This window comes from Schistocerca serialis, chromosome 4 (genome assembly GCF_023864345.2).
Source record: "Schistocerca serialis cubense isolate TAMUIC-IGC-003099 chromosome 4, iqSchSeri2.2, whole genome shotgun sequence".
NCBI lineage: Eukaryota > Metazoa > Arthropoda > Insecta > Orthoptera > Acrididae > Schistocerca > Schistocerca serialis.
In genome coordinates, this window is record NC_064641.1 from 400,957,766 (window position 1) to 401,201,558 (window position 243,793).

At 43.6% G+C, this 243,793-nt stretch overlaps 1 protein-coding gene across 1 annotated transcript; it reads left to right on the forward strand.

Moving 5' to 3' along the window:
* The first annotated feature begins 78,442 nt into the window (after positions 1–78,442).
* LOC126473919 (uncharacterized) lies at positions 78,443–238,603 on the forward strand. The gene is made up of 4 exons (XM_050101274.1): positions 78,443–78,525; positions 135,628–136,009; positions 178,466–178,780; positions 237,141–238,603. The coding sequence occupies exons 2-4, from the start codon at positions 135,657–135,659 to the stop codon at positions 237,484–237,486; spliced, it is 1,014 nt and encodes a 337-aa protein (XP_049957231.1). The 5' UTR covers positions 78,443–78,525; positions 135,628–135,656; the 3' UTR covers positions 237,487–238,603.
* The last annotated feature ends 5,190 nt before the right edge of the window (positions 238,604–243,793 follow it).

Genomic DNA, 243,793 nt, shown 5'->3' on the forward strand with positions numbered 1-243,793 from the left:
TTTGTGAGAAAGTAAATGTTACAATCGTAGCACCAAACGTTTCTAGACTTATTGGGCATGGCGGAGAGGCAGCAAGCGTCGAATATGTATTCATCCTAGAAAAAAAAACAAGCAATTCGTGAAGTTATGGTCGCTTTCAACTTGCTTAATGAGTCATATCCCGTCTAACATATTTGTCCACTAGAAAATTTTGTTACCAAAGATTGATTCCCAAACTGCTCTTTCTGTTATCTACCACGTCACCACAGGTGATACTAGGTCAGTGTCCTTGTATTTAAACTTCTGTTTTCACAGGGAACCAGCTCCATCCTGTCAGTTTTAATGTAGGCACCAATTTTCTTTTGAGTGGTCCCACAGTCTGGTTGACGATACATTTTTCCACACGGAAAGCAATACACTGCAATATCGACAACTTAATTATGAGTAGGAGAGAAAAACCTCGTTTTCAACTGTCCAGCATAGATAGTTCTTCGTGGTATTTTATTCTAGAACGTGGCCGCAGTTTTTGAACCTCTGTGCCGTTTCGTAAAGAGCAATTTAAGAAAACATCGAGAAAATAGGCTTTCGGAATTCCTCACGTTTCATTTTGCATCACTCAGTTTTAATTTTCTATTAATAGTCAGAGAAAAGAACTCAGCATGTTCTCCCGTACACAGTTTGATTACCGGAAATGAAGCTTAAATTGTCTGTATGACAATGACATACATTGTCAAAAAAATGTGTCATTAAGAGATAATCATTTCATTTTAACGAATTCTAAATAATTACTGGATTTCAGATCCGTCTGTTATTCAAACAGCTGTTTTTATATGAAATCCAACTTGTCTTAGCACCTTTGTTCCTTCGTCAGGGGCTGCTATCTACTCAGTTCTGAAACACATAAGCACGTTTTAAGGAATAATTATTCTTACGAAATCAGGCATAGAACAGTCGTCTATTTGTATCTTGTCACCTGCAATTGAATTACGAGTATGTAATTGTGAATTTTGTTGGCGAGTTAACGGACCACTTTATCTATAAATATAACTTTATTACGCAAATATTTCGCGACTATATACTGCGATCAGTGACAGTTTCGAAATTCCGTTCTCATCGGCATTCTCATCTGTTGTTGAAATACATACACAAACATACAACTTCAAACGCAAACAACATTGTATCTCTTTAAAAAATACAATATCTTCGTTGCTGCTGAGTACTGTGTGCCCACCCTATGTTGATATTTACTTGTTGTTTTTTCCGTTTGGCTACAAATTTAAAACTTCGTTTACTCTTTCTCCCTCCCCCCGCCCCCTTCTCTCTCTCTCTCTCTCTCTCTGTAGTCTTTAGTTGAGAAATATTTTCGTACAACCAAGGTACGTCCATAGATAAAGTGATTTGTTAACTCGCAAACCAAACTCGTAGTAACATCATCTAACCGCAGATGACAAGCTACGAATGTACAGTAATGTACAGAGGGTCATCCAGTACATAACACAAAAATGTAGAAAAAATTAATGCGCTGACAAAACCAGACATAAGTTGCTTTTAGGCCTAATTGCGATAGAAGAGTCATTACATAAAACATGTGTACAGTGTACATAAATGAATAAAGAGTGCCCACTGACGATGGCATAAAAGTACTGAAACATATCTTGATTTATATAAAAACAGTTTATTGCATAACTGGCGGACCCGAGATCCAGTATCCTGCAAACGTAGCTACTGCAAGAGCAGCAAAACAAAATGATGAATAATCTGAATGATGTGGTCGACGTTTCGGTTACCTTATATCTTTGACGTACAACAGATTTACGGATGTGGCCGTTCCTAAGAGACCTGCTTCTCCACAGAGGCCAGTTAGTAACGTCTTAATTTTCCACCGTTCTTAGAAGCTGAGAGAAAGTGTTAGTGGAGTGTGGCGAGGAGGTCGGACCAACTAACCGGTTTCCGTAGCTGTTCCACTTCATGTCTGGCTTCCGCGCACCACAGCCATCTCGATTGCCTTGTAACAGGAGAAGAGGGATACAACAGACAAACTTGCGTCATTAAGTCAGTAATGAGTGTCGCTCCTGTCTACAATTAGCAACAGTAACAACATGCCGAATTTCATTAACTGCAACCTATGGCACTGCAATCGATCCTGGAACACAATTAGATATTCTCATGGCAAAAGTTTTATAACTGCACTGTTAGTATCTCACCATTCAGTGAACATTTTATGCAGACTTTCCCAGTTTGATGTGCTGCGACATCTCGGCAACCTTTATCTCAGTAAAAGTCCTACCTTTACGAATCACTTTCCTTAGTATCAGTGGGACGTAAGCAGTGGGCTTGAGCTCAATTGTAACCCACCAGCGTTTCTTTCAAATCCATATTTGTGGTTATGTAATGTTTATAAGGTATACATACTTGTGTAGACTATTCCACTGAAAATCATGCAAACTAAAGGAATGATCTCTTGTACTGACAGGCAGTTTAGTTGTTCCTGAACCGATCATTTCTTGAAACCTACCGTTGTATTGTTGTCGCATAACCAAAAACTCGTATTCTCTCCGCAAGAAACAGCACGACAGAGTAAATTTTACTAGACACTCCATGTACAACTATAGACGATGTCATTCCCCAATACTTTCAGAGCTTCAGGCTTACATCGGAATTCAAAATTATTTTCAGGAATGCAAAACATCTTTCAAAGTCTGAAACGCTTGTTCCAAATCACACGTAAAAAGTTGCTTCAATTTAGTCACTGTAATCTGTAGCGTAAATAGTCTGTTTGGTCTTCGGAGCTAAGTTTAAACCATTTTAGCAGAAGTGTTGGTTCTAAGAAATATACGCTCATAGAGTGAAGATATGTTAGATGAGTGAACCGATTGTAGATCACGGTTCTGTCCTATTTACTTTAATTTACCCCTCTTGGACTGGATTCTGTATTGTGCCTTGCGTCACCAGTCACCATCTACCATATGCCGATCTGCAGCAAGTCATCATCGATTCCATTTCTCCACGAGGTCTTCTTCTGCCCACACAAGCCCCATGCCTCTCATCAGGCCTATAACGTTTGGTCTGTTGTAGATTCCGTCCAGCTCACAATTGTGCTGGAACCTCCATTCTCTAGTAACCTCATCTTGTACTGGATCATATATCTTCCGCAAGACCTTTCGCTCGAAAGCTATAAGATCATTTAAGTCTTTTTACCGAACACACCCAAGTCTTGCAACCATACAGTCCTACGATTCGGATCAATGTTTTGTACTGCAGGAGTTTGAAATTTCTTGAGAGGCCGCGTGATTTAAAGAGCGGACTCAGACTGTAGTGTGATCGTTTTACGGCTTGGATCCTCCCTTTGATTTCTGCTTCACGTAATGCATCCTTTGTAATGTTCACCCACAGATATTTAAAATTTTGAGCCCTCTTGTATGGTTGGGTCGAGACTACAGGAGACTGGAGTGGGTCTCTTAAATAGCCGTGAGTCTGTTTATCACCAGATACTCGGTCTTCGATTGATTCACAAAGATACCAATTTTGCTCGCTGCCGCCTCCACACGGTCGCTAATTCGCATCATTCTTTCTTAGATTTAGAAAACAGGGCCACATCATCGGGAAATGGGAGACGTGTGACTTTCTCCCCCTCTACCTCAATTCCCTCTAGAAGATATTATGGAAAGCTTCCCTCATTATGTTTTCGAGCGACAGGCTGAACAACACAGGTGACACGGCTGACGAGTTCCTCCGATATTCCAAACTCGGTTAGGCAATATAATCGGGCTGTCCCAGTGGATACAGTCACATGCCTTCTTAAAAACTATGAAGATCGCATGCAGGTCTTCATATTCCCACATCTTGTCGATGAGCTGATGCAGCATATAGATGTTGTCGAACGGCCCTTTCTAAAACCCCCGATATTCACAATTCACATCTCCTGCAAACGGTATTCTATACAGGTGGACAAATTATAGCAGACGTTCAGGAGGGCGATTCCTCTGCAGTTGGTGCAGTCCATTTTGTCTTCTTTGTATGAGACGGATGATCGCTGTCTTCCAACCTTCTGGGATCTCCTCCAAAGTCCAACCCTCTGGATTAGTTGATGAATTTTCTTGTGGTGTCTCCCTCTTCCAGTTTGAATGACTTTTGCGTGGACTCCATCTTCTCATGTACTTGCGTTCGTCTTCAGCTTCTTTATCTGGTTCTTTATTTCCTTCAGTGTAGGTGATAGATAATCTAAATCTGCACGTCAGGAGGTTGAAATTCTAAAAGATCATTGAAACCTGGTAGACAACGGAAGGCTGGATTCGGTTACGACTGTGGACAGGGCCGTAATCACTTATTATTGGTTGCCTTTTACAGTTACACACAATTTATTTTAAACCAGTAATTTCAGACTCAATAATAAATAAAAAAAATACCACACGTTATTACTGAAGGAATAAACAACTGTGTAAATAATAGCGTTTTCAGTGAGCTACAATTTACAAAATCACCATTAAATACAGATACAGCAGATAATGTTTTAAAGGCAAGCCACTGTAATCTGGGCAGGGATGGCAATGAATTAAGAATTGTACAAAACTCTCTGCAACTTACAAATTGCAGGTATTGAAAAAATTAAAGGTAAGTCACCACAAACACAGCAGAATGCATCAGACGCCAAGAATGGCCGTAAATAAGGTCTTAATGCTTACTGCTAAAATACAAATACCAAATTAGGATTTTAAGGCAAGTGACCACAATCACAGCTGAAGGCCTTACACACCAAGAATAGCAATAAAATAAGAACTGTTTAAGAACTCGCTGCAATTTACAACTTACAGGTATTGAAATATTAAAGGTAAGTCGCTACAAACATAGCAGAAGGCATGGACTCAAGGAGCGTTACACTGACCTACTGGCCATCAAACCTCCTTTTGGAACACACATGTCTTACAAGAACCAAGGGGCCACCGACGGTGCTCCAGGAATCGACCTCTGAGAAGGTCCGGTAACTAACACTTTCGCGAACGATGAGATAGACACCCAAGAGTTGCATCCACTGCACAAGATGGTAACTCAGACTAGTAACAGTCTAACGAATGACTAATGATAATCTTGCTGAAGCTACCAGACGTCCGATAAACCAAATGCAACGATGGAACAAAAAAGCTAATCATATCCGCCCTCCCCAAGCACTCCACTCGCTTCTCTTCACCTCGGCGACACTACGAGCAGCAACACGAACCCAGGTCACTTGAGAATCTCGAGATATCACAAAGGTGGAGGTTTCTCTACTTGGATTGAAATGCACTCATCATAAAACTTGCTGGATCCGGTTTACGACGAGGTCGTGCACCCTCGTGAACACAGCCCTTCCATCCGGCAGTCCATGTGTGCCGCCAGCGGTCCCGGCGTGTTCCCGCACTGCACGCACCTGGCTCCTCCTCAGTCCCCAACCGAATTGGCCCACTCACACGACCCAGAAAAACAACGATGTCGCCCAAAAGATAGGGCAACAGTTACTACATATCGATAACCGCCGCTGCTGCCACTAGCGGACATTCAACTCATACGACACCGAGTGGCGCCAGTCAACACGAGAAGAAGACAAACAACCGCAACCATGCCGACTAAACGATACCGTCTGGGCTCTAACAGCCGGCGGAAACCTACAAACAGCATCAACGAGAACTGCAGCACAGCTCAACCTCCCCCTCTCAAGGACAAACCCAGGGGTTTGTTAGGAGACCCAACTAGCGGCCTAACCTAACTTAATTTGTGTTGCTTGAGGCTTTCCCGACGGATATGTTGTATATATGGTTCTCGGGCGAGACGTCGGATGTCATAGTGAAAACTCCACAATATTTCGTCAGCGCAACTGGCCGACATCTTCAGGTGCGACGGAACACACTGCTAAGGCAGTACAAGGGCACATAGCAGTCTGCTCTTCTTATTCCGTAGTTTATCAAAACTATTAACTTCTTTTACCATCTCCTCCCCGTACAGGTATCGGATGTGATGCTTGAGGCTTTCCCGACGGATATTTTGTATATATGGTTCTCGGGCGAGACGTCGGATGTCATAGTGAAAACTCCACAATATTTCGTCAGCGCAACTGGCCGACATCTTCAGGTGTGACGGAACACACTGCTAAGGCAGGACCTACTATATATACTAACTTAATTTGATTAAGGTGAACCCGGTATTGCTTACTGGTTCGGTTGTCCCTAACCAGATAGTTAACTGGGCCTAAAATCCGCATAATCGTACACGGACCCAGAGAACAGGGAGTAAACTTACCAAGGTTGCCAACACTCACCTCCCTCTCGGGAAAATTACGGACGTATACCTGATCTCCCAGCTTATCCCTGAAGGTTCGTCGATTACTGTTACAAAGACCAGCTTGTCTGTTGTCGGCCCTGAGAATATTGCGCCTCGCACGATTCCAGTTTTCTTTGACGACTTGAGGGGTGATCTCCACAGGAATCAGATCTTGAATCCGCCATTAGTTCGAAAGGGGGGAATTAACAGGGTAAGGAAACATCAAGGAAACTGGAGTAGCCTTCAATACCTCATGGCTGGCTGTACTGAAGGCAAAGCTAAGCCAAGTCAGACTAGATTCCCACTTACTGGGAGACTTCTGATGAAAGATAATCAGTGCAGATGTAAGGTTACAAAGTGATAGTTACATGTTTAATATCGCTTTGAAAACAGAAGGCCGTGAAGGGAGCCGAAAGAAAGGCTGGCGCATTATCATTAACAATTTGCTTAGAAGGTCCAAAACCACTAAATACGTTAGCTAAATGCGCAATGGTGGTGGCAGCATTCGCATTACGGCTCGGAAGAAGCCAGGTAAACCTCGAAAACGCGTCAATAATAGCTGATACATACCGATGGCCTCTTTTGGTGCGAAGGGCCCCACATAATCCATATAGAGTTTGTCCATGGCGCAAGATTCACGCTCAGAACTAAGGAACCCCTGTTGAAGAGCGTTATTCGGTTTGGCCACACGACACAACTGACACCGAGAAACCATTTCTCTAACGTCTCGGTGACTGCCACTAGGTTGAGTGCCCCCTATAAAGCCGACGTTGTCCTCAAGACTCTTAACAGCTTTAAACAAAACTCAGTGGCTGCCTTTGTCTCACCCACAACATCTGGCATGACGTCAACCAGCTGAAGAATGGTAGCACGCAACCGGGCTGCTAAGTACGGAACACTATCCTCAATATGTTGGCATCTTATCGTCAGCTCATAAGTGAGGTGGTCCTTCCTCAACAGGCCGATCCTGGGGCACTGCCTGACCGCCATTACAGAGTTGATCCCCTAAAACGGAGCACAATACCAAAGGCAGAAATCGTACACCTCTAACAGAGTTTAACAAATCAAACCAACAGTAACTAAAATGGCGATATTACAATCGTAACTATGCTCTGCTACCAGTTGAAACCTGGTAGTCAAGGGAAGGCAGGATTCAATTACAAATGTAGGCAGGGCCGTAATCAGTTACTATTGGTTGCCTTTTACAGTTACACACAATCTATTTTTAAACCAGTAATTCCAGATTCTTCAATAAATACAATATACCACAAGTTATTAATAAAGGAATAAACAATTCTGTAAATAATAGCGTTTTCAGTGAGTTACAATTTAGCAAATCAGCATTAAATACAGATACAGCAGATGATGTTTTAAAAGCAAGCCACTGTGATCTGGGCAGAAGACCTTACACGTCACGGATGGCAATAAATTAAGAATTTTTTAAGAACTAGCTGCAATTTACAGCTTACAGATATTGAAATAATAAGGGTAAGTCGCCACAAACACAACAGAAGGCGTGGACTGAAGGAGCGTTACACTGAACCAGCTACCAGACGTCCAATAAACCAAATGCAACGATAGAACAAGAACAGCTAATCATATCCGCCTTCCCCAAGCGCTCCACTCGCTGCTCTTCGCCTCGGCGACACTACGAGCAGCAACACGAACCCAGATCACTGGAGAATCGCGAGACATCACAATGGTGGAGGTTTCTCTACTTGGATTGAAATGCACTAATCTTAAAGCTTGCTGGATCCGGTTTACCCTCATGACCACAGCCCTTCCATCCGGCAGTCCATGCGTGCCGCCAGCAGTCCTGGGGTGTCTGGATCTCCTCAGTCCCCAACCGGACTGGTCCACTCACACGACCCGGAAAAACAACAATGTCGCCCCAAAGATAGGGCAACAGTTACTACATATCGATAACCGCCGCTGTTGCCACTAGGGGACAGGCAATGCTTGAGAAACCGAGTGGCGCCAGTCAACACAAGAAGACGACAAACAACAGCAACCATGCCAACTAAACGATACCATCTGGCCTCCAACAGAGGGCGGAAACCTACAAACAGCATCAATGTGAGCCGCAGCATGGCTTAATCTTTAGGTTCATCACAGTTGAGGAGCTTCCTGTAGTATTGTTTCCTCTTCTCAGCCGTGTTGCACTCATTGGTGAGAATGGTCACGTTACTGTCCATGACAAATTTTTGCCGGCTCTCGTGTCACTTCTTAAATAAGTTAACTTTACGGTACATTTTTTGCGCTTCTTCCACCCAGGAAATCTTGTTGAACCTCCTTTCATGTACATTCTCTTTCCTATCCTTTGGATTGCTTAGGTAGTTCTCCACACTTCTTCTAACTCTGCTTTGTCTTGTGAAAACTCTGCATCTTGTAGCCAGCGCTCCTTTTCTTCTCTTCTCTTGGCAAATGCCGTAGGGCAGTCTTCCTCAAAACACATCTTCTTGCCCCTGATCCGTTTCTTGATGACTTCATTTGCAGCCTCGATTACTGCATCCATTATTTCTTTCTACACTTCTTCTGTGTTGTTTCGTGAATACTCTTCCTGCAGAATTTAAAAGCCTTCTTGAGGTGGAGCTGAAATTGCTCTTTCCTTTTAGTATCTTTGAAGGCATCGACGTGGTAGCGTACTACTTTCTTAAGGTGTTTCTAACTCTGGCTGTCGGTTGTACTTGCAGCCAGCTTTCTACTAGGAAGTGATCCCTTTCGAAATCCGCAAGCTGTGCTGACTTTACAGTCATTACTCACTCCTTTGCTTCGATGTCAGTTGCTATGTGATCTATGTCAGTAACCGTTTTACTATCTGGCGACACCCAAGTTCTTTTATGTGTACCCATATGTTGGAAATTTTTGCTGTTGATGAACGACCCTTTCGATGTTGTGAAACTTATGAGCCTGATGCCATACAGGTTGCTGCGTTCAGGTGCACTGTGTCTTTCGGTTGTTAAATGGAATACGCCTTCTCTTCTCACTTTAGCATTCATATCACTGAGTAGACTTCACTGTTGTTACTGGAGATGGCATCCACGACTACCTCCAATTCATCATATAATTCATCTTGTATTTGCAATGTGCTTTCTTCTCTGGATGCATGGCAGTTCACAAACGACATTTTGACACAGTCTTTTGTAAATACTGCTATTCTGGGGGTCACTGACAAGAAATCAGGCACTTTAGCAATACTCAGTTTGCGTCCTGCTTCACAGCTTCCACAAAAGATCGTACACTTTGCGAAACCAAAGGTACCAGTGCCCTCCCAATGAACTTCCTGCAAAGCAACTAAATCCATCCTATATCTTTCGATCTCCTTGACTAGATTGATTTTGTTTTACATAAACTACGAATATTTCATCTTTCAAATAATATACGTCGCTCTCACTCTTATCAGCCATTTTGTATTAGCAAATCCCGAGACTTCCTTATAGTCTGTTTAACGTTAACACGTTTTGTGTGAAGGAGTGGTAACCCACCACCAACCCCAACCTGGAACACGAGAGTTTTGTATTTTGTGATAACATTCCCCTAAATGAATTGCTTTCTCTACAACTGTCGAGGTCCATCTTACCTTTTCCTAAAAATTCAAAGGATGAAAGACAGTGATTGGGAGGATAGGGTTTTGTAGGACGCGCATTGTCCAGTTCATCGACTAACATCTGTCCGGCTTGGGTCAGCTATGCTACCACCAGCATAGCTCTTATTGTAACATGAACACGCAAACGTCTACTCCCGCGAGAACAGTGCTATTTTAGCAATGTCTCCTGGAGACACGATACAGTCAGTGTTCGAAAATCTAAGGTCGCATTCGCGGTCGTTGCGTGATGTTTTTGTATCAGACTCAAACAGCGAAATTCTGATCTGAGTTAGTTTTTGATGGCTGCAAAATTTGCCAGCTACCTGTTAAATCGACATAACAAATATGTTGGCTGTAGTTTAATCAGCTGACCATTAGTTATGTTTCTTTTATTTAAAAGATTCCCTGTGTTATTTAATATTCTCAAGTAGAATCCAATATCAAGTACCGGTTACAAGAGCCGGGCTGTCAACTAGATCCGACACTTGAAGAAGCATGTTTCTGAGCACACACGATATACGCATGAAGTTGAAACGCCTACCTTGGCAACCAGAGCCTCTGTTAATACAAACATTATACAGAAAATTACAATATTCCATAAGTAAGTCCCAGAACCTCCCATACATAATAATATCGGAATGTTAAAGAAATACTGGAGGTGTTAATCGAACCAGTGACCTAAACGTTATAACTCAGCGAAGTTTCATCCCAGTTGACGACGCACAGCACATCGCAGTGATTAACTGCGATGAACGTGCTTACAAGAACGAGAAGTACGTGCATTCTATTCCATACCAGATGCAGTGATGAACTAGTTTATGAACTGAAACTTCCTGGCCGATTAAACACAGTTTTAATCTGCCAGGAAGTTTCATATCAGCGCACACTCCGCTGCAGAGTGAAAATCTCATTCTGGAAACATCCCCCAGGCTGTGGCTAAGCCATGTCTCCGCAGTATCCTTTCTTTCAGGAGTGCTAGTTCTGTAAGGTTCGCAGGAGAGCTTCTGTAAAGTTTGGAAGGTAGGAGACGAGATACTGGCAGAAGTACAGCTGTGAGGACCGGACGTGAGTCGTGCTTCGGTAGCTCAGATGGTAGAGCACTTGCCCGCGAAAGGCAAAGGTCCCGAGTTCGAGTCTCGGTCGGGCACACAGTTTTAATCTGCCAGGAAGTTTCATATCAGCGCACACTCCGCTGCAGAGTGAAAATCTCATTCTGGAAACATCCCCCCGGCTGTGGCTAAGCTATGTCTCCGCAGTATCCTTTCTTTCAGGAGTGCTAGTTCTGCAAGGTTCGCAGGCGAGCTTCTGTAAAGTTTGGAAGGTAGGAGACGAGATACTGGCAGAAGTAAAGCTGTGAGGACCGGGCGTGAGTCGTGCTTCGGTAGCTCAGATGTTCAGCCTACCTTCGGCAGGGCAACAGAGCGGACGCGTGCGTGTTGACTTCGTGCGGAACGCGAGCTCGCCTTGTTTACATTCTGACGGCCGTTGCTTAAGTGCCGGCTTACCTTGTACGACCCATGGCGAACCGTTACCGTAAATCGACACTCCGATTTACTTTCTGCAACGATTATGCCCGACCCAAAGCACTCGAGGTGGAGCGTCTTCTGCGAGAGGAAGTAAAGATCCCGGCGACCGATATTATCGGCATACATTTGTCCATCGTGAGCAGCACGGTCTATGTGAAAATCATTAACGACGCGGTGTGCGAACGCATACTACGTGAGACCAAACAGGGGCTCCACTTCTGTCACGCTGATGGCAATGTGGGGGAGGTAACCGTCGACCACGCAGGCTTAGGTATGCGAACGATACGCATTTTCGAATTGCCATTCGAACTTCCTGCTGAGGAAGTCGTCGCGGCACTACGCCCATACGGCACTGTCCATGGCCACACTGCGGAGAAGTGGACACACTTTCGGACGTATCCTGTCCTAAACGGGGTCCGACAGGTCACCATTGATCTCCTTAGCCACGTGCCGTCCTACTTACAGATCGGCGGATGCAATAATTATATACGACGGCCAGCCTCGGACCTGTTCCGAGTGCGGCAAAGAAGGCCACCTTAGATCCGAATGCCTACAGCGGCGTATTACGCAACTTCCAGCTGCCGAAGAACCACCCACGCCGCAACCTACAGTGCTACCGGTGACCTATGCCGCTGCTCTAGCTTCTCCCACCGCTTTGCAACGTCGCCCGGGCACCACAAACGACGCCACCAACGAGCCCGACCAGACACCGACGGAGAGCGCATCGGACGGCCCGCCGCATCGACCAGCCACAGACGCCGCTCCGAAGATGCCGGCACAACCAGACGCTGACCCTGACCTCGGTAACACGATGGAGATCGACTCGCTCAGCGTTCCTACAGCGGCCTTTCTGCCAGAACGACGCGACTACCTCGTCGGACACGGAGGGTCGCACTAGGAAACAACGTTCTCCGAAACGTCGCAAGCGAAGACGTCGCACAGTTTCCGGCCAAGAGGAGACATTACAAGTCGAGGAGGACGTAACCGTCGACCAGCACGAGACCTCAGAACCCGCTACTGCTGACGAAGACGTTATGAGCGCGGAGACATCTATCGGTGCGCCTGCGCCCCGTGCTGACGCTGAACTAAATCATGAACGTATCACAGGCGACACTACACCACGCACAATTACAACATCTTCTGCAGACAAAATGGAAGATACACCAGTGTCCACGGCGTGGCACGCGGAGGAGGTCGAGGAGCAGGACCCGTTACGGGACCCTGCGCCGTCACGGCCGCACCACTAATCATACTCTCCCCAGACTCCTCTGCGGGCCAGCGGGATAACGTTCCGCTGCGACGCCCACACCCTTGCGCGGACAGCGGAGTGGACCGGCCTCCAGCAATCCGACACCAGGCCTACCGGATAGCAACCATCAACACCAACAACATCCGTTCCAGGGTGAAAATCCGCCTTATGCAGGAGATGTTCTGGGCTGCGGATATTAATTTCGCCCTTATGCAGGAAGTTCACTTCGCTTTTTTTTTTGTCATCAGTCTACTGACTGATTTGATGCGGCCCGCCACGAATTCCTTTCCTGTATTAACCTCTTCATCTCAGAGTAGCACTTGCAACCTACGTCCTCATTATTTGCTTGACGTATTCCAATCTCTGTCTTCCTCTACAGTTTTTGCCCTCTAAGCTCCCTCTATTACCATGGAAGTCATTCCGTCATGTCTTAGCAGATGTCCTATCATCCTGTGCCTTCTCCTTATCAGTGTTTTCCACATATTCCTTTCCTCTACGATTCTGCGTAGAACCTCCTCATTCCTTACCTTATCAGTCCACCTCATTTTCAACACTCATCTATAGCACCACATCTCAAATGCTTCGATTCTCTTCTGTTCCTGTTTTCCCACAGTCCATGTTTCACTACAATGCTGCACTCCAGACGTACATCCTCAGAAATTTCTTCCTCAAATTAAGGCCGGTATTTGATATTAGTAGACTTCTCTTGGCCAGAAATGCCTTTTTTGCCATAGCGAGTCTGCTTTTGATGTCCTCCTTGCTCCGTCTGTCATTGGTTATTTACTGCCTAGGTAGCAGAATTCCTTAACTTCATTGACTTCGTGACCATCAATCCTGATGTTAAGTTTCTCGCTGTTCTCATTTCTACTACGTCTCATTATCTTCGTCTTTCTCCGATTTACTCTCAAGCCATAATGTGTACTCATTGGACTGTTCATTCCGTTCAGCAGATCATTTAATACTTCTTCACTTTCACTCAGGATAGCAATGTCATCAGCGAATCGTATCATTGATATCCTTTCACCTTGTATTTTAATTCCACTCCTGAACCTTTCTTTTATTTCCATCATTGCATCCTCGATGTACAGATTGAAGAGTAGGGGCGAAAGGCTACAGCCTTGTCTTACACCTTAATATGAGCACTTCGTTCTTGATCGTTCACTCTTGTTATTCCCTCTTGGTTGTTGTACATATTGTATATGACCCGTCTCTCCCTATAGCTTACCCCTACTTTTTTTAGAATCTCGAACAGCTTGCACCATTTTATATTGTCGAACGCTTTTTCCAGGTCGACAAATCCTATGAAAGTGTCTTGATTTTTCTTTAGCCTTGCTTCCATTATTAGCCGTAACGTCAGAATTGCCTCTTTCGTCCCTTTACTTTTCCTAAAGCCAAATTGATCGTCACCTAGCGCATTCTCAATTTTCTTTTCCATTCTTCTGTATATTACTCTTGTAAGCAGATTCGATGCATGAGCTGTTAAGCTGATTGTGCGATAATCCTCGCACTTGTCAGCTCTTGCCGTCTTCGGAATTGTGTGGATGATGCTTTTCCGAAAGTCAGATGGTATATCGCCAGACTCATATATTCTACACACCAACGTGAATAGTCGTTTTGTTGCCACTTAACCCAATGATTTTAGAAATTCTGATGGAATGTTATCTATCCCTTCTGCCTTATTTGACCGTAAGTCCTCCAAAGCTCTTTTAAATTCCGATTCTAATACTGGATCCCCTATCTCTTCTAAATCGACTCCTGTTTCTTCTTCTATCACATCTGACAAATCTTCACCCTCATAGAGGCCTTCAATGTATTCTTTCCACCTATCTGCTCTCTCCTCTGCATTTAACGGTGGAATTCCCGTTGCACTCTTAATGTTACCACCGTTGCTTTTAATGTCACCAAAGGTTGTTTTGACTTTCCTGTATGCTGAGTCTGTCCTTCCGACAATCATATCTTTTTCGATGTCTTCACATTTTTCTTGCGGCCATTTCGTCTTAGCTTCCCTGTACTTCCTATTTATTTCATTCCTCAGCGACTTGTATTTCTGTATTCCTGATTTTCCCGGAACATGTTTGTACTTCCTCCTTTCATCAATCAACTGAAGTATTTCTTCTGTTACCCATGGTTTCTTCGCAGCTACCTTCTTTGTACCTATGTTTTCCTTCCCAACTTTTGTGATGGCCCTTTTTAGAGATGTCCATTCCTCTTCAACTGTACTGCCTACTGCGCTATTCCTTATTGCTGTATCTATAGCGTTAGAGAACTTCAAACGTATCTCGTCATTCCTTAGTACTTCCGTATCCCACTTCTTAGCGTATTGATTCTTCCTGACTAATGTCTTGAACTTCAGCCTACTCTTCATCACTACTATATTGTGGTCTGAGTCTATATCTGCTCCTGGGTACGCCTTACAATCCAGTATCTGATTTCGGAATCTCTGTCTGACCATGATGTAATCTAACTGAAATCTTCCTGTATCTCCCGGCCTTTTCCAAGTATACCTCCTCCTCTTGTGATTCTTGAACAGGGTATTCGCTATTACTAGCTGAAACTTGTTACAGAACTCAATTAGTCTTTCTCCTCTTTCATTCCTTGTCCCAAGCCCATATTCTCCTGTAACCTTTTTTTCTACTCCTTCCCCTACAACTGCATTCCAGTCGCCCATGACTATTAGATTTTCGTCCCCCTTTACATACTGCATTACCCTTTCAATATCCTTATACACTTTCTCTATCTGTTCATCTTCAGCTTGCGACGTCGGCATGTGTACCTTAACTGTCGTTGTCGGTGTTGGTCTGCTGTCGATTCTGATTAGAACAACCCGGTCACTGAACTGTTCACAGTAACACACCCTCTGCCCTACCTTCCTATTCATAACGAATCCTACACCTGTTATACCATTTTCTGCTGCTGTTGATATTACCCGATACTCATCTGACCAGAAATCCTTGTCTTCCTGCCACATCACTTCACTAACCCCTACTATATCTAGATTGAGCCTTTGCATTTCCCTTTTCAGATTTTCTAGTTTCCCTACCACGTTCAAGCTTCTGACATTCCACGCCCCGACTCGTAGAACGTTATCCTTTCGTAGATTATTCAATCTTTTTCTCGTGGTAACCTCCCCCTTGGCAGTCCCCTCCCGGAGATCCGTATGGGGGACTATTCCGGAATCTTTTGCCAATGGAGAGATCATCATGACACTTCTTCAATTACAGGCCACATGTCCTGTGGATACATGTTACGTGTCTTTAATGCAGTGGTTTCCATTGCCTTCTGCATCCTCATGTCGTTGATCATTGCTGATTCTTCCGCCTTTAGGGGCAATTTCCCACCCCTAGGACAAGAGAGTGCCCTGGACCTCTATCCGCTCCTCCGCCCTCTTTGACAAGGCCGTTGGCAGAATGAGGCTGACTTCTTATGCTGGAAGTCCTCGGTCGCCAATGCTGATTATTTATCAAAATTTAGGCAGTGGCGGGGATCGAACCCGGGACCTATACTTGAGTATTGCTCATCAGTGTGGGATCCATACCAGGTCGGGTTGACGGAGGAGATAGAGAAGATCCAAAGAAGAGCGGCGCGTTTCGTAACTGGGTTATTTGGTAACCGTGATAGCGTTACGGAGATGTTTAATAAACTCAAGTGGCAGACTCTGCAAGAGAGGCGCTCTGCATCGCGGTGTAGCTTGCTCGCCAGGTTTCGAGAGGGTGCGTTTCTGGATGAGGTATCGAATATATTGCTTCCCCCTACTTATACTTCTCGAGGAGATCACGAATGTAAAATTAGAGAGATTAGAGCGCGCACGGAGGCTTTCAGACAGTCGTTCTTCCCGCGAACCATACGCGACTGGAACAGGAAAGGGAGGTAATGACAGTGGCACGTAAAGTGCCCTCCGCCACACACCGTTGGGTGGCTTGCGGAGTATCAATGTAGATGTAGGTGAATCAAAGACGCTACCCCCCCTTTTTTTTTAGAACCGCTTTTCTTTTTTTTTCTTTTGTTTTTGTTTTTTAGACGCTACCCCCTTTTTGGGCCACTTTTTTCCCTTAAAAAGCCCCTTAGGAAAATGGAACTAAAAAAATAAATAAATAAAAAATAAAAAAATAAAAAAAACCTAAGTGCCACCGCCACTTGTCATCCTATAACAAAAAAAATCTTATCCACTTCAGGCGTTGGCTCCTGAGTAAACCCACCCCAGAGAGCTGCCTATAGACCAGGGGAAGTATGGGAATCAAGGTTAGGGCTATTCGTTGCCACTTTTTCTTATTTTTTTATATGATTACATTTAGGGAGCGTGTACAAATGAGAATTCTAGTAACTAAGTGTTACAAGTAAGTGTTACAACAAAGGTGGCATAAAAGAGTAATCAAAAAATAAAAATATAAACCACTGATGTAATTCTAACTAAAAGGTTCTTCAATAATGTAACTGGTTCCACTTGGAACCTTGCCTTGCCTTTGAAGGGCATCTGCAACGGCGGCATTCTGCTTCGCTAGTGCCTCAAGGAAAACTGTATCCTTGCACCAGTTTGTCTCTTCCTTTGGTCATGGCTGACAAGGCAGAACGTTGAGCCGTTAGTGTGATGCGGCACAGCACATTAACCACAGCCTGGCACTCCCCAGCTGAGTGGGGGGTTAACGAAAACGCTGCGTAAATAATTTGCGAAGAGCGTACGGTATTTCGGTGTGCGTTCGAGGACATTGTGAGCATTTTGTAGGAACCACCAGTAATCAAGCTGCTCTTTCTCTCCGTCGCTAAAGATGTAGGCGACGGTAAGTCCCTTGAACCATGTAAGCGCATGATATTTTGCAGCTGGAAAGTAAGTTTCATCGGGACAGAGTAGGGTCTGCGGGTCAATCATATCAGGTGTGACCCGGAGGTAACAAGCCAGTATCTTCTGTGTTAGTCGCCAAACTCCTGACGATGATGCGCAAGTAAAACGATGTTCATCGGTATCCAAAAGGTGACAATCTGGGCAATAAGGGGAGTCTGCCAGTCCAATAGTGTGAAGTCGCTGGCGTGTGGCATATTTTTTGTTGGCGATCTGATACCACTTCGAACGCACCGTGGATGACAGAAAGTGGTGGTGTATCGTTTTCCACACTCTTGGCCAGTGAACCGTAGGGTACTTGTTTTCCACCACGTTATGGTGAACAGCCCGCAGAAGGTTGGTATAAAAATCTTTCGCCTTCGGTGGACGTGTGGCGGAGAGGTTCAAGCTGACATAGCTGTAATCAAGAATGAAGGTCGACACATGGGGAGCTGTGGTGCGACGTGCGCAACCGACACCGGCGGGACGTTAGAGGCTGGCATCAGAACCTGCAGTAAACGACCCGTGAGAGAGGTATATTGACTTTTCCATCGTTTCCTCATGTTGCTCATGTAAAGGGCAGCTGCTCTCGCCCTGACGTTGACCAATCCCAGCCCTCCTTTGTGCACTGGGAGGGTAAGAGTGTCGTATCGTACTTTAAAGATATGACCTGCGGAAACGTAGTAACTGAAGGCCGCCTGAAGCCGGCGACCTATCTGCAGCGGTAGTGTGAGGACCTGTGCCATGTGGTTGAGTTTGGATGCTACGTGGAGGTTCAAGTATTCAACACGTTGTAGCTGATTCAAGTCCCGGAGCAGGTTCTGTCGCACCATTGCGCGTATGATCTGTAATAACCGTCGGTAGTTTGCTGCAGCTGTTTGACGTACATCTTTCTTGAACGTGATGCCCAAATATCGCAGATCAGAAACTGGTGGGAGGGGAGCGAGGGCTTCCGGTCCGAGACCACGCCCAATGTCCAACGCCGCCGACTTGTTGATGTTCAGAAGACTGCGTGCGGCCTGTCCGTATCGCTCAATCCAGGTTAGTACGCTTTGAACTTCGTCATTGGAACGAACCAGCAGTAGCAGGTCGTCAGCGTATGTCCTATAGCGAAAGGTGACGTCCCGCAGCGTGATACCAGATAGGCGGTGGTTAAGGCCCCCTAGGAGTAGCTCGAGTGCGATTGCATAAAGGTAGGTAGAAAGGGGACAACCCTGTCGTAGAGACCTCTTAATGGGTACTGGTCCTACCGTCCTTCCATTGACCTGGACGTGTGAGCTGGCTGCGGTCCAAAGACGCCGTAGGGTGTCGATGAGGCCCGGGGGGAATCCCATACAGTCCATCACTCGTAGGAGGAAGTTTTGGTGCACTCTATCAAAGGCGCGGTTGAAATCGACGGAGACGATCGCCGCTCTCAGACGGCACGCAGAAGCGATCGCTATTAAGTCTCTGCAGTCACCGGTGGCCATGTGTATGTTGGCTTCTCCCACCTGCGACGTCTGTTCTGGAGCGAGGATCATCGGCAAAGTCGTCTTAATACGGCTCGCCATAATCCTGGTGAAAATCTTGTAATCGGCGTTCAACATTGTAAGCGGCCGATAGTCGTTAATCGATAGCCCTCCACCTGGCTTGTGTACTGGTATGAGGAGACCTTCTACAAACGCTGGCGGCACAACACAGTCTGGAGACATAAGTTCGCGGAACATTGTAACCCAGCGAGGCATCATGATGTCACGGAAAGTCCGGTAGAATTCGATGGGCAATCCATCAGGTCCAGGAGATTTATTGGCCGCACCTTTGTCCACTGCGTCTTCGACTTCTTCGAGTGAGATTTCCTCTGTTAGTGCATTCACGGTAGCCTCGTCGATAGTACGTGTTATCTGCTGTAACACTTCAGTAGTGGCCTCGTCAATGACGGTTCTTTCCTTGTAAAGATGACGAAAATGATCCTCCACCGCCTTTACTATGGTTGCTTGGGTCGTACAGAAGCTACCGTCGTGTGTCCTGAGTTGTGTGATTAAATGTTGACGTTGTCGGCGTTTATCCGCCACAACGTGGTGCATAGTGGGTTCCTCTGCCACCGTTCGGTCGTGCCGTCGCGAGCGGACTACTGCACCTTCTAGTCGACGCTTCGTCAATGATAGTATGTGAGCCTTGATTCTGATTTGGTCATGTTGTCTCTCCGGGGAAGGGGGTAAGGCGTCGAGGTCCCTGAGTGCCGCGTAGTAAAAATCGAGGGTCTGTCGATGCCACGCAGTCACGTCCTTGCCATATCGCATAAGTGTCCTACGGATTGCTGGTTTGGCACAGAGGAGCCACCACTCCAGGGTCGAGGTGTATCGTGGGTGGCGGCGTTCACAGTCAGTCCACGTTGCTGCAACTTGCCGACGGCAATCCAGGTCCTGGAGATGAGTTATGTTGAGCTTCCAAAAGCCATTGCTGCGCCAGACTTGTTGGGGGCGTAGGTGTATAGTGCAGATATAGGCACTGTGATCGGAATAGGCTTGAGGCCATAATTCGGCGTCCACCACACCTTGTGTGAGATCTTGTGACACATATATGCGGTCAAGTCGGCTGGCCGAATGACTGGTAAGATGAGTGTGGCCAGAGCGGTTACCGTGGACTTTTTCCCACGTGTCGCACAAGTGAAGTTCTTGGATCATCGCACCCAGTTCCGGACAAGGCATGTAATGTGGGATTTGGTCCTTGGGGTGAAGCACGGAATTAAAATCGCCGGCGAAGACGCTGTGGTCGTATCGTCCAAGGAAAAGGGGAGCGACATCTGTGGAGTAGAATCTGGCGCGGTCGTGACGTCTTGTGGTACCCGACGGCGCGTAAACATTAATGAATCGGGTGTTGAGTGCCGTAAATGCTATTCCTCGCGCGGAGGGAAGAAGCATGACGTCGGTAACTTCAATACCTTCACGCACTAATATCGCCACTCCGGTGTCTGCAGGGCTACCGGGCGTCACATGTGTGGCGTAACCGTAAAAGTGCGGGAGTGCAGTCGTTTTCACTTCTTGTAGGAAAGCAAAGTCAACTCCCATGGCTCGTATGGTTTCTTTCAAAAGTTGGATCTTGACAGGAGAACTGATCATGTTGATATTCATTGTCGCCAGGCGGTAAGCCTGGCAACGCGTTGTTTGGGCGAGGTTATCCATGTTGAAGTTGGAGAGAAGCGAACATCGGAAGTAATGTCACCCCCCGCCAAACGCGGTCCTCCCTGTGCTGCTTATGCTGCATGATCCGGCGGCGCCTCAGCTGGCCGCGGGTCGGGATCTTGTGTCTCGACGTCGTCGGCCCACGAAGCGGGCGAAGATGTCTGTTCATGTTCCATAGCCTCGGAATGTTTGGTAGTAAGGGACCGGGCGACTTCGCTGCCTGCACTGGTACCTTCCCGCTGCTCACTGTTTCTGTCAATGGGCTGATGTTCGAAAGCTGCATGTTTTTCTGTCTGTTCTGCAAGGTTGGAGTCAGTGGAAACAGCCCCAGCTTCGCGGCTGGCTTCTTGAGGGGTCAGTTGTTCTTCCCCGGCCGAATGCGAACCGCTGTGTTCCGACACGGTCCGACTACGGCGCTTTCGGCGTTTCGGTGATCGCTGTTTCCGTACATGGCCTTCATTGTCAGAAGACGGCACTGACTCACGCTCCGCCGGAACAAACGCTTCGGTCGGTACAATGAGGGAATCAATTGCCATCTTGCCGGCGTCAATGTCTGTCGCGTTCGGTAGCTCCAGAATCGTAGTACTATTTTCCACCACTGGCCAGGTCGGCGGATCATCCAGGTTTTTGTCCGTGGAAAGTGATTCTTGTACCGCTGAAGCGGTCGGCCGTGTCTGTTGTGTGGAGAACGTCGTGAGCGCCGCCGCGTAAGTAGCGGGTAGAACAGTCTCCGCCGCTGGCGGTGCAACGTCCTTCGGTGGGAGTTGTGTGATCCGACGCTGGAGGCACTCGGAACGAATGTGTCCTTCTTTGCCGCATCCGGAACACGTCTTCGGCTGGCCGTCATAAATAACTATGGCCCGGCATCCTCCTATCTGTAGATAGGATGGCACGTGTCGTTGGAGATCTATGCGCACTTGGCGTACTCCATTGAGTACGGGATACGTCTTAAACTAGGTCCATTTTTCAGCCACGTGTTCGTGTACCGTGCCGTAGGGGCGGAGCGCCGCTACAACTTCTGCCGCCGGGAGTTCAAATGGAAGTTCGAATATGCGGATAGTCCGCAGTCCCATTGCGGCATGGCCAACCTCGACGTTGCCAACATTGCCATCTGCGTGGCAGAAGCGGAGTTCTTGTTTCATCTCACGAAGCACCTTGTCGCATGTAGTTTCGTTTATGAGCTTTACATAGACCGTGCTACTAACGATCGAAAAGTGAATGCCGACAATGTCAGCAGCCGGGATCTTGGCGTCCTCTTTTAAAAAGCGTTCGACTTCGAGCGCCTTTGGTCGGGTAAAGTCGTTCCGAAATGTGAATTTCAAGGTTGATCTTCTGTATTGGTTTGCCATGGTCTTGTAGCGCTACGGAGTCACGTTAGTGACGGCAGAAGAAAGTAAACAAGGCGCGCGGGCTCTCTCTGACAGCGGAGAGCACACACCGCACGTCTGCTTCGCTCGGCTGCGAAAGCCGCACTTACCCCTAGACCACTTTCTTTTTTTACTCATTTCGTTCGAAATAGTTTGTTGCGTTTGGTCGGGGCGGACGTCACAAGACATCTGTTCAAATTGATCGTTGGTTCCTTGACTCAGTTTTTTTTATTACAGAGAGCACGCAGCTCTCTGACCGTACACGCTGAGCTACCGTGCCAGCTACCACTTGGCTAGTCTCCCGGATATCAATGGCTATACCGCCCATGCCTCCGCGAGTGATCATGTGGGCCGCGGAGTGGCCATCTACGTCCGCCACGGGATTTCTGTGACCGATGTCGCCTTCCTTCCCTCAGCTCGGGGCATGGCACTCACTGCCATGGGGACACGCATCATTAATGTCTACGGTCCCTCAGGCACCGACCGACGGCATGAAAGAGCCCAGTTTTATTCCGAGGAAATCGCTCCCCAGTTTTTAGGGCGTTATGACCATTGCCTACTAGGAGGTGATTTTAACTGCGTTCTGCATCCTAAAGATCAGATTCCCCACTATACTACATGCCAGGAACTACGTATAGTGGTGCGAGACCTCCTGCTTCACGATACCTGGGAAGTTCAACACGGCGACATTTCTGGCCATACCTTTCTTACCAGTCATTCCGCAAGCCCACTAGACAGGATATATGTCTCACAAAGTCTTAGATCTGCGATACGGGGCGCCGAACGCTGGCTGCTGGCCTTTTCAGACCATTGCGCTTACATCTGTACGGTCCTCCTTCTGCCGCAATCAATATGGCGCAGCCGTGCGCCGTGGAAACTCAATACTTCACACTTGCATGACCTGGCGTGTCGCCAACAAGTCACTGAAACGTGGACAGCCTGCGAACGACGGCTTCCCCGCTACCACTCGACATTGACATGGTGGTTGGACTGCGCCAAGCCGGCGATCCGGAGGACACTGATGAGATACGGGAAGGACATGGCCGACTGGCATCGCACCACTGTTGACTTCTACTACGCGATTCTCCGAGATCTGGACGCTCAACCGCCAACCCTGGACACCCAGTTGGAACGGCAAAGAACTAAGGCGAAGATAATTGCGCTGACACGCCGGAAACTGCAAGGGGTCGTGATACGGACGCCGCGCCACGATCACGCGGTGTTAGAAATTCCTTCCATGCATCATATAGTGTCCGACAAACCACGGCAGATCATCAGCACTCTGACCACGCCTCATGGAACACAGGTGACCACTCAGAATAACATCGTCCACACATTCGTCGAGCACTACCGTCGTACTTATAGTGAAGAAGACGCTGAAACTGCAGCAGACGACTCCATTTTGCATTACGTCACGCGCACCCTCCCCCACACCGAGGCGGATGCTTTGACAGTGGCGGTCACACTAGACGAAGTCAACAACGCAATCGTCAAGGGTGCTGTCAACAGATCGCCCGGCATTGACGGCTTACCGATTGAGTTTTACCGTACTTTTCGCGACCTCATGGCACCACGGTAGACGACTATGTATCAAGAACTGATGACATCTGACCAAGCATCCCACCCGCCTTTGCTGAGGGCATCATCATACCAGTCCACAAACCAGCCCCTGGTTCGATGGTCACGAGTTACAGACCGCTCACCCTAATCAATGCCGATTACAAGATTTTCGCGCGCTTACTGGCAATGCGGCTCCGAACAACACTCCCTCATATCCTCTCGCCAGAGCAAACGACGCCTGGAGGACAGGTTAACATACAGACTGTCACAGGGGAATGCCGCGACTTAATTGCGATAGCGGCGGCCTGCAGACTCCGTGCAGCGGTCGTCGCTATAGGCTTCGACAGCGCCTTCGATAAAGTGCGTCATCGTTTCCTGTTTTCGGTGGCAGCCCGAATGGGCATCCCCCCTCCGTTTCTCGACGTCATCCGGCGTCTTTACGACAGTGCTAGTTCACGTGTCCAAGTCAATGGACGTTTAGCAGGGCCGGTACCTATCTGCCATTCGATACGGCAGGGGTGCCCCCTCTCTACTCTCCTGTATGCCATTGCCCTTGAGCCCCTTATTGGTGGCTTGACGACCAAGCTCTCTGGCCTCACCCTCCGCCAACACACTTTTCGCTGTCGGGCATATGCTGACGACCTCCTCCACCTCATTCGCTCCGGCTCTGAGATTCGGGAAGTCCTCGAATTGATTACCCGTTATGGGGCTGCCGCTGGCAGTGCCACGAATGTCGCCAAATCTTCTGCAATGCACATTGGACGAGGCCTCCAGGAGGGTGAAGTGGCACCCCTGCCGCTTGTGCGGACTTTCCGGTACCTGGGCATTACCTTTTCCCCCACAGTCACGCGCACAGCGGCAACGAATTTCCGTCGCCTGTTACACGTCATCCGCAACGACGTCCGCCAGAACCTCTTGCGCCGCCAGGACACACTTCAACGGGTTGAGTTTCTAAATCCTTATGTGGCATCAAAATTGGTTCACATCGCGCAAGTTCTCCCTCTGCCAACTGCAATTGGGCGCAACCTTCAGGCGGCTTTTGGCTATTATCTCACGGCTGGTTCAATGTTTAAAGTCCGTCATGAGACACTTACCCTGCCCTCACGGTATGGTGGCGTCGGGCTCGTCAATGTCCGTATGCGAGCTCCAGCCTTGTACATGAGTACCATGAGAAAACAGTGGATGGGCCAGGGTACATCTCTAACACGCAGCTTGCTTGAGGTCCTCCTACCTGCTTCCACCTCACCACCGGTGTCTGTCGGCCATATCGTGCCTCATTTGTCCCATATTTCGACCTTTTTCCTCGACTACAGTTACATACATAACAGTCTCCCAGATACACGCCCACCTAGGACTAAGGACTTTTACAGCCTGCTGCTGCGCTTTGTTCCCCGGAATGTGATGGAGACCAAACATCCCTCCATCCAGTGGCCCATAGTGTGGACTACCGTCCACTAGACCTTCCTCCCTACGAACGTCCGGGCACTGTGGTATCACATAGTCAACAGGAAATTTGCCACGAAGCAGCGCCTGCACAACATTGGCTTGTCAGAATCCCCTCTTTGTCTCCTTTGCCAGCAACTGGACACTGATGAACACCGTCTGACATGCGCCTCATCGCAAGATGTATGGCGCTTCCTGCAGCAAATCATTGCCTGCTATCTCCGGGTGCCACCAGACACAATCGAACCTCGAATGTTACTATACCCAGAGGACCGACATTTTCCCGACGCCAAATGTCATGCTATTAAGTGGGTCAAAGGGTGGGCGGTCGCTTATCTCTTTCATGAGGGACCTAAATCCCGCCTCGACTTCTGGACCTATTTACGAACAGCCCATGCAGCTCTCGAAAACACGCCACATTACCGAACATTATTTGCTAACTATCTCCTAGCGATCTTTGTTAGACCTCCACTGAGTTGGGGGGTGCCTGGCTCAGAGGGCACCCTCCCCTCCTCCCCTGGTGGTGTCTGAGTTTCAACCGTCTACGATCTATTCTACTTCTGACCTCCGCGGATGGGAGAGCGCGTCGCAGATTGCGCGGATTTTACTTCTTTTTGCTGTTCCTTTCTTTTTCTTTAACCAGAATTTATATTTCCTTTCTCTTTCGCTGATGTGCTCACATAATTTCATGATATTAGTGAATATTACAAAAACACATGCAAATAAATAAATAACAACGCCTTCCACTACTGTTGATTCCTGTGTCTCCCTTTTCCCTAAGCACCACAGGCTCGGTGGTGGTGAGGAGGACACTGTGGCCAGGCCTCGGGTTTCTACCCCTGCCCACTTTGCCCCCCGAGCCCCCAACGGTCCACTAAAAAAAAAAAAAAAAAAAAAAAAAAAGTGGTAGAATGCTCGCCTGTCACGCGGGCGGCCCGGGTTCGGTTTCCGGCCGATGCAAAATAAAAAAAACGGAAAATTAAAAAAAAAGATGGTAGAGCACTTGCCCGCGAAAGGCAAAGGTCCCGAGTTCGAGTCTCGGTCGGGCACACAGTTCTAATCTGCCAGGAAGTTTCATATCAGCGCACACTCCACTGCAGAGTGAAAATCTCATTCTAGTTATAAACTGATTGGCGTTGAGTGAAGCTGTGAGGTAATTACACGGTAAAGCAGTTACAATAACAGACCACCCGTTGCCTTTTAGTATAGCGATATAGTCTTAGTAATTGATCACTTAAACAACATACGAGCAAACATCAGGTGTTATAGTTTGGAAGACGCGAAGAACTTCTCAGTTACAATGGCGCTTAATGCACTGCGAGCTGTTCCTGATTCATGCCATTATCACCATCTGAATGCAGTAGGATGGAGGCACGCTCACCAGACAGCGTACAATACGTCGTTTCACGTTCGTTTCTTACACAACCGCAGTTGGATTCTTAGGGGACAGATTAATAACTGTATATTTTCGGAAATTTAATTGGGTGACCTAATTTAAGGGGATTAATACGCCATGGGCATAAACGTGGTGACCCAAACAATGTTTCCATAAAACTACTCTCGGTTGAAGATTACGCAATGTAAAATGATGGCTCACCATTTCGATAATTGTAGTAATAAAGCTCGATCGGGGTATGTATTATGTATTTGCATGTACAGGATAATTTATGGAACTACTGTAGGGATTGTGAGACGGTTTTCACTGACAGATATAATGATCCGCGAGGAATGTATATAATTTATTACCGCTGTGTATATAATATATTACAGCTAATCAATAATGGATATGTAATGTACGTATTGTTACTATTCCATATCTGATTGGTGTTTAGAGTGGCATCTCGTGGCAATGATGGGAGACACGAGCCGGTCGGCTACAGAGGTGGCGGCATCTGACAGGAAAGCAGTAAACAGCCGTCACAACTATACACAGCAGCGAACTTTGACAACAGTATGCGTTGGACTTGGTTGTACAGCGGTAAAGCGCTTGTTTGCACATAAAAGTTACGCCATCGAATCCCAATCGAATCACGTATCTGTCTGTCTGGTACTTAACCTAGCATTTGCTTGACAATGAAGAGGAGTTTCATCAGAAACGATACACGGATCGGATTCCTTGTTAAACTGTAGATCCCATTTACCTGGTTCGATAACTAAGTCAGGGACACTGCAAGTTGACAGAGTGGTGTCCAAATGAAATACACACCAAGTCTGTGCACCAGACCACTGAACCACGTGAAAATATTATTACCAGAGTCTGTACATTTCTTATGACATAAACGTTACGTGCTGGATTGAATATTGAATTCCAAATCCTCCAAAACTAAGGGGAAAATATACCTATTCAAAAAAGCGGGGTGGCGTATTTTTATAGGTATCACAGTGCGTCTGTTTCTCGAAAATCAGACCTGATTTTGAAACATTACTATACACCTCAATAATTCTGATGGTTTGTAGATAATTTGTATGTAATATGACGTATATGCTAGAGAAACCTTAATAGAAATCAGAGAACATTGTGGTGTGGAGTAATCAAAGCCACCTTCAAATGTTACGTTGAAAACTTCAGTGCGATATTTCTTGTTTTCTGTTGACAGGAGAATAAATGTTTTTTGGTACTGTTTTGTTATACTTTTTCCATAAATGCCCATCTAGTAAAATCATTCTAAAACTAAAAAAAAAACTTTAAAAATCCTAAGCTCACATAAAAACATGGTTCTTGGGTCACATATGCCCCACTTCACCGATTTTCAAAATCGGTCACCCACTTTTTGCTAGTGAAAGTCATAGAGGAAGACAGTTTTTGATCTTTTATTCGTCAGCTATATCCAAAATAAATTTTAACCATGAAAGGATTAAAATGTGTCTTGGCATATGAAGAAAGAGACGTTTTCTGTGAATTACTGATAAATATGAGATTACTCGGATAGAATCATCCATGGATAACGAAACTTGGTAAAGCTAGATATGTGTTTGAGCAATTGTCCACTCCAAATGATATTCTAAAAAATGGTTCAAATGGCTCTGAGCACTATGGGACTTAACAGCTGTGGTCATCAGTCCCCTAGATCTTAGAACTACTTAAACCTAACTAACCTAAGGACATCACACACATCCATGCCCGAGGCAGGATTCGAACCTGCGACCGTAGCAGTCGCACGGTTCCGGACTGCGCGCCAAGAACCGCGAGACCACCGCCGCCGGCAAATGATATTACTGTCTTCTAAGAGTGTTACATCTTCAGAATAGAATAGAGCCTTTGCTCTGTAGGGTATTTTATGTATTTCCAGGAGGTGTGAGTGTGGGTTTGTGTGTCAAGGGACTCAGGGTGTCGGAAGAAGAGTTTGAACATCATGGATTTTTTATGGGCACAATATAGAGAATCAGTTGCAGCATTGTCACGTAAGACAGGCGGCCCGTAACGCCGAATGACAATTAGTATTGCGAAGACTTGAACATTAAAATATGACTTCCGATGAATGTTTAAAAATACTTAAGAGCGAACATACTTATATGACGTGCGAAACAAGTCGACTAGTGCAATTCTGCTGAAGTCATTGTGATACTGTTCAGTCCAACGACAGGTCTGATGGAGCCGTCCACGACAAGTCACGAGCAGGCCTCTTCATATCTGCATAACTATTACAACTTGCATCTATTTGAGCCTACGTACCGTAGTCAAGCTTTCGTCTCCCCCTGAAGTAATTATCACTCACACTTATACCAATTACCAGATTGACGCTTCTTTGATGCCACATCGATCCTTTCTTTAATCTACTTGTACCTTAAATTTCTTTGCTCGTCACGTCGATTCAGTATCTCTTCATTAGTTACCCCACCTAATCATCTGTCTTCAGCATTCTTATGTAACACCACATTTCAACTGTTTCTATTCTCGTCTCGTCTGAATTGTTGATCTTCCATGTTTCATTTCCTTACAAGACCGCCCTCGACACAGTTTCCGTCGGAAAAGACTTCCTTACACAAACATACAAATGGCTCTGAGCACTATGGGACTTAACAGCCGAGGTCATTAGTCCCCTAGAACAGAGAACTACTTAAACCTAACTAACCTAAGAACATCACACACATCCATGTCCGAGGCAGGATTCGAGCCTGCGACCGTAGCGGTCGCGTGGTTGGAGACTGAAGCGCCTCGAACCGCTCTGCCACACCGGCCGGCCACAAACATTCGATTTAAATCTTCATTCTATGTTCAATTTCTCTTTTTCAGAAACGCTTTTCGTTTTATAGCCATTGTCCATTTTATATTCTCTCTATTTCTGCCGATCCCAATTATGTTTCTGCCAGAACAGCAAAACTCATCAACTACTTTTACTTTTTTATTCGCTAATCTTGTCTCCTAATGTAATTCAGATACATTCCATTACAATTGCTTCACTTTTGTTGATGTTTATCTTACAACAGATTTTCGGGACACTATGTATCTCGTTCAACAGCGCTTGCACGTAGCTCGCCGTTAATGAGAGAATTACGTACAATCTCACTTCAAACAGCAAACTGAATTTTAGTTCCTTTTCCCAGTTTCTAGTTGATTTACTTTGTTGATTACTGAATGTACATACTGAATAACATCGGGGATAGGTTACAACTCTGTCTCACTCACTTCTCAACAATCACTTATATTTCATGTCCTTGTTCTCTCGTAACTGCAGTCTTGTTTCCATACAAGTTGCAGATAAACTTTCACTCTCTGTATCAAGTTGCAGATAAAGTTTCACTCCCTGTATTTTATCTGTGCCACCTTTAGAATTTTAAAGAATGTATTCCTGTAACTGATAAAGAGTCATTCCTGGCGATCTATTTATTATGTGGCCTACACATTTTTAGCGCCATTTTCTAGATGGCATTTATTTTTATCCTTAGCTCCATTCTCGTTGCTCTCAATTTTGGCGTTCCGTGCAGTGTTCGTGAAGACAAACTGAGAGAAAGAGAGTCATAGTTTGTTGTATGGTTGCAGCTATGTTGCTTCTTTTATTGTTTTGGGAACGTGCATCGGAAGTCGTGCAAAAAATTTTATCAGAAGTATCACGTAACCTACTTTGTAGAATAGTACATTTAAGTTATTCGGTAAGGTTTCTATTTTACTTGAATACTCACGAAAGTGCCATAAATGCATAATGGACACCTGTTCATTGGATTTTACCACAGAATTCATTGTCAAGTATTTCACACATGTCCCCAAATAATGCAGCTCCCATTTTTATTACACACACTATTTTCAGTTTGTTTTCGGAGTCCGAGACATGTGAAACTGATATAGAGTAGTACGCTCCTCACATTCATCTACGTATAACGAGAAAACCTACTCTCTGAAGGATTAGTTTGAAATTTATCCAGCAGCAGACATCTGCAGCCTACATAAGTGCTGAAAACTGGCTGATTATGGTCGTCGTGTGTACCAAAGGAAAAAATTCACCAGGTGGTAGTTTTTCAATGCATTAAGAGGAAGGTAAAGGTGACGGTTCACTTTTAGAGTGCTTTAGGAACTTAATAAAATTTCTTAACGGAGGCGTCATGATCAGCATAAAGGCCGCAACCGTAGCCTATGGAATCAGGGCTAGAGCGCAACATACGGAATTAACAAGACTGCAGCTAGATTTCATGTAGGACCCGCCAAGGCAGTTACCGTCTTTATGAGGTCAGGTGAGCTACCTGCCTGTTCAGCATTGTCCCTCGAAACAGGTTGTCCCTGATAAGCTCGCCGTTGAGCGCCCCTAAGCTCCAAAGACTAGGTTGATTTATTTCTTGACTGGTTGATTTGCGGGAGGGGACCAGACAGCGAGGTCATCGGTCCCATCGGATTATGGAGGCACGGGGAAGAATGTCGACCGTGACCTTTTCAAAGGAACCATCCCGGCATTTGCCTGACGCGATTTAGGAAAAACACAGAAAACCTAAATCAGGATGGTCGGACTCGGGTTTGAACCGTAGTCCTTCCGAATGCGAGTCTAGTGTGTGAACCACTGCACCAGCTCGTTCGGCGTTGATTTGGTTCAAGTGCGATTGAAGTGACTGAACGTTACCAGTTATTGGTGATGAAATATAACAACTGCTGTCACTTATACCAGAAGTATATATCATCGCCTTTCAGCTGTCGCAGGCTCCATGTCCCTAATCGCCGTCGCCACATGACACGTAGAAGAGAATGTCGGCGTAGAAATGAGCGAGTTTTGTGACGTTAGGTCTTGGATTTATGTTCCTTTCCATTCCCAGGTGTGAAAGGCAGAATCAGAAGAGTCAGAGTTTTGCTTAGTGGAGAGGAACGGAAGTAATAATATGGAAGATCGCTTTCTACACCACAAACATAACTTAGTGCGCGCTATATGAGATCACATCATCTGCAGCCAGGCGAAATATTGTATCAAATTATCGGGGGAAGGAAGATTTGTCGAAAACACGTCGCTTTTTGCACGGTTTGTGATAACAAAATTACAGGAAACGACTATTGTTAGTTGATAATTGGTCCTAGCTATGAAAGTATTTAGTTCCTTGGTACCAATGCATTGTAGGTTTACCTAAAGCGCAACGTTTTCGGTGCGATATGTTATAATTAAATTCTATTTAATGGAATTTTGATAGTTAAAGTGTCCATGACAGTGTAAAGTTAAAGACAAAGACGCAGACCAGAGGACAGATGCGCAGTTTCGCGAACTACTAAACGGATGAACGAGAGCGTACTGAAAAGTAATGGCTCCGAATTTTATACGTGAAAATTTGTAAAGGTGTTTAAATAAAACAAACTTTATTAACAATCTACATCTTTATTCTTCACGTATACGTATTTACGTATTTACCTTTCCCAACGAGAGATCACTTTGTTGATACCATCACTGCAGAAACATTTCTCTATGTTGATGGAGTCAACCTCACCTCTGCTTGTACCGCTCCATCACTTTCAAAGTGAAGTTCTCGAAGGTGTTCTTTAAGTTTTGGAAACAGATGACAATCGGATGGGACCAAGCCCGGACTGTACGGAGGATGATGGACGACAGTCTACCCAAGGCGTCGGATTGCTGCAGATACCTCAGCGCTCGTGTGTGGTCTGACATTGTCGTGCTGAAGGAGAGGCTGCTGCATGTGTGGATGAACTCTTGTAATTCGTAACTCGATTGCTGCACGCTATATCTCACGCACCGATACACACCACCGTGTTACATTCTCCAATTCCCCAATTCTACATGCTGACATGAAGAATAAAGATTTAATAACGATGGTTTAATTCAAAACTTTCAAGAGTTTTTGAACAAAAATTCTGAGGCAAAACGTTACAGTACCGCTTCGTCTATTGTGTTCTTTGCTTTACTTTTCTTCTGAAATATTCAAAAATATTCTTATCGGTGTACGAATGCTCTGTAATTGCGACGTTTTCAGTATGTAAGAGCGATTTCGATTTACAACGACCCTTACGCGAAGCACAGAAAATTTAACAATAGTATTGCAGTAAATTAATGATTGTTATTTCATCTACAGAACACCTTGCACTAATTTCAGTAGGACTTTTTTCTTATTTATTGAAGTCTCTTGTCCTTCAGGTTAAAAAAAAAATCCTACTGAACAGTTATCTTATAAGAAAGCCATTAGCGATTCACTAGAAAGTGAAAATGGTGCAATATTTTTTATCTTATGCGGAAGACTATTGAAAACCAGTGTCAGACTACTTTTGTTAAAAGTCTTAAAATCTGGCGTCATTACTGGCTGGACCTGGAACTTTTCACTTCGCGTTGTGGCACGTTCATAAATATAGAACTTTTGACTTACGTATATTACAGACAGAACAATAAGACTAGCATAAGGAGAAGGTAGCAAAAGTGCGTTTTAAATTCGCTAGCGTAGCAATTTTAGATACGTCAGTTTCCGCAAACTGTTTGATTCGAGCGCCAGATGTAACACGCAAATGCTGCTGTAGGATAAATCACGGGAAGGAGCATGTTGCGTACGTGTGCTGTACGAGGGCGTGCTGGACAAGAGTGCCTCCGAATTTTTTTTATTGAAAACTCTTAAAGGTTTTTAGTTCGAACAATCATAGTTAACATTTCACATATTTATTCTTCATGTCAACTTATTTCCAGCCCTTTGCCGCAAGATTCCCTGCAACATAATGGTGTGTAATGTAACTATGTCAATACCTTAAAAACATCGTGCTGTTCAAAAAATGTGTGTGAAATTTTATGGGGCTTAACTGTAAGGTCATCAATCCCTAAGCTTGTTGTTGTTGTTGTGGTCTTCAGTCCTGAGACTGGTTTGATGCAGCTCTCCATGCTAATCTATCCTGTGCAAGCTCCTTCATCTCCCAGCACCTACTGCAACCTACATCCTTCTGAATCTGCTTAGTGTATTCATCTCTTGGTCTCCCTCTACGATTTTTACCCTCCACGCTGCCCTCCAATGCTAAATTTGTGATCCCTTGACGCCTCAGGACATGTCCTACCAAACGATCCCCTCTTCTAGTCAAGTTGTGCCACAAACTTCTCTTCTCCCCAATCCTATTCAATACCTCCTCATTAGTTACGTGCTCTATCCACCTAATCTTCAACATTCTTCTGTAGCACCACATTTCGAAAGCTTCTATTCTCTTCTTGTCCAAACAATTTATTGTCCATGTTTCACTTCCATACACGGCTACACTCCATACAAGTACTTTCAGAAACGACTTCCTGACACTTAAATCTATACTCGACGTTAACAAATTTCTCTTCTTCAGAAACGCTTTCCGTGCCATTGCCAGTCTACGTTTTATATCCTCTCTACTTCGACCATCGTCAGTTATTTTGCTCCCCAAATAGCAAAACTCCTTTACTACTTTAAGTGTCTCATTTCCTAATCCAATTCCCTCAGCATCACCCGACTTAATTCGACTACATTCCATTACCCACGTTTTGCTTTTGTTAATGTTCATGATATATCCTCCTTTCAAGACACTGTCCATTACGTTCAACTGCTCTTCCAAGTCCTTTGCTGTCTCTGACAGAATTACAATGTCATCGGCGAACCTCAACGTTTTTATTTCTTCTCCCTGGATTTTAATACCTACTCCAAACTTTTCTTTTGTTTCCTTTACTGCTCAATACACTGATTGAATAACATCGGGGAGAGGCTACAACCCCGTCTCACTCCCTTCCCAACCACTGCTTCCCTTTCATGCCCCTCGACTCTTATAACTGCCATCTGGTTTCTGTACAACTTATAAATAGTCTTTCGCTCCCTGTATTTTACCCCTGCCACCTTTAGAATTTGAAAGAGAGTATTCCAGTCAACATTGTCAAAAGCTTTCTCTAAGTCTACAAATGCTAGAAACGTAGGTTTGCCTTTCCTTAACCTTTCTTCTAAGATAAGTCGTAAGGTCAGTATTGCCTCACGTGTTCCAACATTTCTACGGAATCCAAACTCATCTTCCCCGAGGTCGGCTTCTACCAGTTTTTCCATTCTTCTGTAAATAATTCGCGTTAGTATTTTGCAGCTGTGACTTATTAAACTGATAGTTCGGTAATTTTCACATCTGTTAACACCTGCTTTCTTTGGGATTGGAATTATTATATCCTTCTTGAAGTCTGAGGGTATTTCGCCTGTCTCGTACATCTTGCTCGCCAGATGGTAGAGTTTTGTCAAGACTGTCTCTCACAAGGCCATCAGTAGTTCTAATGGAGTGTTGTCTACTCCCGGGGCCTTGTATCGACTCAGGTCTTTCAGTGCTCAGTCAAACTCTTCACGCAGTATCGTATCTCCCATTTCATTTTCATCTACATCCTCTTCCATTTCCAGAATATTGTCCCCAAGTACATCGCCCTTGTATAGACCCTCTATATACTCCTTCCACCTTCCTGCTTTCTCTTCTTTGCTTAGAACTGGGTTTCCATCTGAGCTCTTGATATTCATACAAGTGGTTCTCTTTTCTCCAAAGGTATCTTTAATTTTCCTGTAGGCTGTATCTATCTTACCCCTAGTGAGATAAGCCTCTACATCCTTACATTTGTCCTCTTGCCATGCCTGCTTAGCCATTTTGCACTTCCTGTCGATCTCATTTTTGAGACGTTTGTATTCCTTTTTGCCTGCTTCATTTACTGCATTTTTATATTTTCTCCTTTCATCAATTAAATTCAATATTTCTTCTGTTACCCAAGGATTTCTACTAGCTCTCGTCTTTTTACCTACTTGATCCTCTGCTGCCTTCACTACATCATCCCTCAGAGCTACCCATTCGTCTTCTACTGTATTTCTTTCCCCCATTCCTGTTCCCTTACGCTGTCCCTGAAACTCTGTGCAACCTCTGTCAGTTTATCCAGGTCCCATCTCCTTAAATTCCCACCTTTTTGCAATTTCTTCAGTTTTAATCTACAGTTCATAACCAATATATTTGGTCAGAGTCAACATCTGCCCCTGGAAATGTCCTATTACACACTACTTAACCTAAATTTTCCTAAGGGCAAACAACGCACACACCCGTGCCCGAGGGAGAACTCGAACGGTATAAAGTTATGAATAAACAAGAACAAAAATAGATGAGTGTAAACGGTAGATTTAAAAACAACACACACGAGAGCCACACACACATGCGGAGAATGAACACTGAGTTGATACGAAGATAAAGAAAACCCCACAGTGGGAACACAAATGAATAATGCTAGTGACACTGTTGGTGCTGGTGAAACGTAGCACTGCGCATGACACTGAAGAAACACTGACACAACAACGAAAACGTTAAAAATCACTGCACTAAAGGGGACCTACCACCGGATGAAGGGAGGGGGGAAGAAAAGGGAGGGGTAGAGACTGTAAGGGGACAGTGGAGCGGAGAAGGAAAGGAGCCGGAAGTCCGGGGGTGGGCGGATGAAAAGGAGAAAGAAAGTGTTTGGCAGGGAAAATGGAGGAAGAAGGAAAGGGAGAGAGGGAGGGAGAGAGGGAGCCCTGAGGAGCTGGCAGGAAAAGGAGGGATTAGATCTGGTAGGAGGGGTAGATGGAAGGCATGAGGTCATCATCCGCGAGGGGGAGTTGGCAGAAACCACCTTGGGCGAGGGTATGGAGTGTGTGGAGATAGAGATCAGGCAGGACACAGTGGTACAGGCACAGCAGCAGGCTAGGGTGGGAGAGGAAGGGGGAAACCAAAGGATGGGGGGATCCAGTTTGTGGGAGATGTATAGGGTCCATATTCGTTCAAGGCAAAGGAGAAGATGGGGGAAGGGAATCAGATCATAAAGGATCCGCGTTGGGGACGGGAGAAAGATGCAATAAGTAGGGTGGAGTGCATGGCACTAAAGGATTTGGAGGGATTTGTAGTAGGTGGGGGGGGGGGGGGGTCAGAGATCCAGGCGCAAGCGGGGTGGGCAAAGCATAGGACTTATAGGTATGTAGGGTAGTGGAGACCAGAGAGGAGTTTGAAGAGATGGAGACGGTTACTTGCCTTGGCTTGGACTGTGAGGAGATGTGAGGTCCAGGAAAGGTGGCAGTCGAGGCTGATGCCAAGGTACTTGAGGGTGGGAGTGAGGGCAATGGGGTGGCCATAGATGGTAAGGTAGAAATCTAGGAGGCGGAAGGAGGGGCTGATGCGGTCTACGATGACTGTCGAGGTTTTGGCTGTGTCAACAAAGTCGGACATTCTATAGTGAAGGTATCAACAAAATGCTCTCTCATTGGGAGAAATATATTCGTCGCCAGGGAGACTATGTTGAGAAGTAAATATGTAAGTATGAAGAGTAAAAAAGTAGAATGTTAATAACGTTTGTTTTATTTATCAGAGGCGTTCAATAGGTAGTGAACACACCTTTTCCTCGATCACTATTGGTTGAAAAAAATGCGGAACTTGTTGTGGAGCATCGTGCAATCTTCCTGCTTCAGTTCCTATAGTTTCATGTAGCTCCAATAGGTGAGTTTTGGGCTGAGAACTGTCATTTAGTTTAATTTTGACGGAAAACCCGAGCATGGAAGATATTTATAGGCTCTTACAGTACGTCTTCGGAGGCCTGCCAGGGAACAAAAGTACTGTGTGTTATTGTGCGAGGTGCCTGTCATCATTGCAGCAAGGTTGCGCAAAGCTGCCCGATCTGCATCGCGTCGGTCTGACGCACACAGCTGTGACTCCTCCAATGTTGGAACGTGCGGACACTCTAATTCGACGTGATCGTCGGATCACAAGCAGACACCTCACTGCACAATTAGATGTTTCTATTGGTTTCTAGTAAAAATGAAAAAATTCCTCTAGCTATATTTGACGTGCCGATTTTATTTTGGCAGCTAGTTTCAACGTTGTAACAACGTCATCCTCAGGCCCATACACTTGTTGACGTCAACTGCGTGCGACTGATGCTAGAAGTCAGTGGTGAGATATGGACGTGCTCCGTGTGGAAGGTGGTTAGTATCTAGTATGAGGTTTAGACCGGTCTATTGGTGGTGGTGACGCTCTCATCCACCAGTTGGGGTACTCGAAGGTGTGTGACCTATGGTGTCCTTACTGCCAAGACAAGGCCATAAAGAGCAGCGAAGGACCAACTGCGCGGGACTGTTCGCGCGTTACGAGGCTGACCGTAAATTTTTTTGTCGAAAATCGTCAAAGGCGATGAAACATGGATTCATTATTATGAACAGTAAACAAATCGCCAATCCATACAGTGGCACCACACTACCTCTACGCCGAAGAAAAAGTTCGAAGTTACATCCTCAGCTGGTAAAGTCATGACGACGGTCTTGTGGGCCTCTGGAGGGGTTATTGTGTTTGATGTTTTCCCTCACGGTGCAGTGATCAACCCTAAGGAAATTCGAAAACGACTTCAGCGTGTTCGTCGCCATAAATGTGCAAAGAAATTTCTCCTCCTCCGTGACAACACAAGGTCTCATGCACTTGTGCACACCCGAGAGGAGCTGATAAAAAACTTCATTGAACTGTTCTTCCTCATTCACTCTACAGCTCGGATCTCGCACCTTCCGACTTATGTCTGTTTGGCGCAATGAAGGATGCACTTCGCGGGTAGCAGCAGCTGGATGATGGGGATGTTACTAATGCAGCTAGACATTCGCTCCGATGTCAACCAGTGGAGCATATAATGTGGGCCTTCAGATCCTCCCAGTAAGGTGACGTAAGGCCGTTACATTGAAAGGAAATTGTGTTGGAAAGTAGGATGTTGTGGCCAGTAGAGTAAGGAATTATGCGGTTTGTTGGAATCCTGAATAAATCCAACCCGCTTTCAGAAAAAAATGCTGGATTACTAATTCAACTTTCCTCGTAAAAGGCTTTAAGAGTTGTCACATAAAACTTTTGAGGCATTACTTTTCAGCACGGCCTCGTACTTGTACTCGTTTTTGGAAGTGTACCAAGCACGGTAGAAATCACGTTTGGCGTGCTTGTCAATGAGAAACACTTCCCGTGTGAGGATTTTAGGCTACGGTTCGCCCTTTTGCGCTGTGGAAGCAGGACCTCGGCCTGCGGCGAGTGACGCTAACTGAATGAATGGCACGGCCGTGAAGAAACGATCGGCGCGCGACATTGATCTTGATCTTGGAGTGTGACGCCTTCCTCGGGGAGCGGCGGTCGGGTGAGGCAACAGCGGCGGCGTCGCTGGCGATGGCGCTGCAGTGGCGGCGGGGCCGGCCGGTTAACCCGGATACCGCGACGCGGTTGGGCTCGCCTCTTGCAGCCGACAGCCGGCGCCTCAGTCGGTCGCCGAACTCCCCACTGGCGGCATCACATAGCCGAGCGAGAGCGAGAGAGAGAGCTGCTCCAGGGAGGCTCTGCAGTGCTGTGCGCAGGTGAGCCGCTGCGTCTGGTCCAGCAGCTGCCGCTCGAGTGTCGTCCCGTGAGTGCGTCAGCGGGGGCAAAAGTGCACTTACGGTGTGTGCGGCTCTTGTGTTGTGTGCCAATTTTGGTAATAGCTGTCGTGATTAACGATGGGAACCAAACATGGCAAATCGTGAGTCAGTTATTAATTTTGGTAACAACTATCGTGATGGACGATGTGAACTAAACGCGACAAATCGCGAGTCAGATATCAATTGCCTAACAGAATACTAGTTGGTAGTTTCCTGTGGTTCCAAATTAATGTTGGCTGATATTTTGTTCTATTGGGTTAAGATTTAACTACATCGCCCGTAATTTCGGCGAAATCAGCTATTAAGATATATGGTTATCGAGCTACGCTACATATCAATCTGTGTAGGCAATAGTATTTTCAGGTTGAGATTCGTATGCTTCGTCAACTCATAAGCAAATTATCACATTCCAATGTAACCTATCGGGATTCGCTACAGGTCAGTCAGCATATCCTTTTTTTTTCCATCACCAAATAATTACGGCAATCCGTAACAAAGCTTAAAATTCATAATAACAATGTCAGTAAAAGTTATTGTAGCCCTCTCTATACCTAAAACAAAGCTAATCAGTTCGTATCTTCCGCCGAAACAAGCCATTCTCATTGGTTACCGTATACTGTCCCCCGATTGGCTAAGATGGATGTCAACTAACTACGAACATCAGTAAGCAACGCGAGAGCTGCGGATAGCGTAAGTGCACTTTATACCGCAGTAACATTCGCTCGAAACGGTCTTCTTAGATTACTGCACATTCTAAAACATCGCTATCGGTACATTGTAGCGTAATTAATATGGTATGTGTGGCAAGAAGTGCATTTTTTCTCTCAGATATGTCTTCCTTTCTTCAAATTACATATCATGTTTCATTATATTCCAAATATAAGGTATAATTAACAACTTGAAGTGTAATACATAAATGAAAGCCTTATACCGTATCTTCACAGGCTCTGCGTGTTAATTTGGATTTGGCAATGTTAGTGATAGGGGGTGGTCGGACATCCTTTCTGTAGCAACACTTCCTAACCCGAAAGAAGTATATATAAAAATGTTGACTGGAAACTAGACCAGGAAGCATGAATTAGCAGGTAAATGTCTACATACACAGTTAAATTGTGTGCGATAGTTATACATTTTATATTGCCTGCAAAAGGGCGTAAAAATGCTTATACTCTACAGAAAATGTAAGTGATAATGTAACAGCAGCTGCAGGTGACACGTTTCGCAAACTTGTACGTGTCTTCGGTGCTACTAGGACAGTACACGCGAAGTGTATCATCGCATTTGCTTATGGGATGGGTCTTTCGTAGTACAATGTATGTGGTGGCAATCTCTAAAATGTTAATCACTGCACATAAAAAATATAGCTATAGTCTGAAAGCGAATAATGTAAATAGTCACAGTGCTGGCATATTTTTAACTGAGGAGGTGTAGTGTAACTGTAAAACTGGCTCGTTCTTCATCATAGCGAGAGATCGTAATTATCATCTACGGAGCATGCAAATAAATAACTAACGCAAAAAAAAAGAATATTACGTTAGAGGAGTTGATTTACGTACTAGTTTTAAGTGCACTTCCTAGATCTCTCTGAAAACGTACGAAAAATTTCGATTCTGATGTAGAACGGTATGAGAGAGAACAGTGACTTCCAACGAAATACGAATCTGTTAAAGTGATTTCTAGTACCGTCCAAAAATATTTCATGTGCTATACTTTTCAGCGATCGAAACAGGCGATAGGGGCAGTATAAGCCACAAAAGCTTCGGCCAATGGCGAAGAGTGGAAAATGCAAACACATTATCGAAGACAGAGAGTACAGCAGGTGTAGAGTCATGAAGAGATTAGTAAAAGGTAAAACGAAACAACGGACGCCGTCAAACGAGTCCAGAGGTCGGGAGTTCTAGAAGAAAGAAAAGCTGACTCTTTGATATCAAAGATCAAACGTACTCTGAAAAAAACTTTGAAAGGATATGGCTATACAGGGTGTTACAAAATTTATTATATGAAAGACATGGAATGGTAGAAAATATGAAAGACGTTTTTGTTTGTAGATTGCTTGCCCTATACGAACACAATTACTCTAACGTTGAAAGAGAGATGTTGGCAGTAGAAAGGACTTTCAGTGCGTTTCTTTACATGCTGGCAGGGCATAAGATTATCATACATGGAGATCACCGTGCGATTGTATTTCTGAATCCCAGTAGATTATTAAACAGTTTACTAACATGGTGTGCATCGTCTACGCAAGAATTTGATACTGAAATGATCTACAGGGTGATACAAAAAGGTACGGCCAAACGTTCAGGAAACATTATTCAGACACAAAGAAATGATAGAGCTCATTTTATTACTTCTCTTCAAATCACATTAATCATGGAATGGAAACACACACCAACAGAACGTACCAGCGTGACTTCAAACACATTGTTACAGGAAATGTTCAAAATGTCCTCCGTTAGCGAGGATACATGCATCCACCCTCCGTCGCATGGAATCCCTGATGCGCTCATGCAGCCCTGGAGAATGGCGTATTGTATCACAGCCGTCCACAATACGAGCACGAAGAGTCTCTACATTTGGTACCGGGGTTGCGTAGACAAGAGCTTTCAAATGCCCCCTTAAATGAAAGTCAAGAGGGTTGAGGTCAGGAGAGCGTGGAGGCCATGGAATTGGTCCGCCTCTACCAATCCATCGGTCACCGAACCTGTTGTTGAGAAGCGTACGACCACTTCGACTGAAATGTGCAGGAGCTCCATCGTGCATGAACCACATGTTGTGTCGTACTTGTAAAGGCACAGGATGTAGCAGTACAGGTAGAGTATCCCGTATGAAATCATGATAACGTGCTCCATCGAGCGTAGGTGGAAGAACATGAGGCCCAATCAAGACATCACCAACAATGGCTACCCAAACGTTCACAGAAAATCTGTGTTGATGACGTGATTGCACAATTGCGTGCGGATTCTCGTCAGCCCACACATCTTGATTGTGAAAATTTACAATTTGATTACGTTGGAATGAAGCCTCATCCGTAAAGAGAACATTTGCACTGAAATGAGGATTGACACATTGTTGAATGAACCATTCGTAGAAGTGATCGCGTGGAGGCCAATCAGCTGCTGATAGTGACTTCACACGCTGTACATGGTACGGAAACAACTGGTTCTCCCGTAGCACTCTCCATACAGTGACGTGCTCAACGTTACCTTATACAGCAGCAACTTCTCTGACGCTGACATTAGGGTTATCGTCAACTGCACGAAGAATTGCCTCGTCCATTGCAGGTGTCCTCGTCGTTCTAGGTCTTCCCCAGTCGCGAGTCATAGGCTGGAATGTTCCGTGCTCCCTAAGACGCCGATCAATTGCCTCGAACGTCTTCCCGTCGGGACACCGTCGTCCTGGAAATCTGTCTCGATACAAACGTACCGCGCCCCGTGCTAATCCATAAATCAAATGGGCATCTGCTAACTCCGCATTTGTAAACATTGTACTGACTGCAAAACCACGATCGTGATGAACACTAACCTGTTGATGCTACGTACTGAGCCGGCCGGTGTGGCCGAGAGGTTCTAGGCGCTTCAGTCTGGAACCGCGCGACCGCTACGGTCGCAGGTTCGAATCCTGCCTCGGGCATGGATGTGAGTGATGTCCTTAGGTTAGTTAGGTTTAAGTAGTTCTAAGTTCTAAGGGACTAATGACCTCAGATGTTAAGTCCCATAGTGCTCAGAGCCATTTGAACCATTTGCTACGTACTGATGTGCTTGATGCTAGTACTGTAGAGAAATGAGTCGCATGTCAACACAAGCACCGAAGTCAACAGTACCTTCCTTCAATTGGGCCTACTGGCGGTGAATCGATGAAGTACAGTACATACTGACGAAACTAAAATGAGCTCTAACACGGAAATTAAGCGTTTCCAGACACATGTCCACATAACATCTTTTCTTTATTTGTGTGTGAGGAATGTTTCCTGAAAGTTTGGCCGTACCTTTTTGTAATACCCTGTATAACACGTCATGTATGTGTGTCAGGAGTATAAATCCCCACATCCAAGTGCCGATAAGGAAACCCCAAATGTGAAAACGGTGATACTTTCATGAATGATATCTGGGTAGCTGAGACATCCGTCTGTCTTTGTGTCGAAACCGCTTTGCGTTTACAGGTAATGACAACAAAACATGTAATGCCCTTAGAATGATATCTCATTTATAGCTGTCATTGTGTTACTGAGATTATTTGAGATGAATACCGCGATTTTTACGATGCTACATTTATTGCCAACTGAAATCTGGCAATCACATTGGACGTCTTTCTCAAATGTGTAAGTGCAGCACTGAGGGGTGAGACGTCGCCTTTCTGCCAGAATGTTGCGCAAGGAAGTGACTGACGGGAAGAATATCATTGCCAATCTCAAGGCCTGTCTTCTTCGCTGTTGAGTTATTCAGCCAAGGGTTACAATTTAGACACGTGCACACTGCCAGATGACAAATATGACAATATATTTGCAATGATAATTATAAAAAACCAGTACCAGTAATAAAGGGGTTAGGTTAGTGTTGTTTTAACGTCCCGTCGACAACGAGGTCATTAGAGACGGAGCGCAAGCTCGGGTTAGGGAAGGATGGGGAAGGAAATCGGCCGTGCCCTTTCAAAGGAACCATCCTGGCATTTTCCTGAAAAGATTTAGGGAAATCACGGAAAACCTAAATCAGGATGGCTGGAGACGGGATTGAACCGTCGTCCTCCCGAATGCGAGTCCAGTGTGCGTAATAAAGACATAGTGTCCTAATTCCATTTCATTTAGGGTCGATTTTTAATTTTCTACATCTTATTCCTATTTCATAAGTGGTGAGGAAACACTGAACATCTTTTTATGGGAGCGGTCATCTGATGATATTACTTGATAGTCGTCTCACCAGAAATCTTTATCTTCTTTGAATTTCACTTCACTGACACCCACAACACATGGATTGATATTTTGCATTTCACATTTTCTAACTTTCCTACCACACTGGAACTTCTGCTATTCCATACTCCATCGTTGAATGTTACTCTTCCGCTGATTATTCAATATGTTTTTCGTGGCCACCTGCCACTTTGTAGTCCCCTCCTACAGATGTGAATAGGAGACTAATCTGAACGTTCCCCTAGTTAAGATCATCATGACACATTTTCATTTACACACCACATGTCCTCTGGATACAAATTATGTGTTTTTAGCGTAGTGGTTTCCATTGCCTTCTGTATCCTCACGCCCTTGATCATACCTGACTCTTCTGCCTATTTGGGGCAGTTTCCCTCCTAAAAGGCAGGATTGTATCCTAAATATGTCCTCTTGTTCAATCTCTTTGACAAGACCATTTGCAGAACGAGTGTGACTCCCTAAGCGAGAAGACTTCGGTTGCGATTGCTGATGGCTGTTGTTCAAAATTTAAACTATGACGTAGATCTAAATTGTGATTCAACAGGTTTTGACTATTGGTCGGAGACGCTAACCCCCTTTTTACTATTTTCCCTTCATTACACTTTTTTTATTCTAAAATAATGACATAAAATCTTCTGATGTGAAGGTTTTGAGCCCATACTGGCTAAATTCTAAGATAGGAAATCTGTCGTATTTCTGGGTTCATAAATTAATTGGATTCATTCAACAGAAAACTAACTGAACTAAAAGCATGCACTTATAACTCAGAACAAAACAAAATGTATTACTTCACACTTGAAAAGGAAATGAAGTTTTTCGCTGGACGTGGAGGAGATCGCAACTGTATTGGCACAAAAGTAATTTATTCCTGTAATGAAATAAAAGCTACGTTTGGCAACAGGAAGGGCATCCGGACATCCCTTCATATTAACATGCCACAATCGATTAACCAGGAGACCCCGCACGTCGGGATAATGCTTGGAAAGAGACAGAATGAAATAAAAGCTACCTTCTGTAGTTTAATAGCGTAAAATAGACTACTGCCCATTAAAATTGCTACACCGAGAAGAAATGCAGATAATAAACGGGTATTCATTGGACAAATATACTATACTAGAACTGATACGTGATTATATTTTCACGCAATTTGGGAGCATACATCCTGAGAAATCAGTACCCAAAAGAACCACCTCTGGCCGTAATACCGGCCTTGATACGCCTGGGAATTGAGTCAAACAGAGCTTGGATGGCGTGTACAGGTACAGCTGCCCACGCGGCTTCAACACGATACCACAGTTCATCAAGAGTAGTGACTAGTGTATTGTGACGAGCCGGTTGCTCGGCCACCATTGACCAGACGTTTTCAGTTGGTGAAAGATCTGGAGAATGTGCTCGCCAGGACAGCAGTCGAACATTTTCTGTACCAGAAAGGCCCGTACAGGACCTGAAACATGCGGTCGTGCATAATCCTGCTGAAATGTAGGGTTTCGCAGGGATCGAATGAAGGATAAAGCCACGGGTCGTAACACATCTGAAATGTAACGTCCACTGTTCAAAGTGCCGTCAATGCGAACAAGAGGCGACCGAGACGTGTAACCAATGGCACCCCATACTATCACACCAGGTGATGACGAATACATTCTTCCAATGTGCGTTCACCGCGATGTCGTCAAACACGGATGCGACCATCATGATACTGTTAACAGAACCTGGATTCATCCGAAAAAATGACGTTTTGCCATTCGTGCACCCAGGTTCGTCGTTGAGTACACCATCGCAGGCGCTCCTGTCTGTGATGCAGCGTCAAGGGTTACCGCAGCCATGGTCTCCGAGCTGATAGTCCATGCTGCTGCAAACGTCGTCGAACTGTTCGTGCAAATGGTTGTTGTCTTGCAAACGTCCCCATCTGTTGACTCAGGGATCGAGACGTGGCTGCACGATCCGTTACAGCCATGCGGATAAGATTCCTGCCATCTCGACTGCTAGTGATACGAGGCCGTTGGGATCCAGTACGGGGTTCCGTATTACCCTCCGGACCCCACCGATTCCATATTCTGCTAACTGTCATTGGATCTAGACCAACGCGAGCAGCAATGTCGCGATACGAGAAACCTCAATCGCGATAGGCTACAATCCGACTTTTACCAAAGTCGGAAACGTGATGGTACGCTTTTGTCCCCCTTACACGAGGCATCACAACAACGTTTCACCAGGCAACGCCGGTCAACTGCTGTTTGTGTATGAGAAATCGGTTGGAAACTTTCCTGATGTCAGCACGTTGTAGGTGTCGCCACCGGCGCCAACCTCGTGTGAATCCTCTGAAAAGCTAATCATTTGCATATCACAGCATCTTCTTCCTGTTGGTTATCTTTCGCGTCTGTAGCACGTCATCTTCGTGATGTAGCAATTTTAATGGCCAGTAGTGTAACATGAGGGCAATTTTTTTCATCCTCCGTTCGGCCGCGAAATGGAAATCATAATTTAAATCAAACTGTTTGATTTGCAACATTTGTTACACCTTCCACCTACTTCTCTACATCGTCACTGCTCTGACGTAGACATTTGTTGTAGAATGATACCAACTTTGCAATATCTTCGTCATAGAAGGCAGTCACCGATGCTTTCTCTACGGTGTTCTCTACGGTGGTCTACAGCTTATTGTCTGTGCCAAAATGATGTCTTCATAGCCAGAGGTTTGTGTGAGCGAAGAGATTAAAATCGGAGAATGCCAAGTCCGGGCTGTATGATGGATTATCAGACATTTCCCATCGAAGAAGCTGCTGGAACCTCTTGACTGCGCCTCCAGAATAAGGCATCCTGCTGTCGTGAAGACGAAGATGCACGACAGTTTAAGACAATGTACGAAATTCATTCTATGAGGCCTGCATGAAATCAGGCGACACACCTCAGCAGGAATTCACGCTTGGTGGGAGACACTATTTTCTAGACTTCTTTACGTGCTGACTGTGGGCTCAGAATTGAAAACTGCGACTTGATACGATAGATGAGCACACTAGAGATACAGTCCAACACATTTTCGCAAAGCTTCACCGGATTTTCACAGTAGTTTTAATTTCGCGAACAATCGAAGGTTGAAAAAAAAAAGTGGCCCTCGTATAAGGTTCATCTTCTAAACGAAGAAAAGTCTTCTTGTTTGGTGAAATTCATGGAGATAAGTATGCTTGAATTTCATGAGACTAAAATGGAGCAGTTTTTATGAGTAGATAAAATATTGCATCTGTAGCATATAGTACCAAAATATCGAGCTTCACGAGTGCAAAGGTTTTTGAAATTTATTCGGAATTGGGAAATCTTTCTGACATTTGCTGTATTAGGTGTGCCGAGGTATCACAGAGGTTTTATTTTCTTTTGAAGAATTAGTTGCCTTTTCGTTGTTTGTTTGCCGTCTATTTCTTTAAAAACAGCCATATCAGTTACATGAAATAGCTGTTACAATTTAAGACACTTTTCTGCGGTTGTTTTCTTTATCAGTGTGTCGGTTACCTAGGCACTGGAGCGATGGAGAGCACTAGCGGGGATTCCTTGATCATTCCATGCAGTATGTTGCCAAATGATGTAATATAATGGTCATCCCACGCAGTTCGAGAATATTCTCCTTCAATATAGGACAAGTATTCCCAGGATGTAGCATCTAGTTGTCAATAATGTAATGGCTGTATGCCCAATCATCCACAGAGCTGTAGTTTGATCAGTAACTGGGTATAGCGTACTTCCAGGCCGCATCAGTTCTCGAACCTTCAGAAAGCCTGCGTTCGTCCTACCAATGACGGCTAGTCAGTGGCTGAGAAGATTGCGCAATATCACGATGTAAGGTCATACAACTGAGCTCAGTTTTCATTCATGGTTTACCTTAACAGTAAATGTAATACTTGAAAAAAGAGACAGCATTGATCGTATATTTTTTACTATTGCAAAATCGATTTTCTGTCACTGAGTGACCATCTTCAGTGCTATATTGTATAACTTAAATTGGGATGCACTGTTGTCACTAAACTTACGGCAATCACATAGATATAGAGTCTATGTGATTGCCGTAAGTTTAGTGACAACAGTGCATCCCAATTTAAGTTATACAATATAGCACTGAAGATGGTCACTCAGTGACAGAAAATCGATTTTGCAATAGTAAAAAATATACGACCAATGCTGTCTCTTTTTTCAAGTATACCTGTTACCTGGTCGTAGTGCATAAGACAACATGGAGTCGCCAATTAATAAAATGTAATACTACTTCAGTGTGTTACATGCTAAAGGTTACTTTGTATTACTAAATGCTATGAAGGTGTTCCATGTGTCGTCTCAAAATAGGAGGCATAAGTGCACTTCTTCCCACAGTGTGTTATTAATTCTTTCAGACACTCCCAGATGATCCCACACTTCTTGACAAGATTTTATAAACGGATGCTACAGTTCTTCAACCTTATAAATGGGAGTGCTCTACACTTTCAAGATGACTTCAGAGAGGAAAAAATCACAAGACTGTGGTACAGGTTGTGGCTGGTCTGCCTTGGACAATATTTTCATCTTTGATGTCGTATTACATATGCAGAAAAATGTTTCCGGTGCCCCACCGTGCAATTATTACATAACCCAACCTAGTGGGCCATTGGTGAAACTGTGTACATTCCGCCGTACCTGTTTTCGCTATGAATTATTTATTATACATCAAAATCTCGTCGGATAAAATGTTAGTCAACCCTGAAAAGAGAAACTGGTCTCTTTGGAGTGCTCTAGCTGATATAGATCTGAAGGCAACCGGTCGTGTTGACGCAAGTCATAGCAGTGAAGCAATTGAACACGTACCAGTTCATTGTATGGAATAATCACATTAATATGGATCGAAATGGAGACGTTACAGAATGGCAGAGAGGAATTATCTTTTCATGATGTACCCATGACCTCAACGTCAGTGAGGTTCCCCGAACTGTTAGTGTACCAAACAAGCCGTCCGCTGTTTCTACAAGAAAAGTTACACTACTCATCAAACAGCCTAACCGATAGGCTTGGAGATGGATACCTGATCTTGTCAATGACAGTCGGTTTGAAACCTAACAGAAACGCCGGCTGTTAGTGTATGCAGGTTCATCTTAACCAATACTATAACGAACATTGCGAAGGAAACTGCATTGCGACGGAAACTGCATGTATGGATAGTCGGCTATGTAGAAAGCGGCCATTCTTCACAACGGTTCATAAGTCTGGACGTCGTTAAAGGTCCAAACGACGCAGAAAATGGACAGTAGCTGAATGGAACCGTGTTGTAGTGTCGAGTCTCGAGTGTGACTCGTTCCGAATGATATAGGGGTTCTAATTCGACGACTGTCCTATGAGGCCTTTAACCCGCAATGTGTGGACGTTCCAGGTTAGAGGTGGTTCTGTCACTTTTTGGGGTGTTTTCGTGTTATATGTTCAAATGTGTGTGAAATCTTATGGGACTTCACTGCTAAGGTCATCAGTCCCTAAGCCTACACACTACTTAACCTAAATTATCCTAAGGACAAACACAGACATCCGTGCCCGAGGGAGGACTCGAACCTCTGCCGGGATCGGCCGCACAGTCCGTGACTGTAGCGCCTGAGACCGGTCGCCTAATCCCGCGCGGCTTTTCGTGTTACATCTTTGGTGCACTAATTCCGTTTACCATATGACTGTGAACCAGGATGTTTATTTAAATATTTACCCTTTATTCTAAATTTTCTACACGAGTATGATGGGGACATTCCCGTGTTCCAAGATAACAATAGCTGTGTTCACGCGGCTGCACTCGTACGTACGTACACGAGCACCGTATCTGACATCGGATGGCCCGCTAAATCATCCGATGTTAATCCCATAGAAATTGTCTAGCACCTTAAGTAACATCAATGTGACCACCGTGTACGATCGACGTCAACGTGCAGTACCACCCAGACATGGCATTTGACACTACTAGTAGGGGACGGTATGTAAGGCGATCTGCCTGGCATCCAAAAGGACACGATCGTTGGCCTCCAGGTCAAATGGAAGCATTTCCGAAACAAATAAGTCTGTAAACTGTTCCTATGCTGCTAAGGTTAAAGTATACCGTGCAAGGCAAAGTGGCGCTATCCAAAACTGGAGCCGAGGCAGCTATGGTTCACTACAAGCCATAGGTAATATGGGTAAAAAACGGTTGCGGAGATGTGTACTGGCAAATAGATCTGCAGCTCTGGAAAAACTGACCTCTCAGATGAACCAGTGGGTTACCAACAGTGTCTACTCAAGGATCGATCAGCAAACGTTGCTGCGTATGGGCCTCCGCGCCTAGTTCATGCAAACCCTGACTACTGTTCATGGGCGACGAAGGCTGGAACTTGCCCGCCAGTAAACACAAGTGGATGACAGCTGAATGGCGACAGGTTGCCTTTCCAGGTGAATCGTGTTTTATGCCCCATTGGACAGATGATCATAGGAGTGAACGGCGTGAAACACCTGAAAGCAAACACCCTGCAACAATCGTTGGAAGTGTCCAGCCCAGAGAAGGGAGCGTTACGGTCTGGGTAATGCTTTCGTGGCATTCCCTGGGTGATATAGTCGTTCTGGAAGGCTCAGTGGATGAACATAAGTATACATCTATCCTCTGGAAGCATTGCCACCCCTTCAAGCAGTTTGTCTCTCCTCGGCACAATGATATCTTCCAGCAGGACAATGCAACGTGTCACATAGCTGGCTCGCAGTGTACGTGACTGGCTCGTAGAGCACCGTGGTGAATTTACCTTCTCCAGAAGACACCACACTCCCCGGATTTAAACCCAATAGATAATCTGTGGAACCACTCTATCGTGCTGTTGGCGCCAACCGCGAAACCTAGGACAGGTGGTCACGGCACTGGAGCCGCCGTGGATCCACATCCCTGTCGGTACCTTCCGAACCGCACTGACTGTCTTCCCGCACAGCTCACTGCGGTTCGAGCCGCATAATGTGGTTATTCAGGCTTTTGACAGGTGGTCACATTGATGTTACCAAACAGTGTATTTGGAAAACCGAGTCAAAGGCAGCTTTACAATACCTAATGATCAATGAGTAGCTTCAGCTGGATATTTCGTAGGGACCTTTGCTTGTTAAACTCATAGTTCGATAGTACTCACAGCTGTCAGCAGATTCTTTCTTTGGGACTGGAATCATTACATTCCTGAAATATGCAGTTATTTCGCATGTCTCATCCATTTTGCACACCATGTGGAATAGTTCTGTCACGTTTAGTTTTCCAAGAATGTCAACAATTCTGAGGAACTGAAGTCTATTCCAAGTTCCCAGTTCCAATGTAGACCTTTCAGTGCTCTGTCGAATTCTTCTCAAATTATCATATCTCTTATCTCATCTTCATCTACATCCTCTTCCATTTCTATACTATTTCCCTCAAGCTCATCTCCTTTGTAAAGATCCCCTATATATTCCTTCCACCTTTCAGCTTTCCCTTCTTTCCTCAGGATGGTTTTCCATCTGAGCTCCTCATATTCATTCCGTTGCTCCTCTTTTCTCTAAAGGCCTCTTTCGTTTTTCTGTAGGCGGTGTCTATTTTTCCCTTAGTGATACATCCTTCTACATTTCTACGTTTGTCCTCTACCTATTCCTGCTTAGTAATTTTTAATTACCTGCCAGCCTCAACTGTTACAGGTTTACCTTTTCGCCTGCTTCATTTTCTGCATTTATGTATTTTCTCCTTTCATCAATTACCTTCATTATCTCCTGTGGTATCCAAGGATTTCTACTAGGCCCTGCCTTTTCACCTATTTGATCCTGCGCTCCCTTCACTATTTCATCTCTCAAAGCTACTCATTCATCTTCTACTACGTTCGTTTCCTGTGTTGCAATCAGTCGTTGCCTAATGCTCCCTCGCAAGCTTTCAACCTCTGCTACTTTCAACGTACCCAGGTCCCATACCCTTAATTTCCTACCTTTTGCAATTTGTTCGGTTTTAATCATAATTAATAAACTGCGATCAGAATCCACGTCAGCTCCGGGGAATATCTTACTGTTTAAAACCCGGTTCGGAAATCTCTATCTTATCATTACACAATCAGTCTGAAACCTTCTGGTGTCTCCAGGCTCCTTCCATGAGTACAACATTTTTTCACGATTATCAAACCGAGTGTGAGCTATGGTTAGATTATGCAGAATTCTAGCAGGCGGCTTCCTCTTTCATTCCATTCTCCCAGCCCATCCTGCTATTTTTCCTGCTCTTCCTTTTCACATGCAGGGTGTTACAAAAAGGTTCGGCCAAACTTTCAGGAAACATTCCTCACACACAAAGGAAGAAAATATGTTATGTGGACATGTGTCCGGAAACACTTACTTTCCATGTTATAGTTCATATTATTACTTCTCTTCATATCACATTAATCATGGATTGGACACACAGAACAACAGAACGTACCTGCGTGACTTCAAACACTTTGTTACAGGAAATGTTCAAAATGTCCTCCGTTAGCGAGGATACATGCATCCACCCTCCGTCGCATGGAATCCCTGATGCGCTGATGCAGCCCTCGGGAATGGCGTATTGTATCACAGCCGTCCACAACACGAGCACGAAGAGTCTCTACATTTGGTACCGGGGTTGCGTAGACAAGAGCTTTCAAATGCCCCCTTAAATGAAAGTCAAGAGGGTTGAGGTCAGGAGAGCGTAGAGGCCATGGAATTGGTCCGCCTCTACCAATCCATCGGTCACCGATTCTGTTGTTGAGAAGCGTACGAACAAAAAAATGGTTCAAATGGCTCTGAGCACTATGGGACTCAACTGCCGAGGTCGTAAGTCCCCTAGAACTTAGAACTACTTAAACCTAACTAACCTAAGGACAACACACACATCCATGCCCGAGGCAGGATTCGAACCTGCGACCGTAGCGGTCGCGCGGTTCCATATTGCAGCGTCAGAACCGCTCGGCCACCAGCGGCCGGCGCGTACGAACACTTCGACTGAAATGTGCAGGTGCTCCGTCGTGCAGGAACCACATGTTGTGTCGTAGTTGTAAAGGCACATGTTCTAGCAGCACAGATAGAGTATCCCGTATGAAATTATGATAAATTATGATAACGTGCTCCATTGAGCGTAGGTGGACGAAACTAAAATGAGATCTAACATGGAAATTAAGCGTTTCCGGACACATGTCCACATAACATCTTTTCTTTATTTGTGTGTGGGGAACGTTTCCTGAAAATTTGGCCGTACCTTTTTGTAACACCCTGTATATATATCCAGCTCGCCCGGCTGTCTTATTTGTGGGGTTATACAAACTGTCGTAGATATGACGATCTAGATTTACAGCCGAAGACAGTGCCACTCTTGACGTTAAGCGGAATGTGTGAACTAGTGCAAGTGGGCGATTGTTCACCCCGGTGATCATGTACCGCTTTCCTTGCTCTACCATTTGTTTGTCACTGAAATGGCAGGTATCGAGAAATGAGGACGGCTGGGTTCATTCAACGATGAAATTAACAGACGGCACAGGAATACAGGTCACCGGTACGCATACGTAACGAGCGTGGCGCTAATTACAGATCGCAGAGAGAACCAAGCGACGGCGTAACTGATGAAGGGACTGTGCAAACGGGGGCGTCCGGCGAAACAGTGCGACTCCCTGCCGCCGGACAGTGCATGCAACCGTAGGAAAGAAAAACAACAGCGGGAGTCTGCGCAGAAATGGCACACTGGCTGGAATCATAGGGGAGGTGAAACGAGCATATCGTACTGCACACGATGCCAACATCAGACAGGAATCGTCGAATGGCTTCAGTGCAACGCTGTATGTTTACGTTTTACGTAAGCATCACGACCTTAATATTACACGTATTTGAACTTAATTTATTAGTAACAACAATGATGAATAATCGTTGTTTGCTACAGATACGAATCGAAAAATCACAGGAGGTAAAGTTCTGAAATTCTAAACTTACCTGGCGTGTAGACTGTTCCACGAAATTTCTTGCTACAGACATCGAACAGATCGACCGAAATTTCATGGACGAAAAGTTACTTTTGATGGTCAGATACCACAAAAGTCTAATTATAGTTGTTACACTAGTAACAGGCGCTTTATGCATTGAAAAATATCAAGGAATTGTGTAATAAGGAATTAATGTAGTGAGGATAATTTGTGTGACACGTCCTTATATTTATGAGACAAATACTGGCTACATTCTATAGTGTGGAAGTGCGCTGTCAGTCAACCCATTGCACTTTACAGTTTATTCTTCTAGCGCTATGTGAAGATCTTTTAGTCGACGTAAACTCAATCTTTTTTTCTCAAAGATTTACATTTCTCGGATGCACAAAAGCTTGGAACTGATGAATGTTACGTTTCTTACTAAAAGAAACGTTTTATCCAAAGGAGTAGTGAAACATTAATGTCTGTATTACTGTATGAAATTAGCCTCCCCATAAAATTTATTTTTCTTTAAGCCATGGTAATAAGATATCATCGTTTTCAACTTCTTCTCGGGAAACACCATCACGGCAGATCTCCAAGACCGCCATTTTACGTCATAGTTTCACAGCTCCTATCAATGAAGTAATACAAATTATGTTCGCAGTGACACATTAAGAGAAAGACTCACATGCAAAAGACGCGTGGGTGGCGTCTACCATTCACTAGTTTTAGTTTCCATTTGTAGTTCGCTTCTCGCTGTTCAGTGCTTCAGGTAAGTCTACTAAGGTATCCGCCGTTGGCACGTATCAATCTCTATCATGCAGTGTTCTGATTCGTGTTACTTCAGGTGTTACGTTTCCTTTACCGCCATGCAGGCAGAATGGTTTCGCTTAAGTTTTCTTCACAAAGTAAAAAAAAAAAAAAATCGATCATGTATTGCTTCTAGTTGATATTATGTTTTTTTGTTCTTATTTCTTTTTCATTGAATCCTAGTATCCGTTTCCTCGCTTGTGGGTTATATGTCTTAAATGTCGGGGTCAAAGGACAATGGAAGTGGAAACAGGCTTATCGATATTCTGTTGATGATGTCGGTATCGATATTGCTTAGGAAAATGGATCTTGTCAAGGATCATGCGCAGCAGTACAGGGATGAAGCCATCGACGACGCGGCAGTCATTTATCACCCGACAAACGCCGATGAGTACACGGGGGGGGGGGGGGCGGAGGGGGGAGGGGGGAGCCCGTGGGAATTCGCCCAACTCAGGAGGCTACAGGTCCGGGAAGAATGTAATAATTCATATCGACGCGGGACTATGCATTCGGATATTTTTCAGATAATGTTGTAATAATACTGCAGTTCCAAAATAACCCCAGTTTGTCTGACACTTTGTCACTAACTTATAACGGTGCTAGCGCATTTCTACCAACTGGTTTTTGCAACACTGTAAAATAAAATATCAGAACTACAATTAATTCACTTTTTACTGCTCCTTTTTCATGGTAATAGGCTGCACTCGTTTGTACGAAGTGAGGGAAAAATAAAATCTGTGCTTCCAGGAGTTAAAGAGAGTGTGGTTCATTAACATATGAAACTCGTGTATTGAGTATTTCATTTGTGTATCTGGTTAAATACAGGGACACAGAAATCTTTTGAAGTTATAATTTAATTAATCCACTAAAGACACCTATTAAAATATTTCTTTTAGCATGGATATTGGGAACAGTTCGACCAAAAGTGGTTTCCAATGAAATACATCGCACAAATATTTAAGAGGCTGTATTTACCTACTAAAAACTCCCACAAAGAAAGATGCGGCTTTCAGCTTTAAATAAGGAATTACACCTACTGTTCACCCCAGAAACGCTTCGTCTTTCTAATCTGTAAGTCGTATTCTTTCTGTGTAGGTCTCTTTAGAAGTAGCCTACTGTTACGTGTTACCTAATCAGCAGATTATTCATTAAGATATTGTTAGGATATCTCTTTAAAATAAATAATAAGTAGCTGTGAGCGGTATCGTCTCTACAGTTCTTCACAATGACCGTTTGACGCACATTATGTTCCGGAGCTCACACTTATTAATAGCTTCGAATGCTGCCTCGGTGGAAAGAAGCAGCGTTGATCACAGGTCGTTGCGGCGGTAGTAAACGAATCTGCTTGTAAAATGTGAAACGTGTGTAGGACACCAAGTATATAGTTTTTCTTCAGAACAGTTTTCGTGAATAAATTAGAGGTTTTCCCTTTCGTGGAATGTGGATCAAGAAAATAGAATTTCATCTGCTAGTTGGAGCTATGATTCATCTTATCCCGCCAATGCTTTATATAGTTCTTTATTTAAATTTGTATCATAGCTGCGTTTAATTTACACTGGTGACCAATTTGTAACGTAGCCATTCGTTTCCAAACCATACCTGCACTAAAATTACTTATCAAAGCGAAATTCCACTTACATGCTTAAGTAACAGATGTTGGATTTATCACCTTTGTCATAAGATCACTCCATACTTATAGTATGACTTTGTGTTGTTTGAACATTGCTTAAGAAAATGACTGGAATCTCGCTTTGACAAGTAGTTTTAGTGTAGTTCTAACTAAGTGAGAAATTTGTAACCAGTATAAATTACACGCAACTGTAACAGAAATTTACATAAAAAATTATTAAATTTAAGTTGTTGGACCTCCCCGAACAAAATGTTGGAACTACATGAAACAATTTGTTTTCTGAATTCCCCGTACGAACTTTGAAGACACAGTGGTGGGTGAATAATCTGGATACAATCTTACGTTTGAAAAAGACATTGTTGCGAAAAAAAGTGTGAACACTATGTGTATTGTTTTCCAGATTCCGGGGTTGAAGTAGTGACAGTATATTACCCTAGCTCTGGTTGTTATTGGCTTTGTATCCAACATAGTAATGTGGTAACAATGACTAATGCTAAGCTCTGTCGTAACGATGGAAAGAGATGTGGACCTCAGCGCAAAGATGAGACACCAAGTACACGGTGTATTGTAGGCATGCTACAGTCTTCTGCCACGTTTCCGGACACGAGTTTCTATTCAAAATTACACTTTCGTTCCTCATTAAATGTTCTTAGAGAGTGCATTATAGGACGCTATAGACGTAGGTTTGCCCTTCCTCATCCGATCTTCTAAGATAAGTTGTAGGGTCAGTATGGCCTCACGTGTTCCTGCATTTCTCTGGAACACAACCTGATCTCCTTGGAGGTCGACTTGGTTTTCCATTTTTCTGTAAACATTTTGTGAGAGTATTTTGTAACTATGACTTATAAAACTGATGGTTCAGCAGTATTTTCACCTGGGGACACAAGCCTTGCAACGGAAAATATTACATTCTCGCAGTCTGAGGTTATTTCGCCTGGTCTGATGTATCTCACATCGATATTTTGGCGTACGTCTCTAAGAGATCCGGCGAATTCTTTTCACAGTATTATATCTCCCATCTCATCTTTATTTACTTCATTTTCTTTTTGTATTGCACTGTCTCTCAGTTCAGTTCCCTTGCCTAGCCCTTGTATTATATACCCCCAAGCTTTCAGCTCTCCCTCTTTTGCTTAGAACTGGCTTGTCATCTGAACTCTAGACATTCAAATAGCTGCTTCTCTTTACTTAAAAGGTAACTTTAGTGCTCTATAGATCGCATTCGCATCCATCTCTCGCCAAGCCATGAATGCTTTTAAGCCTTACATTTGTCTCCTACCCATTCTTACTTTACCAGTTTGCACTTCATGTCGATCTGATTTTTGAGACGACTGTATTCTCTTTCCTGTCAAGGCCACCCATTCTTATATTGTGTCCTTCACCGCTATTTCAGTCACTTCTTGCTTAATTCTCCATTTGAAACTCTTAAAAACCTCTGGTTCTTTCATCTTATCCATGTCTCATATCCTTAAAATCCTACCTTTCTGCAATTTCTTCAGCTTTAATCTGCAGATCATAGCCAATAAATTATGAACAGAGGCCACACCAGCCCCTAGAAATGTTATAAAGATTAAAAACTAGTTTCTAATTCTGTCTTACCATTACTTATTCTGTAATCTATTTGAAACTTTCCGATGTCTCCACGTCTCTTCCAGGTATACACTCTCCTTCCATGATTTTCGAACCAAGTAGTAGCAATCATTGTAGTGCACGGTGAGACATTTTGCCTGCCCCTTTCATCCCTCTCCGCCAGTCCATGGTTTACAATTTTTCCGTCTAGTCCCTTTCCTGTTATCGATTTCCGGTCTCCCAGTTCAATTAACTTATCGTCTCCCTTAACTGTCTGAATAATTTCTTGTATCTCACCATAAATTCTTCCAGTCTGTTCATCTTCGGAGCTAGAAGCCATATAAATTTGTACAGCTGTGGTCGGTGTTGGCTTCATATCTACGATAATGCGTTCACTGCTGCAGTACCCACGGAAAGCGGCCAAGTCTTGTTATTTTGAAACGTAACAAAGCAGAAGTTAACATCCAGACATTGGAAGGCAATTATATAAAATGTCAGAGGGTCCTAAATGCACCGGGAGACAATGCTGACCAGAGGCGTCACGGTAGCGACAGTCGCGTTTGGCAATAACGGTATAAGCTGTAAAAGTAGGCGTGGTTTAATACAGACAAGTAGCGAGGATAAGAGAGAGATAAAGGGAGTGAGTCATTAGAAGGGGAACTTATATGTCACGAACAGTCTACAGCAGCCCTGATACACGATTTAATGACAGACGCCTCCCTCCACTCAGCCTACGAAGAATAGTGTACAATTACAGGCCCTTCGTCATGTCAAGGACTCGTAGGTGCAAAATGGAAAACTGAATAAAACTCGAAAGTAGAACTCTCAGAGAGGTCTACTGGAGTCAGATTAGGAAATTGGTATCGCATCAGAAGAGGCAGCCAAAGAGAGTAGCCAGGCAGGGCTAAGCAGAGTTATCTGCAATAGTTGCAGCGAAGCTGATGGAATATTAGTCGTTTAGCTAGAGACTTCTCTGTGTCGTGTCTTGGGTGAGTACTTAGTACTGACAGTTCCATTTTAAGTAGACGGAACTGTCTCTGTGTAAAGACTTGATCTGTCCGTGGATACAATCCCTTTATAGAAATTATATCAGGAGCTGATGTTTTCTGAATGAAGTCAGAAGATGTACAACATTCATATGTTTGTCATTTGAGTGCTTATTCCAAGCCTTATCTTTTGTAATAATGGAATTTTAACGACATAGTCAGGTCACCGAGGCCATCCGACTATTTCCCTTCTTCCCGAACCCTGTCTTATTTCTCTCTTTATGTAGGACGGGCAAAATAAACCTGGCCCGTGAAATATTTACATCAAGACCCTGGTTAATGAACATCTCAGAAGACGCTGGAAATGGCCACTGTTGACGTCAATACAGCTCTGTGCTCGATATGTCAAACCGTCAGACATGAGTAGCGGCTCTGCCTGAGGAATAGCAGCAATGGCGTTTCCCATGTTACGCTGTAGCTCTCCCAGTGTGTGAGGATTATCTGAGTATACCTGATCCTTCAATTCCCCCCACAGGTGAAAAATGTGAAGAGATTACATTCCCTGTGCTGATTGTCCTCTCCTCACTGAACACCTCGTGCAAATGTAACAAGGTTGTGAAAGTTGTGTGTGCTGTAACTTCGTCTTGCTGAATATACGCACACAGTCTTCCATCTTCAGCAAGTTGATCCACATATGGATTAAGCTGTTTCTGGACATACGGGTTAGCATTAGCAGGTTGGTGAATGTAACGCTTTACGATGCAGACACCAGACACTGCGCACCAAACACCAATATTGAGATTATACAGCGCCTCATCGAGGTAGAGCCGGGGTTTTCCTGATGCATACTGACGCATGTGCTGTGAATTCATGTACCCTGACGTGCTGAACCAGGTCACTCCGATCTGCGCTTCTCACCAACTCAAACGAAATGACACGGTGACGTACTCGGGAAAGAACATACGGAGAGGCGCATGTGCACTCGGGTGACAGCAACGGATTGGTGCATCAGAATCACGATTACCAGCATTTTCTGTCCTGTCCATTAACAAGGATCAGTTCTGTGCCAGTACTATAAATATTTCACCTGCCAGCTTTACTTCGCCCATCCTGGATAGTGGCTTCGTTGTCTTCTTCAAGGGTAATGAAAGTTATCTTTAAAATCCAAATGGATCAGTCATGTTGTATCAGTTGAATGCATTTCGCGTTCACAACAATGAAGTTTCAGAAAATAATCGCCCAACTAGCTTCTGGCATCAACTAAGTCGAATTGCCATTACACCAAGCACAGCGTGCGCATAAGTACCGTCTGAACAATGCTTTTCTTTTACAGTAATTGTTACAGTGCAATTTATTGTGCAACTAATCATCATAAGCTAAAGAGACAGTAATAACACTCATACTTTAAGAAACGCATGTTAACTTTGCGATATAGAATTTTACCGGTTTCGGTTTTCAGCCATCCTACATGGAATAGTAAAAAAAAATACGACTCGAAATAAGAAAAATATATCATACTACAGAAGAATGACATACTACAAGGTATATTATGACACACATCAACAGGTACTGAAATGTCTGCAGTTTTAGCTGCAAAAAGTTGAGTTGTAGTTTCATGCAATGCGGTTACACGCATGACACGGTGGTGGAAATTTCGCTGCCACATGTGGCTAAGAATTTTGGATACCATACTTTTGCTCACGTCTTTATGCTAATTTACAAGTTTACAATTCCGTAACGGCAGTGATCCATATTCTTCCACGACTCCCAATGGTATTTAGTCTGTCGAGTGTAATGACTCGTTATTCGAATGTAAGGACTCATTATTCGTCTTACACAGTTACCCAATTAGGAGGCATCTTCTCAGCTTGTTGGGCACAGCCGTCTCACGTATCACTCGTAGCTTATGAGGAAAACATGCAAGCAGTCAACGACTACATCCTCGGAAGAGCTTCCGACAGTTGTAATCGTCACAGATAATTCTTCCGCGGCTACTCACTGATGATGGAATCTCCCATAAAGTGATGGTTGATTGTGCAGTTACATCTAAGAGGAGACCTCCTCTTTGCAGGTGGTGTCTGTATCAGTGCTGACGATTAGTTTTCAGGAGCAGTGCAATTCAAATTTCCATCAGCTAAAGTGATTTTATAGCGTTTAGCCGTCATGAATCAGTCAGTTCCCTTTCTATAATGACATGACCCTTAAGGACAATATTTAGCGCCTTCTTTATTAGTGAAAAAGATCTATGATCAATCATAAATGGCAATCTTTTCTTTTGATGTACAAATACAGTTTAATTCGCAGGTGCTTGTGTAGTTTCAGCGTCCTCCCCACAAGTATCGACAAGTTCTTCTACGATATATTGCGGTTGACAAGAGGAAACTGTTGATCACTTATAGTAAACTTTTTGCTTCTTCTTCTTCGCTTTTTCCCGTTGCCCTGCAGGACCGTCATTGTTATACGGTTTTCTGGTCATTTTAGTGGTAATTGATGGTCGGATGCACTTCCTGACGCCACCCTCCCCCCACTTGCCTCCCCCCCCCCCCCCACCGAGATACTATGTATGCAACCCATCTGTCAACATCTAGACTACATATTTCATGTGCAAGAATGAGGACGTTCTCTAAGTTCTCTAAATGGTTTCGTTGCGTGTATCTGAGGTGGAACGTGGATAGCAACCTTAGTTATGTGTGGAAAACCGCCTGAGAACTACAACCAGGCTGGTCAGCTTACCTGCCCCCGTCATTAATTAGCGGGGCGGATTCTCTCCGGAGCTGGCTCCCGCCCTAAATTCCTGAAGCGGCGCACTCAGGAGTTCGGGTATCCGTGCGTTTAGCAGTAAACTGCATTGCTAAGTGTTAAAACTAAGAGAGGAGTTCAATAAAAAACGCAACACTTTTTTCCTCGGCCAATTTCGGAGGAAAAAATGGAGGAATTTGTTGTGGGACATCGTGGATTACTCCTGCTTCAGCCCCTATAGTTTCACGAAGTACCCTTCAGGATGGCGTCTGTAACGGAGGATCGTTCTTAGCAGAGACCTGTCACTGAGTTTCTTTTGGCAGAATACCAGAACATAGCAGGTATTCACAGGAGCTTGCAGAATGTCTACAAAGACCTCACAGTGAACAAAAGCGCGGTGAGTCGTAGGACCAGGTATCTCTTATCACCGAACATGGTTGCGCAAACCTGTCCGATTTCGCGCATGTCGGCTAGCAGCATACAGCTATGACTCCTGCAATGTTGGAACTTGCGGAGACACTCATTCGACACTATCGGTGGATCACAATCAAACACCTCGCTGCACAATTGGAGGTCTCAATAGGTAGTGCTGGCACATTCGTCCACCAGTTGTGCTACTCAGAGATGTGTACTTGCTGAGTTCCTCGCCGTCTAACGTAAGGCCATAAAGAGCAATGAAGGACCATCTGTGCGGAATTGCTTGCGCGTTACGACACTGATCGCAACAATTTTTGTCAAAGATCGGCACGGGCGATGAAACGTGGGTACATCAGTTCGAGCCGGAAACGAAACGGCAATCCATGGAGTGACGCCACATCACCTCCCCTCTGAAGAAAAAGTTCAAAGCCACACCTTCACCTTGTAAAGTCATGGGGATGGTCTTCTGGGACCCTGAAGAGGTTATTCTGTGTGATGCACTCCCTCATGGTGCAGCGATCAAAACAAGTGTACTGTACTACCCTCACTATATTGAAGGAAGAATTTCAGCGTGTTCGGCGCCAAAAAAATGCAAACGAACTTCTCGCACTCCGTGACAATGCGCCTCGCTGATTAACGACGAGGGCTGTTGAGCTGGCCAGCCTCGTTGTAGTACTGAGCACCCGAGAGGAGGTCACTGAACTTCATTGGGAGGTTCTTCCTCATCCACCCTAAAGCCCATATATCTTCCGACTTCCATATGTTTGGTCAAACAAATGATGCACTGTGCGAGAAGCAGTTCGTGGATGGTGGGTGGGGAGGTGGCTCATGCAGCGAGACGATGGCTCCTACGTCGACCAATAGACTGTTACCATGTGGGCAAACAGGATTAAAGCATTCACTCTGTATATAACGAAAGACTGCACCGTGGGTTTCTCATTCAATAACAAAAGACTGCACGGTGGTTTCCTCATTTCGCATTAGGATGTTGTTTATTCGTGAAAAGATCTTGTACTCCGTGTTATTCCGCGTCTACCAACATGTATCGGAATTCAATATTAGCAGGATTATCGACTATCGAGAGTGAGGTTTATCGTTCATCGATACTGCTGCTCACGTTGATCGGATTCCCATGACTGCCATCAGAATATAGCACAGAATTTTGGAGGGTTGCACTCAACGCCAATCAGAATCTCACGTGCCTCACGATACTAACGCCAGAGAGAATAGACGTACAATTCGCCAGGCTGTGCAGGAACCTACTGCGACGTCACGTATCTGCAGCCAGCAAATGAGCTGCATCAAGATAGGGATCCAAACGGACAGTGCGATTATTCCTGGAGTACCACGGATAGTCAGTACAGTGACCATTGTTGCGGCTTCCCTTGACGTGGCAACAGACAACAAGAGACACATCTGTCAACAAGATAATGAAAGATCGCGTCGACACAAAGGCTGTTAGACTGCTGCTCTTATCAACACGTTCCCCAGGATTCCCAGCCCCTGAAAATACATTAACTGCCAAGAGACTGCCATGTTACCAGTCGCCAGCAACTGCAATTGATTGGCATAGTGTCAAAGCAATACTGAATGACCTACCTCATCATAACGTAGTTCCATTCAATGGCATCCAGCTTATAGCAGGTCTGTTGATAAATGTTTTGCCGCCGTAGGCGAGAATTGCAAAATGACACCCCCTCTTTTTTAGTATCACGGGTCTTCTTGATATTCCCGTCCCTCCATCACCACCACATTCCAAAGGTACAGCAATGCAAATACCCTATTATACTTTTAATCGTCAAATTAAGGTGACCGACGTCCAAAATTTTCATGCTTTGTTCTCAGTTCCTTTAAAATGAGTAAGGACATCAAACGTCCTAAGTTTCATATTTTTTGAAATATCCAGGTATAAATGAAACAGGAAAAATTAGTTTTAAGGCAGGTAGCGGCAATGTGTTCACTTTCGTCTAAGTAATTAAACACTCATTAAATAATTGTTCCTATGCTTTTGAAAACAATTCGGTGTTTCAATTTTTCCTTTTTTTTTCATTTGCTCAGTTTCAGTGTTTGACCTTTAATTAATTGTTTCCGCCCTCTGATATCCTTAAAAATTTGCCGCCCCAGGCGGCCGCCTAGTGCTGCGTAGTGGTAGAAACGGCTATTGTTTCCGCCAGAGGTGAAAGCCCTGTGTACGGAATTTCTACCCTGAATAACTTCAGATCACCTACACATTTAATCACGTAGTCTTCTCGCTATATTGTATATGTACTACACATTTCGTTATTCTATATCCTTCCTTGTATTGCAACTTTTATGGCGAGTGGCATTTTTCCCTTCTTGTTGTACTCGTATAATTGTTTTCATCAGTCGCCAAGTGTCTGTTAAAGAAAGAAGGTCTGAAGTAGCTAACAGGATCGAAATAGCTCAGTGACGCTGTTAGTTCTACTGCTATTCTACTAGCGTTTTATTGTTTCGTAAACACAACAGATACGTATAACGGAGGCTTTAGTCAACAGTAATATATTCTCCTTCACTATTTACAACAGCTGCCAAGGCTGGGGTAACTTTTCGATTCCGCAACGGTGGCAATCACGTGGTGTTGAGGTGAACTCGTCGAGTCATGTTCGGAGTCCATTTTCATCCAGTTAGGAAGTTCCTTGAAGGTTGTTCGATAGAGAGCGAAAAAGGTGAAAATCTGAGGGCGCAAGATAAGGTGCTTGAGGTGAGGGCGGAATGATTTCCCAACCCAATTTCTGTACAGAGGTTTCTGTTAGGCAAGCAGAATGTGGACGGGAGTTATAGAGTAGTGTCACATCACGCAATCTTTTGGCCGTTGTTCTTGGACTGCATCTGCAAGACGACTCAGTTGACAATAAATGCCAGCAGTGACGGCTACACCTCGGGGAAGCAATTCGTAGTACACCACACCGCCACTCTTCCGCGAGATGCATAACATTATCTTCTATGGATGCGCTCAGGTCTTTGCACAGGAAGTTGCTGCTCTGTTTGGGCTCAGTCATTCCCTTCCTTTCCTCCTCACTAGTAACGACACAGGATGGGAATGCTTGGTGGTGCTTACGAGCCAGTTAATGACGAGCAAGCAGAGATGCGCATATGGCCGCTCGCTGATTTTTGTAATATTGGCTTAGAATATGTGGTAACCAAACACCCGATTTTTGAAGTTTCCCGATTGCATGCATATTACGGATGATGGTGGAATGATCATATTTGGCAGTTCTCTAGTAAACTGAGGTGGATCATCGAGGATGAATGCGTTTAAACGATCGTCATCAAATCCTGACGCTCTTCCTGAACATGGACAGCCACTAAGATCAAAACCATGCTCCTTAACACGAGAAAGCCATTCTCTTCTCGTCTGCTGTCCAATGATATTATTCTCGCACACGGCGCAAAAGTGTGTGAATGCCTCCTCTGCTGTCACTCCGCTACCAAACTCAAACACGGGGATATGTTGAAAATGTTCCGATTTCTCCACTTGGAACTCCATTCTCCAGCGTTCACAACCCCATTCACTATCGCTAAATGACAAAATGACCGTTTGTAAACTGAAATAGCAACAGCGAACCAAGAGTAAAAGTGACAATCTATAAATCGTAAATAAACCCTTAGCTGCAGTCTGGAACCGCAAGACCGCTACGGTCGCAGGTTCGAATCCTGCCTCGGGCATGGATGTTTGTGATGTCCTTATGTTAGTTAGGTTTAACTAGTTCTAAGTTCTAGGGGACTAATGACCTCAGCAGTTGAGTCCCATAGTGCTCAGAGCCATTTGAACCATTTTTTAAACCCTTAGCAGCTGGAATACCAACAAACAAAACAAAAACGCTACAAGTCTTGCACCAACCTAATATTTCAGTGACATGCTAGGAAAACGTGTTGCTCATAAGGATTAGGTTTAGGTCCCCTGTATTCTGTTATCGATATTACTTTGTAAGCCTGACTGGCCCTCTTACGTAAGAGACGCACATTGTCCGTTATGCTCATTTACTTCTTCTATAGCTCCCGATAGACTGCAAGTGGAGTGTAAAGGACTCGTACTGCGTGATTAGTGAATACGAAATACTCCTCTAGGTTTCTGGGTCACATCAGTCTCATATTTCTCGTTGCTATTTTGGGAAACGTATAAGCAATCAAAGATGCATTCTCTAGAGATCTTCTGACAAGATCGTTAAAGATCTTATGTCAAAACTGTAGGTGGATCAAACCAAAAGGTCCAGATACTCTGTGACCATAATGGTACTGAAACAGAGGATGACAGACTAAAGGCCGAAATACTAAGTGTCTTTTTAAAAAGCTGTTTCACAGAGGAAGACTGCACTGTAATTCTTTCTCTAAATTGTCGCACAGAAGACAAAATGGTAGATATCGAAATAGATGACAGAGGGATAGAAAAACTATTAAAATCACTCAAAAGAGGAAAGGCCGCTGGGCCTGACGGGATACTAGTTCGATTTTACACAGAGTACGCGAAGGAACTTGCCCCCCTTCTTGCAGCGGTGTACCGTAGGTCTCTAGAAGAGCGTAGCGTTCAAAAAGATTGGAAAAGGGCACAGGTCATCCCCGTTTTCAAGAAGGGACGTCGAACAGATGTGCAGAACTATAGACCTTTATCTAAACGTCGATAAATTGTAGAATTTTGGAACACGTATTATGTAGGAGTATAATGACTTTTCTGGAGACTAGAAACCTACTGTGTAGGAATCAGCATGGGTTTCGGAAAAGACGTTCGTGTGAAACCCAGCTCGCGCTATTCGTCCACGAGACTCAGAGGGCCATAGACACGGGTTCCCAGGTAGATGCCGTGTTTCTTGACTTCCGCAAGGACTTTGATACATTTCCCCAGAGTCGTTTAATGAACAAAGTAAGAGTATATGGACTATCAGGCCAATTGTGTGATTGGACTGAAGAGTTCCTAGATAACAGAACGCAGCATGTCATTCTCAATGGAGAGAAGTCTTCCGAAGTAAGAGTGATTTCAGGTGTGCCGCAGTCGAGTGTCGTAGGACCGTTGCTATTCACAATATATACAAATGACCTTGTGGATAACATCGGAAGTTCACTGAGGCTTTTTGCGGATGATGCTGTAGTATATCGAGTGGTTGTAACAATGGAAAATTGTACTGAAATGCTGGAGGATCTGCAACGAATTGACGAATGGTGCAGGGAATGGCAATTGAATCTCAGTTTAGACAAGTGTAATGTGCTACGAATACACAGAAAGAAAGATCCTTTATCATTTAGCTACAGTATAGCAGGTCAGCAATTGGAAGCAGTTAATACCATAAATTATCCGGGAGCAGGCATTAGGAGTGATTTAAAATGGAATGACCATAGAAAATTGATCGTCGGTAAAGCTGAAACCAAACTGAGATTCATTGGAAGAATCCTAAGGAAATCCAGTCCGAAAACAAAGGAAGTAGGTTACAGTACACTTGTTTACCAAGTGATTGAATACTGCTCACCGGTGTGGGGTCCGTACCAGATAGAAGAGATAGAGAAGATCCAACAGAGAGCAGCGCGCTTCGTTACAGTATCATTTACAAATCACGAAAGCGTTACGGAGATGATAGATAACTCCAGCGGAAGACTTTGCAGGAGAGAAGCTCAGTAGCTCGGTACGGGCTTTTGTTGAAGTTTCTAGAACATACTTTCACCGAGGAGACAAGCAGTATATTGCTCCCTCTTACGTATATTTCGCGAGGAGACCATGAGGATAACATCAGAGAGATTAGAGCCCACACAGACGCGTACAGACAATCTTTCTTTCCACGAACAATACGAGAGTGGAATAGAAGGGAGAACCGATAGATGTACTCAAAGTACCCTCCGCCACACACCGTCAGGTGGTTTGCGGAGTATGGATGTAGATGTAGATGTAGATAATTATTCCATAGCCGCTCACTGATGTTACAATCTCTGGCTAAAGCATAGTTACCCGTGTGTTGCGTATCTAAGTAGACTCCTCCATTTTACATATAGTGCAATGGATTTCTTACAGCAGAAACGCGGTTCATATCATCTCCCAGACAGTGTCTATTAATTTCTTCATGATTTTCCTATATCATTAACGGGAAAACTCTATAAAAATCGGCTAGACGTCCGTGTGTAAGACAATCACCATCGACAAGCCTTGTATCTTTCTTTACCAAAAATTCTTGTAATCAGCCACGAATGCCTGTCTCGTCTAATGTACCGACACAGCTTGATTCGCAAGCTATTGACAGCATCTTGGATGCATCCTCCTCAAAAATCTCGACAAGGTCTTCTATGACGTATTCGTTTAAAGCACAGAAGCCTTTTTTTGATCAGTTGCAATAAACGGGCTCCTTACTCGGTCTCAGCGAAGGGAAGTGATCAGGTGTTCCAAATGACAGCTACTTGTTTCCTGACTCCGTGACTGTCCTTACCTGATGCACTACTGTAGCTTCCTAAATCTGGACCATGTTCGTGAAAGTTGATGGCAGCGATCAAAAGCCATCGCGAATGCCCCGCAACAGAACACACATGTATCGTCTTTTACAGCCTTGCTGTTTGCCACCGACGTCGCCGCTCGGGCACCTACCGCGATGACGCAAGAGCGCCCGCTACTCGGCCTCTACTGCATTCTGGGTCGCCCGCTGACCTCTGGCGCGGCGCGCCGCGCCCACTGGCTGTTGCGACGCAGCAGCCTGGCAGCGACAGGTGGCGCGCCGGGCTCTGGCCTTGTCGGGTCACAAGGTCTAGGCTAGCGCGCTCACACGTTTCCACGTGCAGCGCCAGGTTCCACATGGAAACTCTTCCTTCCTACTAGTAGTCCCTTGAAATAAGACAAGATCGGTTGCTACCATTTAGCTCTTGATAAGTAGCTGCCATTAATGGGGCAAAGGTTCTGTCATTTAACTGTCTCTTGTAAACACTAAGAAGCTTCAAACTGTCATGAAGTCACAGTAACACATAACAAAGAGAATCTATAACCGCAGATTTCAGACAAAACTGGACGAACGTTCATATTCTGTGAGTGTAGCAACTCGAAAATGGTTCAAATGGCTCTGAGCACTATGGGACTAAACATCTGAGGTCAACAGTCCCCTAGAACTTAGAACTACTTAAACCTAACTAACCTAAGGACATCACACACATCCATGCCATAGGCAGGATTCGAACCTGCGACCGTAGCGGTCGCGCGGTTCCATATTGAAGCGCCTAGAACCGCTCGGCCACTCCGGCCGGCAGAAATGGACAAAGTAACATTCAGTTTCGGTGGGTCTCTTTCAGGTTCGAACACCACGCCAAGATTTTGTGACCCCTAAATTCTTACGCTATGGCGGTTTACTTTACCCGATAGATGAAACTTCGATTCGTCTGGGATAAGTGCCCTCTGCCATATCCTACAGAACTGAAACCCAAAATTCGTATCTTCTGTTAGGTTCGTCGGGACACAATTGCTGCAGTAACTGCTACTTGTAAACTTCATATGCAGCCATCGTAGCAAAACACGCCATACCGTTGTTTGAGGAAGATGGAGTTCCTGGCCTGACTTCCGAGGGCTCCGTGTCAACGCATCTCGAATGCGCTCGACATTTTCATCAGACAGGCGTGGCCGACCCAGTGCTCTTCCCTTTGCATATGCAACCAGCTTCCAAAAATTCTGTACGCCAGTTATAAATCTGGCTGTGCAGAGACGACTTCTTGCTGAATCGGCAGCCCAATGCACGCTGCACTTGAACAACGGATTGACTTTGCGCAGATTCCAACACACAAAATTGTTTCTCTTGTGGTGTAGTTACCATGTTGCTACAAACAAACACCAGCGCAGCTGTGTCGAAACTCTGAATCTTCCTCAGTCCGATGACATGCGCAAGGCGCAATGGAAATCTATTCTATATTTCTGAATTAGCACGACACGTTTAGGACGGAATGCTTCCACCACCAGGTGCATTCGAGTTACATGCACATTGTATTAATCTGAAATGTGATCAATTTCATTTTCAGTGTGCCAGCGAGATTATATGCCGAAATAGTATCCAGTACTACATATTTGGTAGTTTGAAATTAGTCGCCAGCTTAATAAAACGTAACTGTGACGGAATTACAATAAATCATTAGCAAAAGTTGCATCTTCACTGTATACTACTGTCTTACAAATCGAAACTAGTTTACCTCAGGAGTTTACGTGGCAGAGTTAAGCTGTGATGTGTTTTTCACAGTGCTATCTGTCCCTGACGACTGATTTCTAACACATATGTAAGTCAATGCACTAATATATATATATATACAGGGTGTTACAAAAAGGTACTGCCAAACTTTCAGGAAACATTCCTCACACACAAAGAAAGAAAATATGTTATGTGGACATGTGCCTGGAAACGCTTACTTTCCATGTTAGAGCTCATTTTATTACTTCTCTTCAAATCACATTAATCATGGAATGGAAACACACAGCAACAGAACGTACCAGCGTGACTTCAAACACATTGTTACAGGAAATGTTCAAAATGTCCTCCGTTAGCGAGGATACATGCATCCACCCTCCGTCGCATGGAATCCCTGATGCGCTCATGCAGCCCTGGAGAATGGCGTATTGTATCACAGCCGTCCACAATACGAGCACGAAGAGTCTTTACATTTGGTACCGGGGTTGCGTAGACAAGAGCTTTCAAATGCTCCCATAAATGAAAGTCAAGAGGGTTGAGGTCAGGAGAGCGTGGAGGCCATGGAATTGGTCCGCCTTACCAATCCATCGGTCACCGAATCTGTTGTTAAGAAGCGTACGAACACTTCGACTGAAATGTGCAGGAGCTCCATCGTGCATGAACCACATGATGTGTCGTACTTGTAAAGGCACATGTTCTAGCAGCACAGGTAGAGTACCCCGTATGAAATCATGATAACGAGCTCCATTGAGTGTTGGTGGAAGAAACTGAAAGGAGCTCTAACATGGAAATTAAGCATTTCTGGACACCTGTCAACATAACATCTTTTCTTTATTTGTGTGTGAGGAATGTTTCTTGAAAATTTAGCCGTACCTTTTTGTAACACCATATATATATATATATATATATATATATATATATATATATATATATATATATATATTAATGTGGACTTTAAGCGATTAACGTGTTTAGATCATTAGCCATAAGTGTTGGAAACCAGTCGTCAGGGAAACATAGCACTGCGAAAAACACATCACAGCTTAACTCTTCCACAGACAGATGTTTACATCACCCCAAAGAGTCCTAACTCCTGAAATAAACTAGTTTAGATTTGTAAGACAGTAGTACACAGTGAAGATGCAACCTTTTCTAATTTTTTATTGTAATTCCGTCACAGTTGCGTTTTATTAAGCTGGTGACTAATTTAGAACTACCAAATTCATTTTAAAACCAGGCCTATTAAAGCTGCACTAATAGTGCTTGGTTAGGTGACAATCAGTTCACACATGTGTAGTACACAAATGATACATAGTCACATGAAATATCAGATTAACTTCAAATTTTACATGTATTTATTAAGTGCCGATGAACTGCACTCATAGCCCTTGCTTGAAAATGAACTTGGCAGTTCGAAACAAGTCACCAGCTTAATAAAACGCAACTGTGGCAGAATTACATTAAAGGATTTGCTATCCAAGTTGCTGGGCCTACCCTGAGTTCATGTTAGAAATATGCAGAAACTTTTTCTATATAGATGTATTTATTTGACAAATTAGATAACATGGTAACTTTGTAAAGACAACTTTTTATTGTTAAAGAAAATATTTTCAATAAAATAAACATTCAACAATGGAAAATTTTTTGAAGAAGTTAAAATTGTTAACTTCTAGCCTCTCATCTAGTAACATGTTACCATGTATTGCACCATGAATTAAAATTTCAAATTCTCTTTGTAAGTCCATTTGGTATCCCTTGCGCATTTTACATAACATGTAAAGGTAATTCACCATGCCATGCAACAGTCCTATGTGTGTGGGCTATTGCCGATTTATTATGATTGTCTGTGTGGTGGGTCTATATATTTTCATTTTATCTTTTCTGGAAACCTCTGCTGCTTTGACCTACATAGAGGGATTTAATTTTGTACTATTTTATAAATACCTGCTTGTATGTGTTTATCTGACTTTGTGACTATGTTGTGTCACAGATTGTGTTACAGTTTCTTGTGTGTTGTGAAGGCGATGTTAATGTTGTGCAGTCTAAAAATTATTGCTTTTTTGTGGGAGAGTTTGCTTGCGAATAGTATTCTGGCAGTGGGTTTCTTTTTATTTTCTTTGTGACATTTGGTTTATTGTTGTTTTTTATTGTCTGTGAGAGGTTGTCAATGAGTGAGTCATTATAGCCATTTGCTGCCACAGTCTGTTTGATTGTGCTGATTTCATCAGACTTCATATTGTTATCGATAGGTATATTGTTGGCTCCATTAACTAGAGCTCTGTATGCAGCATGCAAGATATGTGAGATACCAAGACGAGCTACGTATGGTGGTGTCTATTGTTGTAGTGCTTATGTGGACTTCTAAGGTGTGTAAATTGATTCCTTTACTGGTGTTTAGATTTAGGAAGGTAACGCCGTCATTGTTCCTGTATTCAAAGTTGAATTTTATGTTTCTGTTTTGTTTCATTGTGTCAAGTATGTTCTTAATATCATTTGTGTCACCATCTACCAGGAGCAGTGTATTACAATGTAACGTTTGTAGTAAATAATTTTATGTATAGAGTTTGATTTGCTTACAACTAAACAAACAAGAGGCAAGTTATAAGACGCACCAAGAAAGAAAAACACCAATATAAACGAAAAGCTAAGTTACCATGAAGCTAAAATCACCAAGGCTGACAAAGGGAAGGCTTTGTGTATAACTAAATAACAGGAATAGGTAAGGAAATCATTGTAATTCTTCATTGATACTAGCATTACTAAAATACAAAGAGACCTCGCAAAAGCATATGAGAAAAAACACAAATGATGGCTAACAACTCATATTTCTTACTAAGTGACTCTGAAAAGAAGTATAGTACGATTATGAAACCTCCGGCAGCAAAGATAAGATCGAAACAAAACGTAAGCAAAGGAACCTACCCAATCTTCCAATTTGTGAGCTCAAGAGAAAGCCTAGGATACAAGATTACAGACTTTACAAAATACTAGCTACTACTCAGTAAAAAACAGTCAGCAGTTAATAGAAGAAATCAAATATATCAACATCCCCCACTCTGCCAGACTAGTATCATGTGCCATTACAAAGCTGCACAAAAACATACCCATCCCAGAAACAATGACATTCATCAGGTCAAATCTTGCAAAATATAAAAATTGCTATCTTGCCCTGAAGTTACTGAATTCATGTAACTTCTTGAACTACTACCAAGCTACAAGTATTTTGCATAAATGAGTAATATTTACATGCAACTTAAGGTCTTGCAGTGTGTTCAAGTATAAGGGAGACAATTACCAATATGCTGATTATGCATCGCTCCTGGTAGATGGTGACACAAATGATATTAAAAGCATACTCAATACCCTCAATAAACAGGACAGAAACATAAAATTCACTGTTGAATATGAAAACAATCACATCATCAAGATACCAGACCTAAACATCAGTAAAGAAAACAACTTACACAGCGCACATAAAAACATCTACAACAAGTACAATTTACATATAAATGCCTACCACACAAACAATTATAATAATTAAGCAATTACCACCCCACACAAAGGACACTGGTCACCCTGTCTATGATCCTTATATAATACATAAAATGGACAAAGAACATGAAATGGATTTAACACATTACTTGGATGATGAATGATCAGAGACATTTCTTAACTCTATTTCACATCGTTATCAGTCCTCAACCAATTCACATTGCTTTTGTATAATCTGTTTCTCACAGCTATGTATTCTGTAGACAGCCAACAATGGAACTGATTATTCCAGTTCTGTGAAAGCCTCAATAATAGTCATGAAGATGAAACTATATGTGGAAAATTCAGTCTGCTTGAGACTGAAGCAAAAAATTAAACATTTATTTATTTGAACACACAAATGGAAGTACTGTTCTCATAACTAAACTTAAGATACAAACAGTGTTGCTTAACTTGTAGTAAACACTTCTTTTGACATTCATCCCTTTACCATTATTGTATTTTTCACGTTATTAAGACTTCCTTTCCCAGTTTTTCACAATAATTGTTTTTTAAATAATCACGAAGACCCTCTCCAATCTCTGTCGATTCATCGCCCACCTTTATTTATGTATGGTTTCTTTTAAAAAATTGACCTCCGTAATGTAGTTAGTCTAATCTTCACCACACCATGGAATTCCTTTTGAAACAGTTATTATTTATTGTCCCTGGCTACAGCTTTGCCATCTACTGATTAATTTGATAACTGTTTGCTGTATCCTGTGCCACTACTTCATTTGGATGCAGTATTTTACTCTGCAGACTCTGTGACATACAAGGGAACTGAAAAAGAAAAAAAAAAACCTTAGAATCTTAATTCCACCTAAAGCATTCATGTGGTGTATACTGTCAGGGCAAAGTATGACCTGACAGACTTATGTGAAAAATAATAAAGTTTCATTCATTGCACAGTACATGGTAAGACATTATTAAATGATAAGCTAGAAATTGTTTTAACTTCTTCGAAACTTCTCAAATGTTGAATACATATTTTATTGAAAATATTGTTTATAACAATAAGAAATTGCTTTTAGCAAGTTTTGTGACATGGAATGGGTACAAATCAATGAAAGAGGTGTCATCTTCACTATCTAGTACTATCTTATCAATCGAAAATAATTTATCTTAGAAGTCTCTTTGGAATGATGTGAACATATGTATGTGAAAGTGTTAAGTTCTCGATGTTGCTGAGCAACAGTAATACAATATTTGTTTAAAGGAACACGCCGTCATTTCACTGTTTTATTGTTTGAGTACAACCCAGGTTTCGTTCTTTTATGCTATTCACAAGTATTTGATTTTATGTCCTACAATAAATGTTAAAGACATAAAATGAAATACTTGTACTTATATAAACAATAAAACAGTCTAATGCCGATGTGTTCTTTTAAAAGTGTGATTGTCACTCCGCTGTGTGCGTCAGACGACTAATGTCCTGCAAATACGTAAGTAAATGAAGTATTGAAATGATCTAAACATGCAGATCACTTAATGTACACACTAAAATATATGTATATTTTGTTTAGCATGCTATTTCGACACATATCCTCACTGGGACACACAACAAATGAAACTAATCACACTTCAGATTACTGCAATGTACATGTAACTGGAATGCACTTGATGATGGCAGCATGCTGGCAAAACGTGTCGTGCTAATTATATATTAGTAAAAAATTGACCGAAGTAGTAGAAATTATTCCGTAAATGTACAATTACAGTCGCAGTCCTTAAAACATTATATATAAAATGAATAAGTTTAAGTGGAATTTCGTGTATATCGATGTGGTTTTCACTTTCCCTATAAGATGCAACTTTCTCAGTTTGGTTTGGACCTTATATCTGGCCAATGAGAGTACAAAAATCGCTGCAGAACCATCTCACAACACTTTTTGTTGAATGTGGTGCCAAGCGCTATTTTAAACCTCTGCCGCAGTGGCGATCAAAGTTTTTGTTCAAGAGCAAATAATGACGTTGTGGGCAGCACCTCGGTCTGTATATCGACCGAGCATATAATTGATTGGTAATCTACATAAATTAGTATGTTATGAGCCACCAACAGTCTCGCTTTACCGGCGTAGCTTCTCGTGAAAGTTCTTCGCTTTCCATGCTTTGCGAGATGATAGTATGGGCCAAAACAAAAAAATGTCCGACAAACACGGGCTGTAGAGCTCGTATCATAAGAGCTATGTAGACTATTCATCTTCGCTACTGTCAATCATCTCTTCTACCAAACAAGAACTCATAGCTCTTAAGGTATGAATTTTAGACCCCATGTTTACTGGACCTTCTTTTAGTCCATACCTCTCATAATACGGAAAACAAAGAGCTTTTAGTAGAAGAGATTTTTTTCACAGTATCGAAGGTGAATAAGTGCTCATAACTCTTAAAATATACATTTTATAGTGCAAGTTTACTAGGCCCTTTTGCTTCTAGTATCGTGTACGTTCTACTGTATGCGTTTACGCCATTAATTATAATATCTCTTACATAATTCTCCCAGTACATTTTTTATTCAATAAAGGAGTCACCTGCAGGCAACAGTTGCAGATAGAAGTATTTGTTCTTTACTGGTTTGGGGTACACGTAAGTTATCTTTCTGCAGAAGATATTAAACGCCAACAGCTGTTACAAATGGAAATGTATGTTTGATACTGGTAATGAATAAATACTTACCATTCGCAACTCTTCGCTATAATCTGATTAAAAACTGTGTGCAGCAGCTGAGAATGACCAGCCATGTTTATGACGTTAAAATCCTCCAGTTCAGAGAATAGTAATTTCAAATTGCTATGTACCGGTTTGGTTACAATTAGATTTTTGTGACTCATCAACGGGACGCGAGTGTTGACGCTGATTCAAAATATGGTCATGGTAGGATGGGTCCATCAGGGGATTCACCACTGACAGAATGACTGCTACCATGTTTGCGAGTGTAGAAAATAAAACAAAACAAAACAAAAAAAGAATGCAGTACGCCTGTCTAATAGAGTCCACTCCACCTTATCCCTGTGGAAATGAAGTTCACGAGTCGTGGGTAGATTTATAATCTTAATGTTGCTTGACAGGTGCATATGAAGGATACAAGAAAGGATGAACTTACTAGTAATTTCATCATACGGAGTTGCCACCAAAAACGAGTCAGGATCAATGTATTTTGCCCCTGATGTAAGCGACCAACTTTACTTAGATCACATCTGAATACGTCAGCCTCAGTTAAATTTAAGCACACATTGAAATATTACTGTCAGTGTAAGTGCACCGTAAGTTTAAAGCGGGACTCACCAATGAAAACAATTCTACTCCAGTCAGTGAGGTTGCAGGCGCTAATGAGCAGCGAAGACGTGTCCAGAGATGCCCCGGACCGCGGTTTGATCCCAACCTGACTGTCGCACGCCGTACAAACCAGCACCTAGGAATTATGGTCTGGGTGCAATTTCGTTTCATAGCAAGGTGGTTATCAACGGCCGCACAGTTGTATAGGGTTGAAAAAATATGGTCACGAGCCCAGGACAGGCGCTGCAGGCGATGTCGTGCTATTGGCAAAGATACTCCCGTCGATCGTCTGTCTACTGCCATAGCCCATTAATGACAGATTTTGCCCCACTGTCTTAACGGATACGTTAGTCGTACATACCACATTGATTTCTGCGGTTAGTTAACGCGCCGCGCGGGATTAAGATGTTAAGTTGTTAAGATGTTAAGTCCATGCTCCAGTACCCGAGTGCTCACATCCTATACCGTCGTTTCTCCTCTTCTGATTCGGTTGAACCCTCCATAAAAGGAATGCTTACACGAAATTCCCGCCGCGCGGGATTAGCGGAGCGGTCTAAGGCTCTGCAGTCATGGACTGTGCGACTTGTTCCGGCGGAGGTTCGAGTCCTCCCTCGGGCATTGGTGTGTGTGTTTGTCCTTAGGATAATTTAGGTTAAGTAGTGAGTAGGCTTAGGGACTGATGACATTAGCGGATAAGTCCCATAAGATTTCACAGACATTTGAACATTTTTTTTTTGTTTACGCAGTGTTGCTTGTCTACTAGCACTGAAAAATCTACGCAAACGTCGTTGCTCTCTGGCATTAAGTGAAGGCTGTCAGCCTCTGCGTTGTCCGTGGAGAGACGTAATGCCCGAAATTTTGTATTCTGGACACACTGTTGATATTGTGGATCTCGGAATACTGAATTCTCCAACGATTTCCAAACTGGATCAGCGTTCAAAACCTGTTAATTCCAATCGTGCGGCCATGGTCACGTCGCAAACCTTTCTACACGAATCACCTGAGTACAAATAAGAGCTCCGATAATGCACTGCCTTTCTGTACCTTCTGTAGGCGGTACTTCCGTCATCGGTATTTGTGCATAACTTTGTCCAATAAGTTTTGTCAACTGAATGGATGTTGCACGTAGATGTAGCACTTCGTGGCCTCACAGAAAATCTTTTCTCTTTTCAGCATAAATACAGGAGTGAAGATGAACAGGACAATGAGCAGCTAGTAAACATTTGATGGTAATCGTGTGACACTGAAGATAGACTACGACTGAAAATGAAGCGTGAAGTTAAAGTGTTGTGGTGGGCCAGCGTGGCCGTGTTGTGTGCAAGCGTGTGTTTAGGGGAAAGTGTTGACTCGGACACTGCGACGAGAAATAGCCAGAAGGACAAAGAATTTAGTGGCAGAGACAGTTCGAATAATACGGAGGCAGAGGCGGCGACGTGGTGCCCGTCGTGCGCGGTGAACTCGCTGGTGGAGGAGATGCGGCGCGACTGCGGCGAGCGGCCTGGGGGCGGGCAGGCGCCGCCACCGGATGTGGTGGCCTGCGCGGAGGCGGTGCTAGGGAGGCTGCTGCAGCGCGCCGAGGACCGCGACGTGCTGCCACTGGCGCCAGGCCTGGCGCTGCGCCGCACCACCGGGGGCGGCGGGGGCGGAGGTCGTGGCGCCGCGGAACCGCTTGCGACCCGCGTGGGTCGCTTCCTCCGCACGCACGCCCTCACCGTCTCCCTGCGCGACGCGTGGGCAGCCCTCTCTGCGTCTCGTACATCTACCGCCGCCAGAAGCTTCTTTGGCCTCTTCCAACCAGGTAACTCCACCCCTACGTCTCATTTCACCAGTCTACGTTATTTTGGTAACTTCTGTTAAGTCACTCAAAGTACGATGGGCGTTCAATAAGTAATGCTACACATGTTCCTCCCGGTCAATTTAGTTGAAAAAAATGAGGATTTTGTTGCTGGACGTCGTCAACTATTCCCCCTTTCAGCTCCTATAGTTCCATTAAGTTACGATAGGTGGCGGCGCTATACGCAGCCTTCAAAATGGCGTCTCTAACGGAGGTGCGTTCCGAGCAGATTAGAGATTAGATTACATCAGTTTTTCCTTCCATAGATCCGTGCTGAGGAGATCCTAGTGGATGTGGAACATATCTGTACTAAGATGGTATCTGTTCTTTCGGACATGTCCGAAAGAACAGATACCATCGGTGACCATGCAGCTCGTTAGCATGAAATTACACTCAAATGAACACCCTTAGCTGCTTACAGGCGTTGACATACGGGAATCGGCAACGCGCCGCGAGTAATGAGTATAATGGGCGGAGGCACTACGAATGTAGTGCGGGACAATACGTTGAGAATGTGGGTTTCGCGGGAGCCGTGCCAGAGATAAATCCCTGCAGTCGCGCTATCCTCTGTGTCCTCGGTGGCTCAGCTGGGTACGCCGGCACGGTAAGTCAGCGTGTTCGGTCAGAGGGTTAAGCTACCCTCTGTAATAAAAAAACTAAGTGCACGGATCAACGAACAACCAGAACGAGTGCCATAGATACGTCCGCCATGAACAAATTCAACGAACAGTATAGAACAAAATGGCATCAAAGAAAAAAAAAAAAAAAGATAGATAGAGCGTCTGCCATGTAAGCAGGAGATTCCGGGTTCGAGTCCCGGTCGGGGCACACATATTCATTTGTCCCCGTTGACGTATGTCAACGCCTGTAAGCAGTTAAGGGTGTTCATTTCATTATAATGGCATGTGGAACATGTCAATTTTTTTAAGCTGAAATAACAATACTAATAGTATTATTTTATACATTACATCATTTGTTTCTACTAAAAACTTCGTAAATGGAGTAGAAGGAGTTCCCCACTAGTAACTCTTTCAGGCTCCTTTTAAACTGATCTTCATTTGTAACTAAATTTTTTATGTTTGCTGGCAAATTATTGAAGATGAGTGTTCCTAAGTAGTGGACCCCTTTTTGAACTAAAGTAAGTGCTTTTAAGTCCTTGTGCAGATCATTTTTGTTCCTGGTGTTGTATTTATGAACTGAGCTCTTTGTTGGAAATAGAGATATATTATTTAGGACAAAATTCATTATGGAGTAAATATACTGAAAGGCAGTAGTTAGTATACCCAGTTCTTTGAAGAGGTTTCTACAGGACGTCCGTGAATTTACTCCACAAATGATACGTATTACACGCTTTTGGACTCTGAAAACTTTTGTTTGACTTGAAGAGTTACCCCAAAATATTATGCCATATGACATTATGGAATAAAAGTAGGCAATGTATACAAGATTTTTCATTTTTATGTCGCCTATGTCTGCTAACACTCGAATTACAAATACAGATTTGTTAAGGCGTTTCTGCAAGTCTGTGGTGTGCTCCTTCCAACTGAATTTATTATTGTTGTGTACATAGTTTCGCGTAGTCAGCGCATACACAACTTTCCCACTAGAGCGCGCCCCGCTAAGCACAACAGCGCAGGCGCAGCGCTCGTCCGTCTCCGCACTACGAGATGGCGCTGCCATAAAGACGGACCAAATTCTGCTTCCGCCGATCCGCGTATTAATATGTAATGCAGCCAATGAGATTGCTGCTAACGTAGAACCTTTTCTGCTCGCGGATCACACTCGCGCAGTGATACCTGAACGCGCGAGGTATTATAACGAGTGTACAGACCTCCGATTAGTCAGTCTGCATTAGTCTGTAGTCAAGTTTCAGTCTGCACCTAGTAAGATTACCATATTCCTGTGCATAGCCATGAAGATAAATGAATAGACACTTTGTCAAGTATCAGAGGTATGTGAGAATAAGATTAACGTACCAAGACCAAAGGAACTTCAGATTGTCAGTTGTAAATAGCGTCCAGAATGAAGTTACGTAATGTCTATGGTTTTTATTATTTTAATAAACGTGTGTGAAAATTAATCAAGTTCTGTTTAAAGTTGGTCACCGTCAATCTGCTACTCTAAGCGTGCAAGTGGCATTTCTATCGTCTGACCTAACGGCAGAAGATAAACACGTCACGATAAGACCACGAGACATATTGCTGACACTCGCCTACTTCGTTAGAGCGACAAGTCAAATAATCTGATGGTGTGTGTGTACCGAAGGTCTTACAGTACGCAAATCACAATTATCAAGTTGTAATCCCAGGAATTTAAGACTGTCAACTTCTTCTATCTGCTCTTCTTCAAATTTTATGCATATGCTGGGTGGAAACCTCTTACACGTTCTGAATTGCATATAGTGAGTCTTTTCGAAGTTTAATGTCTGTGAGTTGGCTTTAAACCATTCATTAATATACATGAATGTATCATTAGCAGATCTTCATAGAACTACACTCGACATACTATTTATTGCAATATTTGTGTCATCTGCAAACAAAACGAACTCTGCTTCTGGCAGTGTAACAGATGAGAGACCATTAATGTACACAAGGAAAAGCAATGGCCCTAAGATGGATCCTTATGGGACACCACATGTAATTTCTTCCCATTCTGATGATGACCGATGACTTAATTCACTAGTCCCTTGCACTGACACCCTTTGTTTCCTGTTAGCGAGGTATGACTTGAACCATTTTTCAGTATTGCCCGTGACGCCATAGAATTCTAATTTATTTAAAAGGATGTTGTGGTTCACACAATCAAATGCCTTTAACAAGTCAGAGAACTGTCACTGAGTTCCTTTTGTTGCAAAACCAGAGCATCACAAATATCCGTAGGCGCTTGTACAATGTCTGCGAAGACCTCACAGTGAACAAAAGTACGGCGAGTCGTTGGACGAGGTGCCTGTCATCAAATTTTTTGTGTAATATCGCCACAGGGAATGAAACGTGAGCTCATCTGTTCGAACCGGAAACAAACTGGCAATCCGTGGTCTGCCGCCACACCACCTCTCCTGTGAAGAGATAAATCCCACGTGTTCGTCGCCATATAAATGCAAACGAACTTCTCCTTCTCCATGATAACCCAAGGCCTCGGACAAGTTTGCACAACCGAGAGCAGCTCACAAAACTTCACTGAACTGTTCCTCCCCACCCTCCCTACAGCCCGGATCTGACACCTTCCGACTTATCTTGAAAAACAGTACTTAGTGGCCAAAACAGTGGGGAATAACAAGGTACGATTAAATACTGAATGAAATCAACTTACTTTCAGAAAAAGAGGTGTTCCATTACTTGTTGAACGCACCTCGTACCGAAATGACAAGAAAAGGTTTTTTTATTTTAATTTTCTTTTAGTAAAAACCGTTAGTGTACGGCAATTTTATTTAACTTCGTAGTCTTAAATAACAATATGAGGAACAACATTCCCCGCTGTTTCTTTTTCCAATACGGGGAGGTAGGGACGAGCAGGGTTATCCTTGAACACCTGTGGTGTTTTAGAACACGCCTGAGCAGCGAGTACAAGACATACAGAAAGATACTAGTACCAGTCGGTAGAGAATCTCTCCAAGTCTTTTAGTCACATTAAATGTGCTGACCATGGGCACCGTTTGTAACATTGTAAACGTCAAACACATACCTACATTTATTGATACAAATTGTACAGAAGGGCGCCACAGCAGCTCGTTGTGCTAATCTGCCCAGTTGGTTGCCTACCTGCAGACTCAAATTAATTCATTTCGGCAGTGCGAAGCCGAGCAGAGCAGAGGGTTTACAACGAAATATGACAAAAGCACAACCTACAGGTGCAAACTGTAATTATAAGAATTCTGCGGATTGTTAGCAGACATCGGTTTATCAGTGGGACACTTATATAACGGTATGTATATTACAATTACATGCAGAAAATTCTGACTGCTTCTCAACCTATCGTGCTACACATACGTACCAGTGGTAGTGATAGCTTGAGCTGTATCTTTCAGTTTTTTTAATTTCTGTCATCGGTCATATGACTGTTTCGATGAGACCTTGCACGAGTTCCCCTCCCGCGCTAAACTCCTCATTCCACAGTTGCACTTGCACCATACGTTTTCAATTATTTCTTCGATGATTTCCAATCTTTGTCATTCGCTAAAGCTTTTACCCTCCAATGCTAGCTATAGTACTCTTATGTTGCTTCTTCGCCGATACTGCGAAAAACCTACTCATCTTTATCTAATCAGGCCACCTAATTTTCAACAATTTCTTTTTGGCACCACCTCTCAACCACTCGACTCTCTTCTGTTCTAGTTTCCCCGAAGTCCGTGTTTAACTACCAAACAATGCTGTGCTCCAAATGTACATTTCCAGAAATACCTTTCGTAAGTTAGCGACTGCGTTTCATACTACTCGGCTTCTATTGGCCGCGAATCCTATTTTTGGCTGTGCTGGTCTGTTTTTTGTGTCCTATATGCTTTGTCCGTCATGGATAATTTCGCTTTCAAGGTAGCAGAATTTCTTAATTCACCTGCTCAGTCGTCACAAGTTTTTATGTTAATCTATCGTTAGTCTCATTTCTGCTACTTCTCGTTACTTTCGTCTTTCTTTGGTTCACTCTCTAGCATATTCTGTAGTGATCTACTTATACTGTAATTCTTCTTCACTGAGAACAGCAATGTCATCAGTGAATCTTTCCATTGACATAGTCATCCCCCTTAAACTTTCTTCTCTTTCCACCGGTGCTTGTTCCATGTATACATTGAACAGTAGGCGAGAAAGGCTGCATCCCTGTGTTACACCTTTTCAATCTGAGCACTACATCCTTGGTACGTCTTCCCCCACCCCCCACCCTCTTGAACCGTGGACCTTGCCGTTGGTGGGGAGGTTTGCTTGCCTCAGCGATACAGATAGCCGTACTGTAGGTGCAACCACAACGGAGGGGTATCTGTAGAGAGGCCAGGCATACGTGTGGATCCTGAAGAGGGGCAGCAGCCTTTTCAGTAGTTGCAAGGGCAACAGTCTGGATGATTGATTGATCTGGCCTTGTAACATTAACCAAAACGGTCTTGCTGGGCTGGTACTGCGAACGAATGAAAGCAGGGGGAAACTACAGCCGTAATTTTTCCCGAGGGCACGCAGCTTTACTGTATGGTTAAATGATGATGGCGTCCTCTTGGGTAAAATATTCCGGAAATAAAATAGTCCCCCATTCGGATCTCCAGGCGGCGACTACTCAGGACTCAGGAGGACATCGTTATAGGAGAAAGAAAGCTGGCGTTCTACGGATCGGAGCGTGGAATGTCAGATCACTTAATCGGGCAGGTAGGTTAGAAAATTTCAAAAGGGAAATGGAATGGTTGAAGTTAGATATAGTGGAAATTAGTGAAGTTCGGTGGCAGGAGGAACAAGACTTCTCGTCAGGTGACTACAGAGTAATAAATACAAAATAAAATATAGGTAATGCAGGAGTAGGTTTAATAATGAATAAAAAATAGGAGTACAGTTACGCTACTACAAAAAGCATAGTGAACGCATTATTCTCGCCAAAATAGACACGAAGCCCACGCCCACCACAGTAGTACTAGTTTATATGCCAACTAGCTCCGCAGATGACGAAGAGATTGATGAAATGTATGATGAGATAAAAGACATTATTCAGATAGTGCAGGGAGACGAAAATTTAATAGTCATGGGTGACTGGAACACGATAGTAGGAAAAGGAGGAGAAGGAAACGTAGTAGGTGAAAATGGAATGGGGGTAACGAATGAATGAAGAAGACGCCTCGTAGAATTTTGCACAGAGCAGAACATCATAGCTAACACTTGGATCAAGACTCATGAAAGAAGGTTGTATACATGGAAGAGGCCTGGAGATACTGGAAGGTTTCAAATAGATTATATAATGGTAAAACAGAGATTTAGGAACCAGGTTTTAAATTGTAAGACATTTCCAGGAGCAGATGTGGCCTCTGACCACGACGTATTGGTTATGAACTGTAGATTAAAACTGAAGAAACTGCAAAAATGTGTGATTTTATGGATATGGGACCTGGATAAACTGACAGAACCAGAGGTTGTAGAGAATTTCAGAAAGAGCTTTAGAGAACGATTGACAAGAATGGGGGAAAGAAATACAGTAGAAGAATGGGTAGCTTTGAGAGATGAAATAGTGAAGGCAGCAGAGGATCAAGTAGGTAAAAAGACCAGCGCTAGTAGAAATCCTTGGGAAACAGAAGAAATATTGAATTTAATTGATGAAAGGAGAAAATATAAAAATGCAGTAAATGAAGCAGGCAAAAATGAAAAGAAACGTCTCAAAAATTAGATCGACAGGAAGTGCAAAATGGCTACGCAGGGATGGCTAGAGGACAAATGGAAGGATGTAGATGCGAATATCACAAGGGGTAAGATAGATACTGCCTACAGGCAAATTAAAGAGCCCTTTGGAGAAAAGAGAACCACTTGTATGAATATGACGAGCTCAGATGGAAACCCAGTTCTAAGCAAAGAAGGGAAAACAGAAAGATGGAAGGAATATATAGAGGGTTCATACCAGGACGATGTACTTGAGGACATTATTATGCAAATGGAACAGCATGTAGATGGAAATGAAATGGGAGAAATATTACTGCGTGAAGAATTTGACAGAGCACTGAATGATCTACGTCGAAACAAGGCCTCGGGAGTAGACACCATTCCATTAGAACAACTGATAGCCTTGGGAGAGTCAGCCCCGACAAAACTCTACCATCTGGAGAGCAAGATCTATGAGACAGGCGAAATACCCTCAGACTTCAAGAAGAATATAATAATTCCAATCGCAAAGAAATCAGATGTTGACAGGTGTGAAAATTACCGAACTATCAGTTTAGTAATTCACGGTTGCAAAATACTAAGTCGAATTCTTTACAGACGAATGGAGAAACTGGTAGAAACCGACCTCGGGAAGGATCAGTTTAAATTCCGTAGAAATGTTGGAAGACGCGAGGAAATACTGACCCTACGACTTATCTTAGAAGATAGATTAAGGAAAGGTAAACCTACGTTTCTAGCATTTGTAGACTTAGAGAATGCATTTGACTATGTTGACTGGAATATTCTCTTTTAAATTCTGAAGGTGGCAGGGATCAAACACAGGGAGCGAAAGGCTATTTACAATTTGTACAGAAACCAGATTGCAGTTATAAGAGTCGAGGGGCATGAAAGGGAAGCAGCGGTTGGGAAGGGAGTGAGACAGGGTTGTAGCCTGTCCCCGATGTTATTCAATCTGTATATTGAGCAAGCAGTAAAGGACACGAAAGAAAAATTGGGAGTAAGTATTAAAGCCCATGGAGAAGAAATAAAAACGTTGAGGTTCGCCGATGACATTGTAATTCTGTCAGAGACAGCAAAGGACTTGGAAGAGCAGTTGAACGGAATGGACAGTTTCTTGAAAGGAGGATATAAGATGAACATCAAAAAAAGCAAAACGAGGATAATGGAACGTAGCTGGGTGATTTAGAGGGAATCAGATTAGGAAATGACACACTTAAAATAGTAAATGACTTTTGCTATTTAAGGAGCAAAATAACTGATGATGGTCGAAGTAGAGAGGATATAAAATGTAGACTGGCAATGGCAAGGAAAGCGTATCTGAAGAAGAGAGATTTGTTAACATCGAGTAAAGATTTAAGTTTCAGGACGTCGTTCCTGAAAGTATTGGTGTGGGGTGTAGCCATGTATGGAAGTGAAACAGGGACGATTAATAGCTTAGACAAGAAGAGAACAGAAGCATTCGAATTGTGGTGTTATAGAAGAATGCCGTCGTATTGATGGACTATAATGCTCGACATCGTAGAGCACGGTGGTTGATTGTTTCTTGAAAACGGAAGATATTGAACGCATGGCGTGGCCTTCTCACTCTCCCGATTTGAAACCCTTAGCGCATTTTTGGGATGCACGAGGGAGACGGTAAGCATCATGTCAGCATCCGCCAACCAATCTCCAAGACTGCGAGCAGCTCTGCAAGAAGAATGGGTATTACTGCAACATGAGACTAATGAAATCATTCACAGCATGTCTCGTCGTTCTCAGGCCTGTGTTGCTGCCAGAGGTGGTCACACCCCATATTGAGCATATTAACCACTTGTCGGAATGCTGGAAAAAACGAAGGACATTTTTGTCTACATTTATGCATATTGCACTCGTTTGCGTTCTGTCTTCTTTACATTGTTTATAGTTTACTATCACTTGTTTACACTGTTCTGGGGCAAAAGAAACGTAATCTTGCAAAATTTTCTTTTGCTGCTTTGGTTTTGGACACTAGTGTATGTTACAGTTTCGTTGGTTATTCACTCTCTCATTGTTACTTCTATCTTGGCAGTCCGCTACTGGAGAACCCAATTGAATTACAGGCCACATATCCTGTGGATACGCATTATGTGCCTTTAATGCTGTGGTTTCCATTGTCCGCTACATCGTCATGCCGTTGATCGTTGCTGGTTCTTGTGCTTTTTGGGGCAGTTTCCCACACCAAGGGCGAGAGAGTGCCCTTAGACTGTGTCTGCGCCTCCGCCGTGTTTGACAACGCTATTTGCAGACCGAGGGTGACTCCGTACATCAAGTGCCTTCGGCCGCCTTTGCTGATAACTTTTATTAGAAATTGAAATAGTGGCTGGATTCGAACCCTCAACCCAGGACATTTTGATACGTTGCTACTAGATAACGAATAGTTGCGTATATAGTTTTTTTATTCCTGAACTGGTGTTTTGGAATCAGTCCGTGATAAAACTGACAGAGGTAATTGTTGTGGTCTTTAACCTGTAGACTAGTTTGACACACTTCTCCATGCTAGTTTATTCTATGTAGGTCTCTTCATCTCTGCTCAAGTGCAGAAATCTACATCACTTGAACCTTCTTACTGTAGTCAGACCTTCCTTTCCCTCCACATTTTTATCAGCCACACTACCCTCCATTTTCAAACTGATGTTTCCTCTATGACTCTAAATGTAAAAATAAGGAAAATCAACGCCCCGTCAACGATGAGGTCATTAGAGGTGGAGCGTAACTTCGGAATAGGAAAGTATGGGAAGGAACCATCCTGGCATTTGCCTTTAGTTATTTAAGGAAATCATAGAAAACGCACGAGATATTATCCTATGAACCGATTTCTTCTTTTAGTGTGCCATTTTTTTCTATTCGACTCATTAGTTATTTAGCCTACCCATATAACCTTCTGTTTTATTTATTATTATTAGCACTGATTCCTGGGGCACCCCCCATTTAACCGTGCCCCACTTAGAACCCACATCATAGCCATTCTCAACACTTTGGATAATGACCTTTTGCTGTCTGTTGTTAAAGTAAGAGGTGAATCAACTGTGAGCTACTTCCATAAGGGTAAATTCTGGAGCAATATTTTGTGATAAACACAATCAAACGCCTTACTTAAATTAAAAACATGCCTAGCGTTCGAAACCTTTTGTTTACCCCATTCAGTACCTCATTGTTAAACCACTTCGAAAATCGAACTGTATATTTGATAGCAAATTATGTGAAATAAAATGATCAATTAGATCAATTATCCTTACACGCACACCCTTTTCAAAAACTTTAGCGAACACTGATAGAATAGAAACAGGTCTAAAATTGTCTACATTATCCTTTTCTCCCATTTTATATAGCGGCTTTACTATTGAGTACTTTAATCGTTCAGGAACTGACCACTGTTAAAGGAAAAATTACAAATATTGACTGAGTGCAGGGTAACATGTGCAGTACAGAACTTTAATATTCTGCTAGATACTCCACAATATCCATGAGAGTCCTCAGTTTTCAGGAGTTAATAATTGACTCAATCTCCCCCTTGTCAGTATCACAAAGGAGTATTTCTGACATCAGTCTCGGAAAGGCATTTTCCAAGAGAGTTATACGATTCCCTATAGAAACTAAGATTTTATTTAATTCACCAGCAATGCTCAGAAAGTGATTGTTAAATATTGTAGATATATCTGACTTGTCAGTAACAGAAATATTTTTACTAACTGGCTGACTTAATGACGTCGACTTTGTAATGCTGACCACACACTTTCTTCCTGACTGACCATTTGGTTTTAATTTTGTCCTGTGAATTAGCAATTTTATTTGCGTACCACATACTCTTTGTCTTCCTAATAACATTTTAAGCATCTACAATACTGTTTGTAATGGTCAACTGTAGCTCGATTGTGACTACTTCTGACATTTTGATATACACTCCTGGAAATGGAAAAAAGAACACATTGACACCGGTGTGTCAGACCCACCATACTTGCTCCGGACACTGCGAGAGGGCTGTACAAGCAATGATCACACGCACGGCACAGCGGACACACCAGGAACCGCGGTGTTGGCCGTCGAATGGCGCTAGCTGCGCAGCATTTGTGCACCGCCGCCGTCAGTGTCAGCCAGTTTGCCGTGGCATACGGAGCTCCATCGCAGTCTTTAACACTGGTAGCATGCCGCGACAGCGTGGACGTGAACCGTATGTGCAGTTGACGGACTTTGAGCGAGGGCGTATAGTGGGCATGCGGGAGGCCGGGTGGACGTACCGCCGAATTGCTCAACACGTGGGGCGTGAGGTCTCCACAGTACATCGATGTTGTCGCCAGTGGTCGGCGGAAGGTGCACGTGCCCGTCGACATGGGAACGGACCGCAGCGACGCACGGATGCACGCCAAGACCGTAGGATCCTACGCAGTGCCGTAGGGGACCGCACCGCCACTTCCCAGCAAATTAGGGACACTGTTGCTCCTGGGGTATCGGCGAGGACCATTCGCAACCGTCTCCATGAAGCTGGGCTACGGTCCCGCACACCGTTAGGCCGCCTTCCTCTCACGCCCCAACATCGTGCAGCCCGCCTCCAGTGGTGTCGCGACAGGCGTGAATGGAGGGACGAATGGAGACGTGTCGTCTTCAGCGATGAGAGTCGCTTCTGCCTTGGTGCCAATGATGGTCGTATGCGTGTTTGGCGCCGTGCAGGTGAGCGCCACAATCAGGACTGCATACGACCGAGGCACACAGGGCCAACACCCGGCATCATGGTGTGGGGAGCGATCTCCTACACTGGCCGTACACCACTGGTGATCGTCGAGGGGACACTGAATAGTGCACGGTACATCCAAACCGTCATCGAACCCATCGTTCTACCATTCCTAGACCGGCAAGGGAACTTGCTGTTCCAACAGGACAATGCACGTCCGCATGTATCCCGTGCCACCCAACGTGCTCTAGAAGGTGTAAGTCAACTACCCTGGCCAGCAAGATCTCCGGATCTGTCCCCCATTGAGCATGTTTGGGACTGGATGTAGCGTCGTCTCACGCGGTCTGCACGTCCAGCACGAACGCTGGTCCAACTGAGGCGCCAGGTGGAAATGGCATGGCAAGCCGTTCCACAGGACTACATCCAGCATCTCTACGATCGTCTCCATGGGAGAATAGCAGCCTGCATTGCTGCGAAAGGTGGATATACACTGTACTAGTGCCGACATTGTGCATGCTCTGTTGCCTGTGTCTATGTGCCTGTGGTTCTGTCAGTGTGATCATGTGATGTATCTGACCCCAGGAATGTGTCAATAAAGTTTCCCCTTTCTGGGACAATGAATTCACGGTGTTTTTAATTCAATGTCCAGGAGTGTAATTCCCACTTTGTTCTACATGATATCCTCATCCCATTAGTCAGCCAACCAGGCAGCCTTTTACTGCTAGTAACCTGTTTAGAACGTTCTACTCGAAAGCAACTTTCAAAGATAATGAGATATGTATTAATGGAAGCCTTACATTTTCATTATGTTATCGGCTCTATTAACACCCTACCTCTCTAGTTCCTTAACGAGGTTTAAAAAACTCTATTTTGCCGTAGCAGTAGCTTTCCTACATAGTCTGTAATTATGTATAGCCTTCGTTTGAGTACAAAAATATTTTAGTGTTAAAATTTGTGCATCATAGTCTGACAAGGCCATTCACCCTTTTACTAACAGAAAGCCCATATAGTAATGAAGAATGAATAAAAATACTGTCTATGACTGTGCTACTGTTCGCCTGCACCCTAGTTGGAAAAAACCTCAGTTTGCATCAGATCATATGAGTTTAGGAGATTTTCCAGTATCCTTTTTCTTGCACAATCACTACAAAATTAATATTGAAGTCACCACATGTAACTAATTTTTGGCACTGCCTATAAAGTGAACCAAGAACCCTCTCTAGCTTGAGAAGAAATGCTCTGAAGTCAGAGTTAGAGGACCCATAAATAATAACAATTACACGTTTAGTTTCACAAAATTCAACTGCCCCTGCACACCATTCAAATAACTGTTCAGTGCAGTGCCGTGATACGTCTACAGACTCAAATGGAATACTGTTTTTTTACGTACGTGGCCACTCCCCCAACTAGCAAGTAACTCCTTCAAAAACAGCCAGCTAATCTGTATCCTGGTAAAGGAAGCCTCTGAATTGTCAAATTATGTAAGCGGTGCTCCGATGTACCAATAAGCAGTTCACTAACTTTACAAAGTCTTGTATTTTGATGAAATACGCTAATTCTTTCACTATCTGCATACCTGATCTCCTCTGAAGGCGTTTCCTTTGCAACAGGGACTTCTTTTAAGCAGGGATATCTATCAGATAACTTCAGTCTACAAAAAGGTGCACCTATAACATCAACTACTACAGGAATTTTGCATGAGAGATCCGACCAGCAACCACTACACCGTCACCTTTAAGCTTTGCCAGCCTCCCCGTCCCATATGTATTGAGGTGCAGGCCATGCCTAGTGAAACCCCATTTACTGATGGACTCAGTTTGGACCACTGCAATGTGAGCCATGCCCTCCGACATCAGCGCCTTCTTCAGCCCCATGTTAAGACGTCTAACAGCAGCATTAAGAGGAGGTCGATGAAGACGCTGAAACAGTTGCGCTAATTACACAATAGTGCCAACAGTTTGACTACCTATCTTTACCAGGTCATTACCTACATCATACTCTGACCCTATCAAGACTATTCCCAGCTCCACTCACAGTCACTACCAGACCCTCTTTCGTAAAATTCCTACATAACTCTCCTTAACAGTCACCTGAGAGAAACCTGCACTACGCCTCACAATGCTGATGACCTGGTACTCACTCCCCAAAACTTCCTGAAACTGTTGGCCCTCACCTCTGCCATGCGAACTACCTAGCAGCAGAATCTTTTTCTTTCTGTTAGAACTCGCAATTGACTTAGGTTCCCTAACTGCTGAGGGCTACTGCATGTTTCCTACACCTACAGCTACAAGACGCTCCTCTCCACTAAACTCTGACAGTTGGTCAAATCTATTGTTTATACGCACAGTACATCTGTCTGAATATCTCCTCCTCCTAGCACCATATTAATAAAGCTGAAAGATTTCATTCTCCACATTGATTCAGTGGCGTCGGAGAGAGTCACAGGGAAGAGTCGAACGTCCTCAGGGGCGATGAACGGCAAAGAGCGTCATGAAAATCTTTGGAAGAGACCTATATCCGGGGGTGGATTTCTAGGAGCTGAAGAAGACTGCTTGGCGCTAAGTATTAGTCCGAGGTCAGAAGTTACGCACTCTTAGCTATGTGCAGCGTTGCGAGACAAATTGGGCCACGTACAGCTCCGCTGATTGACAATGTCGTTATAATGAAACTTTCTCTGTCTGAGCCAGTTTGGACAGAAGACTATTTATCTCATGGGTATCCAAATCACCCGATAATATCACCCTAAAATTTCCACAGAAATGTAATTTAGTGGCATGTATTACCATTTGCCAAATGTGTCTCGCTTATTAAAACGCCACTCTCTGGCTAGCAACTTGGCTTAACTATCTGTTGTGAGATCCCGCTTTATATCGAGTTCTGTCCCAGTCACTAAAGTGCAGAAAAAGTTACCTAGGAAAACCAGAGAAGGATTAATTGGAAATCCATAACTGCACACCGTTCCAGTACCCTCTGACAAATAGAGCGTTAATAATTACTGATCAGCGTACATATTGCCTACTTGTCATTAACGTCGTTGTAAGATGCGATTCATTTTGTAATTCATCTAATTATGTAATGCGACGACTACTTTTTATAGCCATCTTGTCTCTACCATCATCATCTGTGTCACCTTCTTGTCGGTGGGCTAGCACTCGAACACCAGCTGAAGAAAGAAGCTTTGATTTTCAGCTTAGAGATAACTGCATGTTAAAAGCGTACGTCTCGCTGTTCTGGCAAAACAAGAACTTAATAAAAAGTTCTTACACTTGAAGAAGTATGAAATTTATGTTTTTACTGATTTTGCTTCGTTATCAGTGGGTTTAGAAATTCGGCCATACACGTCAGCAACTCTCTTATTAGACTCATTCATATACCTGCTGCTCTACCTGAGACTTTATTTGCGCAACACACATTACAGGCACGACAAGAAACAGAAGACTAAACTGCGGATCAAGAATACCAGATTTCCTTTACAACTGAAACAAAACACAAGCAAGGCATTTTTCGTACTAGCTCTCAACTAACCCTATAGGTTATACGACAATCTATGCTGGCAGCAGCACTGGTTGCGACAAGGGAGTCGTGTAACGGAAGGCACGAAGGGTTATGTTCAGCCGTCTGAGTGGAAAGATTCACTTTCATTGCTCACAATAGCAACTTTTCATCGTAAAATGTGTGTTGTGCAGTGTTAATGATCGTGATAAGTGTGCTGTTAATTGCGACGAAGAGAGAGGGGAGCATAGGTGAAATCCTGTGCTGGCATGCAGCCTACTCCAGAACAGCTCTGCTGAGTGTGACTGCTCAGTAGTAACACAATAAACTCATATTCGTCAAGTCATCACTTCATTCATTTTTAATTTTCGGTGATTTCATTCTAAAAACGACAAGCCTGTTTCTTTCCCCAAACCTAGCTTCCCTAAAGATCTCACCGACGACGGAATGTTGCAGTCAGTGTTTCTTCGTTTAATGCCGTGGGAGCCGTTGAGGGAACGTCCCCATCTCCTGGGCGGGTCACCGACGTCACAAGATCTTTCTTAAAGAAACACTGCGGAAATAAGCAGTAACACAAGACGATGGTGGTCGGGAGGACTTAAGACACTTAGAATGTGGACTACACTACTGGGCATTAAAACTGCTACACCAAGAAGAAATGCAGATGATAAACGGGTATTTATTGGGCAAATATTTTATACTAGAACTGACATGTGATTACTTTTTCACCAGTTTGGGTGCATAGATCCTGAGATATCAGTACCCAGAACAACCACCTAATGCCGTGATAACGACCTTGATACGCCTGGGCATTGAGTCAAACAGAGCTTGGATGGCGTGTACAGGTACAGCTGCCCATGCAGCTTCAACAAGATACCACAGTCCATCAAGAGTAGTGACTGGCGTATTGTGACGATCCAGCTGCTGGGCCACCATTGACCAGACATTTTCAGTTGGTGAGAGATCTGGAGAATGGGCTGGCCAGGGCAGCAGTCGAACATTTTCTGTATCCAGAAAGGCTCGTACAGGACCTGCACCATGCGGTCGTGCATTATCCCGCTGAAATGTAAGGTTTCGCAGGTATCGAATGAAGGGTAGAGCCACGGATCGTAACCCATCTGAAATGTAACGTTAACTGTTCAAAGTGCCGTCAGTGCGATCAAGAGGTGACCGAGACGTCTAACCAATGGCACCCCATACCATCACGCCGGGTGATACGCCTGTATGGCGATGAAGAGTACACGCTTCCAATGTGCGTTGACCGCGATGTCGCCAGACACGGATGCGACCGTCATGATACTGTAAACAAAACCTAGATTCATCCAAAAAATGTTTTGCCATTCGTCCACCCAGGCTCTCACGTTATTAAACGAAGAAACACTGACAGGCGCTCCTGTCTGTGATGCAGCGTCAACGGTACCCGCAGCCGTGGTCTCCGAGCTGATAGTCCATGCCGCTGAAAACGTCGTCAAACTGTTCGTGCAGATGGTTGTTGTCTTGCAAACGTCCCCACCTGTTGACTCAGGGATCGAGACGTGGCTGCACGATCCGTTGCAGCCATATGGATAAGATGCCTGTCATATCGACTGCTAGTGATACGAGGCCGTTGGGATCCAGCACGGCGTTCCGTATTACCCTCCTGAACCCACCGATTCCATATTCTGCTAACAGTCATTGGATCTCGACCAACACGAGCAGCATTGTCGCGATACGATAAACCGCAATCGCGTTAAGCTACAATCCGACGTTTATCAAAGTCGGAAACGTCATGGAACGCATTTCTCCTCCTTACACGACGCATCACAACAACGTTTCACCAGGCAACGTCGGTCAACTGCTGTTTGTGTATGAGAAATCGGTTGGAAACTTTCCTCATGTCAGCACGTTGTAGGTGTCGCCACCGGCGCCAACCTTGTGTGAATGCTCTGAAAAGCTAATAATTTGCATATCACAGCATCTTCTTCCTGTCGGTTAAATTTCACGTCTGTAGCACGTCATCTTCGTGGTGTAGCAATTTTAATGGCCAGTAGTGTAGTATTTGGGTGTTTTGTGAGTAATATCATGAGGGACATTTCAGACCATCTAAAGCTACCCAGTTTGACTGTTGGTAAAGTTGGTGTAAAGTGGAAATTCGAAGGAACAACCGTTATCTAAACCAAGAAAAGACACACTCTATGTAATGACCGCTAAGCATTGCAATTGCAGTCAGCGGAAGGAATCACTCTTGAGTTCCAAAGTGGAATCGCCTACCAAAATGACTGTGCGTAGGGAATCAAAAAGAATGGGGCACAATGGTCGGACAGCTCCGCGTAAGCCAAAACTTTCCGTTGTCAGTGGTAAGTGACGCTTGATGTGGTGTAAAGAGCAACGCCGCCGGACAGTTTATCACTGGATACGAGGAATTTAAAGTGACAAATCACTTTATATCTGTGACAATCCATTTAAAGAGTTTGGATTTGCCGTATGCTGCTGAGCAATATGTGCCATCATGTGTAATGCCATAACCGTAAGGAATTGTTTTTCGTAGTGAGGATAGCGTCCCCTTATTGCACTTAAGGAAACGCTTAATGCGGAAGGATATGAGCACTTCGTCGTGTACTGCGTACAGTGGAGGAACAGTTCTGGGACGATGGATGTATCAGCATGACAATTCAGCCTGTCATAAAGCAGCACCTGTGAGCCAATGGTTTGTGGACTATTACAATCCAGAAACGGACGGCCTGGCCACAGTCCCAACCTGTCTTGTTAAAGACCTCCGTCATTTATTTCGTTGCTCGTTACTGTAAGTCTTGTCACTACGAAACTTAAAAACCAAGTTAGATTCTGTTTATTATCATATGCGGTGCATTGTTGTTGTTGTGGTCTTCAGTCCAAAGACTGGTTTGATGCAGCCCTCCATGCTGCTCTATCCTGTTTCATCTCCAAGTAACTATTGCAACCTACATCCTTCTGAATGTACTTAGGGAATTCATCTCTTGCTCTCCCTCTACGATTTTTACCCTCCACGCTGCCCTCCAATACTAAATTGATGATCCCATGATGCCTGAGAACATGTCCTGCCAACCGATCCCTTGTTCTACTCAAGTTTTGCCACAAATTTCTCTTCTCCCCAATTCTGTTCAGTACCTCCTCATTAGTTACATGATCTACCCATCTAATCTTAAGCATTCTTCTATGGCACCACATTTCGAAAGGTTCTATTCTATTTTTGTCTAAACTAGTTATCGTCCACCTTTCGCATCCATGCATGGCTACATTCCATACAAATACTTTCAGAAAATACTTCCTGACGCTTAAGTCTATACTCGATGTTAACAGATTTCTCTTCTTCAAAAACGCTTTCCTTGCAATTGCCAGTCAACATTTTATATCATCTCTACTTCGACCATCATCAGTTATTTTGCCCCCCAAATAACAAAACTCATCTACTATATTAAGTGTCTCATTTCCTAATCTAACTCCCTCAGCATCACCTGATTTAATTCGACTACATTCCATTATCCTTTGTTTGCTTTCGTTGATGTTCTTCTTATAGCCTTCATTCAAGACACTGTGTATTCCGTTCAACTGCTCTTCCAGATCCTCTGCTGTCTCTGACAGAATTACAATATCATCGGCAAACCTCAGTTTTTATTTCCTCTCCATGGATTTTAATTCCTACTCCAAATTTTTCTTTTGTTTCCTTTACTTCTTGCTCAATATTCAGATTGAATGACATAGGGGATAGACTACATCCCTGTCTCACTCCCTTCCCAACCACTGCTTCCCTTTCTTTCTCCCGACTCGTATAACTGCCGTCTGGTTTTTGTACAAATTGTAAATAGCCTTTCGCTCCCTGCGATTGATCCCTGACACCTTCAGAATTTGAAAGAGAGTACTCCAATCAACATAGCAAAAGCCTTCTCTGAGTCTAGAAATGTTAGAAACGTAGGTTTGCTTTTCCTTAATCTATCTTCTAAGGTAAGTCGTGAGGTCAGTATTGCCTCACGTGTTCCAACATTTCTACGGAATCCAAACTGATTCTCCCCGAGGTCGGTTTCTACCAGTTTTTGGGCTCAAATGGCTCTGAGCACTATAGGACTTAACATCTATGGTCATCAGTCCCCTAGAACTTAGAACTATTTAAACCTAACTAACCTAAGGACATCACACAACACCCAGTCATCACGAGGCAGAGAAAATCCCTGACCCCACCGGGAATCGAACCCGGGAACCCGGGCGTTCTACCAGTTTTTTCATTCGTCTGTAAAGAATTAGTGTTAGTATTTTGTAGCCGTGACTTATTAAACTGATAGTTCGGTAATTTTCACACCTATCAATACATAGTTTCTTTGGGATTGGGATTATTATATTCTTCTTGAAGTCTGAGGGTTTCTCGCTGTCTCATACATCTTGCTGACCAGATAGTAGACTTAGGTCTTCCAGTGCTCAGTCAAATTCTTTACGCCGTTCCATATTTCCCATTTCATCTTCATCTACGTCCTCTTCAATTTCCATAATATCGCCTTCAAGTACATCGCCTCTGTACAGACTCTCTATATACTCCTTCCACGTTTCTGCTTTCCCTTCTTTCCTTAGAACTGGTTCTCCACCTGAGCTCTTGATATTCGTACGTGTGGTTCTCTATGCTCCAAAGGTCTCTTTAATTTTCCTGTAGGCAGCATCTACTTTACCCCTAGCGATATACGCCTCTACATCCTTACATTGGTCCTCTAGCCATCCCTGCCTAGCCATTTTGCACATCCTGTCGATCTCATTTTTGAGACGTTTGTACTCCTTTTTGCCTGCTTCATTTATTGCATTTTTATATTTTCTCCTTTCATCAATTACATTCTGTATCTCTTCTACTTCCCAAGGATTTCTACTAGCCCTCGTCTTTTTACCTACTTTATCCTCTGCTACCTTTACAATTCCATCTTTCAAAGCTACCCATTTTTCTTCTTCTGTATTTCTTTGTCTCGTTCTTGTCAATCGTTCCCTAAAGCTCTTTCTGAAACTCTCTACAACCTCTGGTTCTTTCAGTTTATCCAGATCCCATCTCCTTTTATTCCCACTTACATTATGAAACGGAATAAAAATATAGAGTCATATTCTCTTATGAACGCACAGTGGAAGGCATTCGATCTCAGATAACAGATCCATATGAAAGTCAATATTCTTCTAATGTTTTAAAGTTGGCAGCTGGCTATCGTCGTAGACGTTCATGCTGCTATGTCATTGATGGCTGGTCATTCTCGATACCTATTAGGTATGTAAAGCAATATCATTGTCGCAGATCGAGAAGTATCATTCTATTGAGCATTAGCGACCTGAATCATACGTCGACTGGATAGGGTAATTGGGTATTCTGATTTAATTTCCTAGCTTCCTTTCATTTATTCTTTTTTTTCCTTTTTTATAATTCCCTGACGACAACATTGATGAAATACAGGATGTGAAAACCTATTTACAACTTGTACCGTGACCAGACCTAAGTTATAAGCGTCGAATGGGATAAAAAGAAAGCAGTGGTTGAGAAAGGAGTGAAACAGGCTTGTGGCCTTTCCCCGCTGCTATTCAATATGTACATTGAGAATGCATTAAAAGAAACAGAAGGAAAATTTGGAGAATGAATTAAAGTTCAGGAAGAAGAAACAAAATCGTTGAGGTTTGCCGACGACATTATAATTCTGTCATAGAGAGCAAAGAAGTTGGAAGAGCAACTGAACAGAACTGGACGGTGTTTCTAAAGGAGGATAGAAGGTGAAAATCAATAAAAGCAATACAAGTATAACGCAATGTAGTCGAATTACATCAGGCGATGAAAAGAGAATCAGTTTAGGAAATGGGACACTTAATGTAGTAGATGAGTTTTGCTATTTTGGCAGAAAAATAACTGGTGATGGCCGGAGAATAGAGGACATGTAGACGCAAGGCCAAGAAAAGCGTTTCTGAAGAAGAGTAATTTGTTAACGTCCAGTATAGATTTAAGTGTAAGGAAGTCTTTCCTGAAATTATTTGTATGGAGCTGAAACATGGACGACAAATAGTTCGGACAAAATATAGATAGGCTTTTGAAATGTTGTGCTGCAGAAGAAAGGTGATGATTCGATGGGCAGATCAGGTAACTAATGAGGAGGAGAAAGAAATTTGTGGCACAGCCTGACTAGAAGAAGGGATCGGTTGATACGACACATTCTGAGGCAGAGACATCAAGGGATCACCTATTTAGTATTGTATGGAAGTGTGGGGGCTGTAAGTTGTAGAGCTAGACCAAGAGATAAATATAGTAAGGAGGTTCAGAAGGATGCAATTTGTAGTGGTTATTCGGCGATGAAGTAGCTATTCGGAGATGCAGAGGATAGAGTAGCGTGAAGAGCTGGGTGAAACCAGTCTTCAGACTGAACACCACCACTACCACAACAGCAAGAACAACTTGGTTCCATACCTCAGCCGGGTGAAAGATAATACTTACAGAATCACATTGCTGTCCGTCTTTTAAGACATCTTTTTCTCAGAATCGAGTTGAAGTACTAAGTTATAATTTACTCTTACGTCAATTACTGAGATCCATGGTACCTGACAGTATAAAAAATGTCTCTAAGTCAATGTAATAAAAATATACAGTCGTTTATGAACATCTTTTGATTCTCGCGAACTCACGTAGATTAACTATCCATGTAAATAATTCAGTTTTTTCAGTACCGTCATAGCACGAGTGCTACTCGCGTTTGTTCGTTTTTTATATATTTATTTTTTGAAACGTATATCACATTGCACAAATAATCCACGTCATCCACATGGGTGGCACAAGTCGAAGGATTATTTTTTTTTTCCATTGGTCATCAGTCTTCACGAATTTCTCTCCTGTGCCAACCTTTTCATCTCAGAGTAGCACTCAATTACTTGCAGTATGTAGTCAAATTTCTGTCTTCCTCTACAGCGTACACGATACTATTGACCACTAATCCAACCACGGTTTGGTCAAGGAGTAGCATGGCGCGACCCACTAGTCTGTCTGCACAGTAGCGAGCACAACGACCGATCGAAGGAATACTAGTAATGTGTTATGTCGTCCGCGTAAGGAGAAAGCGCTTGCCTTTATGACGGAGAGGACCGTTAAGTACCGCCGTGAGCAATCAGTTTAGTCTGTGGCAGGTGTCGTACGCGATAGCATAAGGACGGCGGCGGCGGACTCTTGGCAAGTGGGTCACAGCCGTCGGGGTGGTCAGGTCCGCAGCTCGCAACTCGCCAAGTGTGTCGGCCAGCAACCGTGGCGGCAGCCAACCGCACACTCCCCTCACTCGATGCACCTGCCTACGTCACGGCAGCGCCATTCCGGGGAATGCCGACACCGCTCTATATTGGGCTGCCAACGACATGATTCTCTGCTTACTTTCATTCGCTGACTGATACAGTCTTCCATTTGTATTCAAGTATTAAACCTGTCTTACAACAACCAGCGGACAAATGCTCCGATCGCAGCACAAAAAATGTCTAATGTGCTCCTGTTTATTAAAAGAGTCGACTTAAAAGTGGCCTAACAGTTGTCTCATTCTGCCTTTCTCTGCATCTTTAAAAATTTTCCCAATAATTTTATCATGAGAACATATTTGCGCTCTTTTTAACATACAATTCGCCTCAAACTCCCACAAGCTCCCCCTAACTGTAAATCGCTCACACTCACTAGTCTCTCGCTGTAAGCTGCTCATTCCCATCCACTTCCACCTGCCCATTCTCAGTCACTCATTCAGCCCAGTTCATCACCATTATCTCTTTGTGTTTCTCTGTCACTGTAACTGTCCTTCTCCTCTGTCTAGCAGCTCCAGTTACTTTTCTTCTAGCCGGCCGGGGTGGCCGAGCGGTTCTAGGCGCTACAGTCTGGAACCGCGCGACCGCTACGGTCGCAGGTTCGAATCCTGCTCGGGCATGGGTGTGTGTGATATCCTTAGGTTAGTTAGGTTTAAGTAGTTCTAAGTTCTATGGAACTGATGACCTCAGAAGTTAAGTCTCATAGTGGTCAGAGCCATTTGAACCATTTTCGAACTTTTCTTCTAGCCGCTTGGTCAGGGGCGTCTTGTCACGGCCCGGGCGGTTCCCCTGGTCGAAAGTTCGAGTCGTCCCCCGGGCATGGGTGTGTGTGTTGTCCTTAGCGTAAGTTAGTTTAAGTTAGATTAAGTAGTGTGTAAGCTTATGGACCGATGACCTCAGCAGTTTTGTCCCATAAGACCTTACCACAATTTCCCAAAATTACTTTTCGTCTGTCCAGCTAACACTATTTCCTCTCACTTCACTGTCTCCCTCTTGTTCTCTCTTACTGCTACTATCTCATTCATTCCTTCCCACTGCTGATGTCTCTTCTCAGTATTACTATTTCTCTTCCTCGTTGTCACTATCATAGACTCTGTCTCTCATTATCACTGGCTCTCACCCAGTTCCACATTCTCCTTCTCTTTATTCCTCTCCCACTGACATTGCCTACTTCGATCTTTTCCGTTCTGTCTCTGTCAGTTGTGTTCCATTGCCTCTGTGTCCTTCTCTGTCTCCTACATTGCCATTGTGTCCCTAGCTTTTTGTATACCACAACAAGCTGAACAAAAGACACTCCTTGCTCTGGTCCAATTAGTTTACGTGACATATCTTCGCATCGCGGGCAGCGGTATAGCGGAGCTGGTCCGCTCTGAGGTAAACGCTGCGCTTCGCGATAAAAACAATCTCGATCTGATAGCAGGCACTATATCAGATACTGTAACGGCAGCAGTATTGGCCAAAATGCGTGAAACTGTTGAGGCCAATACTGCCGAAATTACAGCACTAAAAAAGTCTGTGTCTGAATACGAGAAAAAGGCACGAGAGGTGGAAGTCAAACTATCTGCCGCAACTGACGAACTAGAACAGTACCAAAGGCGAAATAGTCTACGACTGTTTGGAGTAGTAGAAAATAAGGAAGAAGACACGGACAACCTGCTTATACAGGTTGCGCGTGAAAAACTAGGCGTTGAAGTGACCAAGGCAGACATTGACAGGAGCCATCGCGTGGGACGAAAATTACCAGGTGCCACCAAACCTCGTCCAATAATAATTAAATTTGTCTCGTACCGAAAAAGGGCAGAGATCTTTACCCAGAAGAAGAAGTTAGCAAGGACAGGGCTTACAATAAGGGAAGATCTGACACACGAACGGCTAAAGATTTTAAACAGTGCCATATCCCATTTCGGTCTTCAGAATGTGTGGACTCAGGATGGCAGAGTAATCATTAAGACAGCAGCTGGAAAGAAGACAGTCACAAACATGACAGAACTGAATAGTATTAAGTGAAGCTACTCGAGCCAAAAGTGCAAACTTAAGACCATTTGCAATTGTAACAGCCCCAATACTCAGATATAGTCTTGTAATTTTATTAATTTTTTAATTATACCCATATTTGTACCTTCAACTAATTGTTTTTGTAACTGTATTAACTTTTCACTATTTTTTTGTGTCTGTAGCTCTAACCATTACTTAATTTTAGTTACTGCTAATTCTTTTTTCATTTTCTCAGTTTATTCTCTTCCGTTCTGAAATAGTTCTACTGCAATTATTAGTCTCTCCTTTAGTTCATTAATCACCCATCTCTTCGGTTTAAATTGTTCATAACAAAAATCACTATCAGTATCAGTTTAGCAAATTTCAATCTAATTGTAGCTTCCTACGATAATCACTACCAGTCTCACTTTAGTAAATTTCAATTTAATTCTAGCTTCCTACGATAATCTATTAATTACTAAGCTTACTTCTCTCTGCTAGCAGCATCGGCCTCTTAAATCACTCCCTTCTCCCTTATTTCCACCCTAAGCTGTTTCAAATACGCTAATTACATTTCTCCTCGTACGACAGAGGATACACAGTGACACACAGCCGTCACTATTTTGGTCATATTCTCCTTGCACAGAATACCACTAATCCATTTTCTATACTCCCGCAACCTCAGTAAATCTTTAGCAGGCGCCTTTCTTTCGGCACTCGCGGTGTCACAAACAGGGCGTGCAAAATCTCGGACACCCCTGTGTTATGTCACTTGGCGGAAGCAGCGGCCAGTGCCCCTCGCGGCAGGTAGTGCCTAACAAAGGGACAAACCAGTCTGCCACCCTACTACAGGCTGCTCGGCGGAACGCGTCAGAGCTTTTAGCAGCTCACTGCAACATCCAGTCTTTACCTGCGCATTACGAAGAACTTAGCCTCCTCTTCAACCAACTAAACTACCACGTAATCCTCTTATCCGAAACGTGGTTGAAACCACACATATCCTCTGCATCTTTTCATCTCCCAGGGTACACATTTCTTAGGGTAGACAGATCAAAAAAGCGAGGTGGCGGGGTCGGCGCGTATATACGAACAGATCTCAAAGCGAAAGTCTTATGTACGTCAAATCCTGCTGAAGAAAAAGAGGCTGAATTCATGTTCATTGAAATAAATATACGAAGTCGGAAATTCTTGACTGGCGCCGTGTACAAGCCGCCAAAAATAAGCTCAATGAGTTCCTTCCAGTCGGAATTACATTCACTTCAGTGTCAATACGAACATGTCATCGTAATGGGTGACTTGAACATAGACCTGCTAAGAGACACTCCCTCCGCAATAAACCTAAGAAGACTGTTTAGTTGCAATAGCATGAACATTCTTCCATTACAACCTACACGCCATACGGCGCACAGTCATATTCTTATAGACGTAATCGCAACGAAACAGACTGACAAAGTAAGAGATGTTGGTCAAACATCGGCCCCTGGCCTCTCAGCACATGATGTAATATTCCTGGCCTACTCTGTGCAGCCCCCAAGGATCAAATCGCGTTACATAACTTGTAGGAACATGAAACGTATTGACCTTGATGCTCTAACAGCCGATTGCTCAGAAATCTCATGGCATCAAATAATCAGAAAACCCACAATCGACGGCAAAATTAATGAACTTGGTGATAAACTCACTGCCCTCTATGACAAACATGCACCTGTGCGCACAATCCGTGTAAGAAAATTTCCTGCTCCATGGCTGACAGCTGAATTACGTCAAATGATGACTAATAGGGATGCTGCCCACAGGCGTTTCAAGGCAGATCCGAAACCCGAGCGTTTCGAAGAATATAGAAAGCTACGGAACAGAGTGAAACAATGCATTCGCAACGATACCTTCCATCTAAAACATGTAACAACAAATACGGCAAGAAAAGCAATAATGAGAATCTCTTCTGATGCAATAGGCAACGACAGTATCGGTATAACCATGATTAAGAATGTTGCCGATATCTTAGTACCTGTCTTAACTGACATATTTAATTTTTCCCTCGTGAACGGAATATATCCCACTGCATGGAAAAGAAGCCTAATTCGACCCATCCCTAAGATCGAAAACCCGCAACTGCCTAGTGATTACCGACCAATTAGCATACTGCCTGGTGTTTCCAAAGCACTTGAATATATTGTTCATGACCAAATCACTGAACACTTGCATGAATTCAGCCTATATGACAAATTTCAATCCGGTTTCCGTAAACATCACAGCACAAACACTGCTCTAATTAAAGTAACTGATGACCTGAAATATGCCATCGACAATGGAGAGGCAACAATATTGACGCTACTGGACTTCAGCAAAGCTTTTGACACTGTTAACTTTGACATATTGCTCAGAAAAATGCAACAGCTTAATTTCTCTGATAGTGCAATGAGATGGTTTGAAAGCTACTTAAAAGACAGACAGCAATGTGTTGTCTGCGTAAATGTAAAATCTTCCTGGAAACATGTTTCCTCGGGAGTGCCACAAGGATCAATCTTAGGACCACTTTTGTTTTCTTTATATGTCAACGATATTTCGTCGGTTCTGTCCTCCTGTAAATATCATTTCTATGCCGACGACCTCCAGCTCTACCTAAGCGTCGGACCTGAAGATGTAAACACTGCAATCGCTCAGATGAATGATGATCTGTCTTCAGTAGTGAGATGGGCGAAAAACCTGGGGCCTAAACTAAATGCAAAAAAGACGCAAGTAATCTTAATAGCCCATCAGAAATTAATAAGTTCAGATTTCCGCGAACGGCTACCTCCTATTCTGCTCGACGGTACTCCAATACCATACCAGAAAACAGTGAAGAACTTGGGTGTAACTTTGGATGAGCATCTCAACTGGGCGGGGAATACAGTCGCAGTGTGCCGAAAGACGTCTGCTTGTCTCTATGCTCTCAAAAAGTTTCGGAACATATTTCCACAGAACTTGAAACGCCAGCGCGTGCAAGCACTCGTTCTACCGAACCTCCACTATTGTGATGTGATTCAACAAGGCATGAGTAGTGAAAACAAAAGACGGCTAGAGCTAACCATGAATGCCTTTGTGCGTTACACCTGCAACATTCGCCGATATGATCATGTTAGTGCTTCATACTCCGAGCTAGGGTGGCTGCGGCCGGACAAATTGCGTGACTACCACACTCTATGTCTACTCCACCGACTCCTCATCGCGCAAGCACCCCAGTACCTTGCTTCAGAGATTAAAAACCTGTCATGTCATCATAATCGAAACACGAGGTCACTCTTATTTGGTATCCTAACTGTGCCCACTCACAAAACAAAAACTTTTGCAAACTCCTCAGTTGCCGCTGTCCGCCTCTGGAACAAACTGCCCCTTACCTTGCGCAAAATTCGATCTCCTGCTGCTTTTAAGAAGAAGTTGAAGCATTTCCTACTATCATCCTCACAAAGTTCTCCACAAAGTTAATGTACAAGGACAATCCCCTCATCTGTCAAATAGCAAAGCTAGCGTCTCCTATCTTGCTCCTGAGATGCCTTCCTCTTCATCTTTCTCTATTAGCCACGCAATCTTCTTTTCCTTTATATTTCCGTAATTATGTTTCATCATGTCTCTATTCTTCTCCTCCCTTCACCATGAGTCTCCCTCATACTCCCTGCTGCCGGCACTCCTATCTAAAATCTGTCTCTTCAGTAATGTCTAATTATAACAGTACTTGTGACCTAAGAATATAAACTCTATATGTATGTATTTTTCCAGGTGTACCTTTCAAATTGTTTATTTCACTTTTTGTACTAGATGTAGTTTAACATGCCTACTAAAACATATGAATGTAAAATAAGTAGAATGCCTGGTTAGATGTAAGAGAGGGCCTGATGGCCCTAATCTTGCCAGGTTAAATAACTCAATAAATAAATAAATAAATAAATTGCGGCGGTGGAAACCGGTTATCTGGTACTACTGTGGGTCACGTGACCTGAAACACGGTTACGATCACCAGTGCAGAAGAAAAAAAATAATCACCTCCAACTGCAGTAAAAACCACAAAATTCCGTAGCTTACGTTCCACTTGGTGTAGGATATTCGCTTACAAGCAGTAGCTACCGGAAAGTATTCGGCACACGTAGATACTCCGAGCGTTGGTCCGTTTCAGAGAAGGTTTGTAACGACAAATATGAATGTCAGACATATTAGTGTTACGTCTATTTAACTGATGCAAAAAAATGACACCACAGACATCGCGTCTTTCACAGAAAATCATTAACGTTCGTCATTTTATTGTGCTGAAAAGTATCTGCGTTTGAATATTTAGTACGGGCAAGTAGCTGCTGTATACATCTTAGACATTATTTGTATAGTTAGCTAATGGTACACTCCTGGAAATTGAAATAAGAACACCGTGAATTCATTGTCCCAGGAAGGGGAAACTTTATTGACACATTCCTGGGGTCAGATACATCACATGATCACACTGACAGAACCACAGGCACATAGACACAGGCAACAGAGCATGCACAATGTCGGCACTAGTACAGTGTATATCCACCTTTCGCAGCAATGCAGGCTGCTATTCTCCCATGGAGACGATCTTAGAGATGCTGGATGTAGTCCTGTGGAACGGCTTGCCATGCCATTTCCACCTGGCGCCTCAGTTGGACCAGCGTTCGTGCTGGACGTGCAGACCGCGTGAGACGACGCTTCATCCAGTCCCAAACATGCTCAATGGGGGACAGATCCGGAGATCTTGCTGGCTAGGGTAGTTGACTTACACCTTCTAGAGCACGTTGGGTGGCACGGGATACATGCGAACGTGCCTTGTCCTATTGGAACAGCAAGTTCCCTTGCCGGTCTAGGAATGGTAGAACGATGGGTTCGATGACGGTTTGGATGTACCGTGCACTATTCAGTGTCCCCTCGACGATCACCAGAGGTGTACGGCCAGTGTAGGAGATCGCTCCCCACACCATGATGCCGGGTGTTGGCCCTGTGTGCCTCGGTCGTATGCACTCCTGATTGTGGCGCTCACCTGCACGGCGTCAAACACGCATAGACCATCATTGGCACCAAGGCAGAAGCGACTCTCATCGCTGAAGACGACACGTCTCCATTCGTCCCCCCATTCACGCCTGTCGCGACACCACTGGAGGCGGGCTGCACGATGTTGGGGCGTGAGCGGAAGACGGCCTAACGGTGTGCGGGACCGTAGCCCAGCTTCATGGAGACGGTTGCGAATGGTCCTCGCCGATACCCCAGGAGCAACAGTGTCCCTAATTTGCTGGGAAGTGGCGGTGCGGTCCCCTACGGCACTGCGTAGGATCCTACGGTCTTGGCGTGCATCCGTGCGTCGCTGCGGTCCGGTCCCAGGTCGACGGGCACGTGCACCTTCCGCCGACCACTGGCGACAACATCGATGTACTGTGGAGACCTCACGCCCCACGTGTTGAGCAATTCGGCGGTACGTCCACCCGGCCTCCCGCATGCCCACTATACGCCCTCGCTCAAAATCCGTCAACTGCACATACGGTTCACGTCCACGCTGTCGCGGCATGCTACCAGTGTTAAAGACTGCGAAGGAGCTCCGTATGCCACGGCAAACTGGCTGACACTGACGGCGGCGGTGCACAAATCCTGCGCAGCTAGCGCCATTCGACGGCCAACACCGCGGTTCCTGGTGTGTCCGCTGTGCCGTGCGTGTGATCATTGCTTGTACAGCCCTCTCGCAGTGTCCGGAGCAAGTATGGTGGGTCTGACACACCGGTGTCAATGTGTTCTTTTTTCCATTTCCAGGAGTGTACAATGCGACTCAGTGAACGGAGAGGCTGAACGACAGTGAGAGGGCAATAAGTTTTTGCACATTCTGTGTGATTTGATGAAAATACCTACGTCACTGTTACAGCACAATTGGCTATATTCGTCCGAGAGGTGGATATAGATTTACATATCACAGAAGAGCTTCTTGATTTATTCACACGTACCGGCGAAGATATATTTAGTGCTATTTAACATGCTGTTACGAAACTGAATCTACCTAGAATAAGCTCATTCCCGTTGTCAATGATGGCGCTCCAAATACGGCTGGCTGTAATGTGGGATTTGCGGGACGTCTAAAACATAAGCTGAGCCCGGGACAGCAATTTCATTCAATGCATTGTGTAATTCAACAAGAGGCAGTTTGTGCTAAGACTGTGAAATTTGACAGAGTTATGAATGTCGTTGTTAGGATTGTAAATTTCATATGGTCTGCTGGGCTGAATCGCATATAGTTTAGAAGGATACTGCATTCACTGAAGACTGACTTCAATGATATACCCTAATTTTGTCAAGTAAGATGGCTGAGTAGGGGCAACACTCTTGAACGTTTCCTTCTTTGGTGGAAAAGGTAAATCTTTTTATGAATATAAAAGGAAGATCGGTTCCTGAGCTTTCTGACCCTCAATGGGTTGTTAACCTAGCATTTATACCGAATAGCAAGTCATTTGATAGTCTTAGTGCTTCTTTGTAGAGCAAAGTTCAGTGATTTATATCTCTATTATCTAAAATTCGTGTAGTGCAAATGAAATTGGAGATATAGAGAGGTTAGTTTCAGGACCATGGTTTCACGCATTTTCTGAATCTGTTGCGATTCGCAGATAACATTAATAATGACTTCGTTGACTTATTTATTCAATCGCTCCATTATTTGCATGCAGCATTTGCAAAACGATTTGAAAATTTAAGTTCATTTGAGCCAGATTTTGATCTTCATATCAACATGCTCGGTGGACGTCACATTTATGTCCGCACAGGTCAATTAGAGCTGATTAATCTGCTGTGTGACCGCTTCATTAAGGAGAATTTTAGAATGGCGAATGACATCTTTTAGTTCTATTCTAGTCTTCCATGGGATAGAGTTCCGTAACTACATGCGAAAGCAGCGGCTATGATATGCATGTTTGGTTGTACTTATTTATGTGAACAACTTTTCTCAGCCTTAAAGCTTTGCAAATAGAAACATAGATCCCAAATAACAGATAGTCATCTGAAGACAGTTCTTTGATTGTACACCACAAGTAGTATTTGTCCGGACATTCCCTCACTTGCCGCGCTGGATTAGCCGAGCGGTCCGAAGCGCTGCTGTCATGGACTGTGCGGCTGGTCCCGGCGGAGGTTCGAGTCCTCCCTCGGGCATGGGTGTGTGTGTTTGTCCATAGGATAATTTAGGTTAAGTAGTGTGTACGCTTAGGGACTGATGACCTTAGCAGTTGAGTCCCATAAGATTTCACACACATTTGAACATTCCCTTACTTATAGCAAAGCATGGGAAATACGCTTCATAACACACGTAAATGTAATATTTTACTATGTGATGTGATTATACAGGGTGACGAAGGAAAGGGCCAAAGGGAGGGCGAAGGTAAGCGAGATGTGCGAGTGCACATCCTAGAGCGAGACCAAGATTTGATCACAGTAAACAGGTTCAAATGTGTACATGAGGAAGTCGTGATCGTTATGCAGATATCGAGACACTTTCACAATATAGATTAGCGTGCAAAGCTGTATCAGATCATCATCCGGACTGAAAATGACATAAACTACATAAACAACAATGTGTGGAGTTCACCCACGGACGTCATGTAGGTACCTCTTCAAGAAGCTAGCCCTGTTTGCTGCTCCGTCACAATACATACATCAGCAAATATAATTCGTGCTAAATAATCCACCACAATTTGAGAACAGTGATATTCATAACTATAACACTAGAGCGAAAATGACCTTTACAACCCATTGTTAAAGTTGTCAGTGGCTCAGAAGAGAATCCGGTATCGAGAAACAAAATTGTTTTTATCATGTGCCCAATAGCATAAAATGTTTGACAGATAGCCAACCAAACTATAAATCTAATTTAAAATCATTTCTCCTGGACAACTCCTTATATTCCATTGACGAATTTCTACTTAAACTGGTAGCCAATCAAATCGGCGGTCGAGGACCCTGTAGATCATGCGCCGACCTCACAATGCTCTTCCATAGATGGCGATCTTTTGCACTTCGGATCCAATTGTCACGGACTCCTAGCTGTCAAATGTCTTTCTCTAGCTCATCCTCCCATCGGTTCCTGGGTCTTCCGATTGGTCATGTACCATCAGGTCTTCCCATAAGTGCGGCTTTTGCCCGAGAAGTGTCTGGTCTCCTAGCAATGTGGCCTGCCAAGCTTATTCTCCGCGCTTTTAGTTTTTAAACGAAGTTCGGTTGCCTCATCAGCTCATACAATTCATGGTTTTTTCTACACCTCCACAAGCTCCCTTCCTGGATAGGCCCAAAAATCATTCTCATAATTTTTCTTTCGAAGACCAACAAGGTTTCTTCATCCTTCCTTGTTTCTGTCCCATACAACAATATTGACACTATCACGGCACTGTATGCTTTAAGTTGGTCATAACTGACAGATTCTTGGATGGCGTTATCTGCTCTGGACTGAAATAAGTTTTTGACCCATTCACAATACGTTGGTTTCTTTCCTGTTTTAAATTATTTTGCCTGTTGAACCATGTACCAAAGTACTTAAAATTTTCCACTTTAGCAAATTTCCATATCCCTGCCTGTAATGGGATGTCATTAGGGGCTTCTCATGATACCTTATTTACCTCAGTCTTTTCCGCATTAATCCGTAACCCGAACATAACTTGTATTTTGCTCTAGGTCCTCTACGGTTTCTGCCATCTCTTCTCCTGATTCTGCTAGAACTGCGACGTCGTCTGCATAACCCAATAAATCTGTCCTACCATTTAGCGTCAGCCCTTTGGTTTCTCTTTTCAATTCTCGGATCACTTTTTCTAGGACCAGAGTAAATAACAGTGGTGAAATAACATCACCTTGTCTCACACCCGTTCTGATATGGAATTCCTTGGACAGCTCTCCGTGATATAAACTTTGGCTTTTGTCTCCGCTGTGCGTACCTTGACTATATTTAGTAACCTCACTGGTATTCAAAGCTCTCTCGGGATGTTGTACATGCTTAATTAGTGGATACTGTCATAAGCCTTTGAGAAGTCCACGAACGTCACCGTAAACCGATGGTTGAATTCCCAGCACTTTTCCCAGATTTGCCTCATGGTGAAAATTTGATCGATGGTCGATCGTCCGTCCTGGAAGCCTGCCTGGTACTCTTCTACAATATCATTTGCAAATGACTTAAGTTTTTCAAGTATTATTAAAGACAGAACTTTATAAGGTACACTTAGGAGAGAAATGTCTCTGTAGTTGTTACAATTACTATTACTGTTCTTTTTATGCAGTGGGACCATGACGGCTGATTTCCTCTTCTAGGATCCCCTCTTTTTCCCATATTTCTTTTATGAGATTGTATAGCTCTTTCTGAAGTGTTTCTCTTCCTGACTTCAACATCTCTGCCGTTATCCTATGTTCTCATGGTGCCTTATTATTCCTTAGTTTACGCATTGCTCTTTCTACATCTTGTTGAGTCACTTGAACGTTTGCTGCTTCTCCTTCACCCTCTGTATTATTTTCATGTGGAGAGACACCCTCTGGATCTTCAGTATTTAACAGCTCTTCAAAATATTCTCTCAAACTATTCAGAATTTTTTCTCGTCTGTTTGCATATTTCCATCCTTATCATTAATAACTAAAGCTTCGTTTCTGTGACCATTCCTCACATGTTTCAACATCTGAAACATTGTGCTGCTGTCTGATATTGTATTTGCCTTTTCGATTTCATTGATCATATTGTTCATCAACTTTCTTTCTTCTGTTCCCAGAATCCTATTTGTTTCTCTCCTTGCGGTCTTGAGTGCTTCCCGTTGTTCCGCACATTGTCTGTCCAGCATGTGCACCGCACTTGCTCTCTTCCTCGGTTTCACAGCTTGTTCACAGGCCGCACTGAATCATTTCTTCCCAGTTGTTAGCTTTTTCTCTCCTAGAATCTCTTCAGCTGCTTCAATTACAGAGGTCCTTATTTCTTCCCATCGATTGTTAATACTTATTTCATCAGCGTGGTCTGATGTCAATACTTCACACTTGTTGCGCACTTTAATGTTATACTACTGACATATCTCTGGATCCTTAAGCTTCTCTCTTGGCCATGGTTTTCTTTTTCATTTTGTAGCACAGCTGTAACCGTAATTTGGCTATGAATAGGAAGTGGTGTATGTCTCCATCTGCTCCTCAGTACGATCTCCCATCCATCACACACTTCTTGTACCTCTCATCTATCTGCAGATGATCTATCTGATTGATGGTGCTACCATCTGGGAAAATCCAGGTGCCTTTATGGATCTGTTTGGGGGGGGGGGGGGGGGAGAAGATGTTGAGCTACCACAAGATTCTAACTACTTAATGCAAAACTGTTTAACCACTCTCTTTTCCAAATGTTGGTCTATACATATCTTCTTGTCCCACTTTGGCATTGAAGTAGCCAGTAAAATAAAAAAAGAAAATTTTAAAAAATAAAAAATGCGTTTTTGCATGATTAAGGCTAAAAATACTATGTTCATTAATGTTACCACTAGTCGTGTATACACATCCTGTAACCTAACTCTTTCTCCCATCATTTCCATGAAAGCACGGTTCAAATGTCCTATGGCACTTGTAACTAACTAACATTGTAAGCCATAAGTAGCGGAGCCAAAATGTGAGAACGCGAGAACACTCTCACTTCCAAGAGAAGCATATTGCTGATCTGTTATTGGGGCAAGTTTTTGGACACTTCCAATGTGTTAGATCCATCAATGCAGTAGAATAAACAAGTCGAGCAAGACGCTGTGAACAGTGAATAAAAGTGGGCGAAAATCAATCCTCATTCATCAATACCTGCGAACATTGTCAGGTATCGATTACTGGTAATAAAACTCTGCCGAGACGGAGCTCAGACCAGGGTATCTTTCGTTCTCGGGAAGTGCGAACAGTACAGTAACAGCTAATGACAGTTGGCTGTACACGCCTCGCAGATATACTGAAAGCTTCACCTTATCACAGGTTGCTTCCCGATCCTTCTCATTTTCACATTTATATTGCTATTTTGGTGCACAACGCCACAAATCTACCTCATCCGACGGTATATAGAGTTATATACGAGGGTCGGTCAAAAAGTAATGCCTCCCATTTTTTTTCTACTTAAAGAAATTAAGTTAAGTGAAAAATTTGAATTTGGCGCCATTCCTCAAACCTTCTTCTGCAATCCACTGCAGTAGTAACTTTCTGTGTCAACAGGTGGCAGCACAGCAGAAGTTTGTAAGATGGCCGACATCGATGTTCGTTTGAGACAGCGTTGTGTGATTGAATTCTTGAATGCAGAAGGTGAAACGCCCATACGCATTCATGAAAGACTGAAGAAGGTGTATGGTGTTGTGACAGTGGATGTCAGCACTGTTAGACGATGGGTTCGTCGTTGTAAGGAAGCTGAAGGGCAAACACCGTTGACTGACGAAAAGCGGAGCGGCAGGCCGGTGAGTGCAGTGACTCCACACAACATTCAGCAAGTTGATGACATCATTCGTGGTGACCGTCGGGTGACTGCAGATGAAGCGTGTCGCATTATTTCTCTTAGTAAAGGCAGTGTGATCACGATTATTAAACAATTGGGGTACTCAAAAGTTTGTGCACGGTGGGTTCCAAGAATGTTAACCGATCAGAATAAAGAGGCAAGGAAAACAATAGCCTCCCAACACTTGCAGCGCTTCCGTTTGGAGGGAGATGAGTTTCTGAAAAAAATTGTGACCGGGGACGAAACATGGGTGCATTTTTTTGAACCCGAATCAAAGAGGCAGTCAATGGAGTGGCGTCACACAAGCTCGCCGAGGAAGAAAAAATTCAAAACTGTGCGATTGGCAGGGAAAGTTATGGCAACAGTTTTCTGGGATACAGAGGGTGTGATTCTGGTTGATTTTTTGGAGCAGGGATGCACGATAAATTCTGTTCAATACGTCACAACCCTCAACAAACTTAAAGCACGTCTTCAGCGAGTTCGCCCAACAAAATCAATGGCAGATGTTCTTCTTTTGCATGACGATGCAAGACCACACACCAGTCGTCACACCTCTGACGAGATTGTCAAAATTGGATGGGAAGTTTTGCCTCATCCCCCATACAGCCCTGACCTGGCACCATCAGACTTCCATCTGTTCGGGCCACTAAAAGAAGCTCATCGTGGGATTCATTTTGAAGATGAGGAGGCCGTCAAAACATCCGTGCGTCAGTGGCTTAGGAAGCAGAGCTGTGATTTTTACCGTGCTGAGATACATGCCCTTGTTCAAAGATGGACCAAAACTGTAGAGATGGGCGGAGATTACATTGAAAAATGACAAAATGATCCTCAATGTTGTGGTTTTCAACCTATGTAATTGCATTTAAATTTCCTGACAATTAAACGTAGAAAAAAAAATAGGAGGCATTACTTTTTGACTGACCCTCGTAGATTCATAGCCTTTTTTACACTCTATACAACCACGAGACGAAAGTACTAGTTCGGTAGTGCACTGCAACTGTATCTTCCCAAAGAAGTAATTACGGTGGACTAATTCCAGGGTAGGTACACTGGTGTCTTAAACACGACCAATTCGACCGTACGCGGCCTAATCTTCCTAAAAACATATGCATCGAAGTAAAATAACCGTAGTCGGGCAGGGTCATTCTGGGCAGATACTTGCTTCCGCTTGTATGTGATTATGTTGAATATTTAACTGTCTTTTGTAAACACTAAGAAGCTTCAAATTGTCATGAAGTCACAGTAACACATAACAAAGAGAATCTATAACCACAGATTTAAGACAAAACTGGACGAACGTTTCATATTCTGTGAGTGTAGCAACTCGAAAATGGTTCAAATGGCTCTGAGCACTATGGGACTTAACATCTGAGGTCATCAGTCCCCTAGAACTTAAAACTACTTAAACCAAAGTAACCTAAGGACATCACACACATCCATGCCCGAGGCAGGATTCGAACCTGCGACCCTAGCGGTCGCGCGGTTCCAGACTGTAGCGCCTAGAAACGGCCGGCAGCAACTCGAAACTTTGTGAATTGTTGATGATGAGAATTAATCATCTTAAAATACTAATCTGCAAAATATGCCCTACTTATCTTGCCCGCATCCCGTGGTCGTGCGGTAGCGTTCTCGCTTCCCACGCCCGGGTTCCCGGGTTCGGTTCCCGGCGGGGTCAGGGATTTTCTCTGCCTCGTGATGGCTGGGTGTTGTGTGATGTCCTTAGGTTAGTTACGTTTAAGTAGTTCTAAGTTCTGGGGGACTGATGACCATAGATGTTAAGTCCCATAGTGCTCAGAGCCATTTTGAACCTACTTATCTCCAGCTATTCATGTGGATGACTCAATCCGTCATATCTGCTTCGTTTCGCTAAGTTCTGTGCGACTAGCCCAGCACTCCCTTGTGTTTTGCTAGATACCTTGTCTTGTGAAGAGTAGCTATTTTTTACCTTCTTGGTAATTAACCTCGAAAGACGTTGTATAGTGTTGCAGTGTCAAGGAATAAGGATGCACATGTTTAAAATTGAAATGCCATCATCTAATGCTGGGGACAAGGATGCGAACCCAGCACCTAATCGGATTGTTGAATAAGTACGTAAAATCAGAATGTAGATATCACAGTTTGTCACCAGTAGTGGGGTTGGAACCTTAAATGACGACTGAAGTTGTATTGCCTGACCGGGATTCGAACCCGGCGCCTACCGCCGTCGTTGTCTAACCAGGAACAGACGAAAAATGTCCAATGTTGGCCCACCATCAGCGAGATGTGAACACGTTTAACTAGAAATAACGTGACGAAAACGTCTATGCTGACTGAGAGTCGAACGCCGCACACATGGTTATGAAGACACGTTAATAATCAACTTCATATTCAGTAGTAGCTAGGAGTAGCATGTTAGTCGCAAATCTTAAGGCCTTACTCATCCCTAGTAACGTGTAGCCTAATATCTGCGATATCATGATGTTAATTTACAAGTGGACTGACTGCCGAAAAGAGCAATGTTCTCTAGTAGTCGTGCATCATTGAGATGTAAATGAAGTGCCTCAGCAGAAAGTAATTTCCGTCTTGCAGCACGTATTGTTTCAGAGACACTGAGTACATGATATAAGTGCACAAAACGAGTATTATATACAAAGTATATACTATTATTTGGGGAAGCTGCCGTCAAACCTGTTTACTTTTTCATTCCGCTTAGCTGCCGTGGTTGAATACAGGTTTTCTTAAGGCTACATCTAATGCACAGCGCTTACAAGAAAGTATAGTTTCCTGCGTCATGCTATTGCTAGCTAGGTGAAATATTTTGTGGTAGCTATGTTTAAAATGAATGTATTTTTGAAAGTATTGTTCGTCAAATATTTGAATAAATCGTCAACTGTAGGCGTGCCTGCACATGTTATAGCATAATAGCTGTAGCTGCGTTAGTTTGTACTTCAGACTTGGATAGGTTAGGTGTAACTTCTGATCGTTCAAGGGGTGATCGTGGCCATGCGGCCCGGGTCTGTACTAGCCGCGGCTCACGAGCTACGGGCCAGCCAGGCTGGCCGAGGCGAGACGCAAGAGAGCGAGCTGGCGGTGGCGTTGGTGGGCCAACAGCCCGGGACGAGCCAGCACGGCTGCGCCGCATGCCTCTGCCTCTGCCGCTCCGTTTGACGTAAATATATTTACCTCCTCTCCTGGAATCAGTATAAGAGTGGCAAGCAGAAATACACATCAGGCTGTCTGCCGTAATGGCTCACTGGGAGAGGTCTACTCGAGGTAGAGTCAAATAATGGTTCAAATGGCTCTGAGCACTGAGACTTAACATCTGAGGTTATCAGTCCCCTAGAACTACTTAAACCTAACTAACCTAAGGACATCACACACATCCATGCCCGAGGCAGGATTCGAACCTGCGACCGTAGCGGTAGCGCGGTTCCAGACAGAAGCGCCTAGAACCGCTCGGCCACTCCGGCCGGCCGAGGTAGAGTCGACGCTCTCATTGAAGAAGGAAGATGTTCCATCAGAGAAGCTGGCAGACGGTATGGCGTACCACATACCACTGCAACGAGATGGTGGAGGATCTGCCTTGAAAGAGGCACCACCAACGGGGCTCCTGGCTCAGGCAGGAAGAGAGTGATCTCACAGCAGGAAGACAGGGACCTAGTGTCTAGGAGCAGAGAAAATCCCTTTCTGAACGCGAAGCAGTTGCGGCGGGAGACCAACTTCCCCGGCTCCAGTGACACGAATCGCCGAAGGCTGAGGGACGCTGGACTGCATGCACGACGATCCGCCGAGACACAATAGCTCAGCGAAGACAACGTTTTATACCGGCTAGCATTTGCGGAGCTCCATCTGAGGGCGTCGTGGGACAACGTCATTTTCATTGATGAGAAGGTGTTTTCCACCAATAACGACGGTCCACGAATCGTTTACAGGCCACAAGGGACTCGCCATCGACGCGAATATGTAACCACGACGAGAAGAAGTGGCCGGCTATCTGTTACCTGCTGGGGTTGGAATTCTGCGAGAGGGGCGGGAATTCTTCGCAGGATTGAAGGAACTCTGGACAGCGCGCAGTATGCCCACATATTGGAAAATGTGATGCTTCCGTCAATGCGAATGCTGTACGCAAAAGGGGACGTCACATTGGAAGAGGATCATTCTCCCTTTCACAGGTCTGCATTTGTTCAGCAGCGGCTCTCCACGATTGGCGTCAACGTCATGGACTGGCCGCCACGGGCGGCTGATATGAACTCCATGGAAAACATGTGGGGGGCTGAGGTCGCCAGAACATTAACAGAAAACTGGCCTCGAAAACAACCAACTACTGCGGACGCTCTTTGGGACTGCGTCCTGGAAGTCTGGGAGGAAGTTGCTTCTTCAGGCTATTACGTCCGACGGCTTATACATTCTATGCCAAGACGCGTGATAGAAGTACAAAATAATGAAGGATTCTGGATAAAATATTAGAGTTCTTAAAATGTTTTGTTCTGTCTTCCTTTTCGTCATTTTTCCTCATTGGGAGCTAGTGGAAGATCGCGATGCAACAGAAAAGATACAATATGGGTTAGCTTTCCTTTGAGTTGCCCTTTTAATTCAAGTGGGTTTCTTTGGAATATACAGTTTGTTAAGTATTCTATTTTGATTTCATTTATACCCTGTCTACATACTTTCAAACTAATCAGCGTAGATGGACTCTGTCACAGTAGTTTTTGTTATTTCAAATACGTCTCTCTCTTCCCCTCCATCCATGAATACACCATCCGTCCTCCTAACAATAGCCAACGATTTCATATTGTGTTTACTCGCCGCGCGGGATTAGCCAAGCGGTCTAGGGCGCTGCAGTCATGGACTGTGAGGATGGTCCCGGCGGAGGTTCGAGAACTCCCTCGGGTATAGGTGTGTATGTTTGTCCTTAGGATAATTTAGGTTAACTAGTGTGTAAGATTAGGGACTGAAGACCTTAGTAGTTAAGTCCCATAAGAATTCACACACATTTGAACATTTATGTTTACTCGTTGTTAATATCTCTTTTAGTCTCTCTTACACTCTCTCTCTCTGACACTATCGCCGCAAGTGCCCTTCTATTACACTCCCCCAAAACTTTGTAAACAAATCTAGCGGTTTCCAATGACGCTACATTTTCTCTTTTAATTTCCTCTCACCACCTATGAAACCGTATTCTTTGATCTCCCCTTCCCTATAACCCATTCTTCGTTCTGAGAACAGTCCTTTGTTATCTCTCGGTCCTAAGATAAAACGAACTGTGACACACATCTAAGTAAGCAATACTTTGCAAGCATTTCATGGTTATATTTTGAACTTGTGCAATTCTATCCATTCCCAGATCCCGCCCTCCTTCCTGTTACGCGTCCCTTGACATCTGCATCTACATCTAAATGAATACTCTGCAATTCATAATTATGTGCTGGCCAGGGGGTTCTGTGGTCTGGTGCATTAATCTTGTATTGATGTGTAATACGTGTAGGTTCACATCTCACATCAGGCGTAGATTTTTAACACACACAAGTAGCTCTCCTTCACCCCTAGTAGCGCCAAGTGCAGAACGCCAGTAAGCTCCGTAGTTCAATATCCGCAGTAAAGATAACATCCCTTCGCTGCCGACTGGGCATTCGTTTGAGCTGTGACAGATGGAGAAACCCCGTAAGGCAGAGACTCTGTCACCAGCAAGCCGTCGTAAACTAGAAAAAGTATTTCATTTAATAAACCAATGGCCATGTAAGTTCACAAGGCTCTTACTTTATTTGAAACTGAGACGTTGAAAATTGTGGTGCTGGACTGGGATTAGAATTCGATTTCACTGTGTTCCCGAAGATTGCAAACTCTTCTAGGCGTCCTCGAAAGGCACCTGTCTGGTTTCGAATCCTGGTCAGCACAAAATATTCGTTATTTCATTTCAAGCCCTAGCATGTGCACTCCGTGCTACTGGTGAAAAATAGTTGCATTTTCAACGTCTCTTCGTGGGTTGTCAGCTGAGCGTTGTCAGCTGAGCTTTTTATCACAACATTACAAGATCAAACGTTTCCTTACATCTTTTCAAGTTCAAACATTCCTCTCCATCCTACTGGTGAAAACGGATTTGAGTTTCACGTTGTGTTCGTTGTGATCACCAACGACGACATGTTGTGGATTCAACTTCTAGCCAGCAGAGTATTTTCCATCACATCATTGAAAGTACAAACATGCCATTCCTAGCTATTATTGGAAAAGAATTTGGTAGTGAAAGTTTCTCCATGACCACGTGTGCGGGGTTTGAATTCAATTCAGCACAGAACTTTTCATCGCCTGATGTCTAGCTAAACATGCGCCCATCTCGCTACTGGTGAACCAACAATAGCTATTTATCGTCTTTTCCTGGCTAGAAAACGACGGTGCTAGATGCTGGGTTCGAATCCTAGTCAGGCAAAAACAATTCTATCGTCAATTAAAGTTCCAGCATTTCGCTATTGGTGAAAACATTTGATATTTAACTTCTGATTTTATGTACAGTCGTGCTCAAAAGTATCCGAACGACCTGAATTGCATTTCACCTGATTCCCATGCGACCTACGTAACGCAGTTGTCTAGCAGGTCCTCAAATCGCTCCTTGGTACAGTCATTTGACTATTTAAAATGGTTCCAACAAATCACCACTAGAAAACAACTCAAGATGTAAAGTAATACCACGATACTACAAATATCAGGAAACATCTCATCACAGATAAGACTGTCCTTAAGGCTTGTAATCTCACATTTATTGCAATAAATGACATTCCTGAAATGTTAGCACTCTCATTATTACGTCAGTACGTAGTAAGTTCGTCGTATTCATGATTTCCTCTTCAAAGTAACACACCATACTTGTTATTTAACACAAAATGTCATTAAAAATTTACGTTATTCACGTGCAGCTAGTTGAGAATGTGTATGAAGTTCAAATGACACGACGAACGGCCTCGTTCTGCATATGGATTCAAACCCAGGTCATGCAGGCTAGGCCGCGGTGGCCATGCGGTTCTAGGCACTTCAGTCCGGAACCGCGTGACTGCTACGGCCGAGGGTTCGAATCCTGCCTCGGGCATGGATGTGTGTGATGTCCTTAGGTTAGTTAGGTTTAAGTAGTTCTAGGTTCTAGGGAACTGATGACCTCAGATGTTGAGTCCCATAGTGCTCATAGCCACGTGAACCAATCACGCGGGCTAAGATTTCGTAGCTGACGGAAATTAACAGTCATTCCTGACTAGGCATAAAGAGAGTGATATACCTCATTTTTGGACAACTTGAAATTACATAACGTAACATTTTTAACGGACGTGAATTCCTACCCAGCATCTATTGTCCCTGTTAACGAACTATGAGAGATGTTAAATATTGCTATTTCACAAGTAACTTACTTTAAATGCAATGAGGTAAAGCTTTGTGTTGGACAGGGATTCGAACCCAGAACCTAATTGGATTGTTATCGAAGCACAATCAACTTTGACATATCGGATTTTCTCGGCAGTAGCTAGATGTATTAACTGAAATGACGAGACGAAACATTAATTTTTTCCTCCCCAGGACTCCAACCCGGCACATATCGCTGTTATATTCTAGAGAAAAGGAACGTTAAGTGTGGGTTTGTTACACCAGCAGTGACATGTGAGCATGTTTGAACTAGAAATAATATGACAATGAGTTCAGTGCTGACTAGGAATCGAACCCCACACATATCGTTGTTGACTACACACAAAGAGACGTCAGCTAACGAATTTTTCTCCATCAGCAGCTTGGAATAACATCCTTGAACTTACAGTGATCTCGCAAATAGTTCTGTGTCTCACTGGAAGTCAAAAACTTCAGATATCGTTAGTGTTGACAACGAATGAAAGTGTTCCTTTCCATTTGAGCTACTCTATTGCGCTATCTGTTTGTTGAAACCATCGTGCAGTGCAAAAGAAATGCTGTAACTGTATGTCTCTCAGAAGTCTATATCCGGCCATATGCATTATCTCACAGCACTGTGGAATGCCGAAGTTCTGGAGGAACTGTTGTTCACTTCCAAAGGTGCTGTAGCTACGTCACAGATAGTAGCGTAACGGTAAGCGTCGCGCACTGTTGATAAGACGTCGCGTGTTCTATTATATTCGCTACTACATTTTTTTTTAAACGCAATTCTGCTGTTTGCTGAAGTTATCAATTTAATGGAACTTTGAACATAATTCTCTTCACTTCTCAACCCAAAATAGTCGCACGTGGAAAAAAGGCTAACTTCTGCGTCATTTTGTTCTTTTCAGGTTTAATAGACAGCCAAGTAGCAGATGCGCTCGAAGCTTTTGTATTATGTATGGGGAGAGCGCATCGTGCCAAAATAGTCAGAAAAGTATTTTCTACATTAGCTGTCGTCTGGTAGTGGCATTTTATTCTTCTTAAAACCTTGTTTGACAGCTTTAACTCAGAACAAGTTTTCTACATGCATGTAATCAATAAACTGCATGAGCATTGTCAGACTGTTATAGATAACATCAGAGAATTCGCATATATCGTTGATGATTAATTTCTTTCTCATGTTTAGTATTGTTTTAACAACACTAAAAGAAACCTTACGAAAACTGTGTACTGTATTGTAAGAAATGAAATAAAACTACCCACGATAACCTTACGACGAAAGTCCGTTTTAACGAAACTGAGTAGCTGTACACAAGCGTGCCTCTATCTGCACGAATTAGTAAAACACTATTCACTTAGATTTCGATTGGGTCTGTGTTTAAATGGTATGCTGTGTCATACTCAACAGGTATGCAAATGTGGCATTTCATAAATAAAGTTACGTATTCCTAGAAACCCAAAATTTGCTTGTCAGCAGCGGAAAGAGGCGTTACCTGTTGTGCAGCATTGTACGTTTTTCACCATTGCCCTATGAGCTGAAAGTATTTTCTTACGATTTGCTTATCGACGTTTGATCTGACTGCTTGCAGCTCTTACACAGAAGGGATAAAAACGTTACATTCAGCGAGGCTGGAACCGCGAACTATAACAGTCGCGTTTCCACAGTTTTTTTTTTTTTTTTTAAGTAAGAAAATTACCTCTTTCACTTCAGGCGTTGGCCCCTATCACCCATACTACCCCCAAAAACCTATCTAGCCTAAAAACAAAAACAAAGCTAGTGCCACCGCCACTTTCATCCGGAAGCTAACTAGGACGGCCGTTCGCCGCCACTTCAGGTTCCGCCAACGAACAAAAATTAAATATGCCTCTGAACTTTGTATAAAAAAAATAAAATAAAAGAAGAAAGGAATGGGTATAATACTTTATTAAATTTTATTTGTTGTTCATTTGGTGTTTTTTTTTTCTTTTTTTTTTTTTTACAATGTGCGAACAGTCACAGTTAACCAAGCCTGGAAAACTACAACAGAATGAAGACGCCATCGAAGATATGAGACATAAATAGCATGAAAAGAAAGCTACCACGTCGTAGTGAGGCTTCCCAGCGACTGCGCCCACTGATAAGATTGTTCAATAGATGGTCGTTTGCAGTTCGTTCTGACCTCATCTGCCACTGCCTGGAACATTCCAGCTACACGGCGGGCTGTGAAAGGCACTCCATAGGTAGTTTGCGAAGCACTGTCGATATCTGGTATGCCCGGAAATAGCATGATGTCTTTCTTGCAAATAGAGCCAGAAGTCAAGGAAATCCTTGTGGCCGTCACGACAGAGGTAATGGACGGCATGTCCACGTATCCAGGTGACGGAGTTGGTTCGAGTCTTGGGGTAAAATGTCTCATCCGGAAACAATAACGTGCGTGCAGATATATGCTCCGGCCTAACTCGCAAGAGATAAGCCAGCATCTGCCGCACTAGGTGCCAAACCGGTTCCGCCTCTCCACAGCTGAGGCGGTGCTCGTCAGAATCTACTGTATTACAACCCACACAATTGGGAGATTCTGTCATGTGGATATTGTAGAGACGTTCTTGCGTCACGAGCTTCCCATTAACGACGACGTACCATTGAGAAACAACATCGGAATCAAGCATGGCATCGTGTACAGTCTTCCACACCACGCGCCACCGTACGTCAGGATATTTTAGTTCGACCACATTTAGGGGGCGGCGTTGCAGCATGTCATGATATAGGCGTCGAGTTGTGGCCATTTGTGGTGTCGTGAGCGCGACACTGCTATAACTTTGTTCTAAATAGAAACGTCCTATATAAAAGAGGGGCGCCGGGATGTCCTGTAGTGGCACCGGCGCTCTTAGTGAAGCAGGACGTAGCGCCGTCAGAAGCAGACTCGTGAGGCTCGTAGGACAACGGCGCAGCAGACATAAATGTGAGCTAACATAGAGGGCAATGGCCCTATCATGGACGTTAACTAGGCCGACACCACCTTTGTCCTTGGGGAGGGTAAGAGATACGTATCTGATCTTCAGTAACATACCAGTGGTGACGAAGTATCCCAGCGCTGCCATAATGCTACGAGCCAAGGGCTTCGGAATGGGTAGCGTTTGGGCGACATGCGGTATGCGGGACGCAAGGTATACATTGGCATAATACGCCCGCTGAACGATGTTGAGGGATCGCAACCGCTGATTTGCAATTCCGGCCCTAATTTGGTTAAGAAGGCGTCGATAATTGAGCGTCGTCGCGGATCGCATGTCATTCATGAAATCTAAGCCCAAGCAGCGTACAGTATCACTGAAGCGTAAGGGGGCAATGTGTTCCTGCGGTAGCCCAATCCCGATGCTCAAGGCGACGGACTTGTCAACGTTGATTTGGCTACCAGAAGCTGTACCGTAGGTTCCAATCCAGTCCAAAGCTGCGGCCATATCGTCAGCTCCTCGTATGACGATCATCAAATCATCCGCATATGCGGTGCAGCGATAGATGGAGCCGCCGAACTGTATCCCAGTGAGCCTGTCTCGGAGACCACACAACAAGGGTTCTAAGGCCAATGCAAATAACAATGTTGATAATGGACATCCCTGTCGTACTGATCGGCGGATCGGCATGGGTGCCGTCAGTCTTCCATTGACAAGAACTCGAGAAGTTGCACCATGTAGTAGGCGTGTCAACACTGTGATAAAGGGGTCGGGGTATTCCATGCGCCGTAGAACGGCCGTGAGGAAAGTGTGGCCCACACGGTCAAAAGCCTGGGTAAAGTCGATAGACACGAGGGCTGCCGGCAAACGTCTCACCCGTGCAAGGGAGATGAGATCTCTGTAACGACATAACGCAGTTCTGATGTTGTTGGGTCCCCCCAAGGACGTCTGATCGCCGGACAAGACGTGCAATAGTGTGCCGCGAATACGTTCTGATAGCAGCCTCGAAAAGATCTTGAAGTCGCTGTTCAATAACGTTAAGGGACGATAGTCGCGGACATGATTCCGTCCCTTCGGCTTATGGATGGGGCAATCAGACCTTCCAAGAATGGTGCAGGCAATGTTATACCTGGGGACATCAATTCCTGGCAAATTTCGATCAAACACGGTAGCAACAGTTGCTTAAAGGCTCGATAGAACTCTAATGGTAACCCATCGATTCCTGGTGATTTATGGGGAGCACCTTTACCAATGGCGTGGAGCACTTCCTCTTCTGTCACTTCTCCCAGTAAAGTCGGTACCATGTCTGGTGGAACTGTACCGTGGACATGTGCTGAAACGGTGTCTACCGTCGCCATATCAGGGAGCACTGCTGAATAAAGTTGAGCGTAATGCCCATAGAAGGCTTCTGCTATATCTGCTTGTTCTGCCACGTGTCGACCGTCGTCGGTTATCATGTCGGTTACCAGTGCCCTACGGCGCCTCCTGCGTTCTATGAGCACGTGGTGCATAGATGGCCTTTCTGATTGTATCATGTCTGGAGCACGCGACCGTATAACAGCGCCTTGTAAATGATGGCGTGCTAAGGAGACGAGCTGCGCTTTCGCGCGATTGACTGTGATCTGCCTGTCAGGTGAGGGCTCCATAGCAAGACATTCCCGTAGGACGGTGTAATAAAAGTTTTCCGTGCTCCTCCTCCATGCCGCTGCTTCCCGGCCGTAAGCCATGAAGGTGCGTCTAAGAGCAGGCTTCGCACATTCAATCCACCAACTGAGGGTCGATCGGTACCGACCACGACGCCGTAAGGACGCGTTCCACGACTCTTCGACAGCACCTTTACATGCCGGCTCGTCCAGATGGGCGACGTTCAGTTTCCAGGGAGGCCTACTGCGCCACACACGTGCAGGTTTGAGGGCAATGGTGCAAATATAGGCTGTGTGGTCGGTGAATGCAGCGGGCCAGAGCTCTGCTCCTCTCGTCGCCGTCGAAAGGGTGCTGGTGACGTAAGTCCTGTCCAACCGACTTGATGAATGGCTTGTATAATGGGTGTAACCAGGAGCTGGGCCATGGATGTGGCGCCACGTGTCAATCAGGTGGAGGTCACGCGCTAGCATTTCCAATTCCGCACACGGGACGTGATGTGGCTGCTGATCAGATGGAGATAATGTACAGTTAAAATATCCTCCGATCACCATATCGTCTATGTGGCCCATAAATAGACGCGTAATATCTTCCGAAAAAAAGCGGGCCCGATCTGTCCGTCTCCCTGATCCTGAAGGGGCATATACATTGATGAGTCGTACACCGTTGACAGTTACTGCCATGGCTCTTGCACTCGGTAGGTACAGTACGTCCGTAGCCGCCAAACCGTCCCGTAGCAGAACAGCCACACCACAATCGGTAGAAGAGGCGTGGGAGATGTGGGCGGTATATCCGTAGAAGTCAGGGAAACTAGCGACACATACTTCCTGTAAGAGGGCCACGTCGATGTCCGCCGCATCAAGCATGCGATGTAGCATTGTCAGTTTGTGTGGTGCCCTTATCGCGTTGATATTGATTGTGGCAAGGCGAAAGGTGTGCTGCCTAGTCTCTTCACCTAGGGTAGACGCCATGGCAATAAAAGCTAACCGCAAGAGATGCCGGACCCACCAAACCCGTTACAAATTATGAGTCTTTCACGCTAGTAGTGGCATCCCCAATGCCGCCCCCTCCCCTGTCACCCGTGCCCTCTTCAGGAAGTTCCTCAACATCGTCCGACCACAGTGGGTGCAACACGATGCTGTGTGGCTGATCGGCACCTAAATCTCTCTCACGTACGTCGTCTTTGGTAGAGGTAGACGGATCGCCATCCATCGACGCGACCTGCCGCGTTTGTGGTGCAAGAAGTAACTGGGCACTCGTAGTATGGGCAAGTGAGCCGTCTACACCACTTAGATCCTCAGCAGGCGCAGCATCCATGCTGTCTGATGAGATGTCACCTTCTTGACTGGCCGTGTGTAGGAGGCAATCGTCAGACGGGGTCCGCCGACGTCGCTTGCGTCGTCGGGGCGAACGTTGCTTTCGAACGTGGACATTCGTATCCGAATGTGGGAGGCAATCCAGCGGCGTATCACCTTCCGCTAGGAAAGCCGCGGTCGGGACAATGTTCGCGTCCACGTCCATCGCGTTCTGAATGTTATGTTGCGTCTGGAGTCCGTGGGACTGTTGCTGCTGTTGTTGCTGTGGAGGGGGCGACATATGGGTTGTCACCGAGGGTCCTTCCTCTTCCTCCCGTGGTACTTCTGGCGTCGATGGATGTGTCTGATTGCCCGTTTCGTCCTCAGCTATGGTGCGCATCGTCGTCTGAGCGTACGTGAGGGGCAGGATTGTCGTCCCCGTCGGGGAAACGGAGTCTCCCACTGGTATCTGCGTAATTCTACGTTGTAAGCAGCTCGATCGAACATGGCCTTCCTGCCCACATCCGGAACAGGTACGCGGTTGCCCGTCGTACATGATGATTGCACGGCAGCCACCGATGTTCAAATAGGACGGCACATGTTTCTTGAGCTCAAGTTTAATTTGGCGCACACCATTGTAGACCTTATACGTCGAGAAAGTTTGCCACTTTTCTGCAACGTGGCTGATAACATTGCCATATGGTCGGAAGGCGTCCTTGACAACTTCCTCTGGGACCTCGAAGGGGAGCTCAAAAACTCTTACAGTCCTTAGGCCCATGCCTGCATGATCCACCGTCACTGTACCGATATGCCCGTCAGCATGTTTGAATCGGAGAGAGTTCGAGTATTTAGAAACCACTGTCGCGCAGACCTCTGCACTGGTCATTTTAACATAAACCACGCTCGCCGTTATAGAAAAATGTATTCCGACGACAGTCGCCGGATCTAAACGTAGATCGTCGCGTATGTACTGTTCTATTTCATAGGCTCGAGGACGCGCGTGATCTGGTTGGAAAGTAATTTTGATCGTATCGTGGCGCCATGTATGTGCCATAGTCGCACTGAACTTGGAACAAATACAACTCGCGCCGCGAGAAGGTAAACACAAGCAAGCGCTCACGGTCGCGCACGGCGAGGCGCAGCGGACGTCCTCGCCCCACCGCAGCCGAAAGCAGACTGTAAAGTTCAGCACGTCAACACAGACCTAGCGGATAGATATGGTTTGCGCCTTCCTCTTACGAGGCCAATAGTGGCTAGAACTCGTAAACCGCTATTTACAGGACGAGATTAGTTGCGATTGCCACGTTCAATGACTTTGCTGGGCTGAAAACCGTAAATTTACAATCTTCTGTTACACCTCAAGAGATAACAATTCAGGTTATTCAATCGAAATGACACGAGAACTCAAGTGAACTTTGAGGCTTAATTCCATGCACACCAGGAAGTAACTCGTCGATCACAGAATTGCCAAACATACCTTGCGTTGTTGCCAAATCTCAGTTACATTACCGCAGGAAGAAGACGAACCGATGTGATCCTACAGCGGGCTGGAAAGTGAGCATAGCTGGTGCCTCAAAGACACAGCTGCTACGGCCTGGAATACGCAATGCGTCTGATTCGCATTTCTGTAAACAGGGTTAGGGACTGGAGCTTAGTTGCTAATAATACCCAGGACTGACTGCTACTAAGCATCATAAATCAGTAACTCTCATAGTTGTTTTTATATTTCTTTCGTAACTGTACTCAAAACTAAGAAACTTATTCAGGGACGTTTTCGTGTCTCGCCGATAGTCGAGCACAACAAACAAATAAAAATAAAAAGAGAATGTGTGTGTGTGTGTGTGTGTGTGTGTGTGTGTGTGTGAGAGAGAGAGAGAGAGAGAGAGAGAGAGAGGGGGGGGGGGGGGGGGTAAAAAATTGTTGTAAAGAAATTGAATACTGGTATGTAAAGAAATCTTTCATTAAAATGACTCGTTCCACATCATTACGAAATGTCGTATTCATGATCTATGGAACAAGTATTAATCTAATCTAATTAATCATATCATATTGCTGACTAACCATGAAGAGTCATGAAGTACCGAAATTTTCGCCTATATCAGTAACCAAATCTAAACTTGAAAATAAAAGACGACAGTTTTTGTAATAAACCGGGACTCCTATCAAGACACTTTCATCCCTGTTAACTAACCATTAAAGATGCCTGATATACCTCAGTTCAGAAGTAAAGAAGTGTGTATGAATTTAAAGATGAAGCGCATGATGTGAAGTTCTGCGACGGAGATACAAACCCAAGACGTAATCGGACTGTTAACTAAGTAAATCAAATGTTACGTATAGGTTTTTCTTGCCAGCTGCTGGGTGTTTAATCTAAATTAGGGACACAAATTTTTGTGCCTGAGCGACAATCGAACCGCACTCCTATCGTTCTTCTTTATTGTCCACGAATATTGCTTAAGTATCAATTGCTTACTCACCAACAGTAAGATGTGTGCGTGTTTGTCCAGAAATTGTTGGCAACATGAACAGACATTAAAAATGCGCGTTAATTTTCACTAGCAGGCCGGTGTGCACGTGATAGGGCTTGAAATGAAATTATGAATATGCTTCGATAACAATCCGATTAGGTTCTGGGTTCGAATCCCTGTCCAACACAAAGCTTTACCTCACTGCATTTCAAGTAAGTTACTTGTGAAGAAGCAGTATTTAACATATGTCGTAGTTCGTTAACAGGGACAATAGATGCTGGGTAGGAATTCGCGGCCGTCAAAAATGTTTACGTTTTGTAATTTAAAGTGCATATTTGTTAACTGATACTGTCTAAAATCGAGGTATATCACTCTCTTTATGCCTAGTCAGGAATGACTGTTAATTTCCGTCAGTCACGAAATCTTAGTTTGCATGACCTAGGTTTGAATCCATATGCAGAACGAGTCGGTTCGTCGTGTCATCAACTAGCTGCTCGTGAATAACTTAAATTTTTAACAATTTTTCAATTTTATTTGGACTGTTGTGCAGCATTGTAAGTTTTTCACCATTGCATTATGAACTGAAAGTATTTTCTTACGATTTCCTTATGGATGTTTGATCTGACTGCTTGCAGCTCTTACACAGAAGGGATAAAAACGTTACATTCAGCGAGGTTGGAACCGTGAACTATAACAGTAAATTTTTAATATCATTTTGTGTTAAATAATAAGTACGGTATGTTACTTTGAAGAGGAAATGATGAATTCGACGAACTTACTACGTGCATTACCTATCTGACGTAATAATGAGAGTGCTAACATTTCAGGTATGTCAGTTATTGCAATAAATGCGAGCTTACAAGCCTTAAGGACAGTCTTAACTGTGATGAGGTGTTACCTGATATTTTTAGTATCGTGGTATTACTTTACATCCTGAGTTATTGCGATACAGAGCAGTGTTTTCTAGTGGTGCCTTGTTGGAACAATTTTCAATAGTCAAATGACTGTATCAAGGAGCGATTAGAGGACCTGCTAGACAACTGCGTTATGTGGGTTGCATGGGAATCTGGCGAAATGCAATACAGGTCGTTCGGATACTTTTGAGCATGACTGTACTTCGTTAACAATCCTATTAGGAGCTGGGTTCGCATCCCTGTCACAAGCTTTATATGATGGCATTTCAGTTTCAAACATGAGCATACCTTGTTCCATGTGAATGACACCATATTAAATGTCGTTGGGGGTAATTCCCAGGACGGTAACTGTGATGCCAGGATTCCCAGTTCAGTACAAACATTTTCGTCATTTATTTTCAGGATCTGAATTGATAACTGACACTGGTGCAAACGTCTATACTTCACGTCTCTTTATGCCTGGTGATCCGGTCTCAAAAAGGCACAAACAAAGCCTAGCTTAGTTAGCATGGCTGTAGGTGCTGGGTTTGAATCCAGGTCCAGAACGACGACGTTGGTCATTCAAATTTGTGTACATGTAGCTGTTGATGTGTTACGAGAACAATAATATTACTGGTGATTCGCTGTTAATGTTGAGATTTCCTTAGAGTGCTTGTTGCCGTTAATCGCGATTTTCTACTGGTTCGTCCAATATCCAGTTTCCAGAGCCACTCGCCGTTGAGCGACCTTCAGCATGTGGATGGAGAACCTTTTAGAGAGCGAAAAACTGTTTTCCAATTGCCGTACAGCTTTGTAACTCCATATATTGTCTCAAGTATTTAATTTTGACTAAGGATTACTGTACGATATATGTAAAATAATCCGGTTTCTCAGAACTTTTGGAATGTCACTTGTTGTAATTAAGGTTAGTTTATGAGTGTTATGGGGTGTCTCATCGCTAAGAACGTGTTTTCTAATATGTTTTGTATGACGATATTAGTTGACGCTTCGACTGACTGCCATAAAGACCTTTGGTCTCTTAGTAGTCTCTTGCGGTACCCATTGTGTGTAGTCAAACGACTGTACCCCACGGGGTTTTGGTGTTTAGAGGACTTGCAACACAGCTATGTTATGTTGGTTGTATTCGGCAGTGACCCACTTTTTTTGCTGTCAAGTGTACATGGAGCAAATTGGTTGGTTGTTTTTGCATTCGATGTGGTCTACAGAGGGCTTGATGGAACTAAAGAAAGCACCGTAAGTTAATGAGCGGTTCCTCGGGAAACAAAAGAAAAGGGTTTTTTATCATATTTTCGCCAGCATCCCAGACCAGAACCCAAATGGGAATTCCAAGACGTTTAGGTACAGAAAATGGCTGCTTTTTAAAGTTATATCCCTAAGATCCAAATATCCAACAAACTTCAAAATTTTCTACATGTATTTATCCGTTTTCCGAGATAAAATAGTGATATTAAACAGGTGAGCAAAGCAGCTATGATTATATAAAGAGAAATTATGCTAACGGAAATAAAAGAAATGGGCATATGAGTAAGAGCAGTAAATATGGCCTGGATGCGATCATGAGCAGTATATGCAGTTAGAAGTGGTAAGTAAGATAACTGTGCCTGGTCGTTTAGTACTAAGCTTTGATTGAGGGACATTTGTTTATTAATTTCCATTACTGCACCATATTTATCACATCACATCCACAAAGGAACAAAGATCAATAACACAGAAATAACAGAAAGTAATAAATTAATGAATTGGTTTTTATAGATGAAGACTGAGCTGGAACACCTCATACAAGGAGCTGACATACGATTACTAAAAAGTAAGACAACTGCCTTGCTTCAAAATTGAAAGAAGGGCCACAATGGTTTTTGAGTGGGGCTTACCGGAGTAAGAAGGTAAAGCCACGAAAGCGATGGGTAGGCAATGTGGAAGAAAATATAAAATCTCTAACAGGGTGGCGCAGAACCACGCGGGAGCGGGCAGTATGGAGGAAACTTGTTGAAGAGGTGAAAACCCACGAAAGGTTGTAATGCCATGAGAAAAATTTTAAGGAAAAGAACAAAACTGAATGAAAAATTGACGGAGTAACAAAATGGATTGAGAGTAAACGCAAGAAAAGTCAATACAATAAGAATTAGCATAAACGTGCTTAGTGATGAAATCAACATCAACATTGAGGTCACGAAAGTTAAGATATTCTGCTACCTTGGAAGGAAAATAACGCATAACGGACAAACCAAGGGTAACATTAAAAGCAGACTACCAGAAATGAAGAAAAAATTCCTGGTCAGAAGAAATCTACTAGTATCGAACAAAATTTGAGGAAGAAATTTCTGATAATATACACCACTGGCCAATAAAATTGCTACACCAAGAAGAAATGCAGATGATAAACGGGTATTCATTGGACAAATATATTATACAAGGACTGACATGTGATTACATTTTCACGCAATTTGGGTGCATAGATCCTGAGAAATCAGTACCCAGAACAACCAACTGTGGCCGTAATAATGGCCTTGATACGCCTGGGCATTCAGTCAAACAGAGCTTGGATGGCGTGTAAAGGTACAGTTGCCCATGCAGCTTCAACACGATACCGCAGTTCATCAAGAGCAGTGACTGGCGTGTTGTGACGAGCCAGTTGCTCGGCCACCATTGACCAGACTTTTAAGTTGGTGATAGATCTGGAGAATGTGCTGGCCAGGGCAGCATTCGAACATTTTCTGTATCCAGAAAGGCCTGTACAGGACCTGCAACATGCGGTTGTACATTGTCCTGCTGAAATGTAAGGTTTCACAGGGGTCTAATGCAGGGTAGAGTCACGGGTCGTAACACATCTGAAATGTAACGTCCACTGTTCAAAGTGCCGTCAATGCGAACACGAGGTGAGCGAGAAGTGTAACTAATGGCACCCCATACCATCACGCTGGGTGATACGCCAGTATGGCGATGACGAAAACACGCTTCCAATGTGCGTTCACCGCGATGTCGCCCAACACGGATGCGACCATCATGATGCTGTAAACAGAACCTGGATTCATCCGAAAAAATGACGTTTTGCCATTCGTGCACCCAGGTCCGTCGTTGAGTAGGCCTACACTATCACAGGCGCTCCTGTCTGTGATGCAGCGTCAAGGGTAACCGCAGCCAGGGTCTCCGAGCTGATAGTCCATGCTGCTGCAAACGTCGTCGAATTGTTCGTGCAGATGGTTGTTGTCTTGGAAACGTCCCCATCTGTTGACTCAGGGATCGAGACGTGGCTGCACGATCCGTTACAGCCATGCGGATAAGATGTCTGTCATCTCGACTGCTAGTGGTACGAGGCTGTTGGCATCCAGCACGGCGTTCCGTATTATCCTCCTGAACCCAGCGATTCCATATTCTGCTAACAGTCATTAGATCTCGACAAACGCGAGCAGCAATGTCGCGATACGATAAACCGCAATCGTGATAGGCTACAATCCGACCTTTATCAAAGTCGGAAACGTGATGGTACGCATTTCTCCTCCTTACACGAGGCATCACAACAACGTTTCACCAGGCAACGCCGGTCAACTGCTGTTTGTGTATGAGAAATCGGTTGGAAACTTTCCTCATGTCAGCACGTTGTAGGTGTCGCCACCGGCGCCAACCTTGTGTGAATGCTCTGTAAAGCTAATCATTTGCATATCACAGCATCTTCTTCTTGTCGGTTAAATTTCTCGTCTGTAGCACGTCGTCTTTGTGGTGTATCAATTTTAATGGCCAGTACTGTATATATGGAGCACAGCATTGTGTGCCGGCTAGGGTGGCCGAGCGGTTCTAGGCGCTACAGTCTGGAACCGCGTTACCGCTACGGTCGCAGGTTCGTATCCTGCCACGGGCATGGATGTGTGTGTTGTCCTTAGGTTAGTTAGGTTTAAGTAGTTCTAAGTTCTAGGAGACTGATGACTTCAGAAGTTAAGTCACATAATGCTCAGAGCCATTTGAACCATTTGAACAGCATTGTGTATATGGAGCACCGCATTGTATGGTAGTGAATCACGAACAGTGGGGGACCGGAGATGAAGAGAATGAAGCGTTTGAGATGTCATACTATAGAATGATATTGAAAATTAGGTGAACTGATTAGATAAATAATGATGATTTTCTCCGCACGATCGGCGAGGATACAAATGTGTGGAAAACGCCGACAAGGAGGAGGAACAGTATGATAAGACAAGCGCTAAGACATCAGAGAATAACTTCCACGGTACTAGAGACAGCTGTAGAGAGTAAAAATTGTGGGAGAAGACAGAGATTGAAATACATCCGACAAATAAGTAACGATTTGCGGATAAGTGCTACGCTGAGATGAAGAGGCTGGCACTGGAGAGAAAACTAGCGGGTCACATCAAACAAGTCAAAAGACTGATGGCCCCCGCAATTTAAAAACAAAAAAAGAAAAAAACGCTACGTACTACGGCATTGTGGCGCTGATGTTACTATGTGCTTTTTAGGTGCAACATGAAGTCGCGTAGGAGGATTTCGACCACTGTCTAACAAAAATTTTCAAACTTTTAACACTGGTGATTAGGCCGCTAGAAAAATCTACACTTAGTGTTCAGTAATTCACAAGACGCTTTTCGAGATTAACTTAGTATCAAAAAATCTAAGAAGAAAGGTGGTATTCTTCGTGCACAGTATGGTGTTACGTGTGAGCTACCAGCAGTGTCACAGGATTTAAAAAAGTTTTACAGTGTGTACCAGAACTGAAGACAAATAAAACATTTATTACGTACATTTATTTTATCGATGTGATAGCACTCCGTCTTCAGGCCACAAGTGGCCCATCGGGACCATCCGACCGCCGTTCATCCTCAGTTGAGGATGAGGATGGGAGGGGCGTGTGGTCACCACACCGCTCTCCCGGTCGTTACGATGGTTTTCTTTGACCGGAGCCGCTACTGTTCGGTCGAGTAGCTGCTCAATTGGCATCACGAGGCTGAGTGCACCCCGAAAAATGGCAACAGCGCATGGCGGCCTGGATGGTCACCCATCCAACTGCCGGCCACACCCGACAGCGCTTAACTTCGGTGATTTCACGGGAACCGGTGTATCCACTGCGGCAAGGCCGTTGCCCGTCAAAGTGATAGTAAAAGTTTTTGCCTACCCCTCATATACAAAGCCTGTAAACTGAATATTTTACATTTCGATAAAAAACTTACTGATGTTTTACGAATCTTGTATCTAGCTGGAGTGTTGCGTTTTTTCAGGGACGGAGGTGGCCGGTAAGAGCTCGTTCATGGCTGGCTTTGGGCTGGGCTTCCTGGCGTTCGCTCTGAAGAAGCTGCTGCTGCCGGTACTGATCGGCGCGCAGATCGCCAAGTCCATCCTGATCGCCATGTTCCTGCCCTCCCTACTGGGCGGCCTGGGCAAGGTGCTCAACAGGGGTGTCTCCACGTTCGCGTCCGCCTCCAGCGCCTCCGGCTCCAACGGCGGCGGCGCGGGCGGCGCCGCCAACTTGGAGGATTTCGAGTTCAAGGACAACCTGGACGCCGCTGAGAGCAGCTACCCGAGCGGGACGTTCGCCTACCCCGAGACCCCGGGCGTTCTGCCCGCCTCTGCCATTTACAAAGACCAGTCCGCCGTCAGCAGGTATGTGCACTAGCCAACAGTCAGCTGGTCATTTTCTCTCTGGACGAGTTCTTGGTCATATACGCTCTCTATATTATTTACTCTGTGTACTATGCGAGACATCTTACGGTGTGTGGAGAAACATACCTGTGGTTCCACTTCGACCCTACTCCTTACCATTCGCGATTGATTCTGGGGAGAACGATCAACGAAGAGCCCGTATGAGCTTTGCTCCATCTGATTATTTCGTCGCGGTCATTTCTCGAGTTGTATAAAGGAGGATTTAATATGTTGCCTGACTCTTGGAACTACACTCACAGAATCCATACGTACTAAAAAATTCATGTAGGTGTGTACATTTGTATGTACGTTCGTATGTATGCATTTATGTTTGTTTCATATCTCCTCCTAAACCACTGGATCAATTTCAACCATATTTGATGTACATAGCACTTACTGTGTGGGAAGGGAGTAAAAACCACCCCCTCTCAGAGGAGTGGAGGTGGTGGTTAAAAATTATTCAAGCTCACTAAATGCAAATAGCGAGACTATATTCGTTGAATATTTCAGAATGAGAGCACTTAGTGACTTACAGCAAACTTTACAAATAATTTCTAACCTTTAAGAGACTTTTTCTGACACTCCTCGTCCTCCACAAAGTAATGAAAATGAAGAAGTATATCACTTTCTACATATTCTCTATTCAAGCAGTAAAAGGGCCGCATCAGGTGTGGTGTTTAAATTCATTACTTCTGTACTACTAACTCTATTCGCAACATATTTCGCAGATAATACCTATGTATACCACAGGATATACCTCCAAAATTATATAAATGTACGACACATGGGTAAGGATATGTTGTTCTGAGACTAGTTTGATGCATCTCTCCATGCTACTCTATCCAGTGCAAGCTTCTTCATCTCCCAGTACCTACTGCAACCTACATACTTCTGAATCTACTTAGTATATTCATCTCTTGGTCTCCCTCTACGAATTCTACCCTCCACGCTGCCCTCCAATACTAAATTGGTGATCCCTTGATACCTCAGAACATGTCCTACCAACCGATCCCTTCTTCTAGTCAAGTTGTGCCACAAATTTCTCTTCTCCCCAATCCTATTCAATACCTGCTCATTAGTTATATGATCTACCCATCTAATCTTCAGATTATATGAAGTCATTATTACTGAGCTGCTTGGAAATGAAACTGCAGGGCAAAATTCACTGAAGAAACAGGTGAAATATGCATACAAATATAATGAAGTATGAAGTGTGTTACAAATTCCCGAAAGGCTCCTCCTAAACGCTTCCATCGTTTTCAACCAAACTTGTTACACTTCTTACTATCTGAAAATAAATGCTGTGGGGATCAGAACCAGCATCCTCCCATTGGAGTTGAGATGATAATTCAGAGAGGGGAGAGGGAGTAGGACGGATTGGGAGGGGGGAGTAGAAGACGTACAACGATGAGGCAAGAGAGCAGGACGCAGATAGGGGGAGGGAGAATTGACAGAGGCAAGGAAGAGGAGGAGAGGGCCGAAGAGAGGCAGAGGAGAAGATGGGCAAGGAAAGAAAAGAGCAGAACATGAACAGAAAGGGAAGGTAGAAGAGACAGAAACAAGGGATGGGAGGAGAGGGATGTAGACGTGGAGGAGGAAATGGATAGATAAACGTAACAGGAGAAGGTGAACAGGTAGAAGGGACAGGGAAGATGGGTGGAAAAAGGATTATATGGATAGAGAGAGGCGGTAGAGGTGATGGACGGAGGAGGAGGATGAGGTAGACAGAGAGGGAAGAAACAGTTGGACAGAGGGGGAAGGAGCACATGGACAGAGGAGAAGGAGCTGATGGATAGAGAGAGGGGGAGGAGCAGATAGACAGAGAGAGGGTCAGAAGGAGATGGACAGAGAATGAGGGTGGACGAGGTGGAGAGAGGGGGAGGAGGAGATGGGAGGAGATGGACAGGGAGAGGGAGGAAATGGAGATGGACAGGGTCAAACGGAGGAGATAGAGAGACGATGTAGGAGAGGACAGAGGGTGTTTGGCAAAACTAGAAGAAGCAGAAGTAATTTCTTGTATATGTGACATCCAACAGCTTTTAGTTATTTAAGAAAGGGTAACTTCGTTGTTTTACGATCGTCAGGTTATCTGTACCGAAAGAAAACACCGTAAAGAAAAATGTATCTACATGGATGGTTATACACTAAAGAGCCAAAGAAACCGGTACACCTGTCTAGTATCGTGTAAGGCCCCGCGAGCACGCAGAAGTGCCGCAACACGACGTGGCAAGGACTCAGCCAATGCATGAAGTAATGTTGGAGGGAACTGACACCATTAATCCTGCATGGTTGTCCATAAATCCGTAAGAGTACATGTGGGCGGAGATCTCATCTGAACAGGACGTTGCAGGGATTCCAGATATGCTCAAAAATGTTCTTTGTCTGGGGAGTTTGGTGGCCAGCGGAAGTGTTTAAACTCAGAAGAGTGTTCCGGGAGCGCTCTGTAGCAGTTCTCGACGTGTGGGGTGTCGCATTGTTGTGCTGGAATTGCCCAAGTCCGCCAGAACGAAGAATGGACATGAATGGATGCAGGTGAACAGACAGGATGCTTACATACGTGTCACCTGTCAAGAGTCGTACCTAGAAGTGTTAGGGGTCCCACATCACTCTAACTGCACACGCCTCACACCACTGCAGAGCCTCCACCAGCTTGAACGGTCCACTGCTGACATGCATGGTTCATGGATTCATGAGGTTGTCTCCAAATCCGTACACGTCCACACGCTCGATGCAATATGAAACGAGACTCGTCCGACTAGGGAGCATGTTTCCAGTCATCAACTGTCCAATGTCGGTGTAGACGGACCGCGGCGAGGCGGAAAGCTTTGTGTCGTGTAGCTATCAAGGGTAAAACGAATGGGTCTTCGGCTCCGAAAGCCGGTATCGATGATGTCTCTTCGAATGGTTCGCACGGTGACACTCGTTGATGGCACAGCATTGAAATATGCAGCCTTGGCGGAAGGGTTGCACTTCCGTCACGTTGATCTCTTCAGTTGTCGTTGGTCCTGTACTAGCAGGATCTTTATCTGGCCGCAGCGATGTCGGAGATTTGATGTTTTACCGGATTCCTGATATTCCCGGCACACTCGTGAAACGGTCGTACGGGAAAATACGCACTTCATCGCTACCTCGGAGATGCTGTGTCCCACTGCTCGTGCGCAGACTATAGCACCACGTTCAAACTCACTTAAGTGTTGATAACCTGCCATAGCAGCAGTAACTGATCTAACAACTGCGGCAGACACTTGTTGTCTTATATAGGCGTTGCCGACCGCAGCGCCGTATTCTGCCTGTTTACATATCTCCATATTTGAGTACGCAAGTCTATACCAGTTTCTTTGGCAATTCAGGGTAATTTCGGTTAGGGGTCGGGCTGTTGCCTCGTTCCAGTCGCTGGAGGCGGCGTCACGTCCACTCATCCTGCTGTCGAAATGGGCAACGGGGACATTTCCTGGGGGTAAAAGGCTTCCAGGGTGAGGAACTCGCCTCTGCTCGCCCTGCTAATGCCGTGGTGGATAGAAGAGCTGCACTCTACCCGCAGTCGCACCAAGCAGTACTGTCAAGGGCTTCCGCTACTGGTGCTACTTTTACATATGGTTTGCATTTGTTTGTAACACATATGTTGGCCCACAACGCTCGTAACAACAACCTCAAATGCTAGGAAGCCTGTAATGCACATATTAACGAAGATTGTTTAACGAAATGAAGACAAGAAACCAGAAGCAGACTGACATATCCTTTTTAGGTTCGACATTTTAGGTGGTTGAGAATTCCTTACTATCACCAGCAAGAAGAAAGCCTGCAAAATAACACTGACAAATGTGCTGAACATAGGAGAATGGTAGTGTTGATATGTTGCGGCGTCTGCGTTGTCATTTACCGGTAATGCGCCTGGCAGTTCGATACTTCAACAGGCAGATGCCTTATATCAACAGTTCCTTATGAAACCCTAACGGTGGCAGAAGAGCATTTGAAACGTCCCCTTAGAAAAATTATACATGACTGTGCTTAAACTGACACACAATATTTTTGGCGCAACGCAATCTGACTTTCGATAATCCCTACAAAAGAATGGCCCTGACTAACATTAACCTATACGTTCCACAAATCACTTACCTCACAAAAAATCTCCGTTACTCGAACTACTGCAATACAGCGAGCGCCACTACTGCCAGCTAAATAAAAGATTCAAACTACTGAAGGCACTAACTACTGATAGGCATAGTTAGCAAATGAAATATTATGATAGAGAACAAACAATGTATTTACCTTAATAGTGTTCAAAAGTCATAATATAAATAGCAGTTCATGACATCCAGTCTTACAAATTTACTGTCTCTGATGGACACACGTCCACATCATCCGCACTCAAAATTTCGCCATCTCTCTCCCCACATCCACCACTGCTGGCGGCTCACCTCCAACTGCGCAACGCTACGCGCTGTTAACATCCAGCTGCCCAACACTGCAATGGCAGACAACAATGCAAACAAGCCACAGACTGCACACAGCACAGCCAGTGATTGTCATACAGAGCGCTACGTGGCGTTACCAATAAGAAAACCTAAACAGCCTACTTACACATTGTAGTACGAGCACATCGTGTTACTATAAATTATGATACAGAAATTCAGAATTAATTTACTCTCCCTATTCGAGGATAAATAAAACAGTAGAAAATTTAGGTTGTTTATCAGGCCTATATCTAATAAAGCGACCACTTCCTTTGCTTTCATTAGCAGCCTCAGAATACAGTAAAATTTCATTAAATCCGTCTGTAGTCGGTGATAGCATTAGAAACACCATTTGCTAAATAAAACCCGATCCACAAACAACCATTTCCTTCTACCTGTACTCTTCATCGATTATAGTTTTTTTTATAGTGAGTACTGAAGTCGTGGTGCAGTGTTTCAGTGTAATTTACTGAAGGATGCGTTATTTAAACACTTGAGGCAGTAGAAGAAACGACTCTTACCTCTGATATTTTTATACTGTGAAATAATAAATACTGAGTTAATGCTCTTGAAATAATATTTTGTCAAGACAAAGCGCAGTCAAATATTGCAGCAGACCTAAAGGAAATCTGACCACAGTAAGAATCCCTCTAGATTCATCGGAAATCTTCGTATTTCAAATTCTGTGATTAAGCAACTATACTATACTCAATGCGTACTTTTGGCCGACATTCCTTTGGGGACGTGAGTGCCTTGACTCTCGGCAAACAGATCATTTGTATTTTGCATACCTTTGATGCTGTGGCCGAGCGGTTGTAGGCGCTCAGTCCGGAACCGCGCTGCTGCTACGGTCGCACGTTCGAATCCTGCCTCGGGCATGGATGTGTGTGATGTCCTTAGGTTAGTTAGGTTTAAGTAGTTCTAAGTCTAGGGGACTGATGACCTCAGATGTTAATTTCCATAGTGCTTAGACACATTTTTTGAATTCCTTGTCGTAATTTTTTTAAGAGCTGTGATAAAACAATAAAATGTGACACGCACAAACTTAAAAAGCTGAACGATACTACTATCACTAGACTCATATAATGGGAACAAGATTCTACTCCGCCATCCTGCTTCAGATTTTCCGTGGTTATTAAAATAAATATAAGGTGAATATCAGGATTATTTTTTTAGAGTAGCCTTTGACAGCTACTTTATCCACCTTTATCTTCTGCATCAGTTAGGCTACCGATAGGCATATGGCTCCACAATGAACTCACCTGATAAATTAATAACAGTCAGGCAATGGATAAAGATATCAGACGGGTGGTCCTCGTAATGAGTCGTAGTTGTCGGCCTATAAAAAATCAGTAAAGGTATACTGCATGCAAAAGGAATTCGATAGATTCTAAACTTGACTCAAGTGAATCCTAAATTTATTTCTATCATATTCATTGTTGGTAGCTCAATAAATGACATTAACATAAGATTCAGTTCAGCATATGAGAAAAGAAACATCCAATAAGAACAAGTTATGAGATACACTAGCGTTAATTAACTTGTCAAGCAAAATGGGGATCAAAAGTAGTCAGCGTCCTAGAAAAGATACACACTGCAAAAAAGCAGTGATGTAAGATAATACTAAACTGAAGTGAAAATATCATACAACTACTCTTCCTCGGTTTTGGATGAGCCTTCACGAATTCAGCTAAGTATCAGAAAACAACCATCTTCACTCCTTCCTAACCAGCCGATGCCACTCGATATTCTCAACGTAACTGTTGCTTGCAGACCAAGAATGGTGCAGGTGGCTGTCAACGGAACTCGTCAGACGATGTTCAGATCGCCTTTCAAAGTCGTTTTCTTGCTGCTATTACGTCCTTCCGCCTCCCCAAGAGAATGATCTGCTCACAGTCTGTACTGCTCTATGCCTAAGAAAGAAGTCGCGTCTCTTGTCCCTGCTCCACACCGAAAACATCATTAGCTAGTGAAATAGTTCTCCACAGCACCGGCCAATGGCGTGATAGTTAATTTCTGTTATTCTCACACCAAAGAACTGTGTAAAAAAGTGTTCTCCAATGAATCGGATGTTTCAAAAACATTCTGGGTCCCAAACCACATCATTGAATGTCCTTTTTAGCCCACCAGATTCAGAAAGATGGCTCCAAACCTCAAGCTCAGTTCTTGCATATTGATGAGAGAATAGCTCGTATCACTAGGGCGCACGCAACGTGCTTTCACCCGGTAGCGAAATAGCACAGCAAGCAAAGTAACTAGGCTTTGTTTGTGTCCGGCTTTTCTAATGGTTCTCTCACTCTGAAAGTCACCGAACTGTCCACAATGCCATTTGCAGAGTGCTTTGACGTACCAGGGTCTAGTTCTAAAAGTGGCCATTTATTTGCTTAACGTTTTACATAGACGTAAGCGTTGTGCTTTGCATTTCTGCAGCTCATGGTAAACGTTTGTGGCGGTACCAAGGAGGGCATCGAACAGAACAACAAGGGTCGGCAGCTTAGTAGCGCCGCTTGGCCAGAATTGTTATTCCTCCCCTTGTCAGCGGAGTCTCACAAGTCCGACTGTGGCCGTAGAGAGTCTCGCAGCGGTAATCTTGTCTCACTGTCTACGCTGTGGCTACTCGTTGGCTTTCCAGACCTCGTACGCAACAAAATGACACTGCACAGTTACAGAGTCCCCATCAGAATAGAGAAGGTTAGTAAGTAGAAAAAGATAACCTGAGTTACAATCACTGATATCATTACTGCAATTTGTAGGGCGTGTTGCAATGTAATACCTCCTAATCTTTTGTGCGAAAACTCTCAAAGCTTTTTAAATAAAGCAAACGTTATGAACATTCTACTTCTTTATTTTTATGTCTACATATTTATTTCTCCCAACGAGAAACCAGTCTCTTGATAGCATCACTGTTTCACTTTGTTGACAGAACCACAACCTCAACCTGCTTGCACCGCTTCATCTCTGTCAAACTTAAGTTCTCGAAAGTGTTCTGTAAGTTTTGGGAACAGATGAAAATCGGACAGGACTAGGTTGGTACTGTATGGGGGATGATCGATGACAGTGAACCCAAGGCATCGTATTGTTACGGATATCGCAGTACTCGTTTATGGGCTGGCAACATCGTGCTGAAAGAGAGGATGTTGTCTGTGTGGTCGAACTCCTTGAAATCGAAACTCCGTTGCAGCGCCCTGTTTCTCACGCGCCGATATAGTTACGTTATGCTCTACCATGTTACACGCTGCAGTTTTCAACCCTCTAACGCTAGTATGTAGACTTGAAGAATAAAGATGTTAATAATCCTTGTGTTATTTAAAAAGCCATAAGAGTCTTCATACAGAAAATTCGGAGGCATTAATTTTGAACAGGCCCTCGTAGTATCAAAATTAAATCGATCTCTCTAAACATGGCTCTAATAGAGAGTAACTGAATTATCAAAATAAAAATGAACTGTGTCAAGGTGGAGGCGAACTGACGCCTCTCCATTGTATGATTTTCATCAACATTGCACTTAATATTTTTTATTCGAGGTATGCTGCCACAGGATGGTCGATCCGCAACTGTTCACTACTGATGAAATCGGATAATTTTGCAACTGAGACTGATGAAATAAAAAATTATCCAATTTCCTCGTTGTATGTAATGGTCTATCACTGCACTCTCTACAAAAAGAGAAATATTTCATGTGTTGTCGTTCTATTATTGAGAGGCATTAGAGAAAAGGCTCTTCAAAGACATATATGATGTTATATTCTACCAGACGGCAGCAGTAGTCGAATTTCTATCAGCTATTCGAATCCACTATTCGTGCAGCCCGCGGTTCCCAGTCGTATTGTGAGATAAAATACATGTAGCAACTAAAAGCCGAATCCAAAATCATCAGCTACAGTTAATGGCTTTTTAAGTGTATAATGTTTCTGCTCAATAACAAACAAAAATACTTACTTAGACGGAAATATCTTAATATCTGCTTAATTTCAATTGACGCTGGTGAATTCGACCGTGATCTAATTAGAGTTGGCCACTTACCTCATGGGAAGACGTGTAAGTATAACGGCCACTGCGAGGTTAGAGTGCAACTGATGTGCACTTAAGTGGTGTTTATGAAATGATTGGAGCCCTGAGCTATATTCAGATGGCTAAAAGAGCCACACGCAAATGGAAAGGCTATTTGACTTGAAAATCAAAGTAAAAGATTTGGTCGCCACACGACAAACATGAGGTTCGACTGAGTTGGAAAATTAATTAATTTAATCATAATAAAACCTCATAAAAGAACATTCATTGTAATGTCACTCATAAAAAATGGTATGTAATTATTAATATGATCCATGGATTGTTCACATGAATCAAATATTTTAAAATAAAGTAAAAAGTGTTTGAACACTGTGAATAAGAGTAGCTTGCAGCAACATTCCTGAAAACAAGATATTTTCTAAAGAATTTGTTTTAAATAAAAGGGGAACACTAATTATTGGACCTGTGTGCATGGAAACACTATGGATGGGCTAACAAGGAAACTACACGGTAAATAGAGTAGGTAACGGAGACGTAACATCGGTACACTGGATAAGACTTGAAACAAAAGTATTTGTTTCTTAAGACATTGATATAATACGTCTATATAATTGCTGTTGCCTGGTAAATGCGTACGACTGCTTGTGAAACGCTATACGATTCACAACAGAAACTCTTAATTTAGAATCGCGGTCGTAATTAGAGGGGGACGGGAAAGGTTTAATACCCGCATTCAGACCCACATTCACTCAAATACAGCAAGGACGGCCCCAACACCAACATGCAACGAAGATAGGAGGTTTGTTCCGCTGTGTTGAGAAAATAATAAATAAAAGAGTAAATCTGAACATCACGCTTGCATTTAAAGCTGAACACCGGTTTGGAGAAACAGCCTCAACGAGGGCCGCACGTACACCCTTACACGCTTAACATAAAATCACAAACCTCAAAAATGCAATTGTGTAATCCGGACAGTATATATGTAATATTCCAAAATCAGAGCAATAAGTAAACTCGAGGCCAGAGTCGGGGGGGGGGGGGGGGGGGGGGGGGGGAGGGGGAGGGGGGGGGAGAGGCAAAGGAAAATTGGGTTCACAGTGAACTTGTGTGCCCACGTGGTTTGCGGAGATACAATTTCTACGTTCAAATGTTCAAATGGCTCTAAGCACTATGGCACTTAACATCTGAGGTAATCAGTGCCATAGACTTAGAACTATTTAAACCTAACTAACTTAAGGACATCACACACATCCATGCCCAAGGCAGCATTCGAACCTGCGACCGTAGCAGCAGCGCGGTTCTGACTGAATCGCCTAGAACCACTCGGTCACAGCGGCCGGTAATTTCACGTACCGTGGCCAAATTCCAGCAACATTAAACCACGCAGCCGCGAAAAATTAACATTTTACAGATGACACATTTGAATAGACAAAGGGTAATGGCAGAGGGCCAACAAACTCTAATATTAATCCATGTGGATGGTTTCGAACGGACATATAGCAATGTAACGAAGAAAATCCACAAGGAGGCAAAAATTATCAAGATTCGGAAACCATTTGAATGTATACACATATACACACGCAGTTTCAGGCACACAAACATTCACATTGAACCGAGGGCGCACCTCCTATGTGAGATGCTACTTTCTTCTTACGGACCAAAGTCTCCATTAGGAATCAACCTGAAAGTCTGCAAAAGTCTTGAATTCCTTGCTGCGACCCAGCAGAACAATCTTTATAAGACAAAACGCGAGGCCAAAACTAAAAGCTCCCCACTAGCTATGAGACAACGCGCCACGCAGTTAAATCAACTCATCCTTCTTCGAAGAGACCTTGGCTGCAGACCCTCGGAGAACTGGAAGCAGACTGCCCATCTAACACTAACACTTCGCCAACACAAGCCCGACGCCAGGAAAACCCAGAGATGAGGCTTCCGCCACCAACCTATCACCGGTAACTTTCACACAAAGGGAACAAATCTCTTTGGTTACCTGAAAATTACAAGGGTTGGCCATTCTGTAAGACTCCCGCTGATTCTCTGCAGCAGACTAAACCACCGTACAGCAGAATGAAATAACCCACATTCATTTACTCACGCAAGCCAGAGAGTTTTGGAGTAGAAGAACATGGGATAAACATTTTATGTAATCATAGTCGTGAGTTGGGTTACATATAAATGCAGTTACAGACGCATTAGCAAGTCTGAAAATAACCAACACAACAATCATATGATGCTTGCAAATCGTAGAAAGCAATAGGATACAGCTAGATTGAATCATAGCTCAGTCTTCTGTGGTACGAAGTTTAGCAACGAAAACACCCGAATTGTTCTGTAGGACGCAAAGTGCACTGAAGAGCAAATAAAGTGATAATGAAAGGGGACTATAGGACCCTTTCAATAGGATGGGAGAGGGGGGATGTCTTATGGTCTATCTATCAATACTGAGAACTCACGGGCGTGCGCTATTCGTACCGATCAGCTACTATGGTATAAATGTCAAACATGGGTCATAAATGCACATTACAAAGACAGTCATTTTCAAATGCGGCAGGTATCTGTAGCAAGGGATATGAAATTCAGTTAAGGTTGTTTTAGTACAACGCAATTAGTGGAAGAAAAATTACAGTAAAACATTCACTGAGCATTTGTGATCGTGTCTTATGGCCGCTTATGGCCGCTCAACGACGAGGTTATCAGCCCGCGGTGTCACAAATTGCATAATGCATTTAAATATAGGCACAGTTACTGTTGTTAATCAACTACTCACCCTCTCACAAAGACAACACAATATCACCTGGCCAGGCCGCTACAGCGACACAATTTGTGGTCGCCGAGACTGGCAGCAATCTGAAACAGGCAATAGTAGATACGAAGTGTTCCATGTGATGCTGACTTTTATCGATCAGTACTTGGGGCCGGCTGCCATCTCAGCATGCCCTTATTATAGCTACTCTGCTGGGGACTCATAATTTATTACTTTATGTGGGTTAGCAATTAATAATAAGTTCGTCGCCTATTCGGCCAAAGGTGCGGCCCCACAATGTCAGTATTGGGTCTTGAGCAAAAAGTTTGACGACCACTGCACAAGAGTGTCAATAAAGGTCGAAACTTGTGCTTGTCGATTATCATAAGAAACTGCTGGTGAGATATCTCACAAAGCAACTTCCATGCTACCTTAAAGTCCTTATGATCGGAGTTATCATAAATGCACTCTGTGTCCTACTTTCTGACATACGTACGCTAATATCTTAGTTCAAATGGTTCAAATGGCTCTGAGCACTATGGGACTCATCATCTTAGGTCATAAGTCCCCTAGCACTTAGAACTACTTAAACCTAACTAACCTAAGGACATCACACACACCCATACCCGAGGCAGGATTCGAAAATGCGACCGTAGCGGTCCCGCGGTTCCAGAACCGCACGGCCACCGCAGCCGGCTAATATCTTAGTATCAACAAAATTGACAGTTGACATAGACCTAAAACATTTCCATTCATCATCGCCGTCAAATAATCTTTCATTTTCCCCCTTGCTATTTGCGCTTCCAAATTGCAATCTCCTCATCAGACAGCTCCCAGAAGAATTTGCGAGGGGCGTTTGAAAAGTCCGTGCAAAAATAAAAACTGCTTACGTGTTTGGGGTAAACCTTTTTTTTATTTTTCGACATAGTCTCATTTTAGGCATATACACTTCGTCTAACGCTGTTGTAATTTGTTGATTCCTTCCGAATAATAGGAATTGTCCAAGTCAGCAAAATAGCTATTAGATGCTGCAATCACCTCCTCGTTTGAATAAAATCTCTGTCCTGCCAGCCATTTCTTCAAATTGGGGAACAAATAATAGTCCGAGGGAGCCAAGTCTGGAGAACAGGGAGATGTGAAACGAGTTGGAATCCTATTTCAATTAATTTTGCGACCACAACTGCTGAGGTGTGTGCTGGTGCATTGTCGGATGGAAAAGGACTTGTTTGCGGTCCAATCGCCAGCGTTATTCTTGCAGCTCGGTATTCAAACGGTCCAATATCGATGACTAATATTCACCTGTAATAGTTTTACCCTTTTCCAGATAGTTGATGAGGATTATACCTTGCGAATTCCAAAAGACAGTCGCCATAGCCTTTCCGACCAAAGGAATGGTCTTCGCCTTTTTTTGGTGCAGATTCTCCCATGTAACCCATTGTTTAGATTGTTGATTGGTCTCAGGAGGATAGTAATGTATCCATGTTTCATCCCAGTGACGAAATGACGCTTAAAGTCCTACGGATTCTTCCTGAACAGCTGCAAACCATCCCTGCAACACTTCGCACGATTCCGTTTTTGGTCAAACGTGAGCCATCGGGGAACCCATCTTGCGGATAGCTTTCTCATGTCCAAATGTTTATGCAAAATATTATGTACCCGTTCATTCGAGCCACCCACAGCACTAGTAATCTCACGCACTTTAACTCTTCTGTCATCCATCACCATATCATGGATTTTATCAATGACTTCCGGAGTCGTAACCTCCACAGGGCGTCCAGAACGTTCAGCATCACTTGTGGCCATATGGCCACTCTGAAAATTTTGAAACCACTTATAAACTATTCTAATCGAAGCTGCAGGGTCACCTTAATAATTATCAAGCTTCTATTTAGTCTCCTGAGGCGTTTTGCCTTTCATAAAGTAATGTTTAATCACCACACGAAATTCTTTTTTGTTCATTTTTTGTCAGTCACTCGACTTCGTTGATTTACACGAATGCCAAACTCAAAGAAATAGACCAATATCGCTGAAACTTGGTGTGCGTTCTTTCCAGAGATGCTACTAACTAAACATAACCTCGATACGCGCCGGTAGTGCCATCTCTCGAACTTTGCACGGAGTTTTCAAACGCCCCTCGTATTAGTCAAATATTTATCCTCCACGAGATAAATGAAAAATTATTAGCTGCTAGATAACAGAGGTACACCGTACTAGTGTCGGTTTTTCTTGGTGTTGTTCTTATTACTTCCTTTTTCTGTACTATATACTCGTGAAACAGCTTTAAGGATGCACTTAAATTGCAGGCTGGAATTCTCGTAGAAAGCATGTAATTGGTGTGGCGTGCAGCTAAAGTGGAGAGAGAGAGGAGTAGGTGCTGGGGCGCTGGCGTTTCTTCCGCTCGCCACGTTTACGAGTCCAGTAGGGTGAGGCCTGCGCCGTGTCGTCACGAGTATCGGCCGACCTTGAGCAGCGCCGGCCGGGCCGTGCGTTGAACCGGCTGGACCGCTCATCCCGGTGAAGGCGGAGAAGACGCTCCAGAAACGGATGTAGGCAGCGCGGCGGTTCTTCACGCTTTCACGGACCGACATCCCGCCGGCTGTTCGCTATCAAGAACCCTTCACCTCCAGCCCTGACGTACTCAGATCTATGACTCGGTGTCTGTGTAAAATAGTACACAAAAGTAGCTTGTGGCGAAGAACACTTAGTTCCGCTAATTCCACGAAATGAGCCACTGGTGATATACGCCTGAGAACTGCGGTGAAAAGCGTTTACCACGACAGCGTTTAACATGAAAAAGCGATTGACACGAAGCAATACTGCACTCTCGACGAAATACTATATAGGGAGTTACAAAAAGTTACGGCCAAACTTTCAGGAAACATTCCTCACACACAAACAAAGAAAATATGTTATGTGGACATGTGTCCTGAAACGCTTAATTTCCATGATAGACCTCATTTTAGTTTCGTCAGTATGTACTGTACTTACTCGATTCACCGCCAGTTGGCCGAATTGAAGGAAGTTAATGTTGACTTCGGTGCCTTTACAAGTACGACACAACATGTGGTTCATGCACGATGGAGCTCCTGCACATTTCAGTCGAAGTGTTCGTACGCTTCTCAACAACAGATTCGGTGACCGATGGATTGGTAGAAGTGGACCAATTCCATGGCCTCCACGCTCTCCTGACCTCAACCCTCTTGACTTTCATTTATGGGGGCATTTGAAAGCTCTTGTCTACGCAACCCCGGTACCAAATGTAGAGACTCTTCGTGCTCGTATTGTGGACGGCTATGATGCAATACGACATTCTCCAGGGGTGCATCAGCGCATCAGGGATTCCATGCGACGGAGGGTGGATGCATGTATCCTCGCTAACGGAGGACATTTTCAACATTTCCTGTAACAAAGTGTTTGAAGTCACGCTGGTACGTTCTGTTGCTGTGTGTTTCCATTCCACGATTAATGTGAGTTGAGGAGAAGTAATAAAATGAGCTCTAACGTGGAAAGTTAGCGTTTCCAGGCACATGTCCCCATAGCATATTTTCTTTTATGTGTGTGAGGAATGTTTCCTGAAAGTTTGGCCGTACCTTTTTGTAACACCCTGTATACCTTCTGCTTTTTTAACGAGGAAGAAAAGAATCTTTAAATACAAAAATGCACTGACGTGCAAAACCTAAGTACGAAACAAATTTTCGAGTGATATATCTCTGGCAAGTAACAATCTTTGATGAAACTTGGACCGTACATAGAAAGGCCTGCTACCGTATAGTGCACAAAGCAGCAGAAAGTAATATGAAGCGTGCGCGGCTCGTGTTCATACCGTTTCTTGCTTGACAGCTTCTCTTTACGGAACTGTCGCCTCGTTTCTTATTCGATTTACTACCGTCATTAAGCTGCTGGCTTGCCTGCCCGTGAGTGGCAGCAGCAGCGCGTATCGATAAGAGCACTGTCGTATTTTTTTTGACGCGACCGTTAGTATTTCCGGCTCGTCGTGTGTCGGGGGTTCAGTCGGGTCGCAGCACCAGTGAGGTCCGGACAGCTAGTACTCACCGACTGCTGGGGAAACGCATACACTGTCCGACGGAAGGATACTTGAGCGGGGACGACCGTTGGTTGGTCGTTTGGTCGGTCGTCTCAACGGGCGACGTGTATTTGGTGTTCCGATCGCTTCTGGGCCCCTTCAATTGATCATCTTATGGGACTTTGGTCGGTTCCTACCTTGTGCAGAGATGTCGGGCGGCCAATGGGCAAGTGTTACCCCTGCATGGTTGAGTCCCAGCCAGTGTGCCCGGGTCGCCGTGTCTCGGAGTTCCGAACGGACATGGAGTTGACTCGGGATGGAGGTGCAGTCCGGGCAGTCAAGACTGGCCCGACTGTTGCAGACACACATGGCTTGATTGGGGACGACCTTGGTTGATCGTTCTGTTGGTCGTCTCATGGGACGACGTGTATTTGGTCGCCGACCGTTCCGTGTTCTCTGTGTGTGTCGACTTGACATTCGTCCTGGTTGTTCCACAGCGATTGCTTTTACGATTGTTCGAGTACTTGTGGAAGTGTTTTCGTGGAACTGTGTCCAGCTTGTGTAATTTCGATTGAGCAGTTATGTTAATGCCGTCTGCGTACTGGAGTAGACAGTCGGTCGGTTGGGATAGTGTAGCGAGGAAGTCTCCGCGGCGAGGGCATTAGCGTAGCGTTCCGCAGTGTGTTTTTCCTCGCCGTGTTGATGCTGCCCGTACCGGGTGTAGTTTGACAGCCTTTGGTCTTGCCTGCGTCATGTTGCCATCTGATTACATAATCTTATTCTTGGCTGCCTATCTCACCTAACCTTACGTTAGACTTACCTCCTCAGGCCGATCCTTGGAAAACTTCTGAGCACTATTGTTCTGTTGTTTTTGGATTGTAATTTTTGTCTAGTATGGTGCGAGACCTTGAGCCGCCTTTTAATTTAGTTTGATTTAATTGTAAAATAAGGGCTTCAGCCGCCTTAAGTTAAAACCTTGAAGATTCTTGTTTGAACTAATTTCTTTTAAAGAAAAGAAAAAAAAGGGAAATTTTGCTCTATTGCAAATCCACGTTAACCAGGCTTTAAGCCTTGAGTTGTCCTAAGTTCAGTATGTGGTCTTCAGCCGAGCTTTTATGTAAAATATTTTTGAGATAAGGCCTTCAGCTGTCTTAAATAAAAATTTGAAAATTCACTTCTTTAAAACCTTTTTAAAATTTTCTTCTCTATTGGAAATTCTTCTTATCCAGGCCTTGTCTAGTGTGTGTGGCCTTCAGCCGCGTATTTACGTAAAATTCTTTTTTTAAGTAAGGCCTTCAGCCGCGTTTATCACTTAAAGCAATTTTAATAACTTGCGTTCGGGCTTTCAGCCATATTGTTTTTGAATCCTTTCAAGGGCGTGTGTGATTAAGTGTTTTTAGGTAAATAACGTTTGTGTGTTTTGTGCAACTAACAGTAACTGATCTTGGCCCTTTCCACAGCCATAATCTGATCCGCTCTGTCCTGCGACACCAAATTTCATAATACGCAATGAGACAAACAGAGATGAAATTTTTAATCAGATGTAGTAACTGCACTGAAGTCACTGCGATTTGTGATAGTCCCCTGGACATTAGACAAGGTGGTAAATAGTTCTTAATTGTGTGTCTGATCATCAACTGCGGAAGTGCATGCTCTGCAACGTGCTCCAGCGCTGGCCACAATGCTGGTAAGTGGTTCGGGTAGGGCGCTCCATTTCTACACCAGTGCTGGTGGTCGTTGGTGCAATGCATCTCCCCAACGCATCCGACACTTACTTAGTGGAATTTAACTCGGAGGGACGAGCTGGCCAGTCCGTTCGCTGATTATCCTCTCGTTTCAAGAGCTTTTCCACCTGCTCTGTTCGAGGTGTCACGCTTTTTCACCCATTAAAATGAAATCTGGGCCGAATGTACCCCAGAGAGGTGCACATAATGATGGAGTACAGTGACACTATAACGTTGACCGGTTAGTGTATCATGTTCGAAGATGTAGAATCAGTACGACCGTGCAACATAACATTTGCACCACCAAAACGATCATGTTCGACAGTATTCCCGGGTGCGTATCATGTTCCCACCTCTCGATATATAAGGGTACGTCCAGAAACACTACTAGGACAGAATCTGCTCTCATCCAACGAGAGCACGTAACTTCGCTCCTCGTTGGTCCAGACCTTACGGTCCTGTCACCATGGCAAACGGTGTCGCCGATGTGCGAGTGTCAACGGAACACAACGTACTGTCCGTCTGGCAAAGGAAGTACCCCCATTCGGTCGCCATGCCACTGCGGAGTGTGAGAATCCGTGCCTTGCAGTCCTATTAAATGTGGTTGCGACTGCACCCGCTGTTTGAAGTGGGTCCGTTCTTGCTTGATGCGCAATGTAGAGGTCATCTGCTGCTGTAGTTAACCGTAATCGACTACCTCCTCCACTTCGGGGAGCGGTGTCTCTGGTTCGAAACTCTAAGTACGCACGTCACTGCTGTGAGCAATACCAAACTCCTGGCCTACACCCATCACACTTCGTCCTCCCAGTTTCTCGATAGTTCCTCCCCGTGTGAAGTCGTCCAAATGTTGGCTCCGGGCCATGTCGTTAAGAAGAACACAACCGTACTGCACTTTAACTGCTCGCTTATTGACAAACACTGTCTTTCCCCATTCCTTCAACGCCATCGTGTTGCAGGGCTAGCCAAGTTTTGCACTATAGTCACAATGACCTCACGCTATGTGACGTCTAGCTTCCTGTGGATTACTTGGAGACCTCAGATAACATGCTCGCGCACTTCCTTCCATTTCCACCGCTTTGTTAATGTCTTACGTTACTTTATCTACTTGTTCTTAAGTTTTGCAGAGCTGTGGTGTATTTCATCTCTGCACTTTAAGGTCAACCAAAATTTTTTTGTCGTCATTTATGTTGATGTTGCTGTTGCCGTCTTAACTACAAAGACTGATTTGATGCTGCTGCCCATGCCAGTCTGCCCACTGCAAGCCTTTTCATCTCTGCATAACTATCGCTAACTATATCCATTTCAGCCTACTAGCTGTACTCAAACCTTGGTCCCTCCACTCTTCCCTCCAATACCAAACTGTCATTATCTTGACGCCTCAGGATATATCCTAACAATTGATCCCTTCTTTTAGTCAAGTTGTACACAAATTTTGTTTTCTCCAGTTCGATTTAGTACTTCCTCATCTGTTATTCGATCTACCCACCTATTCTTCAGTGTTCTTCTACACCATCACCTTTCAAAAGCCTCTACTCTCTTCTTGTCTAAACTACTTATCGCCCACGATTCGTGGTTGCCGTGTCACCGCCAACATTGTTAAAGCACTTCAGTTTTCGAATTCGATGCATCGCATGTCGGAGTAGGTAAATTGTAAGTAAAAATCAATCAATTTTGTGCGTAAATAGTTTTCCTCTTATTTATTTTTTTAATGCAGGTACTGTAATTTTTTTCACGCGCAATGTCAAAAAAAAAAAAAAAAAAAAAAAAAAAAACGAGACGAAAAGAAACCCCTATTTCGCTTTAAATTGAGATGGAGTTGCTAATGGCAACTGATGAAAAATGGAGCTAGAAAACGGATATCTGTAAGCAGTTTGGCATTGCTAACGCAACACTGTCGTCATTAATTAAAAACCGACATCAAATTACGGCAATGACTATGTTCGAGCTATACAAAAAATGAAGGTGCTTTGCTTGTTTGGTTCAGATGAAGTACTCCTCAGAATACAACCAAACTATGATTTTTGTTGCTGGAAATATGACGTTTCAGAAGAAATTGTTGAATTTTCTGCACATAGAGGCTGACTCGAACATTACAAGAAGTCATGGAGTTGAAAATGTTTGCAGTGAAAGTAACAAGTTTTCACGGTTCTGTCAATAAAAATGGCTCGGAGCACTATGCGACTTAACTTCTAAGGTCATCAGTCGCCTAGAACTTAGAACTAATTAAACCTAACTAACCTAAGGACATCACACACTTCCACGCCCGAGGCAGGATTCGAACCTGCGACCGTAGCGGTCACGCGGTTCCAGACTGAAGCGCCTAGAACCGTACGGCCACACCGGCCGGCTTCTGTCAATAGATTCGTTGCGGTCTATGTTACCATAAATGCTTGGTGAATATGGCAGTGAACGTGCCGACAAAATGGCTTAGGCTACCTCTGATTATCCAATAAAACTTTCTCGTTTAAAGATCAAACATGTTTAGAAGGCGGGGAATAGGGATGGGGAAGAAGATATCTCTAAGGATAGAATCACGGTATCTGCCAGATGGTTTTAGGATGTATCAGAAAACTACCCTTATTAATCATTAGGTAAAGTTTGAATGTGCGCTATTTAAAAAAATGTAATGACATTACCAAATGAATATTTGACTAACAGGCAAACCTGGTTAGTGGCTGTTTTTGCACTGATTGGATTCTCAATTTCTGAAAAACCATAACATCTTGTAAACAGATTTTCAATGTACAGTACTTATCCACACGAGAAAAGTTAAGCTGGAAATCGAATTACTGAACTGCAATAAAATTTAATGAAATCTGAAATATATTATTTCTGCTTTTACTTCTCTTCACGTGCATCGCTTAACCAGAAATATTCCAGTCCCTTCAGTTTTGTGTTAAACGGTTTTCGTTGCATATGTGAAATAAGTGAATGTACACTACGTTATAATAAAAATTTCTGATAAACTGTCGAATTTATTCATTGCATAGCTCACACACACGCTTCACCGAGCGACTTTAAAATAGTATTATACCTTCCTAACTGAAGACATGACGTCTGAAGGAACCGTGACCACTTTTCATATAATTAAAATAGACAGCCTGGGCCATTTTATATGTTTATTTGGATTATCGTTTTGTATCTCTGATGCAAGGTCACGCTCCAGTATCTAATTCCTGCGAAGCACAGTTCGTCCGCAGGGCGAAGATTCAGTAAAAAACTGTTTTTCCAGAGTTATTCTTAATACTCTTATTCTGAGAACTTCCATATATCCACTGCATATACCCTACTTCCTGGCTTGTGTGCGCTATGGTATTGGTTTTGAGGAAATGTACAGGTAATATAAATTATTGAATAGCTTCACACACCTTTGTCGCCAAATGATCTTCTTTAATTTTGTTCAGATAATTCCCCCTAGGTATTTACGTTTCCATATTACAATCAGTCTTTAATATTAACAATACAATATATTTATGTGCTTCACGGATATTCTAATGGGTTAGCTACTACACCACAGACATATACCATCAGTGCTGCTTGATTTTGATCTTGATCATACCGTTCCCGTTCCATCGCTATATACTTGTGAAACAGCTTTGGCCCTACTCACGAACTGTAGGTTGGAAGCCCATTAGAAAGCGAATAAGCGATGCAGCGTACAGTTAAACTGTGCAAAGCGGAGCGGGTAAACTTGACGAGCTGCGCCGTGTTGACGAGTAGCGCTTCGTAGTAATTACATCCTGGCACCTGTCACAAGGGGAGACACCGGTAATCCGAATACACATAAAAAATTAACCAAGGTGGTGTATCTTTCTTCATTCTTGTCAGTTTCCTTGAATTAATCGTAATAATTAAATGACACGTACTAAACATTTCCGCCCACGGTAGCTGAGAGGCGCCGGCACGGTAGCTCAGCGTGCTCGGTCCGAGGGCTGCTCGTCCTCTCTAATAAAAAACTGAGTAAAGGAATCAACGATCAACTTGAACGGATGTCTTGTGACGTCCACCCAGACCAAACGCAACTAACAATACCGAAAAACATGCAAAAAAAAGAGTCTCGTACCTATGCAGAAGATTTAAAAAAAAAGTGGTCAGCGCGAAAGAATGCCAGTCCTGAGAGCCCGGGTTCGATTCCCGGCTGGGTCGGACATTTTCTCCGCTCAGTGAATGGGTGTTGTGTTGTCCAAATCATCATCATTTCATCCCCATCGACGCGCAAGTGGCCGAAGTGGCGTCAAATCGAAAGACTTCCACCCGGCGAACGGTCTACCCAACGGGACGCCCTAGTCACACGACGTTCTTAACATTGCACCAACGCAATTACAAGAAGCCACTAGTAAACTGTCGAAGGATTATTTTGAATTTCGTCTGATATGGGTTAACAGCGATGGGGGCCCACAGAGAATTCATATGACCTTATTCGTCAGCGACTATAGTCGCGAAAGAGAAATGCAGCAACCAGAAAATCCATTAAGTCAAGGAATCAGCTGTAACAGAATCTTTTAAGGGACTTAGAAGTATTTACTGCCAAACGCAGTGTTATTCCGACCGTTAACTACTGCTGCCTTATAAAAATGTGTTGGTGTAATACGTTTTAATACGTGTCATTAAACTTAAAGGAATTAAATATGAAAGAAGTTTTCTAGTGCCTGAACCTATTCTGAACTTTAAGGTAGGTTAATGAAGCTCCTTCCTCTTCCACCCTTCCTCCCACACTCGCCCCCAACCCCTTTAATCCAAATCAAACGAATTGCAAAACAGTGCAACAACACACGGCATGAAGAAGCGATGATAAGTTTGTAAGCTATGCTACTGGATAAATCGAACGGTTTATCAGCAAGCTTTTATTGCAGTACAATCTACGTCTAAAAAAGAGCTCGCAAGAAATGGTTGTTAACTATCCTTTTTCATTCATTTCGTTACATTTATTTATTCCACATATAACATAAAGTAGTAACCCTAAAATAAAAATCATTTGTAAATTTACTTGAGCTGATCAGTATTCATCGGGCGATGTGGGGCTGTTCTTCAAGCACTACACTCGTGTTCATGAGGGAATGGATCAAGATTCCTGTTTAGTCAACCTAATTTGGTATTCCTTAGTTTCACTTAAAATTTGCTGGTGAATGCTGATATGGCCCAATGCTTAATATACGTCCATCAACATTCCCGCATCTACAACCGATCACTCAACAGTGCTCCGCCTCTCCTAACCTCTTCGATTGGTGTGAAAGGACTCTCTAAAAGACTGAACTCGTATATGGGAGAAGCGTGACTTGTATATCGATTTGTTTATTCTGAATTAGGTTCCAGCAATTTAGCTAGATATTTCAAAGTGAATGCTTGGATGGTTTATCTCCGGACAATACAATCTAACCTTCTGTCCCTCGTTTTTCCGGATGAACCCTCAAGTGGTCTTACGGCAATTAGTTTAATACTGATAGAGGTCGACCTGGTTGTGGTTTCGAAGCCACGTCCATAAAGGACAGAATGCCTTTTCATTTCCAATTCGGGCACACAATATGCAAACAGCTACGATAGAATGCTTCCCACAATGAAATCGACACTTACCAGCTTTATAATGTAAAAGAGTGACTAACCTAACAATTTATGTATACTTATGAGCCTGTTCTTTTTTGAGACACGTGTAATTATTTTCCGTTTCTTTCAAGTACGCTGAGGTGCGTGAAGATCATGGTCTGGTCATCGTGGTTTAGGTTTTCCATGGATTTCCTGTGGTCCTTTGTTCAATTTCTGTAATAATACTTTCAACAAGGTTTTGGTTGACTCTTATTCGTCTGAGTTAGTCTATTACAAATGAATTTAAAAACTGACTTATAAGTGATTGTATGTTATTTGCTAGTTTCGTTTCTACTATTCCCCGATAACTCCGTGTTTCTTTGGTTTATTCTGAGTCAATAATCTCAGGGCAGTAAACGGTTCGTTTCTTTCAAGAGATCTTGTAATTCTTTCTCACTTTCGCAGTGATAGCAATTTCATCATCGAATCGTATGGTTGATATCTTTACAGTCAGAATTTCAACCCTATTTCTGACTTTTTTATCGCCTTCCTTGTTTCTTCGATATGCTGTTCATATTGAACAGTAGAAGACACACACTGCTTTCTTGTCTTACGCCCTTTTTAATAGTGCACTTCTTTCTTGATTTTCCAATATCATTCCCTCTTGGTCTTTTGTGCAGTTTATGTATTACCTATCTTTCCCTATAGGCTATATACAGCGTGGTTATATTTAAACCTTCGCTACTTGACCCAGCATAGACGGAAAACTATTTACCATATGGGTACCCAATTTTACAGGAACGATTTTTAGACTGTGCATTGTAGGATTTGTGTTTTTAGCAGTGTTAGTGCCATCACTTGCCTTTAGGCGCAGGTTGTGGTACGGTGACATAGAACGAACTCGGACCCCAAGGACCAACGACAAGCAGTGTGAACGGCACAAGTAACTGTGATGTGCTTCACCAACATACCTGCTCTACGGCTGAGAGGAGCTTTGGACTCAAACTGTTTTAATTTAAAATGGAGCTCCACCTCACATTGATCGTTGGATCAGTTGGTTCCACCTTAGCACATCTGGAAAAACCGATCACTGGCCGATCGGTACAAACTACATGGTCACCAAGATCACCAGGTTCGAACCCGTGTGATTTCTGCCTTTAGGGTTAGTTGAAGGACAAATTTTACTAACGGGACACTAAAAGAATTTGGAGATAGCGAAGAAGGTAGCCAACACCCCACCACAGATGTTTCAAGTACCAGTAGAGTAATCTTTAGTGCAGTTCCAGGCTGTCATGGATACAGAGGGTCGTCACTCTGAGCAACGTTTCTAACATGGAATGTAAACATGGAACGCAATTAACAAATGTGACACCCTCATGTGGAAATTAAAATGTGTTTATTTCTATAGTTTGTTGGTTATTTCTCTTCCTCAAACTTCCTTTATCTTACGATTACTCGTTTATCATGACGACTCTCTCAAGTTGCAAAAGTTTCACTATAGCCACCCTGTATATCTCTGCGAGAATTTCAGAACTCTTGCTAAAAGTTAACATTGTCGAATGCATTTCCTAATTCCATAAATCTTCTGAATGAGTATTGATTTTTCTAAGCCTTTCTTCCATTATCAAGTGAAACAACTCAATTGCCACTCTGGTGCCTTTATTTTTCCTAGAGACAAAATGATCACCGTCTAACAGATCCTCAATTTCATGTTTTGCCCTTCTTTGTATTATTGGATAAAGGTTTTCTCAAACTGATTGTACGATAGTTTCCACTTTTATCTGCCCTTGCTGCTTATGAGACTGTCTGGATGACATTCCATCGAATGTTCAACGATATGCCTCCATTCTCACACATTATTGTGCCCCAATGATTTTAGAAACTTCGACAGAATTCTGCCTTGTTTGATCGAAAGTCTTCGAATGTTATGTCAAACTCTGATTAGAATGACGTATCTTCTTTTTCATCCAAAATGAGATCTATTTCCTCTCTTATCATATTTCTTCCCTCATACATGCCCTCGTTGTACTCTTTCCGTTTTTTCGCGATTTCCGTTATATTCAACAGTAGGAAGCCTTTGGCACCCACTATGCTGAAACACCGGTGGTAAAGAGGTAGCGTCTTTGATTAGTAATCAAAATGTTCTCTGTTTCGGGTTCGAAACCCGTCACCGCTTAAACTTTGATTAATAATCAGCATAGGCGGCAGAAGACCTCCGGCATAAGAAGTCACTATCATTCTGCCAACGGCCTTGTCGAAGAGAGCGAAGGAGCGGACAGAGGTTCAGGGCAGTCTCTTGTCCTTGGGGTGGCAAACTGCTCTTAAAGGTGGAAGAATCAGCAATGATCAACGGTATAAATATGCACTGCATTGAAGACACACAATGTGTATCCACGGGGCATGTGGACTGTAATTGAAAAAGTGTAATGATGAACTCTCCGTTAGTAAAAGATTCCGTGATGGGACTGTCAAGGGGGAAGGTGACCATAAGAAAAAGTTTGAATAACCAACTATAGAATAATGTTCTACGAGTCGGGGCGTGGAATGTCAGACGCTTGAACGTGGTACGGAAGTTAGAAAATCTGAAAAGGGGAATGAAAAGGCTCAATCTAATTATAGTAGGGGTCAGTAAAGTAAAATGGAAAGAAGACAAGAATTTCTGGTCAGATGAGTGTAGGGTAATATCAACAAACAGCAGAAAATGACATAACAGGAGTAGGATTCGTTATTAATAGGAAGGTAGGACAAAGAATGTGCTACTGTGAACAATTCAGTGATAGGGTCATTCTTATCAGAATCGACAGCAAACCAACACCGACAACGATAGTTCAGTCGCAAGTTGAAGATGAAGAGATGGAGAAAGTATATGAGGATATTGAAAGGGTAATACAGTACATAAACGGAGATGAAAATATAATAGTCATGGAGGACTGCATAGCAGTTGTAGGGGAAGAAGTGAAGAAAACATTACAGGAGAACATGGGCTTGGAACACGGAATGAGAGAGGAGAAGGACTAATTGAGTTCTGAAATAAGTTTCGGTTGGTAATAGCGATTACTCTGTTCAAGAATCAGAAGAGGAGGAGGTATACTAGGAAGAGGATGGGTAATACGGGAAGACTTCAGTTAGATTACATCATGGTCAGACAGAGATTCCAACATCAGATACTGGATTGCAAGGTGTACGCAGGAGCAGATATAGATTCAGATCGCAATATAGTAGTGATGATGAGTAGGCTGAAGTTTAAGAGATTAATTAGGAAGAACCGTACGCAAAGAAGTGGGATACGGAAGTTCTAAGGAATAACAAGATACGCTTGAAATTCTCTAAGGCTATAGATACAGCAATAAGGAATGGCTCAGTAAACAGTACAGTTGAAGAGGAATGGACATCTCTAAAAAGGGCAATCACAGAAGTTGGAAAGGAAGACGTAGGTACCGTATCAAGAAGTTAACTGTGAAGAAATCATGAGTAACAGGAGAAATACTTCAGTTGATAGACGAAAGAAGGAAGTACAAAAATGTTCAGGGAAATTCAGGAATACAAAAATACAAGTTGCTGAGGAATGAAATAAATAGGAAGTGCAGGGAAGCTAAGACAAAATGGCTACAGGAAAAATCTGAAGACATCGAAATAGAAATGATTGTCAGAAGGACTGTCTCATCTTACAGGAAAGTCAAAACGAACTTCGGTGAAATTAAAAGAAGGTTGGTAACATTAAGGAGCGGATGGTTGGGAAGAGCACACTGAAGGCCTCTATGAGGGGGAAGATTTGTCTGATGTGATAGAAGAACAAAAAGGAATCGATCCAGGAGAGAGGGGATCCGATACTAGAATCAGAATTTAAGAGACCCTTGGAGGACTTAAGATCAAATAACGCAGAAGGGACAGATAACTTTCCGTCAAAATATCTAAAATCGTTAGGGGAAGTGACAACAAAACGACTATTCATGTTGGTGTGTAGAATGTATGAGTCTGGCGACATACCATCTGACTTTCGGAAAAATATCATCCACACAGTTCCGAAGACAGCAAGGGCTGACAAGTGGGGGAATCAACGCACACTCAGCTTAACATGTCATGCATCAATGTCACTTGCAAGAATAATATACAGAATAATGGAAAAGAAAATTTAGGATGTGTTTGATGACGATCTTTCTGGCTTTAGGAAACGTAAAGGCACCAGAGAGGCAAATTTGAAGCTGCGATTTATAATGGAATCAAGATTATAGAAAAATTAATACACATTCATAGCATCTGTCGACATGAAGAAAGCGTTCGACAGTGTAAAATGTCGCAACATGTTCGAAACACTGCCAAGAATAACCGTAAGCTATATGGAGAGACGGATAGTATACAATATGTACAAACGCCAAGATGACCAAAAACGAAGTCCTCGGATTAAAAAGGGGGTAAGACAGGGATGTAGTTTTTCGCCCCTACTGTTCAATCTGTACATCGAAGACGTAATGATGGAAATTAAAGAAAAGTTCAGAAGTGGGATTAAAATTGAAGGTGAAAGGGAATCAATGACACGATTCGCTGATGACATTGCTGTCCTGAGTGGAAGTGAAGAAGTATTGCACGACCTCTTGAATGGAATGAACAGTCTAATCAGTACATAGTATGGATTGAGAGTAAGTCGAAGAAAGACGAAAGTAATGAGAAGTAGCCGAAACGAGAACAGTGAGAAACTTAACACCAGGATTGATAGTCACGATGAATGAATGAATTGCTAGTCACGATTGATAGTAGATGAAGTCAAGGAATTCTGTTACCTCGGCAGCAAAGTAACCAGTTGAAGGTGGAGATGGAGGACATCAAAAACAGACTAGCACTGGCAAATGTGCATTCCTGGCTAAGAGAAGTCTACTAATATCAAACATAGGCTTTAATTTCAGGAAGAAATTTCTGAGAATGTACGTTTGGAGCACAGCATTGTATGGTACTGAAACATGGACTGCCGTCCGCGGTGGCCGAGCGGTTCTAGGCGCTTCAGTGCGGAACCGCGCGACTGCTACGGTCGCAGGTTCGAATCCTGCCTCGGGCATGGATGTGTGTGATGTCCTTAGGATAGTTAGGTTTAAGTAGTTCTAAGTTCTAGGGGACTGATGACCTCGGATGTTAAGGTCCATAGTGCTCAGATCGATTTGAATCATTTGAACCAAAACATGGACTGCGGAACAACAGGAACAGAAGATAATCGAAGCATTTAAGATATCATGCTACAGACGAATGTTGAAAATTAGGTGTACTGATAAGGTAAGGATTGAGGAAGCTCTGCTCATAATCTGTGAGGAAAGGAATACGTGGAAAACACTGACAAGGAGATGGGGCAGAACGACATCTCTTAAGACATTAGCGAATGACTTCCATGGTACCAGTTCAGGGCAAAAACTGCAGAGGAAAAGAGAGATTGGAATACATCCACCGAATAATTGAGGTCGTAGGTTGCAAGTGATACTCTGAGGTAAAGACGTTCGCACGAAAGAGGACTTCTTTTCGGGTCACATTAAACCAGTCAGAAGACTGATGACAAAAAAAAGTGTTGAAGCCTTTCCTTTGAACACTCCGAAAGTCATTTTCACTTTACTGTACGGTAATTCAGCCCCCACAACCACATTTCTTTGTCGAATTCTTCACATTTTTCTTGCACTCATTTGCGCTCTAGATTCCGTGTGCTTCCACTGGCTATAATGCTTTATTTCCTTCTTTCCTTGTATGTTTCTGTATATCCGCCTCTGTCGATCAACTGAAGTATTTCTTCTGTTACCTGAAATTTATTCACCATCTCCTTTACATACCTACATTTGTCTGTAGAAATTCTGTAATTAATATTTTTGGAGATGTAGACCCTCAATTGAATTATTAGTTATCGTATTCATGATAGCAGTAGCTACAGCCTCAGAGAAGTCGGACGCACGTTATCATTTCTTAGCATTTGCCCCACTTTCCAGCAATACCAAATTAAAATTTGAGTCTATGGTTACTTCTGATTCTGTTTTGCAATCTAATGTTTTACTTGGGAACGTGTGTCACACGACAATGTAATGCAGCTACTATCTTCCTGTATCTCCAGACCTTTCCCAAGATTACTACCTTACATTCCGATTTTTGAACAGTGTATTCGCATTTACTAACTGACATCTATTGCAGATCTAGTCTAGTAGAGAATGAGTCATCCTCCTATCTCATTCCTCCTACCGAGCCTTTATCGTCACATAACTCTGCTTTGTATTCCTTAACCCCATACAGCATTCAAATTCTCCATTATTATTAGATTTTTATCTACTTTTACATCCAGAATTTCCCTCTCAGCTGCCTCATACACTCCTTCGCCCTGTGACGTTAGTGCGTATACTGAACTGTAGTTACTGGCCTAGCTTTGGTTTAAGTCCTGATAAGAATGATCCTTTTTATGAACTGTTCACAGTAACTCTCTCTTTACTCTGCCTTCTTATTAACAACGAAACACACTCTCGTAATATCGTTTTCTGATGTTGTTGATGTCATCCTGTATTCGTCTGATCAAAAATCCTAATCTTCTTTTCATTACGCTTCAGTGATACCACTAAGTCTACGTAGTTGAGACTTTCAGCCTTTCAAGCTTCCATTCCATTAGCAAGTTGCTGACGTCCCTCGGTCCCATTCTTAGAATGCTATATTTTCGATGAGTTTTCGTTCCTCCGTTTGACGCACTCCTAAAACTATTTTCACATGTGGCGATTTCTGCCTGTTAAGAACGACGCCCTGATTTTTTAATGATGGATAGATACAAAGAAACAGTATTGGCGAGAGACAGTACAACGACAAAGCAATCACCGAAAATCCATATACACCTAATTTGGTCATAGAAGATAGTCATCCCAACCACACATCTGCAAAACGAACATCCGTGACATCGACTGAGAGCAAACATATTCAAAGTCAGCCTCGCATTTAGTGGTTAGCGTGCCAATCAGTACGACACACTCACGAAGAGTGACACGCCCACCTGGCACACTTAACTCACGAGAAGACTATTGTCATGCGAGGAGAAAGCGCGCCTCTGCCAATGCCCTTGCCACATTTATGAAGCAGGTGTTTACCTGTTGCTTCTGCTCCCTCGGCTGCAAAGTCCGTACGGTGGAACGAGGTGGCGTTCCGGTATGACTTCCCTACATAATTTTTCGAAACAAATTTGTTATTAGAAACAGCTTTAAAAGAAAACATCGCTTTGACAAAATGAGTGAAATTTTACGCGTCTGAAAACAATACATACAAGTCGAATAGTCAGTATTCCATATTTACTTGCGGCATGCAATTCCCAGATCTGTACACAGCCGAGTGAATTTGACACTACGAAAATTAAGTAGGCTTAATCTTTTCATTTGACAGCAATACCAAGACGACAGAATGAGAGCAAGGGTCCGACTTAGATTCGCGATCCGGCGCACAACTTTAATCCGTCATGAAGGTTGTAGTTACAAGTATTATGGACTTTCAGTTCATTTCCAAAAATCATCTTAAGCAACGTAGATGGGTACATGCAGCTGATCTCTAATATATTCTATCAAGTATATACTTCGGACACAAATCGTAATTTAACCTTCCGCAAGAAAACAAAATTAGCGCAAAGAGAGAGTTAGAAAGAAAGAGAGAGAGAGAGAGAGAGAGAGAGAAGACAGAGGTCAACATACAAACAAAATGTTTATTAAACTATTGGATTATTGAAACTGTCTTAAGCCGCATTAAGGAAATTTGAGTCAGAGAAGCAAACTTAAAAGTGGAAATAGCGTTATTGATTATTTGCTAGCCTTGAACGAAATTATTGAACGGAACAACAAGTAAAAATTATCATTTTTGTCTGCGCTTCATAAATTTTAAAAATGCTTCCGGATATGTTTCACCAACATTGAAGCTCCAAAGAAACTGGTATAGGCTTGTGTATTCAAATACAGAGACATGTAAATAGGCAGAATATGGCACGCCGTCAGGAATCCCTATATAAGATAACATGTGTCTGGCGCAATTGTTACATCAGTTACTGCTGCTACAGCGGAAGGTTATCAAGATTTAAGTGGGTTTGAACGTGGTGTTATAGTCGATGCACAAGTGATGGGACACAGCATTCTGATGTAGCGATGAAGTGGGGATTTCCCCGTACGACCATTTCACAAGTGTACCTTGAATATCAGGAATCCGTAAATCATCAAGTCTCCGTCATCGCTGCGGCTGGAGAAACATCCTACAAGAACTGGACCAACGACGATTGAAGATAATCGTTCAGTGTGAAAAAAGTGCAAGCCTTCCGCAAATTGCCGCAGGTTTCAATGATGGGCCATCAATAAATGTCAGCGTGCGAACCATTCAAAGAAACATCATCGATACGGATTCGTGAACCCTTGATGACCGCACGACACAAAGCTTTACGCCTCACCTGCGCCAGTCAACACCGCCATTGGACTGTTGATGACTGGAAACATGTTGCCTGGGTCGGACGAGTCTCGTTTCAAACTGCATTGAGGTAATGGACGTGTACGAGTATAGAGACCACCTCATGAATCCATGGACCCAGCATGTCAGCAGGGGACTGTTAAGCTGGTGGAGGCTCTGTAATGGCGTGGGGCGTGTGCAGTTGGAGTCATACGGGATCCTTGATATGTCTAGATACGACTTTGATAGGTGACACGTATCCTGTCTGATCATCTACATCCATTCACGTCAGTTGTGCTTTCCGACGGACTTGGGCAATTCCAACAAGGCAATGCGACGCTCCCACACGTCTAGCATTGCTACAGAGCGTGGCTCCAGGAACACTTTTCTAAGTTTAAACACCCCCGCTGGCCACCAAACTCCCCAGATACAAACATTATTGAGAATATCTGGGATGCCTTGCAACATGATTTCCAGAAGAGTTCTCCACCCCTTCACACTTTTACGGATTTATGGACAGCCCTGCAGGATTCATGGTGTCAGTTCCCTCCAGCACTACTTCATACGTTAGTCAAGTCCATGCCACGTCGTGTTGTGGCACTTCTGCGTGCTCGCGCGGGCCGTATAGAGCATTAGGCAGGTGTACCAGTTTCTTTTGCCCTTCAGTGAAAATTTGTACTAAGGCCCTTGCAAAAGGGACAATAATTGAAATTAGTATGCTAGACAATATTTACCTCAGCACTACAGCTTCCGTTAGACTTCGTGAGATTAGTGAGAAATCCAAATGGTTCAAATGGCTCTGAGCACTATGGGACTTAACATCTGAGGTCATCCGTCCCCTAGAACTTAGAACTACTTAAACCTAACTAACCTAAGGACATCACACACATCCATGCCCGAGGCAGGATTTGAACCTGCGACCGTAGCGATAGCGCGGTTCCAGACTGAAGCGCCTAGAACCGCTCGGCCACACCGGCCGGCGAGAAATCCAAAACTGAAAGAGTATTCGAGAAAGAAACTTTCATTTCTACATTATTATTATTAGGTGTCCCAAAGGAAGTCTTCACACCATTGAAACTGAAAAACGGAGTTTTTCTGGTGACACTCTGCCGATTGCCTTAGATGCAAGTAAACGTTAAATAGAGGAGAACTGAATAAATATGAAAGTAATCCAGAAAATTAATTATAATAAAAGTGAATTAATGTATAAAAAATCGAAAAGAATATAGATACATATATCAGAGAACTGCATTGCCTGAAAAGCCTATAGCAGGCTTTTGTATCAGGTGGCCAGAATCGGTGTGAAAAGCTGGTAACGGTGTTGCAGCGTAGGTTGTGTAGAGAAATAATAATTAAGAAAAAAAAATTTGATGCGTTGCACCGTTTCCAAGTTAATCAGCACTGAAGTTAGCCACTCAGGCCGTCGAGCGTGCAAATTCAAGTGTCCCGAAAGAGATGGTGTTGGCAAACGTGTGCTTCGTTTGGTTTCCTAAAACCGATCAAGACAGCGATACAAAAATTATGTATGGCATGATACTAAGGATCGAAACGGCTCTATCATCTATGCTATGAGAATAACTGACACTAACTGTATCTACGATACAGTATTGCTATGCCTGTCTTATTCTGAATTACGATGCAATGTTCCTTTGGACAAGCATGCATATCCGAAGGAACAGGATCTGCGGCAACCACAGCCAATATGAAAGACATGAAATGTATTCGCAGTTGCGAATATGGACAACCATCAGCTGTATAGTGAAATGAAGACACTGAAAATTTGCGCCGGGCCGGTACTCGAAAAGGATTTCCTGCTTGTCGCGATCGGTTGCCTTAGCATCTGCCTATCCGAACACGACTGTTCTGCATATTCACAACTGCAAATATATTTCACATATTTCCTAACGGCTGTAGTCTCCGCAATGCCTGCTTCTTCTGACTTGCAGGAACTTTGGATCGTAATTCAGAATAACACAGGCATTGCAGTATCGAATTTATCCGCCGACACCAGGCAAGCGACTTTCAAGTAAAATATCTCCCCTGTACGGGAATCTACACAGTCGACGTACGAGTTTAGGTTGTAGACACATGGTTGTCGACATTGGGTCTGGCCATATGTCGTGCTGGGATAGCCAAAGGAGTCGGCCTTCGGCTGCGGAGGGGTGCGATACATCCTGGCCACTCTGTGTCGCGTTTCGAATCTGTTGTATATCGTGCCACTGCGCTGGAGATGAGTTTTATAGTTTTGTTCCTGATATGCAATGGCTCTTTCTGGTCGGAAAGCCGACCAAGATGCAGTTTGACGCAACGTACACTAGATCCAATGTCCATGAAGTAGAGAGCTTTTTACGACACTTTATACATGCTAACCCGAAACAGCTGCCGGGTATCCACTTGTCTTTCGTGTCCAGCGTTGTATATCTTAAGTCCACTGAAGGTGAGGCTTGTGACATACTTCTCAGACGCTCGACCGAAGGTTACAGGTTCTGTCACTGAGACGGAAACGTGTATGTGGTAACACTTGAACGTCCTGGACTTGAAATACAAAATGTGCGCTTGTTGCGTTGCCATTTGAAGTTCCAGCGGATTTGGTCACACTTGTTCTTTGACCCTATGCCACAGTCTTCTGCCATACGGTGAAAAATGGAAGATCGTCTAAACTTACCCTGTCCTTAACGGGGTGCGACAGGTCGTTATCGAACAGCACTGCCATATATTTTAGTATCTGACGATCGCTGGTTGCCGGGCGATAATTATTTGCGACGGTCAGCCGAGGACCTGCTCCGGATGTGGACAGGTAGGTCATTTACGTTCAGAATGTCGCCTCGTGCAGACGTCCTCAGACGACCAGATTCTATGCCGATTACGTAAGATTCAGAGGCGAGACAGGAGACGTCAGTTGTCTATAACGACCTTCTATATTGGTACTAGCCTTGGAGGCCCCTGCAACAGTCCCTGAAGACCCCCAGCGTCTTCTAGCGCCGATGCCTCTGTTGCCCTCTCGTCGAGCCCAGGCGGAACGCATGCACCACTGCAATGACAAGACGACGTTGCGGTGGAAGTTGAAGAACAGGATGCTGCATCCTCCCCCTGCCTTGTGCCGGACACAGAGGCGAGACAACGTAAACAGAAATCGCCAAAGCGCCATTAGAAACGGCGCATAACGACCGAGGCACTAGAATGGCCCGAGGAAGCAATGATAGATGAAGAGGTGCGTCAGCCGATACAGCGATCCGGCACGGCCGATCCTAACGTACCACATGGATCGATGTCTTCCCCGGCTACCGACGGGCCCGCGCGCTGTGGGGACGTGGGAGATTACCGCAGCTCCGCCCCAGGAAATGCGTCCATAACTACGTCAGCCTCTCGAGATCCAGTGTTGTCGACCTCTCTGGGAGATCGGGCTGAGGAGATGGAGACCAGGATGCGTTTCAGGACCCTGACGATACACCGATGCCGTTGGTGGCGTCTACGTTGACGGCGACAGACGCCTGGGCCGGCATGACCTATATTCGCCGCTTCCTATCTCTTCGCCCTGAAGACACTCCTCATAGCGACTACTGCCCACCTGTAATACCAAGGACAGCCCTCCACGTGCCAGCCGGAGTGGCCGTGCGGTTCTAGGCGCTGCAGTCTAGAGCCGAGCGACCGCTACGGTCGCAGGTTCGAATCCTGCCGCGGGCATAGATGTGTGTGATGTCCTTAGGTTAGTTGGGTTTAATTAGTTCTAAGTTCTAGGCGACTGATGACCTCAGAAGTTAAGTCCCATAGTGCTCAGAGCCATTTGAGCCATTTTGAGTCCTCCACGACTTGATGGAACAGACATACCGCCTCTCCACGATTAATGTCAACGGCACTACTTCTACTCTCAAAATTCGTACAGTGTAAGATACATTACGAGCTGCGGATCTGGATGTCGGTTCTAGGCGCTACAGTCTGGAACCGCGCGACCGCTACGGTCACAGGTTCGAATCCTGCCTCGGGCATGGATGTGAGTGGTGTCCTTAGGTTAGTTAGGTTTAAGTAGTTCTGAGTTCTAGGGGACTGATGACCTCAGAAGTTAAGTCCCTAAGTGCTCAGAGCCATTTGAACCATTTTTGATCTGGATGTTGTTTTCCTTCTAGAAGTCCTACCAGGACTCTGTCTCGATACCTACGGATATGATGCCTACGCCATGCCTTCAGACTTGGGTGGAGGAGGTACGGCTATTTTGCTCAGGGAAGGGATGATGGCAACTGTTGTATCCTATTTACAGGCGATCCGTGGGATCACACTCGCTGTTGGTACAGTCCGTCTGCTGAACTTGTACGTTCCTTCCGGAAGCGACAGAAGGAGACAACGCAGCACCTTTTATGCCGTAGACATAACACTGCTCTTCCAGGACAATGCCGATCACTTGGTAGTAGGCGGAGATTTCAATTGCGTGCTCATGTCATCCGACTAGATGTCGCACTATACCATCTCCCCGGCACTTCTACATCTACGTCTACATCTACATCTACGTGATTACTCTGCTGTTCACAATAAAGTGCCTCGCAGAGGTTCAATCAACCACCTTCAAGCTGTCTCTCTACCGTTCCACTTTAGAATGGCGAGCGGGAAAAACTTAAATTTTTCTGTGCGCGCCCTTATTTCTCTTATTTTATCGTGATGATCATTTCTCCATATTTAGGTGGGTGGCATCAGAATGTTTTTGCAATCAGAGGAGAAAACGGGTGATTGAAATTTCATGAGAAGATCCCATCGCAACGAAAAACGCCTTTGTTTTAATGATTGCCACTCCATTTCACGTATCATGTCTGTGACACTATCTCCCCTGCTTCGCGATAATACAAAACGATCTGCCCTTCTTTGTACTTTTTCGATGTCATCCATCAGCCCCATCTGATGCGGATTCCACACCGCACAGCAATACTCCAGAATTGGGTGGACAAGCTTGGTGCAAGCAGTCTCTTTAGCAGATCTGTTGCACCTTCTAAATGTTCTGCCAATGATTCGCAATATTTGGTTTGCTCTAACTACAACATTACCTATGTGATCGTTCTAATTTAGGGTATTTGTAATTATAATCCCTAAGTATTTAGTTGAATTTATAGCCTTCAGATTTGTGTGACTTATTGGGTAATCGAAATTTAGCGGATTCCTTTTAGTACTCATGTGAATAACTTCACACTTTTCTTTATTCAGGGTCAATTGCCACTTTTGGCACCATACAGATATCGTATCTAAATCATTTTGCAATTCGTGGTTTTGGTCATCTGATGACTTTACTAGACGGTAAATGAAAGCATCACCTGCAAACAATCTAAGACGGAGATCTTCTACTATGTCGTTAATATAGATCAGGAACAATAGAGGGCCTATAACACTTCCTTGGGGAACACCAGATATTACTTCTGTTTTACTCGATGACTTTCCGTCTATTACTACTAACTGTGACCTTTCTGACAGGAAATCACAAAACCAGTCGCGCAACTGAGGCGTTATCCCATGGGCACGCAATATGGTTAGAATACGCTTGTGAGGAACGATGTCGAAAGCCGTCTGGAAATCTAAATACATGGAATCAATTTGACATCCACGTCGATAGCTCTCATTACTTCATAGTATAAAGAGCTAGTTGTGTTTCGCAAGAACGGTATGTTCTGAATCCGTGCTGACTATGTGTCAATAAATCGTTTTCTTCGAGGAACTTCATAATGTTCGAATACAGTATATGTTCCAAAACCCTACTGCAAATCGACGTTAGTGATATGGGCCTGTAATTCAACAGATTACTCCTACTTCCCTTTTTGGGTATTGGTGTGATTTGAGCAATTTTCCAGTCTTTAGATACGGATCTTTCTGTGAGCGATCGGTTGTGTATAATTGCTAGAAATGGACCTATTGTATCAGCGTATTCTGAGAGGAACCTGACTGGTATACAACCTGGACCGGAAGCCTTGCCTTTATTAAGTGATGCTTTGCGACACCGATGATGACTGCTCTATGTTTCTCATCTTGGCGGTTGTTTTGATTGGAATTCAGGAATATTTACTTCGTCTTATTTGGTGAAGGCGTTTCGGGAAACCGTGTTTAATAACTCTGTTTTGGTGGCATTGTCATCAGTGACTTCACCGTTGTTATCGCGCACTGAAGGTATTGATTGCGTCTTGCCACTGGCGTGCTTTATGTATGACCAGAAACTCTTTGGGTTATCTGCCAGATTTCGTTGTGGAAATTATTGAAAGCATCTCGCATTGAAGTACGCGCTATATTTCGAACTTCTGCAAAACTTTGCCAGGCTTGGGGATTTCGCGTTCATTTAAATTTGGCATGCTTTTTTCGCTGCTTCTGCAACAGTGATCTGACCCGTTTTGCGAACCATGTGGGATAAGTACCATCACTCATTAATTTGTGTGTTATACATCTCTCAATTTTGCTGTCGATAATATCTCTTTGAAATCATTCCACAACTTTTCTACGCTTACATAATCAGATCGGAAGGAGTGGAGACTGTCTCTTAAAACGGTGTTAAGAGCATTTTTATCAGCTTTTTTAAATAGATATACCTTGCGTTTCTTTTTGATGGTTGTAGATGTTACGGTATTCAGCCTAGCAACTACTGCCTTGCGGTCGTTATTCCCTGTATTTGTAAAGAACATGGCTTTGTTGGACACATGGGTAATACAACACGGCGATCGAAAGGCGTACACGTACTTTACTAGCCCTTCCGCAAGCCGTTTGTATCGAGCTTACGTCATACGCGACCTGCGATCGGCAGTCGTCGACGCTGAGATGTGGCCGGCAGCGTTTACGGACCATCTAGCGTATGTGTGTACTTTCACCCTCCCACGCCACGCGTCCGACGAAGCATCCGGTGCCATGTTAAATTCCAACAAAACGGTGCTGATCCCGCTAGGACCACAATCATTGACCATCGAACGCCCATGGTATCGAGTTGTGGGGGAACAACGTATCTTGGGCCTTGAGGTGACTGCCTGTCCGCAGCGCATGTTAACACTCACGTGGAGGCGGCTTCTCACGCGCATCAGAGGACTTTGCGTGAGTCACGCTGATCGACGACTCGACCTCCATCAACGAATCCAACTGATTAATACTTACATCCTGTCACGGGCATGGTATGCAGCACAACTCCTTACGCTACCGAAACAAACCGGCAGAGCCATCTCACAAACAGTATATTGGCTCTTGTGGCGGCATGCACTGTTCAAAGTTGATGCACAGAACTGTACACTGCCAAAGGTCGATGGTGGCCTTGGACTCATTGACTTTCCCCGCAAATGTGCGGCCCTCCTGATTCACCGTATCGCCACTTCGCGTGAAACTGACCCAGGTGGGACGACAGCGGTTCTTTTCGACCGTTATCGCCCACAATCGGCGCGTGCACCAGTATGTTTGACACATATTCCGTTCCGGATGACGACAGTCAAGGACTATTACCTTAATCAAAGTTACGTCCTAACAGTGGCCACTGACAAGGCACGCACGTCGAAGCGCCTTTACCAGGCGCTTCGAGGCCAGCCCACACCACATAAATTAGAGGACAGACGACCGTCGGTCATCTGGCACCAAGCTTGGGCTAATATCAACAACCCAGCCCTTCCCACGGAAGTTTCAGCGCTATGGTATCGTGTCGTAAACAATTTAATACCCACTAATCATCGCCTTTCGGCCATTCGCCTACGGCCCTCGGCTGCTTGCGGCCGTTGTGGTGACGTAGACACTTATGCCCTCACGTCACAGAAGTGTGGGACCTCGCACGTGTGCTATTAGCGCTGATCGGTGGGACGACACCAGACAATGTGTCAATCGACTGGTTCCTTACCCCTGATATTCAGACCAACCCCCGAACACGACGTAACGCAATGGTGTGGGTCTTGGGCCACACCATTTTCACGATCTATGACCTTTCCCTCACCGATGCTGTCTCTTTCATGGACTACCCGTGGAGCCAGCATCGCCTGGCGGAGTCTGACCGGAAATATACCATTACTTTTGCAAGATTTCTGAAAGTTGCAATGGTTCATGGTTATCAAAAGATGTTCCGGGTTGACTAAGGCACCCCGTCCAGGAAGTGCCTGAGTTTACCCCTGGATCCTTGTCACTCGGACTTTCAAACTACCCTTGACGTGCCTATACCCAAGATTTGACATTGGCCTTCTGGGCATCACTAAAGTAGACGTTTCTATGATACTGATAATATGGCAATTAGTAACATGGGAATTGTGTGAACCTTGTATGAAAAATTATTGGAAAATTAGAAAACACGTAATCTATCTTAGAGGATTATTACTTCGTTAATTCCATGGGCGATGGGATTATCTCGCCAGTTTCGTTTTCATTTGTGTGTGCTGCCGTCCCTGTTTTTAATTTGCCTTCATTTCTGTCTTTATTTATTTCTTCCCTATTAGTTTCTAAACTCATCACTTGCTTCACACCTGCAGAGAGAGGTGTATTTCTGAGTAGTGTGTCGTCGCCCCCTGAGGCATAGCAGAGTATGCCTCCGCTTTTATTTTAGGTTTATGGCAATAAGTCTTGCTACCAACAGCACACTGCTTTACGTGCTGCGTCGACACTAGAGGATGGCGGCATTTTTGGAGAGGAAAAGGTAGGGCTATAGGGGGGGAAGGAGGCCCAAAGAAAAAAAAAAGTAGGGATCCGTGGCGCCTCGATGTGGCCCTCCTTGATGAGGTAAACTGTAGCTGCGAAGCTGAGTCCACGTGGAGCAGATGCCAACGGCGATTACCCGCCTTCGGTTCCAAGCTTCAGTGGTGGTTACGATGTGTCAAACCCGCCTTGTGCCGAACGGACGAGATCGAGCGCGCTGGTGTACTGCAACCAGTGATTTCTACTACACCGCGCTCCGCGAACTGGCTGTGCAACCGCCGTCGCCGGAACAACAACCGGCAGAACACCACGTCAAGACAATTGCTACGTATGTGCGTGTGCGGGCGAGGACAACTGATGATGTTAGTCGAGAACGACCTTCCTTCCATCATATCATTCAAGACAGGAGAAGACGCAAGAGGCACCTCATTATGGAAGTGGAGATGGGAGATCTACAACGACCTGAAACGCAAATGGATGTCGTCCTAACCTTCACAAGTTTTTATACACTTTTCTACGAGCGAGGGTACAACATGGCTATAGGAGTCAGAAAAGTCCTATCCGACCTACCCGTTTCTCAGAACCCACAACGCTCTTATCGGACGTGACTTTGGAAGAACAAAGAGAGGCTATGATACGCGATGCTCCGAACAAAACGCCAGGCGCTGCCAGACTCCCTCCTAAATTTTACGAAAGGTTTTTTGTTTTTAGTTGTATATTGTTCATGTTTTCTAACCACTCCTTTCTAGCTCTCCTTCTTCCCTCAATTTTTCTTTCGCATATCTGGTTGAGCCATATCCGGTTAGGTTTTTCCCTTTTTCCCAAAACTTTTGCGGCTGCTTCATTCAGGGTGATTTTGATTTTTGTTCAGTCTTCATTTATGTTATTGTGACCAGACTCCATTTGCTCCAGATTTGTTATATTCACAGCTAGTTCTATCACAAACTGTTCCTTTCTTTCTGGCTCCTTTAACATACTTACATGATAGATTACGCTTTTGGTCATTGTGTTTGTGACTCACTTAAAATTTACTGTAATTTTAGTTATTACTAGGAAATGATCAATGTCACAGTCTACTCCTTTGAATGACTTGGTGTCCTTGATGCAATTTGCAAAATGTTTTTGGATACATACGTGATCATCTGGTTCACAGTTTGGCCATCAGGTGATATCATGTCCACTTATGAATATTTTTATGGGGGAACATGGTACTAGATATACATAAGTTGTGATCTGTAGTATATGTAATCAAACGGCTACCATTGTCATTGCTTTTTTATGTAATTTACAATTAGAGGTCTGTAAGTTGTCTCTCTTCCTACGTCAGTCCCCAAGAATTACTTTGACACTATGGTTTGGCAGTGAGTCATATGTGAGATTCAGTTGGCTATAGAATTCTTCTTTCATGAGTACATCTTTGTCTTCACAAGGACCATGTCCATTAAGAAACGTCAAATTTAGAAGATTGGTGAATAACTACCAAGGTTTTAAATGGCATCAACGTCCAAGAGACGGAGAGGACCATTATCCGAAGAGCCTAAATAGGCACTTCTTGGTGGGCTCAGATGATACTGGCAGGAAGTTAAAGCTGTAACACGAACAAGACCTAGACGCGAAATTGGTTGTTACAACGCAGTCCGTAGAGGCTGAAGATACTAATTATGGTATATTACTAACACTCAGTTTTTTTTAGCAAAATTATATTGCAAGTTAAGTTCGTCTTTTCAAAAACATCTGACAAATGAAGTTACATTACTCACAACTGATCCACAAACAATGAGATTTAAACAACAAGTATTGTCTAACTTGATTAATCCCACATAAATGCAAATCATCAAATTACTCATAGCTCTGTTAACAAATCTTAATAGCATTACAAAACTGAAATATGTAACTAGCCTTTTTATTTAAACAGTTTACGCACATTCTGGGGTTACTGAACAATTACAAATTATCAGCCAACTCATTTGTACTAACGTGCTAGCAAAAACAGAGATCATAATTATTTAGCATCTTCACCTCGGTCACAAGAAGATTTCTGCTTCCATGCTCAACAATTTTGACATACCTGTGCTTCACACAGCACACCACAAAAACTGCCTACTCCATCGTCTTTTTCTCACAGACACCTACCTACAACTGAGCGCCCAGCGCTTTCTTACTCCAACAAGGCAGTACCTTTGGCTCTGCGGTCGCGTACAGTCAGCGATCCCCATTATCGAGCCTATCAGAGACATTCATCGTTTATAGCATATTAGTTTCATTTTAATTTATTGATATTTTTATCTTATTCTGGTGCCACATACAAGTGTACCCCAGTATACTACTTTCAATGTCAGCAAATTCATGAAAGTTTAAGCCTTATGTGTTATTTTTATTTGGTATCTAGGAATCTGATGATAATTAGACGACCGAAACTGGTGGTGCAAATAAAGAATTTTTCCAGCAGCTCAAGGCGGTAATACGACATTCTTCAGATACGTAAGAGCTGTGGGGTACGGCCTCCTGATATTATAAAGCTGTTTTTTCCGGTAATCTTTTCAATTATTTAGCATTCCACCTCAGAAAATTTTTACAAATTGTAATCTGTAATGAAAATAAAAACATTACTTAATTTAACACGTATTATGTAATTTAAAACTTGTGAAAATGGACTATCTTTATTAAATATAAATTCCTACTGTCTTCTTCTTATCTATACCTCGAGGTATCGATAATTTTTTTGATACTATGTACGAGTATATTGATAATTTACATTCCATACTGTGTCCTTAGGTGGGTGTATAGCAGGGACAGAATGCTCGTTTGTAATACCTACAAGTACCTTCATTCAAATGCAGGTGTATGCCACCAGACCAGTCTGCAAATGAGGCCGTGGAGCTTCTGCCTGTCTAATTATGGGACCTCTGTTTGCAGTTTCAGGCCGACGGCGGCGCCGAAGCTGGGGATGGGCCTCGGTAACTACTACGGGTCGCGGCCAGCGGTGTTGGGCCCTGGGGTCAAGTCCCCACGGCCGCACGACTTCAAGGTGTTCCATCAGATCCCGAAGTCGTCGCTGCTGCTGAGCCACTACGACCCGTTCTACAGCCCTCTGCTGTCTCGGCTCGACAGCGTCTTCAAGCAGCTGGGCAGCGACTCGGAGCCGTGCCGCGAGCAGCTCGTCTGCGAGATGTACAGCAGCCCAGCGCGCTTCGCACCCTACTCCAACCTCGTCTCCGCCCAGCTCAGCAGGTAACTGCGTCCGTTTAAACGTTCTCTGGAGCTTATCTCCTTCTCGCAAGTTCGCGCAACACAACCTCTTTTCTACTATCATATACACTACTGGCCATTAAAATTGCTACACCAAGAAGAAATGCAGATGATAAACGGGTATTCATTGGACAAATATATTATACTAGAACTGACATGTGATTACATGTTCACGCAATTTGGGTGCGTAGATCCTGAGAAATCAGTACCCAGAACAACCACCTCTGGCCGTAATAACGGCCTTAATACGCCTGGGCATTGAGGCAGACAGAGCTTGGATGGCGTGTACAGCTTCAACACGATACCACAGTTCATCAAGAGTAATGACTGGCGTATTGTGACGAACCAGTTGCTCGGCCACCATTGACCAGACGTTTCCAGTTGGTGAGAGATCTGGAGAATGTGCTGGCCAGGGCAGCAGTCGAACATTTTCTGTATCCAGAAAGGCCCGTGCAGGACTTGCAACATGCGGTCGTGCATTATCCTGCTGAAATGTAGGGTTTCGCAGGGTTCGAATGAAGGGTAGAGCCACGGGACGTAACACATCTGAAATGTAACGTCCACTCTTCAAAGTGCCGTCAATGCGAACAAGAGGTGACCGAGACGAGTAACCAATGGCACCCCATACCATCACGCCGGGTGATACGCCAGTATGGCGATGACGAACACACGCTTCCAATGTGCGTTCACCGCGATGTCGCCAAACACGGATGCGACCATCATGATGCTGTAAACACAACCTAGATTCATCCGAAAAAATTACATTTTGCCATTCGTGCACCCAGGTTCGTCGTTTAGTACACCATCGCAGCCGCTCCTGTCTGTGATGCAGCGTCAAGGGTAACCGCAGCCGCGGTCTCCGAGCTGATAGTCCATGCTGCTACAAACGTCGTGGAACTGTTCGTGCAGATGGTTGTTGTCTTGCAAACGTCCCCATCTGTTGACTCAGGGATCGAGACGTGGCTGCACGATCCGTTACGGCCATGCGGATAAGATGCCTGTCATCTCGACTTCTAGTTATACGAGGCCGTTGGGAACCTGCACGGCGATCCGTATTACCCTCCTGAACCCACCGATTCCATATTCTGCTAACAGACATTGGATCTCGACCAACGCGAGCAGCAATGTCGCGATACGATAAACCGCAATCGCGATAGGCTACAATCCGACCTTTATCAAAGTCGGAGACGTGATGGTACGCATTTCTCCTCCTTACACGAGGCATCATAAAAACGTTTCACCAGGCAACGCCGGTCAACTGCTGTTTGTGTATGAGAAATCGGTTGGAAACTTTCCTCATGTCAGCACGTTGTAGGTGTCGCCACCGTCACCAGTCTTGTGTGAATGCTCTGAAAAGCTAATCATTTGCATATCACTGCATCTTCTTCCTGTCGGTTAAATTTCGCGTCTGTAACACGTCATCTTCGTTGTGTAGCAATTTTAACGGCCAGTAGTGTATAAAATTTATAAAATCTCTCCGGTAACTGCCTACATAATGACGAAAAAAAAATTGAAATCATACCTAAATGCACATGTTTAAATGGTTTCTGTGGCAACGGAAGAACAAAAGCTCGTAAGTCAAATAATCAGTCTCCAAAATAGTATTTCATTTCTTAAAATAAGACGCTTATTCCCGAGTTCGTGACAGTCGGCAGAGTGGCAAATGTGCGGAGATGGACATGTTAACACTTCTGCAGGGCCCAAAATGCTGCGGGTAGTGCGCATCGGAACAGGCTGTTCCAGGATACACCTTCCTGTCTGAATGAGTTTTCTCATGCTGAGGAAATTAGAAGGAGCAATCTTTTTTATTTGGTAAGAAACGTTCAGTAGCCGAGATTGCATTAACTCTTCTCTATTTTTGACAGTCGATTTCGACAGATATAACTGTCATCTTCTGGTCTCTAACATCATAAATATTAATGGAATATGTCTCCAATTATGATTTACGACTAAGATGTAATATTCGAGAAAAATGTTTGTTTGACATTACGAGAAACGAAAGTGCAAACTGTACATTTACGTATCTTCAAAACATTGTTTATTACGAAACATGTTTATAATATGTTGCAACATCCTGCATTGTTATAGATTGAAATGTGTGATGTTGAACTGCACTTCTTCCTTGTTTCACCAGTGCCGCTATATAATATATTCATTCTACGCAATTATGCACTGCCGTTTTCAATAATTATACCTCAATGCCCTGATATTTTATAGTGGATGCTTTATACATACATTGTAGATAGATGATATCTACTGAATCTAAGCAACGTAAGGTCCAGTTCGTTGTCCATGGTGCCTATAGCAAATTCCTCCCTCCCCTCCCCTGGACGTCAACACTTTATTATTTCAAAAATTATATTGTGTGTTAATATTGTGTATACATTCTGTAGGTACCGTAAGTTGAATCTACACACTCTCCCCCCAACCCCGCCCCCTCCCATGTCACCTTCCCAGCTAGGGCTGTACACAATAACGTATAGTTGTCTGCGATCGTGTCATATTTGCGCTGTATCCCGCCTCCGCACCCCTCCCCTCTTCCATGACTCCTGTTGCATTTAGTAACTTACACATGCATCGGACATCTTGCATGGTGCGGTTTTGTTGTTGCTAAAACGCAGGGCCTCCCGGCCAACAATGCCAAACCATCAATTCATTTTTACTCGCCACAATGACACAGAAATATACTTTAGCAGAGTAAATACTAAAACTTACCTAACATACATGAACTAATCTGGACTTCTGAAGGACACAATGAGAATGTAAAAAAATTTTCGCGTACAAATACAGTACAGTTCTGCAATCGTTACAATGTTTAAAAACCAGTCACAAAAGTTTGGAATTTTTAATTTTTGAAAGAGAATTATTTACGCTCTGATTTTATTATGCCTACGTAAGACCCGTCGAGTGCTTGTAAGTACGTACACGTCTTATCTTTGCCTCACTGTCATCCATTTGCACCAAATGCTTAGCCTAAGGTAGATCTCCACTGTATGGAACATGCCATACACAGGTGAACAGATGTACATTTTATTGTTTATTGTAATTTTTAAGACTCAACATTTACCTGTGAGAGGCAGGTATACGGACATGGACATGTGCACAAGGTACTTCCTAACTGGAAACGTTTTACTTCTGACAGACTTTTTACATAATGTGCTATACTTTACCAACCATAATGATAACATGGCATGAGGTTCAAACTCACGATGAACACGTTTTATAACAAACAATTTTTGAAGGTATGTAAATGTAGTTTCCATTTTCGTTTTTTGTAACGTCAAACAAATCAATTTTCTCGTGTCATAACCGTAAATCATGATAGAAGATGTTTATGCATGATCCAGAATGAAATTTTCATTCTGCAGCGGAGGTGCGCTGATTTAAAACTGTGTTCGAGTCTCGGTCCGGCACACAGTTTTAATCTGCCAGGAAGTTTCAAATACATGCTTTATGTTACTGACCAGAAGAAGACAGTTAAATCTCTCAAAACCGGTTGCCAGATATAAAGAAGAATTTATGTGAACTTGATCGGCCTTTGCGTCGATACTTGCAATGTACTGTTGGGAAGAGCCACTTGAAGCAAACAATTTGAGTAATTGTTCATACTTCACACATTTCTTACTGCGCGCCGTCACCATTATGACAGTATCCCTATGTCGCTGTTACGTCATTCTCCTACGTTACTGACTTGGGCTCCCAGCTCATTTAGGATGTCACAATAGTTTCCGCGTTCACTTCTGCACCATCAGCAATTCTTTCTCATTGCAATTTCACCTGGCTGTTGACCCGTTCTGATCTGCCCGTTGCGTTGCTTGGAAAGGTCTTTCAAATTTTTCTGGCTCCACCGAGGATACTATTCTGCTGTGCAACAGATGATTGCTTTTTTGAAACGTTTAAAACCAATGTACCTGGATGGAATCTGTATCTCTCATGATGGGCTTCTAAATTGGTATCATCCCGTCCTGAGGCAGAGATTACTGGTTGCAATTACCTTTTTAGTTAATGTTTGTGAAAACCAGTTGTGGCCTTATTCGTGCCCACAAGTTAAACGAAGAAATATCCTAACACATAAGAATGTGTCCAGCTATAGCATATATTTCCATGAAATGAAATGTGCGCATGGCTAGGGCAGACCGGTCGCCAGGAGAAAGTATTTTCCGTTGACGTCCCTTCGGCAATTTTCTGGTCGGTGAGGATGAAATGTTAAAGACAATACAACAGCCAGTCCCCAAGCGGAGAAAATCTCCGACCCGGCCAGGAATCGAACCTGGGTCCCTCCCATCGTATCCTGCCGCGGTGAGTGGTCACTCACCTATGAAGGCGGACATTGCCCTTGAGACGTTAGTTGTGTATTAAGGAGATGCACCTGAAAATAAAAATCTTCAGGACTTCTACAGCTATTTTGTCGACCAATGACTCGGAGCCTTTGCACTAACAACGTCTCTGAAAGATGAAGCTGAAGAATAAAATATTGATATCAAAAGTTCATCCAAATCTTCACTCGTCATTAAAAAGATATCTTGAAAACGCAGAGTACGAAGGCCTCCAGTTTTACAAATTAATTTTAAACCTTAATGGTAAAAGAATAAAGACATTAGAAGGTTCCAAATTGACAGCAGCTAAAAATAGTTTGTGTGGGCTACACACAGAAACTTCAGTGAACAAGAAAACTCCACAGTCATTTCGAATTTTGTAACTATTGAAAAACTGCAAAATGGTTAAAATTACATCTTTGTAGAACAGTGAAATGTTGTCCTGTCTTCAAAGCCATACAGCCTGTCAAATTGCAGAATTATTTGTGTTTTGACAGCAAAATGAACACTAAAATATAAAATGTGTCACTGAGATGCTGGAAAGGCTGCGAAGTCAGAGATACTGACATATCTAATCGATATGACCATTCATCCCACGTTCCCGGAAGTGGCGTCAAAGACACTAGCTTTCATTTAAAGTGAATCTGAGTATTTCCCACTTGTCAGCGTTTGTGTGGTTAACAGGCCGATATTTCATCTCAAGACCGGTTGTCGGTGCAAGTCTGCAGAACCGGCTGTTTGCTCACCCAATAACGTAACTAGTCCTGTGACCCGCTGGAATTCTCCACCTCTCTCTCCCTCTTTCTCTCTCTCCCTCTCTTTCTCACCTTCAATGTAACACGTTAAACATACAGTACCTGTACGTTGTATCCTTTTACCGTTCAGCTTTCTTTGTGATTCTAGGAGCTCGGAAAATATTAGCTAGTAAATGTCTTGTTTGAAAATACTCGTATCTTCATTTCTTTCCAAACGGGTAACATTTCATTTGTCTTCACTGTCGGCTTTTTTAGCTATCCAAGTGCACTATTAGGATCCTTCTTTATTTTTCAGGGTAATTTCTATTGGTATTCCATTTTCCAAGAGACATTGAGTCTCAGCTTCATCTTCGATAAGAGTAGAAGCAGAAGCAATGAATTGAAATTTGTGCCTCAGTTGGGACTTGAACACAGGTCTCCTGCTTACTATGCAGATATGCTAACCAGTACACCACCATAGAATTGTGGCAAATGTGCTAACCACTACACTATGCTACGGTGGTGTAGTGGTTAGCGCATATGCCTTGTAAGCATGAGATCTGGGGTCAAGTCCCGACTGTTGCACAAACCTTAATTCATTCCTTCAGCTTATGTCCTTAAATTCCAGTGTTCGACGCAGTTCTTTAGTTTATCTTTTAATGACATAGTGATAGGTTTTCAATAAGGCTATACTCATAATTATATTTTTGACATACTTGTGAGCTTCTTTTTCTGCCACCCAACTGAAGTTGAAATAGTTCTCCATCCCTTCCACTTCTATTTCAACGACCTTTGTCCTCACAGAATCATAAGAAATCAATGATTTATCATGGGGTTTGACTAATTTCCCAAATTCATCATTTGAAGCATATGCGTGAATAAAACTCTATGCCACATTTCAACAAAGTTGCAGAAACTGTAGAAATTTGTACACAATCTCTGTATAAAATGGTAGAACTGGATTTAATAGTGGTTTCAAATGTGGTGTAGCCAATATTTCTGTTTCTTATGGTGGATATCGCTGTACAGCTTTAGATATTGAACATTATTCAATGTCACGAGTTTTCTTTACTCAGCATTCTCAGGTCCATTCTAAGTTAGTTCTCGATTAACACTTGATTAATGAAGGTAAAACAATTGTAACACCTTATTAACTTGTCTTCTAGTTTTACGTGTTTATATCCTGTTTCAGAGCAGTTACTGGCATTACAGACTCGATCCTAAAACAGATATGAAATAACCCTTCTACAAATTTTGGAGCTCGCGATGAAGTTATTTCCTTCGTTCCCGTACCCATGGAGAAATTTACGTGACCTTATATTTTGCCAGCGTCAACCACAAAATATTTATTTCGTGGAGGCTTGTTTTATTAAATTTCTCTATTTGCATTTCGCTATTTACATTTCTCTAGTACGGTTACAATCGTGTTAGTGGCATATATCGATCGAATTTTTGTGGGTAGTCACCAGAAACGTGGAAATTTAAAGAACGGCACCATTTGCATAAGGTTGTTAATATAAGTGAGTACTTAGAAAGCAATACCATCTAGATCTGAGAGAGTGCTCAAATTTTGGTCAGAAAATAACATCTCTGTGTACGGACATTTTCTCCAAATACGATGCCTTGATTAGGAAGGCCAATTACGAGTGTTACCAAATTCTCGACTGGGCTCGCTAAGGCCGTGTGCATTTTATGAGTGAACATAGTTATAATCAGTCAGAAGGTTAGTTTGATCACACACTGTAATGGTGGTCATACCTGACTGACTGGGTGCCTATGCATTTCTTCGACTACTGAGCCACTTGAACAGCACACTGACAAAGGGATTTATAATTTAATGCGTAATCCGATAAGATGTGTGAGCTGCTAATTTTTATTAACAGTGCGTTACGAAGGGTGTAGTATGCGAGAATCCCCTGTCAACTAAACTGACGATTCCGTTTTTCATGTCTTTCATAAAAATTTTACTTCCAGATGAATAATATTTTGATTCGTAAACCGATTTTTTTAATATGACAACTGTTATGAAATCGAAAAATTTAAACAGCGCTCTCAGTGCTATGACGAGTGAAAACGGAGTTATCTGAGACACAAGCAAAAATCAAGTGCAGTTTAAGTTGATAATTATGTTTCGCCAAATACCCACTGACAGGTGAAAACAAATTTCAAGGGAAATATCTACAGCATTTGTTTTATTATTTTTGTTTTCTACTCTTTCTAACACTTGAAAATAGAAAATAGAGGTGTCATGCTGTTATTAAATTGTGTGCCACTTCATCGAAATCATTCTATAGAATATAAAAATGTCGTAAACACATAAGAGGAGCTGTGTTGATCACTGTAACTGCTATTATCTGCCGGCCGAAGTGGCCGTGCGGTTAAAGGCGCTGCAGTCTGGAACCGCAAGACCGCTACGGTCGCAGGTTCGAATCCTGCCTCGGGCATGGATGTTTGTGATGTCCTTAGGTTAGTTAGGTTTAACTAGTTCTAAGTTCTAGGGGACTAATGACCTCAGCAGTTGAGTCCCATAGTGCTCAGAGCCATTTGAACCATTTTTTTGCTATTATCTTAAACTCAAACATGTTATCAGTAGAATTAACCGGCAAAAACACAGGAGGTGGCGATGTACTATTCAGGATCACCCAAATGTGTGCTGATATCTAGCGTTAATTCTCAAATTTCGGTGCACTCTCTCATGGAATGAGGAATAGAAACACGCATGACCTGTGTCAGTGTTTGCTTAGGATGAATTGTAAATATGAAGTGTATTATGTAATTAGAAAGTAGATGGAGTTATAATTTCATTTTGGGTAAACAATTTATAATGCATATCCTGAAGCAAATCAGTAATACGTTATGCCGCAGTTTGTCTAACAACAGATACTGTGTTCAGCAACTATAGTACATTTTTCATTTTTTATGTAGCTGTTATCACGGTTTGACAGACCCTTACTTATGGTGGCAAATAAATAAATAGTCTGAGACATCGCTGTAAGTGCTCTGTCTGTCAGGTGGCAGCTATGATGCAGAGAATCCTTTTGGCAGCATTATATCGATCCCTGCTCTGCACAGGCGCCGGTTTGATCCGCTGCCTTCCTCTAACAACAAAGGAATAGACCTGCATAGACGCACTTTACAGCCAACTACACTAAAAAATTCATGTGTATCAAAAAGTACAATTCAAGAAGAATTCATAAAAATAGGGCAAGTCGACTTGCCTACCGAGATCTTCCAGGCACGACCCCATTCTGCTTCTAGTGAGACGGCTTCAATCTCTGCAAAGTGTTACACTTGTCACGAAAAAATAAAGTGCAGCACCGTCTCCACTGAGCGCTTAAAAGGAGCAGAACTAACGAAACAAAGGTCAACAGCAAGAAAATCCCACGTTTAATTCCAATCCTCTTCTCGTCATCGTGATTCCAATGGCGAGTGTTGGAACTTTCACCGACGCCGAAAGAAGCAGCCTCTTCGCGTGAGTGTAACGGTAATCAGGGACGGACAGCGAAATTCGCAGCCGGTTGGCACACTTCGGCCGCGAAATACATCAGCAGCCTGGCTTCTACTGGGTAGCGAGCACGAGGTGGAGGCGTCCCAGATGTCACCGTTCGGAAGGTTGGTCATGTAGGATACTCTAGTAGCGTCGTTTGACAGTAGGAAGATGTCATTTTCGTCTGATCATATTCTGAAAATACATGTAGCGAGGAGTGTTTTCACGAATTTGGTAGTGACATATTTATACTCCGCAAATCTATGTCAAGCGCACAGCAGAGGATACTTATTATTGAACCACTCTTTTTCCATTTCTTGCATTCGCGAGTGGACTGCGGGGGAAATGTCTGCTTAAATTGTTCACGGTGTGATTAATCTTATCTTCCCTTCATGGGTCCTACTAGAATGGGACACAGCAGTCCTCACGTATTGCTGTTTCTTGGATCTTTGTAAGCAGACTTTCGTGGGGTAACTGGCGTCTTTCTTCAAACACCTGCCTGTTCAGATTTTTCATCGTTTCCGTGACTTAACTTCTGACCAATTGTGCTGCCAGTCTTTGTTCAGTACTCCCTGTTAGTTCTGTTGGATATAGGTCCCTCGAGCTAAGTCGGGCGACATGAGTGTTTTGCACTCAAACTGCTTCAGCATCTATATCTTTATATGCATGGTGAGGCAGCTAAAACGAGCCACTCCAAATATCCAGAATGAATAAATACATAAACGTGTGATTTTCGCCAAACGGAAAATATGACGAATTTCCTGACTTTCTGGAGTAATTTTTATCGTTTTTGCTCACCGAACTAAGAAACCGACTTCGTTTCTTCCTAATGGAGCTACATGCTTTACCTATGGTAATTTGAAAGAAGCTCCTAGGAGAACTTCAACGATATGATGTGTATGGGACTTTATCACACAGTATCAAGATAACAGCGCCGGAAACCACTGTCCCGCCGTCATAATAAGAGGTTCCACACACGTAGCCATATTATATCAAATGGAAGCAAACTTGTAATTTAGTTACGGTTCGTGTGTTAAGGTGTGCGTTTTAAGCCTATGCGTCTGTGCTCTGCTGTTGTAGCACTCAGATAACTTGCTTGTAAGGTTATCGAGACATTCGCAATGTACAGGACAGTCGAAAAAGTTAATATTGTTTATAGGTAATGTCGGCAAACCAGTATAGCAGCAATACGGTTGTATGCCGAAGAGTATTCACATCGTGCCAGGCACTCGCGATCTTCCTTTGCAAACATTATTTTAAAAAGTTATAGAAACTGGAAGTGTGGAGAATATAATACACCAAGGAAAAAGAAGAGCAGCAGATGAAGGAAATTAAACTAACATTTTAGCACACTGGACTCGCATTCGGAAGGACGACGGTTCAATCCCGCGTCCGGCCATCCTGATTTAGATTTTCCGTGATTTCCCTAAATCACTCCAGGCAAATGCCGGGATGGTTCCTTTGAAAGGGCACGACCGACTTCCTTCCCCGTCCTTCCCTAATCCGATGAGACCGATGACCTCGCTGTTTGGTCTCTTCCCCCAAACAACCCAACCCAACCCAACATTTTAGCAGCAGTAACGCACAATGCAAATGTCACTAAGAAGCACCCAGAAAGTACTAGAGGCATCAACCAAACGATTGTTCTGCGAACACTACATTCCATTACATTTAGTCAACTTCATACTTCACTGCATATACATCTTCGCGGCAGTAGCTTCGAAAATTTAGTGCAGTTTTCTGAATGTTTCCTACTAAAAGTTCAAAGTGATGAGGCATATCCATCTAAAATTTTGTTTAAGGTAGAAGCATCGTTTTAGCATCGTTTACAAACCACGCGCAAGTCAACCTTCGCAAAACACACTAATCACCAGCTGAAAATCTACGCTGACTCAAAGAAGTGGATAAAAACAACGTCCATATTCTGTCAAAGTCTGGCGGGTGTTTGTAAACAGTCGCGCCATTTGTCCGTGTTATGTCGTTGGGAATCTAAATACACTCAAATGTCTCGAGTTACTAATATATTCTGCTGCCACGGTTGTTGGAAGACATCCCAATGAACATAAAATAATCAATGTGGTACCAACATGATATCAACATTAGGGATGTCCCTCCCATTCCGTACACGTAAAGCCAGACTCTCTGAAAAGAACGTCTGGAGAGCGTTATAACTGTCGTTCCGGAAACGCAAAATGGTCTGCACACACATCAAACATAACACTTCTGAAGTTTCATACCACTTCTATTCTTTTATCTAAGGCGAAAATTGAAATAAGATGTCTACTAGGACATACAGACGACTCCCGAAGGCATGAAATGCCTTATAACACCGGTCTGTACTGCATTTAACTCCAGATGAAATTCAAAGTGCAGTATGGTTTCTCCAGAATTACTTTACACTGAAGTGACAAAGATCAAGTGCTATCTTCTAGTATTGCGTGGGACCTCCTCTCTTCCGGCGTAATGGAGCAGCTCGACGTGACGTTGACTCAGCAAGTCGTTAGAAGTTCCCTGCAGTAATATTGTTTTTTTTTTTTTTTTTTTTTTTTCGGGAACGTACGTCTTGATTATGTCACATAAATGTTCGACGGGAATCATGTCGGACGAGCTGAGTGGCCAAATAATTAGCTCGAACTATCCAGAATGTTCTTCAGACAATCGTGAACAACAGTGGCCCGGTGACAAGACACACCGTCGCCCATAAAAATACCGTCATTGTTCGGGAATATGAAGTCTATGAATGGCTGAAAATAGTCTCCAAGTAGTCGAACATAAACATTTGCAGTCAATAATTGATTCAGTTTAACCAGGGGACCAAGTCCACTCCATGTAAACAGCGCATACCATTACGGAGTCACCTCCAGCTTGCACAGTGCCTTGTTGAGAACATAGGTCCATGGCTTCGTGGGATCAAACGTCCGCCGCTCGTGGTCTCGCGGTAGCGTTCTCGCTTCCCGAGCACGGGGTCCCGGGTTCGATTCCCGGCGGGGTCAGGGATTTTCACCTGCCTCGAGATGACTGGGTGTTTGTGTTGTCCTCATCATTTCATCATCATCCAGGAAAGTGGCGAAATTGGACTGAGCACAGATTGGATCATTGTACGGGCGCTGATAACCACGCAGTTGAGCGCCCCACAAACCCAACATCATCATCATCATCGTGGGATCACACAACACTCGAAGCATACCGTCAGCTCTTACCAACTGAACTCAGGGCTCATCTGACCAGGACGCCGTTTTCTATTTTCAAAGGTCCAGCCGATATTGCCACGTGCCCAGCAGAGGCACTGCAAGCGATGACATGCTGCTAGCAAAGGCACCCGTTCCCATAGTCCATTAACGCCAAATTTCGCCGCTCTGTCCTAACAGATACGTTAGTCGTACATCACACATTCATTTCTGCGGTTCTTTCAGGCAGTGTTGCTAGTCTGTTAGCACTGACAACTCTACGCAAACACCGCTGCCCTCGGTCGTTAAGTGAAGGTCGTCGGCCACTGCGTTGCGCGTGGTGAGAGGAAATGCGTGAAATCTGGTATTTTCGTCACACTCTCGACAATGTGAATCTCGGAATATTGAATTCTCTAACCATTTCCTAAACAAAATGTTATGAAACGTACCCTTAGAAAAATTAATGAATTACTGTGCTGATAAACCTCTTACATTATTTGATTTTCAAACAGCTGAGCAGAACTGAACGTACTCAGACATTTCGCTCTTTACCTATTCTGATCAACACTAAACTGATACACAATATTTTTAGCTCAACGCAATCTGACTTTTAATAATCCCTACAAAAGAATGGCCCTGACTACCTTTCACAAATCACTTACCTCACAAAAATCTTCGTTACTCGAACTACTGCAATACAGCGAGCGCCACTAATGCCAGCTAAATAAAAGATTCAAACTACTGAAGGCACTAACTACTGATAGGCATAGTTAGCAGATGAAAGATTTTGATATAGAACAAACATTGTATTTACCTTAATAGTGTTCAAAAGTCATAATATATATAGCAGTTCATGACATCCAGTCTTACAAATTTACTGTCTCTGATGGACACACGCCCAGATCATCCGCTCTCAAAACTCCGCCATTTCTCCCACCACATTCACCACTGCTGGCGACTCACCTCCAACTGCGCAACGCTACGCGCTGTTAACAGCCAACTGCCCAACACTACAATAGCGAATATTACTCCAACAATGCAAACCAGCCACAGCCTTCACCCAGCACAGTCAGTGATTTTCATATAGAGCGCTACGTGGTGTTACCAACATAAAAACCTAAACAGCCTACTTACAATGTCTTTTGCGCCTGGCTCCAATTACCATTCCGCGTTCAGTGTCAGTTAATTCTGGTCGTGTGGCCATAATCCCATCGGACACTTTTCACATGAATCATCTGAGTGCAAATGTCAGCTCCGCCAACGCTCTGCTCTTTTGTGCGTTGGGTTCGCGATACTACCACCACCTGTAAATGAGCTTATCGCTAACCCATGTCGCCTCAGTGCACAGCGTGTAGCAATGCTCAACATGAACATTTGAGCCCTTGGTACGGGTTGGCTTGGGTTGTTTGGGGGAAGAGACCAAACAGCGAGATCATTGGTCTTATCGAATTAGGGAAGGACAGGGAAGGAAGTCGGCCGTGCCCTTTCACAGGAACCATCCCGGCATTTGCCTGGAGGGATTTAGGGAAATCACAAAAACCTAAATCAGGATGGCTGGACGCGAGATTGAACCGTCGTCCTTCAGAATGCGAGTCCAGTGTGCTAACCACTGCGCCACCTCGCTCGGTACCCTTGGTTTGACATCCGTGATAATAAACATATAAACCGTATCTCAGTTAACATATTTAATTGAATTCGGTGTCATGGGGCGGTATATCTCTTCTCCTGGCGGTGGAACAGTCGTTTGCGGCGCTTTTATCTTGATACTGTTTGATCAAGTGTGATACACGTTATGTCGTTGAAGCTGTGCTAGAAACTTCTTCCAAATGCCAAAGAAAAAAAAAAGTTCTAACAGAAAAAAAAGAAGTCGGTATCGTAATTCGGCGACTGTAGACGATAAAAATTAGTTACGAACGTCATGAAATTGGCCATATTGTGCGCTATAAGTTAGCGAGAAACGCACCTCGATATATTCATTCATTCTGGATATATTTGCGGTGGCCTGCTTCAGTTGCGTCACCGTGTATACTCCGCAAGCCAGCATACGTTTCATGTCTAACTACGACTTTCCTGTTTCATTCGCAACTGGAGCCATGCAAAAACAACTATCTACGTGTTTCCGAGGCCTGATTCGTCCTGCCTTTTCCTCGCGGTCTTTATTGAAGGTGGATGTTTGTGACAGCAGGGTCTGCAGTCTGTCAAAAACTTCGATTCTCTTAACTTCCTCGGTGATATCTGGCGAAAGGAACCTCTCTCCGTAAAATGATCCCCATTTGACTTCACGGAGCATTTCTGTAATACTCCAGTGTTGATCGAACTGTAACACAACCAGCAGTACACCTCTGAATTGCTTCGATGACTTCCTTTAATCCTATGTGGTAGAGACCCTAAACACTCGAATAGTTCCCAACAATGGCTTGTACAAGTATTCTGTACGAGCTTTCCTTTATACATGAGCTATGCTTACCCAGAATTCTCTTAATAGACAGGTGTCGATGATTCCACTTCATGTCTCTCTACAATGTTACACTTTGATATTTAATTGATATGCCTGTGTAAATCATCGGACTACTAGTATTCGTACATTACAGAAAGGTTGTTCCTACTTATCTGCATTAACATGCATATCTCCACATTTATCACACCAAACTGAAAACCTATCCAAGTCATCGTGTTCCCTCCCACAGTCACTGAACGACATTTTCCCGCACCCTGTAGCTTCATCAGCGAGCAGTCGCAGACAGACCGCTTAATGTACACAGGGAACACGAGCAGTCCTATCACACTTCACTGAGGATTTCTAACCATAGTCTTGTCTCTGATAAGCACTCGCCGTCCAGGATATCGTACTGGATTCTGTTACTTAAAAAGTCTTCGATCCACTAAGATACCTGAAACCCTATTGAGTATGCTCGTACCTTTGTCCGTAGTCTGCAATGGAGCCTGTGTCAAATGCTTTCTCATTGATTGTAGGCTGACTGCATTTTCCGGCACCTTTACAATGAACCGAAGTCTGTCCTCTGTTTTGTACTTTCGAAATATATTTATTTCTGTGTTAGAGAGTTTCCAATAACAGTTCATTAAATTTTAGTTCTTGCAGTCGCTGCGTTTGATGAAATACTGAATTACCAAGTGTATTAATATGAACGTCGAAAACATTTCGGTAGTTTTCTCAACGATTCAACACTTATGTGCTACTTTGTTCACCGCTTTATACCCCAAAGTTCGTCACCCTGCTATCTCTGAAATGAAAAGCATTTATGTTTCCCCGTCAGCGTATAGTAAGAAATATGACGAAAAAACTGTTTTTTGTGTACTGGTACTCTGTATAGAACAAGTGAAAGTGTCTTTCATTGGCATCCATATAACAGAAAGGACGGAGTTAGGGCTTAAGCAAGCCAGGAACTAAATCATTCCTTCTCACTGTGGTATGGAATGATTGCATCACATAACTACAGCAGTATCCTGGAGAACCAGCAAGGCGACATGATTTAAGTACAGTTCAATTGCATATTTAACAGTTACATTCATTTATGTTCTTATATTGGATTTTATCCTGTAGTAACTGTATCACTTCACATTAAATCTTCAGCTCACTAAGTGAGATAAAAGGTGCTAGTTACGATCTGCACAATGAAGTCAGGAAGTGTCTGATATTTATGACAATTTTCGCTGTCAGAATATCGTGTCAAGAAGAAAGAACACTCCCGCATACACCAAGAGGACATAGTTTGTCATCTGTGCAAGCCATCTGTATAGGATCTCTATTGAAAATTTAAATTTTAACTTAAAATAATTTCTGTATAATGTGAGTAATGGAAATGATCTATTTTGGTGTAATTTTTGTCAGCACGTCAAGCATAACACGTATTACGCAGGCTTGGGCGACAGCGAGGTAACAACACTGAAATGGAATACGCGTCAGCAGATATAGTCTGAGGGGACAAAAATTTTGGAACATATTACTTTCGAAGTCACCAAGTCTTTATTCTGCATTGGCGTATCTGCTCGATATTGGTCGATGTGATACACCCTAAAAGCTTTTGAATATCTATTGTGGATGGATTTTGTTTCCTTCAATATCCTTTAACTCACAATTTTGTTGTGAATGAAAATTTCCGCAATTTACACTCAAATAAATTGAAAAACCATAAACTAAGACGTTCTCGGTCCTCAGATATATTTTTCTTTGCAATTTTTTGAATTACTTTACTTTTGTAAATTTCATTCCGCAGAACTTAACTGACTTCCCTGATTAACACATTAATGCTTTCCCGTTACGAGATTAGGATCTCTCAGGACTAATGCCTGACACCGTCGGCCGCAGCAAGATATGGTAGGTGTCAAACAACATGGCATAAATCACACTCTTACTCGCTTATCACTCTTCAGTGTAGAGTCACGCCAAACGAGTATCTTCTAAATGCACAGGAGACATCTTGAAATTGATAGATACTTGTGATCACTTCACTTTCAGGGGAGTGTAACAGAACACACGGAACAATTACGCACTCTTGATATAGACGTACGCTGTGAATTTGAGTTTTATGCTTCGGGAATGTGTAAAACACGGCAAATTTAATGGATATTTCATTCTTTTCATTTGCGAAAGTCCGCAACACGTAGATCCAAGTTTACATGGGTTCCTTGTATTGCGTGAACCCGAAAAAGAATTGCTACAGGAATTATCAACTAGCAACGATTGGTAGTTCCAGATTATCAGTCTGAATGTATTACGTCAGCCCTCTTGTGTTATTTTCGAGATGAACTCACGGGAAGGCAACGGCAAGTGCCATAACCCGACTTTCCAGAAACTTCTCTCATTGGGAGAGGGCTCAAAATAAACGAGGACGTGCTTTGGCTTATCCACAGGTACCCGACCGTTCCTTAGAAAACGACGGTCAATGTTTTCGACGTACTTTTTGTGTCTTTTAGCGAGTAAATAGTTCGGCCAAAGCCGTGGCGCAGCTACTAACGTCGCGGTTTTACAATTTTGCATCCCATGTTCGAAATCTGATTATTATTTTTATATTTGTTTTTCACTTATGTACCCATGTTTGTAGAAGATTACTACACGATCGTTTACAATGTGTATTGAAGTAACGTTTTCCTTATTCCCATATTAACTGTATGTCTGGTGAATGAACCAAAAAAAATTAATTAATTAATTAATAAAAAATTAAATTATTTGAAATAGTTTTCAGTGAACTTCTTGTAGTATTTCTTGATTCATAATGAATAGCAAGCGCCACTTTCCTGTAAAGCGATCCGTTATACGGGGTTTGCCCCAAAATTACTACCAACGCGTGAAATCAGATGGTTCAAATGGCTCTAAGCACTATGGGACTTAACATCTGAGGTCATCAGTCCCCTAGGCTTACAACTACTTAAACCTAACTAACCTAAGGACATCACACACATCCATACCCGAGGCAGGATTCGAACCTGCGACCGTAGCAGCGGCGCGGTTCCGGACTGAAGCGCCTAGAACCACTCGGCCACAGCGGCCGTCACGCGAGAACGCGTGAAATGATCGACAGTTTTAAAAACTACGTTTTTTTTTTTTTTTTTTTTTTTTTGAGAAGGTCCGTCTTGAGGAACACACAATTTTTCATTTTTATCAAAGCGGATCCTCTCCAAAAACAAATCTATTGGTAAACAAACACGGGCAGAAGAGATTCAACATCAAAACATTAACAACGCTTCTTTCCCGAGTGGATTCACACGAGGATATGTCACTGTGGCAGACCTGCCTTCGCGCGATGCTCGTGGTGTTTGGAATTTTGATGTTTCAAACGTTTCTATGATCCGTGTCGTCCAAAGGAAGCACCAAATATTCCTCAAGAATAAACATACGAATAAAATATAATAATTAAGATAAGCAATCGTATAAGAATGAAATATAAGAAGATGAGAATTTAAAAAGTTTGTAACCCTCGAAAATATCGAAAATACCATAGACACATATATTACACAATAAATGTATTACACTTATTTTGGAACGCAGTTGTAATTTTGTAATTAACAGGAGGCCCTTGAATCCCCTAGCTTGATAAGAAACTTTCGTTGAGTAACTTCGTAAGAACATGGGTACACAAATGAAAAAAGTTAAAGAAATACCCACGACGCTAGCCACTGTGTCATCATTTCCACTGTGATTACCGCCTGCTAAGAGGCACATAAAATGCCTTGAAAACTTTGACCGTTTGGGTGGTCAAGTATCTACGGATAAGCTGAGACACGTGTTCACTTATTTTGAATCTCCCACTAAGCGAAGTTTCTGGGAAATCGGGTTATGGGACTTGCCGTGATCTCTTCGCAAGTATTTCAAGCGTACATAATGCTGTAAGTGCCACGTCAGATCCCTCATATTCACAATTTACTATCACGTGAACAGGATAATCCATTGACAAGCCATTTGCTTGAGTCAAAAATCGAAATGAAATCTGAAATAATGCCAAACAAAATTTCATTTTATGTTCGGAACAGGGGACTCGTCCTGAACACAAATTACTAATGAAGATATGAGAGTCGTCATCACATGTAAGATTCCTCGTCCAGTACGCCCTACTTGTTACTCTCTGATACCAGTCGTCATGTACGCCACACTGCACCAGGTCCTTGTGGATTCCAACCAATAACCTTTCCTTCTTTGTTTTCACTTGGAACAAAACTGAACAGCTTTACGGTCCTTCGGTGGCCCTTCATTCAGATGTTGTGTCTCTCCACATAAGGCGAAAGATGTTGAACACTTATTCCAAGTTAAAATTGTAGTGACATTGCAGTTCTGCAGTGTCCTCGTCTTATACCGCGTGAATCGATCGAGTTGTCCCATTAGTTAGCACCTCGGGAAAAGTGGAGTTCAAAATGGCGACATCCAAACCAGATTTCCTTTTTCTGTCGTTAACTAAATAAGCCAGGGTGAATATTACGATGGTCCCTTTGAAATTGGCACAGCCGATTTCCATCGAAAATTTTTCTTAAAACTTTTCCCTCAAAAATAAGAATATTAGTGAAGTCATTCTTTGCGGTAGCCCCACCTCTCACATACATATAGCATCACAGGTTGGATCACTGTCCGTATTATTTTAGCCATTTTGGTTTGATTTAATTGTACCATTACTAGTTTAGGGCCTGAGCCCATCGTAAGATGGAAGCGTTGACCTCTTTGCAAGTTCCACATTTGTGTCCTAAAATGTAACAAAACTGTTGTGATTACGTAGTTTAAAATAGGTGTTACATTTAAGTCGTAAAATATAGTCGTAAAAGACTACAAAATTTTTGTGATTATTAGTTTTACATTGTACTTACTTCATAAAAAGCCTTCCTTTATATATTGTAAGAGAGAGGTTTGGTAGTCTTTTACAATCCGTGTTTCTTTCTTATCAATGAACTGACTTAACTACAAGATGTCAGATACATTTGTTTATATTGGCTGCTCGTTTGATGTGCCGAAGAACGTGACATGTGTACAGATATGGCACACTTCTGGAGTTACCGTAAAGATACTTATTCATAGTAAAAATACTTTGATACAGTTAGATATTTAATTATTTGGACTTGAAATATTCTGGTAATGGCCAATGAAGAATTTTCTCTCTGCCATTCAATTATTGTTTTTGTCATTTCAAATCATGGGAGTTTTATGACATTTTGGAGGTACATCTGGTTTTTTAATCATTACTTAGTATGCAGTCAGCTTTACTGTGAATGTGGTTGTGTATTTCTAGTTCCTCTAACAAATTCATCTTTACTACTTTTCGGCAAAATGTAATATCTCGAGCTGTCTTTGATGCTTATCTCTGAGCTTCCGTGTTGGACTGCGTGAGTAGGAGTTTCAACGAACGATACCGCGAATACATGGATGCTCCGAATGATACCGTGAACACATGGATGTTCTTAGGCTGAACAACATGAACAAATCAAAAATGGTTCAAATGGCTCTGAGCACTATGGGACTCAACTGCTGTGATCATAAGTCCCCTAGAACTTAGAACTACTTAACCCTAACTAACCTAAGGACATCACACACATCCATGCCCGAGACAGGATTCGGACCTGCGACCGTAGCGGTCGTGCGGTTCCAGTCTGTAGCGCCTTTAACCGCTCGGCCACTCCGGCCGACATGAATAAATCAGCACCACTAACAAAGATAAGGCACCACACTCTTTTGCTGTTACTCAGATTTGTAAGTATTTTTGTGAAGTTATCAGAGGAAAATCAAACACCTTTATGATCAGGCTTCTATATAAGTAGCCTCTCGGTTTATGATTATGGGATGGTATTGATTTTGGTTTGTTATCTGACGACTCCAAGTCGCCGCTTCAGTTGAGCATTGGGTGATCAACTACTTGGTCACTGAATTATGGAAATAAACATTATTTAATTCACTTGTAGTTATTTCCCGAAATGACAAAAATCTGTATCAACTACGTCGCCGAAACCTAAATTTAGTATCATTTGGTCACTCGATGATCATAATTCAAAGTGTTGGATAGGCTGCAAAAAAATTATAACAACATATGGTAAATGAGATTTATTTCTAGGATTAAATCGGAGGCATTTAAAACAAAAGACACAGGATGTTTCTTAGAAAACAATGCGAACTTATGCAAAAGAATGAAAGACCATGTGCTAGTCAGGAGCAGCAAATTTAATAAAACATCAGACATCCAAACACGTTACACTTGCACACAGACATGCAAAAGTAATCAGCACAAGAAGTTATACTACGGAACGCAAAGTAACTCAGAATAATTTTAATATACAAAACATGGAAAAAACTAATACGTATTTTGAAATGAAAACATTGAAGCTACGGAGTTGCTTTCGTCGTAGTTATCTTAGAAAAGTCTAAGGAAAAAATAATACGTACACATGGGACTTAAAAGAGAATTTATGCACTCAAGAATCAGAGAGAGGATCAAATGACATTAAAAAAAATCTCTGTCGAAGTGTGCCCGGCAAAGCACAATATATACGAATAGCTGGATATTCTGTACACATCAGGTAATTCATCTACCAAAGGTTTAGGACAATATGTAGCAGCCTTTCCGAGGCCAAGACGCTGGGAACGTTCGTCTGCTCTTTGTGTTCGAACTGTTCGTGTGCTGCAACGGAGCGCATCAATGCGTCGCGCATAGGTATCAGGCGACAGCGTTCCGCTCTACATCTGCTTCTAGGCGACGACCTATGTGGAACGGCGACACAGCGGCACTGCAGCTACGGCAGTCGAACGAGAATACGGACTACGGCGAAAGACGTAGCCCTCTAATGGAGGAAGTACGTTACCAGATATCTAAAGACAGAAAATCCGTATATAATGAGGTGACAAAAGTCACGGGATAGCGATGTGCATGTATACATAAGGTGGTAGTATGGCATATACAAGGTATAAAAAGACAGTGTGTTGGTGGAGTTGTCATTTGCACTCGTGTGATTCAGGTGAAAATGTGTCTGACATCATTATGGCCGCACGACGGGAATGAAGACTTCGAATGCGGAATGGTAATTGGAACTGGGCTCAAGGGACATTACGTTTCGGAAATCGTTAGGGAATTCAACATTGAGAGATATACAGTGTCAACAGCGTGTCCAGAATATCAAATGTGAGGCATTGCCTCTCACCACGGATAATACAGTCCTGGAAATGGAAAAAAGAACACATTGACACCGGTGTGTCAGACCCACCATACTTGCTCCGGACACTGCGAGAGGGCTGTACAAGCAATGATCACACGCACGGCACAGCGGACACACCAGGAACCGCGGTGTTGGCCGTCGAATGGCGCTAGCTGCGCAGCATTTGTGCACCGCCGCCGTCAGTGTCAGCCAGTTTGCCGTGGCATACGGAGCTCCATCGCAGTCTTTAACACTGGTAGCATGCCGCGACAGCGTGGACGTGAACCGTATGTGCAGTTGACGGACTTTGAGCGAGGGCGTATAGTGGGCATGCGGGAGGCCGGGTGGACGTACCGCCGAATTGCTCAACACGTGGGGCGTGAGGTCTCCACAGTACATCGATGTTGTCGCCAGTGGTCGGCGGAAGGTGCACGTGCCCGTCGACCTGGGAACGGACCGCAGCGACGCACGGATGCACGCCAAGACCGTAGGATCCTACGCAGTGCCGTAGGGGACCGCACCGCCACTTCCCAGCAAATTAGGGACACTGTTGCTCCTGGGGTATCGGCGAGGACCATTCGCAACCGTCTCCATGAAGCTGGGCTACGGACCCGCACACCGTTAGGCCGTCTTCCGCTCACGCCCCAACATCGCGCAGCCCGCCTCCAGTGGTGTCGCGACAGGCGTGAATGGAGGGACGAATGGAGACGTGTCGTCTTCAGCGATGAGAGTCGCTTCTGCCTTGGTGCCAATTATGGTCGTATGCGTGTTTGGCGCCGTGCAGGTGAGCGCCACAATCAGGACTGCATACGACCGAGGCACACAGGGCCAACACCCGGCATCATGGTGTGGGGAGCGATCTCCTACACTGGCCGTACACCACTGGTGATCGTCGAGGGGACACTGAATAGTGCACGGTACATCCAAACCGTCATCGAACCCATCGTTCTACCATTCCTAGACCGGCAAGGGAACTTGCTGTTCCAACAGGACAATGCACGTCCGCATGTATCCCGTGCCACCCAACGTGCTCTAGAAGGTGTAAGTGAACTACCCTGGCCAGCAAGATCTCCGGATCTGTCCCCCATTGAGCATGTTTGGGACTGGATGAAGCGTCGTCTCACGCGGTCTGCACGTCCAGCACGAACGCTGGTCCAACTGAGGCGCCAGGTGGAAATGGCATGGCAAGCCGTTCCACAGGACTACATCCAGCATCTCTACGATCGTCTCCATGGGAGAATAGCAGCCTGCATTGCTGCGAAAGGTGGATATACACTGTACTAGTGCCGACATTGTGCATGCTCTGTTGCGTGTGTCTATGTGCCTGTGGTTCTGTCAGTGTGATCATGTGATGTATCTGACCCCAGGAATGTGCCAATAAAGTTTCCCCTTCCTGGGACAATGAATTCACGGTGTTCTTATTTCAATTTCCAGGAGTGTACAAGGGCCGACGGCCTTCGCTTAACCTTTGCGTAAAGTTGTTAGTGCTAACAGACAAGTAACACTGCGCAAAATAATAGCTGGAATCAACGTAGGACGTACGATTAACATATCCGTTAAGAAAATGCCGCGAAATTTGGCGTTAATGGGATACGGCAGCAGATGACCGATGCGAGTGGCTTTGTTAACAGCACGGCATCCCCTGTAGCGCCTCTCCCGTGCCCACGACAACAGGTTGGAGAATAACTGTCTCGAAAATCATGGCCTGGTAACCTGATTCCGGATTTCAGTTGGTAAGAGCTGTTGCTAGAGTTCGAGTTTGGCGCAGACCCCAGACCCTAGTTGACAACAAGGTACTGTGTAAGCTGGTGGTGGCTCCATAATGGTGTGGGCTGTGTTTACATCGAATGGACTGGGTCCTCTCCTCCAGTTGAACAGATCATTGACTGGAAATGGTTATGTTCGGCTACTTGGAGACCATTTACAAATATTCCTGGATTTCATGTTCTCAAAAAACGGTAGCTTTTTTATGGATGGCAATGTGCCATTTCACTGGGTCACAATTGGTTTGAAGACCGTTCTGCACAATTAGAGCGAATGATTTGGCCACCCAGATCGCCCGGCGTGGAACATAATCGAGAGGTCAGTTAATGTACAAAATTCTGTACCCGCAACTCTTTTGCAGCTATGAACGGCTATAGAGGCAGCTTGTCTCAATATTTGTGTGAGGTGCTTGCCAAGTCCAATTGCTGCACTACGCGGGGAAAAGGAGATCCGACACGTTGTTAGAAGGTGTCCCATGACCTCTTAACCTAAACATATTATTTGAAAGAGGTGTCGCCGGCCAGGGTGGCCGAGCGGTTCTAGGCGCTACAGTCTGGAACCGCGCGACCGCTACGGTCGCAGGTTCGAATCCTACCTCGGGCATAGATGTGTGTGATGTACCTAGGTTGGTTAGGTTTAAGTAGTTTTAAGTTCTAGGGGACTGATGACCTTAGAAGTTAAGTCCCAGAGTACTCAGAGCCATTTGAACCATTTTTTGAAAGAGCTTTCGATTCCGATAATTATTTCATGTGCCAGATCGTCGATGTCAGTAATTGCTCTAAGCACTATGGGACTTAACATCTGGGGTCATCAGCCCCTAGACTTAGAACTACCTAAACCTAACTATCCTATGGACATCACACGCATCCAGCCCGAGGCAGGATTCGAACCTGCGACCGTAGCAGCAGCGTGGTTCCGGACTGAAGCGCCTAGAATCCCTCGGCCACAGCTGCCGGTGATGTCAGTAACTAACCCACACTATTCACTCTTAAGGCTGCTTGATAAGAGCTCCGCATATTCGACCGATGATCCAGATTAGGTCACACTAACATCTTGTACGTAGTTTCCGTAAAAGAAACACTGCGCTTTCTCACAAACTACTCAACGAATGTTTTCCATTCATCTCCGTTATTACTGATATTTGTACGTGAAGAATAAGTTGCATAAAGGTTCGAAGTCCACGTTAAGTTGTAAGTCAGTTTGAAGTCATTTAGAGGTCTGTGGAAGTCCGGGGTATCCCCTGTCCAATAGAACAATGACTAGGAGACACCGCCGTCTTCAAACAAACCATTTGGTTGATGAAACCTTTACTTTACTACTGATTACAAGTGTTAGCTTTATGGCATATTTTTAGGTATTCAAATGATTTGTCAGGCCCGACAAGATTATCACTAATCTTGCAATCACGAATAGACGTGTTCGCTCTCCCTTCGTTATGGGCATTGTATTGCATTTATACATTATGTGAAGACGACTACTATTCATCACACCAAGAGGAAAATCTAAGTCGTTCTAAGTTTGCTAACATTCAACCAATAACGATATTTTCTTGTTCACAACACCATCTTCAGCGAACAGTTCGGAGACTGCTGCTGACCCAGCCTGGTAAATCTTTTACGTATGTTGAGAACATCGAAAGACGTTCTTGGGACTCTATTTTCAATCATATATAACATTTATAGTTCAGTATAACGGACTGGCTTTTATCACATAAATTCTTGGAATCAGTGACAGAAGCTTGACGATGCTCCACGTGAACGTATATTCGTCTTTATTTGACAATGTTATTCTCTGCCAAATGCGTTTAAGAAAACTAGGAAGATAGAACCTACCTGTTCACAGGTGTATGCTATCAAGTATAAAATGTGATAAAAGCGGACTTCGTTTTACATGAATATGTATCCGTGAATATCTCCTGTACCTTTGAGGGCATCTTCTTTCCGTACAGTAATGTCCCAATGTTCGAACTTACAATACGTTATAGAATCCTCTTTCGCAGACAAAATGGAGATATTTGCCGTTTAAGTATGAGCTAAGAAAGTGGCTAATTCACAGTATATTCAGTGTGATACGTAATATGAATCACATGTGGCCTGGCACCGTGTTCACTCTGGAAAGTTTTGATTGTTTCTCATTGTTCTGAGTGTTTCAGTGTCATCTACTTATGAGTTCGTGCGTTGCTCAGGCGTTGGTACAGTAGTGTGACCCTCATACGTGGATCAGTTTCTCGCTGAAGGATTTAGTAATTAGATTTTCTAACAGTTGCAACCAGTTTCAGTGCTACGTTGTTGCACGAGAGACTGGACAGAATGGTTTGGAAACACACATAGTAGTGCCAGAGTGTTATACCTTGCCCTGCCTCTCACTACACACTTTCCCTCTCACAAGAACGACTGGGCGTATAAATCTGATATCTTGGACTTCTGTTATGAGCTTTACCCAGATATCTATCCAAACGACTGCTGCTAAAATCAAATGATTAGAGTTTTATACCCTGTAGACTAAGAGATCACTGGAGCATTATCTCAGCTTGGACACCGATAATATCGGACATATCCGTTTCAAAGAGATAATCTCGGAAGCAACCGTAAGTTATTTGGCAAATGCGTGGGAAAAAATTGTGTGGTCAGAAATAAATTAAAGGCTTGGGTTTTCCAATGGGTGGTACCTGAGAAAGGCGGAGCCCCGTCTACCATCCATTTTAATCCGTGACGTACGTAAGGGGACTACTTAGATTACGTCCTTTATTTCCAGGCATCATTGCACCTCGGTTTTGCAAGAAGTTAGCGGGACGTACTTACCACAGACGTAACGCACGTAGGATCTGATTCCTAATCTTATCTTTACTGCTCGCTAAACGAGAACGTAAGGAAAGCACGAACAATTAACTCTAGAGATCCATTTTCTGAAGAGTGTTACCGCTATGTTACGACGGGAACTGAACTTAGCGAAACTAATGAACATAACCGAGAGTTCAGTGAGACGGGAGATGTTGCAGGCTGCCAGCGCTTCATGAAGTATCTCCAGTGACGGTATTCAACCTTTAACTTCAACCAATTCTTTCATACTATCCAAAATCAGACTCAGTGAATCGCTGCAACATACATTATTACGGAGAAGATCACTTCTTCATTTGATAAAAAGTTCTTTTTACTAATTCAGATGACGAAGTAGAAGGATCCTATTCAGCTCCAGAGAAATGTGCAATGTTCATTATGGTGTCTTCCTGTCAAGTGATGACGGATCCCGTGGACATGAATTTGCGAAAACGTCTTTACGACGTCCAGTCTGACTGTAAGATATTCGTTTACCATGAGATACGTACTATATTATCTGTCTCCGTTCGGGTAGTTCTCCATCCCTTGAAACTGTAGTTTTTAATAACAGCATCTTCTGATCTTCTACGCCATACGTTAAGATGACTACGCTTTTACTACACGTTTGACAAACCAAGCATTATCAAACATTTGGTGCATGCATAAGGGTCTTTGTGGAACTATTTTCACCGTGTAAGCTGCGTAATGCATCATTGATTTCCAATCACGCAAGCTTGTCGAAACGTAACGACAAACACGTGCGTGAGAGTGTGTATGAGGTGCCTGCGCCTTGTACATGGGTATGCCACTTCGGATGAAAACTTATTAGCATCATGCCAAGCTGCCAGAATTATATCAGTCCTGAATTATTCCAACGTGTGAATATCAACCGTGGCTGTGGAATAATAATTCTAAGTCCTATCATAAGAAGGCAAACAGTGTGGACATACAACAAATATTTTATAATAAAATCTACACCAGTTCACATTATTGCAGACAAATACGACATTATTTAAACTGTTATTTCCTTGATAAGCAGGTTTTAGATCTTCATAGCCTCTTTCAGTGGCGAGAAACTACAATTTTGCTCTCATCCTTCATCTAAAGTAAAAGCTTTTTTCATTGCTGCATTCTGTTTTCAATTAGAGAACTTACGAGAAGCAAAAGATTCAAATATCTTTCTTTATTCATACTGACACAATGTTCCTAAATCGTGTATGTATCTTCAACTCACTGTGCAAGTTAACATGTGAGTAAATTTCTCGTTTTCTTACCATTATTTACCACAAGTATCAAGTTACTTCTTTCGTTTTATTTCTTTGTTTTTTCCTTCCATGATATCGGTGTAGTCAAGAAAAGCTGCCATAGTATTGTCAACGCACAAAGATGTCTGCGAACTACACCTCGTAGCCATGAAAAGCTAGCCACAACAGCGTTACAAAAGAGGAAATTAAACAAAACTTCCAGCTCTTTCTGAAAAATTTCTCTTACTTACCAAATTTCCCTCATATTGCAGGTAATCACGCGATCGCAAAATTTATACAGTGCTATTAGCTCATGTGTAATGAGTCAGTAGGCTGAATCGAGAATAATACTAAGTTGACTTATAAACCATGACGGAGGCTTTGTGGGTGACATGGCTATATGATAACGACATTGAAAAACCTGCTTCGAGCATTTGGTTACCGGTTCTTAGCGAAAATAGAAATAATCTGTATTTCCATGCATTCCTTTCCGACAAGGATCGCAAACTAAAGATTAGATTAATAATTACAATACCCACATAGAAATGACAATAATTATTACTCTCCGCGCATAACCCATGTGTGGAACTGGAAAAACACTTAAAAATGATTTTCTCTTCGGTTGCATCACTAGTTTCAATTTCTGAACCATCTACTTCAGGTAAATGTTTTGGTTACTTAGGCATTGGTATGTCTGGACCATGAGGGACAGGACGTAAAGCCGACGGCATACTTGGATAGAAGATGTTCCTTTTATTGTTTATATTGTTAAGTTATGTTATGTTAACCGGGGGCCTAGAAACGACGGAGAGGCTCCGCCTCCGCCGCAGCCGCAGTGGTCCGCAACGCCACGACGACTACCGCAGTCCACTTCACCCCTCCACCCCGAACCCAGGATTATTGTGCGGTTCAGCCCCCGTTGGACCCCCCAGGGAACATCTCACACCAGACGAGTGTAACCCCTCTGTTTGCGTCGTAGAGTAATGGTGGTGTGCACGTACGTGGAGAACTTGTTTGAGCAGCGATCGCCGACATAGCGTAGCTGAGGCGGAATAAGGGGAACCAGCCCGCATTCGCCGAGGCAGATGGAAAATCGCCTAAAAACCATCCAAAGTCTGGCCAGCTCACAGGACCTCGACACAAATCCGCCAGGCGCATTCGTGCCGGGGACCAGGCGCTCCTTTCCGCCCCGAAAGCCGTGCGTTAGACCGCACGGCCATCCGGGCGGGCTACTGTTTATACCGAATCCGTGAACACCAGTTGAGCAAATGTAACAATCATCATTATGATTTTGTGGCTCTCGCCATACGATCGGAACGTCAAATTTGAAAGCATGTTATTCACCCTCTGACCACCTTTTCAGTGCTTCACCACACGAGTAGGAAACATACTGAGATACCAAAGTTCGGTCTTAATCTCCTATCTTCACACTGAAATACGCGAGACACATTACCTGCACGAACGATGTTACATGTCTTTTTTGCCTTGACGCCACTAATTCACCGCAAATATAACAAAAGGAATTTGGAGACGTTTTACAACTTTTTTACTCTATTTCGAGCACTGTTTGTTTATTCTTCAGTTTTCCCGGCGTGCTGAATATTCGATGAGGTTTCGGGATTGCATCCGGGTCATGTTGATTTCTTGCCACAATATTTCGGCTAGCAACCGTCCAGCCATCTTCAGGCTTGCCACTGGCAAGAAGTAAACAGAATCCTGCTGCAATCTGTAAACCTCATAGAATTCTGTTCGTTTAATTTTTACAGTATATATATATATATATATATATATATATATATATTATTCTGTTCGTTTAATTTTTACAGTATATATATATATATATATATATATATATATATATATATATATATATATATTTCGATCACGGAGAATACGTACGAACTGTCGCGCCACGCCAACACTGACAGTTGAAATGTGCAACACGTTTGATGACGAAAGTGCTACCATCTGCCGGGTTATGATGTCAACGATTCGTTTTCATCATAAAGTGAGAGATGGCAGTATTTCGTATGTATTTAAATCTGTCAGTACATCTTATATTTGTGATCTTCTTTCGATACGTAACACATTTTGACAAACTGCGATTTGTAAAAAATTCTGGTGTAATGGAAAAACAACTAAGGTCATTTTTGGATTCAGCGCTCAAACGTGCATGGGAATACATCATCAAAACTTGCTGAACATGACACAACCGAAACAAGTACCGGCCTCTTGTTATACGTGTATACTTCTGCATAGTGTTTATCAACTGCGTCGGGAAGAACTGCGCCATTGCTCGCCTAGTTAGCACATCCGCCGTAAGCGAGAGTGAGCGCCCTAGACGGGAAAGCCTGGCATCGCGGCGCGGTGCTAACTGCTAACCCACAGCTGGTTAGCGACACTTACTAATGGGCGGCATACCTGCGTGGCCACGCGTCTCCGACATTCCGAGAGAAAGACTTTCTCCTCCTGGAGGGCGACTTCTGGGTTCCGGAAGGATGTCACTGGTGGGTGGGACTGGTGACCCACATCCCGAAGTCATGCCGCCACCTCAAAAGCGGCGCGCCTTCCAAACGGCACCTCCGGAACGCGCGCTGCGTGTGTAAAGGATGACTGCGCGATTCGTCACCGCGGGAGAAGTTTTCACAGTTGCGTTGCGCACGAAACTACTCCAGACTGGACTACTCAGGAGCGAGGCAAGCTTTCCTTGACCTCTGAAAACTGCAGTGCTTGAACATAAATGCAGATGCTAGCAGAACCTGCAGGTTGTGCTATTGTACTGGTTCATGGAAGGCACCTTTGCAGTGTCGTCAGCACGTTGCAAGTGTCATTAGTGGTCAGAACACTGTTCTGTGTGGTTGTGAGTGCATTCTATGGGAGTTAAGTAAGTTCGAAAGTGCCCGACCGGTTAGCTTTGCCGTCTGAATCCGTCGGTACACGGACCATGCATCCTAGCGTTGAGCGTTGAGCGTTCCGAGTTTCTGACGTCATAGTGTGGAATAGCACGTTCGGGAGTCTTTCCGGACGTGTGGAGCAATATCTAGCATGTCAGATATTCTAAGCGTGCGTCTGAGCATTAACCAATGAAATGGCACAGCGTCACCTACGTCACATGCACGTCATCCCCGTTTCAGCACAGAGCTGTGAGGCGCCATATTGGCATTCAGTTCAAGCCTATACGTATATACACTACTGGCCATTAAAATTGCTACACCACGAAGATGACGTGCTACTGTCGTGAAATTTGACCGACAGGAAGAAGTTGCAGTGATATGCAAATGATTAGCTTTTCAGAGCATTCACTCAAGGTCCCGCAGCACACAATTCTGAAAAATATATTCATATCCTATCACATTTAGAGTTTTTTAAAAGCAGTTAGGGAACCACGCTCTAACCAAGTAATGTACCCCTATGCTGCAACACCACCTCCTCCGTGTTCCACTGTTCGCGCTGCACATCACGGCATGTAGTAGTGTTCTCCAGGCTTCACAGTTAAAAAAAGTACTCCCAATATTTTAAGATGTGATTCTCCGCTTACGCGCTGGGATGTGGCTGTCCGCGCAGTTCCTACAACATCGATACGTAGGAGGCTGACCATTTACCTAGAGTCGTGATTTAATACATAATTTTGAAATTTGACGTCTACCTTGAAGCGTTTTCCAGTTCCAGGCTTCTCCGTGACGATCTCCCGTGACTCGAAGAAACTTATGACCCTTGCCGCCCTTCTTTGTATTATTCAGTATCCACTGCTGGCCCTATTTTGTAGGAATCCCATACACTTAAGCAATATTCTAAAGAGGGAAGGACAAGCGACTTACATGCACCCTCCTTTGTAAGCTGAATGTGTTTTCCCAACATATTGTCAATGAACTGAAGTGTGCTACCTACCTTATTTACGACTAAGCCTGCGTGATCATTCGGTTTCGTATCCCTACAAATTGTTACACCCAGATATTTGTATGAGATGACTGATTCTGAGACTCACTGATGCTGTGCTGCTAAGATTACTTGCCTGCTTTATACGAAGCGCAAAATGGCTCTGAGCACTATGGGACTTTACATCTGAGGTCATCAGTACCCTAGAACTTAGAACTGCTTAAACCTAACTAATCTAAAGATGTCACGTATATCCATGCCCGAGTCAGGATTCGAACCTGCGACTGTAGCGGTCGCATGGTTACAGACTGAAGCGCCTAGAGCCGCTCGGTCACACCGGCCGGCCATACGAAGTGCACAATTTTACATTTCCGTTCATTTAAAGCAAACTTTACGCTAGAATCTTATCTAGATCAGACTAGACGTTTGTGCAGCTTTTTCAAATAGTACTTTCTTGTAGATCATCATCTGCAGGAAGTTTGAGGTTGCGATTAATATAATCTACATCTACATTTATACTCCGCAAGCCACCCAACGGTGTGTGGCGGAGGGCACTTTACGTGCCACGGTCATTACCTCCCTTTTCTGTTCCAGTCGCGTATGGTTCGCGGGATGAACGACTGTCTGAAAGCCTCCGTACGCGCTCGAATTTCTCTAATTTTACATTCGTGATCTCCTCGGGAGGTATAAGTAGGAGGAAGCAATATATTCGATATCTCATCCAGAAACGCACCCTCTCGAAACCTGGCGAGCAAGCTACACCGCGATGCAGAGCGCCTCTCTTGCAGAGTCTGCTAAACATCTCCGTAACGCTATCACGGTTACCAAACAACCCTGTGACGAAACGCGCCGCTCTTCTTTGGATCTTCTCTATCTCCTCCGTCAACCCGATCTGGTACGGATCCCACACTGATGAGCAATACTCAAGTATAGGTCGAACGAGTGTTTTGTAAGCCACCTCCTTTGTTGACGGACTACAATTTCTAAGGACTCTCCCAATGAATCTCAACCAGGCACCCCCCTTACCAACAATTAATTGTATATGATCATTCCACTTCAAATCGTTCCGCACGCATACTCCCAGATATTTTACAGAAGCAGCTGCTACCAGTGTTTGTTCCGCTATCATATAATCATACAATAAAGGATTCTTCTTTCTATGTATTCGCAATACATTACATTTGTCTATGTTAAGGGTCAGTTGCCACTCCCTGCACCAAGTGCCTATCCACTGCAGACCTTCCTGCATTTCGCTACAATTTTCTAATGCTGCAACTTCTCTGTATACTACAGGATCATCTGCGAAAAGCCGCATGGAGCTTCCGACACTATCTACTAGGTCATTTATATATATTGTGAAAAGCAGTGGTCCCATAACACTCCCCTGTGGCACGCCCGAGGTTACTTTAACGTCTGTAGACGTCTCCCCATTGACAACAACATGCTGTGTTCTGTTTGCTAAAAATTCTTCAATCCAGCCACACAGCTGGTCTGATATTCCGTAGGCTCTTACTTTGTTTATCAGGCGACAGTGCGGAACTGTATCGAACGCCTTCCGGAAGTCAAGGAAAATAGCATCTACCTGGGAGCCTGTATCTAATATTTTCTGGGTCTCATGAACAAATAAGGCGAGTTGGATTTCACACGATCGGTGTTTCCGGAATCCATGTTGATTCCTACAGAGTAGATTCTGGGTTTCCAGAAATGACATGATACGCGAGCAAAAAACATGTTCTAAAATTCTACAGCAGATCGACGTCAGAGATATAGGTCTATAATTTTGCGCATCTGCTCGACGACCTTTCTTGAAGACTGGGACTACCTGTGCTCTTTTCCAATCATTTGGAACCTTCCGTTCCTCCAGAGACTTGCGGTACACGGCTTTTAGAAGGGGGGGGGGGGGCAAGTTCTTTCTCGTATTCCGTGTAGAATCGAATTGGTATCCCGTCAGGTCCAGTGGACTTTCCTCTGTTGAGTGATTCCAGTTGCTTTTCTATTCCTTGGACACTTATTTCGATGTCAGCCATTTTTTCGTTTGTGCGATGATTTAGAGAAGGAACTGCAGTGTGGTGTTCCTCTGTGAAACAGCTTTGGAAAAAGGTGTTTAGTATTTCAGCTTTACGCTTGTCATCCTCTGTTTCAATGTCATCATCATCCCGGAGTGTCTGGATATGCTGTTTCGAGCCACTTACTGATTTAACGTAAGACCAGAACTTCCTAGGATTTTCTGCCAAGTCGGTACATAGAATTTTACTTTCGAATTCACTGAACGCTTCACGCATAGCCCTCCTTACGCTAACTTTGACATCGTTTAGCTTCTGTTTGGCCGAGCGGTTTTGGCTGCGTTTACACTTGGAGTGAATCTCTCTTTGCTTTCGCAGTAGTTTCCTAGCTTTGTTGTTGAACCACGGTGGGTTTTTCCCGTCCCTCACAGTTTTACTCGGCACGTACCTGTCCAAAACGCATTTTACGATTGCCTTGAACTTTTCCCATAAACACTCAACATCGTCAGTGTCGGAACAGAAATTTTCGTTTTGATGTGTTAGGTAGTCTGAAATCTGCCTTCTATTACTCTTGCCAAACAGTAAAACCTTCCTCCCTTTTTTTATATTCCTATTAACTTCCATATTCAGGGATGCTGCAACGGCCTTGTGGTCACTGATTCCCTGTTCTGCACTTACAGAGTCGAAAAGTTCGGGTCTGTTTGTTATCAGTAGGTCCAAGATGCTATCTCCACGAGTCGGTTCTCTGTTTAATTGTTCGAGGTAATTTTCGGATAGTGCACTCAGTATAATGTCACTCGATGCACTGTCCCTACCACCCGTCCTAAACATTTGAGTGTCCCAGTCTATATATGGTAAATTGAAATCTCCACCTAAGACTATAACATGCTGAGAAAATTTATGTGAAATGTATTCCAAATTTTCTCTCAGTTGTTCTACCACTAATGCTGCTGAGTCGGGAGGTCGGTAAAAGGAGCCAACTATTAACCTAGCTCGGTTGTTGAGTGTAACCTCCACCCATAATAATTCACAGGAACTATCCACTTCTACTTTACTACAGGATAAACTACTACTAACAGCGACAAACACGCCACCACCGGTTGCATGCAATCTATCCTTTCTAAACACCGTCTGAGCCTTTGTAAAAATTTCGGCAGAATTTATCTCTGGCTTCAGCCAGCTTTCTGTACCGATAACGACTTCAGCTTCGGTGCTTTCTATCAGCGCTTGAAATTCCGATACTTTACCAATGCAGCTTCGACAGTTTACAATTACAATACCGATTGCTGCTTGGTCCCCGCATGTCCTGACTTTGCCCCGCACCCTTTGAGGCTGCTGCCCTTTCTGTACTTGCCCGAGGCCATCTAACCTAAAAAAACCGCCCAGTCCACGCCACACAACCCCTGCTACCCGTGTAGCCGCTTGCTGCGTGTATTGGACTCCTGACCTATCCGGCGGAACCCGAAACCCCACCATCCTATGGCGCAAGTCGAGGAATCTGCAGCCCACACGGTCGCAGAACCGTCTCAGCCTCTGATTCAGACCCTCCACTCGGCTCTGTACCAAAGGTCCGCAGTCAATTCTGTCGACGATGCTGCAGATGGTGAGCTCTGCTTTGATCCCGCTAGCGAGACTGGCAGTCTTCACCAAATCAGACAGCCGCCGGAAGCCAGAGAGGATTTCCTCCGATCCATAGCGACACACATCATTGGTGCCTACATGAGCGACCACCTGCAAATGGGTGCACCCTGTACCCTTCATGGCATCCGGAAGGACCCTTTCCACATCTGGAATGACTCCCCCCGGTATGCACACGGAGTGCACATTGGTTTTCTTCCCCTCTCTTGCTGCCATATCCCTAAGGGGCCCCATTACGCACCTGACGTTGGAGCTCCCAACTACCAGTAAGCCCACCCTCTGCGACCGCCCAGATCTTGCAGACTGAGGGGCAACCTCTGGAACAGGACAAGCAGCGATGTCCGGCCGAAGATCAGTATCAGACTGAGACAGAGCCTGAAACCGGTTCATCAGACAAACCGGAGAGGCCTTCCGTTCAGCCCTCCAGAATGTCTTTCGCCCCCTGCCACACCTCGAGACAACCTCCCACTCCACCACAGGTGAGGGATCAGCCTCAATGTGGGCAGTATCCCGGGCTGCCACAGTCGTAGTCCGATCGGGGGATGCGTGGGACGAGCTGGCCATTCCCGACAAACCCCCATCCGGACCCCCACAGTGATGCCCATTGGCAATAGCCTCAAGCTGTGTGACCGAAGCCAACACTGCCTGAAGCTGGGAGCGAAGGGATGCCAACTCAGCCTGCATCCGAACACAGCAGTTGCAGTCCCAGGTGTCAGGTGGTTTAATACTACATATTACTTAGAGTTAGTTTAACCTATAGATGATTTGAACCATCTTCTAACGAAATATTGTAGAAGTAGTCAGTTTACAGGATATGTACACGTGACTAGTTTTGAGATTATTTTTCAGTCCTACTCGTGCAACTGCACTGAAAAACTAGTTTCGCTTCTCTCGGGCTATCGATTTTTAAATAAAATATTAGTTTGGGAAATAGAGGCACTTTCCCTGAAGAAGTAATTTTCGCTTACATTTAAGATTTCCTCTGCTACCCATCATTCATTTTGCTTTATTGTGCAAATGATTAAAAAAAATGTTTGTCTGTGCATCTTGAACTCATGTCTGAGCCACTTCGATAATAGAGGTCGGTATGTATTTCTTTTTTACGAAGGTGCTGTTAAAATGCAGTAACTCCACGCATTAATACCACTAAGACTGCTGTGGTTCAACTCCACATGTTATTCTTACTGCTCACATTTTTCCAATTAACAACTTCTTTGCAAGTGATGAGTTACCCCAGAAAACTGTTTTGTAAGACACTATTGATTAAAAAAGTGCAAAATATCTTAGGAAGTTGATTTGTGTGTTTGAAAGACGAGCAATTCTACGAAGAGCGGAAGTAGCTGAACTTAATTGTCTGAGCAGCTTCTTCCAGTTCAATATATAGCCCAGAAATTTGTAGCTTCTATGCTGTTTACTGACGCCTGTTCGTCCGCTTTTAGTATCTCACCATAGCACTGCAGACAGCGGTGCTCAACTTGATCCGTGTTTCTTGACTTCAGGAAGGCATTTGGCACCGTCCCGCATTGCCGCTTAGTGACAAAAATAAGAGCTTACCGAGTATCGGGCCAGATTTGCGACTTGTTTCAAGACTTCCATGCAGATATAATTCAGTACGTCGCTCTTGACAGAACAAAATCGACAGATGTAAAGGTATCTTCCAGAGTATCCCAAGCAAGTGTGACACGACTGTTTACTGTTTTAGAGTTTGTGGTAACGACCTAGTAGAAAGCGTAGGAAGGTCTTAATTACTGTTCGCAGATAATACGGTTTTCTATAAGAAAGTAGCAAAGCCAGAAGACAGTATCGACTTGCAGAAAGACATGCAGAGGACTGCAGGCTCTTTTAGTTGATGCTACAAGTTGATAACTGTAACATACTGAGCACAGGAAAAGAAATCCACTATTGCAGAACTGCACCATTTATGATAAATTGCTAGGAACAGTATTTACAATAAAATATCTAGGAATACCTATCCACAGCGATCTTAAGTTGAATGATCATAGGCCGGCCCGTGTGGCCGAGCGGTTCTAGGCGCTTCAGTCTGGAACTGCGCGACCGCTACGGTCGCAGGTTCGAATCCTGCCTCGGGCATGGATGTGTGTGATGTCCTTAGGTTAGTTAGGTTTAAGTAGTTCTAAGTTCTAGGGGACTGATGACCTCAGATGTTAAGTCTCATAGTGCTCAGAGCCATTTGAATCATTTTGAGTGGCTTATAAGGCGCTTGGTCGACCGATTCTTGAGAACTGTTCATCAATAATCTGGGATCCTGATTAAGGAGGGCTGACAGAAAAGATAGAGGATACCCAACGATGAGCGGCGAGGTTCCTCACAAGATTGTTTAGCCCACGATAGAGCATTGCAGAGATGCTCAACAAACTCTAGTGCCAGACGTTACAAGTGAGGCGTAGCACATCACGGAGATGTTTTCTATTGAAATTTTAAAAGAGTGCCTTCCGGAAAGAGTCGGACAACTTATTACTTCCTCCCAAATAGATGCCACGAAATGACACGACAAATAAATTCGAGAAATTAAAGCTAATACAGAGGCTTACCGACACTCTTCTCATGAGCCATTTGCGAGTGGAACGGGAGTGAAGGATCAGTTCGTGGTAGCAGGAGTAATCTACGCCACACACCATTAAGTGGCTCGCGAAATATGACGTAGATGTAAATGTAGATGCAGATGCGTACATTGGAGAAACAGTTGAAGGCGATGACAGTATCAATATGACAATACACCCTGTCATAAAGGAGCGTCTTTGAGATACCTTGGGAAGTTAGAACGATGAATTCGTTCCAGACCACAGCGCACAAGGTTATTGCCTTCTCTGATTTTGGATCGTGAGAAAGAACGTGCTGCAATTCCTAGACATTCAGATGCCTTATTGAAAGTGTGCCCAGCGAAGTTCAAGAAGTCATAAAGATGAAGGGTGGATACACCCGATATTAATGATGACCAGTAGGTGTCGGGATGCCTTGGATCAGGTAGTGTGTGTGCGGGCGGGCCTTGTGACACGCCACTCCTTGGCGCGCCGGCCACTTTCCTGGTGTCAGAGGAGTCGTCGCCGACTGACTGGAGGGGAAAGCGGCTCTGGGCTTCCGGCCGGGGCCCCAGTTGCCTGCGTGACCCGGTTAGGGCGGGCGGCCGGTCGCCGCGCCTCCGCACGGCTCAGCACGGCACGGAACAGCGCTGAGCAGCGCCCACTACTTTTTTCCGCCGCGTGTCACTCGCGCTCCGAGCCCACAATCTGCCTAAGTGCCGGCCGCTTCCTCGGACACTGCACTCAACACTGTGCATGCCACTTCCGCCGCTGCCGTGGCCGTCTGCGGCGGTCGAGTGACCTCGTCGCAGCGCCCGGAAGAAGACCTGCGCGCTGTGCGCAGTCAGATTTCCATTCGACTACATCTTCGTCTATTTCTTTCATTTTTATCACGTTTTTATTAGGTCGTTTTCTTGTCTCTCTGTCTGTTCGGTAGAAATGTTGCAGCTGATTTCAAAGTAACTTTCCAGTGAGCTAGAGACTTAAAATTTTAACTACACCTGAGAACTGGCTTCCAATGCAGTTTTAACTCGCTTTATTCTCTTTATGTTCAAATTAGCTCCCGGAGGGAAGGGAGCGAAAATTGTTGGTAACACAAGACATATTAGCTGCCCTGCAGGACCAACGTGTTACGCAGATGGTATCGGAATGTGTTCCTGGGGGATGTGAGCGGACTGGCGTGGCTAAGCAGAGAGAGGGGGAAGGAGAAGAAGGATATCGATTTCTTGCCTGTCTCGCCAGTACAAATTTGGGAATTGATTCTAAACGTACTTCCCAGTGAGGTAGAGACTTTAAATTTATGAGCAGCTCAAAACTGAACTATGCAATATTAATTCGCTTTCTTCTCTCATATGTGGCAGAGGGTACTTTGTATACCCCTAACATTTCCCCCTTTCTTGTTCCAGCCATGAATGATTCGTGGGAAGATATAATCCCCAAAATTTTGGTTTCACAATAAATCACACGTATCTAAAAGCTTTAAATTTAACTAAATACACGGGGCCTAGAATTACAAATGTTCAGATGTGTGTGTGAATTCCTAAGGGACCAAACTGCTTAAGTCTCGATCCCTAGACTACTTACAGTAACTTAAACTAACCTATGCTAAGAACAACACACATACCCATGTCCGAGGTAGGCCTCGAGCCTCCGGCGGGAGGGCCGCGCAGTCCGTGACATGACGCCTCAGACCTAGAATTACAAATAGCTTAAATTAGAACGATGACATAGATATTGTTTTGGGGGAAATCAAACCAAAGACTGTGATTTATTGGCAGACACTTAGAAAATACCACAGGTTTACTAAAGAGACTGCTTGGACTACACTTGTCTCCCTCTTCCGGAGTACTGCTGTGCGGTGTAGGATCCGCATCAGATAGAATTGACGGAGGACATCGAAAAGGTCCAGATAAGGGCGGCTCGTTTTGTATTGTCGCGAAATTGGGGAGAGAGAGTGCCACGGATACGATACTTTAATTCGAGTGGCAAACTAATACAAAAGCGTTTTTTCGTTGTAGCAGCCCTCATGAAATTTCAGTCTGCAGTATTTTGTTGACATCCACCTACATAGGAAGCCATGATGATCACAGTTAAATAAGAGCTCGCACAGAAAAACTTAAGTATTCCATTTTCCGCGCGCTGCTCGAGATTGGAAAGGTAGATAAACAGCTCGAAGGTGGTTCAATGAACTCTTTTCCAGGGACTTAATTGTGACTAGCAGAGTATTCATACAGATGTAGTTATAGAATTACTGGTTAGGCTCCGTGTGTGCTCGAATCTCTCTCATTCAAGGTCTTTTCGTGAGATATAGGGGTCGAGCGGTTCTAGGTGCTTCAGTCCGGAACCGCGCGCCTGCTACGGTCGCAGGTTCGAATCCTGCCTCGGGCATGTATGTGTGTGATGTCCTTAGGTTAGTTGGGTTTAAGTAGTTCTAAGTCTAGGCGACTGATGAACTCAGATGGTAAGTCCCATAGTGCTTAGAGCCATTTGAACCATTTTTTTCGTGAGATATACCGATATATTGGCCGAGTCAGGCGAAGAGAAAATGAAATGTAACTGAAATTTACCACATGTCTCTGTTGTAACCTCATCAAAACGTTTGAAATCGACTGAAAAATTTCACACACACAAGCATAAAAAGCAGAAAATTATTCCAGAATGAGATTTTCACTCTGCAGCGGAGTGTGCGCTGATATGAAACTTCCTGGCATTTTAAAACTGTGTGCCCGACCGAGACTCGAACTTGGGACCTTTGCCTTTCGCGGGCATGTATGTGCCCGCGAAAGGCAAAGGTCCCGAGTTCGAGTCTCGGTCGGGCACACAGTTTTAATCAGCCAGGAAATTTCAGAAAATTATTACTTGAATAAAAATGAATTCGTTATACACCACACTTTTCGCTTAAAATCTTACAAGTATTTTCATACATACCCGTACATGCATACCCGTACATACATACCCAGCTATCACTGGTCCTCCAGACTATGCGCTGCTTCCACAAATTGCCTCCATTGCTTCCTGCTTCCTGTTTTGTGATCGGTTCCCCCAAGTGTACGCAACCCCAGGACTGCCACGTCCGTCGCTAGATCATCCCTCAAGCGCTGCCTCTGTCGTCTTATGGGGCGTCTCATGTTTGGTTTCCCCTCAAATGCCTTCTTCATCTGTCTTACTTCTGGCACACGCGCTACATGGTCGACCCACTGGATTCTTCTATTCTTCAGCTTTTGTAAGGTAGTTGGCTGTTGCACCGAGGTAGATTTCTTCGTTCTTCCTCCTCCTGCATTCTCCTTTATCTAAGATTGGTCACCAAATCTTCCTCATTACTCTGGCTTCAAATATTAACAGTTTTTCATTTTCACGTTTAGTCATGCTCCAGATTTCCGAACGTACATTACTGCTGACCGTATCACTGTGTTATAGGTTGTCATATTAGTGTTCTACATCTACATCTACATGGTTACTCTGCAATTGACACTTAAATGCCTGGCAGAAGGTTAATCGAACCATTTTCATACTACTTCTCTACCATTCCACTCTCGAATGGCGCGTGGGAAAGAAGAACACTTAAATCTTTCCATTCGAGCTTTGATTTCTCTTATTTTATTATGATAATCATTTCTCCCTACGTAGGTGGGTGTCAACAAAATATTTACGCATTAGGAAGAGAACGTTGGTGATTGAAATTTCGTAAATAGATCTCGCCGCAAAGAAAACCACCTTTCAGGGACTGCCGCCCCAACTCGCGTATGGTATCAGTGACACTCTCACACCTATTGCGCGACAACACGAAACGAGCTGCCCTTCTTTGCACTTTTTCGATGTCCTCCGTCAATCCTACCTGGTAAGGATCCCATATCGCGCAGCAGTATTCCAGCAGAGGACGGTCAAGTGTAATGTAGGCTGTCTCTTTTGTGGGTTTGTCGCAACTTCTAAGTGTTCTGCCAACAAAGCGCAGTCTTCGTTTCGCTTTCCCCACAATATTATCTATGTGGTCTTTCCAATTTAAATTGCCCGTAATTGTAATTCCTAGGTATTTAGTCGAATTGACAGCCCTTTGACTTGTGCGATTTATCGTATACCCAAAATTTATCGGATTTCTTTTAGTACCCATGTGGATGACCTTGCACTTTTCTTTGCTTAGTGCTAATTGCCACTTTTCGCACCATACAGAAATTCTCTCTAGATCGTTTTGTAATTGGAATTGATCGTCTGATGATTTTACTAGACGGTAAATAACAGCGTCTTCTGCAAACAATCTAAGGGGGCTGCTCAGATTATCACCTAGATCATTTATATAAATCAGAAACAGCAGAGGGCCTATGACACTACCCTGCGGAACGCCAGATATCACTTCTGTTCTACTCGATGATTTACCGTCTATCACTACGTACTGTGACCTCTCTGAGAGGAAATCACGAATCCAGTCACACAACTGAGACAATACTCCATATGCATGCAATTTGATTAATAGTCGCTTGTGAGGAACGGTATCAAAAGCCTTCTGGAAATCTAGGAATATGGAGTCGATCTGAGATCCCATGTCGACAGCACTCATTACTTCATGGGAATAAAGAGCAAGCTGTGTTGCACAAGAACGATATTGTCTGAAGCCGTGTTGGTTATGTATCAATAAGACATTTTCTTCAAGGCGATTCATAATGGTCGAGCACAGTATATGCTCCAAAATCCTTCTGCAAATTGAGGTAGTGATATGGGTCTGTAATTCAATGGGTTACTCCTATTTCCTTTCTTTAATATTGGTGTGACCTGTGCTACTTTCCAGTCTTTAGGAACAGACTTCCGTCAAGTGAATGGTTATATATGATTGCTAAGAAAGGCGCTATTGTGTCTGCATACTCTGAGAGGAACCTGATTGGTGTACCATCTGGGCCGGAAGACTTGCCTTTCTTAAGTGATTTGAGTTGTTTCGCAACACCTAAGCTGATTCAGAAGGACGTAGGTTGCAGTAAGTACTGGGAGATGAAGGAGCTTGCACAGGATAGAGTAGCATGGAGAGCTGCATCAAACCAGTCTCAGGACTGAAGATCACAACAACAACAAAAGGTATCTAATTTTATGTCACTCATGCTAATAGCTGTTCTGATTTCGAATTCTGGAATATTTACTTAGTTTTATTACGTGAAGGTATTACGGAAAACTGTATTTAGTAACTCTGCTTTAGTGGCCCCATCATCGGTGACATTTCCATCGCTATCGCGCAGTGACAGTATAGATTGTTTCGTGCCACTGGTGTACTTTACATACGACCAGAATCTCTTTGGGTTTTCTGCCATATTTTGAGACAATATTTCATTATGGAAACTATTAAAAGCTGATATTCGTTATGAGCTGCGCATCTCTCTGAGAGAATATTTGTATTTTATCCTCACTGATAATTTTTACTTGATGTCCACTCCTATCGTGTTGTCACCGGTAAACCAAGATCTCAGGTATTTGAACTGGTGAACTCTCTTGAACCGCTTGCGACCTTTCTCAAGAAATTCTTCCAGCTCTTGTCTTCTTCTTTGTTAACGGCACTGCACTAACTCTTCCAGGACAGTGGATTTCCTGTCGTATCGTCTCTGTAAATAGTGGGAAGGAGAACTCAGTCTCACCCAATGAGCGACAGACACTACTTTAGTCACACGACCATCTTCAAAGAGGATGACAAAATTTCCAATTAAGCGGCGGCTGTCAACCTGGGAACTCTCACGTCGTCTCACTCTACCTGCGTATTTTGGCATCTTCTAGAGTTGGTTGCTGGTTCTCTAGCAGACTGTTCACCACCAGGAACTGCCTCAAATGTTTGTCAGCTTTCTTGACTTGTCAAGAAGGCAGCAACCGAAGAACAAATCCACTTGTTTGTTATGGGAAAGGGTGTGCTTTGCTCAACTGTCCCCAGGCGTTTGGGACTCGGTGTCATCGCTTTGCTTTCTGTCAGGCTTTAAATGGAGCAACTACTTCAGAGCGAAGCAGACACTTCAGCTAAACTTTACCTGTCAGGCGTTTGGGAAAATCTCACATGCAGGTACAGCCTAAGTGGATCCCTCATGTCTGGAGCACCTGCAAATCACGCGACCTTGAGAAAATCATCATAGTCACCCTTCTGCTGAAAATCAGTACAGATAAAAATCAGGACTAAATAACGATCTATTAACAGCCTTCAGTTCTCAGTTGTTTTCTTTAGTAATAGAAACAGGAAGAATAGTTGATTTCTTGTATGATGTATAGTTTTCTTCTGCCTTGTATTCTAGCTTGAACTTCATCTCTCCCTCAGAGACCAATCACTGGTCTCATCAATATGTAAACTACTATACCTTTTTCCATGTCTCCATGCATCATATAATCCACGTATATTAAGGTCACAAGGTGTCAGATAAAGGCTATCAATCTTCGACACTTCCGTAGGCACACTGAATACTTCAGTTCAAATGTACCTGCAATCCATTCACTGGGTTATTGAAATGAAGTAGATTATCAGTTGTTGATGGGCCGCTAAAGCAAAACGTATATGTACAGGATGAGTCACTAACTATTGCCACCAAGAATAGCTCCGAAAGTACGAAAGGAGCTGAAAAGTTTGTTGGACAAATGTTGCATGGGACAACGGATAGTTTGGTACTTGTTTTCTGATAGCGGCAATCGAGACGATTCCACTGATGTGTAACAGTAAGGTTTTGAAGGTCAACGAAGATCACAAAGGTGGCATGAACGTCCATTTACAGAAGGTGTTCGAATTGATGACCATTGGTATCAATACAATGTTGCAATCTTCTTATCATGGACTAAATTGTATTCCTTGTCACGTCGGCACTTATCAAAGCACATGCTCTGACAGTTCTCTCTTGCATATCTTCAGGTGTAGTTGGAACGTCTTTATAAGCAATGTCTCTTACAAATCCCCACAAGAACAAATCCAGAGGCGCTATGTCTGGCGAACGAGCCGGCCGCCGCGCATCTCCTCCGCGTCCAATTCAACGATTTGGGAATTGTCTCTGCAACTCATTTCTAGCCATCAGAGAAAAATGTGCCGGACACCCGTCGTGTTGATACCACATCCTGTTCATTGTTCCTAAAGGTATTTCTTCCAATAATAGACCTAATGTTTCTTGCAGGAATGTGGTGTACTTCCTACCATTAAGATTTCCTTCAATGAAATAGGGGCCTATACTTCTGTCCTCCAGGATCCCACACCATACATTCACCGAACATGGTTGTTGGTGTGCAACTTGCTGCAGTCAACATGGATTTTCAGTTGACCAATAATGTATGTTATGTAAATTAACATATCCATGGTTCGTGAATGTAGCCTCGTCAGTATATCAAATAAAATCAATAAATGTGACATCCCTCTGAAAAATGGTTCAAATGGCTCTGAGTACTATGGGACTTAACATCTGTGGTCATCAGTCCCCTAGAACTTAGAACTACTTAAACCTAACTAACCTAAGGACATCACACACATCCATGCCCGAGGCAGGATTCGAACCTGCGACCGTAGCAGTCCCGCGGTTCCGGACTGAGCGCCTAGAACCGCGAGACCACCGCGGCCGGCTACATTCCTCTGAATCTGACACTGAAACAATCCGCAGAATTCAGTGCGACGCATACGATCCGTACCATTTAATTCTTGGTGGAGACTGATATGGTAAGGATGATATTTATGGCGATGCAGAACACGAACTTCTCTATTCTGGCTCATGTCAGATTCCCTTGATATTTGATGCGAACTAACACATGGATCTCGAACCACAGTGGCAAGAGTACCAATTTCCGTTTCCTCGCCGGCCTCTGTGGCCGAGCGATTCCAGCCGCTTCAGTCCGGAAACGCACTGCTGCTACGGTCGCAGGTTCGAATCCTGCCTCGGGCTTGGATGTGTGTGATGCCCTTAGGTTAGTTAAGTTTAAGTAGTTCTAAGTCTAGGGGACTCATTTGATTGGCATTCTCCGTAAATAAGAAGCATACCGACTTCCAAGGAATACATCATTCACATTCGCTTGATTCCACGATACTAAACTTACCGTTCCTATTAGTGTTGTATTGCGAAAACGTCGGATGGTGTTTACATATCAGTGGCATTCTACATGGATACGCCATATTCGGCGAATATTTACTATTTGCACTATATACGAGAGAGAATTGTCAGTGCATGTACTTCGCTAAGCGCCGAAGTGATAAGGAATACCACCAAATCCATGATAAGAAGATTGCAGCACTGTATTGATACCAATGGTCATCACTTAGAACACTTTCTATAAATGGACGTTCCTGCCACCTTTGTGACCTTCGTTGACCTTGAAAGACCTTACTGTTACACATCATTGGATTCGTCTCGATAGCCGTTATCAGAAAATAAATACCAAACTTTAGCACCCCATTTAGAAAAAAAGCAAAGTTGAGCTTCATATCTCTGACGCAAGGGGTTTCGTGCAACCATGGCAGGTATGGAGCAAGGATCACAAATCTGAAGTCCGCATGTAAACTGAAAAAGTGTAACCATTATGCTAGTTTTGCCACTGTCTCAGCAGTTACAACAAGTTACATTAGTTAGCGTGAGTACTGAAATGAAAACACACATACCCTGTGCATGTCTTAAACTCATACACGATGCATTTCAATAAACTTGTTAGCACAATAGTGTCGTCAAATATTGAGCTGTTACGTTCACATCAGACCACTAACACGTCCAGTGTCTCGTCCGCCTTTATATCATTTTTCCCCATTACTTCACAGTCACTGCATTCCACTTGCTATAATGAACTCTTGATTGTCTGGCTTGAAAGTGTTAATAACCAACTTCTGTAACTCATATACAGGACCTTGCTGGCTCTGAGCACTATGGGACTTAACATCTATGGTCATCAGTCCCCTAGAACTTAGAACTACTTAAACCTAACTAACCTAAGGACATCACACTACACCCAGTCATCACGAGGCAGAGAAAATCCCTGACCCCGCCGGGAATCGAAACCGGGAATCCGGGCGCGGGAAGCGAGATATACAGGATCTGCTTCCATACAAATTTCTGTAGACACTACATTTGGGCCACGCCCTGGCTATGCCCATGTTTAGTTCCTCTTGACTATGCATTTCTGACGGTAATGGGAAAATTCGTTCTCTGTCACATGCGAATTCACGTGGATACAGGTTGCCGCCCGGGGTGACCGAGCGGTTCTAGGCACTACAGTCTGGAACCGCGCGACCGCAGCTGTCGCAGGTTCGAATCCTGCCTCGGGCATGGATGTGTGTGATGTCCTTAGGTTAGTTAGGTTTAAGTAGTTCTAAGTTCTAGGGGACCGATGACCTCTGAAATTAAGTCCGATAGTGCTCAAAGCCATTTGAACCATTTTCAAGAGGTTACAGGTTACAGCATTTGAGTTCAAAGGACTCTTTAGCTGCCACACAATGTCAACCGGAAGATGAGCAAGCCCTCTAGTGAAGTTTATCTACGAGTTCCTGGGAATGTTCTCGCACTAGAAGCTGCTTGGAGAAAGTATTCACCTAGCGTCCTCTTCTTGTAACTCTTTCCCATGCGAACTGCAGAGGCACCGATTACTTCGTTGCTTGCTTATTAAAATGAGATATTGCGAAGTCACTGTGGACGATGACCAGTTTGGCGTTAGTAAAAGTCTTGGAACACATGAGGAACTGACAGCCAGGGTTTAATTAATCTCTCAGCTGGTGATGCGATTAGACGGGGGGTGATGGGGCGGGGGGTTGGAGGGGAAGGGGGGGGGGGAAGCTGTGACAAGAATTGGCACATGTAGCACAGGTTATTGAGGACACTTGTTGCAGCAGGTACGAAATAGAGGTGAGCACAGCACACATTGTAAAGGTAGCATCGCAAACCCAATTGATAAACTGATGACCAATGGATAATAAAGACAAGTTCTTTTAAATGAGTATTGCACGTTTTTATAGTGATTTCTGAGATTTTTCAGACGTGGTTGATACTAGGTATTTTTTTGGGAATTCCACCCAGATGACACGTCTTCATGAAAAAATTGTATATTTTTACAGAAGACCAACTCGATATGTTCTGTGCAACTAGTCTAATTTTATATCATATGTTTCAGTTCTGAACAATTGCTTTTTTGAATCATCGGTCTTTGGACTGGTTTGATGAGGCCCGCCACGAATTTCTCTTCGGTGGTAAACTTTTCATTTCAGAATAGCACTGACAGCTAATTATTTGCTGTATGTAATCCAGTCTCTGTCTTCCTCTACAGTTTTTACCCTCTACAGCTCCCTCTAGTACCATGGAAGTCATTTCCCGGTGTCTTAAAAGGTGTTCAATCATCCTGTCCCTCCTTCTTGTCAGTGTGTTACACATATTCTTTTCCTCTCCGATTCTGCGCAGAACCTTCTCATTCCTTACCTTATCAGTCCACCTTATTTTCAACATTCGTCTGTATCACCACATCTCAAATGTTTCGATTCTCTTCTGTTCCGGTTTTCCCACTGTCCATGTTTCACTGCCATACAACGCTGTGCTCCAAAAGAACATTCTTAGAAATTTCTTCCTCATATTAAGGTCACTGTTTGATACTAGTAGACTTCTCTTGGCCAAGAATTCCCTCTTTGGCAGTGCTAGTCTACTTTTTATGTCCTTCTTTCTCCCTCCGTCATAGGTTATTTTGATATCTAGGTAGTAGAATTCCTTAACTTCATCTGCTTCATGACCATCAAACCTGATGTTAAGTTTCTCGCTGTTCTCAATTCTTATACTCCTCATTACTTTCGTCTTTCGTCTGTCCACTCTCAATCCATTTCCTGTACTCATTGAAATGTCCATTCCAGCCCACAGATACCATAGTTCTTCTTCACTTTTACTGATGATAGCATTGTATTCAGTGAATCGTGTACCTGATATCCTTCCCCCTTGAATTTTAATTCCACTGTTGAGCCTTTTTCATTTTCGTCATTGTTTCTTCGATCTATAGACCGAACAGTAGAGGCGAGAGACTAAACCCCTGTCTTACACCCTTTTTAACGCGAACAAGTCGTTCCTGAGCTTCCAGTTTTACAAATCAATTCTTGGAAATAAAAAGCATACTAAAAGCCCATTGACCTCTGCAACGTAAGTACTGCAGGCATATGAGCATTTTCGACATTCTTCTTTTTCCGTAATGTCGTATCATCAGCAGGCTGAGATGAGGCTTTCAGGTTCAAAGTGAAGCTTCCACACTACTTTACACTGTGTTTTGAAATGAACTTCCCCAACAGGTCAAAACAACACCCTGTGACCTTGCATGCCTCTGACCGCGGGACGGAAAATACCGCTTGAATCGACTCAGAAATAATCCTTTAATGTGAAAGAAGTAGACTGACCCGAAGTTAAATCAGCCATTGAAGCAGTACGGAATAGCTCAGGAGGTTGAATGCCGCTGTACAGTTTGGGTCTGTCAAGAATGTACAGATAACTGTCAGTGTTACTTCTGTAACTCACAGGAGAATGAATCTGGAACTTCTTCGGTTGTTTAAAACTCTTTGAGACGGCAACCAGGCACAAATTTATTTTAAGTTCCTTTATTCAAAAGGTACCTTTACCGGTTTCGAATCATTACAATTCATCGTCAGAGGGCTTTCATGCTTTCATTGCTGTCTCATCACCTTCAACATTGGTTTTCAAATAACAGCCACGGTCTCCAACCATGTCATCATGTGATAAAATTGTTTAAAACTCGTTTAGCAACCATGTACACTTGTCACGAAAAACTATTCTATGCTCCTAGCGATATTCAGTCACACTGCTGTGGCTCTCAGTTTCTCTAGCGAAACTTTTCGGTAGCATACACCATACCCCCCCATGAACCATGGACCTTGCCGTTGGTGGGGAGGCTCGCGTGCCTCAGCGATACAGATAGCCGTACCGTAGGTGCAACCACAACGGAGGGGTATCTGTTGAGAGGCCAGACAAACATGTGGTTCCTGAAGAGGGGCAGCAGCCTTTTCAGTAGTTGCAGGGGCAACAGTCTGGATGATTGACTGATCTGGCCATGTAACATTAACCAAAACGGCCTTGCTGTGCTGGTACTGCGAACGACTGAAAGCAAGGGGAAACTACAGCCGTAATTTTTCCCGAGGACATGCAGCTTTACTGTATGATTAAATGATGATGGCGTCCTCTTGGGTAAAATATTCCGGAGGTAAAATAGTCCCCCAATCGGATCTCCGGGCGGGAACTACTCAAGAGGACGTCGTTATCAGGAGAAACAAAACTGGCGTTCTACGGATCGGAGCGTGGAATGTCAGATCCCTTAATCGGGCAGGTAGGTTAGAAAATTTAAAAAGGGAAATGGATAGGTTAAAGTTCGATATAGTAGGAATTAGTGAAGTTCGGTGGCAGGAGGAACAAGACTTTTGGTCGGGTGATTACAGGGTTATAAATACAAAATCAAATAGGGGTAATGCAGGAGTAGGTTTAATAATGAATAAAAAAAATAGGAGTGCGGGTTAGCTACTACAAACAGCATAGTGAACGCATTATTGTGGCCAAGATAGACACAAAGCCCATGCCTCCTACAGTAGTACAAGTTTATATGCCAACTAGCTGTGCAGATGATGAAGAAATAGATGAAATGTATGACGAGATAAAAGAAATTATTCAGGTAGTGAAGGGAGACGAAAATTTAATAGTTATGGGTGACTGGAATTCGTCAGTAGGAAAAGGGAGAGAAGGAAACATAGTAGGTGAATATGGATTGGGGGGAAGAAATGAAAGTGGAAGCCGCCTTGCAGAATTTTGCACAGAGCGTAACTTAATCATAGCTAACACTTGGTTCACGAATCATAAAAGAAGGTTGTATACCTGGAAGAATCCTGGAGATACTAAAAGGTATCAGATAGATTATATAATGGTAAGACAGAGATTTAGGAACCAGGTTTTAAATTGTAAGACATTTCCAGGGGCAGATGTGGATTCTGACCACAATCTATTGGCTATGAACTGCAGATTGAAATTGAAGAAACTGCAAAAAGGTGGGAATTTAAGGAGATGGGTCCTGGATAAAATGAAAGAACCAGAGGTTGTAGAGAGTTTCAGGGAGAGCATATGGGAACAATTGACAGGAATGGGGGAAGGAAATCCTTGGGTAACAGAAGAAATATTGAATTTAATTGATGAAAGGAGAAAATATAAAAATTCAGTAAATGAAGCAGGCAAGAAGGAATACAAACGTCTCAAAAATGAGATCGACAGGAAGTGCAAAATGGCCAAGCAGGGATGGCTAGAGGACAAATGTAAGGATATAGAGGCTTGTCTCACTAGGGGTAAGATAGATACTGCCTACAGGAAAATTAAAGAGACCTTTGGAGAGAAGAGAACCACTTGTATGAATATCGAGAGCTCAGATGGCAACCCAGTTCTAAGTAAAGAAGGGAAGGCAGAAAGGTGGAAGGAGTATATAGAGGGTTTATACAAGGGCGATGTACTTGAGGACAATATTATGGAAATGGAAGAGGATGTAGATAAAGACGAAATGGGAGATAAGATACTGCGTGAAGAGTTTGACAGAGCACTGAAAGACCTGAGTCGAAACAAGGCCCCGGGAATAGACAACATTCCATTAGAACTACTGATGGCCTTGGGAGAGCCAGTCCTGACAAAATTCTACCATCTGGTGAGCAAGGTGTATGAGGCAGGCGAAATACCCTCAGACTTCAAGAAGAATGTAATAATTCCAATCCCAAAGAAAGCAGGTGTTGACAGATGTGAAAATTACCGAACTATCAGTTCAATAAGTCACAGCTGCAAAATACTAACGCGAATTCTTTACAGACGAATGGAAAGACTGGTAGAAGCGGACCTCGGGGAAGATCAGTTTGGATTCCGTAGAAATGTTGGAACACGTGAGGCAATACTAACCTTACGACTTGTCTTAGAAGAAAGATTAAGAAAAGGCAAACCTACGTTTCTAGCATTTGTAGACTTAGAGAAAGCTTTTGACAATGTTAACTGGAATACTCTTTTTCAAATTCTGAAGGTGGCAGGGGTAAAATACAGGGAGCGAAAGGCTATTTACAATTTGTACAGAAACCAGATGGCAGTTATAAGAGTCGAGGGGCATGAAAGGGGAGCATTGGTTGGGAAAGGAGTGAGACAGAGTTGTAGCCTCTCCCCGATGTAATTCAATCTGTATATTGAGCAAGCAGTAAAGGAAACAAAAGAAAAATTCGGAGTAGGTATTAAAATTCATGGAAAAGAAGTAAAAACTCTGAGGTTCGCCGATGACATTGTAATTCTGTCAGAGACAGCAAAGGACTTGGAAGAGCAGTTGAACGGAATGGACAGTGTCTTGAAAGGAGGATATAAGATGAACATCAACAAAAGCAAAACGAGGATAATGGAATGTAGTCAAATTAAATCGGGTGATGCTGCGGGAATTAGATTAGGAAATGAGACACTTAAAGTAGTAAAGGAGTTTTGCTATCTAGGGAGTAAAATAACTGATGATGGTCGAAGTAGAGAGGATATAAAATGTAGACTGGCAATGGCAAGGAAATCGTTTCTGAAGAAGAGAAATTTGTTAACATCGAGTATAGATTTAAGTGTCAGGAAGTCGTTTCTGAAAGTATTTGTTGGAGTGTAGCCATGTATGGAAGTGAAACATGGACGATAAATAGTTTGGACAAGAAGAGAATAGAAGCTTTCGAAATGTGGTGCTACAGAAGAATGCTGAAGATAAGGTGGGTAGATCACGTAACTAATGAGGAGGTATTGAATAGGATTGGGGAGAAGAGAAGCTTGTGGCACAACTTGACTAGAAGAAGGATTCGGTTGGTAGGACATGTTTTGAGGCATCAAGGGATCACAAATTTAGCATTGGAGGGCAGCGTGGAGTGTAAAAATCGTAGAGGGAGACCAAGAGATGAATACATTAAGCAGATTCAGAAAGATGTAGGTTGCAGTAAGTACTAGGAGATGAAGAAGCTTGCACAGGATAGAGTAGCATGGAGAGCTGCATCAAACCAGTCTCAGGACTGAAGGCCACAACAACAACAACACCATACTGCGCGCATCACAGACCCAGATATGAGTAAACTGCTGTCTCAAGTCACTCACAAACTCAACATCTATAAACCCAAACTAGGGATGTATTTGGGTAAAAGACCTCCACTCAGAAGGAACATCGAAAAGAAACAAAGATACCTCCACAGACTCCAGAAAACACAGACTAACTTAAATTACCAGTAATTAATAATTAAGCTTCCTTTTATGTGTATTTGGACAGTATTAGATTCCTCGAATACTAGATTTTATGAATCAGTAATATAAGCGGTTCCTGTCTTGTGAACTACTACCAGCATTCACAGGAGTTTAGAATAATTATTTTATACGTTGAAGTTCATCCAAATAATATAAGAAATAATTTTAAAGGATAACGCTATCCGATTAGAAGATGATAGGAGGAGCGAGCGCAACAAACCTGGGTGTGGTAGTGGTGGGTGGGGAGGGGGGTGGAGGGTGGTGAGGTGCGCGGGTGGAGGTTGAGTTGTTCATGCGTATCACACGTCCTAGACAACAAGTGCTAAGTAGAACGAATAGTCGCATTTAACATGCGAAATTACAGGAGCTCATTTGAAACGAAACTAAAATGCAACCACATTTATCGGATATTTTTTGCCAAAAGTTTCAAAGTTAGCATTAAAACGTGTTATATCACTTTACTCGCCTTTCGAAGAGCTCTCTAAAGGCGTTAACCAACATCACACAAGAGTGAAGAACTTTGCATGCAACAAAATCACGCGCCCCTCTGCATACTGTCATACACCTAAAACCTCTTTTCGGTATCTTCAACTGTTCATGAAATGAAAGAGGTGCAAGTTTTATGTGGGTAACTCTATATAATCCAGTGGCTCAAGAGTGCCCGTTTACCCGCTGCTGGCCCGTCCCCAGTAAACAGAAAAACTGTTATGTTTGTTGGTGAACAACGCAACCAGCCACGAATGTTTTTAAAATGCTTCATTTCAGTGCCATTACCGGTTTCGAGCTTTCGTGGCGATCTTCAGACGACGAACGTTCCCGGTTGCATTAATGTTTTCGTCAGAAAAATGTTGTCTGCCGCTTCACTGTAGAAAAATATTTGTATATTTAGCACCGCTTCATACACTCCTGGAAATTGAAATAAGAACACCGTGAATTCATTGTCCCAGGAAGGGGAAACTTTATTGACACATTCCTGGGGTCAGATACATCACATGATCACACTGACAGAACCACAGGCACATGGACACAGGCAACAGAGCATGCACAATGTCGGCACTAGTACAGTGTATATCCACCTTTCGCAGCAATGCAGGCTGCTATTCTCCCATGGAGACGATCGTAGAGATGCTGGATGTAGTCCTGTGGAGCGGCTTGCCATGCCATTTCCACCTGGCGCCTCAGTTGGACCAGCGTTCGTGCTGGACGTGCAGACCGCGTGAGACGACGCTTCATCCAGTCCCAAACATGCTCAATGGGGGACAGATCCGGAGATCTTGCTGGCCAGGGTAGTTGACTTACACCTTCTAGAGCACGTTGGGTGGCACGGGATACATGCGGACGTGCATTGTCCTGTTGGAACAGCAAGTTCCCTTGCCGGTCTAGGAATGGTAGAACGATGGGTTCGATGACAGTTTGGATGTACCGTGCACTATTCAGTGTCCCCTCGACGATCACCAGTGGTGTACGGCCAGTGTAGGAGATCGCTCCCCACACCATGATGCCGGGTGTTGGCCCTGTGTGCCTGGGTCGTATGCAGTCCTGATTGTGGCGCTCACCCGCACGGCGCCAAACGCGCATACGACCATCATTGGCGCCAAGGCAGAAGCGACTCTCATCGCTGAAGACGACACGTCTCCATTCGTCCCTCCATTCACGCCTGTCGCGACACCACTGGAGGCGGGCTGCACGATGTTGGGGCGTGAGCGGAAGACGGCCTAACGGTGTGCGGGACCGTAGCCCAGCTTCATGGAGACGGTTGCGAATGGTCCTCGCCGATACCCCAGGAGCAACAGTGTCCCTAATTTGCTGGGAAGTGGCGGTGCGGTCCCCTACGGCACTGCGTAGGATCCTACGGTCTTGGCGTGCATCCGTGCGTCGCTGCGGTCCGGTCCCAGGTCGACGGGCACGTGCACCTTCCGCCGACCACTGGCGACAACATCGATGTACTGTGGAGACCTCACGCCCCACGTGTTGAGCAATTCGGCGGTACGTCCACCCGGCCTCCCGCATGCCCACTATACGCCCTCGCTCAAAGTCCGTCAACTGCACATACGGTTCACGTCCACGCTGTCGCGGCATGCTACCAGTGTTAAAGACTGCGATGGAGCTCCGTATGCCACGGCAAACTGGCTGACACTGACGGCGGCGGTGCACAAATGCTGCGCAGCTAGCGCCATTCGACGGCCAACACCGCGGTTCCTGGTGTGTCCGCTGTGCCGTGCGTGTGATCATTGCTTGTACAGCCCTCTCGCAGTGTCCGGAGCAAGTATGGTGGGTCTGACACACCGGTGTCAATGTGTTCTTTTTTCCATTTCCAGGAGTGTATGTTACTACCTTAGCGCCCGCTGCTTCGCTCGCGTAGGCTGTACGGCCTGCTGAGATTTTTTTGTCTGTATTTAATCGAATTTTTCTGTTGGTCACAGATTACAGCACCTTCTGAGATAATCACTATAATTAAGGCCATATAAGCATGGTCTTCTCAGAATGTACTTCTGACTAAAAAGCGATTCTGGTAGCTGGAGTCCAAAGTCTATGTTAATTCTATGTTAATCACGCCTTCTGTGTTCTTGTGGAGATACTTCCATAGCAACAAATATTTTTTTACATGTAACCGGGAAGTAAAATATTAGTTTTCATACAGGGTGACAGTTGCTGAATTACATTTAATAAAATGTAAATTAGTTGCAAAGTACGGCGTACACATACACTTTATTCAATATGTAAACGTCGCTACAGATATTCGGATTTAGTTTATGACATGTTCGATGCGCCTACGTAATTGGCGATAATGTAGTGCAGACGAATAGGGAACTTCTGCATGTCTGCTGACGTGTCGGGACGTCGATGCTGGCCATGACCTCCTGAATAGCTGTTTTAAGCTCAACAACGGTTTTGAGGTTATATCTGTACACCGCGTCTTTACAATAGCCCCTCAACGCGGAGTCCGGAGAATATGGCGGCCAGTCGAGGCCCATGACGGAAGCATCTGGGTACCCCCGAGCCAGAATGCGGTCCCAGATGTGCTTCTCCAGGACATCAAACACTCCTGCTTCGGTGGGGTCCATATCCGTCTTGCATGCACCACATCTTGTCGAAATCAAGGTCACTTTGCAAAATGACCATGAAATCATCTTCCAAAAACGGTAGTCATTGTGCTATCAAGAAATATCGCACTGACTATTCCGTGACTGGATGTTGCATACCACACAGTCACCCGTTGAGGTTGAAGAGACCTCTTGATCGCGTAATGCAGATTCTCAGTCCCCCAAATACGCCAATTTTGCCTACTGAAGAGCCCATCCAAATGAAAGTGGGCTTCGTCGCTAAACCAAACCATACAAATCCCATCATGCACCGCGGCCAACCATGTAGTTTGAACGTCTTAAAGCAAACCGTTCAGAAGTTATCATGATTTTATTCCATATAGTTCAATAATTGTCACCCTGTAAATCTAGCTTTACATTTTTTTTTTTTTTAATGTAACGAAATATTTTCTTAAAAATTTTCGTCCCCTGTTGCACTCCCTTAAGGACTGAATTTCCAGAAACACGGAACCAAACTTTTATTTTTAAGTTTCTAAGAGAGAAATCAAAATGTAGCCTGAAAAATATTTAATACTTCTTTAGTAATTACGTATTTTCAAAACAACTTTCACCCCCTGTTTTCGCTCTTAGTGGTTGAATTTCCAGAAATGCTAAAACATGTTTTTTTTTTTTGTTTTCTGACAGAAACCAAATACTAGTTTTCGTAGTTCTAGCTTCAAAATTCCCTGAAGAGCGATATATTTTCAAAAAGCCTTTCACCCCTATTTCACCCCGTTTGGAGTGGAATTTCGGCCAATCACTTCTTAAACGATTCCTACAGTTTAAGATCACCCCCTCTCCAAACTTCAAGTTTCTATCGTTAGCGGTGTCGGCTGGGCGATGATGAGTCGGTGACTCAGTGTGACGCTATTTCACCCTCATTGGGGCTGAATTTCCAAACAGTGAAACACGTATTTTTTATCTCCAACCAAGAAGCCAAACACCAATTTTCAGTGATTTAACCTTAAAAATGCTTTCGCAATGAAATATTTTCGTAAAATCTTTCACCCCCTGTTTTACCCCCTTAGGGTTGGAATTTCCAAAAATGCCTTCTTAAATAACGCCTGCAGTCCAAGGTCTACTCCTTCTCTAGATATCCAGATTTCAAGTTTTATCCTTAGCGGTTTGGGCTGGGCGATAATGAGTCATTTAATCATTCAAAACATTGTCTTTTATGAAGGGAATGTTCGATAGTAAAAACAAGTAATCGGACATGATAGCCATCTGAAGAGGGCCATGGTTGCCCGAAACCGATTATGGAATTGAAATGAAGCATTTTAAAAGTGTTACTGGCTGGTTGCGTTTATTCACCAACACTCCTTAACGGCCGCTAAGGCCACGAGATCTGGCATGCATAAAACAGAGTCATTATGTTTATTATGAATGAAAACCCACACGGCACTGGTATAATATTCTACAATATTTATTAGTTATTTTACCAACCGGTTTTAGGGCGTTACGTCATCATGAGGTAAAAAGATAAATTGTGGTGGAGTGAAATGTTTGTAGAATCAAAGATTTACACTAGTGCATCTGCAGAGTATCACTGTTATCATAGATGAAAATTATTAATATTAGATTTATCTGCATAGGCCAGTCTGACAGGGTAAACATGCACCCACTTAGAGGAACATTATAGAAGTTGGAAACTTAGAAATGGAGACTCTCCTTTGGCAAACCACCTGAAAGAAGGCCTTCGTTACAAGGTGTAACAGGAAGTCTTACGTCGCTCCTTAAAGGGAGGAAGATCAACTACCTCGAAATAACGGAACTTAATAAACAACACCCATATGCAGAATGAGATTTTCACTCTGCAGCGGAGTGTGCGCTGATATGAAACTTCCTGGCAGATTAAAACTGTGTGCCGGACCTAGACTCGAACTCGGGACCTTTGCCTTTCGCGGGCAAGTGCTCTACCAACTGAGCTACCCAAGCACGACTCACGCCCCGTCCTCACAACTTTACTTCTACCAGGACGGGCCCGCGAAAGGCAATGGTCCCGAGTTCGAGTCTCTGTCCGGCACACAGTTTTAATCTGCCAGGAAGTTTCAACATCCATATGCTCAAGCTTAGTACTGAACAACCAGACGCAGTTCCCTTAGTCACCACTTCTAACTGATGATACTACTCATAATCCCATCCAGGCCATGTTGTAAAGTACCCGTTTCATTCACAAAAAATGGTTCAAATGGCTCTGAGCACTATGGGACTCAACTGCTGAGGTCATTAGTTCCCTAGAACTTGGAACTAGTTAGACCTAACTAACCTAAGGACATCACACACATCCATGCCCGAGGCAGGATTCGAACCTGCGACCGTAGCGGTCACGCGGTTCCAGACTGAAGCGCCTTTAACCGCACGGCCACACCGGCCAGCTTTTCTTTATTTCGGTTACTATAATTTCTCTTGTGCTGTTAAAAAAATCATTTTGTATGAGGTATCGAATACACTGATTCCCCCTACTTATACCTCCCGAGGACATCACGAATGTAAAATTAGAGAGATTCGAGCGCGCACGGAGGCTTTCCGGCAGTCGTTCTTCCCGCGAGCTATACGCGACTGGAACAGGAAAGGGAGGTAATAACAGTGGCACGCAAAGTGCCCTCCGCCACACACCGTTGGGTGGCTTGCGGAGTATAAATGTAGATGTAGATGAATTATAGCTGCCTCATTTACCTGCTTAATGTCACTAGTATATCTTATCTGTTTGTAATTTAGGACCTATTGAAGACGGGATTATTTTGTTCAGCCATTTCTTTGGAGCAGGTCACTAAAGTTTATTGTTCATCTCCACAAATGGAAATGTTAACATTGTTATTTCAAAACTACTCTGTTTCGTGCGTTCAGGGAACTGAACGAGTTGCGGAAGCCCTCGACGGACAATTCGGAGATCCTGCGCTTCTTCCGCTACATGAAGGCCGCCAAGGACGGGCAGGACGGGCTGCCGTGCGCCCAGCTACACCCCGGCTGCTCCGCATCGGCGTCGCGGCCGCCGCTGCTGCAGACGTTCCACGACATCAACAAGCTGGTGCACGCGCGGAGGCTGGGCCGCCTGCTCACAGCAGACTCTCCTGAGACTGAGTCCCAGCCGACCGAGGTCGGCGAGTACGTCACTGCTGAGGCCACGGCTCCACTGCCCACCGTCGCGGACAACATTCCGAATCCGACAGCAGAAACAGAGCACGGTAGTTGAGTTTCTGACGCGATAACAATGGGAGTACACTACCTCTAAGTACCCACTCCATCACTGCACTACCAAATGAAGTAATCAGAAACGTGTCTTTCATTCCCAATCAGGTACTTCTGTGCGACGCTTTTCGGCATTCAATGTAGTTCATTTTTTTGTATATCTGAATATGGTCCTCAGTCTCCGCCACACAAATGTAGTCCATTTGGTGGTCTAGTTTCATTTTTGTGCGCGAAATTCGTCTTCTGTTGATATATCAAAAATCTTTATTACGTTTTAACTAAGTGACGGCAACTGCACCTTGTCTTGTCCACAGATTACACTGCCGAAACTCTCGAAGTTCCATTTAAAGAAACGACTAAAAAGATACGCACTGAACACTTTTTAACTCCCACAGAGCATTTATTCATTTGATCCAAATTTACAATTTGCAGTATATGAATGTGCATACAATTCATTGTTGCTTTGCTGATAATTGCTACCATTCAACAGCTAAATTTCCCAAGACTCGTATTTATTTATATCAACTAATGAAAAAGTCCACTACACTGACAATTGCGTAATCAGTAATTACTATTGTGATTACTGGTATAGATCAAACTGAGTGTTATATTAATTATGGGATAAACAGAGCTTTGGTTCTCTTTGTGATTACCTTATTAGCATGGAAGATTTTAAGGGATATCTTGGAGGTCACAACAGAGCAGGACATTTGCCCAATTGCGATTTATGGCTGTCAGCATTTTCTTTTTTAATGACACAGGTTTCTGGCAAATATGGCATTTGTAAAGCATTCATAAGTAAGTTCCAAAGCACTATAAATGAAATGGAAACTAATTTTTAAATTGCAGTTAGGAAGAACAAGAGAAGTGACATGATCACTGATTCAAAGTCCAGAAAAATGTTCTTATGCAGGTCGTATTTATTACTATATGTATTTTCGTAATGATAACAGTTCAGTCCCTCAAACAAACATGAAACCATCTTTTTTTCTTTTTTATGGAAACATGATCACTTTTCATAAGGTAATTTTGAAAGCATTAGATTTGAAACTACCATATGAAATTGATGACGATGATAGTGTGTAATTATAATAAACAATATGCATAGTAATGCTGCTGTTTATTAGGGTCTCATATTTATTAATTAATTTATTTGTGACATCAACTGTCTATTTATAAATTATTTTATTATTTATTGCTGTATTTGTTATTTGTTGAATAAACACACCACCATAGTCTGTACTTCCATTTATTTCCCTTAAATATAACATCCCTAACGGAGCTCTCCCATAAATTGTTTACATTAATGTATACAATTGAGTTAAGTGTGTAGAACGATAGCACACAGAACAAAATCAGGCTAGTAACTGTTGACAAACTATCAAATACCATTTTAAAAGAAAGCATTTGTTCGAAACCACAAAAGTACAGCAATACTGAAAACAAGTCAAAACCATTAAAGCACAGCAAAGATCACCTACTGAGCTGAAGGGAAGAAGGTGTTCTTTTTTTTTTACTTATAAACATAAGTGACAACTTTTAAAGATTAGTGATGTGTATATATAACAACATTTCAATACGCTGATGCTTTCACTCTCTCCCATAACTGTTTATATATATAAGTTTATACAAGTTCATCATCTACAGCCTTGTAAATGGTTACCCATTTTTCAGAATTTCTGTTGTCTGTCTGTTGGTTGATGTGTAATGCACTCTAACCTTCTTCTCTTCAACTAGTTGATGATTCTAATGATACCTAGTCTCTTAAGTGTTTTGATTGTTCGTAAAATCCTGATCCATTAATAAATTTGATAGCACTTTCGTTACCAATTTGCAAAACAGGAACTGAATACTTGTCAACAGCTGACATTACTCTCAGGAGTTCCTCTAACAACACAAATGATTTGCAAACTTCACTTGCAGACACAATATGCATAATGTAGTTTTGTTTAATTATTAGCATGTTGCATGTATCATAATTGCGTTTTCTCATTATGATGTGGAAAGAATCTATGCTACAGCTATAGTACATATTTGCAAAGAAAAACATGGCAACATCCTGCCCATCTTCATGTTGATTAGCTTAAATAACTTTTTTTTCTTGTATAGTGACCTGTATTCAATCCCTCTTGCTCTCCCAAACACACACATACAATATACAGGGTATTTCACAGCATCTACTACTATTTTCTATGGGTTGCAGGGATATTTTATTACATGTTTTAATAAGGAAATGTAGCATTTGAATGTGAAGTAACTCTGAAGACCAAATCACTGGATGTAAGTCCCTTATAAAAACTGTATCTACTAACATGTAACCTCCACAACTCCTAAGAGTCTGCAATGGCAATTGTGAAATACCTGGCAAATACATTCAGAAATTCTGCTATGGAATTCAAAGCTTTGTCAAGCAAATAATCTCAGATTGTGTTCGTAGTTAGTTTTATTATCTGTTACATTCTTTGCATAACTGATTAGGTGGTAAAATATATTTATGAGTGAACACCTTACTCCCTTCTGTGACACCATTCGCGCTATCAACAGAACAGCCTCTGCTAACGTTATACTACGCCTTCCACATCGCTGGCAACGGGTTCTACACGACGCTGGTGACTACTTTGAAGGACAGTAACAGGTGCAAACATGTAACTCTTTTGTATCGGTTGTGAATAAATAGTTGCCACTATTTAAGTTCCAACCATCGTACATTCTGGATGTTCAAAAATCAGTATCATCTGCTGCATAACAGTTATGCTTATCAACAAGCTTATACAACTGCAGCCACTGCCAGTAACAATAACAACAACAATAATAATAATAATAAGATGTATAACTTATCTGAGAAAAGAAAGAACTGTTTTGTAGAATTCTGTTGTTATGTAAATGATGAAGTATAGTTCAGGGCAATAACGAAATAATGTGTAAGCTTTCGCGGTTCTCCATTTCACATTTTTGTGTAAGCGGGAGTTTTCTTACTTTCCCATTTTTTCGGACAAATGTACAAGATCGCTAACAGATGCATTAGTTAACGAATTTACTTCTAGGCCGAAAATTCTTACGCTGCATCCACACAACTTGTACTGACTGACACTTCATTGTTAAATGTTCGCTTGTAGTCACGCTTGTTTGATTTCGTCACTCTCTCAACCAAAGGATCTCGGAGGCCCTAGTTCCTTTGCGGCTAACTTTTCCTGGTAATTCTCTTTTCCCTTTCCAGAATAAGATTTTTACTCTGCAACGGAATGTGAGCTGATATGAAACTTAACACTTAAAATAGATTCAACATAGTTCACGTTTACACTGCGCACGAAAGCCGATTCCCACATAGAAAACATCCAACTCCTAACACAAAAAGCCATTTGTGGGAATGATTAAACTCAAGTAGTGATGTCTGTCGGTACGGTCACCTAACTAGAATGAAAGTGAGGCGCTGGGATCTATAATGTCCTATAGCACACTGCCGCCGATCCCACATTCCTGAATTTTCATATATACAATTTGGACCAACAACACAAATAAACCTGATCCACCATAAGATCAACAGATTTCAGAAGCATAAATAAATACACTCTCACAATTGATAGTGAGTTGCTTTAGGCCCTTAAGATTTTCAGCCCCTAAAATGGATTACTGTATGATAAAATTCGTAATTGAATATACTACAGCTCATTCAAAAACCCACTACTGTATATAGTGAGTGAATTATCATATCTCAGGAGTGTGCTACATCTAGCAGGATGTATGCCGAGCGAACAGGATAAAAGTCTGCCACAGTGTGCTATCACCTGGTTGAGTGTCAACATGCGCACGTTGTTTATCAAATCCGTAAGTATTTCGTCCATAAGGCAACTACATCACGAGAGTTGCGCAAGTGGAAAAGCTCCTTAAAATGTGCACAACTGAAGATGTACTCGTGACCCAGATGCCAAGTTTCACAAAGTCTAGAAGAGCAGTAGCACAGTAGATTTAAGTGGTATATCTTTAAGATTGCAACATTTATATTACGTTTAACAGCATTCAAAGAAAAATAACCTATAAATCCCCAAGGTGTCGAAAGTTAGGATGTTCCCGTGATGTTGTGCTCTTACACAGCAGCCGCCATTGCATATGACTAACAGGCTCAGTCTTGGTGTCATCTTCAGGGAATATTAATCAACTCTTTACTCGTGGTGCACTAGTTCATAATCATACTACAGCAAGCACACGCGTCAATTACTGCAAATATGGCTGCCCTTATGGATACCAAGCATGCTTGCTATGTGCTTTGGTTTGAAGAGTTTACTTAGATGTGCTGTAAAACTTTGTACCAAATTGACTTTGATGACCAATAATGCAGCAAACAGTTTACACAAGTTGGTGCATTGCCTCGCTACCTCTCACGATTTACAGGATTTCTTAAATACCGATTTCCCAGGTAAGTAGATAGGCTGAGGTGCGCCAGTTGCATGGCCCCCACATTCGCTGGATCTGATATATCTTGACTATTTCTTTTGCGAATTGTTTGTTACACCCTTACCAGCTTCTCTTTCACAACTCATATACTAATTTACCTCACAGTTGAACAAGTAATGCCTGACATAATGCAACGAGTTTGGCAAGAAATCGGCTTCAAGTGTGAGGTACGACACATAACCAATGGAAATCAGTTTCAACCTATTTAGGTGTATGGTAAAAAAATTTATTTTTTTATCAAATGATGCCAAAACCACATATGTAGGTTAAACGAGTAAGTCAATCGTTTTCAAAGTTGTAAAATTATTTTTGATACACCCGATACTATGAGACTCTGGCTAGTATGTCGACCTTGTTATAAAAAGCTATCTACATCAGGTTCTATAATTAACACATGTTATGTCTACTACATGCTTCTGTGCAAAAAGACACTATCCTCTTCAATGCTAGATAACGCTAGTATGTGATATCATGAGACATTAGTGAATGAAAATAGGAAAAGTAAGTCAAATTTTGATCGCTTCATTTCCAAATAGTCGTATTTTTCACTGTCAATTCACTACCTCATTCTCACTACCGGGTTTACCTGCGCAGATGTCCTCAGTAGCCAGCACGTCTCCCAAAAACTGCAAAATTAGTGGTGAAAGCAGGCTACAGCCAGAAATGCAGTACACATCAAAACTTGAAGTTCAGGCACTTTAATAGCAGTTAAATTTGTCTGAATCCTTTTTTTGTTCTATTATCTCAAGTATTAATTTAGATAATACTTTGAAAAAGATGGATTGCTACTCACAGTGAAGATGACATCTTGAGTTGCAGACAGGCACAATGAAAAGACTGATAAACATTGAGCTTTTGGCCAAATCCTTCTTCAGAAGAGAAAATGCACGCATATTAACACAAGCAAGCACACCTCACACCTCACACACACACACACACACACACACACACACACACACACACACACACATGCATGCACAACATACACTGGTGTCCAAAATTAAAGCAACAAACCGAAATTTTGCAAGGTTACCTTTATTTTTCCACAAAACTTTATAATCAGGTGATAATAAAGTCGAAACAGTATAAAGCATACAGAACGTAAACAACTGGAACACGCACAATTGTAGACAAAAATGTTCTTCGTTTTTTCCAACTTAACAGATTTGCACACATATTCCGAAAACTGGTTAATGCACTCAGTACGGCGTGTGACCACCTCTGGCAGCATTATGGGCCTGACAAACGATGAATCATGCTGTGAGCGATGTCATCAATTTCATATTGAGCCAGTAGTGCCCATTCTTCCTGCAGTGCTGCTCATATGCCTTGGTGAGTGGTTGGTGGATGCTGACATGATGCACCCGTGTCCCTAGTGCATCTCAGACTTGCTCTATGGGATTCAACTTGAGAGAGCGAGCAGGGCACTGCAACGTCTTCCATTTCCAAGAGAACATCAGCCACATGTGCTCTATGAAGTCGAGCTTTGTCGTCCAGCAATACGACGTCTGGGACCACAGCACCTCACAACAATCACACATGAGATCCTAAGAGCTCGTCACGATACCTGAAGCACTTAAACCTTACCAATTTCACTGCAGAATTTCATGAAGATATGTTCTAATGGCCAACCTAATCCCTGCCACAACATTAGGGATCATCCTCAATATCAATCTCTTTCAACAATGGTTGGGTCCCGAAATCGTGTTCCATGTTCCTTCCAGATGCGAATCCTTCGGGAATCACTGTCCAGACCAAATTGAGACTCATTTGTGAAAAGAAAATTAACCCACTCTTCGACTGTCCAGGTGGCATGTTGACGGCTCCAATCTAGACATTCATCTCTGTGTAGAAGCGTC

Bases quoted from the DNA above. Each gene is read 5' to 3' on its own strand.
- LOC126473919 (XM_050101274.1), top strand. From the start codon at position 135,657: ATGGCTGGCTTTGGGCTGGGCTTCCTGGCGTTCGCTCTGAAGAAGCTG. The intron at 136,010-178,465 runs GTATGTGCACTA...CTCTGTTTGCAG, and splicing joins GACCAGTCCGCCGTCAGCAG to TTTCAGGCCGACGGCGGCGC. The intron at 178,781-237,140 runs GTAACTGCGTCC...TCGTGCGTTCAG, and splicing joins GTCTCCGCCCAGCTCAGCAG to GGAACTGAACGAGTTGCGGA.